The sequence below is a fragment of the Cervus canadensis genome, chromosome 24 (assembly GCF_019320065.1).
Source record: "Cervus canadensis isolate Bull #8, Minnesota chromosome 24, ASM1932006v1, whole genome shotgun sequence".
Classification (NCBI taxonomy): domain Eukaryota; kingdom Metazoa; phylum Chordata; class Mammalia; order Artiodactyla; family Cervidae; genus Cervus; species Cervus canadensis.
This window is the reverse complement of record NC_057409.1, coordinates 45,370,884-45,659,241: the sequence shown is the minus strand read 5'-3', so window position 1 is coordinate 45,659,241 and position 288,358 is coordinate 45,370,884. Positions and strand designations below refer to the sequence as shown.

The 288,358-nt window shown below is 39.8% G+C and overlaps 4 protein-coding genes and 1 long non-coding RNA gene across 17 annotated transcripts; 3 read left to right on the top strand and 2 right to left on the bottom strand.

Moving 5' to 3' along the window:
* Nucleotides 1-56,908: 56,908 nt before the first annotated feature.
* On the bottom strand, nucleotides 56,909-212,316 carry FTCDNL1 (formiminotransferase cyclodeaminase N-terminal like). Of its 11 annotated transcripts, XM_043446074.1 has the most exons (8): nucleotides 172,369-172,531; nucleotides 171,273-171,356; nucleotides 170,134-170,260; nucleotides 167,369-167,464; nucleotides 165,757-165,909; nucleotides 140,400-140,585; nucleotides 62,046-62,119; nucleotides 59,176-59,274 (listed from the first exon to the last, which is right to left on the bottom strand). In XM_043446074.1, the coding sequence occupies exons 2-8, from the start codon at nucleotides 171,348-171,350 to the stop codon at nucleotides 59,263-59,265; spliced, it is 726 nt and encodes a 241-aa protein (XP_043302009.1). In that variant the 5' UTR covers nucleotides 171,351-171,356; nucleotides 172,369-172,531; the 3' UTR covers nucleotides 59,176-59,262. The 11 variants fall into 11 exon arrangements, with proteins under 11 accessions (XP_043302007.1, XP_043302009.1, XP_043302008.1 ...); XM_043446072.1 differs by lacking the exon at nucleotides 62,046-62,119 and having other exon boundaries at nucleotides 56,909-59,274; XM_043446073.1 differs by lacking the exon at nucleotides 59,176-59,274 and having other exon boundaries at nucleotides 60,177-62,119.
* Nucleotides 212,317-218,010: 5,694 nt separating this feature from the next.
* Nucleotides 218,011-234,921, top strand: C24H2orf69 (chromosome 24 C2orf69 homolog). The gene is made up of 2 exons (XM_043446063.1): nucleotides 218,011-218,492; nucleotides 229,370-234,921. The coding sequence occupies exons 1-2, from the start codon at nucleotides 218,142-218,144 to the stop codon at nucleotides 230,195-230,197; spliced, it is 1,179 nt and encodes a 392-aa protein (XP_043301998.1). The 5' UTR covers nucleotides 218,011-218,141; the 3' UTR covers nucleotides 230,198-234,921.
* A 422-nt stretch (nucleotides 234,922-235,343) lies between these two features.
* On the bottom strand, nucleotides 235,344-258,272 carry TYW5 (tRNA-yW synthesizing protein 5). Its single transcript, XM_043446060.1, has 8 exons — nucleotides 258,137-258,272; nucleotides 251,448-251,602; nucleotides 246,938-247,007; nucleotides 244,094-244,138; nucleotides 243,344-243,481; nucleotides 239,732-239,819; nucleotides 239,213-239,329; nucleotides 235,344-237,221 (listed from the first exon to the last, which is right to left on the bottom strand). The coding sequence occupies exons 1-8, from the start codon at nucleotides 258,212-258,214 to the stop codon at nucleotides 236,965-236,967; spliced, it is 948 nt and encodes a 315-aa protein (XP_043301995.1). The 5' UTR covers nucleotides 258,215-258,272; the 3' UTR covers nucleotides 235,344-236,964.
* Nucleotides 258,273-258,484: 212 nt separating this feature from the next.
* MAIP1 (matrix AAA peptidase interacting protein 1) lies at nucleotides 258,485-270,071 on the top strand. 3 transcript variants are annotated; one of them, XR_006265249.1, is made up of 5 exons: nucleotides 258,485-258,984; nucleotides 263,899-263,970; nucleotides 264,387-264,513; nucleotides 266,039-266,140; nucleotides 267,870-270,071. XR_006265249.1 is itself a non-coding variant. In XM_043446061.1 (5 exons), exons 1-5 carry the CDS (start codon nucleotides 258,535-258,537, stop codon nucleotides 267,946-267,948), a joined length of 876 nt encoding a protein of 291 aa, XP_043301996.1. In that variant the 5' UTR covers nucleotides 258,485-258,534; the 3' UTR covers nucleotides 267,949-270,071. The 3 variants fall into 3 exon arrangements, 2 of the variants coding, with proteins under 2 accessions (XP_043301996.1, XP_043301997.1); XM_043446061.1 differs by having other exon boundaries at nucleotides 265,993-266,140; XM_043446062.1 differs by lacking the exon at nucleotides 267,870-270,071 and having other exon boundaries at nucleotides 265,997-266,140.
* Nucleotides 270,072-280,501: 10,430 nt separating this feature from the next.
* On the top strand, nucleotides 280,502-287,673 carry LOC122426858. The gene is made up of 2 exons (XR_006265251.1): nucleotides 280,502-280,643; nucleotides 285,500-287,673. It is a non-coding gene; the product is annotated as an uncharacterized LOC122426858 (long non-coding RNA).
* Nucleotides 287,674-288,358: the final 685 nt, after the last annotated feature.

The window sequence follows — 288,358 nt, the reverse complement described above, 5'->3', positions numbered from 1 at the left end:
TACCTCTCTTCCTTTTTATTGCTGTTTGTATTCATATCTCCTATTTTCACTATAAGAAATTGCATCTTTTCTTCTGCATATAATATTCAATGCAGGTGGGATAATAAATGTATATCACTAAATCCACAGTGTATACAAGGTTTAGTGGAATCATCAATATACCATATTTCAAGGAAATATTTCACAATCTCAATTAATTATGATATTAGGTTATATTCTGAGGTAGATAATTGAAGATCCCAAATAATAGTGCTTTAAACAAGATACAAGTTAATTTTCCCTCTATAATGGCAATCTAGAAGTCAGCAGTCCAGAGCTGGCAGAGTGAGTCCATGCCTATCTTTGGTTCCATCCTCCTGCATGTGTGGCCTCTTCCTCATGGTTCAAGACGTATGTTTGACCTTTAGCCACCACATCCTTATTTCTGCCAGCAGGAAGGGGAGAATGGCATGTCTCTTCTTTGCAAGGACACATCCCAGAAGTGGCCACAAAATTGTTGGAGTGCTTAGCTCACGGGTAAGCCAAAGCACATCTGATAAGACCCCCTGAGCTATAACTTAGCTGTGTATACCACTGGCATTAAGGGAAACGGATACAAACAGTGTAAAGGCATGGATCCCCCTCAGGGGAAGAAGAAAGAGCAAATATTGAGGGAGAGCTAGAAATCTCTCCTTCTATAGCCTGTTCTAATGTTTATCAAACCTCTCTGTTCCTATCTTAATTTATTTTTCCATACTCTCACATATTTATTTCTCTTGTGTTCCCAGTAAATACTGAGACTCCATTTTTTTAATGTAGAAAAATATAAGATCAAAACACATTTATATTTTACAAATGTGTGTTTTATGCATACATGGGATAAAACTGTTGGGGAAAACTTTTATATAAAACACCATAGTTCTCAACTTTTTTGATCATGCACTGCAATCAATAAATTATAACACTTGTGATATATTTATATGCATCTATTAATATACTTTATAAGTATGTTACTATATTATATATGTTATAAAATCTTTATGGAATGAAAATTAAAGAGATTACAAATGAATATAAATTAAAGTTCTATTTTATTCCTTCACACCAATGGACTTTCTCAGGCAAACCCCCATATTACAGATGTTAAATATCTTGACTGACTTACACTCTTTAGCTATCACACATATCATCATTTCAATTGAGAATTCAAACAAAACCTCTAACAGAGAAGACTAGGACAAAATGCTAACAATAGAAGTTGTTATATTGTTATGTCCCACATGGAAAATAAATAACAATTGTTGAAACTCCCACATTTTGGGTCCGACAAACAAATTAAGCGTCTCGACAAAATGTCTGCATTGAAAAACCCATTTGGGCTTTTTCACAACATAGTTGAATTTGTTAAAGAGTTCAATGTCTTCTTGTTTATGAAGTTTTAATTTTACTACTATTGGGTTACTCAGATGGAATAAACAAGGAACACTGCTGTTCTGCTCATTGTGGTCATGAATTACAGGGCCCTGGAGAAGCATGTTGAGGTACTTTGGAGTCTTGATTTCAATGTGCTATGTGTGTACTATGCATGCTTTTATACAGTGCTTATGTAGACTTTAAAGCTTTTCAAATGAAGCTATAGCTGAAGTTGCTGGGCCAGTCATGTCGCATTTCTCTAAGGGCAAAACCCCAAATTGACAGCTCTCACTTTGCGTTACAGAATAAAACTGAGCAATCAAGACCAAGCAAACCCTTTCTACAAAGCTACTCACTGATATCAGTTACTGAGCCTAATTATCCTGACAATGTATACTATTCCTTTAAATCTTTCATTTTCGGGAGAGAGAAAAGCAGTAGGGACCGCAGGAGAATGTGATCATGCCATCTTGGAACTGCTAATATCTAAGATGTAGATTTTTGATCAAAGTCAGGCATGTACCCAATGCTTTAGGAGCAAAAAAAAAAAGTTTGAAAAGCAGCTTAGAGAAAGTTCAAATATGGTTTTATAAAGAGAAACTCGGAAAGAGAATATGGCATAAGAGAGATGGGAGTTCTAAAAATGAAATTCTGACTACATTATGATGAATAAATGTGGAGATAAAGACGTCAGTAAGACTGCCCAGAAACTTTCTGATGAGTTTAGGTTTTGGAAGAATACATATATAATGGAAAGGAAGGTCATATAACCAAGGACGCGAATTGTGAAATGTATAAGAAAATTGTCAGAATCGTTAATGCACTGGTAAGCCAAAGCTCACAGCAGTGACAAAGACAGTAAAACCTATCATTTCCTCCTGTCCAGATCACAGATGCGAACAAGAAATTAAAATGAGTAAGACTGGCGATGATGGTATAATGCCAGTAGACAAGAGAAGTATTTCAATCAAGGAAAATTATCTTCAAAACTTACGTCCAGCATGGGTTGAAAGGGAACACAAATTTCCAGAAAGAACGGGCTGCTCAAATGAATCCTACATTCCATCTCCAGAGGACTTGCACCCCAGGATTCTAAGGGAACCTGTAGGCATGATTGTGGGTGACTTGGGGGTCATCACTGAATCAAGGAGACCCTAAGATATGTCAGGAGACTGAAATAACAAAGCTTTCAGATTTTCAGAAAGTGGACAATATGGTTTGGGAGCAGATTCTAGAAACAGTAGATATGTAAACATACTATTGTCATCTAGAGTAGGAAACGGCGACCCAGTCCAGTATCCTTGGCCGGAAAATCCCATGGACAGGGGAGTCTGGTGGGCAACAGTCCACGGGGTCACAAAGGGTCAGACACGACTGAGCGTGCACATGCATGCTCGCATGCACACAGACATACACACACATACACAGACACACACGAACTGTTGTTATCTTGCAAAATTCCAGAAAGGACTATTTAACAGGTAGTCTGTTCCCCTTACAAACAAAATGCTGATCTGATCAGTAGGATTTAGTGTTTACTCATAATGAAAATCCACTCCAAGTAGGTTTCACTCTCTTTTCAGTAAGGTAAATAGACAAGCAGGTAATAGACACATACCATCGGTGTGGCAGAGGCAACTCCTATAAGATAGTCTTTTTAAATACAAACGAGAAAAGCAACCTTTAAAAAAATTCTTTTCTAATTATATAAGCAATTTTTAAAGCATGTGGACACACAGTATATCCTTGACTTCAACATGCAATTCATTGTGAGATAATGCATCAATTTAAAAACAGCTTTGGAGTTGAGAAAGGAATTGTATTAAATGTGTAATTCATCCTAATAATAAGCACTAAAATATGAAAAACGTACCTTAGAATTGAGGAAATATACACACATAAAATTTACAGGATTGAAATCACACATTTTATCCACTTGGCATTTGATTCTAATTTTTGACTCCTTGTTATAAAAAAAACTACAAATAAAGAACTGGTCACATATTATAATTAATTCAATTACTACTCTATTATTCTGAATTTTTAAATTATTTTTTAATAAAAATCTTGCAATTTACTGTGAAGAAATTTATCTGCATTTTAACTTCCTTATAGTACATTTCCAGAAGTGGAATTATTGAGTAAAAAGGTGTTTTAAGGATTCTTGATACATAATGCTGAACTTATACTCAGAAAGCATGTACCAGTTTACATGATCACCAGCAAGGGTTTGAGGGAAAGCCATCCTACCCTCATTCAAAATCATCTTTTCTTTTTAAACTCTTTGTTGACTTGGTAGGCAAAAACAAGCAGCAAGCAAACCTCAAATTTTCTTTTTATTGAGATTGAACTTCATTGACTACAGTGACATTAAATGTTTTTCCATGTAAATATTTCTATTTGTGTTTCTTCAGTGAACTGTGTTCTTGTCTTTTATACATTTTTTTAATGGGAATTTATTATTTTCCTTGACATTATTATGTGGTCTTTATATATCAAAGATAGTAACAATTTTCTACTCTATTTATTGTGATGTTTTATATTTTTTAAATCAAACTTTTGTGTCATTTTGTTTTAAATCTAACTATTCCTATGTCTTTTCTAAAAGCTCTTCCTACCATTTTTTAAAAGCTTATCCTAAGGAATGTATGCTTTTTCACTGGAATATTTACAAAATTTACTCCAATTTTTGTATCCGATATTTGACCTACCTACTGGTTTGTTTATTCCTTTTGTTTAGGATAATGTTTTGCTGTTTATTTTGTGTGTGCCTGTGTTTGGCACTATGATTGGTGTTTTGATTCCTTTTATCTTCCACAGTGATTTGGAATGTAGACATCCTATTTTTTTACTTTACTTGTGATTGCTGCTAAGTTTTTAAAATCATATGTAAACCTATATTTCACAAAATATCGAAGTCATGAATGAAACAAAACCTTTGACTCTCATTATGTGATATTAGGAATTTGGAAAGTTTTTTCTATCCCTAGCCCTTCCCCCATACACTGCTGGCCTCTATTGATATAATCTGGGATTTATGTCTCAACCATTACTATTAATTTATTAGCTTTTGATTCTATACCTGTAAAAATAATTTTTAATATTTCCTTCCAAAAGAATTATTTTTACACTGTTTTGTATGAATGTAACAGTAGATATTTTTGTTTAAATGTATATTTATTCCATATAAAAGATACAAAGGCATATAAACGGTATTTTTATTTAAATGTATATTTATTATTGCTTTCACTCACCAGCAGCTTTTTTTATATTAGAACTTTAATATTTCTGGGTCCTTGATATTTTATGTGATTCTCAGACAGATAGATTTTGAAAGCCCAGAACAATACTTGGCCAGATGAAATTCAACAATTAAGATGGAAAAGTAAGGATGGAGAAGTCCATTTGGCAATAATTAAAATAAAAAAGACCATGAGATTTGAGTTGCTATAATTAAACAATGTGATGGTTAAAAAAGCTAATGAAAATACAATTGTCACGCTAATAAGCATGAGTCATAGGACAAAATGGTAGTAATTCCAATTTACTAGGTACTAGTCAGACAGTTTGGCTGGAATACTCAGTTCAGTTCTGAGCCATCTTAAGGCTGACAATCTAGGAAGCATCCAGAAGGGCAGTAGGAAAGAGAAGAGTCTAAATAATCATATAAAGATTGGATGAGGGAACTGGGGCTTTATACCCAAAAAAAAAAAATGAGATTTAGGAGCTATGTAATATTTACATATATTTCTATGATGGATAATAAAGACTCATTGTTCCTGGAGGCAGAAATAGGTGAACAAATGAAGTTTCCAAGGAAAAGATGTTGACATAAGAAAATTTCTAAAAGTTAGAGCTGTCCAAAATTGGCACGTGCTGCCTCAGACATTGCCATGCTTCCTAGCCCCTTAGAGAGTGGATGACATCTGTTGAAGATGGTATATGATCTAAATGATATTGGCAAAGGAATGATTAACTTGAAATGTACTTAGGGGACTTCCCTGGTGGTCCAGCAGCTAAGATTCTGAACTCCCAATGCAGGGGTCATGGGTTCAGTTCATAGTTGGGGAACTAGATCCTACATGCCACAACTAAAGTTCTCTAGTGCTGCAACTAACACCTGGTGCAGTCAAATCAATCAATAAATTAAAAAAAAAAAAAGAAATGTATTGGGGATGAATATATTACTATCTGATTTCCCAGCGTTTTTCCTCCTTGCTGCACAACCTCGCCACTCCTCCACTCCCAACACCTCTGCTAAAGAGAAGTTGCTTTCACCCACTCTCTCACCTATTCTCTCCCCTCATTCATCTTTGAGGAAAGGTCTGCTTTTGTGCAGAAAGTCCCTGGGCTTACATCAAAATACGAGTTCTGGAGAAGTGGAAGGGCAAGTGAGAAACGCTCTCGTTTGCTGGCTCAGTTTCTAGAATCACTTGGTTAATGAGAACATAGGAAAAGTGTGGTTAGTATTTTTAAAAGGGTCACTTCACTCTAGAAAATTAGAGCGATGGAATGCTGTGAGAAAAGAAAGAACAGCCAAGCTTTCTCCGTGAATGTTTGCAGGGTTTGGAGCGTGAGAAGCTTTGGATACCTGCATGTGGTGGGGAAGCAGAAGAGAGGAGAAAAGCAGATGTGAACAAGTTCAGAAATTGTCCTGAAATAAAGAAGTCTGTTGTTGACTTGTGGACACAGTAGAGGAGGGAGAGGGTGGGATGAACTGAGAGTAACACTGAAACATGTACATACCATATGTAAAACCGACAGCCAGTGGGAATTTGCTATATGATGCAGGGGGCTCAAACCCTATGACTGCCTGGAGGGGTGGGATGGGGTGGGAGGTGAGAGGTGGGTTCAAGAGGGAGGGGACTTATGTATAGCTGACTCTTGTTGATGTATGGCAGAAACAAATACAATATTGTAAGGCAATTATCCTCCAATTAAAAATAACTGTTAAAACAAGTAGTCTGTTCTCTAGCTCAGGACAAGAGTCCCATGGGACAAACAAAAAGTGAGGCGCACCTAGAAATTTCTGGATCCCATTTATGTGGGAAAAGACTCTTAGTGATGAGGAACCAGAATTTTAAATCATATCTCTTCTCCCACTTGAAATATTTTGCGAATGTTTACATGTCCTGTTGCTGGATTTACTTATGTGGTAAAATGTCATTTTTAGGCGTGTCATTCCACACTGTAGATTCACTCATTCCTTAGGAAGCTTTCTTTGCTTCCATTGAGTCTAACCACGAACTCCTCATGTGTGTGTGTATGTACTACTTCCCCACACAAGCAAAATTTTGTTGCTCAAAGAAAAGGGGAAAGCAACACAAAAAGAGGAAAGCAACACACCTCTCAGACGCTGTTGTTGGATATTATGATGCTTAACTTGGCTTATACGTCATTAACTTCTATGACAACTTGGCTAGGACATGGTGCCCAGATATATGGTCAAACATTATTCTGAATGTTTCTGTGAGGGTGTTTTTGAAGAGATTGAATTTTGAATCAGTGGACTTTGAGTAAAGCGGGTGGTTCCCCACAGTGTGGGTGGGCCTCATCCAGCCAGCTGAAGGTCTGAACAGAACTCTAGGTGAGCTCTCTGAAGCAGGAGGAATCCTGTCAGTTGACAGCCTTCAGAAGGGAACTGTGGCATCAGCTCTTCCATGGTCTCCAGCCTGCTGGCCCATCCTGCCAACTTTGGACGCGCCAGCCTCCATAACCACGTGAGCCAATTCCTTAAAATAAACTTCTTTTCATACACATACTTACCCTATTGGTTCTGTTTCTCTGGAGAACTTCGATTAATACAGGTGTGCTGCACATTTTGAGCTTCCAAGGACACTCTGGATATGGAAGGACATCAGATTACGCGAACCCAAGACTCTCGTCTCATTCTAATATTTTACATGCTTCTACTTTTACCGTGCTCTAGATTCCACAAGGAAGTATACTGTATTGTTCAACATACACAGTGTTCTTACCGGCAGAGTCATAACTCATCAACAGTTTCAAAATATTTTAATCTATTTAAAATGTTTCCATTAGACAAAAATATTCAGGAAGTGGCTATTGAATTGAGAAATGATAATCAGAACATATATATTATGCAAAAAACACATGAATAAGTTCTTCAGTAAAAGAAAAAAAACTGGTATGTATAATAGATTTCTCATAGTCTTATGCAGAATTTTCACTAAGAGAACACCCACCTGAAATGAATTATTCCTCATAAAATGCTACAGTGAGAATTCTTCTATAGGAAGCATTTTGTGAATTATTTTCAGAACATAGGGAAGACAATATGTCTTCCAGAAATTCATTTTCAAGCTGGATTATTCAATGAATGGCATCATTTGGATACTCCATTCTGCAGTTGCAAGGAGGGGACATACTATTTCAAAGACTAACGTCCCTTTCACCTCTCCTCCCACTGTACAACTCCACTTAAGTCTGAAGTTTTGCAACCAAAACTATATGAGCTTTTAACACTGAGATCTGATTCATCAAAATCTTTTCCACGAAGAAAGCTTTTTCAATTTCCTCCAAGTTAAAACAGCAATAAACTGTCAGTCCATGGAAAGCATGATGATATCATATAGATTAGGAATTTAACATATTTAAATAGAATTTGTATATTGATGTGCATATGTATGTGTTCAATCACATGCAACTCTTTGAGACCCTATGAACTATAGCCCACCAGGCTCCTCAGTCCATGGGACTCTCCAGGCAAGAATACTGAAGTGGGTTGCCATGCCCTCCTCCAGGGGATCTTCCTGACCCAGGGATTGAACCTGCATCTCCTGCACTGCAGGCAGATTCTTTACCACTGAGTCACCAGGGAAGCCCCTTGTATTTAGATGATGTTGCCTAAATAAAGAACAGAGAAGAACAAATGACAGTGAGAGCCATAAAAGTGAAGGTGTTAGTCGCTCAGTTGTGTCCGACTGTTAGCGATCTCATCGACTGTAGCCCTCCAGGCTCCTCTGTCCATGGAATTCTCCAGGCAAGAGTACTGGAGTACTCCCTTGCCCTGAGGACCTTCCTGACCCAGGGATTGAACCTGGGTCTCCCACATTGCAGGCAGATTCTTTACTGTATTAACGACCAGGGAAGCCCGTGATGAGCCATGATACACCATAAACGAGCTTTGGCTTACTGCTTACACATGCAAGATAGTCAATAAACCTTAGAGTCCTCTATGGCTATTCAAATATTCATATTTCCAAGTAAATCCAAGTCAGTGTATCACTCAGAGGTATATTAAAATATCACTTTATTTCAGCTTTTATAGGCTTGTTTTTAACGCTGTCAGTGGTCATCTCAGCTGGTGAAGACTTCCAGGTAACTGGGAAGTTGGTTCGGTGACCTAAAAGATCCCAGCCAAATCTGATATTTTTTGAGCTTTCTTCTAGGAATCTGTGATTGGCTAGTGGAACGACAGGGCGGCCCGTTCACATTCTTGACAGTATTCCCTGTTGATCCTAAACGTATTTTTGCATTCACAGACACATAGGACAATGCCTGACTGAGGCATTAAGGCCTTTAACTCCCCATGGAATCAAAGTCTTCCGTCTTTTGTCCTAGAGTTCACGTTGTCTATAACAGCTTGTCCAGCCAGCAAAGTCATGATGTTTGAAAATCAGCAGAGTTGAGAATGTTCAGCTTGTGCATCTGATGATCAGCTATCTGTTCTCTCTTGCAGGTGCCCAGAGGGCTAGCTCTCTGCCCACTTTAATTGATAGAATAATCCACATACAGAGCTAGTGGCCTATGGGTGCTTAATAAACACTCTCAGGTAATTAGAGTGATGATGGGTGTCTGTCTCTGATGTCATTACCACTTGCCAAAGAATTAAACTACATTTATACTTTCAGTAATTATCTCCCATGCCAAATTGTTTCCATATGGACCCAAACATTGCAATTTAGGCTGGATTCACACGATAGTGGTGATTACTTAATTATTCTACTGTGAGCAAAGCCCAGTTCTCAAAAGAAACAACTTTCAAAACTCATTAGACTACTCTTTGGTCTGCTGGATGTATTATTACCCAGTACTTGAGGATTCAGGTAGAAGTGGGACACAGAAATTTTACTGTAGACAGACAGTGGTGCTATAACCACCCCCATTACCCAGAGTTATGGTGTCTAAAGTTCCATGCCTTTTAAATAAAATAGTTATATTGCTATCTCACTGCAAGTATATAACCTCAAATACGGGATACACACACACACACACACACACACACACACACACACACATTGGGCTTCCCTGGTGGTGCTACCGGTAAAGAACCTGCCTGCCAATGCAGGAGGCACAGGAGGCGCGGGTTCAGTCCCTTGGACAGGAAGACCCCCTGGAGAAGGAAATGGCAACCCACCATTCTAGACTGGAAACCCAGTATTCTAGAATGGGAAATCCAATGGACAGAAGAGCCTGGTGGGCTACAGTTCATGGGCTCGCAAAGAGTCGAAGACAGCAGAGCAGCTGAGCATGAGCACACACATTACATCAGTAACAGTTTTGAATGAACTCTGTGCAACTTTAAAGAAAGAATAGGAAGGTATTGGTTGCAATAAAGCATATATGCCACCAACTCAGGCATGCCCAGCAGACCATAGCCCTACTTTCCTCTCTTCAGTTAATACCAGCAATTTCCAAATCCTCTGCATCAATTGCCCATGGAATTAACATAGGAATATTTCCATTGAGTTTCAGATTAGGTGTCTATTTATTTGGCAGAGGGAAGGAGGAGTTTCGGAGAGGGCAGTTTTCATATATGTTATGGTATAAATGCTTATAATCTTTAAGGAATATTTCACTTTTTAAGCATGAGGATACATAGCAATTTTTTCCTAAAAATTATTAACTTTTGAGAAATTGTATATACTTGTTTAAAGTGTGTTAAGAAGACAGGTAGCATACCTAGGAATAGATTTAAACTGTAAACAACGGTTATACTTAAGCTTCTTCACATAGAGGCAAAGGTTTCTGTGGTTTTCTTTTTTTCTGTTGAGTCTGTAATCTTTTATGATGATCATTTCGCAAAAAGGTACCGCATGCTGATTTGTATTTCTTCTGTGGAGTTGGTGCTTTCCTCCATGCTGATGTTACTTTCTCCTCTTCTAGACTGATCTTGATTTGACTGAAATAATGTGGAATCAAAACGGTAGCCTAGAAATGTAAAATTTTTTATTCCAGAAAATGATGTAATCAGCTTCAGTAATCTTCAACGGAAATGCTAATAAAAGGAGAAATACCAACTTAGAGGTCTGTAAAGTAGAGGAAATATTCACACAATATTGACCATCATTTTTGTGCCTTTGGTAAAAATATGACTTAGGTGCCTATTTTTGGAAACAGAGTCTCAGCCTGGATGAAAATGCTTTTATTCAGATACTGTACTCCCTCAAGAGCCATAGAAGACACCCCCCACACACACACATATGATCTTTTTATTTCTACTTCAGACAAAATTATTCTGTCTCTTCCTCTCTATGTTCATTTAACCGTATAGGTTTTTCTGAGCCAAGAGTCTCCCAGAGTTTACAGGTAACTCCAATCTTACTGTGTGGCTGATTAGAGTTAGAGGCTTGGTGTAACTGCTATGTGCTTATGCATATTATGCATAAGGGGGGAAGTTAAAGCAAATCTCTAAGTAATCCAGACAAGTTGCAATCAATTCACATAATTCAATGAATAATTGTTTGAAAAATATGTTTCTAATTCAATGTTGCAGGAATACATAACCCAGTTCTACACCCAAGAACTTTCAATAAACCAGGTGCAAAATAAAACCTCACAAATGCAAATGTGATAACAAAACTTATATTCAAATACAGTGCCGTAGAAGTTGTGGCAGTGGTAAAGAACCTGCCTACCAATGCAGGAGACGTAAGAGATGCAAGTTCTGTCCCTGGGTGGGGAAGATGCCCTGGACGGGGGTATGCAGCTCACTCCAGTATTCTTGTCTGGAGAATACTGGAGCAGGCGTCTGGCAGGCTACAGTCCATAGGGTCGCAAAGAGCAGGACTCGACTGAAGAGACTTAGCATGAATGCACACACACAGTTCAGAGAAAGGAAAGCTCATCCGTGAACGGTCAAACCAACTGAAGCAATCCTAGCCTCTCTTTGACCTGACAGTGTTCATGGAAAGCTCTAGGCTTCTATTCTCTTTATATATGAGAAATGTCTGACTGAAGTCTTAGTTTTGGAGCATGAATAGTTATGGAACATAAAGTCTATATTTGACTTAGTGGACCATTGGAAAAACTTCGGTTAATAAGCGGAACCTGGTGTGGGGAACACCTCAATAGCTGGGAGGCAGCCCAAACTTAGCGCTAGTCCTGAAGGAAGTCGGTGGTCTGTCGCTACTGTTGATCATGAGTGTGAACAGAGATCTGATCATGCTGGTTAAAATCAATTGACTCTCTAAAGGGAAACCCCTCATAGTCAATTTATCTTTCTTTGTCATGTACTACGAATAAAATGATACTCACACCACTGCATACTTTAAATTATTGCCTGGAGCGCAGTGGGCTTTAGAACTAAGCAATCCCAATTTTAAACTAACTCTTGGGGGACAAAAGGAGCTGGCACTGCATAGTGACGTATTTCATCACCCACACTCCCTTCCCCTCCCCCAAATTCTTTATATTATAGGTACAAAAATTCCATTACTTTAGCCTGAGATCGAGTTTCCTCATACCATAGGTTTAGCTACACCCTCCAAATCAAAGAATCCAAACAGACACTTGAGAAGCTATCTGCCACCTATCAAGTTCAAGCCAGTTGATTAGAAGAATATATTCTGAAATGATTGACAGTTCTTTGACAATACCACTTTATTACCTGTCAAGATGCAAGGTATGCTTTTGATATACAGAAGTGAAATAATATTGAAATAAAGCTAACTCTAAGTTAAAACAGGAGTTAGGCTATTGCAAATGGATCCCAGATGACTATGAAAAACATATTTGTCTGGGTAATAACAATTATATAAGTGATACATGGTCATTACATTAATGACAAACTTCAGTGCAGTAAATGCTCCTATCCTGTCAAAATAAAAGGCAATACTGAACTCAATAACTTGAATGGAACAGAAATTTGGAATTATAAATTTAGACAGTAATATGTGGCAAAAGTTTGGTCATTAATGTTAAGGATTTGACTTATCTCCTATAAATCACTGGGCTTACTTCTGAGTGTCAGACCCATACCTTAGAGAAGACGTGTTATAATTGGTTCACTTTGGGTTAAATGACTGATATTTTTAACATATGAAACCTGTTATTTTGTAGCTGAAATTTGCCCTGCTTTCTTATAGCTTCACAAACTTTCCATTTTAAATTATAGAACTTCCATGCTAATTATAAACTTTTATCTTTAAAAGTGGTTCTGCCTTTTAATCATTTTCTGTAGTTGATTTGTTTTTTTCTAAAACCTTATAGAAGATGGCACTGTTCTTAATTTTGATCAAGGAAGATTTTACTTGTCTAGCAGAAGCTCAACGTTATATTAATACCCCAAGAAGTCTTGTTCAAAGGCAGAATTTACTGCAAAGCAAAATGTTTAAGCAATAATTTATACTTGAAACATATGAATGTGTATCTATGTTAACAAAGGAAATAAAAGTTCTTATTTTTTCCTTACCTATGGAACGTATGGAGTGCTATTTCTCCTTTTCAAAATTAGCCGTTGCCAGATTAACTCAGGTGGTAAAACTGGAGTCTGCTCATGGGCAAACTAGTTAGCATGATTCTCTTCTGTATCACCACTGACTGTGCTGTTACCTTGAAACACTAGGCCCTGGAGGTGGAGGTTGGAAAGTGAAAATCCACCTCTAGAAGTCCCTAAATTGCTAAATATGTGGCCCAGGCACGGTTCTTCAGTAGCCTTATCCTTGACTGATAAACACAGGAGTGGGAGGGGTCATGGGAGATGCAATTAACTCTGGCCATTGAAGTTTGAGTAACAATAGTAACAATATCTATGATTTATTTGCTGTTCCTTCAGACCAGGCATGGCGTTAGGTACTTCCTCCCTCCACATGATGTGTTTTCACCTGCTGCTGCTGCTGCGAAGTCGCTTCAGTCGTGTCTGACTCTGTGCGACCCCATAGACGGCAGCCCACCAGGCTCCCCCATCCCTGGGATTCTCCAGGCAAGAACACTGGAGTGGGTTGCTATTTCCTTCTCCAATGCATGAAAGTACAAAGTGAAAGTGAAGTCGCTCAGTCGTGTCCGACTCTTAGCGACCCCATGGACTGCAGCCTACCAGGCTCCTCCGTCCACGGGATCTTCCAGGCGAGAGTACTGGAGTGGGGTGCCACTGCTTTCTCCGGTGTTTTCATCTATGTTTTACAAATTGGAAACAGACACGTCTCATCCTAAAGCCCATGGTTATAATCCAGAAGTTTTCAAACCTTGATCTGTACAAAGGAGAAACACCTGAGAAGTTTCTTAAGCACCTATTTCCTGGCTCCAGGAGCCAAAGAATTTGATTCTGTGAATTGTGTGGACGAAGGGGAGCCTGGGACTCTGGCGCCTTTTTTTTTTTTTAAACAGATCCCCCAAGTGATTCTGACCCTGACCCAGATTTAGAGACCATTGCTCCAACCAGTGCTTCCCAAGACTGTTCGCATCGTGTTCCATAGGTAATGATATTTAATCTGTATGGTTCACAGGGAAGCAGAAAAGGCTGCTCCCGGGCAGAAATGATGGGTCTGGAGTCTCCAGCCAGCATGGGTCCCACTCAGGCCCGAGGAGTCAGCACCCCAACACACAGGTAAGCCAAGGCCGGAACAACAGCGGGTTTGGTATTGCTTTGCTTAGGACTCCTCGATCTGAAATCCTCAGCCAGACTGAGAGCCCTAATGCTCAGCGTTTTGATACCATTTTATAGAGAAACATCTCATAGGAAGTGTCTCCCTAAAAGGACTGAATTTCTGAAATGGCTTCACACAGTGTCCAAATCCCCAACCTGCTCCCCAGGAAAGGCTCTTCGCTGAGAGGGATCTTACTCACTGGTCACAGTACTGGCCAAGAAGTAACTTAGCTTTTTTGGGCCTGAACTTGAGGAGTTCAGGCTTAGAAGCAGGAGGCTAGAGAGGAAAAGAAGGGACTGGTCCATGAAGGTGCTTTTTCTAATCTTGATAATAGAAAGAATTAGCCCATATGCCAGGAAATACTCAACAGAAGGATGGGTGTCTTTGCTGTGGGGAAGACAGAAAAATCGACATATATGGGAGGGGATGCATGCAACCCAGAGGTACTCGAAGGCAGCCCAGAGGACGTGGTGATCACCTCAGAGGACTGGGGAGGCAGAGCAGGGAAAGCTGCGCTGAGGAGGTGAATTCTGGAAGGTCAGCTGGAGTTTTCCCGTCACAGAAAGGCGGAGGGGACCCCAGTGAGGGGCCCGGCATGGGCAAGGTCACAACACCGTGAACTCCATCAAAACAGGGACCGGATCTTGGTCTCCTCAGAATCAAGCACTGAAGCAGGAACATTATAGAGATTCCAAAAATATGTGTTGGATTGAAACAAAGGACAGAAAGTCAGCTTCCCAAGCATTTTAGGTAGATATGTTTCAAGCTCACAGTCTCTTTTGACTACTTTAATTTATTCTAGGTTCTGAACCCTTGGACCCAGTGCAATTTGCATGCCCAAACTATAGAAGCTTAAGCACCTTTCAAAATAGCTAATTTCCGTCAGATAAGTTTCTTACAATAGTAAAATTAACTCACATATACAAGTGAAGTCAAGAAATAAAAAATAAAGAATAATTTCATTGCTATGAGTAAAATGGTTTTGAGGTTTATATAAAACGAAAAAAAAGTGTGGTATTGGTTATGGTGCATTGGATTTGGTTAAATGTTTTGGTAAAAAAAAAAATATGACCAATTTTATCAACACTAAATAATCACAGTTGACATAATAGCCACACTTTTTAGAATATTTTCTATGTGAGTACTTTCTTCCTAAATAACTAGAAATTACTTTAGTCGTGCCAATATTACAGATGGTAAAGTAAGTCCAAGAATATCGTGAAACTGTAAATTTGTTTTTAGTTTTGTCCCTTTACCAGAATTTCTCAAATTTAGGTTTGAAATATCATTTGCATCTACAAAAGTACTTTATGCTGTTCTTTTGTCACATCACCATAATATAGGTGGCTCCGCCCTGGATGCAAATTATATTTAGGGTCACTCATTATCATTTTAACAAATATTATAACTCTGTGTTCTTAAGTCTCTCTTCTTCTCTACCACACATGTACATAACTTTATGAGATTGGTATTTAATGGATAATTATCTCAAATTTAAAAGAGCAAATTATTAATCAATCAGGCAGAGCAAGAGGCAAGAAAGGTTTCATTAATGACATATTGGACGGACTCAAAAATTTCTCCAGTCATCAGTCTGTTTGTTTGAAATAACTTCTATTAAAACATAACGACATTCATAAGATATATTCTATTCTATTACCTTAAAATTTAGGACAAACTAGTGAAGGCAGCAGAAGAAAATATGTTAGACCAAGAATGCCAAACATGACATTATCCAGATTTTTCTGATGTAACATAGATCAGACTAGCTTCATTCTTCTAAGGCCTCAATGATACTCTACCAGGCATTAATTTTAAAGCCTCAAGCCACCTTGAGTCACTCAATAGAAACAAAAATCTAAGCAGGGGGTAGAGAAGACTAGCAATTTTTTAAAAAAGAAATGCAACCGAAGAAAAGATGTGTTTTGTTCCACTAGAAATATGACTCTTCATTTTCCCAATCTAACTGGGGATTGTTCTTATACTGTGAATAATAGAGCTGTAACTCATCAGAATTGTCTACATTTTAATTTGAAAAATAGTTCCTATGTTAATCTTTAATAGCCTGTCTTCTGGACCAACAGAAAGAGCTACAAAAGAAGTCATTTACAGTGGCATAATTAAGGCCTATGAGAAGCATATTTAGTGATGTGGTGCCGTTCCCCTTTTCATCCAATGGCCTCGTTGGTATATAGATCCACCATTTGATCAGTGTATCTGGCCCCAGGGGCTTCATGGTCTGCAAGCCACAACCTACTAATAAGCACCCTCCAGCTTGTTTGCTAAACAGATCAGTCCTGGCAGGCACCCAAAAACTCCAGTCCTTGAAACTTGGAGCTCTGTAACTTGCACGGCCTATTGTGTGGCAAGCAAGAGAATAAACTATGTACCTCATAAATGCAGAGCAATTATGGATCAGTTACTGATACAGCTGTGGCTCAAAAGATTGCTTACCTAAACCAAATCGAGGCCTAATTTATTTTTGTATTGTCTTTGTTGAAAACCAAACAAACAGCTCTGGAGAGCTTGTATACACAGTAAAGAAAATGGCTGCATTTTCCTTATAAACAAGATGGCAACTATTGGCTAAAAGAAATCATCCTCAGTGGCTGAAGGTTTTCTGTGAGAACCAAACCATTGCTTGTTGTAGATTCCTTATGTTGTTTAAGGAAGCATGGTCGGTAGAATGCTTTCAGATAGACATTCAATGTGTTAGGGTCAGAGGTTTCATGGTGCTGTTCCTCATTGTATTAATAGATAACGGAGAAGATAGTGACAACTTCAAGCAAAAAGATGTAAAAACAAAGTAGCCTTCATTTACAAAGAAATGGTAAAGGATCATGAATCCGTGTGCATTAATGAGTCAACAATTGTGATGTATACAGATAAACCTCTTTGGAAAAGCCTTGCTATAATCAAACTAATACCTGCCAACTTATGAATCCATATGATATAGAAAAATGAAACAAACTAAGGCACATTAGGTGTGTAGAGATATTAGTATTAAACTACCTGGAAATAGCTAGTGGAGCATCCCCACAGACTTCTTACTCCATAACTAATGTTTTTCCTATAGTTTGAGCATCTGCACTATGAAAAGTACATTAAGTAACAAACAGACCCTTGGGAAAGTGTTGTGAGAAGACTTAGTGACCTTCTCTTTAAGAAATCTATAATATAAAAAATGTCTACACAGATAATAATAGATAATAAAAATACAGTAAGTCTGGTTTGAAGGAGATAACATCTAACTTGGTTTCATTATTTATTAGCCATGTGAGCTTAAGCAAGCAACATACCTTACTGAACCTCAGTCTATGCATCTGTAAAATGAGGGTAACATTTTATGATTATCTTGAAGGGATGTTGAACAGAAGTAAGTTAATGGAATGGAAGTACTTAGTAATGTGCAGACATCTACAAATTTAAATTCTTGTTATTGTGGCTATATAAAAACACACTTAGAGAACCATCAGATAGATATATCTGTGAACCACTGGACAGATTTCTTTGGGATCAACTTTTAATGATACTAATCAGCTTGACTTAGGGATTAGAATATTGATTTGGCATGTGTAGAGACTGTTATATGATCTCATCTTACCTTTTGGTTTGCTGGGGGTTTTTTATTCCTAATTTTTGCTGTAAGTGTGGATATTTGAGATAAACTGATAACCAGATGCTCCAGTTATCAGCCCCAGCGCTTGGGGTACCTGACTTTGTATACATGAACCAGCATTAAGTGGACAATTTAGGACTTTCCCCTGCAGACGGTCAGTGTTTTCCTGCTTTATTTCAGGTGAAGTATTAGTCGGCTACTGCTGCAATAACGCTGTAAGACAAACCACTCCAAAACCCGATGGCTTAAAACAACAAGATGGTGTTGCCCACTCCCAAGTCTGCAGGTTGACTGCCCCTTGGCCTGGCTAGTGTGGACTTAAGGCCCTGGGATCTGGTCTTTGGATTCCAGAATCTAGTATATAGGTCGGCTATATGCTCCACATGTCTTTTATCTTCCTTGGATCAGCAACTACCCAGGAAATGTTCTTTTCATATCAAAGGAAGAGGCTTAAAGCATTGGCCCAGAATGCACACACTAACATTTCCACCCATATTCCATTGGCCAAAGCAAGCCAAGTTATTGAGCCCAACATCAGTGGGGAAGGGAAGTATATTTCATTTCAGTGGGAGGAACTTCAAAATTACAGGGCAAGGGCCCTTGGTGTGTAATTCTAATACAAGGAAAGCATGACAAATTGGAACAATGATCCAATCTACCACACATGTTTTTATAAGTGAGCTTATATTTTAGTTTTATATATTTTAAACACCATTAATAACTTTTGATTACACTCTTAAATCACCCATAACTTAACCCATGTGGTTATTAAGCACTTGGAATATGGTTAGCCCAAACTGAGATATGCTGGAATTGTAAAATACACATAAGATTTTGATGATTTTGCAAAAAAAATAGTTTAAAATATCTCATAATAATCTCTGTAAATGGCAACATGAGTAAGCAAGAGGAAACCTTTGCAAATTCTCTCTTCCCTGAAGAACTCTTGCTGTCTTTATTGGAATAAGGGAATTCTATTCTAAACAGCCCCCCCAAATAAAAAAAAAAATACCCGAATGGAAATCTTAAGTATACTCAATAAATATTATCCTGAATGTTTTTCTCAATTTTTGGTAAATGGATATTAGCTGATCACTATCAGCATGGATTCTGAAATGATCCTTGATCAGTCCTGTTACCACAGAACTCTTTTTCTGATTTGGCCTCTCAGAGATCAATTGAATCTTACTTCCAGCAGAATACCACTCTTCCTGGAAAGAACTTTTTATTCACAATTTGCCCAAATTTTGAAAGTAAAGGAACTAAGAAATTTTATAACTGAGTTAATTGTAGCTCTGTCAGTTCATATCTGCCAACACATCCCTCAAAAAAAAAAAAAAGAGTAGTAATAACAGAGAAAATTACATAAAAGCATGCCCTTAGTGTGAATAAAAGACTGGACAATTAAATTTAAGATTACCAGAGGTAAGAAAGTAAAGATTAAATCCCAGCAAGCTGCCCTCCGCTCCTGCTGCCCAAGCCTCACAGGCAGAAGGGCAGTTTGGGGAAGACACGGGAGAGACAGAATTGGGGAAAGACCGTGGTGGCCGTGGTGGTTTAGTCGCTCAGTCGTGTCCAACTCTTGCACCCCATGGACTGTAGCCCGCCAGGCTCCTCTGTCCATGGGATTCTCCAGGCAAGAATACTGGAATGGGTTGCCATTCCCTTCTCCAGGGGATCTTCCTGACCCAGGAATCAAACCCGGGTCTCTTGCATTGCAGGCAGATTCTTTACTGACTGAGCTACAAGGGAAATGCCATAGGCTGATCTAAAATCACAGGGTGGGAAAGTCCAGCCTACATGCAAAAATGCCAGGAAGGCATCTTTATGGATTAGGGCAAGATCAGGGAAGAGACTTAAAGTATGTGCAGGACTCAGAGTGGCATCTTTGGAAAGGCAACCTTTCCAGGCAAAGGAGGGGTGGCTTTAACAAGAAGGGAGAAGCACCTTGAGAAAACTGCACAGTGAAGGGGGAAAAGCAAGAGTAGGTGTTAGCGCCAGTCAGGATGGCTGCTATCCAAAAGTCTACAAGCAATAAATGCTGGAGAGGGTGTGGAGAAAAGGGAACCCTCTTACACTGTTGGTGGGAATGCAAACTAGTACAGCCGCTATGGAAAACAGTGTGGAGATTCCTTAAAAAACTGGAAATAGAACTGCCATATGACCCAGCAATCCCACTTCTGGGCATACACACTGAGGAAACCAGATCTGAAAGAGACACGTGCACCCCAATGTTCATCGCAGCACTGTTTATAATAGCCAGGACATGGAAGCAACCTAGATGCCCATCAGCAGATGAATGGATAAGGAAGCTGTGGTACATATACACCATGGAATATTACTCAGCCATTAAAAAGAATTCATTTGAACCAGTCCTAATGAGATGGATGAAGCTGGAGCCCATTATACAGAGTGAAGTAAGCCAGAAAGATAAAGAACATTACAGCATACTAACACATATATATGGAATTTAGAAAGGTGATAACGATAACCCTATATGCAAAACAGAAAAAGAGACACAGAAATACAGAACAGACTTTTGAACTTTGTGGGAGAATGTGAGGGTGGGATATTTCAAAAGAACAGCATGTATACTATCTATGGTGAAACAGATCACCAGCCCAGGTGGGATGCATGAGACAAGTGCTCCGGCCTGGTGCACTGGGAAGACCCAGAGGAATCGGGTGGAGAGGGAGGTGGGAGGGGGGATCGGGATTGGGAATACATGTAAATCCATGGCTGATTCATATCAATGTATGACAAAACCCACTGGAAAAAAAAAAAAAAAGAGTAGGTGTTAGGATTCCTTCAAGAGAAGAGAATATTTTATTTTTTTTAAGAGAATATTTTTAAACAATATCAAAGAACAACTTCCTCCCATCAATCCCCTAAACACTTTCTCTCTCTCTCTCTCTCTCTCTCACACACACACACACACACACACACACACACATACACGGTTTTTTAAAAATCCACAGGATGCTACACTTACAACAGAGGGAGCTCTTGAGCTAAGAATCTTGTAAACCACCCTAATCACCATCCCTAACCACAGAAATGCAAGCAAAAAATACCATACGACAAAGATAAAACAATTCTGCTGATGAAAATTACTACCTCTTCTTCCACTGTTCCTGACCATGTCCTGGCAAGTCAGAGAAGTGAGGTTCCATGGAGGCCTTCACTCAGGAGACAGAACGGTTCAGCTAGGACACTCTGCTCAGATAAATGTGTGCCTATAAGATCACAGCCATAGAAACAGTAAGTGGAAGCACAGAGGCCAGTTAGATCAGGAAAAGGAGACAGTGATGGATTGCTCTAAGGAAGGTGGTAAAAGGAGCAGGATTCTAAGTATATTTTTCAAATATCACCAGGATTGATGATGGACTGGATGTGACGATCCAACCAGACAATCGTAAAGGAGATCAGTCCTGAATATTCATTGGAAGGAATGATGCTGAAGCTGAAGCTCCAATACTTTGGCCACCTGATGCAAAGAACTGACTCATTGGAAAAGACCCTGATGCTGGGAAAGATTGAAGGTGGGAGGAGAAAGGGGATGAGATAGTTGGAAGGCATCACCGACTCGATGGACATGGGTTTAAGTCAGCTCTGGGAGTTGGTGATGGACAGGGAAGCCTGGCGTGCTGCAGTCCATGGGGTCTCAAAGAGTCCAACATGACTGAGGTACTGAACTGAACTGAGGTGACGAAGAGAAAAGTAAAGAATAGATCCTAGGGCTTTGGACTGGGCAGGTGACAGGATGTACATACTATGGACTGAGATAGGACTGGGGGAAGTGAGTGACAAGAATTTTTCTACATGGTTTCTAAATATATGGGTTTGTTTTTTTTTTAATTTCATGGGGTTTGATGCTATTGAAATTGTGTTATTTAATTTTTATTTCCTATTGCTTAGTTCTGTAACTTAGAATTATAGTTTCATACATTGACCTTGTATCCTGCTCCCATGCTAAATTCACTTAATGGTTTTAATAAGTTTTTCAAAGACCCTTTGGTTTTTATACACTGACAATCATGTAGCTGAGCTTCCCAGGTGCTCAGCGGTAAAGAATCTGCCTGTGAACACAGGAGACACAGGTTCAATCTCTGCATGGGGAAGATCCCCTGAAGGAAGAAACGGCAACCCACTCCAGTATTCTTGCCTGGAAAATTACGTAGACAGAGGAGCCTGGTGGGCTGCAATCCATGGGGATGCAGAGTCGGACATAATTGTGCAACTGAGCATGCTTGCAATCATGTATCTGTGGATAAAAGCATCTTTATTCTGTTCAGTCTAATAGGTATGTCTTCTACTTCTTTCTTCTTGCCTTACTTCTCTGGCTAGAACCTTCAATACAATGTTGAATTGGAGCACTGTGAATGTACTTGCCTTGATCTCTTCCTTAAAGGGATAGCATCTAGTGTGATATTGTAGATATTGTGTAGATGCCATTTATGAAGTTGATCACATTGCCTTCTATGTCAGTTTGACTCCTCAAAGAAGCAGATGCCAAAATGGGATTATTTGTGCAAGGGGTTTTTCAGAGGAAATTCCTATGAAGGATAAAGGGGAGGAAGTGTTCAGAAGAGACTTCATGTCTGCTGCAGGTCTGACACCTCTGAAAGGACAGCCAAGAGTCTTGGCGACTTACCAGGTGGTATAAACCAGATCTTTATACTTGAGGGGTCTGAGCTCCTGATAATAAGGCCCTTCCCAGGGATTTCTGCACATGTGAATTCACAGTTACAACAGGGCAAATGAGTTCCAGGGTGATGCCCAAATGGATCACCTGAGTTCCACATGCTTTCCTACCTGTCCCAATTGTATAATAGCAGCCCTAATTCCTGCTGGTTGGAGTCAGTTACCCCTGCTGAGAGAGTGATTATTCCCTGAGTACATGAAATTGAGAGTACCCTTTATACCCCCTCTGAGTAGCAGAACACTGCAAGACCCAGTGTTCTGCAGGGATGCAGGGATGGAAAAGCAAATCCCAGTGGGTAAGTGAGGTTGGATGTTCAGAGGTAGGGGTAGTTAGATTTGCCTTGGAAAGAGAAGTTCAGGCTGGTGAGGTCCTTGATAGTCTTAATCTCTGCCACCCTGGCACCCTGTGACATCTAAGCATGACAGTTCAGGGTATGCCAATATTGAAAAATTTTCATGTTAACTGGCCAATACATTTTATTTGCTGATTGAGGCTTTTTGTTAATGTATGATATAAAAATCTTCATAATTCCTATCAACTCTCATAAGTTCATTCACATGCTTTCATCCTAAGTCTCTTACTTTCCAGTTTTTTCCTTTCCAGGTGTCTGACAAGATGACAAAGCCATTGACTACTGTCCTAGGATACTAATATACTCTCACCTTGGGCCATGACTCTTTCCACAAAATGGATGACCATTTGAACTACTCACAGTTCTGTCCATTGAGAATGTTTTGTCTTTTTACTGACGTTTAAGGCCAGCCCTGGATATGTCTGCAATGCAGTTTCTATCCATTTTTAACTTGTTCCCACATATTAAGTTGATCCATCTGTAAGCCTAACCAAAACCAAACTTCTTCAGTTGACTTTATGGGACACCACCATACGGCTATTCTTGCAAGCTTAAGAAAGAAGAACTCTGAGCTGGGTGACATGGGGGTCTGAGCTACCTGCTCATGCCAAGTTTATTCATGCCCTCTGGTAATATTTGGGGTTTTTCCTATATGTAACATTTCCATCTTAGTACAGGCTACTGCTAGGAATGACGGACAATATCTTGGTTCATTCAATAAAACTCAGGCAATGGTGAGCATGTGGTTATCTGGTGCTGTGGTCAAGTTCTTCTAGCGTGTTACTAGGTCCTTGTAAAAACACAACACTCAGTCAGGGAGCAACAAGTTGGAATGTCCTCCATCTTCCTCAGTTTTCTGGAAGAATGTTTATGGTACTGCTAATTTCTTTTGAATGATAAAATTCAAAGTGAAGCCAACTGGGCCAGACAAACTCATTGATACAAAGCTTTAAAGTGTGAATTAATTTTTTCATAGAAATAGGACTATTTATATTTTCTATTTTTCCTTAGGTTTTTATAAATTTACGTCTTTCAAAAAATTTTGTCCATTTCCTGAGTCATTGGATTTATTGGCACAAACTTGGGTTTAATATTCCCTTATTATTTTCCTAATGTTTGTCAGGTCTTTAGTGATCCTCCTTCTTTCATTCCCAACATCAATAATTTGATGGTTTTTTTCAAAAAGCATCAGTATTCTAGGATACTTTTACAAGTATGCCATCATTTGCCTTCTGTTATAGAAGTTTTACACTGTATCATGGCAACTTAGCTATGGATTCACTTTCTGTGCCCACTATTATGATATACATTAAGACCATTTTAAGCTCTTGCCTGAAAAAAATCATATTTTCTCTTTTATTTATGTTTTTTGCTCATTTTGTAAAGTTCTTTTTACTTTAACATATCTTGTAGAGCAGTTCTTCTGGCAACAAATCATCTCAGCTTTTGTTTGACTGAAAGGCTTTATTTCTCTTTCATTAAAAAAAAAATATTTCCAAAGTAAGGATAGAATTAGGTTGACAGTTTCTTTCAGCACTTTACTAATACCCTCCCATCATCTTTTGGCTTAGAGAACTTATGAAAATAAATCTGTGATATAGTCACTTTTATGTTTGTCTCTCTGTATACTATGCATCTTTCTCCTCAATGCTTTAAAATTTTTATTTTTTGTCTTTAGAAGTTTGATTATGATATGTCTTGATGTGATTTTCATTGCGTTTGTCCTGCTTGGGGTTTGTTGATTGTCTTGGGTATGTGAATTTATAGTTTTTGTCAAATTTTGATAATGTTTGGTCACTGTTTCTTCAAATATGTTTTCTGTTTCTCTACTTTCACATTAGACTATTTAATATTGTCCACAAATCAAAAATATTCTGGGAGACTTTTTGGTCTTTTTTTGCCTATTTCCATTTGGATACGTCTATTGCTTTATCTTCAGGTTCACTACTCTTTTCTTTTCCAGTGTCTACTCTGATGTTAATCCTCTCCAGAGAATATTTCATTTCAGATATTGTGATTTTCAACACTAGAAATTCCACATGGTTCTTTTTCATATTATTGATTTCTTTTCTCACTATGTGCATTTTTAAATTAGTTATTTTAGTGTGCATGTCTGCTAATACCATCACTCCTATCATTTCTATGTCTATTTCTATTGAAGCTGTTTATCCTAGCATGGCTCACATTTTCCTGCTTCTTGGAATGTGTAAAAAAAATTGTATTGGGTGCTGGACTTTGTGGATTTTATAATGTTGAGTGTCTGGATTTTTATTGTCTATCTTTTTTAAAAACTGGGTTTTTAGTAGGCAGTTAAGTTACTTATGGATGCGATCAATCCTTTCAAGGCTAGTTTTCAGTCTTTGTTGGGTATGTCTATGTAGCCTTTATTCCAGAACAAAGTTAGCCTCCCTATGAAGGTATAACTGTTCTGGTTATCATTTGAATTCATGATATATTCAACAGAGGTTCTCCACTCTGGCTGGTGAAAGCTTGAACAATTCTCAGAAGACTTCTGTGAGTTTGGAAACCATTCAGCTTCCTGTTCCCTCTTTGGTCAACCTCTTGAAGTTTAATATTACGCAGACATGTCTTAGTGAAAATTCAGTGGGATCTTTATGTACATTTCTGGACCTCCTTTGTTGTGTGTGTAGTTCTCCTCGGAACACTGCTGTATGAATTCTAGGTCCAATACCCTGAGCAGGAATCTGTCTCCAAGACTCAGAGAAACCAAAGCTGCCACACTCTCCTTGGGATCTCCTTCTTGTTCCTCCCACTGAAAAGAATGTGCTGATTGTAGTGCTGACTGAAATGATTTCCCTTCTCTTGAGGATCACAGAAGTGTCCTTCCTGTTGCCCCAAGTATGAAGACTTTCTAATTCAAATCTTTTATCCAGTTTCCTAGTTATATCAAGTGGAAGGTAAATTCATGTTACTCCATCATGACTAGGTACAGAATTTTTTAGGAAGTTGAGCATTTGAGTCTGACTCTGGCACTGAGAAAACTTGAGTCCAGCTATCCTTCTGGGAGTCAGTAGTACAGGTGTTTCTCCAGGCTTGATCACGCGGTGTGGAGAGAGTGCTTCTTTAAGCCCTCAAGGTGGCTGGGTGGTAATTGCAGGCTGTGCTCAACCAATGGTTGCCACCCCTACTCACCCCAGGATGAAAATAATTTTAAATATACATTACTTGCACCTGCTCTGTGCTTGGTCGCTCAGTCGTGTCCAACTCTTTGCAACCCCATGGACTGCACCCCGCCAGGCTCCTCTGTCCATAGGGATTCTCCAGGCAAGAATACTGGAGTGGGTTGCCATGCCCTCCTCCGGGGGATCTTCCCAATCCAGGGCTTCGAACCCAGGTCTCCTGCAGTGCTGGCGGATTCTTTACCAACTGAGCCACCAGGGAAGGCCTGTATCTGCTCGACTAGAAAGTAATGTGGAGAATAAAGCAAGAGGTTAAGTCCTGAGCATTCTGAAACTTAGAGGAGTGGGAAGAGGGCTACTCATCAAGGAGAATGAGAAGCCTGCTCATGAAGGAGGAGAAAATCAAGAGAACATGCTGCACTGGAAGCTAAGTGAGAAGACCTTTCCAGGGGGCTGGAGTGAGCGGATGGTGTTAGAGATTAAGTAAAATGAAGGATGAGATCTGAACACTGGATTAGGCAAGATGCAGAGTTGGTAATCTGGCAAGAATGTTTTCAGGACAATGATGAAGGAAGGAGACAGCTGTCATGATGAGGAGCAGAGAAGGTGCCTGGAGGAAAATAAACACAGAAAGACAAAGCCTTTTGTTAAAGGCAGGGGTCCTTTACAGAAAAATGCTACTTATTTCTGTAATAAAAGGTTCCAGTGTTGTCACAATACTTCTTTTTTAACCCTAATTTTTCCCATTCATAGATTTGCTGTTCCCCCTGCCCCCGCCCCATTTTTTTTTTTTTTTGGCTGTGCTGTACGTCTTGTGGGATCTTGGTTCCCTGACCAGAGACTGAATCCAGGGCCACAGCAGTGAAAGCGTGAGTCCTGACCACTGGCCCACCAGGGAACTCCCTCTTCCATTGATTTGCTGATCACCTTTTCCATAGATAGTAGATTCTCATTATTTGAGGATTTCATATGTTCAAATTCATCTACTCATTAAAATTTATTCAAAACCCCCCAAATCACTACTTACGGCCCTTTCACGATCATTTGCAGACATCTGCAGGGTGCTGAAAACTTCGATTTGCTCCACGCGCACATTCCCAGCTGAGTTGAACAAGGCAGCACTCTCCTCTGGTTTCAGGTCTGAAACTGTAAACAACTGTCTTTTTTCACGGTCTATTTAGTGCCACGTTTTTCACATTTTTGTGGGTTTTCTTTAGGTGATTTCACTGTTTAAAATATCCCTCAAGTGTAGTGCAGAAGTGCTGTCTAATGTTCCCAAGAGAAAGAAAGCCGTGATGTATCTTACAAGAGACAAGTATGGCTTCTAGATAAGCTTTATCCAGGCACAAGTAATAGTGCTGTTGGCCATGAGTTCATTGTTAATGAACTAACAATGTATATCACATAGAATGTCTTCAGACAGGAATACACATACAACAAGGCTATGCCTTGACCATTGACAAAAATATTGTGACCAGAGACTTGCAGGACCGTAATCCTGTTTTCACCCTAGGAGCAGTGGTTCAGTAGTTGCTATTCGTCTTTGTAGTGACTTGATAGAACATAACCATTGCAAATGAATGAGAACTGAGTGTAAAATGATTTTCTTTAAAAGAAAGGAAGGTGTGGTACAAAAAGCACTGGGCCAAGAAATTTAAGAACTTCTTTCTAGTTTTCATTCTTCTAGTAACCGGGAGTGCATCCTTCACTGAATACTGTGGCCTCATTTCAGTTCTTCATGTATGAATGGAGCTCCTAAAATTAGATTATTGCTAAGGCCCTTAAAGCTCTAGCATTCTCTGACCTTGCAGCATCACTAAGGGAAATTCTCAATGATAGCTTTTTCCCAAGAAAGTCTCTTCTGCTTCATTTCAAACCACTTCACTCCATCAGGGGGTGAGGGAGGAAATAATGATCTTATATTAAGACAAATAAGCACCATGTTCTAGAGAGTGCCATAGAGATGAAATAAAATACACTGATTTTTTTTTTTTAAATCTGGGAAGTTTTCCCAGGAAAAGAGTTGCTTATGGCTTTGGGAGTCATATCAAAATAACCCCCACATGTTAACAGTACATTTCACAATAAGAAATAGATATTAATGAGAGATTTTTAAAAGAAAACAACCACAGTAGGTTTAAATAGGGTGCAGCCTTCTGATGACAGCTTTGAATACGGAGTGCTAAAATGCAGGCAGACTGAGTGAGGTATGGACACATTACTAAAAATACAAGGAATTACAGAGAGTACGGTCAGGTGGCAACCTGAATTCACACTCAGGGTTTTTAATATCAGAAGCAAGAAAGCCATTTGCAACTCTTTGTGAAAGGATGAGGCTCTGCTGAGTGTTAAGAATACAGGCCCATATGTGTAATGACAGAAGGTGAATGTCTTATGGGGAGGGGGGTGGGTGTGAGGGGGCAGGGAGGGGATTGAAAAATGAAACAAATTCTCTGCATAATTTGGCTTTTTTTTCTTTATTAGAAAAACATTAAGAGCAACTTAAAAATAAGGAGGAGAATTTTTTTAAATAGTTTTTCCCTGAGTAGTCTTTGGTGCATCACACAGTCTTTGATGCTGAGTGGTTGAAAAGCTACATCTCATCGAGGGTCTTTGGTTGTACAGGATTATGTCATTTGGCAACACTGGTCTGTATCAGTCAGAATCCTAGCAGGAAATTGATGGCAAAAATCAAATTAAGATAATTTTGGGGTGGGGGAGGGTTTTCTTTGTTTGTTGTTGTTGATTTTAGTTGCAGCATGCAGGATCTTCTTTCTCTGGTTGTGGTCCACAGGTTTATTTGCTCCCTGGCATGTGGAACCTGTGTCCCTGCATTGGAAGGTATATTCTTAACCACTGGGTCACCAGGGAAGGAGGGGACTTTTTAAAAAAAAATTATATATAGGGAAACTAGAAGGAATAGGGCAGTCCCCTAGGTCCCCTGTTGGAGGGCATGGCAACCCACTCCAGTATTCTTGCCTGGAGAATCCCATGGACAGAGAAGCCTGGTGGGCTACAGTCCATGGGGTCACAAAGAGATGGACATGACTGAAGCAACTTCGCACTAGGACTAGTAACAGTGGAGCTGTTGCCACTCCCGTCTGGAAGGGACCAGAAGAGGGATACGCTTCCAGATCCTGGATTTCCAAACCTTGGAATTAGAGAGTCGTGATGTGGAGGTCACCTGGAGAGGAGCAGTGACAACTGGTCAACCATCAGTGAGCTCAAGCCTATAGGAAGGGAACTAAAGGAATACCTACCTCAGTTCTCTCTGTCTCCACTTCCTGATGGCTTGTCTCTGTTCCTCACTGTGCAACCAGAATTCAGTGAGGAAGAGGCCGTGATGATGCTGCCCATAAGGAGGATCCAAAAAGATTCCAAGCAGAATTAGCAGATAACTTTCAAGGTAGAGGTACTCTGAATGTATATTTGGTCCAAAATTTTATCAAGGACCAAGAATGAAAATTCATTTCCAACCAAGGCTAAAAATCATTATCACTGAATGGACCTTAGTTCAGTTCAGTCATTCAGTCATGTCCAACTCTTTGCTACCCCATGGACTGCAGCTCGCCAGGCCTCCCTGTCCATCGCCATCTCCCGGAGTTTACTCAAACTCATGTCCATCGAATTGGTGATGTCATCCAACCATCTCATCCTCTGTCATCCCCTTCTCCTCCCACCTTCAATCTTTCCCAGCATCAGGGTCTTTCCAATGAGTCAGCTCTTCACATCAGGTGGCCAAAGTATTGGAGTTTCAGCTTCAACATCAGCCCTTCCAGTGAACACCCAGGACTGATCTCCCTTAGGATGGACTGGTTGGATCTCCTTGTAGTCCAAGGGACTCTCAAGAGTCTTCTCCAGCACCACAGTTCAAAAGCATCAATTCTTCGGCACTCAGCTTTCTTATAGTCCAACTCTCACATCCATACATGACTACTGGAAAAACCATAGCTTTGACTAGGCGGACCTTTGATGGCAAAGTAATGTCTCTGCTTTTTAATATGCTATCTACGTTAGTCATAACTTTCCTTCCAAGGGGCAAGCATCTTTTAATTTCATGGCTGCAGTCACCATCTGCAGTGATTTTAGAGCCCCCAAAATTAAAGTCTCTCACTGTTTCCATTGTTTCCCTATTTGCCATGAAGTGATGGGATCAGATGCTATGATCTTAGTTTTCTGTATGTTGAGTTTTAAGCCACCTTTTTCACTCTCCTCTTCCACTTTCATCAAGAGGCTCTTTAGTTCTTCTTCACTTTCTGCCATAAGAGTGGTGTCATCTGCGTATCTGAGATTATTGATATTTCTCCCAGCAATCTTGATCCCAGCTTGTGCTTCATCCAGCCCAGCGATTTCTCATGATGTACTCTGCATGTAAGTTAAATAAGCAGGGTGACAATATACAGCCTTGACGTACTCCTTTTCCTGTTTGGAACCAGTCTGTTGTTCCATGTCCTGTTCTGACTGTTGCTTCCTGACCTGCATACAGGTTTCTCAAGAGGCAGGTCAGATGGTCTGGTATTCCCATCTCTTTCAGAATTTTCCAGAGTTTATTGTGATCCACACAGTTGAAGGCTTTGGCATAGTCAATAAACCAGAAATAGATGTTTTTCTGGAACTCTCTTGCTGTTTCAATGATCCAGCGGATCATCAAATGGACCTTAGGAACCTTAGAAATGGACCTTAGGGATGCAAAAATAAAACTGAAACTTTATTAAAAATACCTAATGTTCATATTTTTTATAGTCAAACTTTAATAGGGCAAGATAAACAATTTTTCAGAACTGTCAACTACTAACTTACTCCTGCTGTCACCACACCATTTGGGGTATTAAATTGACATTCACTTCAACTGGCACTTTTAATAATATCACTAATCTTTTATATACAAAAAATATATAGTTTGGAAGAATATTTTGAGTCACATCTTTTCTAGAAGAAACCTTATGCCCAGAATGTACTGTTATCCTTCATCTTCAAAAACTTAAAAATGGCTAGCAAACTATAGCAATCATTTCAATAATTTTTAAAACAATTCATAGTTCCTATGTTAGATTTCCAGGGCTGACATAGAAAAGTACCATGGTGTGTGTGTGTTCAGCCGCTCAGCTGTGTCCAATTCTTTGTGACCCCACGGACTGTAGCCTGCCCAGCTCCTCTGTCCATGGAATTTTCCAGGCAAAAATACTGGGGTGGGTTGCCATTTTTAATTCCAAAAGTACCACAGACTAGGTGGCTTAAAACATCACAAATTTATTGTATCACTGTTCTCGGGGCTAAATGTCTAGAATCAAGGTGCTGGTAGGACCATGCTCTCAGAGTCTCCAGGAAGATTTCTTGCTTGCTTCATCCTAGCTTCTGGTGATGGCCACCAAGCCTTTATTTGTGGCTGGGTCACTCCAGTTTCTGCCTTTGCCATCACATGATGTAATTCTTCCCTCAAGTGTCTCTGTGTTTTCAAATGATCTTCTTTTTTTTTTTTTTTTTGGCTGCATTTCATGGCATGTGGGATCTTAGTTCCCTGACCAGGAACTGAACCTGAACCCATGCCCCCTGCAGTAGAATCTCAGATTCCTAACCACTAGACTGCCAGGGATCCCTCTGAAATGGTCTTCTTGTAAGGACACCAGTCATATTGAATTAGCAGCCCACTCTATTTCAGTATAATATCATCTTACTAATTACATCTACAAAGATGCGATTTCCTAAGAATGTCTCATTCTGAGGCAATGACGGTTAGGATTTCAAAATATCTTTTGGGGAGACAATTCAACCCATTCAACCCACAATTCAACTTAACAGTGTCCATCAATTCAAAATAATAGAGAATTGTTCTTAAAGTATTCTTTAATGAAGTTTTGTAGTAGAGTGAGAACCAATGTGCTTATAGAGTTCCTCATTTTTCTCTAATATTTCTTTTTTGATCACTTTTTCAAATTCTTCATTATGTCTGGATTTTAAAGTTAAATGATTACTGGCACCATTTAACTTGATTTAGGAGATTTTCTTTAATATAAAAATTTGACTTTATGGTACTTTGATCTCTAGTCAAGATGGAATAACAGAGATCATATTCATTATTCTGCTCAAAACACCTAAAACATGTGAAATGTTTTTCAAGATACTGAATATCAGGCAAAAAAAACAATGACCATTAAGAGATGGAAAACAAAAGAAGTGAGCCCTACAATTGATACAGCTTAAAGCCTAAGAAAGTTTCCAAGACCTCGAATCTTCTAGATAAAAATGGAAACAACATCCTCTAAACATGCATGTTACCATGTAGATTGTGGAAAAGATTTTAAAAACCCCCTGGATCTCATTTTCAGTGTCCTTTATTTTAGCCTCAGAATTTCCAAATATTTGATGCTAAATCTCTAAAACAAGAGATCACTTATAAAAATGCTCAAGTAAACATTACTAAGCAGTTGGACCATCATTGTAGGAGCCTTTACATCCGAAAGATCCTCTCTTCCCCTAACACACTCACTATCAGTTCCCGAATCTCACTTTTAAAAGCAACATTCTTGTGAACTGAGGAGTAAAACCGCAAACCCAATAAGTCCATCAACCTTCCATATCTAAGTGTAAACTGAATTCTCCTTCTTTCCAAATGCACAATTCAAAGTTGACTGTGGGAAGAAAGTCCCCAGGTGAAAGAAAGCTTGGCTGGGGACACTGGGCCACCCAAGTGGAACAGAAATGCGGGAGGGCCTGGGAGGATGTGACTGCCAGAGGACAGGAGGGCCACAGAGAGGGGAAGAGCCAGACTCTGCTCAAACAGGGACAGAATCAAGAAACAAAAGTGCCACTGAGGCTGCCATGCCTGCCCTGGATATATGCCTTCAACATTCTTTTTCTTTTCTTTTCTTTTCTTTTTAATTTTATTTTATTTTATTTATTTTATTTTTTTTTATTAGTTGGAGGCTAATTACTTCACAACATTTCAGTGGGTTTTGTCATACATTGATATGAATCAGCCATAGCATTCTTTTTCTTTTTTCTTTTCTTTTTTTTACCTAAATGAGAAATACACTTCTATCTTGCTTGAATCATCACTATTTTATGTCATATCAAATAGGAAGCCAAACCTGATCCTGTATGATACCTAAGAAATGATCTCATTTAATCATCCCAGCAACACTTCGGGGAGTGTCGTACCTTTACCTTTGCAGATGTACAAACGGAGGCACAAGCAGGTCATGTTACTTGTCCAGGGTAACATAATTGGTAAGAGAGTGTGTCAACAGGGCAAGGATCATGAAAAAGAGTAGAAAAGGCCTGACAACATGGCAATCAGAGTATCAGAGTACCAAGATTAATCTTCACCCAAAATGTGGCGTTTCAATATTTGTCCATGGGAATATTTGTCCTGAATTATCTGAAGTCTTTAGAAATGTATACCACACATAAATTGTGATTCTTAACTGTTCAGCCTCTACTAAGAAAAAAAAAAAAAAGCAAGAAACATACAGAAGCGATTTTAGAGCAGAGATATAGCAGCCTTAAGATGCTGTAATTGATAGCTCCCTTTTAACTCCATTGAGCAGAAAATGCTGTTTTCAATATTCTTTCAAAAATTGATTAATTTTTCTTCTTTACTAAATATAATGAAGACAGTGAAACTTTTATTTGACAAATGATGGTCTAGAAATTGCTCTAAGCCATTACACCAGATCCAGTGGTCACCTTGGGTAACTGAGGCCTGTGTTCTAGGTCCATCTTGACCACTGATAAGCTCTTGATTTTAGACATTGCAACTGACATCCTGGCTCCCTGTTTCCTCATTTATTTAAAAAAAAAATGGCTAAGTCTGGATGGAAGGGGAGCTTGGGGAAGAATGGATACATATGTATATGTGGCCAAGTCCCTTTACTGTCTACCTGAAATTATTGCAACATTGGTAATCTGCTATATTCCAATATAAAATAAAAAGTTTAAAAGGAAGATGGTTGAACTAGATAACACTTTCTAAGACTTTTTCTAATCCTAATTTTCAGTGATTTTGAATATGATTTTATCATGTAAAAATGAAGAAAATATAGGAGTATCCTAGAAGGTTTATTTTCTTTGTAACTCCCTGTGATGAAGTTATTTAATTGACTCTGTTACCTGACCCCAATTCCCCCCAAACAGCAGAGCGCAGTAAAAACACTTTAGATCGATGGAGTCTCCTGATTATTTAGGAGCTGCTTAAGCAGGACTTTAATACTATTTACCATGAGGCCTGAGAAAATTGGTGGGATTAGAGTTACAGCCCTAATAATTTGCCTTTATAGATTTAACCAGAAATAACAGGCCAAAGGGACAAATAAAATTAGCAGTTTCCTGGATAATTCCTGGATAAATGTAAGTATAAAATCCTGTTAAAAAAAAAAAGCAACAAGCTGGTAGCTAAAGTTCAAAGAGTCAGAGAAGGGAAATGGCTAAGTTTACTCTGACCCTTTGTTTCAGAGAAGTTCTGGCTGCTGGAGCTTACCTCACCTCGGAGTGGGTCTGCTCCTTCTCCCGCAGTAGGTGTCAGAGAAACCAATGTTTTTCCTTGCGGGCAATTTCCCTCATCTGGAAATTTGCCAGGAATCCAGAAATAAGAAAAAAAAAAAAAGCAAGCCTCTCAGGAGCCCAAAGAGCAACAGAGAATATAAATTTAGCTTGTGTCCTTAATTCAATCTCATTCATTCATTCATCCACTCATTCATTCAAGTGCTTCATAATACTAGGGGCTGTGGAATCAAAAAGGATTTAGACGCTATAGAAGATACTGCTATTTCAGTTATCAAAGAAATGACAGTCTGTGTTTTGTTTTGGTTGTTTTCCAGCACGTGAGTCCTTAGTTGGGGATGTGGGATCTAGTTCCTCAATCAGGGATCAAACCCGAGACCCCCTGCATTGAGAGCCCAGAGCTTTGGCCACTGGAAAGAAAGTGAAAGTGCTTGTCCCTCAGTTGTCTCTGACTCTTTGCGACCCCCTGGGCTGTAGCCCACCAGGTTCCTCTGTCCATGGCATTCTCCAGGCAAGAATACGGGAGTAGGTTGCCATTGCCTTCTCCAGGGGATCTTCCTGACGCAGGGATCGATCCTGGGCCTATTGCATTGCAGGCAGATACTTAACCGTTGGCCACCGCCCCCCAGGAAAGCCCCAGAAACGACAGTCTGTATTACAGATATTTCAATTTCCCATTGACTGGAGGGTAGTTTTTATAAAGTTGTTTTTATATATCCTGTACCTCAAACTTCCATCTTTTGAGTCTTTTTTTTTCCCCATTTTTCTTCAATATTTCTTTAAAATTGCTCAAAAGCCATAGACTCTCCCAAGAGTAAACGGTCACACTACAAGGAGAGATGTGTTTGCTTCGTCGACATGACAAAGCCTTTGCTGTTTTCATGTTTTCATAGAAAACTATTATAACCAACAAAGACTATTTCCAAGTCTCCATATAAAAGCACCTTTTCTACTAAGAGAAAATTTAAATTTCCATGGAAATGCAGGCACAACTGATTAGCAGAGCTGCTTCCTGTGAGATAAGAAGGGGACGGAGGGCAAGACTTGATTTAGAGCTATTCAAAGAGGAATCTTTACTTCTAGGGCCTGATGAATGACACCCACTTTATTCCTTCCAACACTTGACATCAGCAGCACATAAACATCCTTGCCCAATCATTTTCAAAGAACAAGCCCCCAATGACAAATGCACCCAGAAGACCCACAACTGCTTCTACCATGTTCCTCTGCAAACCTGCCATGGGAAACAGATGGGCTTAAAGGCTGCAGCAACACCATCATCCCTGGATTCATTACTCAAAACATCCTCTTTATTCTCCCACACAAATGGCCGAACATGGACTTCTCTGGTGACGCAGTGGATAGGAATCCGCCTGTCAGTGCTGGGGACATGGGTTCAATCCCTGGTCCGGGAAGCATGATGTGGAGCAACTAAGCTTGTGTGCCGCAACTACTGCACCCACAGGCTGCAACTACCGAAGTCCTTGCACCTAGATCCCATGCTCTGCAACATGGAGAAGCCACCACAACAAGAAGTCCATGTATTGCAACAAAGAGGAACCTTCACCTTCACTCTCTGCTGCTCGAGACAGCCCACACTCGGCAACAGAGACCCAGCACAACCAAACATAAAATAACAAATAAATAAGTGTTTAAAAGTTGGGCCGAACAAATGTTTCCAAGGAATTGTTGAGCTCTGTGAAGCCAATAACGCTGTCCTTGAGCACTTGATTCCTTGCAGGAAAAATTAGGCAAGATTGATGAGGAGGAGAACTTTCTAGGACAATAGGAAATTGAATCTAGCTGATGAGTTACTATGAGTATTAGTTTCTTACGGCTGCCATAAAAAGTTACCACACATGCAGTGGCTTAATACAGCAGAAATTTATCCTCCAATTGTCTTGGAGGCAAGAAATGCAAAATCACGACATTGGCAGAGCTGCAATCCCTACAAAGACGCCAGGTGAGAGTCCTCCTTGGCCTAGTTCTGGCGGCTCCAGGTGCTCCGTGGCTTGTGGTGGCATCATTCTAGTCTCTGATTCTGTCTCCACATGGCTTCTCCCCTGTGTCCGTTCCCCGTCCCTTCTCTCTGGAGGATAGTTCCCTTGGGTTTAGGATGCAATGTAATCCAGGTTGATTTCATCTTGAGATCCCTAAATTAATTACATCTATGAAGATCCACTTTCCAAACAAGGTTATATTTATAGCTTCAGGTAGATATATCTTTTGGGGTGGGGGTCACCACTGAATGCACCACACTATGTTATCCTTTAACTGGATCTTATCCACCTCAGAAAGCTTTGTGTTACACAATATAAACAACTTTAACCTGGATGGTAGTTGAAGTCTTCCTGTTCTTTAAGATAAAAATGTAATTTGCTAGAAGCCCAATTCCATGTCCTGGGGAAACCTAATCCCTCCCTGGGGCATCCGCTACATCTTAGAATGGGTGAAACACATGATTAATAAACTCTCTTGAGTTAATTCAGTTCACGAATTCTTACTGCCTGTTGTTCTTTTCCTTATATTCTGCTGATCCAAAAACAAGATTTGCCCTAGTTCTGCAATCAAAAAACAACCACTCTTACAAGGTTCTAACATAAGCAACAGATTTTATTAGATTATCAGTAATGGGGCGGGGGTGAATATATGAAGGGAAATTTCTTTACATTGAATATGAGAAATTCATTTTCTCAATTCTTCGGCCACATTGTCATATTCCCACATTCCCTGTGTCATCTCCTTTCTCTTCCTTCCTTCTCATTCCTACTTATTCTTAGGAGGACAGTTTCATTATCTACCTTCTTTCCTCCTTCAGCAAGCCCTGCCCTTAAGGGCTTACCTTTTACCCTGGAAATCTTATGAAACTAGTTTCCTTTCAGGGATAGTCTCAACCTGAGAAGAATTTTGGTGTCAACTATCAAGATTCTAAGCCCCTCTCCCCTGCTTACTATAAACCATTTACAATCTATTGGGAAAGATATTCAAGGTAATTTTTTTTTTTATCAAGTTGTGTAACAATCAAGAATCAAAACCTTTGTGGTAACATTGCTTCCAAGGGAAAAGTCATAAAGAACTTTACTACTTTTATTTATAAAATGTGTTCCAGGGCTGCTATTTAGACAATAACAAAAAAAGAGAGAAGGAAAGTGCAAAAAAGAGCAGGTATTAGACAACAAGGACCACTGTATAGCACATGGAGACTAATGTCATATGGTAGCCCAGATGGGAGGGTCATTTGGGGGACAAGGGGTACATGTATATGCATACCTGAGTCCCTTTGCTGTTCACTTGAAACTTCACAACATTGTTAATCAGCTATGTTGTTGTTATTCAGTCACTAAGTCGAGTCCAACACTTTTTCGACCCCATGGACTGTAACTCACCAGGCTCCTCTGTCCATGGGATTTCCCAGACAAGACTACGTCCCCTGCACTGACAGGTAGATTCTTCACCACTGAGCCACCAGGGAAGCCCTAATCAGCTATATCCCAATACAAAATAAAAAGTTTTTTTTTTAAGTATGGGTATTGGAGACACAGAGCTTCCCAGGTCGTGCTAGTTGTAAAGAACCCACCTGCCAATGCAGAAGACATAAGAGATGTGGGTTCAATCCCTAGGTTGGGAAGACACCCTGGAGAAGGAAATGGTAACCCACTCCAGTGTTCTTGCCAAGAGAATCCCGCAGACAGAGGAGCCTGGCAGGATACGGTCCATAGTGTTGCAAAGAGTCAGACATGACCAAAGCAACTTAAGCATTCATTGGAGACACAAGGAGTTACTGCCATGATCACGATTGAATCTGATCTATAATTTGATCATGTTGAAGGTGTACTGATTCCCTCATTTAATAATATGGAGTCGCAAGCTGCTTTCTAACTTACAAGAAAATTTAAGCCTCAATCAAATCTTATCAGCTTTAATAATCAGGGTTGCAATAAATGAACAGTAGAACATGACTGATTAACATGTTCTGATTTCTTGGGTTTCCAACAGCCCTAGATTAACAAGTACTAAAGGCACAAATCCTAGCATTCGTTTTGTATCTTCAGATGATCAGGGAAGGACTAAGAGAAGAAAGGCATTAAGAAGCAGCTGTTGTCAAAAATGTGGCTAGTTGGGACTTCCCTGGAGATCCATTGATTAAGACTCTGAGCGCTCAGTGCAGGGGACGTGTATTTGATCCCTGGTCAGGGAACTAAGATCCCACAGTCAAGGCCACTGAGGAAACAAGCTTCACTTCTGCAGAGTCAACTACTCTGGGATGTTTTTTGGAAAATAAAGATTTGACTATACAAAACTTCCCCTGTGACTCAGCTGGTAAAGAAGCTGCCTGCAATGCAGGAGAGCTGGGTTCGAACCCTGGGTTGGGAAAATCCCCTGGAGAAGGGAAAGGCTTACCTACTCTAGTATTCTGGCCTGGAGAGTTCCATGGACTGTATAGTCCATGGGGTCACAAAGAGTTGGACACGACTGAATGACTTTCACTTCACTTTCATACAGGGAATAACTTCAGTTCAGTTCAGTTGCTCAGTCATGTCCAACTCTTTGTGACTCCATGGCCTGCAGCTCACCAGGCTTCCCTGTCCATCACTAACTCCTGAAGCTTTCTCAAACCCATGTCCATTGAGTCGGTGATGCCATCCAACCATCTCATCCTCTGTTGTCCCCTTCTCCTCCTGCCTTCAATCTTTCCCAGCCTCAGGGTCTTTTCCAATGAGTCAGTTCTTCACATCAGGTGGCCAAAGTATTGGAGTTTCAGCTTCAATAACTTAAATGATCCTATTAAAGGACAGAGTCTAACACATAAACATATTTTTCTAGAATTAGGTCTGCATTCAAAGTCCATTTATGACTCAGTTCCTGATCTACTGACACTGATGGAATTGTAGCCAAATTAAGATGAAAGACTTAACAAAAGGCAGACTTTAACCACCAACCTACCTGAAAGAATTTATTTCCAGAGAAAAATAGTTAAAAGTTACCTTGAGAAAAAGTTAAAAACAGGAGAGAACAAGACAGCAGAGGAGTAGGTGGATGCGGAGTACATCTCTCTCCACGGAGGCGTCAGGAACACACCTTCAGATGTAGAATTGCATGCAGAACACCAGCTGAGAGTGGACAGGAGTACCTGACCAGTGGAAAAGAATATCTAGAACCACGCAAAACTAGGTAGGAACTAGGGGGAAAAACAGGAGTGTAAGTAGGACTGGACCTGCCCTCAGCAGGTGGGGGAACTGAAGCAGGGTCCGATCCCCACATCAGGGCAATTATCTGAGTCAGAGGAGAAACTGTTAGGGCTGTGAGTGAAACAGCTAATCTGTGGCAGCCTAAACAGAATGAGAATTAGACAGTCCTTGTCGCATCCATACATAGCCCAGAGAGGGATGCAGGTCCCCTGGAAGGTGTGGCAGTTGGGAACTGGAGTTTAGGGATTGTGGAGCAATCCCTGGGCGAGGGCTGCTGTTGACTGCAGAGATACGGATCGAGGGGATGTGAGGGAAGAGATTGTGGTGGGAAATGCCTGTGGAGGAAAGCTGGGTCAGCCATGGAAGCAAGGCGATACTGCTGAGTCATGCTTGCAGCATGGAGCCATCACCATAACCTCTCTCACCCTAGACACCAGCACGGGCAGCTGAACAATAGAGAGGCTGGCCCATCCGACGCCTGACCACTGAACTACAGAGTAGGACCCCAGCCAGGGGGGCCCCCTGTATGTGCCTGACACACCAAACAGCAGAGAAGGACCCCGGGCAAGGGAGCCCTCTAAGCATAGCATAGCAGGCGGAGCTACGGAGAAAGACTGGCCAAAGAGGCCTTCTGAGCACCGGCTACAAGAGGCTCAAGAAAAGACTGATAGGGCCATAACTCCTGCAGCGGAGGCAGTCCATGTCCCTGCACACTCGGCACCGCCGGGGTCCCCACAAGCCAAGCAGCTGCGCCAGCTTCACGCTCAACTCTCACTGGGGCAGAGCTGCCACAGGCAAAAAAAAGTCTTGCGTCTATGCACGCAGGGTTGCTTCAGGTGTTTCCAACTCCATGCGACCCTGTAGACCATGGCCTGCCAGGCTTCTCTGTCAGGGAGGGGCGTTCTCCAGGCAAGAATACTGGAGCGTACTGGCCATACTGGTTGCCATACCCATCTAGAGCGCTATATTTCCTGATGCCCTAGCCGCCAACCCCCCTGACTACCTGCTGCTGCCAGAACCCCTGTGAACCAAGCAGCTGCAGCATCTCCACACCTGGCCCTCGCAGGGGCAAACCCAAGTCCTCCAGGGCAGCCTCAGGAGCAAACCCCAGTGGACGACCCACATGCAGAGGTGGGAATAAAACCACAGTTGAAACCCAGGGGCAGTGTGGCCAAGGAAGAAGACCCAAAACCTTCCCACCAGCTCTACAAGCTGCAGGTTAAATCCACATGATCGACTAAGCAGACTCTGTGTCTATGGAATATATAAAAGGCCACTGAGAGCTCCCACAGGAGAAAACGCACTAGTTCTGATGGCTGTGGACATTGGAGGCAAGAACGCACAGGGGGACGACCAGGTTAGACTCTGAGCTGCCCCCACAGCAGGTCCAGAGACCAGCTCAGTGTTGGAGGGCATCCTAGGGAGGTGAGGTGGACTGTGACTCCCAGCGAGGGAAAGGACTCTGACAGCAGTGACTTAAGAAATTTTTATTATTCTTATGTTTTGAATATGAATATTATATTAAATATGTATGTGAATATTAAATATGAATACATATTCATATATGAATATGACTATTATTCTTATGTTTTGATTTGTTCTGTAGATTCTTTTGGTTTTTTCTTTTTTTTCCATTGCCTCCCCCCGTTGTAGTTGTCAAATTTATTGGCACTATGAAATCTAATTAAGATTTTGAGCTTTTTTTTTTCTCAGTCACATTTTTTATTGCTGTTATAAGCCACTACATTGGTCTTTTGCAGTTCTGTGGAGTTCTTTTTCTTTTTTCTTTTCTGTTTTTAATTTTAACTTTTTAAACCTATCATTATTTTTTCTATATTTATTCCTTTGTTTACTTTTCCTACTGTTCTTTTCCCCTTGCAGCTAATCTTTAATGTATATAAATCTTCTTTATCTGCCTCTATTTAACTTTGCATATCTATTTTCTTTTTTTTTCTTTCTTTCCTTTCCTCTCAACATATTTATTAGTTTTATTTTCATTGCTTTATTCCCCAATTGGCACCTTGCTTTAGTTTTGTTTTCCAGTTTGTGCTTTAGTTAGTTTTGTTCTGGTAGATATAATTTTTGGTTTCCTTTGTTCACCAGGTCAATCTATTGTACTTTATTTTTGTTGGACTGTTTTAATTTTGCTTATGGGTCTATATGTATATGTATATATTCACTCACACTTTTTATTGTTCTTATAAACCTCTGCCTCTAGATTGGGTTTTTGTAGTTCTGTGGAGTTTTCCTTTTTTTTTTCTTTTTTCCTTTCTTCTTCCCTTTTTTTTTTTCTTAAACCTATTATATTTTTTCTATGTGTATTCCTTTGTTTCCCTTTCCTACTGTTCTTTCCCCTTGCAGTAAATCTTTAATGTATATAAATCTTCTCCCTCTACCTCTATTTAACTTTGCATATCTATTCCTTCTTTCTTTTCTTTCTTTCCTTTCCTCTCAACATATCTGTTAGTTTTGTTTTCATTGCTTTATTCCCCACTTGGCACCATGCTTTAGTTTTGTTTTCCAGTTTGTGCTTCAGTTAGTTTTGTTCTTAACTGGTAAATATAATTTTTGATATCCTTTGTTTGCCGGGTCAATCTACTACATTTTATTTTAGTTGGACTGTTTTGACTTTGCTTATGGGTGTATATGTATATGTGTATATTCCATTATTTTAATTATTATTTGCCTGATTTTGTAACTGCAATCTGTCTGGGATTCATCTTTGGTTTCTGATTTGGGGTATTTGTTTTAATCTCACTTAATGTGATAACAAACACTTGTGAAATCTTTGTTCCTGACCAGAGGTAAAGCCCTGAGCCTTTAGAGTGGGAGCATTGACTCCAAGACCCTAGACTACCAGAGAACTAACCCAAGGGGGTATCAGATAGTGAGAACTCACACAAAGGAACCACTGGAATACAAGACCCAGCATCACCCAATCACCAGCAGCACCCTGAGCAGGATGCCTCACCTAAACAACAAACAACACAAAAATACAAACCCCATCATCAGCAGACAGGACTACCACCTCATTCAGTCTTGCCCATCAGAGGAAAAACAAGCAAACAAACAAAAACTCAGCACAAATCTCACCCTATACGAAGCTTATAGTGACCACTGGACCAACCTTAGGAGGACAAAAACCAAAAGGAAGAAAGAATTCAACCTCAAAGCCTGGGAAAAGGAGACCTCAAACACAATAAGTTAAAAAAAAAAAAATGAAAAGGCAGAGACATACTATATAAATGAAGGAACAAATTAGAAACACAGTAGACCAAATAAATGAAGAGGAAATAGGCAAACTACCTGAAAAAGAATTCAGAATAATGATAATAAAGATTATTAAAAAACCTTGAAAACAAAATGGATAAGATGCAAGAATCAATTAACAAAGACCTAGAAGAATTAAAGAATAAACATACAGAGACAAACAACACAATTACTGAAATAAAAAAATACTCTGGAAGGAATCAATAGCAGAGTATCTGAAGCAGAAGAACAAGTCAGTGAGCTGGAAGATAAAATGGTGGAAATAACTTCTGAAGAGCAGAATAAGTAAAAACAATGAAAAGAACTGAGGATAGTCTTAGAGACCTCTGGGACAATATCAAATGCACCAACATTCAAATTATGAGGAAGAAGAAGAAGAGAAAAAGAAAGGGTATGGGAAAATTTTTGAAGAGATTATAGTTGAAAATTTCCCCAACATGGAAATGGAAGTAGTCAATCAAGTCCAAGAGGCACAAAGAGTCCCATACAGGATAAACCCAAGGAGAAACACAGCAAGACACATACTAATCAAACTAACAAAGACTAAACAGAAAGAAAGAATATTAAAAGCAGCAAGGGAGAAGCAACAAGTAACATACAAGGGAGACCCCATAAGTTTAACAGCTGATCTTCCACCAGAAACTCTGCAGGCCAGAAGGGAAGGGCAGGATATATTTAAAGTACTGAAAGGGAAAAATCTACAACCAAGATTACTGTACCCAGCAAGGATCTCATTCAAAATTGATGGAGAAATAAAAAGCTTTTCAGGCAAACAAAAGTTAAGGGAATTCAGTACCACCAAACCAGCTTTACAACAAATGTTAAAGGGACTTATATAGTCAAGAAATACAAGAGAAGAAAAAAGATCTACACAATCAACTCCAAACAATTAAGAAAATGGCAATAGGAACCTATGTATCAATAATTACTTTAAATGTAAATGGATTAAATGCTCCAACCAAAAGACACAGACTAGCTGAATGGCTACAAAAACAAGACCCATATATGCTGTCTACAAGAAACCCACTTCAGACCTAAAGACACATATAGACTGAAAGTGAGAGGATGGAAGGATACATTCCATGCAAATGGCAAGCAAAAGAAAGCTGGAAGAACAACCCTCATGTCAGACAAAATAGACCTTAAAGTAAAGAAGATTACAAGAGATAAGGAAGGACACTACATAATGAGCAAGGGGTCAATCCAAGAGGAAGACATAACAATTATAAATATCTATGCACCCAACATAGGAGCACCTCAATACATAAGACAAATTCTAACAGACGTAAAGGGAGAAACTGACAGTAACACAATAACAGTAGGAGACTTTAACACCCCACTCACACCAATGGACTGATCATCAAAGCAGAAAATTAATAAGGAAACACAAGTCTTAATGATACATTAGATGAGATGGATCTCATTGATATCTTCAGGACATTCCATCCAAATGCAAAAGAATACACCTCTTCTCAAGTGCACAGGGAACATTCTCCAGGATAGACCAAATCTTGGGTCACAAATCAAACCTCAGTAAATTTAAGAGAACTGAAATCATATCAAACATCTTCTCTGACCACAACACTATGAGACTAGATATCAATTAAAAGAAAAATACCATAAGAAACACAAACACATGGAGATTAAACAATATGTTTCTAAATAACCAACAGGTTACTGGAGAAATCAAAAGGGAAATCAAAAAGTTTCTAGAATAAATGACAATGAAACCACGACAACTCAAAATCTATGGGATGCAGCAAAAGCAGTTCTAAGAGGGAAAAGAAAAAAGTGAAGCCACTCAGTCATGTTTGACTCTTTGCAACCCCGTGGACTGTAGCCTACAAGGCTCCTCCATCCATAGGATTCTCCAGGTGAGAAGACTGGAGTGGGTTGCCATTTCCTTCTCCAGGGGATCTTCCCGACCCAGGGATCAAACCTGGGTCTCCTGCATTGCAGGCAGATGCTTTAACCTCTGAGCCACCAAGGAAGCTATACAATCCTACCTCAAGAAACAAGAAAAACATCAAATAGACAAGCTAAATTTACATCTAAAACAACTGGAAAAAGAAGAACAAAAAAACCCCCTCAAAATTAGTAGAAGGAAAGATATCATAAAGATCTGAGCAGAAATAAATGGAAAAGAAATGAAAGAAACAGTAGTAAAGATTAATAAAACTAAAAGCTGGTTCTTTGAGAAGATAAACAAAATGGACAAACCTTTAACCAGACTCATCAAGAAAAAAAGAGAGAAGAATCAAATCAACAAAATTAGAAATGAAAAAGGAGAGGTTACAACAGACAATGCAGAAATACAAAGGATTATAAGAGACTATTATGAACAACTATATGGCAATAAAATTGATAACCTGGAAGAAATGGACAGATTCTTAGAAAAGTTCAATCTTCCAAGACTAAACCAGGAAGAAGTAGAAATTACGAACAACCCAATTACAAGCACTGAAATTGAAGCTGTGATCAAAAATCTCCCAAAAAACAAAAGCCCAGGACCAGATGGCTTCACAGGAGAATTATATCAAACATTTAGAGAAGAGCTAATACCTATGCTTCTAAAACTCTTTCAAAAAGTTGCAGAGGAAGGAACACTTCCAAACTCATTCTATAAGGCCACCATTACCCTGATACCAAAACCAGACAAAGACAACACAAAAAAAGAAAACTACGGGCCAGTATCACTGATGAACACAGATGCAAAAATCCTCAACAAAATTTTAGCAAACAGAATTCAGCAACACATCAAAAAGCTCATATGCCATGATCAAGTTGGGTTTATTCCAGGGATGCAAAGATTCTTCAATATACTCAAATCAATGAATGTGATACACCATATTAACAAATTGAAAGATAAAAACCATATGATAATCTCAATAGAGGCAGAAAATGCCTTTGACAAAATTCAGCACCGATTTATAGCTAAAACTCTTCAAAAAATGAGTATAGAAGGAATCTACCTCAACATAGTAAAGGCCATATATGATAAACCTACAGTAAACATAATCTCAATGGTGAAAAACTTAAAGCATTCCCCTTAAGATCAGGAACAAGACAAGGGTGTCCACTTTCACCACTATTATTCAACATAGTTCTGGAAGTCCAAGCTACAGCAATCAGAGAAGAAAAAGAAATGAAAGGAATCCAGATAGGAAAAGAAAGAAAGCTCTCACTGTTTGCAGATGGCATGATACTGTACATAGAAAACCCTAAATAGTATCAGAAAATTACAAGAGCTAATCAGTGAATTTAGCAAAGTTGCAGGATACAAAATCAATACCCAGAAATCACTTGCATTTCTGTATACTAACAATGAAAAATCAGAGAAATTAAGGAATTGATCCTATTCACCACTGCAACAAAAAGAATTAAATATCTAAGAATAAACTTGCCTAAGGAGACAAAAGAACTATACAGAGAAAATTATAAGATACCAATGAAAGAAATCAAAGATGACATAAACAGATGGAGAGATATTCCATGTTCTTGGGTAGGAAGAATCAATATTGTGAAAATGACCATATTACCAAATGCAATCTACGGAATCAATATGATCCCTATCAAATTTGCTGGCATATTGAGTGCAGCACTTTCACAGCATCATCTTTCAGGATTTGAAATAGTTCAACTGGAATTTCATTATAGGGGACTGGAATGCAAAAGTAGGAAGTCAAAAAAACACCTGGAGTAACAGGCAAATTTCGCCTTGGAGTACAGAATGAAACAGGGCAAAGGCTAACAGAGTTTTGCCAAGAGAACGCACTGGTCATAGCAAACACCCTCTTCCAACAACACAAGAGAAGACTCTACACGTGGACATCACTAGATGGTCAACACCGAAATCAGATTGATTATATTCTTTGCAGCCAAAGATGGAGAAGCTCTATACAGTCAGCAAAAACAAGACCGGGAGCTGACTGTGGCTCAGATCATGAACTCCTTATTGCCAAATTCAGACTTAAACTGAAGAAAGTAGGGATAACCACTAGACCATTTAGGTATGACCTAAATCAAATCCCTTATGATTATACAGTAGAAGTGAGAAATAGATTTAAGGGACTAGATCTGATAGACAGAGTGCCTGAAGAACTATGGACAGAGATTCGTAACATTGTACAGGAGACAGGCATCAAGACCATCCCCATGGAAAAGAAATGCAAAAAGGCAAAATGGCTGTCTGAGGAGGCCTTACAACTAGCTGTGAAAAGAAGAGAAGTGAAAAGCAAAGGAGAAAAGGAAAGATATCCCCATTTAAATGCAGAGTTCCAAAGAATAGCCAGGAGAGATAAGAAAGCCTTCCTCTGCAATCAATGCAAAGAAATAGAGGAAAACAACAGAATGGGAAAGACTAGAGATCTCTTCAAGAAAATTAGAGATACCAAGGGAATATTTCATGCAAAGATGGGTTTGATAAAGGAGAGAAATGGTATGGACCTAACAGAAGCAGACAATATTAAGAAGAGGCGGAAAGAATACATAGAAGAACTATACAAAAAAGATCTTCATGACCCAGATAATCATGATGGTGTGATCACTCACCTAGAGCCAGACATCCTGGAATGTGAAGTCACGTGGGCCTTAGAAAGCATCACTATGAACAAAGCTAGTGGATGTGATGGAATTCCAGTTGAGCTATTTCAAATCCTGAAAGGTATCCTTAGATAGAGGCAAAAAGTTTCCAGCTTCTTAATTCCTTTAACTCTAGAATTCAAATGAATCACAAATGATTCCAGCTAGACACCCATCAACCAATATTTTTAACCAATTTTTAATGATTATATAGTAGGTGGGATATTTGGAGATTATTTTCAGAAAATCTCCTTTTAGAATTGAGGCTTCTCTGATGGGTCAGACCATAAACAATCTGCCTGCAATGCAAGAGACACAGGAGACGCAGGTTTGATCCCTGGGTCAGGAAGATTACTTGGAGAGGGGAACTGCAGCCCGCTCCAGTATTCTTGCCTGGAGAATCCCATGGACAGAGGAGCCTGGTGGGCTAGAGTCCATGGGTCACAAATAGCTGGACACAACTGAGCAACTAACACTTTCACTTTTCACTTTCTTTCTTTCACTTATCTTAAAAGTTATCTAATCCTCAAATCAAATCATTTTTCTTATTTTTACTCTGGGCTCCACAAAGCTGGATGACACACCATCATCAAAGGCTGTGAATACAGCCTGGTATTTCAAACAGCACCGAGAATGCTGAGAATACAGAATTGTAAAGTTCAAATTCTGTTTATTCTCAGAAATTGTCAAAGAAAAAAAGATAGCATTTGCTAGAGGATTCACCAACCTGTTAGATAATGAAAATCAGTCAGCTCAGCTCAGCCACTCAGTCGCGTCCGACTCTTTGTGATCTCACGGACTGCAGCACGCCAGGCTTCCCTGTCCATCACCAACTCCCGGAGCTTGCTCAGACTCATGTCCATCGAGTTGGTGATGCCATCTAACCATCTACAGATAATGAAAAGACTCCAGTAAAATAACATCCTGATGACCTAAGTGTAAATGAACCAGAAATATGTAGAGTAAATTTCTTTTGAAATACACATGGTTTTTAAAAATTACAGGGAAAATATTTGGTAAAATTCACTAAAAGAATTTGCCAAACCCCAAATGTTTGATAGACAGTTAGAAAAATGAGGCCAATACAAAAACTCAGTCATTCATCCTGACCTCCAGGTAAGAACCACAACCGTGTCTTAGACTTCCATCAAAGCTAACAAGCAACTAGAATGTTCTTAAACTTACTAATATAGTCAATTACACAAAGCCACTAACTTGAGAAACTGATTATTTCTCTGGGAAATGAGTCCTAAATATGAGATTATCCTAGTGTTTAGCAATACAGAAATTCTAAGAAGATTTTGATTTTGATTTTTTACTTTTTTATTTTTTGACCATCCCTCATGGCTGATAGGATCTCAGTTCCTCCATCAGGGACTGAACTCACACCCACTGCATTGGAAGCAGATAGCCTTTACCACTGCCAAGGAAGTCCCCAAAACTTGATTTTTAAAGAACAATTGGTTCAATGGGTGAATAACATATCCCAATTTTGACCTGTCAGTTGATCGAATGTTGGGAAAGGTGTGGAGGAAACCTGTGTGATCCATCAATTTATGCTATGCTTTGGTGCAAGCAAACTGACATTCACAAAACAGGCTAAGTGTTCAACTTTATGAGATCCATCATACATTAAAGTATTTTACAGCGTAAATGGTTGGCTTGATTTATCCAATAGTGACTGTGATTCTGCCTTTTTAAAAAAATGTGCACAACAAATTAAAGTTTACAGCTTAAATCTTTATAGGAGCCTATTCCATGCTTCCTCGGTTTTTCCCTAGACGTATCTTTAGTGATGGGCAGGAAGTATTTGCATTTGCCTCTCAGGTAAAAGCTTCTTTTACAGAAATGGGCAAAGAACATTGAAAGTTTACAAGTGTACATGTTCCTTTTTGTTTTGTCCTGTTTGTTGGTGAAAATGTGCATGTCCAGATACCACATTTGTGTGTTCTCTTACTAAAACTGCAGCTTCGTGGAGGCGCCATTCTTGTCTGCCACATTCACAGTGTCACTGAAGTTCCTAGCATAGCTCTAGACAGGAATAAGGCAATGTTTGCTGCATGTTTATGAATGAATAAAGCAGCCCCAGAACGCTTAGGCTTAGTCCCTCGGTTGTGTCTGATTCTTTTGCGACCCTGTGGACTGTATGGGTTTCCCTGGTGGATCAGACCATAAAGAATCTGCCTGCAATGCAGGAGACGTGGCTTCAGTCCCAGGGTTGGGAAGATCCCCTGGAGGAGGGGGTTGCCTGCCCTCCTCCAGGGGATCTTCCCAACCCAGGGATCAAACCCGGGTATCCTATGTATCCTGCATCACAGGAGGATTCTTATCCCCCTGAGTCACTAGGGAAGCCCAGCCTCAGAATTGTTTTTCTCTCAAACAGAGGCTCGCCTATGACAGAAAACACATCTATTCTATGACTATGCACACTACCTTCTAACAACCTCTCCTTGGACAGCTTTGAATTCATTCAGAATGAGTGGTCTAAGATTTCCTGCCCAGCAAATCCATTGGAATAGCCAGCACCAAACCCAAGGAGGTTTGAGGCCATAGGGAAGCAAGTGAGATAGATGGCATTTTCATCTGTCCACCAGCCCCAGTGTTAATGACCTTTTAAAAAGTGCTTTCTGGTAAGTAATGCTCCCCAAGCCTCCAGGCACTCAAACATCGATCTGTAAATATTTAACAGTGATAAAGAGATACATGCAGGTAAGTGAAATCATCCTGCAGGTCTTTACAGAGCAAAGAGACCATTCACCTGCCTCTTAAAAACATTCCTCGGGTCTTCAGTGTTCTGCCACATTTCCATGAGCCTCCTTGGATCATTTACCTGCCTTAGTCAAACTTCAACAAATGCTAGCTTGCCCTCTGGCCTCCAACTTGTTCTTCCAGAGCTGTGGGGATTCCTCACTTGCTCACTGGCTTTAGAATTTACAAATGTGGATGCTAACCTTGACTTTCTAAACAGAAGAAAATCTTACAAGTATTACCAGCAGCATTCGCCCTTAAAGGTGTAAACAGCAAAATGCCTCTTGTTCTGTATTTTGTCTTTATCTCTGCTCTACTAGTTCTGCCCATCATTTAACCCATTTAGCTGCCTTCACAAAGGATTAACAACATTTTCACCTGCTTAGATCTGATCAAGAAAGAAGCAAATATGCTTTTGATAGAGTCAAGCCTGGTGATGTTGATTTTTACAGGAAGAACTGGATGAGTGCCACTCAGCATCACATCAGTGGCATCTCTTCCAACAAAGGCTGTGTCTATGCTGCCCCCGAAGAGTTGGCTGCCCGTTCACTCGTCCAGACAACCAATCAACCAAGTCAAATAAACAGTCAATGAAACCGGTTGTTTGACGGAGTCGAACCATTTGATTGGGTGGATTAATTCACTTCAAAGCAGTTGTCCTGGAGGCCCTGTGTTACCTGTCTGAATAGTCCCACAGCGGAATGCATGCTGACCACAGCGGACACAGAAATAGGGCACTCGGGCAGAAGGCCATTGTCTGCAGGATTGCTGAGGCACGGCGTCCAAACTGTGCGAAACAGCTTCATTCTCTGTGTCCTCCACCCTCCCCAAGAGCTGTGACATAGTGGTTAGGGTATGGACTTTGGAAACAAGACTCCCTTGAACGAACTCTCAACTCTGTCACTTAACATTTTTGTGACATGAAGTGAGCTACGCAACTGCTCTCTGCCTCCCACCTAAAATTTGAACATGATACTACCTATCTTAAAGGGCTGGGTTGTTTGGTGTAATAACGGATGGATACGAACAAAGCACCTAGTGAACATTTAAAAAATGTTTGCCATCATTCTTTTGTTATTGTAACTTAACAGAAAGACACTTCAGATAGGAGATCGTGATATGACCATAATTTCCCAGAGCCTCGGAGGCTTTTAAATTTAAAATAATATACCTCCCAGCAAAGACACTTTCATTTGTCAATGAATATTATATTTTTCCATAGTTCTCCAAATACTCATAGTTTTTATACTAGATGTAACATCGACAGGAAGGTTATCTGGAATTATCCTATTGAAAATATCCACATTGGCTCCAAAATGACCAGACTTCTTCTTGTACTGACTAAAATATATCATCTCGCAGAGAGATGAACAATGTAGGAGAAGTAATTTCAGTGCAGAGGACACTGGTTGCTATGTCCGCCTGGTGCGGAGGAAGCTTCGTGAAGGTGCAACATGGGAAGTGTCACGGGCGCTTCGCAGGGCCCCACACATAGCTTTATGCCCTGTTGTTGTCTTCCTGAAATTCTTAACAACTGTTGAACAAAGGGCCCCGAATTTTCATTTTTCCATGGGCCCTGTAAATTAAAGCCTGGATGTGATCTATTACCAGTAGCTAAGATTCTAGGGGAATGGAACCTATTTGCAGAGCAGCAATGGAGACGGACATTGAGAACAGACTCATGGACATGGCTGGGGGTGGGAGGGGGTGGTGGTGAAGAAGGAGAGGGTGGGAGGTATGGAGAAAGTAACACGGGAACATACATGGTGTGTGTTAGTTGCTCAGTCATGTCCGACTCTTTGCAACCCCATGGGGTGTTCCCTGCCAGGCTCCATCCATGTGATTTCCCAGGTAAGAATAGTGGAGTGGGTTGCCATTTCCCTCTCCAGGGGATCTTCCTGACCCAGGGATCAAACCCAGGTCTGCTGCATTGCAGGCAGACTCTGTCTGAGCTACCAGGGAAGCCTTACATTACCTTATGTAAAATAGATAGCCAATGGGAATTTGCTGACGGCTCAGAGAACTCAAACCAGGGCTCTAGACCAACCTAGAGGGGTGGGAAGGGCTGTGAGGTGGGAGGGAGGTTCCAGTGGGAGGGGACATAGACGTTTGATAGAAACCAACGCAATACTGAAAAGCAGTTATCCTTCAATTAAAAATAAGTAGATTTTTAAAGAAAAGATTCTGAAGTAGTGCACGTTCCACAAACCAGAGGTTTTCTGTTAGGAGATTTTAATAAAACGCTGACTAGCTCAGCTGGTATGATACTTGTAACTGAAGTAGTTTTCCTGTGGTTATTGTCCATGGGGGAGCTGCCTCGGAAGGCAGCAGCTGCTGACAATACAGTCACAAGACGGAGCCACAGACCGGCTCCACCTAGCTCCTCCCAGGGTCTCACAGGTCAGGAGGATTTGATGAGAAACAGCGATTCTGAGCCGTTTCCCCTCATCCGTGATCCCATGGATGTCAGTCCATCAGTCACAAACATACCTTGAACAGTCTTAAGAGCCTAAAATTATCTTGATACCAAACACTGAAAAAATGAATTTGGAATCTGTTCTCCGTCCCAGGCTTCTTTAGTTCACATCTCATTTCTTAAGCCCTTGACATGGTCTCTATGGTTTTTCTATGGCAGGAGATAAAAACCACTGTTTTAGTTGTTTGATTTTTACTGTGTGATTAGTCTAGGCATGATAGAGAGAAAAGCACATAAAGCATTATTTTATTTGAAAGCCAGAAGCACATAATGTTTATTAATAAAGAGTCTGGTTTACATAGATTTTATTATTATTGAGCATAAAATGGTTTATATTACAAGCAAGGGTGAAATTACTAACTAATTAGCCTGTGAAGATCATGTTTAATGGAATATATAAATCTAGGGTGTTGCTTTTTTTTCTGCAGACCTTAAGGGTCTTATTCATTAAACATGTACATATGCAGCCTTTATGCTGAAACAGGGAATTGTGACATATAATTCAAGGTCAAACGATTCATTCTGTGTTTCTGGATGTCCAAAAATCTCAGAGCTTTAAATTCCTTAACTCTTAATGGAAGTTGGTTTCAACACACAGCTGCTGTAGCATGCACACTAAATTCAACCATAAATGATGGTAACTGAGAAAAGCAAAAGTGAAGAGCAGAAGGACTAAATTATCTATTTGTCTGTCTGTCTGTCTCTCTCTGGATACTGTGGCTTAAAACCCACTTAACTCTTCCAAAGGAACTTTGTTTCTATTAACTTAGAGGATTGCACAATCTTTGTAAACACACCATTCTCATATATTTCAGTTAAATTTTGTAATAGTACCATAAAATGTGTCAGGCATTGCAATAAACTATCAGTTACAGGAAGCACAAATTGTATGGGAAAATTACTAGAAGCCATGTCTTAGAAGGAAGAAAAAGAAAATTTTTTTAAAAACTTGGAAAAAGAATCCTAAACGTTTTCTTAACATGTGTGTTTCTTATTTTAATAAAAACAGAGATTGTGTATTTTAAGTCAGGTTTCAGGGTTTGAAGCAGTGTGGCTACTTTATTTTATTTCAATGCTAGTTTCTCAAGGCCACTAGAGACTGTAACCTTTCCTCTTTACCTACCTCCTGCCACTCTGGAGTAGGAATGTTATCAGGGGCTAAAGCAGGGACAGGCAGACAAATGAATGTTGCCATTTTTTACTTTCAGAAGCCCCTGTTTTAGGGGCAAAACTTAGAGCATATTGTGTTTGCTGTATATTAAATCATTGGTTAAAAGTTGACTTGCAATATATCCTGTCTCTAGTCCTTTCGTTCAAAATCCAGGTTAGTAAAGGTGACCAATTCACCTGTGCTCTGGAACGGGAATATGTTTCTTTGCAAGAGTAAAGAGGCCTCCGTTGAGGGCTTGGACCAGCTGAATGGTAGCAAGTTGTTTCATTTGTCTCTTGCTTGTTTGAACAGCCTCAGAGTGACTACAATTAAAAAAATCAAGTCAAAACAGAAAACCCAGCTTAGCTACCATGATAATACTAGAGTGATTTTCAGTTATCCTGGGACCATCCCAACAACCCCAAATGATGAAAACATTATTCACAATGCGTTAACACTGCATGTTTCCATAAAGGCTCTGACTTTCCATTTTATGGAAGTGATTTTGTTTTAATGGCAGAACTCAGGAAGAATCTAGACTTACCAAACCATAAGATTTGTATTCAGGAAATGTGTGTTTAGGAAGAACTTCGAATGTTTGCTCTGGAGGGCGTGGAATTCTTGGACAAGGGTGTCTGCGGGCTCTGAGAGCCGGGCTGGCCAGGCGCGCGTCATTTAAAGATGAACACTGCCCCCTGCTGGCAAGAGGCCACATTACCTCCCGAAAGGGCATGTGAGGGTGGGAAAACCGTACAAAGGGAAAATTCATTTTGATTCTTTCAACTTTTCTTCAGTTCTTAGCTTGACAGCTGAGTTCAGACGTATTATAACTGCCAAGCATCACTATTGCATTTCAAGACAACTTGGTTTATTTTATTATTCTCAACCCATTATGATGAACTACCACCCCTGGCAGAAATCCACCTAAATGAAAAGATAAGAGAAACAAAGGCAGCCACTGTGGTGAGTGGGAGGGCTTTTAAGATGGACTGGGGCATGGAAAAGAGAAAACTCTGGAAAAACCGATTTGATAGTTTATAATTCGACTCTAGCCAGTCACAACCTCAAATGCTAGAGAGAGAATGCAAGATGACAGCTCTTAAAGAGCTCACAAAAGGAGCTGAATCATCTAATTTTCTGTCCATACCTTTTCCCCCTAAACTGAGCACCACAACAGAGTTGCCAGGGGAAGGGTGTGGAGCCCAGGACTGGGGACCCAGGACTTAGAAGGGGTTAGAGCACTCCAAGGATACTCCGAGGTGCCCTCACCCCAGCGTCCTTCCTGCCTGTGAACTTGTGGGCAGGTTGCTGAGGGGACATTGGGCACACAGGTCAGACTCAGTTACTGACTGCCTGCTCTAACAGTGGGCGGCGTTTACCAATTATTCACGTAGACTGTCCTTTTAATACTGTTCTATGAATACAACTCTCTGAGGAAGGTATTACCTCAGCCCTTTACAAGTTAGGAAATTTGGAACTGAAAAGATAAAATAGCTTGCTCATGACCATGTGGTCAGCTGGTGGAACAGACCCTGTGTTCATTCCGCTTTAGACATCTGTGGAGTCGACACACGGCTCTGCTTTCCAAACATGCCCTACCAACCTGTGGAAGTTTAGATAGCAAAGTTGCTGCATGTGGTGATCTAAGAATTCTATAAAATATTCACTCCGTTCATTGATAACGTTCCTTATAGGAAGTCGTTCTGGCCTCCAAAGTACCACCATGCTTTGTAAATAAGAATTAATTCCATATTAAGTGACATTTTATGCCCAAATTCAGAAAAATTATTATACTTAGAGAACAAATCATATATTCCCTCAAAACATCTTTCTTCTCATAATAATAAATAAAATAAAATAAAATAAAAGATGTAACCAATAAAAAAAAAAAGACACTAACTTTAAATAAAATATGATCAGGTCACTCCCCTCTGAAAAGTCTTCATTATTCTTTGGAGCTGGATATTAAAAGGTGCTCAATGTGAAAAGTATTCTAAAATCAAATCAATTTAAAGAAAGCTTCATTTTATATTGCACTGTGGGTATACCAATAGCTCTGAAAAATCCAACAGTAAGAAAGACTAATTTTGTTGTAACAAACGTTTCTCCAACTTATTGAGCCACACAATAGTATTACTGGAACATTTTTTAACAGATCAAGGAATATGGGGAACACAGTTTAGGGACTATTGGCTTAATGGAAAATTCTAGATTCTTTAGATTGGCACGTAAGTCTTTCATAAAGCAATTCTTGCCCACCTCCAGCTTCTTTTTAACCCTCCATGCAGCCTACAATTGAAACAAATATTTGCTATTTCCTAAACTTACCTTGTTATCTCATGCCTGTGTGTCTTTAAATATACTGGTCCTTCTGCCTGGAGCATCCTTGGGCCTCTTTGTCCACCTGGCCACCTCCTAACCATTCTTTCAAGCCTCAAGTCAGCTGCTTCTCTGTGAAGATGCTTCTTTCTCTAACTTCCCCCAGGAAAGGTTAGATACTCCTCCCGCTGTATCTGGAACTTTCCGGGCACTTTCACTGCCACACTGTGCGTTTTTCTCCTTCTCTTTCCCTATTAACTCTTCAGGAGACCCAAAGTATTCTTATTCCCCAGGATTTATCAATGCTTGGGGAACTTGTCCTGAGATTTCCTTCTTTACTTAGCTTCTTTCTTTATTCAAAGCTGTCCTGTACAAAGTAATTTCATCTCCTCTTTAAAATCTTGATAATTTCAATAATGATGATAATAGCTAATATTTGAGTGCTTAGTATATGCCAGGCTCCATATTAATTATTTTCCACGGACTTAGCTTGTTTAATGATCATAACCCAATGATATGAATATATGATCATTTCCATTTTACAAATAAGGAAATAAAGGCACATGGAAGTTAAGTAATTTATTCAAGCTCATGGAACAGGTAAATGTTCTGTACCCAAAGGATCTGTATGCAAAGATTCTCCACATAGTCTCTATATTCTCTTATAACATTGCAATATAGGAGCTATAGTATAATATTCAACAGGAATTCATTACAATGGAAATAGAAAAACAAGGTATAAGCTTTCTCCCAGTTCACCAAGGAAGGGGATAGTGGTTTAGTCCCTAAGTCGTGTCTGACTCTTTCAACCCATGGAGCCTGCCAGGCTCCTCTGTCCATGGTATTCTCCAGGCAAGAATACTGGAGTGGGTTCCCGTTTCCTTCTCCAAGGCGTCTTTCTGACCCAGGAAATGAACCTGGGTCTCTTGCATTGCAGGCAGATCCTTTAGTGACTGAGGTAGGAGGAAAGCCCAAGGAGGAGGAAGAATTAGATATTTATGGTGCAGTGAAGGAGGATTACAGAAGAACTAATCTGAAAAAATCCACCCGTCAAGTTCTTGGGGGAAAAGGAGAGCATTATAAAGAAGGTTGGAAATATTATTTATTCCTCAATAATGGAGCGGCCTCCAGAGGTTAGCTGGAGGGCCAGCTGGGGACTGAACTTGGAGTCGACTGCTGTTCCGTGACTGCAGGGAGCGGCATATTGCCGGCAGCTGTGGGTGGGACTGCAGTCACGTGGCCACGACGGCCCCGCGGACCACCCCACGACTGCGGGGAACCTGTCCCGCGCCCTGCAACTCCCCCTTCACAGACGGGAAGCAGGCTCCGCAAGGCCCAGGACTGCGCCGGGTTACTCAGTCAGTAAGAGAGTGGAGCTCAACTCCAGATCCCACCCCCGAGGCCTTCACTCCAGGGAAAAGAAGCTGTCTTTAAAAGCCTGTTAGCATTTTAGCTGCTTCTGTGAACTTGTATTTGCTCTTGTATTTCTTTTTCTTGAATTTTAGCCTGGTCATTCAAAACCAGACTGGATATCTCTTGAGACAAGAATGCTATGCTTTTGTCTATTGTTGGAGAGTGTAAAGTACATCTTCATTGAATGCTTGTTGACCGATTAATTAAATAAGACTGAAGACCAAATGCTAGGCGAAGTGGGTGGACCTCTTTCTTGACTATCAGGCTGCGGAAGTTGCTACGTCACTCTGCGGGGAACCGGCCACTGTCTCTGATCAGGTCGCAAGGGATTCATTACGTTTCTTGATTTCTGTGTGTCTGCAGTGCCTAGCTAATAAAAATGAGGATACAGATTTCTCTCACGGTCCTTCTAGTTCTAAATTTCTAGGGCGAGAGTTTCAACATTGAAGAGAAGAGAAATTCCCCCAAGAATAATGACATTACTGGTAAATAATTTGCATTTGCAGTGGTTTGCAGAAGAACTTGAAAGCATGGGTACTATGTTTCCAATACATAGCTTGCCCTTAAAAATAAATGAATAAAGAAACAGACGGGTTCTTTTCCTAATTCATGTGCCTGTTGCAAAGGTTTTCCAACCATAAACCAGGCCGAAGGCTTTATATATATTTTGTAGTATGGCCGATGCCACAGTGCGATAGTAATAATGCTGTTTTAAACAGGAGCCAGAGATCACAGAACATGCCTTACATTGCCACCACCTTAACACTTGAGAAAGTCTACTTTTTAATGACTATGACTGTTTCAGGAAAACTACTGGGAAAACCTCAAAGATACCCTTGGTTGCTGGCATCTCTGCTTTAAGCTGAGAATTTAAACTATTAAACTCTCTGTTACAGAAGGAATTGTGTCCCCCCACCCCACTCCCCGGCAATGTATACATTGAAACCCTAATTTCCAATGTGACTGTACTTGAGGCAAGATCTTTAGGGGGTAATTAAGGTTAAATGAGGTCATAAGGTTGAGGCTTTAATTCAATAGAACTGATGTCCCCATGAAAAGAGGAAGAGACACCGGAGATCTCTCTCTCTCTCTCCCCATCAACACAGAGAAAAGGTCATGTGAGGACACAGTGAGAAGGTGAGCACCTGAAAGCCAGGAAGAAAGGCCTCAAAAGGAAGCAAACTCATCAACACCTTGATCTTGAACCTCCAGCCTCCAGAACGGTAAGAAAATAAATTTCTTTAATTTAATGTTTAAGCAACATAGTCTATGGCACTTTGTTATGGCAGCCCTAGTAAAATAATAGGTACCCTAAAACCAAAGCTTTGTGATAGCCCCTAAAATCACTTTCATTTGTATTCAGTGATTAAATCACAGCCTCTGAGACTTGACCAAAGGCTGTAGGCAAAGAGACGGGGAAACGCACGCAGAGCCTTGTTCACTTTGTCTTTAGACGACTGGTGTGTCCACGCCTGCCTCTTGGCTGGCACCACGGAAGCACGGTCCCCGGGGCAGCAGGTTCCAGACTTCCATGCTTCTCTATGGGCACCTGCCTGCCTGCGATGTGCCCCACTGTCATTTACTGCTTTGCCTGTGGACAAAAAAAAAAAATAGAAGGCAGACCATCACTCCCCTGCTGTGCCCAGTTTCACTATTATTCATCCATCCATTCCGGAGAAGGCAATGGCAACGCACTCCAGTGTTCTCGCCTGGAGAATCCCACGGACAGAGGAGCCTGGTGGGCTGCAGTCCACGGGGTTGCGAAGAGTTGGACACGACTAAGCAACTTCGCTTTCACTCTTCACTCTCATGCATTGGAGAAGGAAATGGCACCCCACTCCAGTGTTCTTGCCTGGAGAATCCCAGGAACGGTGGAGCCTGGTGGGCTGCCGTCTATGGGGTCGCACAGAGTCGGACACGACTACAGCGACTTAGCAGCAGCAGCAGATCCATCCATTCTGTCATTCAACAAATATTTATTGATGCCTACTGTATGACCAACCTAGATAGCATATTAAAAAGTAGAGACATTACTTTGCCAACAAAGGTCCGTCTGGTCAAGGCTATGGTTTTTCCAGTGATCTTGTATGGATGTGAGAGTTGGACTGTGAAGAAAGCTGAGCGCCAAAAAATTGATGCTTTTGAGCTGTGGTGTTGGAGAAGACTCTTGAGAGTCCCTTGGACTGCAAGGAGATCCAACCAGTCCATCCTAAAGGAGATCAGTCCTGGGTGTTCATTGGAAGGACTGATGCTGAAGCTGAAACTCCAATACTTTGGCCACCTCATGCGAAGAGTTGACTCATTGGAAAAGACCCTGATGCTGGGAGGGATTGGGGGCAGGAGGAGAAGGGGACGACAGAGGATGAGATGGCTGGATGGCATCGCTGACTCGATGGGCATGAGTTTGAGTAAACTCTGGGAGTTGGTAATGGACAGGGAGGCCTGGCATGCTGCGATTCATGGGTTCGCAAAGAGTCAGATACGACTGAGCGACTGAACTGAACTGAACTGAACTGTATGCCAAGCACTGTTTCAGGGACTTGGGATATCGCAGTGAGAAAAATAAGCAAAAATCCCCATCTTCGTGGAGTTTACCTTCTAATGAAATAACTTCTAATGGAGCAAGAACTCTCATTTATTTTATCTTATTTTAATACTGCTCTTTATTTTTCACAAGTTACCTTATCCTTTAATAGAGCAGGTTTCCATCTGTAGTCATTTTCTTGATCTGCTTTCCCATGTCCTTTAGTCCATTTTACCAATAGGGATGTTGAAGGGCAAAAGGTAATTGAATCTACTATTTGTCAAGTCTGGAGTACAGATTAACCATCAGAAAGCAAAGCACAAGTGCTTCATATTCTTAGTTTCCACTAAAACCCTGTACTGGCAGTAAAAATACAAACAAAATTCCCCATAACTTCTCCATGGGGACCCTTCTTGGCTGATTTCTTGTAACTCTGTTGCACTGATTCAGACAAAATCAACCAAGGTCATGACAGTGAAATGCATGTTGCACGCTGATCCCAGAATTTGGATACGAGTTACAAGCATGAACTCAAAGCCAGAACACAGGATCTACCCTGTAATTATTTTATTTTTGACTACAGAAAGTCTCAATCAAATGGCTATCCTGGGTTCAAAGCACTATTTTCTGAAAACATCTAGAAACCAACGTATACTTATGTGTAAAATGTACATATTAAATATAAATGATTCAGCAACATGGATCAGATTTTACATACTGTAAAAAAGAAAAACTCTTCTTTAAAGCTGATCACCCTAGAAATTACCTTTATCATATTTATAATTCTGTTTGAAGATTAAATCTTTTTTTTCCCCCTTTACCCAAATCAGTAAACAACTATCAATGTCCCAAGATTTTATGTTAAAGAAAGAGAATTTCTCCAGGCTGTGGTTAACCACCCTTTGCATCTTGTGTTGTTGCTGTTGTTTTCTTAACTCCTCTGACAGTTTTGTCACACTGGGAGCTCACCCTCTCTGAAATTAAGTCAGTGACAATAGTATTATTGGCTGTTGAGGAGTATGTGTTTGGTTAAAAATAGAATGGGGTTTCATTCCAAGAAACTCATCGCACAGAAATTGCCTAGACTTGACCTTCTGCCATAGGGGAACAAGTTAGAACAAGCTCTTGGAATGGTTGTATACAGTCAAGGCAATCTGATTATCAAAGCAAAGCTTAATAACCCCCACAATGCAGATGCCAGATCACTAGAGAAATCCAAGTCCTTGACCTTGGAACTCCATGAGGAAGTCAGCATCTGATGTACAGATGAAGCCCAGCCTGAGAGGCAGTAAAAAGAATTTTTGCTGTTCAGTCACCAAGTTGTGTCCAGCTCTTCACAACCCCATGGACTGCAGCACGCAAGGCTTCCCTGTCCCCCACCATCTTCCAGAGTTTGCCCAAGTTCCTGTCCGTTGAATTACTGATGCCATCCAACCAAACAGACATTGTCTAAAATCACTGGTATTTGGCCATCATACATCAAACTGGTTTGAAAATCAACGATAATCTTTCTACTAAGGAGTTAGATCCTCAGGCTAGCAGAGACACCGAACCCTCATTACATACACTGGAAAGTAACCTCCACCAAGAATCACAAGCAGGTGGGTTAAGACCTCCCTTGGACAACGTGCTCTCTGCATTTATTTTCTGTGGGAAATTAAATAAGAAGACCTCACTGCTAGGTTAAATAAATAAATAAATCCCATCCCCAGCTCCCCAATTACAGATGAGAGTGTGTTCCTTGTGTTCAGCATCCTGATTACAGATGAGAGTGTTCCTTGTGTCCTGCCAAACGGAGGTCCTTCTTAACCCCTCTTCTCTCCCTCACCTCCGCTCACCTGTAGGGTCACCAGGTCAAGTTCAGACTGACATTCTTCTGCATTTTGTCCTCCGTGCTGGCATAAGCAACATCCTGTTTCAAATAAGGTTTTTAAAAAAAAAACCAAAAAACCCTCATAAAGCTCCTTGGACATCAATGGCTCTTACAAAACAACAATTTGATAAATTAAGTGTAAATGAATCAGAAACATGTGGATCAAGTTTCCCTCAGAATACGCACGGGTTTAAGTATTCAGAGGGAAAGTGCTGGGGAAAAACGTGTTCTGAACCCAAAATGTTTGAAAAATAAGCTCAAACTTCTTTGGCAGTTTCCCCACCCAAATCAACCCGCGTGATAAATATTGGTGTGTGTAGGTAAAGCGCAGGGTCACGGGGCGCTCGCAGCCCCGCCGCCACGAGTAATAACTATATATGGAGTGAGCCGTGAAGGGGGCTGCGAGGCTGAGGCCTCCGGCTCGCCTGCGTTCCCACTCACCCCGGGTTTGTTTTTGTTTGGTTTTTCATGTGAGAGCAGAACCGTTGTAATGATTTCCACTACCACTCCCCTCCCCATCGTTTTATTCCCATCGCTGAAACCCTCGGGGAGGATCTACTGTGTGTGACAAAGAAATATGTCTTTTCTCTGTGTTACAGACCTTGGATCGCATCCAGGGCCCCCTTTTTCCCCCGGAGGCCCGCTCTGCTCCTTTATGATTCGCATTTCATTGCGGTACACTGAACCCGGCGAGAAGTTGTCTGAACCGGCAGAATGGTAAGAGCTAAAAGCAGCAAGCAAGAAGTCTCCTTTCTCATTCTGCCCGGAGTCTGCACTGCCAGAAATCTAAAGCCAGATTTGATCTAAAATTTATACAGGCAAAGAACATCAACACGAGTACACTCAGTCTCTCTTCTCTTCCCCTTTCCCAAGACCCTCTTGACCTGGGAATCTCAGTTTTATGTTTAATTTAATTTTGGATTGCTAATTATCATCTTTTTCTTTTCCCCCACCCTTATTTGATCTTGTCATTCACTTTCACAAGGTCCTCATTTTATTTTTTTAAGCTTTTTAACCCATAAATCTTTAACTTGCAAAACTAAACAGTCAACTTTTGAAATATGAAAACTATTAACTCCAAAGAGGTAGGAGTAGGCTCAAGAAGAGAAGTCTAATATTTGGAAGGAAAAATTCAATTTAGAAGGTATTAAAATACACCAAATATATTCTATATAGGGAAAGAATATATTTGCATTTTTTATATTAGCATTTTTATAAATGCTAATGAAAGAGTTATAGGAGAGTTTGTTTTTCTTTTTTACTGAAGTCATCTCTGATATTCAGATAGGTTAGCTGGGACTACAAAAGAAAAGTACTAATTTTAAGACAGAACTATCTCCTAAACTACACATCCTTTTTTTGGAAGTGATACTGAAATGTATTCATGGGGAAGTCTTACTAGCACCTCAAAATAACAAGTACTTCCTCCCCTATATCCCTACATTTGTTAAGGATAATGGATACTTGTTTTCATACTCCATGTCCAAGAGGCCATGAAGTGAAAATGTTAGTCGCTCAGTCATATTTGACTCTTTATGACCCCGTGGACTGTAGCCCACCAGGCTCCTCTGTCCTTGGGATTCTCCAGGCAAGAATACTGGAGTGGGTTGCCATTTCCTTCTCCAGGGGATTTTCCCAACCCAGGGATTGAACCCGGCTCTCCTGCATTGCAGGCAGACACTTTACCTTCTAAGCTACCAGGGAAGCCTCAAGAGGCCATTATGAGTGACTATTTGCTAAATGCTTCCTATTTCCTTCACACCTGAGCCCCTCTGCCTGGGTTTGTACAACCACATGCTCATCTGTTTGTGATCTGTGTGTCAGTCCATTATCCACACTACAATCCTAGTGATGTTTTCTTATGCATCCCTGAGTGTGACCCAGCCCTGCTGAAATCCTGCCATGCCTTCCATTCCTGGGAAAGCTGGTTCTCAAGGGTCAAGGGGTGGTGGGAAGAGAATTGACTGGAATCTCCACCCAGAGCTTTTACATTCTGTATTGTTTCTATAATAACTTCCCTTCCACGCCCTTGATTGGGACATAGTGTCAGGGCTTGAAAGTGAGCTGGAAAGGAATTTGATTCATTGTGAGGTAGTCATTCTTCCCCTTCCTGCTCACCTCCCCTTCTCCTCCACTCCTCAAAACCTTCTGGCCTTGAAGATGGAGTCTAAACTCCCCAGGGCGCAGGAGGCCTTGCAGGAGTGGGGATCCAGCAGCTCTGCCCCACCTCTGCCCTGCACATACCCTACCGCGGTCACCCATTCTTTTTTTCTATATTGGTAGTGCCTGCTGTTTTCTCCACCTGAAATGCCCTTTTTTCCCTGACTAACTCCATTTCTCCATCAAGCCTCAACACAAACATTTCTTCTAATCACCTGGACACACTGGGCCCTTCACATGTCACCTGCCTGTCTCCTTCCCAGAGCAGGACTTCCTGAGGAATGAAACAGATCTTACGAGTCTTCATCCCCGCTCAGTTCAGTTCAGTTCAGTCGCTCAGTCGTGTCCCACTCTTTGCGACCCCATGAATCGCAGCATGCCAGGCCTCCCTGTCCATCACAAACTCCCGGAGTTTACTCAAACTCATGCCCATCGAGTCGGTGATGCCATCCAGCCATCTCATCCTCTGTCGTCCCTTCTCCTCCTGCCCCCAGTCCCTCCCAGCATCAGGGTCTTTTCCAATGAGTCAACTCTTCGCATGAGGTGGCCAAAGTATTGGAGTTTCAGCTTCAGCATCAGTCCTTCCAATGAACACCCAGGACTGATCTCCTTTAGGATGGACTGGTTGGATCTCCTTGCAGTCCAAGGGACTCTCAAGAGTCTTCTCCAACACCACAGTTCAAAAGCATCAATTTTTCAGCGCTCAGCTTTCTTCACTGTCCAACTCTCACATCCATACATGACCACTGGAAAAACCATAGCCTTGACCAGACGGACCTTTGTTGGCAAAGTAATGTCTCTACTTTTTAATATGCTATCTAGGTTGGTCATAACTTTCCTTCCAAAGAGTAAGCGTCTTATAATTTCATGGTTGCAGTCACCATCTGCAGTGATTTTGGAGCCCAAAAAAATAAAGTCTGACACGGTTTCCACTGTCTCCCCATCTATTTCCCATGAGGTGATGGGACCAGATGTCATGATCTTAGTTTTCTGAATGTTCAGCTTTAAACCAACTTTTTCACTCTCCTCTTTCACTTTCATCAAGAGGCTTTTTAGTTCCTCTCCACTTTCTTCCATATGCACTTCCTGCATATCTGAGGTTATTGATATTTCTCCTGGCAATCTTAATTCCAGCTTGTGTTTCTTCCAGCCCAGCGTTTCTCATGATGTACTCTGCATAGAAGTTAAATAAGCAGGGTGACAATATACAGCCCTGATGTACTCCTTTTCCTATTTGGAACCAGTCTGTTGTTCCATGTCCAGTTCTAACTGTTGCTTCCTGACCTGCATATAGGTTTCTCAAGAGGCAAGTCAGCTGGTCTGGTATTCCCATCTCCTTCAGAATTTTTCACAATTTATTGTGATCCACACAGTCGAAGGCTTTGGCATAGTCAATAAAGCAGAAATAGATGTTTTTCTGGGACTCTCTTGCTTTTTTGATGATCCAGCAGATACTGGCAATTTGATCTCTGGTTCCTCTGCCTTTTCTAAAACCAGCTTGAACATCTGGAAGTTCTCGGTTCACGTATTGCTGAAGCCTGGCTTGGAGAATTTTGAGCATTATTTTGCTAGCATGTGAGATGAGTGCAATTGTGCTGTAGTCTGAGCATTCTTTGGGATTGCCTTTCTTAGGGATTGGAATGAAAACTGACCTTTTCCAGTTCTGTGGCCACTGCTGAGTTTTCCACATTTGCTGGCATATTGAGTGCAGCACTTTCACAGCATCATCTTTCAGGATTTGAAACAGCTCAACTGGAATTCCATCACATCCACTAGCTTTGTTCGTAGTGATGCTTCCTAAGGCCCACTTGACTTCACATTCCAGGATGTCTGGCTGTAGGTGAGTGATCACACCATTGTGATTATCTGGGTCATGAAGATCTTTTTTGTATAGTTCTTCTGTGTATTCTTGCCACCTCTTCTTAATATCTTCTGCTTCTGTTAGGTCCATACCATTTCTCTCCTTCATTGAGCCCATTTTTGCCTGAAATGTTCCCTTGGTATCTCTAATTTTCTTGAAGAGATCTCTAGTCTTTCCCATTCTGTTGTTTTCCTCTACTTCTTTGCATTGATCGCTGAGGAAGGCTTTCTTATCTCTCCTGGCTATTCTTTGGAACTCTGCATTCAAATGGGAATATCTTTCCTTTTCTCCTTTGCTTTTTGCTTCTCTTCTTTTCACAGCTATTTGTAAGGCCTCCTCAGACAACCATTTTGCCTTTTTGCATTTCTTTTCCATGGAGATGGTCTTGATCCCTGTCTCCTGCACAATGTCACGAACCTCCATCTATAGTTCATCAGGCTATCTGTCTATCAGATCTAGTCCCTTAAATCCATTTCTCACTTCCACTGTATATTCATAAGGGATTTGATTTAGGTCATACCTGAATGGTCTAGTGGTTTTCCCTACTTTCTTCAGTTTAAGTCTGAATTTGGCAATAAGGAGTTCATGATCTGAGCCACAGTCAGCTCCAGGTCTTGTTTTTGCTGACTGTATAGAGTTTCTCCATCTTTGGCTGCAAAGAATATAATCAATCTGATTTCGGTGTTGGACATCCGGTGATGTCCATGTGTAGAGTCTTCTCTTGTGTTAAGATGCTAAATGGTTTTTGAATGACTAGATTCACTCATGTATAAATAAATAAATGAGTAAAAGAAATCACAGTAGTCAGGTCTATATGAACTGACTCATATATGTTTTGCAAAAACTGTGTACTAATATCTTATTATTAAATAATTAATCCAACCTGGCCACTAAGCTACCAGCAATAACCAGGCTGCCATACAATTGAACTAGTTATTTTGGTCATCTTAACATGCAAATGAGTTTTAGTCATTTGTTGATTGAGCCATATATGAAATAAATTCTCCCTCTAAAAAAAGAAGTATATAGCAACTATTATGAATTTTAAAATACTAACACATTTACTTATTGAGTACTTACTATGTACTGGGCAATGACTTACGTGTTTTATGTGCATTGATTCATTTAGTCCTCACAGAAACTCTACAAGGTATGTGCCTTTATGGTGCCCACTTAACAGATGAGGAAGATACCTACAGGTACCCAGCAGAACACAGACAGCCCATGTTCTCACCCAATAGTTTATATCCTGTCTCTCAGGACACAAATGGGCATTGTATAATTTCTATAGCAAACAATGTTTTCCAAAGGAGAACCATAATTAAATTCTCTACAGTTTCCATCCTATATTGAGATCAAAGTGAAAGTCTCTCTGTCCTGTTCGACTCTTTGCAAGCCCATGGACTATACAGTCCATGGAATTCTCCAGGCCAGAATACTGGAGTGGGTAGCCTTTCCCTTCTCCAGGGGATCTTCCCAATGGAAGAATCAAACCCTGGTCTCCCACATTGCAGGTGAATTCTTTTTTTTTTTTTTGTTAGTAAAAAAACTTTATTAAAATTGCTAATATAATTTTCCTTCATTTATTTTTTTTCTCTTTTATTTTGTTTTATTTTCCATTTATTTTTATTAGTTAGAGGCTAATTACTTTACAATATTGTAGTGGTTTTTGCCATGCATTGACATGAATCAGCCATGGATTTACATGTGTTCCCCATCCTGATTCCCGCCTCCCGCCTCCCTCTCCATCCCATCCCTCTGGGTCTGAATGCCCCAACCAAAAGACAAAGACTGGCTGAATGGATACAAAAGCAGGTGAATTCTTTTACCAGCTGAGCCACAGAGGAAGACCATTCAGATCGGAAAGGCCTTGCAAATCCCAGTTGCTCTTGTAGTTAGATCCTGTCACTTCCATTGATCAATTCATTCATAAAACAAAACACAGCAAACGTTGGGGAGGTAACGTTTTTTCTGACTTAACTGATTTTTGCTCCCTTACCCATAAAACTGGTTTTGAGATGACTTTAACTTAACCATTCCCTGGAGAGCAAAAAGCTGGGGTGCCCTGCAGCTTTTAGGATACTGGATTCCAGAAAGGGCCAAAGACATGTTGATCAAGGGAGAAGACACGGAAGTTGGAGTGACCAGGAGAGGCAGGGAGAGGCTCAAGGTCTCTGACATGGCTGACTATCCACACAGCCTCTTCTCTCCTCAAGACTCTGAACTTTTAAATGAAAGCATTTAAAAAAGAGTATTGCCTGTCAATACTCTGTTTATCCAAGATAGGAAAGCAGGTTTAGTTAAAGGAGGTGAAAAACATACTTGTAGCCATGTCACCTTTTGCTATTTCTTTTTGTAATCTTGTGTTATAATTACCTTGAAATAACAATAAAAATTAAATCAATAATGGTTCTTCTTTCCTAAAATGTGGGCAGGAAGCTTGTATTCATATTCACCTCCATGGTCTTGTCCTACTTCCCAGAGAGAGAGAGAAAGACAGACAGACAGACAGACAGACAGACAGACAGACAGACCCTCAGTTGGGCCTTCTGGTCTACCAGGAGACTCTGTAACCTTGTGTACCTGACCCTGAATTCTGTGCCCAGCTCCTCAGTGGAAAGCAGACCATTTAACCTCCCTTCGCCTCTATCTCTCCATCTGTAAAAGATGTGAAATAATGCAGGCCACCTGCTTCCTTCACAGGAGAGTGGTGAGAATTAATGATATTAGGTTAATGCTGTCAGCTTTCTGAAGGGTCCAGGGAATTTGGAATGAGAGACCCCGTATGGATATCAGATATGGTTCCCTAATCAAAGGACTTCCGGCTGTCCATATATCTTCAGAATCAGGGGCACTGGAACACCAGCTTTTCTATTTGTTATTTGAAATGGTGCCCAAAAGAGAAGAGGACAAGACATGACTGAAGGATATGACCGAGACAACCCTTCTGGTGACCGTCCATTCAACATCTGTCCGAGGGGAGGTGATTACAGGCTTCAGATTGCCAAGTCCATTATCATTAGCACATTATTTGGTGCTGAATGCATTGAAAGGACAGGTCAGGCCACAAATGTCTTTGTTAAATGGAGCACACTCCAGGCGACTGTGCTGTGGGTCCGTTTCTCCCCCCGCCCCAACCCTAACTGCACTAGCACCCCATCCTAGGCCCCGACCCCACATTTAAGAGTTCACAAATTGTTCCTGCTAGTTTAAGCAAAAATGCTCCAAGAGGTAACGGGGCCATGATAATTAATTTTGCTCCTTGACTGGAAGGTGAAAAGCTTTTTATTATGTAAATTATAAATGTCCTGAAGGGAAACTTTATCTCTCTCTCACCAATGAGCCCATCAAGCTGCCTGAATCAGGATTTTTTTTTTATGTTTATTAGTCTAGGGGGGCCAGTTAGGACGTTTCATAGCTTCTAAGTGCTGACATTTATCTATTGCTTCCAAATAAGCTTAGTGGCAGGAAGCCATGGGCACATCGCAAAATATGGAGGGGTGGGGGGGAATCCAGCTACAGACAGGCGGAGTGCAAATGGCGCAAACCTCTGGGCCTGAAAGGTGGGTGAGAGCCCACTGGTCCCTGTGCTGAGGGCTTTTGTCTCTCCCTGGATTCCCCTTTTATCCCATCTTGCTCCCTTGTGATTCCTTCTGACCTGTCTAATTTCCGCCTTGGCTAATGATACCCTGGGGTTCTGGGCACAGCCAACCCTTCCTCCACAGCCATCATTATCCCTAGCCATACTCTTTAGGCTCTTTGTTTGGGGACCTCTTTGCTCTCAAAGAACACTAGAGTTTTTTTTTCTTCCCTCAGAGGAACAATTTTATACACTACGATGGTTGCATTTTATATATCAGCTTGACTGGGCCCCAGTGCCCGGATATCTGGGCAAATGTTCTTCTGGATGTTTCTGTGATTTTGGATGAGATTAAACTTTAAATTGGTAAACTTTGAGTAAAACAGATTGTTCTTCATGATGTTGGTGGGCCTCATCCAATCAGTAGAAGGGCTGAATAGAGCAAAAGACTGACCTCTGTGCAAGAAGGGATTCTGCAGCAGATGATTTTGGACTTGAATTGCAACACCTGCTCTTTGCTGGGCCTCCAGCCTACCGGGCCACCCTGCAGATTCAGGACTTGCAGCCTACAGAAGTCAATTCTTTAAAATCTCTCTATATAGATATAAGATACAGGTATATACTATTGTTTCTGTTTCTCTGGAGAATCCCGACTAATACACATGCCTATGAGTGTATAGACTAAAACACCACTCCACTCCGAAAGGTTAGGGTATATGATAGTGACTGGGACCTAACAAGCCTTGAGAACAGGTAAGCTTTGGTGTTCTTATTTCACATAATAACATCTTTTGAACTCTAGCTGGGCTGTTGGGTAACACATCCTAGACTTCACAGTAGAACAGAAAGCTGATAGAAAAGAAGCAGAGAGAGGTGAGATGAGTGTTTTCTAACCAGTCCAGATTTGACTACAGGCTCTGCATCCTTCATTTAGGAAGTAATAACCTATGGCTGATTCATGGTGAGGTTTGACAGAAAACAACGAAATTTTGTAAAGCAATTATCCTTCAATTAAAAAATAAATTAACTTTAAAAAGAGAAGTAATAAATCTATCTCATTGATGGACATATGGCACAATTTCATAAGAAGTTTATAGGAAGAATTTCATCGTCCAATACTACAAAGGTCTAGACACACGGAGGAGATGAAACAGTGCCTTGCTTTACTGCAGCTTATAATCTAGTGAAGGATTCAGGTATTAAACAGAAAACACATGTGTGCTCAGTTGTGTCCAACTCTTTGCAACCCTTTGGACTGCAGCCTGCCAGGTTCCTCTGTCCAGGAGATTCTCTAGGCAAGAATACTAGAGTGGGTTGCCATTTCCTCCTCCAGGGGATTTTCCTGACCCAGGGATTGAACCTGAGTCTCCTGTGTCTCCTGCATTGCAGGCAGATTCTTTACCCCTTCAGCCATAAAGTCACATGCAAATATATATCATGATACCTGCTGAATTCCATTAGAGGAAATAAACCTGTTTCATTATAGATTGAAAGGAAAAGTGAAAGTGAAGTTGCTCAGTCGCGTCTGACTCCTTGCAACACCATGGACTGTAGCCTGCCAGGCTCTTCCGTTCATGGAATTCTCCAGGCAAGAATACTAGGGTGGGTTGCCATTTCCCTTTCCAGGGGATCTTCCCTACCCAGGGATCAAACCCAGGCCTCCTACATTTCAGGCAGACTCTTCACCATCTGAGCCACAAGGTAAGCTCCAGAGACAACAGTTTAGAGAAACTGAAAAACAAATCGGAGTTGCCGAAATTAGGGGAGAGTATTTCAAGCAAAGCAGCAGCAGATGTGGGGCTTTCAAGCAGGGCCGATCTCCGTGAAAAGCAAAGGGAAGAAGTGTGGAGAGTGGAACCCTGGAGTGAGGAGGGGCAGGCAGAACCAAGCATGCAAGAGCCCGTCTCCCTGAAGAGGAAGCTGTGTTTTCTCCAAGTACAGTGAAAAGCTAGTGAAGTATTTTAAACAGAGGAGTGGCATTATCTTAATTTCTATTTGCAAAAATTATTTTGGCTCCCTCTATGTGGAAAATAGACTGGAGAGTACATATTGTAAGGCCAACGTGATGGACATTTTCGTTTCCTCTCTTCTCCAACTGGATAAGGGGAAACCTATATTTGCCATTCCCACCTTGGCTTGTTACCTTTCAAGTGGAGAGATTCTTGCTTATAAGGGGATAGATTTAACTGAGATATATATTTGAAAAATGGAGAAATAAGAGAGAGAGACATGCGTGAGGGAGGGGGTTGAAAAGAAGGAATTATAGTAAATAAAAAGCTTATTTGAGGCTTCTTTCTTTTTCTGGGAGCAACTTTCAAGGATAGAAAACCAGTGGAGAAGGAAAGGGAAAGTTAAACTATTGCAGATTATGATGAGATCTTTCTGTGTTTATCAAGAAAAGTTTAAGTTAAGAATGAAAGTGAAAGTTGCATCTGACTATTTGCAACCCCATGGACTATACAGCCCATGAAATTCTCCAGGCCAGAATACTGGAGTGGGTAGCCTTTCCCTCCTCCAGGGGATCTTCCCAACCCAGGGATCGAACCCAGGTCTCCCACATTGCAGGCGGATTCTTTACCATCTGAGAGCTACGAGGGAAGCCCCGAGTTAAGAACAGGAGTCCTTTATTAATTACTGTTGGTTGTCGGATGGTGCTTCCTTGGGTCTTCCACTCCTCCACGACTGGACTATGTAGGCCTTTATAAAAGGGTTGTCACTTCACAAAAGGTATGCTTAAGCACCCAACAGATGACAGCAATGGACTTGGCTGATAGAAGAGGACCTTGGGAACTTCTAGAGGTGGTGGAGACATAAACTAACAGAAGGAACAGAGCTGACATTGTCCTCAAATTTCTCTCTTTCTCCCCTTCTTCCATGTAAAAACATTTTATCTCAGAATTTAGACACCCAGAGTACAGACTCTAATTCCCAGATTCTTTTAGAGTTGAATACGAGTGACCTTGTGGCCAAATTATTATGTCTAATGGGATGAACGCCATTAGAACATGCCCCTCAAAGAAAGTGGCATCCCCTCTCCTGGTCCCTTTTCTCCATTTCCACAGGCTGGACTGTGGTGTGTGGTAAACCATCTTGGATGATAAGGTATCATCCATACAATACACCAGGGGTGGTGGAGCTAAAGACAGAGGCACCTAGAGCCCCCACACTCCATCAGGCCAAGACAGACAGCGCTTGGACTAGTATGTAAGGAAGAAATAACTTATAGCTTATTTAAGCCATTATTTTAAACCATATCCTAAGTAATACCAGTTGTTTACTAGAGAGTCTCTAGTTCTCTCTAAAATTTTCCTATCTCTCCCACTAGAGATGTGGTGGTAAAAAACAAGGGTGGAATCTTATCTCTACCCTGTTCATAGACTGGGGGACTCAGGGATCTCATAACTATGCCCTGAAGGTTAGATAAGCAGCAATTTACAAACTGGATCTATATTCTTCTGTAACCACTTCCTTAGCTGTGGTTAATTAAAAATTTAAACACATACGCAACTGAAAAAAAAATTTCCCAGTATTTCTTAAAAAAAAAAAAAAAAACAGTTTCAACACTTATAGTGGTAAAAATTTCTAATCAGGCTTTGGAAAATCTCTGCAAAAGACATTCCCACATAGTCTAAACTGTGAAATCCATCATATAGAACATGAGATCTGAGTAAAAGACTCTAGTTTTACTACCAGCCCCACAAGTGACATCACAGGCAGCCTGCCCGAACACTTTAATGCTCTGTACCTCTATTTCACATTTCGGAAAGAGCAGCTGTTCTAAAGAAATATTGTGAGGATTCGCATCCTGGATAGCCGGAGTGAAAGAGGACATCATTGGGCACCTGGTCCAAGCACCCATCCAATGCCTGTTTCCAGGTGGTAAGGATCTCATCATTATTCAGCTTAGTATAGTCGAATCATATCGCAGTAAGCATTTCCTAAAAATGCCACTTTTAGGAATTCCCTGCAGTCCAGTGGTTAGGGCTCAGAGCTTTCGCTGCCAGAGCCTAGGTTCAGCCCCTGGTCGGGGAACTAAGATCCCGCAAGCTGCGTGGCGTGGCCAAAAATGAAAAATAAAAGTGCCATCTTTACTCTGTCACACTGCTTTTTTGTGACAATGACATGAAAAAGAAGAATCAGCATGGCAAAGTGAAGGGAGGACAGACTCTCAAAGTCAGACGAATCTGGCCTTGAACTCAGGTCTACCATTTAGGTGACCTGGAGCAAGTCACTTAATGTCTTTAAGCTTCCAAAGTTACTGTGATGCGTATTTTAGGGACCACAAATGGTGAAATATACAGTGACACATAACTCCTGTACATAGGACTTAGTCAATAATTAACTTGGCTATTGTTTTGCTATTACTACATTTATCATTGTCAGCCTTATAGTCACTCTAGGAAGTGGCCCAGCTTTGCCACTCACCAGCTATGTGACCTTGAGTAAGGTTCTTAATTCTTCTGTGCCTCCGTTTTCCCATCTGTAAATGAGGAGTGATGGTAATACATCACAAGTTTGCTGTGAAGGTTAAATGTGTAAAACAATATAAAACACTTTGAATAGAGCTTTAGTAATTGTGTTATATAAATGTCAGCTTCTGTAACTATCAGTCAAACTAAAAATTATTAGGAAAGCTCTCAGCTATAAGGTAAAATGAAGATCATGAATGGGGACATTTTGGAACAGTGCCTAAAAGAAAACCTCTTTTATTTGCCCTTTATAGTAAATTTACTTCTCTAAATATGCTTTTCATTTTGATAATGTTAAGTGTTCTCAACATGAAGCAGTAAGTAGTACAAGGAACAGGAGACAATCTGGGGTTTAAAGTGGGCAGATGGAAGTCTAATATGTTTAAAGTTCTCAGAAATATTTTAAATAAAATCATAGAAAATGTGCATTTGAGAATCTTCTCTTATCTTATTCCCAATGCTAGCTGAGCTGAAAAACTCAGAAGAAAGCACAGTTGACAGAGGACGGGAGCAGGAGCCTGGTTTCTTTAGGGCTTGGGCCAGGTCTTTCCACCCACCAGCTGGCTGACTTACATTGTCTTGCTTAACATCTCTGAGCCTCAATTTCCTTATGCAAAGTGAGAGGCTTAATTAGAAGATCTCTAAAATGCCTGGGATTTCTCAGTTTAAGATTCCATGTGAACCTGCTCGGATACACATTAGCAGGCAAACAGTCCTGCCTAGATTTAGGGATAACTTTCCAAGATGACTTATTCCATATCCGACTAAGTAATCTCAAGGTATTAGAGTGCAGTTTGTTTGTTTCTGCTGCTGCTGCTGCTAAGTCGCTTCAGTCGTGTCCGACTCTGTGCGACCCCATAGACGGCAGCCCACCAGGCTCCCCCGTCCCTGGGATTCTCCAGGCAAGAACACTGGAGTGGGGTGCCATTTCCTTCTCCGTGTTTGTTTGTAGAGACCTATAAATGCAATGGTACTGGATCAGTCACAGTAGGTTAGGTTATGCTATGATAACAAATAATCCCAAACATCTCAGTGGCTTTCAATAACTCAGTTTTGTCTTTACTGACACTGTGTGTCTGTCAAGCGTCAGCTGTTGCCCTGCTCCACACCTTTATTTCAGGACCTAGGCCGAAGAAGCAGCCTCTATCTGGCAGTTGCTGTTCTTCTGGAGAAGGTGGCTCTTAAAATTACGGCGTGTAAATGATACACATCACTTCTACCTATATTTTATTGGCCAAAGCAAATCACATGGTTTCTCCTGACTTCAGCAAAGAGGGTATGACTAATTTGTCCACCCGTGGGAAAAAAAAAACACAGTTGGCGGAGAAAATAGAGTATTTGGTGAACACCAGTACAATCTAGGACAGAGGTCAATGGAGAATTTATCTCCTGAATTGGAAAATTAGCTGTCCCTAAAAGGAAGGAAAAAGAACTCTCTTTGTTGAAGGCAAACATCTATACAGGAGTATTTGGAACCCAAGAACATAAAGGTAAGGACACTCACTTCTGGGAGAACTACTAGTGGAGGAAGCAGTTGTCTTTTTTGCTACTTTTGTGAGAAAAATAAATACCAAACAAATACGGGGGCAGGGGGAAATAAGGCATAGGGTGCCGATAGGGCTGCGGAGAGAGAAGAGGAGCTGGGGAAAGCCAGTCTTGGAGAGACGACACCCTTTTCTGCAGCTCCAGGCGGCTCCAGCTAATGACTGCGGGCAAGCAGAGTGTGCGTGCTGAGGGTGCCAGCAAGCACATAAAAGGCAGAGCAAGGAGGATCAACATGTTTTGCTGCCATTTCCAGGAAAGGGATGGTGTCCCCCAGCAGCCTCCCACAGTAGATGACCAGGAAAAAAAGCAAACACAAATAACACTCATTGAAACTCCGAGTCGTGACTACTGTGTTTCATAGCACATCCTCCCTCAAATCCTGGCTGCGAACCAGCCCAGCCACTTGAGGCAGCGCTGGCAGCCTGCTCTCTCTCCTGGCACTGGGTACGCGTGGCAGCTGGATGGCTTGTAGTCGGTGCAGTTTTGCAGCTGGTGGTGGTAGCAATTGGCAAAAACTAGCTGTCCAGATGGGCATTAAATTTTCTTTAATGTTTATAATATGTCAAAAGAGAATAATCCTATGTCAAAGTGGCTTACAAGAACTTTTTCTCAGGAGCTTACAGAAATTCCTTTATGACAAGATGGAGGTTGCTTTATTTCGACTACATATGTGAGTCCTATTCCCTTAAATTAGGTCCAGGCGCTCCTCCACAATGGAATCTCCTTTAGCTAAGAGGGGCTTTGGTCGGGGGGGAGGGGGCTCCCCAACCTATTCTCTTTCTCAGGTTTTCCACAATTCACTGATCATTAGCCAACATGTCGCAGTACAGTCACAGGATTTGAACTGAGGGTCCAAAAGGAAAATAATGTTTGATTCTGGAATTGTTATGTTCCTCAGAGGGACCAGTAGCATTCAGGTAATGTTATAAAATTAGGAGTAAAATAATAACTGTGTTGTATAGAAAAAAAATAGCACTGGGCAAAACAGTTTCAGATACATAAAACAGGCAAGGAATGAATATCTGAAACATGTATTTTTAAATCACTATAAATCAATGAGAAAAACAGAGCAATTCAGCAACCGGTTTTTCAAATATTCTTATGGTATAGTATGCATCTCATAGAACAGGAGACTACGATGACTTGTACATTATGAAATGGTGATCAGCCTCATTAGCTTTGTGATCAGGGGAAAAAAAAACAAGATACCATTCTCACCAAATGCATTGAGAACAAACTAAAGACTGTTTACATCACAGGTAGTGAGCTTGTGAGTCAAGGTGAGCCCTCATACCACATACACTGCTGGGGGGAAGAGCCAAGTATACAAAACAGTGTGACCACTTTGGAGGATAACCTCTCAGTATCCATAAAAGGTAAATGCAAAAGCCCTATGACTCAGAACATCCTTCTTCACATCTACTTCCTTCTCCCACCCTCATGCAAGAACATTGACAAGTGTGCACAGGAAGGCTATGCATTTATCTTCATGACAGGAGTACAACCCAAAGGATGGTCCTTGAACCACCAGCATCAGAGTTCCCTGAGAATGTTTCCATTAGCATGTCTAACGCTTGCTAGGAATGGGACCGTTACTCCATCCCAGAACTTCTGCATTAGAGTATGTGGGGGTGGGGCCAAGAATCTGTTTTAACAAGCCCCTCTGGTGATTCTGACATTTATGAAACTTTGAGCAGTGCTGTGTCATAACATTGTTTGTAATGGAGGAAAAACAGAAACAATCTAAGCTCTCATCATATGCTGTGGCTTATTTATATTTTAGAAAATCAGCCAGCAATTTAAAAGAATGAGGTTGATACATGCTGATCTAGAAAAATATCCAAGATAGACAATATTGTAGAATCAGATGCAATGTATATTAGTATTTATGTTTTTTAAAAGCTACAGAACAATATCATGTATTTCTACATACACATTTCTACATAAATATATATATATATATGTACAGTGTATGTATATATGTAAACATTCAGCAAAATGTCCAGATACATAACAGTGGTTATTCTGGAAAGGGTTTGGGATTGGAATAGCAGTCAAGAAAGACTATAGTTTTGGGGGAATGACATTCAATATATTATCATAACCTAGTGGAAAAGAATCTAAAAAAGAATATGTACAAACATACACACACACATATATATTAGCTTTGTGATCAGGGGAAAAAAAAACAAGATACCATTCTCACCAAATGCATTGAGAACAAACTAAAGACTGTTTACATCAGAGGTAGTGAGCTTGTGAGTCAAGGTGAGCCCTCATACCACATACACTGCTGGGGGGAAGAGCCAAGTATACAAAACAGTGTGACCACTTTGGAGGATAACCTCTCAGTATCCATAAAAGGTAAATGCAAAAGCCCTATGACTCAGAACATCCTTCTTCACAGCTACTACTATAACTGAATTACTTTGCTGTATCTGAAACTAGCACAGTATTACAACATTGTAAATAAACTATATTTCAATGGAAAATGTTTAAAAAGACTAACCTTTTGTCATTTGATTTTTTTGTAAGAGCTTATATGTGAACTATTTGTAAAACTATATTTCTAGCTGGAGATCTGGGTTCTAGACCCAACCTGGGCACCATCTAGCTGCGTCATCTTGAGCACATATCAGCTTCCTCAGGCTTCAGCTTCCTAAACTGCCAAACCAGGAATCAGACCAGTCAAGTCCAGAGTCATTTTATCCAGCTTTATCTTGCTACAATTTTTGCCAGAGTCATCTGAATATGAAAATTAAGTTGCATAATATATTTGACCAAAGAAATAAAGAGAAGCATGCATATCTATGTCCCTTAAGGAATGAGTTAATAATTGCTTCCACATGTCATCTTAAGACTAATGACTTACATGAGACTTCCTGTGTTTAACTGTCACTTTTGGCTATATGAAGCTTTTTATTTTTAAAATTAAAGTCTAGAGACTTGATAAAACAAATTGCTCCTCAAAGTTTTCCAAGGGCTGGGTATAAGTGAATCTTTAGGACCCTGATTTTAATAGCATCAGTGTGTGAAAATAAATAATGACTAAAATAAATAATACATCCTAGCAGAAGGTATCAGCTCAGGCAATAATCATGCATGTGATGATCATATAATTACTTTGGACACAAAGATGGTGTTAGATTGAAAATCTGCAATGATGGTACCATGTTTCCATTATACAAAGAAACAAGAGACTTCTTTTCTATTTTTTCAATTTTTCATTTGTTGTTGTGTTTCAGTCATTCAGTGGTGTACATCTCTTTGTGACCCCATGGACTGCAGCATGCCAGGCTTCCTTGCCCCTCACCATCTCTCAGAGTTTGCTCAAACTCATGTCCACTGAGTTGGTGATTTCATCCAACCATCTCATCCTCTGTTGTCCCTTTCTCCTCCTGCCTTCAATCTTTCCCAGCATCAGGGTCTTTTCCAAGGAGTCAGTTCTTCCCATCAGATGGCCAAAGTACTGGAACTTCAGCTTCACCATCAGTCCTTCCAATGAATAGTCAGGATTGATTTCTTTAGGATTTACTGGTTTGATCTCCTTGCAGTCCAAGGGACTCTCAAGAGTCTTCTCTAATACCACACTTCAAAAGCATCAATTCTTCGGTGCTCAGCCTTCTTTATGGTCCAACTCACACATCCATACATGACTACTGGAAAAACCATAGCTTTGACTATACAGACTTTTGTTGGCAAAGTAATGTCTCTGCTTTTTAATATGCTGTTTAGGTTTGCCATAGCTTTACTTCGAAGGAGCAAGTTTCTTTTAATTTCATGGCTACACTCACCATCTACAGTGATTTTGGAGCCCAAGAAAATAAAGTCTCTCACTGTTTCCATTGTTTCCCTATCGGTTTGCCATGAAGTGATGGGACTGGATGCCATGATCTTAGTTTTTTGAATGTTGAGTTTTAAGCCAGCTTTCACTTTCAAGATGCTCTTTAGTTCCTCTCTGCTTTCTGCCATAAGCATAGTATCATCTGCATAACTGAGGTTATTGATATTCTCCCAGTAATCTTGATTCCAGCTTGTGCTTCATCTAGCTCAGCATTTCACATGATGTACTCTGTATATAAGTTAAATAAGCAGGGTGACAATATACAGCCGTGATGTGCTCCTTTATCAATTTGGAGCCAGTTCATTGTTCTCTGTCGGTTCTAACAGTTGCTTCTTGACCTGCATACAAGTTTCTCAGGAGGCAGGTAAAGTGATTTCGTATTCCCATCTCTTGAAGAATTTTCCACAGTTTGGTGTGATCCACACACTCAAAGGCTTTAACGTAGTCAATGAAGCAGATGTTTTTCTAGAATTCTCTTGCTTTTTCTATGATCTGATGGATGTTGGCAATTTGATCTCTCGTTCTTCTGCCCTTTCTAAATCCAGCTGGAACATCTGGAAGTTCTCAATTCACATACTATTGAAGCCTGGCTTGGAAAATCTTGAGCATTACTTTGCTAGTGTGTGAGATGCAATTGTGCAGTAGTTTGAATATTCTTTGGTATTGTCCTTCTTTGGGATTGGAATGAAAACTGACCATTTCCAGTCCTGTGGCCACTGCTGAGTTTTCCAAATTTGCTGGCATATTGAGTACAGCACTTTCATAGCATCATCTTTTAGGATTTGAAGTAACTCAGTTGGAATTCCATTGCCTCCACTAGCTTTGTTCGTAGTGATGCTTCCTAAGGCCCACTTCAGTTCACACTCTGGGATGTCTGACCCTAGGTGAGTGATCACACCATTGTGGTGATCTGGGTCATGAAGATCTTTTTTGTATAGTTCTGTGTATTCTTGCCACCTCTTCTTAATATCTTCTCCTTCTGTTGGGTCCATACCATTTCTGTCCTTTATTGTGCCCATCTTTGCATGAAATGTTCCCTTGGTATCTCTAACTTTCTTGAAGAGATCTCTAGTCTTTCCCATTCTATTGTTTTCCTCTGTTTCTTTGCACTGGTCACTTTCTTTCTTTGTTATCTCTCCTTTCTTTTCTTTAGAACTCTGCATTCAAATGGGTATATCTTTCCTTTTCTCCTTTGCCTTTCACTTCTCTTCTTTTCTCAGCTATTTGTAAGGCATCCTCAGACAACCATTTTGCCTTTTTGCATTGGGTGGTTTTGATCACTGCCTCCTGTACAATGTTACGAACCTCCATCCATAGCTCTTCAGGCACTCTGTCTATCAGATCTAATCCCTTGAATATATTTGTCACTTCCACTGTGACAAAATGTAAGGGATTTGATTTAGTTCATACCTGAATGCCCTAGTGGTTTTCCCTACTTTCTTCAATTTAAGTGTGAATTTGGCAATAAGGAGTTCATGATCTGAGCCACAGTCAGCTCCTGGTGTTGTTTTTGCTCACTGTATAGAGCTTCTCCATCTTCAGCTACAAAAAATATAATCAATCTGATTTTGATATTGACCATCTGGTGATGTCCATGTGTAGACTCTTCTCTTGTGTTGCTGGAAGAGAGTGTTTGCTATGACCAGTGTGTTCTCGTGGCAAAACTCTGTTAGCCTTTGCCCTGCTTCATTTTGTACTCAAAGGCTAAACTTGCCTGTTACATCAGGTATCTCTTGATTTCCTACTTTTGCACTCCAGTCCCCTATGATGAAAAATATATCTTTTTTTGTTGTTAGTTCTATTAGGTCTTGTAGGTCTTCATAGAATTGTTCAACTTTACTTTCTTCAGCATTAGTGATTGGGACATAGACTTGGATTACCGTGATATTGAATGGTTTGCCTTGGAAACAAAGAGATCATTCTATCATTTTTGAGATCACACTGAAATACTGCATTTTGGACTCTTCTGTTGACTATGAGGGCTGCTCCATTTCTTCTACTTCTACTCCAGTACTACTACTGTGGGATCCTTGCCCACATAATGGTCATCTGAATTAAATTTGCCCATTCCAGTCCATTTTAGTTCACTGATTCCTAAAATGTTGATGTTCACTCTTTCTGTCTCCAGTTTGACCACTTTTAATTTACCTTGATTCATGGACCTAAATTTTTTATATATAATCTTAAAAAATTAAGAAAGAGAAGTAGCTTGTATTATGTATGAATCTAGATTTTCACTAAGATATAGGGAAATCTGAATAAACCAGAATTCTGTCCCCCATGGGGACAGATATAAGAATCTTGGTTAAAGAAGAATGAAAAAGAAAACCAAATTTATACTAAAAAGCAAAAGATAAGGCAAAATTCATTACAAAGTTCAATCAATTCTGCACCCTATCCTAAAAGAAAATCCTGCTTTCCTGATCAAATGCAGTATTTAAACATAGCAGTGAACCAGAAAGAAAGTTAGAGACCATTAACAACCCCATTATTTTATAACCAGTGAATGCTAAATTCGAGACTAGAATCCAGCCTTTCTGTCTTTTAGTCCAAGGCTTCTTTCTGAGTGTTAATAGAAGAAACACAAATGACTTTAGCACCTTGTATACCAATGGATGAATCAGCCCAATTTTATAAAGAAATTATTTTTGAAAGTAGAGTTAAATGCCTTCCATCACATATCGTTAAAGTGAATTTAAAGACGATTTATGGGGGAAGCCCTTCTAAAATGTAAATAAAGTACACCTTTTATTGCTGTTGTTCAGTTGCTAAGTTGAGTTCAACTCTTTGCAATCCCAAGGCCTGCAGCATACCAGGCCTCCCTGTCCTCCACTATCTTCTGGAGTTTGTTCAAGTTCATGTCCATTGAGTTGGTGACACTATCCAACCATCTTATCCTCAGTTGCCCTCTCCTCCTGCCTTCAGTCTTTCCCAGCATCAAGGTCTTTTCTAATGAGTCAGCTCTTTACATCAGGTGGCCAAAGTATAGGAGCTTCAGCTTCAGCATCAGTCCTTCCAATGAATATTCAGAGTTGATTTCCTTTAGAATTGACTGGTTTGATCTCCTTGCTGTCCAAGGGGACTCTCAAGAGTCTTCTCCAGCATCACAATTCGAAAACATCAATTCTTCAGCTCTCAGTCTCTTTTTTTTTTTTTTTTATAGTCTAACTCTCACATTATACCTTTCATTAGAATTTAGCAATTCTGGATATGCAGTCATTTCTACTAATCTTTTTTTTTTTAAAGAAAGCAATGATAAAAATGGGTTGGTTATTTACCCTTTGCCATCCCAGATCCATTCTCCAGCGTTCCCTGCCCTGCTCTGGCCCTTGGAAGCTAACCTCTACATTGAGATCCTTGCCTCCAGCCTCCTGCTGAGTTCATACAGTGGAAAGTAAGGCAGAGATTAGAATTTGGAGGAGACAGTGGGGTTGGGGCATATCCTTCTGCACCCCAGTCTCCATTCCTCCCCTGCATCCTCACTGTCTTGTCAGCACTGGTGAGCTGACAAACTGCCCCCCGCCACCCCATGGCTTTGAGCTATCTCCAGTCACAGTGGTCCCTGAGCCCCTTGCCACCTTTCACTGGGGTCCTTGACCCAGCCCTAAATCTCTGAAATGAGCCCCTTCACAAAACCCTTTTTGGTTAATCCCATAAGTATACCATCAAATTCTTGCGAGGACTCTTAACTGCTTACTGCACAAAGCCATCTAAAGCCTGTAGGTATCTGTGAATACTGGTATAAAATAAAGCCAGTAACTGGTAAATGAAGCCCCAAGCCATCCTGGAACAAACCCCGGCCAGGGCCAGATGACATCCTGCACAACCGAATGTTCTGCCCCGCTGCTGGGAGAGGCCGCCTGCCACAGACCTGAGCGTCCCGTGAGTTCTCGCTGGGCGTGCCGAGGTGCAAGGCTCCGACCTCTCTGCACCCGCGTAGTTGGATGAGATGATGTCTCTCTCCAGGACAAAAAGCAGTCCTGGTTACCACTTGCTATAAATAAAGTAGGTTGGACACAAACTCACTTAACATGGAGCATCCTCCTGGCCCATCGTGGATCTCCAGGAGCAAAGGGAACAGACACACACACAGCGCTTCTGCTGCTGGCTGTGCTGAGTCTGATCCAGAACTCTCAATGTCTTCTTCACCCAGGACACGGGAACAGGCTAACTTATTTGCTTGTGTATGTGGGGTGGAATCTCAGACTCTGACACCTTTATCCTCTTACTGTAGCCACGCTGGCCTCTTCCTACATCAGGCACTCAGCTGACTCCTGTTTTTTGGATCTTGTACTTTCTCTTCCCTGCATGTGGAATGCTTGGTCCCAAGGTCTTCGTGTAGCTGATTCCAGCTGTTCTCAAGCCTCAGATCACCATGTGTCACCTCCTCAGAGAGGTCTTCCATCACCATCCCGATCAGGAGTCACTCTCCTCCATATCATATTTTATTTTCATCTTAAATTTTTTTTATTATTTCACATTATCTCTCAGTTGTTTTTTTAATGCTTCTTTCCCCCCACTAAAATGCAAGCTCTAGGATGAGTCTTAGGAGTCTTATTCTCTATCTGCCTATAACTCAGAATAGCTCCTGGTCCAGTGAAGTAGCACAAACGGATATTTGATGAATAAATGAATAACCATATGAATAAATGAGCTTTTTCAACTCTACCTTTTAGTTTGTGATTTTATATGCTCTTTGAATTTCAGGTGCCTCGTCTGTACAATAAAAGTAAAGCAATAATCTGTCCTGTGAAAGTGAAAGTCCCTCAGTCATGTCTGACTCTTTGCGACCCCATGGACTATATAGTCCATGGAAGTGTCCAGGCCAGAATACTGGAGTGGGTAGCCTTTCCCTTCTCCAGGAGATCTTCCCAGCCCAGGGATCAAACCCAGGTCTGCCACATTGCAAATGAATTCTTTACCAGCTGAGCCACCAGGAAGCCCAAGAATACTGAAGTGGGTAGCTTATCCCTTCCCCAGTGGATCTTCCCATTCCAGGAATCAAACCAGGGTCTCCTGCACTGCAGGCAGATTCTTTACCAACTGAGCTATCAGGGAAGCATATTATATTTTTATGATATATTTTTATATTGTTTTTATAATATATTATATATATTAATATATTGTATAACTGCATTGAATATAATTATAAATTTGATGTTATAGGTAACAATAAAAGATACTATTCTGAAACTGTAAAGTATAATGTCATTCCTGTAAAATGCAAGGTTAAGTTTTGAAAGTACACATTTGGAGTCAATCTTAATATTTTCTGCTTTGTAATAATATCATTTAGAGAGGTCACATAGTAGTCACTGGAGGCAAGTCTGATGCATGTCTACTCAAAACGGTGGTGTTAGGAACGTTGAAGAGTGAGAGGCGTCTCTCAACACATCTGTTCCTAAGCAACAACACATCAGCAACTTCTGACTACACAGCTCTGCTAAGGGCCTGCCCAGTTCTCCATCACCACAATTAGGTAGACCTCATGCAGAGACGACAACACTCAAGTGACTCCCAGGACTTCACCCTCACTAATTAGGTGGATTCCACCATCCCTACAGGAAAACCAGGCTCATTGCTGGGTGCTCCAGCTGGGGCTTGGAATGTTCACACGCTCCTCTCCTCCAGCATGACTTGCAGTTTGTACTGAATTTTGCAGAGCCTATTGGGATGTTGGTGATTTGCATCCCTATGTTACAAAATAAGACTGATACAATATTACAAGGTGGGAGAGGACTGGGAGGATCCCTGCTCTAAATATTTTTATGTAGTGCCCACCAACTGAAGAGTCACAGATTTTTATAAAAGAAAGAATGGTGCCTTCCTCGGCCTCCTTCCAGCTCATTCCTCATCTTTCCCCAACCCCCAACTCATCCACTTCCACTCCGTACCTATTTTTGGTGACCTTTCTCAAGGATGGGGCAACCTGTAGATTTAAACAGAGACCATTCCATAGGAAAGAACCTCATGCAATGCTGAGAAGTAATTAGAAAAATCCCAAAATTTCTGACTTTATTTTCTTGGGCTCAGAAAGCACTGTGGACAGTGACTGCAGCCACGAAATTAAAAGACACTTGCTCCTTTGGAAGAAGAGCTATGACAAACCTAGACAGCATATTAAAAAGCAGAGACATTACGTTGCCAACGAAGTCCTGTATAGTCAAAGCTATGGCTTTTCCAGTGGTCATGTATGGATGTGTGAGCTGGACCATAAAGAAGGCTGAGCACTGAAGAATTGATGCTTTTGAACTGTGGTATTAGAGAAGACTCTTGAGAGTCCCTTGGACTGTAAGGAGATCAAACCAGTCCGTCCTAAAGGAAATTAGTCCTGAATATCCATTGGAAGGACTGATGCTGAAGCTGAAGCTCCAATACTCTGGTCACCTGATGCAAAGAGCTGACTCCTTGGAAAAGACCCTGATGCTGGGAAAGATAGAAGGCAGGAGAAGACAGGGATGACAGAGGACGAGATGGTTGGATGGCATCACTGACTCAATCGACATGAATTTGAGCAAGCTCTGGGAGATGGTGCAGGACAGGGAAGCCTGGAGTGATGCAGTCCATGGGGCTGCAAAGAGTCGGACACGACTGAATGACTGAACAACAAAATTTCTGAAACCAGTGACTTCATGAAAACAAGGTTTTATTCCAGACTTGAGGAAACTCCTCAAAAATTTGAAGTAAATTATGTTTAAGAGAATTTTCTCATGTGAAATGACAGATTTGGAGTCTTTATTACATATACATACTGCCGGAGCACACAGTGCACGCCAGGCATTGTCCAGTAGGATCAGCGCTGCAAAAACACGACTAAATTACTAAAACATCACTTTGTTTAATCCTCACAAAAACCCTTTGAGGCAAGCACTCTTTCTATTCTCATTCTATGGATGGGAAAGTTGAGGCGGGGATAAGTTAAGTGAGCTCCTCCCGTATTGTGTGTACGTGTGCATGCCGAGTTGCTTCAGCCATGTCTGTCTCTGTGTGGCCCTGTGGGCAGGAGTTCACCAGGCTCCTCTGTCCGTGGCATTCTCGAATACTGGAGTAGGTTGCCATGCCCTCCTCCAGAGGATCTTCCTGACCCAGTACTCAAACCTGCATCTCTTCTGTCTCTTGCGCTGGCAGGCGGGTTCTTCACCACTAGCTCCACCTAGGAAGGCCTCTTGTAGTATGCTAATTCTCACGATTCTCTTCTCTCCAGGACCTAATTTCCAGTATGTTCTGATGGGTCTAATATTCATATGATTGATTGGCCAGAATTGCTATCGGATAAGCCATCTTATTCAGGAGAGGCATTCTACTCCCTTTTGGAATTCAGAGGTATTGAAATTTGCTTCTCTCCATGGCTCAGAGAAGACATCCGGCCATTTGTTTTACATAGTAAGGAGAACTTACTATGGATGCCTTAAAGGAAGTGTCTTCAGCAGACCCAGGCATAAGAAACCTAGAGTCCAGATGTGCCTTCTGCTGTAACAACTCTGCCCTGGACACACAGCCCTGGTGACACTCTCTTGTGTCATCTAAGTATCCTGTGTCATCTCAGACCATCTAAGTGGGTGGTCCAAGGCTCAACAATAGGCCTCCATGTCTGTCATGGTTAAAAAGCTCACACCTAGAACCTGAATATATCTAGGTCTTATTTCTCCCATCTCAACACCCAGATCAGCAAGATTCAGTCCCACAATATTCAACAGTAAAAAGCAGTAAATAATAACATGAGTGATAATCAGGCAGAGCACAGAGGATTTTTATGAGAGTTAAGCAACTCTGAATAATATGTATAATACCATAAGGGTAGATACATGACCTCACATACTGTCCAAACCCATATGACATATAGCAACAAGAGTAAATCCTAATGTAAAGTATGGACTCTAGGGGATCATGTTACATCCATGTGGTTGAACTGTCACAGACATACCATCCTGGTGGGGGATGTGTCAAGTTAAGGAGGCCATGGGTACGCCGGGGCAGAAGGTTTACAGAAACTCTGTGCTTTCCACTCAATTTTGCTGTGAAACTAAAACTTCTCTTAAAAAATAAAATTTATAATAATGTGAGTTTTACTTCAGTCTCTTGACAAGGAGACAAAAAGGAAACCCCACCCTGGAGCTACACCCAGTGGCCCCTCTTTTCCGTGTTCCTGGAGAGTGCAGTCGCCACGGTCATGGTTGTCCTGCCTTGCTCTGGGTTCTTTCTCATTCTCGCTTCCTCCCCATTTGCTTTTCTTCCTGCTCACAGTTTCACACACATAAGCAGGCACACACCACCCCCCCCACCCCACACACAGCAGCCATAGTAGACCTTTTCTCATATGAGTTAAGTTCGCTTCCAGCTTTGCCATTCTCCTCCTGCCTTACCCTCATCACTCGACAAGGTGCGGACTACCCACCAGGGCCTACACGGGACCCTCTATACATTGTCCAGTAACTGAAAATACCGTTAATGCAGCAAGGTGGTATTATAAATGCAAAGTTTAAATTGCAAGAAGTATAAAATTATGCAATTTTTAAACAGCACAATTTAGACAACATTAAAGAGTTTTATGCACAAATTTTGAAATGTGTTATTTCCCATAAATAAAGATTTGTACAGATGACCTAACTTAAAGCTGACAAGCTGAATAAATTGTAAATATAATTTAGCCATTGCCATGGCCTTACCACATTACCCTATGAACAGAAACCCCGGCCATAGTTCATCTGTTATGAACTACGGCCCTGAACTCAGGCAGATTAGAACTCCATAAGGGTGTCAGGGTGTATCTTTTGATTGAATGAGAAGCATTCTTGTTGTACTTTAATAATTTTGTTACTGCTATATGATTTAGGTAAATAATTAGACAACCACAACATACTAAATTGAGGCTTAGCATGGAATTCAATACTTCATTTTCTACTTACAATGCTAAGCATTTTCTAAAGAAAGATAATGTATTCATGTATAAAACAGTGCTTTTTCAGCATATGCAGCCCTGAACTTAAGCATCCACTTGATGGTTAATGATATCTGCTAAGTGTGCAGATTGTAAAGAAAGCACTTTCTATTGTTCAATAATCTGCCCTATTTAATCGCTCTATTATTGAATAAAAATCCCTAAAGAATTTTCACTTCCAGCAACGGTTTCTGACTTTCTTTTGGTGTCTAGACAATAATGATTTACTGAAATGTGTGGGGAAAAATATAAGAAAAGTCCTTAAAATATTAATATTTAATATTTGTAGTTGTTGGAGTGGGGGGAGGGGAGAAGAGACAAAGCAATATTGCAGGTTGCTACTAAGTTTCCAGATCAGAATAGATTTGGTGTAAATATTGAAAAATTTTAACGATCCCAAAGTCTCAATGTAAAATAGAAGAGATGAGTGGTGTAAGAGCTTGCCCCTCCAAAAGGAGAAGGTCGGAATGGTTGGGCATGGTCATCATTCTCACAGAGGCCAGGAAATGCCCAGAAGTGTTCTCCTGGCTCTTTCACACTCCTCCCCCAGACTGCTGCAGCAGTCCATGGTGGTCCTGCACTCAAGGAACCCTGCTCAGTGGCTACATGTATGCAGTTTCCTTCCTGACTTCCCAAACTTTCATGGTGAGTTCTCCACCATTGCTTTTGCTTTCCACTCATCTATCCATAGCGCTCATGGTCTGCTGCTCTGCCAATGTCTCCCATTTGCTTCTCTAGATCCACTTTTCACCCTTTCCCACCTCTGCCCCAGGAGGCTGACCTTCATCAATCTTCCAGCTGAATTTAGCCAGGAACAGGCTCCAGAAGGATTCTGAAGGCAGGAGGAGAAAGAGATTTGTGTATCTCCCCCTGCTCCCAACAGTTCCTGCTGGCAGAGTTGCAATGGGCCGGCTCTCATCAGCCCCTCTACTGAAGGCTTCCCTTCTCAGATACGAAAGTCCTGTTATGATGACCATTCCAATCTCTTGCTTCTTCTGACATAGGTTGGTAATGGCTCCTCTCTTTTGCTAGCCCAGGGCATTGCATCATCTCCAGTCATTTACCTAAGCCTCGGCCACACCTGTGTAAATGTCCCCTTTATTAAACTCTTTTTTTTTTTTTCCAGTGGGTTTGTCATACATTGATATGAATCAGCCATGGATTTACATGTATTCCCAATCATCAATTACCCAGTTTGATTGAGTCATGTATTTCCTGCCAGGAACATGACTCACCCTCAAACCAGGAATGACCTATTTTTAGCCCTTCTCCACCTCCCTAATCCTACCCATCCTATAAAGCTCAGCTGCCATTTTGATCAAATCCCACCTCTTTATTTATGCAGTCTACATCACTGTCTCCCACCTGAAGTGCTTTAGATTTATCAACCACAGCACACCGTGTGTCGCCTGTTTCAGCTCTTTTTATTATCTCCTCAGCATCACCAGCACAGCTCTAATATTCTTGGCTTACATCCTAACAACTCAGCACTGTGTTGGCTGAGTATTAGGCTCTCAGGAAGTCTTTCTTGGGCTGTAGAGGTCGTTCCTTCCTTTGAAGGGGAGCATGTTCATCTGAAATCTGCAGAGCATGTCACAGGATCATAGCTAGAGTAGAAAGGAACTAGGGAGACACTTTGGCCCAGTCTCTCCATTGCGGTGATGAGAAAACTGAGGCTCAGAGAGGTGACCTAACAGTCCAACATTTCACAGTCAGGAGGTGGCAAAGCCAGAGGGGGGCCCAAAGCAAGAATGTTTTCATTATTCTTTGCCACTCTGATACTAGTTTTAGTGTCTCTTTGTCTTACTGCCAAAAATCACACCTCTTCATACCTGAATACTTAGTTATTCCTTCCCTTTCAAAGACATTCAAAGGCAGCACACATTGTTCCTCCTAGTTAAATACCATTTCTTGAGTCCCCAGAGTTGTTACCTATTTGTGCATTATCCCCGGCCCTGACCACTTTAAAAAGTTCACCACCCAAAAGCTGGATTCTACTGTTGCCCGCATATCTGGGAAGGGGAGAATAGAGCCCTTTTGCTCTTTACTTCAATATTCTCAGATAAATTCAGGACAGCACAAAGAGATTCTGGACATTGTCTATAGCTTCACTCACAGCTACATGCTGAATAGGAAAGGGATCAACTACCCACATTTAAAATATTCATAATTACAGACTCTGTCCTCTAAGGAGCACCTGGCTGGCTGTGGATGTGCACGCGCGTGAGCGCGCACGCACACGCACATACACACACACACACACACACACACACACACACGGAGCACTGCATGGGGTCGGAAGCTCTTACTCTGTCCTGGAATCCAGGCCCTTTAAAGGAACACTGGAGTTCCGAGCATTGAGATCAAATGCCAAGTTCCCAATGCTTCCTCTCAGTGCTCCGACTGCTGCCTTGGGGACTCCTGGACATGCAGGGGTGAATTTATTCCCTGGGCTTCCCTGATGGCTTAGATGTAAAGAATCCTCCTGCAGTGCAGGAGACAGGGATTTATCCCTGGGTCAGGAAGATCCCCTGGAGAAGGAAATGGCAACCCACTCCAGTATTCTTGCCTGGAGAATCCCATGGACAGAGGAGCCTGATGGGCTATAGTACCTGGGGTCAGAGAGTTGGACATGACTGAGAGACTAACTGATGGAGAATGGTAAGTGTGTGCCTCAATCACTGAAGTTTAACAGGACTCGAATCCCAAGATGGGCGCTTCATGACACCACTCTGCTTAGTCACACCAGCCAGCTTCAGCGTAGCAGAGGCGATGAAGATGGCAGGCCATAGCCCATGGCATGACCTGGAAGACTGCAGCGTGCCTCTCCATGGATATGTCATCCCTCCCGTGTCAGACACACCATTTAGTGCTACGCTTTTATTACATTAAAGGAGGCTCCACATAAAAACGTCAGCAGCTTCCAGTTGACTCATGGAACTGAGAACCATGCATTAGCTGTCGATTTAAATTAATTTTGCTTCTTGAACCATGAAAAATAGTTCTTTGAACAAGAATTCATGATAAAGACACATGTGTAAAAGGCCTTTAATCATAATTATTTTAAATACATAAAACACGATTTAAGCCTCTCAGCCTCATTAATTTCTTATGGTATAAAAGAACAAAAACAACCAGTAAATGAAAAAACTACAAGTCATAATTTAAGTGTGTTATGAATGGTCATTTAGCTCATTAAATGAAAAGATTCTTGTAAACTCTGGGCCATGGAACATTTCTGTATTACCCAATGATGGAAGCAATGATTTTCCTTTTGGTAGAGAACTAATTTTTTTTTTTTTTTTATCATTTAGATCTTAAAAGAATGTCACCAACAATTAAAACAGCCAGAATTAGGATAATGGAATCATCTTGCCCTCTGTTAGAGCATTTATCTCTTGTCTAACCTGCAGAGTACTAAAGAGCAAGGGTCATGGTCTCATGGTGTGGCACGTAGTTAGTAAATATCAACTGTTCTGACTCTGTGCTAGGCAGTGTGCTCTATATTTACACAAGGGGACCCAAATCCTCCCCTACACCCCCATGGTCTGAATAATGGTACAGTCTGTCTTCCATTCTCTGCAGCACACCTGTCTTCCCAAAGATCTCCAATACATCTGCCACTTCTGGTCATCCAATCTGATTGGCTCAGTGGTAAAGGATCCATCTGCCAATGCAGGAGACACAGGTTCAATCCCTGGATTGGGAAGATCTCCTGGAGAAGAAAATGGCAACCCACTCCAGTATTCCTGCTTGGGAAATCCCATGAAAGAAGAACCTGGTGGGCTACAGTCCTTAGGGTCACAAACAGTCAGACACAGCTGAGTGACTCAACAACAACAACATCAGTATAGTGAGCTAATATGATGTTCTTCAGGACGTCCAGATGACCCAGGTCCCTTCAGACTACAGTAAGTCCCCTACATACAAATGAGTTCTGTTCTGAGAGTCCATTCATAAGTCCAATTTGCTCACAAGTCCGAAAAGTGAGCCTAGATACCGAACTAACACAATTGGCTGCCGCTGCTCAGGAAGCCAGATCTGATTCTTTTTTATCCCATGGACTGTAGCTCACCAGGTTTCTCTGTCCATGAGATTTCCCAGGCAAGAATACTGGAGTGGGCTGCCCTTTCCTTCTCCAGGGGATCTTCCTGACCCAGGGAGCGAACCCACATCTCCTGTTTGGCAGGAGGATTCTTTACCAGGGTTCTACCTGGAAAATCCAGGCTACATTGTACTGCACTGGAATAGGTTTAGAGTACTCTTCACACAAATGATACATTAAAAACAAATGCAAACAATAAAGGAAACATTTTTAATATTAAAGTACAGCACCTTGCAAAGTGCAGAAGTGTAACAGCTGAAGCATACAGGGGCTAGCATCAGCTGAACAGGCAAGGGGAATTCACCAGAGCAGAAATCAGAGGCGGGAGACGGTAGAGTTGAGGATCAGCAGCAGTAGGACAGAGGGCAAGCTGCAGTTTCACTCATGCCTGACACTGGTGGAATGTACATTCGCATATTTGAAACTTTGCAACTCAGAGGTTCATACGGAGGACACTGACTATGTACTGTGATGGAGGGTGGGACTGTGAACATAGCCTTGATGTAAGTCCTTAAATGCGCACTGTTGCCTGTTCCTCCTGAATGTCAACAGGTTTCGCGTCCCCTTCCTGACAGAGATAGAACAGAACACACGAGCCAAATCTGACTGCACACCACGTCGTGACAATTGCTGCATTGGTCTGCGAGGGAAAAGACCCGCCTGGCTCAGTAACTGCGTTTGGGGCTACTACCTGGCTGAGTTTGGAGAAGTCCATTGTCGTCCTCTAAGGGACTTAGTTGCAAGTTCTCAGTAACCAACACTTCTCAGCAGCACGGAAACTGAGTGACTTGATTCTGAACCAACCCCAGAGTCCTTTATATCCCCATGTTGAAGATAAGAGAACTGAGACAGAATAAAACTCATTTTCCCATAGACACCCAGCCCTTGGGTAATTTAAGTCCAATTATTTGAATGCAGGTGTATATAGTTCTAAATCCTATAGTCCTTCCACTAAGCCATAACTTCCAGAACAGTGCAGCAATGTCTCTGGTTGTTATTCTACCAATTCTGGGAGAATTTCAGCTTTGCTCACATGCTTCCCAAAGAGCTGCTGGTGGGGTGGTGGGGGGGGAGAGATTGGTGGTGGTGTCTGAACAGCAGGCAACTGTAGACACCAGTCTTCCCTTTCTGCTCCAGGTAGCCATGCTCATGTTTCCGGCTGCTGCCTGTAATGACAGCACTGAGTAAAATCTCCCCAACCTCCGCTTTTCCCCCACTCTCCACAGTCTACTTTAGAAAAGACAGAAAAGAACTGAAGCAGGAAACGTGGGCAGGAAAGAAGGAAGAGAAAGCAAATGAAATTAATATGCCTTGAGACCCTAATAAGTACCAGGCCCAGTACTAATCTCTTTAGTCTGTTCCCTGATTTGCCTCTTACAACAATCCAATGAAATAAGGATAGCTTCCAGCTTATAAGGAAACCAAGGCTCAGAATAGATTATTACAGTAGCAGTTTACCTTTTCAAGGGGCCGTGACTCCTTGGAATTATGCTATAATGTAGGCAAGTCAGAAGCTGGTCTTGCCCAAAGTACCTTAGATTTTAGGGCTCTATCTGTCATAGATGAGAGCAAAGGTACAAATGTCTGTCACCTAGCTCTAATGAGCATCTATTAACCAAAACATACCTATGTCACAAAACATCTCCCAATAGACTTCTTAATTTTAACTATGCTCCTCTACTGCTCCCACATTCTCAGCCCCGTCATTCCACCAGCCTAGTTCCCATGACAAGTGGTAGGGATACTAACCTGTTACCCAGTGATGTATCATCCTGAGCACTGGAAGTTTCCCATGCAAGTGAGGGGTTTCATTAAACATTCTGGCCTCGTAAACATCACTTTGGTCTCTCTCTGTGTTTCTTGTGATCAAAAATGCACACAACTCAAGAGTCAATTGGGCAAGGTAAGGGTAGGAAATAAAAACAAAATATTCTGCCACGAAAGATGTTATGGACACTCTTGTAGATACAAGGTGAACCTCACCCACTATTTGGTTCAGGTAGACTTAGAATGTCACACACACTAAAAGTATATGGAAAAAATTATTACTGTATTAGTCAAAGTTCTCCAGGGAAATAGAACCAATAGGATAGATGTGTGTATACGGGTGTGGGGTGTGTGAGTGTGTGTGTAGAGACAGAGACACACAGAGGGAGACAGATTTATTTTAAGGATCACACAGTTGTGGAATCTGGCAATTCCAAAATCTGCAAGGTGGGCTATCAGCCTGGATACCCAGGGAGGAGCTGATACTACAGTTTAAAGTGAAGGTGGGTTGTGGCAGAATTTCCTCTTCTTTAAGAGAAGTCAGTCTTTTTCTGTTAAGCCCTTCAACTGACTGGATGATGCCAACCCACATTATGGACAGTAATCTGCTTTACTCAAAGTCTACTGATTTAAATGTTAATCTCATTTTTAAAAATACCTTCACAGAAACATCTGTAATAATGTTTGACAGAATATCTGGTTACTGTGACCTAGCCATATTGATGCGGGAAAAAAAAAAAGACCATAATACTCACATGATAAGGCTTTCTGGGAAGAGCAGGCTTCTCTAAAACAGATCCAAAAATGACTCAAGAGAAAAAGGACTGGCTTGGGGTTTTCACTGTAGTGAGTGTGTGAGGTCAGAGGAGGGTTCCCAGACAATGGCAGGGGTTTGCATGTTTTGAACCTCCCTCTAGTACCAAAGCATCTAGACTGCCTTATTATGGATGTCTAGCTGGGGTACAATGGGGAGAAGGAGGACTGAGTCTTCAAAGATGTCAGCAAACACAGATCAAAAAATGGGGTCAGACTCTGTTACAAAAGAGTATTCAGATTTTAGTCAGTTTAATGGATAAGAAAATAAAATGAGGGACTTGACTGGTGGTCCAGTGGCTAACACTTCACCTTCCAATGCAGGGGATGTCGGTTTGATCCTTGGTTGGGGAACTAAGATCTCACAGCTTGCAGCCAAAAAACCAAGACATAAAACAGGCAATACTGTAACAAGTTCAACAAAGACTTTAAAAATGGTTCACATAAAAAAAAATCTTAAAAAAAGAAAATGATAGAACTAGTGAGCCAGGAAGAAGAAATATTAACCAGAGTAGGTATAAATGCTATTAGATTAAAACTGCAGACAGGAGTCCACCTGAAGTCGTCACCATGTACAATGGACTCTGACCCAGGACATCATAGCCAGCAACGGAAATGTGGCCAGCTGCTACATTTCCAGGTTGAAAGAGGAGCTAGGCTTTATCTCCCAACACATGAATGATTCTTGTTCTCTCCATATGGAGAGCACATTTGAAGAAGTTACTACCTAAAAGCCAGTATGTTTCTAGGTGGGGAGGAATAAAAAAAATCGGGAACATAGTAGCAATGCAGAAAAATAGAGACACCCTCCATCCAGTGAGATTACTCAGAAAGTTCCCAGACAGTATAACTTTTCAGAGAACCTTTTTTCACTGCATGCTATTAAGAATGAAACACCAGTGTCAAAACTCAGCGCCCTCCACTCAGCATATCTAAGGGCACCTGAGAGCACTTTAGGGACTTTAAGGGACTTTTAGGGAGTTCAAGCCATCACGAGACTTTAATTCCTCCTTCCAGGGAGTTGGGAGGGTGGTGAAATCAACAAGCCTATAAATTAAGTCATGAGTCTTATTTTCCCAGCAAAGCAAGTTCAGAATGTACCATATAATTCTCCAAGCTTGACATATCTCCATTAAAGGGGATGCCCACTGAGTGTGGGATTACAAAAAGAAATTACAGATTTTCTAATAAATGCCTCAAACTGCCAAGAAAATCTGGTTCTCAGGATATTTTTTTTCCTTTGTGGCTGAAAGTAAACATGTTCATTGCTTTATAGTTTCCTGAAATGATGACATTCTAGTGTAATTGCAAATTCCTATGACAGGCCAACAATTTCTACTGACTCCAGTCATCTGTGAAGGGCATTTATAATGGCTCAGGGGAAGCCTCATCACTGGATATAAGGATCAAGTGATCATCACAAGGACTTTCTGTGCCAAGAAGGAGCACTTGGTCATGTACTTTTCCATCAGATTACAACTGAAACCTTCACTCCGTCTCAAAAGGCACCTCTCCAAGTTCACGAGTGCAAAGATGGACTGCAAAACAAAGATTTCACCCAGAACTGCTATCCTTAAGGAAAGAGAAAGCCAACTGAAATATCTCCTGCTATTTTCAAATCATAGTTGCACAGAGAGTGAGTATTTTTGTAAGTTGGCTAAATCATGTGAGCAAAAGACTTGATTAATGTTCGTTCAGTAAAATTTCAAGACTCGAACTATAAAGCTGAAGTGAAACATATTCTAGAAGAGTTATTTGGTATGCCAAGGAATCTAAACTTCCCAGATTTACTGGAAAATATAAGTGTTCTTGCCAATGATCTAGGCCTAGTGTAATCATTTCACAGAGAAAATCCATCCGTTGCCCACATCCACACTCATATTTCCAATCGCTGTGTCTCTCTCGGACCAAACAGATGTTGGAACCCACGGGCTCTGCTATGGGTTAGTGGGACAGCCGCCCAAACACATGAACTGGGTCCTGCGGCACCTTCCAGACACGCTCCCTCTCCTCCCGTAGCCGGTCTAGCCCTTCTCGGGCCAAGTTATACTGTAAGTCACTGAGTTATTGGTGTGCAGACAGGTGGGACTTTCCAGGTGGCGTTAGTAGTAAAGAACCTGCCTGCCAGTAAGGGAGACACAGAGAGGCAGGTTCGATCCCTGGGTCAGGAAGATCTCCTGGAGGAGGGCATGGCAACCCACTCCAGTATTCTTGGCGGGAAAATCCCATGGACAGAGGAGCCTGGCAGGTTATGGTCGATGGTGTTGCAAAGAGTTGGACGTGACTAAGATGATAACCACGCCACTGGTTGGCAGTGAGGACCGCCATCCCTGCCATCAGATGGAGTACCAATAGCCCCTGGCATACAGTTTGGGTGCAGCTCATAAACTTACCTAGTGGTGAGCAGGGACTCGACATGTGAAGACTGGAATGCACTGGTGGAGGAATATGGCAGGCGTCTGAGAGTAGGAATTATGAGGACTTTGGAATCAGACTGCTAAGATGGTGGGATGGCATCACCAACTTAATGGACATGAGATTGGGTAACCTCTGGGAGCTGATGATGGACAGCTGGCGTGCTGCAGTCCATGGGGTCGCAAAGAGTCGGTCACGACTGAGCGACTGAACTGAACTGAAGCTGATAACACACACAGCCTGTAGGCAGGTAGGGTGCATTCTGAGTGAAGTGCTAAAAGGAAGACTTTGCAAACAAGGAAGGATCTTGCTTGACAGGAAGGAGTAAGCCAGACTCCTGCAGACCTAAAGAGTTCAGATAAATCTAGAGATTCAAGATTTTCAAGGGCATCGTCCCCCCATCCCCATTTCAAGTCTCAGTGTTCCACTCTTTCCCAATAGGGGCCCTAAACTCAGCATAGCCAAACTCTCAAGGTTGAGAATTAAATCTGTGTTGATGCTCCAGTGCCCGTATAATTAGCCTTTTCTGCCTTTCAAAGACTGGAGATGAGAAAATCATTATATGCTACCAAGCAGGCCCACTTGGTGGGAAATTACCCTCAAACTTGCCCTGATATACCAATAGTTCTCAGCAACAGCAGTCTGATTCCGAAGTCCTCATAATTCCTACTCTCAGATGCCTGTGATATTCCTCCACCAGTGCATTCCAGTCTGCACACATCGAGTTTCTGCTCACCACTAGGTAAGTTTGTGAACTGCACCCAACTCTATGCAGGGGCTCTTGGTACTCCATCTGATGGCAGGGATGGGGGTCCTCACTGCCAACCAGTGACATCCGTTTTTGTTGTTCAGTCACTAAGTCATGTCTCACTTGTTACGACTCCATGAAGCAGCACACCAGGCTTCACTGTCCTTTTTTATCTCCCGGAGCTTGCTCAAACTCCTGTCCATTGAATCGATGTTGCATACAGTCATCTAATCCTCTGTCGCCCCCCTTTCCTCTTGCCCTCAATCTTTCCCAGCATCAGGGTCTTTTCCAATGAGTCAGCACTTCCCATCAGATGGCCAAAGTATTGAGGCTTCAGCTTCAGCACCAGTCCTTCCAAGGAATATTCAGGATTGATTTCTTTTAGCAGCATGTGATTCAGCTCCAAAATCCCTGTGGTAGATTGTGCTGCTTGGGAAACAAACTCGGAGACTCTGGGATTCGCCTGCTAGAAGAGGTTTACCGAGGATACTTATCAGGGGTGAAGGGAGCAAAATTAGACAGAGGGAATTTAAAGGCAGTGCAGCTGCAATAGAGGCCTCAGCCAATCCTTCAGGAGCCATTGGAGCTGGGAAGCCCTCTCAGAGTTGCTGAGATTGAGACAAGGACGTTGGGGCTCTGTACCACACAGCAACCAGTTGTGACAGAGGATCCTTCCAGGGAGGAAGTGTGACTTGGGCAAGGCATCTCCCTTTGTCTGGGGCAGTTCTTGGAAGAAATTCATCTGTCATCAGCAGCCAACTGTGCCAGCAGCTGGCAACAGACGGCTTCTTGAAACTGGGATCTGAGTTGTGCAAAACAGCAGCTACACCATCACTGAAGAGGGACTTGGAGCCAGAGAAGAGTCAGGATATGCAACCAGTTAACTATAAATGCTACAGAAATTTGATATTCATCTGAACAAAAATAAGAATATTTAATGCTATTTATCTGAAGCTAAAAATTAGGATTTCCCAACTTGCCAACATCCATTGGATCATCGAAAAAGCAAGAGATTTCCAAAAACATCTACTTCTGCTTTATTGACTATGCCAAAGCCTTTGACTGTGTGGATGACAAAAAACTGTGGAAAATTCCTAAAGAGATGGGAATACCAGACCACCTTACCTGCCTCCTGAGAAATCTGTATGCAGGTCAAGAAGCAACAGTTAGAACTGGACATGGAACAGCAGACTGGTTCGAAATAGGGTGAGAAGTACATCAAAGCTGTATATTGTCACCCTGCTTATTTAACTTATATGCAGAGTACATCATGCGAAATGTCAGGTTGGATGAAGCACAAGCTGGAATCAAGATTGCCAGGAGAAACATCAATAACCTCAGATATGCAGATGACACCACCCTTATGGCAGAAAGTGAAGAACTAAAGAGCCTCTTGATGAAGGTGAAAGAGGAGAGTGAAAAAGCTGGCTTAAAACTCAACATTCAAAAAACTAAGACCATGGCATCCAGTCCCATCACTTCATGGCAAACAGATGGGGAAACAATGAAAACAGTGACAGACTTTATTTTCTTGGGCTCCAAAATCACTGCAGATGGTGATTGCAGCCATGAAATTAAAAGATGCTTGCTCCTTGGAAGAAAAGTTATAATCAACTTAGATAGCATGCTAAAATGCAGAGACATTACTTTGCCAACAAAGGTCCAACAAACATAGTCAAGGCTATGGTTTTTCCAGTAGTCATATATGGATGTGAGATTTGGACCATAAAGAAAGCTTAGAGCTGAAGAATCAATGCTTTTGAACTGTGGTGTTGGAGAAGACTCTTGAGAGTCCTCAGACAGCAAGGAGATCCAACCAGTCAATTCTAAAGGAAATCAGTCCTGAATATTCATTGGAAGGACTGATGCTGAAGCTGAAGCTCCAATACTTTGGCTACCTGATGTGAAAAACTGACTCAATGGAAAAGACCCTGATGCTAGGAAAGACTGAAGGCAGGAGAAGGGGACAAAAGAGGATGAGATGGTTGGATGGCAACAGTGATTTGATGGACATGAGCTTGAATAAGCTCCAGGAGTTGGTGATGGACAGGGAAGCCTGGCATGCTGCAGTCCATGGGGTCACAAAGAGTCGGACACAACTGAGCGACTAACAACAACAAACATGACATCTATCCTGCTTCACTCACTGGTTAGAGCATATTCTTAAGTATTTTCACAGATCTTAAATGGGAATGATCTGAATTGTTATATATCATATATATACTTTTCCTTCTATAAGGGTCTCTGAAATCTTTCAGATTCTTAAATTGTAGTGCTTTTTACCATAGATATCATTTCAAATTACATCTTTATAGAGTTTTAGCAGCAGTTCACAAGACTGGATTTCATGCTGCTTAGTCACCAAAAAGAAATGGGTTTTGCAAGTGGTGCTAGTGGTAAAGAACCTGCCTGCCAGTGCAGAAGGCGTAAGAGACCCAGGTTCGATCCGTGGGTCAGGAAGATGCCCTGTAGAAGGAAATGGCAACCCACTCCAGTATTCTTGCTTAGAGAATCCCATGGACAGAGGAGCCTGGTGGGCTACAGTCCCTAGGGTTGCAAAGTCAGACACGGACTGTAGTGACAGAGGACACATACATTCACCAAAAGAACAGTAATGTCCTAAAGAATTTTGTGTCCTACCCCTGATTGTGAGGTAGTGCAATGACCACACACCATTGTCACAATCCTTGTCTGGGACAACGGGCTGCCTCCAGAATTGTTTATAGTATATAATGGGGGTGGGGGAGGGGTCTCCAGAACTTTAAAAGAAGGTTACACTTAGCCCAGGTCCCAGCTGCCACATCAGTTGATTAATTTTATTTTTTGGCTCTTAAGATATTGACATACACTCCCACCTAGCCCCAAAGACCTTTAAACTGGATGAAATCCCACTTCTTTCCATATTTTTCAGATTAGGCAGTGGCACAATTACTTCAGATATTAAAATGATGTCTAACTGGATTCAAGATATCCTACGATCATCTAAGTCCACAGTCACAGTTTCTAAGATGATTCTTCCTATGACACCTACTTAATATACATATACCCATATTTCATCAATTTCAACGTATATATTTTTTACACTTCACTGTCTCTGAAATCAGAACATGTCTTCAAATTGCTGTCATTCAGGGGTCAATCTTGAGATAATATCATCACTTGCACTTTTAATCTTCTATTGCTGCTAGACAAATCCACAAACTTAGTGCCTTAAAACCATACTATTTCATTATCTTACCACTCTGGGGTAAGAAACCTGAAATGGGTCTCGATGGGCTGCATTCAGGGTGTTAGCAGGGCTGCATTCCTTTAGGGAGGCTCTGGGGGAAGCTCCTGGCCTTTCCCAGTCTTGAGAGACAGCCCTGTTTCCTTGGCTTATGGCCTTCCTCCACCTTCACAGTCGGTGATTGCGGGTCAAGTTCTCATACTGCACCACTCTCCAGCAGCAATAGAAGACTAAAGATATGTACCTATTCTGCCTCCCTCTTTTGCATTTAAGGATCTTTGTGATTAAGTTGGACACACATGATAACCAAGGATAATCTCAATATTTTTAAGGTTGGCAGATTGGCAAGCTAATTCCTTCTGCAACCCTAATTCACTTTTGCCATGTAGTCTATTCACAACTTCCAGAGATTAGGATAGAGATATCTCTGGGGGCCATTCTTTTCCCTACCATACACATTTTTTTAATTGACATGTAGTTGATATAGGGGCTTCCCCAGCGGCTCAGTGGTAAAGAAGCCGCCTGCCAATGCAGGAGACTTGGGTTCAATCCCCAGGTGGGGAAGGTCCCCTGGAGGAGGAAATGACAACCCACTCCAGTATTCTTGCCTGGGAAATCCCATGAAGAGAGGAACCTGCTGGACTACAGTCCATAGGGTTGCAAACAGCAGGACACAAGTGAGCATGCACACATGCACATGCTCACATAAAAGTTTAGCTTCAGATGTACACACGATGATTCCGTATTTACCACATGTATGTTTATAAAGACTGGCAAACTGGTCTCAGAGGTTTGCGAGGAAATCTCAGAGACAAGAGGGAAGCGTTCTTTTAAAATATTTTGCACCTTAGTATCATAGAGGATATTTTGTGATAAAAACATATATGACTATCAATGACTATGAATTTAAAGTGACTCAGAAATCCAGCCTCTGAATGTGAAAGGAGTTTAGGGAATACTTCATCTAATTTATTCCACTTACACAATCAATTTTATCTATGCAAGACTAATATTTATATGATTAAAAAATCTAGGTCTATAATACTAGGTGAAGTAAGTCAGACAGGGAAAGACAAATATCATATGATAGCACTTATATGTGGAATCTAAAAACTGATACAAATGAACTTATTTACAAAATGGAAACAAACTCGTAGACAGAAAAGAAACTATTGATTGTCAAAGAGGACAGTGAAGGGAGGGTCAGGGGAGAGATAAATTAGGAATTTTGGATTAACAGATACATGCTATTATATACAAAATAGATAAATAACAAGGATTTACTATATACCACAGGGAACTATATTAAAAATCTTATAGTAACCTATAATGGAAAAGAATCTGGCAAAGAATATATATATGTATATACATAATTGAACCATTTTGCTGGACGCCTAAAACTAACATGGTACTGCAAACCAACTATACCACAATTAAAAAAATATATGTCTAAAGAAGTCTAAAAACAAAACAAAACAAAAAAGAAGTCTAAAAGCAACCTTAAGGCACAGGATTCCAAGTGCTAACAAGCACTGAGTCACTGAGCCATCCAACTGGAAGAAACTTTTCTTTCTTAATGGTAAAAAATAAATAATGACATAACCTAAAGTCAATGGATCTTAGATTGACTAAAACAAGTACTTATTCAGATAGCCAATTTCAATATTTTCATATTTAAATAAAAGTAAAAATTACATGAATACATATGTTTTCCAAGGACATAACTTTGTTTTGCATCCCTGTGGTGATACTGCCATTACCACTAAGTGTACAATTGAAATGATAAGCATTGTGTTATTTTTATTCCATGCAAGGAATTTGATTTTTCCATTAGAGAATAATAGCCAAAGCATTATGAATAGGTAATGAGAACAGGAGTGCTGAGGGAAGGGAAAGACAGCAATTCTAGGGAAAAAGGACTTTTTTTAAGTAGAAATTTTAACAGGACATACTCTATGATCACAACATAATAATATTAAAAGTAAACAATAAAAGGATGAACAAAATCATCTGAGCAACTTGGAAATCTAAAAATATTCTTTTAAATAAGCCCCAAAGGTGAAGTAAAAAGAGAAATTAAGATACAGCAAGATCTTTGCAGAGGAAAATTCATGGCCTTAAATTATTTGTTTAAATAAGTTAAAGAAGTGTTCCCTCTCAAAAAACTGGGAAAATAATGACAAAATAAACCTAAAGAAACAAGGAGGCAAGAATCAACAATAACAAGAGATAAAAGCAGTGAAATAGAATACAAAAGAAATGGAAAGGATAGATATATCATAAACAGTTCATCTTTGAAAAAAATCTATAAAGTCATTTAAAAAAATACTCAAAAGCCAGATAGAGATAAAAGTGAAACAGGATGCATCTTAACTAAACATATAAAAGAGATTAAAAATTATAAGAATACTATATATAACTTCATAGCAAACAATCTGAAAACCTAGAGGAAATGGATGATTTCCTAACTGAATATAAATCACCTAAAATCAACCTAAAAAGTAAAAACATGATAATTACCACAGTAAGAGCTATTATTTTGAAAAGTCAACAGGGCAATATGGTTTTATCCCATCTTTCAACAATTAGAATTGCAAAACACTTAAATTGTTTCGGACTCTAGCCAAAGATGGAAAGCTCTTGTATTTTTTTTAAGCATAACCTTAATATCAAAACCTATTAAAGATGGCATTGGAAGGACTGATGCTGAAGCTGAAACTCCAATACTTTGGCCACGTGATGCGAAGAGTTGACTCACTGGAAAGGACCCTGATGCTGGGAGGGATTGGGGGCAGGAGGAGAAGGGGACGACAGAGGATGAGATGGCTGGATGGCATCACCGACTCGATGGGCATGAGTCTGAGTAAACTCCGGGAGTTTGTGATGGACAGGGAGGCCTGGCGTGCTGCGATTCATGGGGTCGCAAAGAGTCGGACACGACTGAGCAACTGAACTGACTGACTGATTAAAGATGGCAACACGAAAAAGAAAATAGGCCCACTTCACTATAAATATAGGTAAGATTCTCAACATAATATTAGCAAAAATATAACCAATGTGTCAAAGGCATAGTAATATAACGAAGGTTAATTTATTTATGGAATGGAAAGTGTTTAATGGTAGAAAATCTATCACATAATTCCTTATATCTACACATTTAAGAAAAAAATCATTGAAAATATTAATAAATGACAAAATGTTATTTGATATGATTCAGCAGTCATCGCCAATTAGAAAAACCCTAAGAACAATAGCAATAGAAGAAAACAACCTACAGGCAGGTAATTAACTAAAAATCAAGAGTATGTATTATCCTAAGTGAGAGAGCATTGCCAAGTATCTTAATTAAAATTAAGAACTTAGCAGATATGTTCAGTATCTTCATTATTATTTAATTCTGTCTTGGGGATTTTTGAAGAAAATAAAACATCTGGCATAAAAATAAGAAAAGAAGACACAAAACTATGTATTTTCTGTTGGTAATATGAATGCATGACCAGGAAGCCTATGAGAAATGCAAGTTTAAAAAAATCTTTAGAATTAACAAAATTAGCAAGAAAGCTGGATATAAGATAAATATCAACGTCTTTTCTCCATTTAGTTCCCTAGAAATGATAAATATTATATTTATAGTAGCAACAATCAAATACTTCGAAAAAATTTTCCAAGAAAGACATAGGACCTCTTTGAAGAGGACCGTAACCCATTGAAAGATGTCAAATAAGGTCTGGCTGGTAGAAGGACATATCAGGTTTTTGATTGAGAAGACTTTACTTCATAAAAATGTCAATTTTTAAGTGTAATGCCATTCCAATTGGAATTTCAACAGGGTTTTGTTTTAGGGAGGTAGGAAAAGAATTAGATAGTTTTATTTTTTGAGGGTGTATGTAAAAAGAATTTTAAACTTGCATATAGCATAAAACATGTGAAAGGCAAGAAAGAAACAGTAGAGATAAAAAACATATTTGCATCAGAGATGATACATAAAGGGGTATATTTGTGTAATAACATACCTGGGCTTCCCAGGCGTTGCGGTGACAAAGGATCTGCCTGCCAGTGCAGGAGATGCAAGAGACGTAGGTTCCATCCCTGGGTCAGAAAGATCCCCTGGAGTAGGAAGTGGCAACCTGCTCCAGTATTCTTGCCTGGAAAATTCCATGGACAGAGGAGCTCGGAGGGCTACTGTGCATGGGGTCACAAAGAACTGGACATGACTGAATGACTGAGCACACACACACACACATACACACACACATTTGTAATATGGGGCTTCCCTGGTGGCTCAGCGGTAAAGAGTCTGCCCGCCAATGCAGAACACGTGGGTTCAGCCTCTGGGTCAGGAAGATGCCCTGGAGAAGGAAGTGGCAACCCACTCCAGTATTCTTGCCTGGGAAATCCCATGGACAGAAGGGCCTGTCAGGCTACAATCAGTCCATGGGATCCCAAAAGAGCCAGACAGGACTTGGTGACTGAGCAACAAGGTGTCTATAATATACAAAGAGATCTCACAATCTGATGTTTTTTTAAAAGGTAGAATCTAATAGGTGAGGATATGAATAGGCTATTCTTAAATAGACACAAATTTTCAATAAATATGTTCTTTAAACTCATCCAAATTTTCAATCAATTCACTTATAGTCAGGAAGATGCAAATTAAAGCAACAATAAAATTTTGTTTTATACTTATCAGAGTAGCAAAAACTAAAGAGAATTATAACACTATTGCTGGTAGAGACATGGGGAAAAGATACTCCCAAATATTGCTAGGTACAAATGTAATGTATTATTGTCCTTTTGGGAAAGTAACATGTAACTTATATGCAAAATTTAAAATATGTAATATGCTCCTTGACCCTACAATCCCAACTTCTTAGAACCCATCCCATAGAAATCAAAACACCACCGGTGAGGACAAATGTATAATGATGTTTATTGAAGTTTATTCATAGCAGAAAAGTAGAAATGAAGTAGTTAAATAAATGTGGCTCATTCACAGCATGGAATATTAAGTAGCCATTAAAAGGAATAAATGGGAACTACTGTATATCAATTAATTTTGGTAGAATTCCACAAAATATTGTTTTATATTTGTAAATGTATATATAGCCCTGTATAGAATTGTATGAAAACAGAGGGGGAAAAAAATGAAAGGATAATTACCATTTGTTAACATAGTCTACTGGGATGGGGAAGGAAGAAGAGAAGAGAAATGTGGGGACCCGGAAAAAGAGAAAGAGAAAAAGGAGATTTTTACTTCAAGAGTATGAGCATGATCCAATTATATATTTATGAAAAGTTATAAACCTATGTGCATGTACACAAAAAAATTTTTTTTGAATAGGAAATTCTAAATGTCACCTATTGGATTGTGATTGAAAAAACATGAAACTGAATTAAGACCCAGGGGAAGGACAACCCCATAAAGCACTCCAGTTTAGTCACTATGGTAACCTGCAAAGTATTTTTGCAGAACTGTTCTCACAGCTCCCACATGTACAATCAAAACAAATATGCTAAACATTAAAATTTAAAGAGAATTGGTCATTTTATTTGTTGTATTAACACATTTAATAGTGTCATTGTACATAATGTGAAATTTATGTTAAATCCATATAATATTATACAGTCAAGGCCATCTATTTTTGTTTATTTATGACTGTGGTTTCCAAAGGATGGATAGTATAAAGAAAAAATTCTGATGCTATAATATAAGGTGATGAGAGAGGCTACATGCAATGCAAATATCAGGTGTCCTTTTCAGATATATACATGTGAAGATACGCATATATATGTATTTGCATACACTGTGTTGTTCAGTCACTAAGTCACGTCCGACTCTTTGTGACCCCACGGACTGTGGCACACCAGGCGTCCCTGTCCTTTAGCATGCTATGCCATATTTGTACATGTTATCAGATTTTAAAAAATTACATCGCTTATGTGAGTTCATGTCCATAGTGGTACTAAAAGAATTAACTATATTACCCCCTTTAGAAGATAAAATTGTAGATGAACAAGGCAGAATGCTTTCCATTATGAATTTTATCTTTTTTCTCCTTATAATTTTATATACCTGCCTGCCAATGCAGGAGAGGTAAGAGACACAGGTTCAATCCCTGGGTCAAGAAGATCCCCTGGAGGAGGAAACGGCAACCCATTCCAGGATTCTTGCCTGGAGGATCCCGTGGACAGAGGAACCTGGTGGGCTACAGCCCATAGGGCCACAGAGTTGGACACGACTGAAGCGACTTAGCACTCATATTACCCTCTTTAGAAGATAAAATTGTAGATGAATAATGCAGAGTGTTTCCATTATGAATTTTGTATTTTTTTCTCTTTATAATTTTATGTATAAAAAATGATTCACTGTGAATTTTGTTAAAAAGAAAAAACCTAAAAATGATGGGAGATGAATTTTGGAGAAAGTTAAAATTTTTCTATTATACTTAGTTTTCACCAGTATGAAGTCCTGAAGCAATTGTGCAACAGGGTCTCACAAAGTAGTAGGTCTTTCATTAAATTTAGAAATAATTGTTACTAGATAATTAAAGAACATGGAAGATTGGTTCTTATCAGAGATATCACTTCTATCCAACTAAATCTTGCTATTTCTCCTGTTGAATGTCCCTGTTCTGTTCTTCAAATTTTATCTCTTTCAAGAAGCCTGCCCAGACTCCTCTAGCAGCATAGGATATATGACTCTTGCCATCTATTCTTACCTACTGATGCTATATTAGGTGGCTAGCATATTCTACCCCCTGCTTGGCTGTGAGCTCCTTGAGGGCAAAAAGCAAGGCCTGGGACATTCTGGCCCTGCAGTGTTGACTGCATACAAACAGCCCATTTAGGTGCCACTTATTTCCCATTTCTGTACTCTTAATTATGGTATATCATTCTTCAATATTCTCACCCTTCTCAGTAATTTGTGTCTCCTAAAAAACTGAGTGTATTTCCCTCTGATGATTTCTTGTTTCTACAGACCATTTATGCCCAGCATAGAGATTTATCTCCTTTTTGTGTCCATGCACTGCTTCAAATTGCTCTCTAATTACTCCATATGTTCATACTTTGTATCCAAAGCTAGATCCTAGACAGAAATCATGGGGACTGCTTTTTAAATTTTCAAATATCCTAGTACCAAGCAAAAGTAATTTAATCATTAATTATGGTTAAACTAAGGAGCACAAATGTATTTTTTGCTCTCTAGAGTCTCATTGTACACTCAGATATGTTACTAAATTTATAATTCTTTGATTTGTATTTAATGGATGGATTCGGGAGTGTACACACCAACACAATGACTTCAAAATGCTTCTAGAATCACACAATGGCCCGAGGAGACCCTGGGAAAGTGATGAAATGAGTCTTTTTTTCTTTATATCCCTATAAGATGACTCAAATCTTCCTCCTAAACTAGAGATAGTCCTTGATCCTAATTGCTATCCTTATACATATGAAATTAACATCTCAAACTGCCTGCAAGTACCTCTCTGTCCAGACTTCCCTTAGAAGCATAGTGAGACTGTTGGAAATGTAAAGAATACATGAGGTTGAAAAATAATAATAAATTAGGTGAGATGGGAATAAAGAACATACAACCCAAAGCATAATTCTCGTCTGGTTTTCCACAGAAGCTCTCTGGGGGTTAGTGTGAATTGCCTGGGAACAGATCAAGGAGGGGGGTATTACTTGAGAAGCAACTGACAAAAATATAAAACCTACATGAATGATAATCATCAACTTAAAAAATAATAAAAGTACCAAAAAATAACTAGAGAACAAAGAAGGGATAAAAGTGCTGAAGTTTTAAGTGCATTTATACAGTCATTTTGCTTTTGTGAATCTTTACTACAAAATCTTATTCACTCTTCGAAACTAACCATGATTTGACTACAAAGACAGTTAAAACTCTAAGCTAATTTTGAGCTAGACCTCTGCATTAAAAAGAAAAAGCAGAATCCAGTATTAAATGCACAGCACACAAGAATGAACAGAGGGTCTAAATGGCTACTGAAGTGATGTTTCCCTCTAAACATATGGCATCGACATCAAGAACTCATAACCACTTGGACCAAGACCTAAAACCAGCTGTGACATGAAATCTGCTAAAGAAGTAAAGAATATTTCTGTCCTGCATTAGACTTCAGTTTCTTTCCAGAGCTATTATTTTAACAGATACTCATTATATGTGCACTGCACTTTGCTATCACTTTTTTCTCTGTAAGGTTAGTTCAAAGTGTAGGACCAAAACCTTACAGAAAGACATAAAGAGGAAGATCTGCATCTCTAATCATCCCAGTTGAAGATCACTTTTCCATACACTGATGTTCACATGAAAGTACCCCAGCTGACAAGTCTTAGATGGATAGAAATACCTAAACTTCATCATTGAAAATACAGATGCCCTAAAAAATGTATAATTCCAGATGAATAGTAATGGCTATTAGCCTTACTAATATATATTTGAGTACAGACTGGAAAAGGTGGGAGCCAGCAAATCTTAAGATATTTTCAAGTATGTATAAAGGAACTGGGTAGTTTTTACACATAATTGTCTATATCTTTTTAAAAAAGAAACTTTATTTATTTATGGTTGTGCTGGGTCTTCATTGCAGCATGCACTTTTCTCTAGCTGCTAGGAACAAGGGCTACTTTTCCTTGCATTGCACAGGCTTCTCATTTTGGTGGTTTCTCTTGTTGTGGAGCACAGGCTCTGGGGATGGTGGGTTTCAGTAGTTGCAGTGCCTGGGCTCAATAGTTGCAGTTCTGCAACTCTAGAACACAGGCTCCATAGTCCTGGTGCATCTGCTTAGTTGCTCTGTGGTATGAGGGATCTTCCCAGATCAGGGATCAAACCCATGTCTTGCATTAGCAGGTAGATTCTTTACCACTGAGCTACCAGGGAAGTGCCAGTGAGTTGTCTATATCTGTACAGAAGAACCAACATACCTAATATAGTACGCAATTTTAAGATAAAAAAGCTTTGCGACCAAAGCAGATATTTCCTACTTGAGAGAAGAAAGAAATCACAGGTTATGTGGATCAGTGGTCCAAAAAGTCAAACGTACAAAATAATGGCCATGCTACCACTTCTCTGTGGCTAAAAATCCTGGGGCCTCTAATGAAGCCAAACCAAGGTTGGTAGTCATTTGCTATTCTGCCTTTTCCTAGTAGACAATTCAACTTTTCTCTCTCAGTTAAGAACATTAACATTTGCCACATTTTGAAGCTATTTTAATGACACATTCATATGGCCATTTCCCAGGCATTTTACCCTCTTGGGTAGGCAAGAGCATACAGAAAGGGACTCTGGGGACGGACTGACACCAGGCCACATGCTGGGTCCAGCATTCAAAGCTATGTGGGTCTAAGCAAGTCACTTCACCTTGGTTAAGCACCCGTTTCCTTGTTAGAGAAAAGCACATCACTAACGCTGGCGTGGCGGCTGCGTGGCGCTGGAGCGACTGTGAGGAGATGCCCACGTCCAAGGGCAGAGAAACCCCAGCAAGACGGAAGGCGCTGGGGCAGTGGCTGCGAAGTGCTGGAGCAACTTGGAGGAGAGAGCCCACATCCAAGGGCAAAGGAGAAGCCCCAGCAAGATGGTAGGAGGGGTGAAATCACATTTAGAATCAAGCCCCATACCTGCCAGAGACGCTCAGAGGGCTCAAACATACCTGTGTGCACCAGGACCCAGAGACCCCACAGAGGCGGAGACAGAACTGTGTTTGAGTGTCTCCTGCAGAGGTGAGGGTCACAGTGGCCTGCTGCGGGGGCAGGGGCTCTGGGTGCAGGAGACCTGGGTGTGGCATAAGCCCTCTTGGAGGAGGTCGCCATTACCCCACCATAGAGCGGCCATAACTTATAAAGGACTGGGGAAACAGACTCTTGGCGGGCACAAACAAAACCTTGTGCACACCAGGACCCAGAAGAAAGGAAGAGTGGCCCCACAGGAGACTGACCCAGACTTGCCCGTGAGTGCCCAGGGCGGAGGCGTGGGTCAGCGGTGGCCTGCTGCAGAGCTGGGGGCACTGAGTGTAGCAGTGATGTATGGGACCTTTTGAAGGAGGTCGCCATTATCTCCATCACCTTCACCATAGTTTGGCCTCAGGTCAAATAATAGGGAGGGAACACAGCCCTGCCCTTCAATAGAAAATTGGATTTACTGAACATGGCCCTACCCATTAGAACAAGACCCAGTTTCCCCCTCAGTCAGTCTTCCCCAACAGGAAGCTTCCATAAGCCTCTTATCCTTCTCCATCAGAGGGCAGACAGACTGAAAATCACAATCACAGGAAACTAACCAATCTCATCACATGGACCACAGCCTTGTTTAACTCAATGAAACTAAGAGCCATGCTGTGTAGGGCCACCCGAGACGGTTGGGTCATGGTGGAGAGTTCTGACAAAACATGGTCCACTGGAGAAGGGAATGGCAAACCACTTCAGTATTATTGCCTTGAGAACGCCATGAACAGTATGAAAAGGCAAAAATACAGGACACTGAAAGATGAACTCCCCAGGATGGTAGGTGCCCAATATGCTACTGGAGATCAGTGGGGAAATAACTCCAGAAAGAATGAACAGATAGAGCCAAAACAAAAGCAACACCCAGTTGTGGATGTGACTGGCGATGGAAGTAAAGTCTGATGCTGTAAAGAGCAATATTGCATAGGAACCTGGAATGTTAGGTCCCTGAATCAAGGCAAATTGGAAGTGGTCAAACAGGAGATGTCAAGAGTGAACATTGGCATTTTAGGAATATGCGAACTAAAATGGATTGGAATGGGTGAATTTAGCTCAGATGACCATCATATTTACTAATGTGGGCAAGTATCCCTTAGAAGAAATGGAGTAGTCATCATAGTCAACAAAAGAGTCCAAAATGCAGTACTTGGATGCAATCTCAAAAATGACAGAATGATCTCTGTTTGTTTCCAAGGCAAACCATTCAACATCATGGCAATCCAAGTCTATGCCCTGACCAGTAATGCTGAAGAAGCTGAAGTTGAATGGTTCTATGAAGACCTACAAGATATTCTAGAACTAACACCCCCCCCCAAAAAATGTCCTTTTCATTATAGGGGACTGGAATGCAAAAGTAGGAAGGCAAGAGCTACCTGGAATAACAGGCAAATTTGGCCTTGGAGTACAGAATGAAGCAGGGCAAAGGCTAACAGAGTTTTGCCAAGAGAACATACTTGTCATAGCAAACACTCTATTCCAACAACACAAGAGAAGACTCTACACATGGACATTACCAGATGGTCAAAATCGAAATCAGATTGATTATATTCTTTGCAGCCGAAGAGAGAGGAGCTCGATACAGTCAGCAAAAACAGGATTGGGAGCTGACTGTGGCTCAGATCATGAATTCCTTATTGCCAAATTCAGACTTAAATTGAAGAAAGTAGGGAAAACCACTAGACCACTCAGGTATGATCTAAATCAAATCCCTTATGATTATACAGTGGAAGTGAGAAATAGATTCAAGGGATTAGATCTGATAGACAGGATGCCTGAAGAACTATGGATGGAGGTTTGTGACATTGTATAGGAGGCAGTGATCAAAACCATCCCCAAGAAAAAAGAATGCAAAAAGGCAAAATGGTTGCCTGAAGAGGCCTTACAAATAGCTATAAAAAGAAGAGAAGGGAAAGGCAAAGGAGAAAAGGAAAGATATACCCACTTGAATACAGAGTTCCAAAGAATAGCAAGGGGAGATAAGAAAGCCTTCCTCTGTGATCAGTGCAAAGAAATAGAAGAAAACAACAGAATGGGAAAGACTAGAGATCTCTTCAAGAAAATTAGAGATACCAAGGGAAATTTGCATGCAAAGATGGGCTCAAAAAAGGACAGAAATGGTATGGACCTAACAGAAGCAGAAGACATTAAGAAGAGGTGGCAAGAATACACAGAAGAACTATACAAAAAAGATCTTCATGACCCAGATAATCACAATGGTGTGATCACTCACCTACAGCCAGACATCCTGGAATGCAAAGTCAAGTGGGCCTTAGGAAGCATCACCACGAACAAAGCTAGTAGAGGTGATGGAATTCCAGTTGAGCTGTTTCAAATCCTGAAAGATGATGCTGTGAAAGTGCTGCACTCAATATGCCATCAAATTTGGAAAACTCAGCAGTGGCCATAGGATTGGAAAAGGTCAGTTTTCATTCCAATCCCAAAGAAAGGCAATGCCAAAGAATATTCACACTACTGCACAATTACATTTATCTCACATGCTAGCAAAATAATGCTCAAAATTCTCCAAGCCAGGCTTCAACAGTACGTGAACCGTGAACTTCCAGGTGTTCAAGCTGTATTTAGAAAAGGCAGAAGAGCCAGAGATCAAATTGAGAACATCTGCTGGATCATTGAAAAAGCAAGAGAGTTCCAGAAAAACATCTACTTCTGCTTTATTGACTATGCCAAAGCCTTTGATTGTGTGGATCACTCCAAACTGTGGAAAATTCTTCAAGAGATGGGAATACCAGGCCACTTGACCTGCCTCCTGAGAAACCTGTATGCAGGTCAGGAAGCAACAGTTAGAACTGGACATGGAACAACAGACTAATTCCAAATAGGAAAAGGAGTGCATCAAGGCTGTATATTGTCAACCTGCTTATTTAACTTATATGCAGAGTACATCATGAGAAACGTTGGGCTGGATAAAGCACAAGCTTGAATAAGGATTGCTAGGAGAAACATCAATAACCTCAGATATGCAGATGACACCACCCTTATGGCAGAAAGCGAGGAACTAAAGAGCCTCTTGATGAAAGTGAAAGCGGAGAGTGAAAAAGTTGGCTTGAAACTCAACATTCAGAAAACTAAGATCATGGCATCTGGTCCCATCACTTCATGGGAAATAGATGAGGAAACAGTGGAAACAGTGACAGATTTTATTTTGGGGGGCTCCAAAATCACTGCAGATGGTGACTGCAGCCATGAAATTAAATGACGCTTGTTCCTTGGAAGAAAAGTTATGACCAACCTAGATAGCATATTAAAAAGCAGAGACATTACTTTGCCAACAAAGGTCCATCTTGTCAAAGCTATGGTTTTTCCAGGAGTCATGTACGGATGTGAGAGTTGGACTATAAGGAAAGCTGAGCGCAAAAGAATTGATGCTTTTGAACTGTGGTGTTGGAGAAGACTCTTGAGAGTCCCTTGGACAGCAAGGAGATCCAACCAGTCCATCCTAAAGAAAATCACTCCTAACAATTCAGTGGAAGGACTGATGCTGAAGCTGAAACTCCAGTACTTTGGCTTCCTGATGCAAAGAGCTGACTCATTGGAAAAGACCCTGATGATGGAAAAGTTGAAGGCAGGAGGAGAAGGGGATGACAGAGTATGAGATGGTTGGATGGTATCACCAATTTAATGGACATGAGCTTGAGTAAACTCTGAGTTGGTGATGGATAGGGAAGCCTGGCATGCTGTAGTCCATGGGGTCACAAAGAGTTGGACACAACTGAGCGACCAAGCTGAACTGAAAACTTCTTCGACTTGGAGACTGCTGCAAAATACCCAACCCAATGCCTGCCACACAAGGCATTCAATAAATAGTCGATCGTTTGGTATTTACCGGAGAATCAGGGACCGTTTGACCTAAGTACTCTTGTAAGTTGTCCCTTCCCCAGTTGTGATGCCATGTCAAATACAATCGATGAACACAAGGCAGGTAGAGAGGAGGGTTTTGTTTGGTTTATCCCAGCTGTCTTATTGCCCTGCCTTTCCTTCACACAAGTACTCTTTCTTTCTGCCTTGTCTCAGCTCAAAAGGAATCTTTCAGCGAGGCACTCTCTGACCACCTTACAAAGATGCAAACTGCCCTAGACAACCCCCTCCTCCTCATTCTGCTTTTATTTTTATGTGAAACTTAGCATCATCTGACAGTTGTGTTGGGTCTTAGTTGTGGCATGTGGCATCTAGTTCTCTGGTCAAGGATCACACCCAGTCCCCTGCATTGGGAGTGTGGAGTCTTAGCCACTGGACCATCGGTTAGTCCCCTGACCATTTTTTCTATTCACTTATTTATTTGTAGACTATACTAGAAAGCAGTGGAAACAGTGTCAGATTTCATTTTCTTGAGCTCCAAAATCAAAGCAGATGGTGACTGCAGTCATGAAATTAAAAGACACTTGCTCCTTAGAGGAACAGATATGACAAACCTAGATAGTGTATTAAAAAGCAGAGACATCACTTTGCTGACAAAGGTTCATATAGTCAAAGCTATGATTTTTCCAGTAGTCATGTATGGATATGAGAGTTGGACATCAAGAAGGCTGAGCACTAAAGAACTGATGCTTTTGAACTGTGGTGTTGGAGAAGACTCTTGAGAGTCCCTTGGACTGCAAGGAGATCAAACCAGTCCATCTTAAAGGAAATCAACCCTGCATATTCATTGGAAGGACGGATGCTGAAGCTGAAGCTCCTGATGAGAAGAGCTGACTTACTGGAAAAGACCCTAATGCTGGGAAAGATTAAGAGCAAGAGGAGAAGGGGGCGACAGAGGATGAGATGGTTGGATGGCCTCACTGACTCACTGGACATGAGCTGAGCAAGCTCCAAGAGGTAGTGAAGGACAGAGAAGCCTGGCTTGCTGCAGTTCACGGGGTTGCAAAGAGCCAGACACGACTCAGTGACTGAACAACAGCTAGAAAGCAAGTTCCCTGAGGGCAAGGGCCTTGTCTCACTCACAGCTCCGTCCTCCCGAACACTGCCTGACACACACAAGGCGTTGGATAAATAGCTACTGAATAGATCACTCTTCTGAGAAGAATAAACTGCCTCCTGCCAGGCGAGGACCTGAAAGCCACAACAGACAGGCGCCTCTCCCAACCCCCCTTTGGGGTCTCCTTCAAGGAGGGGGCCTCCGTGCTCACGTTCAGACTGAAAATGCAGAATTTGGGGCATGCTGGTCGCTCTGATCGATGTGTCACATTGCCACGCACCCTTCTTTTACCTGCTGAAGTGCCATCTCTCTTAATTTCAAGCTTTTAGGAAAAAGCACTGGGTCTATATTATTGCTACCACCAATAACTTTTAGGTGCTTAGTAAATGCTGAGAGGTGAGAATTCTTGCTCTGTGGAAAACACAAGCCCTCTGAATTTTAGTTTATTAAAGATAATCTTTATACTCTAGAAATAGTACACAGCATGTTCAGTGATATTTCCTATGTCTTTGAGATTTATGTTATAAAAAAGAGACAATCGAACACATGGAAATGACTGCAATTTTAATATTTTACACCAGATTAAAAATAATTTTTTACTTTCTTGTTACTGTCATTTAAGGTTTTCTGTAAGCTCATCATGGTGACAATAAAAACAATGAATATACCAAGTAATTCAGAAAAAGCATAACTTTACCAGAATTATTTAGAACGGTTGCTCCAAATTGCTACCTTCCTGTGTATCACATTAAATAATGAACTAAGAAAATATTGATAAACAAAATATACTCATTCAGTGGACTTATTCTCAACTGAAGCATCTTTCTCTAGCAAATAGTATCACCATCGGAGTCAAAACATGTGAACTTTATTTCTAAAGCTCACAAACTCTATACTTCTTAAAGTTGACTTCACTGGATTATAATTAAGAGACTATTGACCTTCTGGATGTTGAGTGCACTTGGTTTTAACTTTAAACAATCAACCCTAGGTCAGTCATTTCTTCAAGTTGAGGTCTAGATTTAATGGGTAATTGAAGATTCCACATCACATACTCATAAGCTGATTGTGACTGACACAGTCTCTGCTGCTAAAGTCTGGATCGATGGCAAATTTACTCATTTTACAAAATTTGTTAATGCAGTGATTTTTTTTTTTAAGTGCTATTCTTTAAAAAAACAAAAGAAAACCAATCTGCTTACCCTTAAATGTCCCTTCTGGCTCAGAAAAAGAAGCAGTAAATATTTAATAGCCTTTAAAATGTCTAATTCTTTACAAAGTAAGCTGTATTAAATGGTAGGACTCAATGCTTTTAGCCGCATGAATCAACTCCATACTGGTGAGATCTAAATGTGACCAGTAATAACTCTTTCCTTTTCAGTTTCTCAAGATACTTACACTAAGTATCACAGAAAAAAGTAAAACATAAACAAATCCTACATTTTATTTTATTGGAATCACAACCACAATTATTGCAATAGAGCATTATTGATAGGTACTATGTTTGCTCATAAGCTTTAGCAATCATTTCTAATGAGAAATATGATATTGAATGGTGATAAAAGATATACTTTCAATTTCCTTTTCAATCTATGCTCATTAGCAATAGTGGAGGCTAAATCAAGTAGAAATGAATTTCAATATGCAGGATGAATGAATCAATTTATATTGCAGTTGAAATTCCACAAGATAAACATATATTTACTCTAAGTAAGTAAAATGCTATGTCTTCCCCTGTCTGGATAGGAATACCTGAAATTTCATGCTTTGGAGTGCTTTAATTTTTTTTATTTACAAAAAAGTCACACACCCAAAATGCTATTTTAAAATCAAAGAAATCTGTTCTGAATCTCATTTTACTATTTAATAGAGCAGCTGAAAAATGACTTAGAGATGTGGCCATATGGTGTGAAAATCCAGAATCAAGGAAAGAATGAGATACTGTAAACATGTAGAAGGCAATGAGAAGAGGCAACTCTGAGCTCAGTTAATGAAAAGCTGATGATGGAGACTGTCTTTTATTGATGACATTTGAGGACAGTGACTCACTGGTGTTTTCCAAAACATGAATTCCGCATTTCAAGTGTTGGAGAGATTCGGCTAAGTCTCTTTGCCTCAGCCTGCAATTGTTTGCACAGAAAGACTCCATAGAATAAATTACTGAACCTTACAGCACAGCTCAATTAGCTGAATGAAATAGGGGGAGAAAAGCTCCAATCTGGTGCCCACAGAACAGAAACTGGCATCTTTTTTCCTTAAAGAGTGTTCAAGCAGATCTACAGGACATTTAAAAGCCAGTCTGAATCTAAGTGTAATGCCAACAGGAGGATGTGGGAGGCACTCACACTAACACTCTGCCCTCTGCTGACCTTCCCGTGGGGAGTTAAGTCAGGTGTTTGCATTTGCAGTCACTTTCCTGTGCGCCTTCATGAAGGATTTTAGTGCCTCCAGCCTGTTTCTGGCCTCATACATACACTGAACCAGACTTTCTGTTCCCCGGAAGTTCCAAATGGTTCCTTCCCTTAAATGTACCTCCTCGGTGTGACTCAACTTCATGCAACAAAACCTCAAGTCTGTTGATGACCGATTAAACCATCTATGCTTAACAGCCGAGTAGTTCTGACATTCTCAGTGCTCTGAATCCAGTTATTTGGACATGAATTCATTTGACAAAGATTTTCTCATGCCAGGCACTGGTATTACCAAGGCGAATCAAACAGTCTCAAAGAGCTCACAGTCTAGCGAGGAAAACATCCTTGCAAACAAAATTAATAACAGAGAAGTTAAATATGCCAGCCAAGGTACGCACAGTTTTCAGAGGGGACTTCCGAATTGGGGAAACACCACAGGTTCTGCTGGGTTATGGTTTACCCAAATCCACAGAGCAATTTTGGATTTAATTTCTTAGGAAACACGTGGATGCTTTGAAGGCATCTGAGACATTTCCCTTGCTTCCTTGAGAGTGAAGTGTGGTCCTCCCTACCCAGCCCTTCCCCTTAATTCCAGCATGTGGGTGGGTGTCAGAGGGAGCTCCGAAGGGGACTGCTCTGAGGCTGACTCAGGACTCTGCCCCTTGGCTCTCCCAAACCACTTGGTGACAAGACAAGAATAAAGGAGGAATAATGCCAACAATCATAGGGTTTTGCTTACACATTACCAACCGACTATTGCCCTCAACCAGACATGATCCCACAGTAGCTGTGGAAGCTGCGAAAACCACAACTTAAAGGCTGAAAGACCCACATTGTACCAGTGGTGTTTCCTTAAAAACAGACGACATCCTAGTCAGTAGCAAGTGCTGAAAACACAAAGAATGACTGAAAGAGAGGAGGGGTGGGCGTGTGAGCAAGCAAAGAGATGTTTGCGAGAGCTGAGAAGAAATCCTGACACACCAACCTGACCCGCTCCCCACAAAATCACTGGGTCTCCTTTCAGCCCCAGGCCCCCTCCTGCCTGGGGAAGCTGGCCTCATTCCAATGGCAGTGCCCTCGTGTGCTGCATTGAAAGTAAAACAAAGGATGCCATTCATCATATTTTTCAACAACTGGTTTCTTTTCTTAGTTTGGAAGAAAAACTTGGCAATCATAAAGCTCGGTTTTTTATTTTTATATATTTTTTTTCTTACTGTCAAAATAAACTGAAAAAGGAAAAAAAAAAATGCCCAATGTTAAGAAAAGAAAAATACACAAAACCCTTCAGAGCTTAGTCGGCCACACACTGCCACCCGGCTGACACCGAAGCGTGGAACGCGACACTCTTAAGTTCTCCCAACCCAAAGGGCCGGCTGCCTTCTGCTTCTCTAAGATGTGGCTACTTAGGGAAATTCACACAGGCTCCCAGTGTTAACTGTGCTGCATATTTACTTTAATCAAAGTGACATTTCCCAGATGGTGTTATCCAGAAAACCCTGTTTGAAATGAGGAGTATAAGAGAACTCAGTTGTACATTCCAGGGAAAATTGGATACAGGTGTTCCCCCATTTTAAGAAGCCTCAGTTTACAAAACCGTAAGACGATGAAATAGATACATGCATGGCATGTGGCCAGCACCCTTACCCCCTTAGAACTGGGTACCTGGTACCTAGAATGGGAACCAGGCAGCCATATGCAGGTGAGAACGAAGAAATGATAACATCACTCCATCACCAAACGCACCACCCTGGCACACCCTGGTGTTAACTCGGAGCCTAACATTTTGTGGTTCCCAGACCCCACCACCACCTCCACTTGGGGTGGGGAAGAGCACAGGTGAGAAAGAAAATGTCTGAAGCAAGAAGCCACTCAAAGGTATCTCGGAAAATTAGTAGACCCAAAGGATCTCAATGGACATGAGATTGAGCAAGCTCCGGGAGTTGGTGATGGAGAGGGAAGCCTGGTGCGCCGCAGTCCACGGGGTCGCAAAGAGTCGGACACGACTGAGCAACTGAACTGAACTGAAAGGATTATACTGATTATACATGCCAAGACCCCATGCTGCAAATGAAATAGAAGGTTTCCTCCAAGGAAGATGGAGCATAACAATGACATTTACTTTAGTAGTTAAACTATTGTGATGTGGGCTCTGAAAGAAACAGCAGGCATTATGGAGCCTATCTCCTAACCCAATGGTCTTAGAAGATGTTTCCAAGGAAACGACTCATTGCTCCAGAAACTAGAGAGCAATGGGCAAAAAGTCACAAACTTTAAAAAGGTCAAACCTAAATGGGAAACTGGTCTTGCAACTTATCAGCTGTATGACCTCAAGGAAGTCACGTAACCTCTCTGAGCCTCAGCTTTTTGTTTTTACTCAGCTTAGGCATTTCTGGCGCTGCACATCAGAGGACACGTGTGACGAGCCTCTGGCCCTGTTTCACGTGTCACAACTGTGGGTGAGCCATCACAGTTTCGGGGGGGTGTGGTGGTAATTCCTGGAAGCCATTTCCCCACTGGGAGAGTTGGCAGGAACTTAACTATGAATGGAAGTGACTACGAACCCCATGTATATATCACACTAAATCCTAATTACCCCCAACCCAACCTCCCTTTAACCTGGTCCAACTGCCCATGGCCACTGCCAGACCAGCTACATAGTCTGTGGGGCCCAGTGCAATGAAAACTTATTCAGAATTTCAATGACAACAGAACACTAAAACACGCAGAGCACCCTGGGCTACTGCGCAGGCTCTAAGCCCATGAAGCTGACCTGGCCGCTCCAGTATCACCTGTCATGAGGAGAAGTTTCATGCAATATTATTAGGAAGAGACAGCGGTTTCAATAAACTGTGACTAAAGATCTTACATTTGCAAGTTTTACAAAATCATACAAGCCCATGAGTTTATGACCAGGGCCTGCCCCAGGCCTCACAGGGCTTCATGCAAGTGCGGGCACTTGCAGTTTAAATTTCACTCGCACTGTGGTATATTTGCCCTTCTAAAATACAGTAGGTGCTCAATAAATACGTGGGAATGAAGCCTTACCCTCAGAGACTTTACAGTCTAGCCAGCAAGCAAAAAAGAGATCAATAAGGCCCTGCCACAACCCAGCATGTCAAGTCCAAAAAACAGAACTGTATGAAGTGTGGGGACATGAATTCAAAGTTGAAAAAACGAGAGACTCTACAGTCGGCCAGGAGTTCTGGGGTGCTGGCTGCACAATTCAGATTCACCCTGGTCCTAGCTGCAGTTTTGGCACCATCTGGTGGCAATTTTCCTCCCTGATTTAAATATCGATGGGGACCACCCTGGGCTCCCCTGATAGCTCAGCTGTTAAAGAATCTGCCTGCAACGCAGGAGAGCCCGGTTCAATCCCTGGGTCGGGAAGATCCCCTGAAAGAGGGCATGGCAACCCACTCCAGTATTCTAGCCTGGAGAATCCCCATGGACAGACGATGCTGGCAGGCTGCGGTCCACGGGGTCACAAAGAGCTGGACACGACCAGACTAAGCACAGGCCAGCACAGCGTGGATCACCCTGGGTCCTATGGCCATCTTGGCTCTTTCAGGACAGTGGGAATGATGCCAGGAATCTCCCCATTAACTCTAGCAAGTTTTGTGGCTCAAGCCATGGAAATTCATCCGGGAAAAACCTGGGAATATGGAGATTCATCCTCTACCTCCTCAGTTGGTGAGGCAGGCTTGTGCGTAGCAGCAGCACTGGATCAGTCCTTCAGAGGAGGCAAAGCCGGTCTAGGGGAGGAAACAACGAGACCAGATGCTGGTGGATCTTCCAGGAAGAGGAAGGAATAAACGGGCAAGAACTCCATAGACCATGACCATGTAAAACACAGATCTGGAAGAAATTTTAAATGAGAAAAGAGTACAGAGGCACTGGAGAGCAGTCTAAGGTCTAGAAGTTTCAGGATTTTGAGGTGGGCCATCCCAGTTACGAAACTGCCATGGAAGGGGAAGCTCAACCAACTGGATATACAGTTTCTGAAACTAGACACAAAAGCTGGCCAGGCGTAGGACAGAGAGGCCTGAAGTCCTGACGATCTGGGTCCAGGGGCACTGTTTAGGGTTAGAGTGGTGGCATAAACCTATAGAATAGGGATTATGGTGGGAGGAGGCTCCTGATTGACTGGGCGGGCTAAAAAGAATTTGGGGATTTTATTTCTTTACAGTCCTCTACTCCAAAGGGTTGTTGGGAAAAACCGCATGATGGTACTTGACACTTAGTTGGAATTCAGTGAAAGAGAGCCACAATTAACGATGTGAAAAGAGTTCACTGAAGACTTCTTTCCTGCATCTCGCTCTTTCGTCTTGCTTTTATCCTTACGAAACAGTGGAGTGGATACACAGGAAGCTGAACTATTAAACATTATTTTAGGGCAGACAGAGACTAATACTTATCAAACTAAAAATTCTTTATACTTACTAGAAACATTATACTTTTATAACAATAGGTCATTTCCAGACTACATCAATCATAGTGATTACTTTCTCCAGAGCAGTTGGTTTCATGAAGACAGAGGTACCTAAGAAGTTAGGAAACAGTGACTAGTTGCGTATGGGATTTCCTAAGAAAAAGTCAGTAGGATGGTGCACAGAAGATTTGAGAAAGATGTTTGGCTGGGCGCCTACCACCAGCTAAAAACCATCATCTACCTGGCAGGTGAAGGAGAGGAAAGACATGCCCTATTAAAACATTGAAAAGACTTTAATTCTTTAAATTATATTAGTCTACATTTTTAATGGTGCAATAAGCTACTATAAGAAAGACATTCACTGGAAAACTCCATCCAGTGATTTACCATATTTCCCATCCTTACCCCAATTCAATACGCGGCTTCCCATTAGCCGAATGAAAAGCAAGACTGTCAAAGGAATCACAGAATGTGACAACGAGAAAGCGAGGAAATTCAGAGGATACAATGCGGATGAGAAGGCGAGTGATCATCAACAAGCTGCTTTCATTAGGAACTACAGATCCACACTGAATATTTTCTGCCTTCTCCTTTCCTTCCATTTGGTCTGTTGATAGTTTGTTTCTGACAAGATCCAGTCAGGAAGACAGAAATCACACTAAGTATTTCCAAAGAAATGACACTGAAAATTTGGTCAACAGTTGTTGGAGAACTAAAAGGGCTAAGAGAGAAACCTGGTACCAGGGACCTAAGTAACTGCAGGAAGCACCAGGCCCTGAGGCTGGAGGAACAATGGGAGGAGGCAGTGTTCTCGGAGCCTAGAAGCTTAGAGAGGCCTTGCAGAGGAGCCGGGGCTCAGCCACTGATGGGACTTCTGAGGGGCCTGATGAGGCCAGTTCCTAAAGTACCAAGAAAAAAGGCTAGAGCCTGGAACTAAGAGCCATTGTATCCGGTCAAGGGCCACGGCTGTGGTGGGGCTGCCAGAAGCCGGAGGGAAGCAGCAAGAGCAAGCCCCTGTCCTTCTTTAGACCCGCAGCCTCGCGCCTGGCTCCCCCATACAGGCAGAGCCTCCGGGGAACCAGCGAGCAGAGAAGAAAGGCGGTGTGCAGCGTCCCGGCAACACACGCAGTGCAGGGAAGGGTCGGTGTGGGCTGAGACAACAGCTGAACCATACACACACCTTTAAAAAGAGAAACGCATCGCGTAGTTAGGTCTCTGATGCATATCTTAACTCACAGTAAACTAATTTGCCCCAAAATACTGCAAATAGGGCAAAGAAGTGACAGAGTAAACCAACATCAGGCTGAGTTCAGCCCCAGCCACACTCACCAGGACCCTTCCACGTGCCTTAGGGGAGCGCTCTCTGAGATTGCTGTTAGCGTCCTAAACGTTCTTACCTATGAAAAATGGGCTCCTGCGAAGCCGTGTGCGGGCCTGCTTAAAACAATAAGCTTTTCTAACCCCCAAGCGCGACATACTCCGGGAGCATGGTCTGGATGCTTATCAAACAAGTTCCTGAGCCGTTCTCTGAAGTTTCTGGGCAAGTACAAACAACAGAGTCAAATAAATGCCTTTTAAAAGCGAGGCGGTGGAGCACGTACCCTGTCAGTGAGATCCTCACATCCCCACAAAGTAAACGGTAACATGAGAATATTTATACTAAACAAAACTGGATATCAAGCCTGCTTTGGCTCAGCCAGAGGGAATGATAAATTCCTTGCAGATCTCTCATAGAGTGGTCCTTTGTGGTCCACGGACGCCACTTCCAAGACAGTACAAACCAATTACAGAGCAAGGCTTTTCATTATGTTGAGGAATGAAAATATCATCCCCCATTTTACTTTATTTTACAGTTCTGTTTCACTTAGCCCGCCCCTCCCCCTTACGTTAAAGACATTTTAACATCGTGGAGTCAAGCCCAATTTCAGGATGGAAATAAATAACATCCCCTCTCACCACCACCAACAAAAGCCCTTATCACCCTCATAGACTAGCTTTTTGCTTTCCTTATCCCTCTTCTAACAAACTAAAAGTTGAAGTGGAAAGTGGGGTAGAGCAAAAACACTGAAGAGTTAATAAAACGTAAACTCTATTTGTCCACATCAATTCTGTCCCATTTACAACTGGCACAAGTCACGGGCAAAGTCATCTGGCAGGAGATGGCGGTTAAACAAGCTATGAAGCCACATGCCGTACAATGTCCACTTTAGGGTCCGATGGACAAGGTACTGCAGAACATTAGCACAAAGTGTTGGTCTGCTTGTAAGAGAGCAATATGAGAAAAGGTTAATATGAATTAGCCTATTTGTTAGTTTGTGTATTTGTAGTTTGGTCAGATTTTCTCAACCCAGTTTGATAATCCTTATCATTATAGATCAACCCAGCTGCTTCTGTCAGCTCACACATAGAAAGAACTGATGATACCACGTCTGTCCCTAGGATAAACCTTCAGCAACTTACAACTGCTTCAGATTTTCTGGAGAAACGTGGTGGGGCAAGAAACAAAGGGAAGACAGAAAGACAACAGAAAAAACAGGGGGATTAAAATATGAACAAGAGGTAAGGAGTAAAATTGTCCTGGTTTTGAAAATTATTTATACCAAAAATGGTAAATTATTATTTTAAATGGATAGCTGTATCATAGGTCAAATTTAATCAACTCTATTTTAAACCAATGAACTAAGTCTCATATGTAGTACTTGAGTTCATCATAATAGATGAAAAAGGGAAAAACAGGTCTTATGTGCTTGTATACTTTAATGGATATTAGAAATTTGATAAAATTTTACTTAGGAAGTGTGGAGTTAGTGAAATTACCTTATTCAGATTTTGTTTTATTTATTTATTTTTTTTTAATTTTTTTATTAGTTGGAGGCTAATTACTTCACAACATTTCAGTGGGTTTTGTCATACATTGATATGAATCAGCCATAGATTTACACTTATTCCCCATCCCGATCCCCTCTCCCACCTCCCTCTCCACCCGATTCCTCTGGGTCTTCCCAGTGCACCAGGCCCGAGCACTTGTCTCATGCATCCCACCTGGGCTGGTGATCTGTTTCACCATAGATAGTATACATGCTGTTCTTTTGAAATATCCCACCCTCACATTCTCCCACAGAGTTCAAAAGTCTGTTCTGTATTTCTGTGTCTCTTTTTCTGTTTTGCATATAGGTTATCATTACCATCTTTCTAAATTCCATATATATGTGTTAGTATGCTGTAATGTTCTTTATCTTTCTGGCTTACTTCACTCTGTATAATGGGCTCCAGTTTCATCCATCTCATTAGGACTGATTCAAATGAATTCTTTTTAATGGCTGAGTAATATTCCATGGTGTATATGTACCACAGCTTCCTTATCCATTCATCTGCTGATGGGCATCTAGGTTGCTTCCATGTCCTGGCTATTATAAACAGTGCTGCAATGAACATTGGGGTGCACGTGTCTCTTTCAGATCTGGTTTCCTCAGTGTGTATGCCCAGAAGTGGGATTGCTGGGTCATATGGCAGTTCTATTTCCAGTTTTTTAAGGAATCTCCACACTGTTTTCCATAGTGGCTGTACTAGTTTGCATTCCCACCAACAGTGTAAGAGGGTTCCCTTTTCTCCACACCCTCTCCAGCATTTATTGCTTGTAGTCTTTTGGATAGCAGCCATCCTGACTGGCGTGTAATGGTACCTCATTGTGGTTTTGATTTGCATTTCTCTAATAATGAGTGATGTTGAGCATCTTTTCATGTGTTTGTTAGCCATCTGTATGTCTTCTTTGGAGAAATGTCTGTTTAGTTCTTTGGCCCATTTTTTGATTGGGTCATTTATTTTTCTGGAATTGAGCTGCAGGAGTTGCTTGTATATTTTTGAGATTAATCCTTTGTCTGTTTCTTCATTTGCTATTATTTTCTCCCAATCTGACGGCTGTCTTTTCACCTTACTTATAGTTTCCTTTGTAGTGCAAAAGCTTTTAAGTTTCATTAGGTCCCATTTGTTTAGTTTTGCTTTTATTTCCAATATTCTGGGAGGTGGGTCATAGAGGATCTTGCTGTGATTTATGTCGGAGAGTGTTTTGCCTATGTTCTCCTCTAGGAGTTTTATAGTTTCTGGTCTTACATTTAGATCTTTAATCCATTTTGAGTTTATTTTTGTGTATGGTGTTAGAAAGTGTTCTAGTTTCATTCTTTTACAAGTGGTTGACCAGTTTTCCCAGCACCACTTGTTAAAGAGGTTGTCTTTTTTCCATTGTATATCCTTGCCTCCTTTGTCAAAGATAAGGTGTCCATAGGTTCGTGGATTTATCTCTGGGCTTTCTATTCTGTTCCATTGATCTATATTTCTGTCTTTGTGCCAGTACCATACTGTCTTGATGACTGTGGCTTTGTAGTAGAGTCTGAAGTCAGGCAGGTTGATTCCTCCAGTTCCATTCTTCTTTCTCAAGATTACTTTGGCTATTCGAGGTTTTTTGTATTTCCATACAAATTGTGAAATTCTTTGGTCTAGTTCTGTGAAAAATACCGTTGGTAGCTTGATAGGGATTGCATTGAATCTATAGATTGCTTTGGGTAGAATAGCCATTTTGACAATATTGATTCTTCCAATCCATGAACACGGTATGTTTCTCCATCTGTTTGTGTCCTCTTTGATTTCTTTCATCAGTGTTTTATAGTTTTCTATGTATAGGTCTTTTGTTTCTTTAGGTAGATATACTCCTAAGTATTTTATTCTTTTTGTTGCAATGGTGAATGGTATTGTTTCCTTAATTTCTCTTTCTGTTTTTTCATTGTTAGTATATAGGAATGCAAGGGATTTCTGTGTGTTAATTTTATATCCTGCAACTTTACTATATTCATTGATTAGTTCTAGTAATTTTCTGGTAGAGTCTTTAGGGTTTTCTATGTAGAGGATCCAGATTTTGTTTTAAACTTTCATGAAATTAATATATAATTTTCAATAATTAATTGTAGTAAAATACACACAACATTTACCATTTTAAGTGTGTAGTTCAATGGCATTAAGTATTTATATTACTATACAATCATCATAACTATCCATCTCCAGAATTTTGCCTTTTTTTGGCCTTCAAGAACTGAAACTCTATACACCCATTAAATAGATGTTTGGTTATAAATAAGCCTTGCTCAAAACCAGCAGTCTGGACTACAGTGATATGAATCTGAAGAAGTTAAGAAGGGAAATGGCAAATGAATCAACTGCTACTACATCCCCAAATGACACAGTGACATCCTGTGTTTTTACTCTCAATCACCCGCTTGACGAGAGTGTCAGTCGTTCAGTCATGTCCGACTCTGTGCGACCCTATGGTGTATGGCCCACCAGGCTCCTCTGTCCATGGAATTCTCCCAGGCAGCAGTACTGGAGTGAGCCATTCCCTTCTCTAAGGCATCTTCCCCACCCAGGGATCAGCCCTGGTCTCCTGCATTGAGGGTGGACTCTTCACCATCTGAGCCACCAGGGAAGTCCCATCTACTCAACGTTGATGACCAGAAGTGAAGCAGAGCTCCAGGTGAGATCTGGAAAGAGTGCTAATATTTCATTTTCACCTTACAGCTTACAAAGTACTTCCATTTAATTCCCCAGAACATGATCTGGGTGGAAACTCTTTTCCCTATTTTACAGGTAATTAAACTATAGCTCCATGAAAGATAACGAGGGCCAGAACCCAAGCCAGAATCTGCTGTCCAGGGCTTGTCCTACTAGGCCACATGGCCTCTGCCAAAGCAAGAGAAAAGCAAGGCATGACTACTTCACAGCTCTCCCAGATCCACTGGGTCTAACTGGAGAGCATCTGCTCTTTTCACCACAGCAGCTAAACTTCCTTGCATCTGAAAACCACACATGGTTCATCATTACTCCATCTTTCTTGTATTTATATTGACGGCAAAAAGAAAACACCCAAAAAGTATACATAATTCTGAAACAAAATTAATGCAGTTGCAGTCAAGAGTCAAATGTAAGTCAAAAAAATATGTTAGGATACAGACTTCCCTGGTGGTCCAGTGGTTTTAGAATCTGCCCTCCAATGCAGGGGACGCGGTTTTGATCTCTAGTAGGGGGACTAAGCCCATGCGCTGCAACAGGAGAAGCTGACATGTTGCAACTAGAGGAAGCCTATGCACCGCAACGAAGAGCCCCGCATTGCAATGGAAGACCTGGCGCGGCCAATACACAGACTGGATAGATGACCAGATCCTATGGGTGTCCCAGGCGGCTCAGTGATAAAGAATCTGCCTGCCAATGCAGGAGACACAAGAGACCTGGGTTTGATCCTTGGGTCAGGAAGATCCCCTGCAGGAGGAAATGGCAACCCACTCCAGTATTATTGCCTCTAGAATCCCATAGACAGAGGTGTGTGGTAGGCTAGAGTCCATGGGGTCTCAAAGAATTGGATGCAACTGAGAATGCATGCATGCCCTGGATCCTATAAAAAGACTGAGTTCAACCTCTTTTATTTTTAATTACTTAAATTCACATTATGTGCTCTTATTAGCCAAAACCACAATTTATTTGCTAGACAAAATCTATGGAAAAATTTATTTCTTTGTGTTTTATGGACAGAAAAATGCCTTGTACTAAAAAACATAAGCACTAAGGATTTACATAAAATTGCCAGAATTAGCAAGTGGCTTCTTTTAGTTCACAAAGAGGCAACATATTTTGATTTCTTTCAAACAAAATTCTTCCACCAATACCCTTCACTTCACTCAAGAGTAATAAATTCCCTAAACCTTCAGACTTCCATTTAAATTCCAAAAAGGATAAATATAATCCCTTGAAGTCATGCCCAACACCGCCATTCCACTTCCCCACACAAACATAAAAAAATTAGACAAGTCTGGCTTTTGGAATTATCTCCAGAATGAATAGTAGGTCATCCTAAACAAGACAAGAAAGAATAAAAGAATATGATTAGTCTTTTATTTGATAATTTTAGTTTATAATTCTCCCCATTTTTTAGTTACTTAGTACTTGATTTTTTAAAAGTGCACATTAAAAAAAATGATGACTCAAAAAATGAGAGTTGGATACAGGACTCTGGAATAAAGAGCTCAGGAACACCAAACAAATGGAGTCTGTTTTTAGTTGAGTTCACGATAATCAAAGATGATTGAGTAACGATGGCCATTTTATCCAGCTCATTCAGGGGGGCTTCTAGTACACCCAAGTGCATGAACTTGATACAGAGGAAGATTTCACAAAGTTTCAATGATGACTAGAAATATCATAAAGCAATTACAATCTATAAACACCTGTTGCTGTCGTTGGACAGAGAATGCTTCTAGTTTTCCAATTCACACCTGGAACCAAGCTCTTGGATCTTCTCCTTGTCTTCACAGGCCGATAAGAAAAGTTTGCAATGGCTGATATTTTTTTCTTACAATTTCAATGAAACCTTAGATTGGATCACATGAAAACACCTCCATGTGTCTTCCAGAACTCCCCAATGCTTTCTTTTATTGCATACTCAGCACAGCTCTTGCACTCTTGGGGTGTAAATCCAATTAATGCTCTCCCTATCGTACCGATTCCTCGATCACTTGCCAATTTTTTAACTTGAGCTTCTATGTAATGAGGAGATACATAATAAAAATGGTCCCCAAGGACACTGTAAGCCATGTATTGAGAGCCTTCAGAGGTTTCTGTAACTTCTTGATCTTCAAAACTCTCTACATTGCAAGCTATCTCAATTTTCCCTTCATGAGGAAAAGCCATTGTTTGGACGCCCTTCAGTCCATTCACATTTGAGCCCCGAATGGCACTAGCAATTTCTTTTCCCAGAGCCAAGTCTTGAGAATCTATGGTAACATTGCAGTTCATCACATATGGGCTAGCGCCGATGCCTAAATCATTTAGAAAAGCATGTTAGTCAAGCAAAGTAAAAGCATCATCTTGAAGATTCTAGTCTTTACCCAATTCTACTCTATTCTATTGACTTTACTTGATTTTATTTTAAAATAATACACAGAAATACTCCTCATTATTAACTCCAGAATTTTCTAAAGGTCATACATATTTTTTACCAACAGAGTTATTTGAGCTACAAGTAGATATTTTCATCTACTCTAAATGTATCTGGATGTTTACTCTGGAATGGTTAAGAAAAGCTCAGACTTTTGAAAATATCAACAGATATTTCAAAAGGCACATTTGAAAATCAAATATCAATAGCAGTAAAATGTATTGGCCTTCCATTCATTTACAAGGCCATCTCCACAGGGGCTGGAATTCAGTGCCAGGTCTATGGATCTGGGAGACAGAAATAAATCACACTCTGTACTCATCTCTTCCTCCCCAAACACAGACCTGTCATCACTGAGCTAGGTTAAGATCAGATTCGAATGAACCTCAACAGTCTTGGCTAGTAAAGGAGGTCACTAAAAAGTAACAAACAGTCTTGGAATTGGGAAGGACAAAGGGACTCTTGTGTCTCATGATGACGTAGGTTTGGCAGGGCAGGATTTGGAGCACTATGTATACCTTCTTGGTATAACTAGTTGGAGGCATCTCTTTCTTCCATCCTCGGCTTCCCAAGGGACTAGGACTGTCATTGCTATTCCAGAGCCCAGTTACTCTAGAGCATGTTTTACTCTGCCTTGGGGATGATGCAGCTCACATTACATAAATATCCCTGCTCTAATTATAGTTTACATTATAAGATGGACAACTTGGTTAAATTAGCATTGGTATAAAAAGCTTAGGTTTGCAGTTTCCTCATTTTGGGGCAACTTCACATTTCTAAAAGCAAAGTTGACTAGGGATTGATGAGGGATAAAAGGCTGACCTCATCTTCAGCATGAGACAATTCTTTAGCTACTATTTCAACATCATTTTACTGTCATTGCTTTTTCTTACTACTTTCAAACTTATTGCTCATGATGTCAGTATTCAACGAGAGATCCTGTTGAATTCACTCTCCCCTTGACAGCCGTGGTTCGGGGGCTTTGCTGCCTAGCCTGGGTACTCTCATACTAATAGACGCTTTACAAAAAATCAGCACACGGAAACCACATTTCATCTTTTTCCCACACATGTACATAATGAAACATTTCAACTCCCGAGGCTGGGCCTCTTTCTATTGGGAATTCTGCAGGAATGAATCAAATTACAGTATTTCTCCATAATGCTGATTTCATAAAAATTAAATTTCCTAACAGTCAATACATGTCTCTCTCAACCTCATACACCAATCACTTACTCTAAATATCTTTGAGAATTATATCAGTTTTAACATTTCACAGAGTACAACTGGACATTTTTTTTGGTCAATGCTAATGTCATTCATTAATTGAAAGCATCCAAGCATAGTTTCTCTCTCCTCTACCCCTGAACAGGTAGTGTTACAAAAATCCCATTGCCTGTATCTGATACACATACCCTATTCTGATTCAAGAAGTGGTCTCACCTTTATCACTATTCAAACAAATAGCTAGATCATGCTCACATTTTGCTGAAAAGTATGCATGTGTGTGTGTATATAAATATACATATATAGAGTTTCATATGGGGGGGCTTATACTAAGTACTATTCAAAATATCTATTGGGCCTATTGTGCTCTGCTATTCCAGAACTTTGATATGCCTAGCCAACATTCAGATATTTATGTGTAATTTATCAGCTTGGGGGGAGCAAGTCACTTTCAAGGCAAGTTCATTCATATGGACCCAGGGCCTCTCCTTCTGACAATATGGTAGCATGGACCATTTGATCCCTAAATACATGGGACAGGACTTCTTCTAAATCCTCTAGCAGATTGCAAGGCACCTTTTATCCCCATGTGCCCAATAACTGTCCCTTTTGTCACAGAGTTTCTAAAATTGATCACTCTTGCTAATAAATGAATTTATTACCTAAGATAAAAGATAATATAAACAATAGTTTATCTAAGATAAATTATTAAATGTATAAGAAATTTAGATGTTAAGTCCAGAGCACGAGTGTCACAAAGAATTCACTTGTCCCAACACTGACTTAATCAATTAAAATAAAACTCTACTTAAAAAATTCCTTCAAAAGCATACTTTAAAATTAATTATTTCTTAGAAAAATAAAATTAAACATAAGAAGTAACTTCTGTATTCTCTTTTGAAAAAGGAAATGGCAACCCATTCCAGTACTATTGCCTGGAAAATCCCATGGATGGAGGAGCCTGGTAGGCTATAGTTCATGGGGTCGCAAAGAATCAGATATGACTGAGCGACTTCACTCGACTTCACTTTGAATAAAGTAAGAGTAATCACTTATATACAGAATGATACTTTTGGTGTATGTCCTTGTTATGTGTATTTTAAACTCTTCTATTGAGCTTTAGCTACACAATACCTGATTTTGCTTTACCACTATGTCTTACTTAAGCAGAGACAAGTCAATGAAGCTGAGAAGTTTCTGGTCTAAGCAGGTAGTGGTTTTCACCTTGAGGGGTTATAAGGCCATGATCCATTTCTGCCTTAGGAAAAAGAAAGAAAGGAAGAAAAAAAGACAAGAAGAAAGGAAGGAAGAAAAGAAGAAAGAAAGAAGGAAAAAGAGAGAAACTGTTTTCTGCCCAAATGCACACGTTTCTAATTCTTCCATTTAATCCTTCCCAAGTCCAACACCAATATGGTGATCCAATTCTAATCAATCAAATTCTGCATTTAAATCCAGCAGTCCCACTGACCTTACTTAAGATGCTGGATTTGACTTTTTATGCTAATTTAAACTTAGTAAAATTTTTTAATTAAGGGAGGCAATTAATCCCAGCAAATCGTATTTCCAGTTAAATGTCATATAATTAAAGTAATTCCATTTTTTGCTCTAAAATTAGAAACCTGATGTGAAAGTTTGTTTCTCAGTTTGCAGTTTCGCTCGGCTCCTGCCTCCCGCAGATTGGCACTCGGCTGCTCTGGCGGCAGCATGAATCTCACTGCAAAGCTGAAATTCCAATTTTATTCCAAAGCAACTGTCACAACGCCCTGAAGCAAGCTAAAAACAAGGAAAAAAATCTTTGGTATGATTTCACTTTCCATGTGTTCTTTAATGAAAAATTTATCATTCTAAATATTGGTGTTTACTCCTAGTTAAATACTTTTTTTTATCAAAAAGAAACTGAGATTCAGTTGCTATTATTTCACAGGGAAATATAACAGGCCTGATGTTTTCCTGACAATTCTGTTATTTTCCTGTGTGGAAACACTGTATTTATCATATACTGTACGGCTGGTGATTCAGATATTGTAGAGACCTTATGGTGAACTGATATAGATGTAAACTCTTTATGCCAGATTGTTTAAGCATAAAAAAAACAAATGCACTTAATTAACATCTGATGTGTAGTTTTTACAAACACAAATGCAATATTTGTGTTTGAGCACTGGCAGTAATGACTGTGAACTATGCTATTAATGTCTGGTTTAAAGATGCTTGTGGTAGGACCACGTCTGGAATAACACAAATAAAAAACTGCATTCAGACAAAACAATAGTGAAGAGCCCATTAGAAAAATGGAAAAGCAGCACTCAGAAAAAAACACATTTTTTTTTCCTTTTAGATCAAACTTGTTCTCAAAAATTGTTCCAGGCACCATCACCTTCAATCAATTAATGGTGAAAAGATTCTCAATATTTTCCTCCAACAGAAGGGGTTTTGTTTTAGGGGGTCAGAAGTTTGCTAAGGGATGTATTTAAAAGTTCTGCTTATTATATTAAGCTCTGCTTTGATGGCTTAGCTTTAAAAGATGCGTAAGGAGGGAGCCAAGGTGGTGTTTTAGAGTATTTTGCATTTTTATGTCTGAAGAGAGAACTTTGCATTACAGATTGAATAAATAAAGAGATTCTCATGAACTAATGTGCGGCTCTCTTATTAAATATGTTTTTACTGAAACCTGCTGAGTGCCAGGAACCATGCAGGTTCCTGGGTATAAAAACATGAAGGCTAAACAAAAGATAAAACCTAGCCTAACTGTGGGCCTTGCTTCAGGGTAACAAACAGAGCAAGACGACAGCCTTGGAACCCAGGTTCAAAAATACAGACAGCTGTTCCTACGCTGAAAGCAATTAGTCATCATTACATATCGGGATTTTACATTTTTTAGAACATGTATTAAAGAGAAACCACAGCTGAAACAGGACATTTGATGACTAAAGCCATAAAACGCAAACATAATTGCTAAGTCCAATACTCCCATGGCGGGAAGAAGGCAGGACTCTTGTGCATGTGGCCAAATCCACAGAAGAGAAGGCTAAGTGACGCTGCGGCACAGGGCTGGGAACGGCTCCCCAGGGGTCTGAGTGCAAGTTCCACTTCTTCAGGGACACTGCCTCTGCTCAGCTGTCTTTCTGCAAAATAGCTGTGACATTTTCCCACTCTGTGAGGAACCGTAAGCCTCAATTTCTCAACTCTGAATCTTTCAGAGTAACAGCGATTCAGAGATGAAATCACAGAGGTAGATACATGTTAACATCATCATGGAATAAAGCCAGCCCAGGTGAAAGCAACCTCAGGCGACTTCCCTGCCCCCAGGTTTTCTATGGAAAAGTGCCTTTCACTAGCTCATGCAGAGACATAGTCCTTCATGTTTCAATTACGGGTGACACACTTCATTACACATTGAGACTTTCATCTTCCATCATCCCAAACAGATTTACAAGCAAACATAGAAAATTACAGGTATAGCCTCCTGAAAACAGGACCCATTCTAAGGCTAGAAATTATTTTTCAAAGACTAGGTAAAATTTGGGGTATGCAGTAAATGGCATTATTCAATGTTAAGAAAAGTGCCTGATGCTGCAGTTTCTCATTTCAGAGAGAAAGAAGTAAGCAGGGGCAGCTCTCAGTAACCCACTGAAATAACTAAACACAAGTCCCTGATCCCAAGATGTGCCAATTACCTCCATCTATGATTCCTATGGCATCATGTGAAACTGCAGTTCAAAGAACTGTCCCTCATTTTTAAACAATGATGCAGATATGCAGGCCAGTCATACAATATATCAGCCAGCAGTGTTTAAATTATCCCATACATGTTTAGGGTTTTAAAATATATATGTATAAAGTATTTATTTATAGATCTAAAAGTATCAACTATTACTGCTTTGTCCTTATTTATGTTCCTCATGAGCTGGCCAACTACAAACTTTTAAAAGGAATTTGGTTTAAAAGATTTTGTGTGTTTGGCACTGACTCTGGGTGTTAATCATTTCTGAGCTCACTTTTTTCTCTTCTGTTTATAATATTCTCAAGGAACTTCAAAACAGAAACCTGTTCCCTTATAGATTCTGCTTCCTTTTGGGTACTGTATAGATTAATTTGTCACTGGAAAGTTAACTGTAAGTGTTCAGTTCATAGCACCAATCATTTCTATTTAAATTTTTTAGGAAAAGAAATAAACATAGAAACAATGTGTTGAAGCTTTTCTGTTTTGATGGGAGGAGCGGAAAATTATGTTGAGAAATACTGATGTAAATAAAGAATGTTAGAAAAATATATAAAGCCATTAAATTTAAAAATGAGGGAAATTGCCATGGTTGGGAACTAAGCTTGTTGAAAAATTAGATGAATAATATTTCTACCCTAGTGACAAAGGTGCTAGAAATTCTACTGCAATAGATATTACTTTTAAAAATGAAACCATTTTACTCCGTCTTACATAAGCGTTTCTTAACAGATAATTTGGGCAAGTAAGGTAATCTAAGATTTCAGTTGATCATGTGACTTAAATTCGAATTACAATCTTGTTCATGAAACCATTTATCTATATTATATCTATGTTCCTCTCTGAAACACTTTAATGTTCTATTAGAATCTGCTTTGAGCCTGTTAAATTGAGTCCCTCAAGGAGTAACAGTCTACCTAAACTTGGCAACTTACAATTTTCATGTCTTTTGCATAAAGTAAAGAGCCTACCACTTGAAAGGAGATATTAGCAAAAAAGACATATGGGGGAAAACTTGTGCTGCTTTTCCTTTCTTATTTGACCCTTTCGTCAGCAATATGAATGAATGCACTGCAATCCAGCTTCTACAGACATGATAAACCTCAATAATTGCCCTTTAAGAAAGATGATGGCAATAATAACAAGATCAATTTAGAGAAATAGTGAAAATAAGTTGGAAGCTTTAAGAATTTCCTTTCCTTACAAACATATAAGATAAATAAAATAAATAGGTGCATATATATTTTACAATACTGAAATCACTATACTGCTTTATATCCTTTGGCCTTGACCCTGGATGTCCCTTCCGTCTGAGTCTCCTGTCCACATTTCCACATGGCCAACTGCCTCTCTCCTAGTCTTTACTCCAACGCTGCCTTCACAACGAGGCCTACTTCGTTTATCCCATCTGACAACCATGGTTTACTCCCATTCCAGGCACATGATGTCCATTGTCCTGCCTGATTTTTTCTTTTTTTTTGGCTGTAGCATATATTTTCTAGGGGCTTCCCCCATGGCTCAGCAGAAAAGAATCCACCTGCCAATGCAGGAGACCTGGGTTCGATCCCTGGGTTGGGAAGATCCCCTGGAGAAGGAAACAGCAACCCCCTCCAGTATTCTTGCCTGGAAAATTCCATAGACAGAGGAACCTCGTGGGCTTGCAGTCCATGGGGTCACAAAAGAGCACGATATGACTTAGTGATTGAACAACAACACTTATTACCTAACATATCATATAATTAGTTATTTATTAAGCTTGTAACTTATTGTTTCTCTTTTTGTTCTCTTCACCCCTTCTCCACTGGAATATAAATTCTTTGAAGGCAAATAAATTCTATTTTTCCCATTGATAATAGTGCCTGGCACATTTGGGTACTTAACAAATATTCGTTGTGTTAATTAATAAATTAAAAATTCTCTCTACATTGTATTTTCTACTGTATTTTCCACTTGTCTAAAAATTCCTCCAAACCTTCACACTTAATTGCTTGCATAATGGTCTCTTGCCAAGGTATTCCATAGTTTATTTAATCACTCTCAAATTCTGAACATTTATATTATTTCCAGTATTTATTATTATAAATAGCTCTTTGATAAACATACTGGTACATAAGTACATGTACCTTTTATTGCTTCCTCAGGAATAAATCTATTTACTTAAGATAAATCTAGAACTAGAATTTCTGCAAAGCAGCTACATATATTTTTAGAGCTTTTGATACACATCACCAACTCACTTCCAAAAAGTTTATACCAACTGATGCTACCATTAGTCACATGAGTGCCTCTAACTACATCTTTACCAGTGCAAATATTACCTTTAAAATACCATCTTTTAAACATATCTGTGTCAATCTTGGCATTTTAAAGTAAACTTAGGATTTTCAGATGTTGATGAAATTCTCCATGTAAATCACAGATCTCCATGTGGAGTAAAAAATAGAAAAGGAATCAAAATCCCCAATGGGTTGTCCATTCCAAACAAACAATGTAAAACAGGTGAGATTATCAGACAATCATTAAGTGAGATGGGGGGAGCACTGTTCACTTTGGTTTAAATGATCACAAACTGAGTCTGCTCTTAGAAGACTGAACATGATTCGTGATACCACGAACATTCAGGTTTTAACTCGGATATGCTTTTCAGAGCAGGTTAAAGTCCCTCCCAAACACCAACCCATTCAGCCCCACCACACGGCAGAAATGAGAGTTAAGTTTTCCCAGGGACTGTCTAACCCAGCACTAAATCCAGTTCTGTTCTCCAGTACTAGGATTCCTGCTTCTAACTCCCGTCCTCTAACTGTAATCTCAGTCACCCGGCACTGTGCTGACTAGGTTTGTGTAATAATCCTTTCGGTCTTCAGCGAGGCTCAAATTAGAAACCAGGAAATAGCTTTCTGAAAACTTAGTCACAAACTTACACTTCTCCATTTGTGAGACAAATCGTGGGAAAATATGTGAGGTTCAAGTTGGCAGGGTTCAAATCAGATTCTTCCTTTTTTTCCACAAGTAAAGACTAGAACACACTTATAATCACTTTTTAAATAAATCTTTTCTCTAAACGGAAGGAAAAAATGGTCCCTTGGTACCACGTTTGGCACTTAATAGCCATCATTTAAACTTTACAGTCTCATGAGGGAAAAATAATTAATATGGCCATTTTAAAGATATGGGAACTGAGGCTTATTGAGCTAAGGAACATTCTAAAGTCACATGGCCAATGAAGAGCAAGGTCAGGATTTGAGCATAGCCTCAAAGTCTGCAATCTGAGCTTTGCTGGTGGCTGAGATGGTAAAGAATCAGCCTGTAATGCAAGAGACCCAGGTTCGATCTCTGAGTCAGGAAGATCCCCTAGACAAGGAAATGGCAATCCACTCTAGCATTCTTGCCTGGAGAATTCCATAGACAGAGGAGCCTGCTGTGCTTCAGTCCACGGGGTGGTCACAAAGAGCGGGACACAGCTGAGCGGCTTTCACTGTCAAAGCCCGTACTCTTTTCACTGCACCGCTCTAGCTGATGACAGATGTCACTGGTTTGAGAGCAGAATTCTGCACCAGGGATTCGTAACCAAAAGCCTATGTGTAACTGTGCCTTGAGGAAATGTGTTTCTTATGGTTGCCCACCTCTTGCTTCTTGGGACCTAGTATTTTAGTAACAGCTAAAATATTAACTACCAAAATGTGACCTAACATGGTTTAACTAGTGATCCCTACAGAAGATATTAGAGGATAAAAGAATCAAGACCCAAATAAATGGACCTGGGATGGTGAACTGCAGCAAATGGGGATGGAGTTTTTGAGAGGGTGCCACTGCCTTTGCTGAAGATATGCTCTAAGCCAGGAGTGGGCAGGAGGAGCAGAGAGAGACAAGAGCGGATGTGATCAGGGCAAGGGAGGATACCGCTCCCTGTGTTTGTTCTCACTGTTCTAGAGCCCGCAGTGTAGGAAAGCCTCTCTCCAGGGTGCCTCCACCACCGACCGTCAGGTGTAAGCATCAGCCTGGACACTGGATGTTTAAGTACTGAAAGCCCTTCCCACCAGCTAAAAGCAAGCTACACCCACATCCTGGGCCGCCAGGTATCTCCAGATGCAACCTCATGCCTGGCCACCAGGACCCATCATCCCACTGATAACCATTCTCATCATCAGTGCAGCCACTGATGAGCAGGGCTCATAATCTATCTTGAACATCCCTCTTGGGGGCTCTTATCGAGTATCCAATGAGGGCTTCCAGCCTCCCCGAGTGGCTCATGAAGGCGCAAGTAGAAAGAGCTGAGAGGAGACCTTCAAGCTAGTCAAGAAAGTTCCAGCTGTAACCTTCCTGCATTATGTGGGAGAGACCAAATGAAGGCAACCTCAGGATTCTCAAGTTTAAAAACCAAAGCAGAAAAAAAATCCAGACTGCGAACCCGTCAAACCACATCTTCTGGCAGGTGCAGCTCCCAGGTCAGGCTTAAGAGTGCTGAAATCCCTCCTTGTGAACCAGCCCAGCTGCTTCCTTCTCTGGACAAGGGGGCGCTTCTCGGGCAGGTCAGCCTCACCAAAGAGAAACACGCTGCAGCCAGGAATACTCAGGACCAGATTCTCAGCGAGGCCTACGGGCAGCAGGAAATTTTAACAAGACTAAATTAAAATCAGTCCTGGTGACAGAAAACAAAGCACAGAATTTCCTTATTGTGGTAAAATACACTTAACACAAAATTTACCATTTTAACCATTTCTAGGTGTACAGTTTAGTCACATTAAGTGCATTCCCATCACTGTTATAACCATCACCACTAAAGGGTATATAATTCACACAAATTTTAAAACTCAAAGTTTGAGCAAATTAACTTTTCCTTGGTTAGTCTCATAATAAAAATTTATGTACAAGGCTTTCCTGGCGGCTCAGATGGTAAAGAATCTGTCTGTGATGCAGGAGACCTGGGTTCAATCCCTGGGTCAGGAAGATCCCCTGAAAAAGGGCAAAGGAAGATTCCCTAGAGAAGGAAATGGCAACCCTCTCCAGTATTCTTGCCTGGAGAATTCCAAGGACAGAGGGACCTGGTGTGCTACAATTCATGGGTCGCAAAGAGTGGAACACCACTGAGCAACACTTGATACTTTAAAGGAGGCTAGAATTTCTAAGCCATTACAAATCTAATTCCATAAGGAAAATTTATCACCAAGATGAAGGAAATCAGTACCTTCAATTTTTGAACAATTTTATAACAGCTTCAAAATGTGTATACTGTTAGAAGAAAGAAAAATTTAAGAATACGAGGGTCAGATCTGCACTGTCCAATATGGCAACTCCTAGCTACATGTGCCATTAAATTTTAATTTTAATTAATTAAAATGCAGTAAGTTTTTTTCAGTTGCAGTAGCCACATTTCAAGCGCTCAGTAACCAAACGTGGGCTCCCTATTGAACAGCATATATACAGAACATTGCCATCATCACAGAAAGTCCTTCTAGATAGCAGCCCTGGGACAGATATTCTGTAAGAAGCCTAGTATCTAAATACAATTTCATGGAGGCTACTCTGAATATCAATGCTTTTTCACCTTCTTCTTCCACTTTTATATCTAGATTCTGTCTCTGACCTTATCTTCTCAAGGTAGATTACAGAATTGCTTTCCTGTTTTTTTCTAGAGAACTGCTTCAGGGAACTGCTGTTTTCATGTCACTAAGTATAGTACCTGGTAAGCAACGATAGAGATAACATAATTTATTTTCCTGATGTTTTATTTTAGGTTTTTATTGTAGGTATTTAGGGAGTTTGGGTGCTGGCCTGGGACGGCAAGAGTGTGGGCCTCCTTGATTTAGAGGTGCATCACGGGACATCCAAGGCTGAGACGGAGCCTTTAGCCACAACAAGCATAGGAAACCTCAAACTGCAATTCTGAAGTCTGGTATTTGTTTCTTTATAAGGTAGACTGCCACGTTGATTGGGAGGTGTGAAATGTGGAGGACATTAAAAAAAGATTTTGTACCTCTGCATCATACAAAATCTAGGGAAATGTTCTTTCTCTGAGTCAAGTAGGGACGCCAGCATTAGAAATCCCATGATGTTGTTGACACCACAAAGCCAAGAAAATCTCCCAAATTTCCTAAGTGATCTCTGCTTCTTTAACACTACTTTAAGATACTAATGGACCACAGGTTTCTGGGGGGTGGTTGGGGCCAGATGCCAGGGACACAAACAGTCAACAGAGCTTTAGGAATTGCAGGATAATCTTTAGGCAGTTACCTAAATACTCCCCTCAAATCTGGAATGGCAGAGAGCTAGGGTGGCAGAAGAAAGGGAAAGTGGTTTAGAAGAGTTAGTTAAGACATCTTAACATCTGACGACTCTCCAAATTGTTCCCATCACTGATGTTTGGTCCAACCGTAACTCAGAGTGACTCACACTTTGGCTGCTGCAGGAGCCTAAAGCACAAACTGTGATGGGAAAGCCTCTCCTAAGTAGAGACAATGTGACCTGTCTCCTGGCTTGGCCCAGCTCCTGACCTAGACAGGCCAGCGCCTCCACTTGGAGTCACAGCTCTGGAGTACAGCATAAGCGTACAAAGCCCGCAGTGATCTAAAGAAGGAGCCTTGAAGCTGGTTCCTAAAGAGCAAAGCAAGGGACAAAGATGGTTGCAGTAGCAGTTGACAGGATTGAGGTCAGGGGTACATAGTAGAAATAGCACAAGCTTTTGAGGCCAGAAGATACTGGTTTGAATACCATTTCTATTCCTTAATAGCTGTTTGAGATCTTGAGCAATTTTTTTTTTTTTTTTGCCATCTCTGAGTTTCAAGTTCTCTATCTATAAGATGAAAAAATTAAAAAAAAAAAAATCTTCCTTTAAAGCACCAAATCCTTATCTAGAAATCTGATGATTAAAAGGAACAAAAATAAAAATTTCCCTTCCCTTTCCTATATAAACTGTATTTCAGGGTAGCCAGATAGCCTGAACTGATGAGGGAAAGATTTTTTAACTGAGAAAAAACCTCTTAACTAATAAATGTGGAAGAAAGTATTCAGTTCAGTTCAGTCACTCAGTCGTGTCTGATTCTTTGCGACCCCATGAATCGCAGCATGCCAGGCCTCCCTGTCCATCACCAACTCCCGGCCTTTACTCAAACTCATGCCCATCAAGTCAGTGATGCCATCCATCCATCTTATCCTCTGTCGTCCCCTTTTCCTCAATCCCTCCCAGCATCAGGGAAGAAAGTATTAGAAGATCACTATTTTGGATCTCCTAAGAAAATAACTGTTTCAGGGCAAAGATCATCAATGGATGAAACCCTCCTGAAAAGTCAATTACGAACAAAGGGAGTTCATCTTTACATCACTAGATGTGAGATAACCAGACACTATGGCTTCCTCATAGGATACATACAAAACTCACTGCCTACCTATGAAGAACTTCTGCCAAAAAACAAAAAACTCTTCAAGCCAATCAAACCTCTGGGGCTAACCTGAAGTTTGTAGGAAAAGAGAGGGATAAAGATACAAATTACATTTTTATACCACCACGGAGCAAACAGATCCAGAATGTGGGAATTCCATAGCACAACTGAGCCAGTTTCTGCAACCAGTGAATCAGAAGGAAAAAGGTGTTGGTGGGGGTGGGGGGGGGGGTGGTGGTGCGTGTGGGGAACTGGATTATATCAAAAGAGACAGGGATACAACAATCACCTCTATGTGTGAATCACATACAGATCCAGATTCAGACAAGCCAATCACAGAAAGACGTTTGCTTGGATTACATACTGGATATTAGATGGTACCAAAAAAATGATCATTTTGATGGATACTGGCATTGTGGTGATATAAAAATATGTCCACATTGCTCAGATATTTTAAATAAGCCAGGGTGAAGGAATATGACTTCTGAAACCTGCTTTAAAAAAACCTTTAATAAAACTAAAAGATAAAAGAGGGAGATAAAGAAAGAGGAAAGGAAAAAAAATAAAGGAAGTAAAGAAACAAGAAAGAAAAGAAGCTATCCCACAGAATGGATAGAGAGATTAAGATTAGATAAAGATTAGAAAAGCATGGATTGAAGACAATGCTGGGTGCACAGTACCCAGTACACATTGCTTCCTTTCCCCTCTTCAAGCCTACCCCACTGTTCTGAATTCTGGAAATTCTGAATACCTTCCTGGATTGGTATGTCCCTACTTACTCAAAATTTCCACATATTTAAACAACACTCCTCTACCATTATCTCTTCTCCAGCAATTCATGATGGAAAGAATCAAACTTAATTTTTATTCTTAACCCACTCCAGTACTCTTGCCTGGAAAATCCCTTGGGCAGAGGAGCCTGGTGGGCTGCAGTCCATGGGGTCGCACAGAGTCGGACATGACTGAAACGACTTAGCAGCAGCAGCAATGAAATTTTATTCTTATAAATTCTTAATTTGTATTCTTATGATAATGAATAAGACATTTCATTATTCTCATGCAATGAAAGACAACCAAGGCCAAAATAACATTTAGCTTTAGAGATAGTACACTATACTCTTCATACTCAAGGAAGTAACTTTTATGTTTCCAATGACTGTAACCCAAAGGCCCATGGAAGGTTAACTATTTGTAATGCCGTTGAAGGGTAAATTAGATTGCCTGAATTTCAGAGAAATGTCTTAAATTTGTCTCAAATCTCAAATGTCTCAAAGAAGAATACTTGCTAGCAAGGTATTTTACTTGTTATACGAACTGCATTTTAAAAAAGGGTTTTAATTTTATATTTTATTTTCACAATTAATCTATGTAAAAATTATCCCCTGTACTATAATTACAAACGCTCACATCATGCAAACAAACAGGCCTGTTAAAGAAGATAAAACCATTGAATCTTAAAGCTCAAGTCTCACAGTTTTTAGGTGAGTGGCATTGTTTAAAGGAATAGTTCTGTGTGTGTTTCCTGTAAATCGGGTGTTCCCCCAACAGTGGAATCAGGCGTTTCCAGAGCAGGGACTTTCCACATTTTCCACGAGTCCCAAGAAACCAGAACTTCTGAACGTCTCCCCGCTCTGCCGTTGCCCTCCCCTGTCCTCCACTGTCTGGACTTCCCCCAGCTTTGTCACTGCACTCCCCCATCCTCCACTGATTGCATCTCTCCCTCTCATGTTCATACAGTGGGCTTCCTGGTTGCTCAGACAGTAAAAAAAAAAAAAAAAATCCATCTGCAGTGCAGGAGACCTGGGTTTGATCCTTGGGTCGCAAAGATGCCCTGGAGCAGGAAATGGCTACCCACTCCAGTATTCTTGCCTAGAGAATACATGTAGTACAGCTTTTATTGATAGAACATCAAATCTAATCTACTTGTATTATATAGTTAATCGTGGACTTTTTTCCTCCAGCTAGGTTTCAAACTCCCTAAACAATCAACATTTGTTAAGTTGAATGAATTGAATTTGGTTCCTAAGCACTTTGCAGGTGCTGGACGCTGCAAACCCGAAAGAGCAGCATCCATTCCCAACCTACACGTGATGCTAACAAAACGAGAACAGGGTTTAAGACCAGCAGGCACACGATGCATCCCTAGTGAGAAGCCATGGGATCAGTTTTCCATCACCAGCATCACGTTTTACGCACTGTCTTCCAGCCCCCAGCTGTCAGAGCACCTGAGACAGTCAGTAACGTCAGAGAGGAAAACATCTGACTCGCCTTGTGCCAACAGAGTATGATGTCATCCTGCTGGCTTGAAACAGATAAAGCAAAACCGCAGCTTCCTAAATTGCTCTTTATTAAAAGACCAGTATTCCCTAGTTTCTCTGCCATTCTTGACAACTTTTCCCTACCACTATTATTTGTATTTCTGATCTTTCCATTTTCACTAGTCATATTCTAAAAAGGCTGATTCAATGACAGTATTTTAAAACATAATGCAACCTTTATGGTTAGCTGATCTTCTGTACTTGAAAATGATTTTTTGTCATTTCTACACATGTATAACTATCATTTACAGCCTTACCTCTAGAGACTTCTATTAGTTTGATTACTCCTCTTTGCAAAAGGAGAAAGTGTCCTCAGCACAGTGTGACCGGAGTTTCATATCCCTAACATGAATGTTTACTTCTGAGCCTGTAACGGACTCAACTGTGCCTGAAACGTAGTATTTTATTGAGAATGTACAATATTTAAGACAGTATTTAAGAAACCATTTTATTAAATGTATTCACCTGCCTTACTTCATGTCTACAGAAGTATCTGACATCATTCTTTCTCTTTCTGCTTTTGTTTCTTTCAGGAGCATTTCAGGACTACTGATGTAAATGGAGTTAAGATTTAACTGTTAAACAGAAACTGCATTTCAGAAGCTCAAGGAACATAACTGATATGCTTGGTTTTGTTACATTTTTGATAGCAGTCAAAATGCACAGCTAGGAAAAACCTCAAGCCTGTCATTCCCTTTCCACTAGGAATAGATAAATTCTATTTCCCCTGGCCCACAGTCTGAAAGTAAGGCTTATTATTATTATTTTTAAACCAGAACTCTAATGATACTCAAAAAAGCCTACTGACACATTCTCATCAGGACATACCAATCAAAAAGTGTATTTTTCAACCCCATCACCTCACACTCAATAAAAAGCAGAGGGAAAAAAAGCACAGAATCTAAAAATTAAGCTGAGTGCTAGACTTGAAATCTTACAAGCATCCTCTAGTTTTAGTATAGCTATCTTAATATAGCCAAGTTTCTTGTTTAGTTGATTTTTTTATTTATGTATTTTTTAATGAGAAGGAAAAAAAAAAAGATTCTCTACCAGAAGCCATAAAAATCTCTCAGATGGTAAAACAGATAGCCCTAAAAGTTTTTGCCTAAATTCATACACATACCTAAAATAAAACTGGCCGATTAATCTTGCTACACTACTTTGAAAAAGAAGACATTTGAAAATACAGTGTAGTTGTGATGCTTTACTCTCTCTAATTAAGTGCAGACTAGGAAAAATTATTCTTAGTTTAGTCTATGGAAGGGGGGTGGTGGTAATTTCTCTCTTTGCAATTCAAAATTATTTTAAAGATGGAGTGTTTCTTTTCCAAAGTCTTCATTAAACAGAGCTGTTAAGAATTGTCTCCCAACCATCCCCAAAGAGCACAAAGCTACCCAGTATTCGCCCCATATGCTCGGCTTTGAAGTGTGAAGCTGTGACCATCCCACCAGACTCTTACGCCACCATCAAAGCCATCTCATTATGCCCAGCGCTGAGAGTTAAAGCGCAAGGCCGTAACCACTCCAACACAAACACTGCATTAACAAAGCAACCACAATATTCCTCCCCCACATGGCTAGAACTTGAAGAAATTTTTACCATATGTACACATGCACGAGATACGAAAATTTATTGTGCTAGAACATCATTGAGAAGTACATTAAACATGCTGACTAGAACTGGATGCTATTCTAAGGGACTGGAAAAAAATAAAATGCAGCTGATCTTTATGATGAAAGAACAGAAACATTATGCTGAAAAACAAGATCAAGTGCAATTCCTAAATTGAATTTCTACTGACACATTCTGTGGCCTGTTCTTTCTTGAGGGAGCAGAAAACAATTTAGCCGGGTTTGGGGGGGGGGGGCGCAAAACTGCTGCTGCGTATCACTGGATGCTACTGTTGACTCTATCGCATCTCCTTTCTAAAGGACAAATAAGCTTGCAAATAATGCTATGCTGACAACAGCGTCTGTAATTCAAAATGAATAGTACTTGCTAAAAGAACGTCATTTCACTTGTGTCTCTGAGCTGTCAATTTACCATTGGCATGTCAGTAAAAGATAAAATGTAAAGAAAAAAACTTGTTATGTATTAACAGAAACAAGGTCAGAATAAGCACTTGATTTTCATATAAAAATTAATCTGTGAAAATATTTTGAAATATTTGTACCTAAAGATTCCATTCCTTTTTTTTTTTTTGCTCTAAAGAAATCCTTACATTTGTATACAAGAAAGTATATTCAAGAATGTTCACTGCTACATTATTTGTGTTGGAAAAAATGAGAAACAACCTGAATGTCAATAAATAGAATAGAAAAAATATGATATATGCATATTATGATAACTACATAGCAGTTAAAGGGAATGAACTAGATAGATAGATTTCCATGATATCTTGCTGAATATAAAAATTATAGTATATAAGAATCTTAAATATTATATGTATATATATGATATATACACTATACATATATAAAACACAATCACTTTGTTGTATACCTCAAACTAACAATTGTAAATCAACTACACTTCAATTAAAAAATAAAATAAAAAAATTTTAAGTGATAGTACAATAGTATTTAGACTACAAACATATACAACAAGTACTATATTGGACTTTTGAGTGTATACATAGGTAGAAATAAGAGTATGGGGAAAATTCTTCACCGAATGTGAGCATACTATGCCGTAACTCGGCAGGGATGTAGCTGATGGACAGAGGTGAACTTTAACCACATCTGTAATGTTTGAAATTTTGAAAAAGAGAACAAAAAGTTCTAGGCAAGGTCGAGTAAATAAACAGTTGTGAGGATCCTCTGTTCTGTTGCTATCTTGATGGAAAACTATGAGTATTTCTTAATATTTCTAGGTCTGTTTTCCAGCTACAGAATGAAAAAATTGGACCTATCCTCATGTGCCCCAAAAACCTTAGCAATTCATATAATTGCATGGCAATATAGGTATCCATAAAAATACATGAACCCGCCTGCCAATGAAGGTAGACATAAGAGATGCGGGTTCGACCCCTGGGTCAGGAAGATCCTCTAGCGGAGGGCACAGCAACCCACTCCAGGATTCTTGCCTGGAGAATCCCATGGACAGAGAAGCCTGACATGCTATAGTCCATAGGGCCACACACAGTCAGACAGGACTGAAGCAACATAGCACGCATGCGTACATGCATTTACTGTTTAGTTTTTATTTCTTGGTGGTGCCACGTGGCTTGTTGGATCTCAGTTCCCCGACCAGGGACGGAACGTGGGCCACGGCAGTGAAAGCCTGGAATCCCAACCACTAGGCCACCAGGGAATTCCCACACACACAGATCTTTATACCCAAGAATCTTACTGTTTCCTTGCATATAACATATACTTTCTTGTTATTCCTTTGTGGAGAATATGCTGCAGATTTCGTGCAGATATGATACTCTCTCTTTAAAGAATTACGCTTCCTTGAGTGACCTAACATGTGGAACTTACACTGCATTCAGCCACTTGCTTTATTGTGCCCCATGTACACAACAACAAACGGGTGCTTGCTCCTGTTTCAGGTGCAGATTTCATGGCCCAGCTTTCTTGGCGGGGAGGAGCTCTATTATGCTTCTCCTACAGTCCCCATAGCCTGTCCGATGGTAAATGGAAACACAACAGGCACTCCAACACTGCTGGGATGCTCACAAACACCTCTTCATTTACCTGCATAGCAATTCTCTGAAATAGGAGCCGAATACCATTCTGCAAGATAAGAACTGACATGGAAGAAGCTGTCTACTACAGGACTTAGAATTTTAGAGTTGAAAGCACTTCACAGATCTTCTGCCTGAGAGGTTTGCAAACATCTTGTCATGCAATCCCTTTCTCAAGAGGTACTTTATTTAGAATCTCAATAGCACAAAGCAGAGAAGAGGAACCCACTGTCTTTACGGTGGAGGGGGACAGCCTAGGCCCCCACTGCTCAGCAAGCCCCTGCATAAGGCCACAGAGAATCACCAAAAATAGTGACAGCTCTTTCCTGGTGCAAGGCAGGAGACCAGGGGCTTTACTTATGGGCATTATTTTTCATAACCATCCTGACAGGATGATATTATTCCCCATGGTATAGATATAAGACCAAAAAAGACTATAAGAGAGACTAGACAATTTTCCTTAAGTCAGTTGGCAAGTAAGTAGAACATTTACGTTTGAGCTCAGGTTTATTCAACTCCAAAATCCTTATTTTGTCCACTTACCATCTGGCTTCTCTGTCTAGCCATTCAATGTGATATAACTGTTTAGGTCACATGGATCAAAAACTCGTGGGCATATATATACTGTAAAGGGTGGGTGGGATTGAAATTGGCCTGTGGCTTCCTTATAGTGCATCCACTTCAGAAGGACTTCTCATTCTCTTTCAGTGAGGATGTTAAGAAGCTGGGACTCCCCAAAAGAGCAGTTCAGCTGAGACATGGCTAAGCTTTGGGGATGGCCAGGAATCCTCCTGCTGGCCAATGGATCAGTGATGTGTAAACAGCCTTCAGTACAAAGTCAACTCCCCACAGCAAGGGGCGGTAAAGGTGGCTCTTCCAGCCAACCAGAGATACCCAAATGCCAAACAAAGAGTTCTCATGAGGCAGTTTGGTCTTCTCGTGCATGTCTGGCTCTCATACATCTCCCATCTCCCCGGCCACTGGCCAGTGTCAACACTCAACAACCTCTTAGTAGTCTCACGTCTAGCCCTACCTCTCACCACTTGCCCCCAAAACAGGGCAAGTCCTCCCATCCCCCATCCACAATCTGTCTCCTTTTTATCTCCTCTCAGGGGATGCCCATTTCCAGGCACCCATGCCCACCACTTTAAATCTCCTTCCGAAAGTCTATAAACAATAAATGCTGGAGAGGGTGTGGAGAAAAGGGAACCCTCTTACACTGTTGGTGGGAATGCAAATTAGTACAGCCACTATGGAGAACAATGTGGAGATTTCTTAAAAAACTGGAAACAGAACTGCCATACAGCCCAGAAATCCCACTCCTGGGCATACACAGCAAGGAAACCAGAACTGAAGGAGACACATGTACCTCAGTGTTCATTGCAGTACTGTTTACAATAGCTAGGCCATGGAAGCAACCTAGATATCCATCAGCAGATGAATGGATGAGGAAGCTGCGCTACATATACACAATGCAGTATTACTCAGCTATAAAAAAGAATGCATTTGATGCATATATATGGATATAATGCATATATCTGCTTATAGTGCATATATATGGAATTTAGAAAGACAGTAATGATGACCCTATATGCAAGAAAGCAAAAGAGACACAGATATAAAGAACAGACTTTTGGACTCTGTTGGAGAAGCCAAGAGTGGGATAATGTGAGAGAATAGCATTGAAACACGTATATTACCATATGTAAAATAGATGACAAGTGCAAGTTCGATGCATGAAGCAGGGCACTCAAAGCCGGTGCTCTGGGACAACCCAGAGGGATGGGATGGGCAGGGAGGTGGAGGGGCGTTCAGGCTGGGGGACACATGCACACCCGTGGTTGATTCATGTCGACGTATGACAAAAACCACCACAATACTGTAAAGTAATTAGCCTCCAATTAAAATAAATTAATTTAAAAATAATAAAATATCTTTAACAAGTAAAAATAAATATTTCATAGACTCAGTGAGAACAATATTTTATCTACCGTCAATAACATGTGTCAGAACTCTGTGCTGTTTGAACTCAATAAAGTGTACCATGTGTGGGATAATAAATAGATAAATAAATCTCCTTTTGAAGGAAAATGCTTCTTGCTCACTACTGATGTTTATTTCCACATGTAGCGAGTACTGCTGGTCTTACTGGCTGTTATGAGTTTAAACTCTGCCGCTGCCAAATTCATCTGTAGAAGTCATAGTCCCCAGGATATGAGAATGTGACCTTATTTGGAAGTAGGGTCATTGAGCTATAATTAGTTAACATGATGTCACATATCGGATTAGAGCAGGGCCCTAATCCAACATGACTGGTGTCCTCATAAAAAAGGGAAACTTGTACACAGACAATATACAAGAAGGACGCCATGTGAACATGAGGAGGGCCATCCACAAGCCAAAATGGAACAGACCCTTCCTTCCCTCCCAGTGCTCAGAAGGAACCAGCCCTGTGACGACACCCTGAGCTTGGACTTCTAGCCCCCAGAACTGTGAGATGATAAATTCTTAGGGTTTATATCACCTAGTCTGTGGCACTTTTGTTACTGCAGCCTTTAGGAAATTACAACACTTGGCCTTGCTCCTTCCCAACGCCCATTCCCTGATGTGGAGTTTGGGAGAGAAGTGCACAGAGGCCTGCTCCTCCCTCTTCTCTTCCTTCTTCGGAGCTAGCTGTCAGCAGGAAACGTCCATTCCACTCCATCTCCTCCTTGCCATTAGCTTGCCAGGGTCGGGCCTGCGCTGTCTAGTGCTGCCTGTAACTGGTGGGATGTCTAATCCTCCAGGTGGGTAAGCCAAACTGTCACATTAGTTTTGTCAGTAATAAAGTTAGTATTTCCACTTCTCATCTGCCTTTCTCTACTGTTGAATTGGGAAAGGAAGACGAGTGCTATTTGTAATGCTCTCCTCCCAAAGCCCACCCCCAGTCCTCATCTTCCTGGGAGCAAACAGTGAGGTGGCCTTCCTTCTTTCTTGACTGTGTTGCTATGGAATAAACTTTGTAACTTGCTTTCACAAGTCCTATCTTTTTGGTTGTCAAAAATTCACACATGAGTTAATGATTTCCAATTTCTCCATCTCTTTTTTTTTAAATTTTCTTTCTCAAGCCTTTATCAAAAGGCCTGTATCAAAAGGCCTGTATCAAAACCTTTTGTATACATATATATAAACACTATATATATTATCTGTATTTTAAAACACTTACTAATTTTTGCCTAACTAAAAAAGTTGTGATACTCTGGTTCAAGATGGCAGAGTAGAAGGACATGCATTGATCTCCTCCTGCAAGAGCACCAGAATTGCAACTAGCTGTTGAACAACCATCAAGAGAAGGATGCTGGAACCCACTATAAAAAGATACCCCAGTCCAAAGACAAAGAAGAAACCACAGCAAGATGACAGGAAGGGCGCAGTCACAATAAAATCAAATCCCACACCCACCAGGTGGGTGGCTCACAAACTGGAGAAAAATGCCACCAAAGAAGCTCTCCCACTGTTGGGAAGGTTCTGAACCCCACGTCAGGCTTCCCAGCCTAGGGATCTGATAAAGAGACTGCCGATCACCAGGGAATCTGACTCTGAAGGCCAGTGGGATTTGATTACAGGACTTCCACAGGACTGGTGGAAACACAGACTCCAGTCTTGGAGGGCACAAACAAAATCTTGTGCACACCAGGACCCAGAGGAAAGAAGTGAGCCCACCGGAGACTGAACCGAAACCACCTGCTAGTGTTGGAGGGTCTCCTGTGGAGGCGGGGGTCAGGGGCTCAGCTCAGCGACAGGGGCATTGGCAGCAGCAGTCCTGGCAGGTGCTCTTTGCTGTAAGTCCTCTTGGAGGTCACCATTAACCCTACCATACAGGCCACAGAGGGCTGGGCCACTGAGGCCAAACACTCAACCCTGCCCATCAGTAGATCATCAGATTAGAGTTTTTCTGAGCAAGGCCCTGCCCACCTGGGCAAGACCCAGTTTTTACCACTGCCAGTCCCTCCCATCAGAGGCTTACATAAGAGCCTCCACCAGAGGGTGGACAGAAGAAGCAAGAAGAACTGCAATCCCACAGCTAGGACAAAAACCACACTACAGAAAGTTAATCAGGGTGAAGAAGCAGAATGTCCCAGATGAAGGGATCAGATAAAATCCCAGAAAAACAACTAAATAAAATAGATACAGGCACCTTCCAGAAAAAGAATTCAGAATAATGATAGTGAAGAAGATCCAGGATCTCAGGAAAACAATGGAGAAGATGCAAGAAATGTTTACCAAAGACCTAGAAGAACCAAAGAACAAACAAACAGAGACGAATAACACGCTATGGTAGGAATCCATAGTAGAATAACTGAGGCAGAAGCACGGATAAATGACCTGGAAGACAGAATGGTGGAAATTACTACCACAGAACAGAATATAGAGAAAAGAATGAAAAAAAAATGAAGACTGCCTAAGAGACCTCTGGGACAACATTAAACACACCAACATTGACATTAGAGAGGTCCAAGAAGCAGAAGAGAAGCAGAAAGGACCTGAGAAAATATTTGAAGAGATAAGAGCTGAAAGTTTACCTCACACGGGAAAGGAAATAGTCAGCCAAGTCCAGGAAGCACAGAGTCTCAGGAAGGATAAACCCAGGGAGGGACACCGAGACACACAGTAATTAAACGGACAAAAATTAAAGACAAAGATAAAACATTAAAAGCAACAAGCGAAAAATGACAGAAAACTTACAAGGAAACGCCCATCAGGTTATCAGCTGATTTCTCAACAGAAACTCCACAAGCCAGAAGGGAAGGGCAAGATATATTTAAAGTGACGAAAGCAAAGAAGCTACAACCAAGAATACTCTACCTGGCAAGACTCTCCTTCAGATTTGATGGAGGTATCAAAAGCTTTCCAGACAAGCAAAAGAGAATTCAGCGCCACCAAACCAGCTTTAAATCAAATGCTAAAGGAACTTCTCTAGGCAGGAAACATAAGAGAAGGAAAAGACCTACAGAAAATAAGCTCAAAACAATTAAGAAAATGGTAACAGGATCAAACATCTCGATAATTACTTTAAATGTAAATGGATTAAACACATCAACCAAAAGACATAGACTGGCTTGGTGGATGAAAATGTGCTTGTATGTACTTCCACTTATCACATCATTCAGCTTGACCCCCCAAACTGTATGTAATTATTTTATATTGCTAGGTTAATCATGTTCCCATTACGGCTTGCAATTGTAATTATCTTTTATTTTTTGTCCTGCTGTTGACTGTAAAAACTGATTAACATCTTTTACTATTGTGATTATGTAACTATTACTCACTTAATACCACTGTATCATGATTGGTCAACAGAAAAATAATAGAATTCTATATCATCAAAACTATCATTTAATAGAAAAACCTGTGATCACTTTTTAATATCCAGATGAAAATCAGAGTTATCTTGGAATTTTTTGAAAAATACAAAGGCCCAGATACTGCTTTTTTTCCCCAAAGCTCCAGATATGTTTCTAATGAATACTCATGTTTAAAAACAACTGGACTATATGATGATCTTTTACTTTTTTGTTTCACTTTTTCTATTTTATATTCAGGGCTCCTGTTTCATTTAGTTTATGTTTTCCAATTTCTCCATCTCTCCTTTTTTTTTCTGATGTTTTTCCCAAGCTTTTATCAAGCACAGTAGAAAAGCTTTTGTATATACATATATAAATTTTATGAATAATACGTGTATCTTAGAAAACATGAATGTTTGCCTAACTAAAAAATTTATAACATTATGACTCACGTGTTTGACTTAGTGTGAAAAGAATGCTAGATTTCTAATGAAAAAAACAGATATGCAATAAGCAACAAAGATTTACTGTATGGCACAGGTAGCTATAATCAATATAACAACCTACAATGGAAAATAATCTGAAAAATAATATATGTGTATAGGTATAACTGAATCACTTTGTTGTGCACCTAAAACACTGTAAGGTCAGCTGTACTTCAATGAAATATATATATTAGGAAAAATTTTAAAAATTAAATTGCTCCTAAAAATTCACACACAAACATGGACGGCTACTTCCTCACTCTCATTATAACAATTCTATTTTTCTCAAGGTAGCAGATAACTTGGACTATCCAGGAAACTGTCATGTATAGAGTATGAGGGTAAGAGAGGCACAACAATTTTTATCTTGAGATATTACCTGACGATATATTTTGGTTAATTAAAATTGGAGTGTGAGTTATTTAATATATGCAATTTTGAATCAAACAATAAATGAAAATCTAATAAATAATGCTACGATTATTATGAAAGCATTTCACGACAACCAGTGTTGTCGTCATTACCATTATCACGTACTCTGGGTCTCCTGAGAAGCACACCCTCACCTGCCAAGTGGAGACCAGCTGGACAGGCTGGTGGACACATGAGGGTGTCCAGAGACTGGTGCTGGTGCACTTCATCTTACAGGCCCATCAAGGCCACTAGCATCACTACATTATTTCTTCAGAATTTTTTTATCCTAGTGGCCTGGAAATCACTGCATATACTAGGAAGGAGAGATGGAAAGGACTTCAGGAAAAGCAGAGCCAAGGTTAGAGGTCTAGGTTCAAAAAAGTTAGCATCATATCAATCATCTGCTATAAATCCTCTGTTAGGTCAATATTCTCTAAAACAACATTGGCAATAACATAAATGTAATTTCTGGGTGCTACACACACACACACACACACACACACATATATATACTGAAAATCACACACACACACACACACACACACACACACACACATATACTGAAAATCAGAAAACTTAGAACTCCTAAACTTTGAGACCCAAGACCTGCCTATGCTAGTATAAAGGGTGAGTGTTAACATCTCCCACAGTGACCCATGACTAATCCTGAGTATTCTAGGAGACCCCCTTCCCTAAGTGAAGTGGTGGTGGGGTAGGGGTCTCCCAGTTTTAAACTATAGACTTATAGACTAGGGAAGAATTATGAGAAGTATAAGGTCAGGCAGCAAAGATTTCATGAACTCCACCTACTCATCCCAATGAGAAGAATCTTATAATACACACGTCTGCTATGCTAAGTCACTTCAGATGTGTCTGACTCTGTGAGACCCCATGGACTGTAGCCCACCAGGCTGCTCTGTCCATGGGATCCTCCAGGCAAGAATACTGGAGTCGGTTGCCATTTTCTTCTCCAGGGGATCTTCTCAACCCAGGGATCCAACCTGTGTTTCATGTCTCCTGCATAAGAGACAGGTGGGTTCTTTACCACTAGCACCAACTGGGAAGCATAACAATTATTTTATTAATTAAATAAAATAATAATACACTTATTCCTGTCAAAATTTTCAATAAAGTCTATTCAGTACACAGCAAGAGTGAAACAGGGAAGAAAGAAAAACCAATACAAAGGTGTGTTATCACACCAGTCTTTGCTGTGAGCAACTGGGGCTTGGTCTTGCTGGAATGGGCCTTAGAATTGTCCATCCACAGGCTCAGGTACCCCACTGGCTGAGGGGTGCCCACGGAGTGTTTGTTAATTTACTTGGACTTCAGGCTGCTGCAGAGCCAAAGTGATAGAAAGGGAGCAGCTTTTGCAAGTATGACTGTGTGCGTCGGTAACTGCCAGTCATGGTAGAATAACCTAGTTTATCCCAGTCCTCTCATTTGGCTTTTTTCTTCTTCATGAGTAGCTCTGTTTTACAGTGGTAGATATAATCTTGTTGCATTTATTAAGCCTGTAGCAATATGCATTTATGAACAACCTAGGAACTCTTCTTTGTAGTTAAAATATACTCAAGTTGCTAGAAATCAGTTTGGGTATTTTAAGTACTTTCCCAATCCATAATCCCTTTTTTTCCAGCTTTTTGTCTGATGGCAGTACCCTGTAAATCTCAAAGTAAATGCTATGTCCTAAAACTACGTCAACATGTGCTTGTAAAGTCAACCATTATTTTTATGCTGTGGCAATCAGAGCAGTGTTAATGGCAGAGAGAACAATATCAGAACTCAACATCCAAACTCACTAATCGCAACGAAAGCCAAGGCTGTTTTATGAGACAATCTCCATAGCAACTGGAGAATCAGAGTAGGAAATTCTTGAAGTGAAAAGTTGTTCCTGATTTGCCAGATCAGCCCATGTTTTGACAATCTGTAACAAGGTAATCGAAGGGTCTTAAGACTACCACACAAGTGTTGATGTCGTGTGAATCTGTCATGGCACATGTTCTCCAAGACATAAAAACACTTGAAACATCATCTAACAAGGCTGATAAATCTAATCAAATTCATTAATGGTCATATATTTTAAGGTAAATTAAAAAAAACCAATCATGTAAGAGCTAAATCCTTATTTACGTAACTTATTTAACTAGCATTTTATCTTTCCAATCTTCTAAATAATGTCAATTCGCAAAGCACTATATAAACATTATTTCATTTGATTAATCACATAAAACAAAAAGCAAGTTTCCGTATGATTTACAATATTCATAGCTATGGTCTAGACTTTCAAAGCAGAATGTTATGAAATCACAGGTTAGTTAAGCCCACTTTCACCGGCAAATCATTGGGGGGATTTGTCAGAATACCTCCTGCTCTGACCCCGCCCCTCCATCTTAACTTAGTCCTTCTCAGGAAGGTTTGCGTCTGAGTGAGATACAAGGTCACATTTCAGAGACACTGTCTCTGGCCCATGAAACACTGAGCAAGGAACAAGTGGAAAACATACACGCGGCGCAACGGCCCACAGTAATCAGTCTATAAAAAAATAACTGAAGCCTAGAGATTGAGACTAAATACCTTTGATTAAGAGTTAGAAGTCAGAAAAAAGAATAATGTTCCTGTAAATGTATCTTTGGTTCCAATTAGGTGAATTCATTGCACTCTTGAAGGATCCAAGATAATCAAAATCACCAAGAGGAATCAAAGAAGTAGGGACTTCCAAGTAAAGATGAGAGTGTAGATCCATCCCTATGTTTACTTTCACTTCTTCCAAAAATCCCAGAAAAAAAAGATGTCAAAGAGATCTATTTGAAAAGCATTGATTCCCTCAAACAAACAGAAATGGAAGAGGAAGCGATGGCATTGGAACTTGGAGAACGGATATAAGACAAGCGGGAGACCCTGGACAGCAGAGAAGCAGCCTGACTTACAGCACAGGCACCTGGAAGTGGTCAGAACTGGTGACCTCACTCTGGGATAGAAGCTAAAGGCCAGCTCCAAACAGGGAGACTGGTGGGAAGTCTGTTTAAGCAGCAGTTAGATCCCATCCCCTCCACACGGATGGGCAACTGGCAGGAGACACAAGAGGTAAACACTATGTATGTCTGGACTAGGGGATACAGCTGAGGGCAGTGGGGATTCGTGAAAAGAGGGGAATGAAGGGAACATTTACATACTAACTGCTGAGACTCTTCTAGCCTCTTCTGCAACTCAGTTCCTAAATCATGGACAGCTGAATACTCCAGGCTGAAGACTGGTGGATTCTTCTTTAGGAAACCTGAAAAACCCAAGAAGAAAGACCCCAAAGATACTGAAATAGGAGTTCGCCAAAGAAACAACCTGGCCACAAACCTCACTTGCATCCTCAGATTATCCATCAGTCTTTCAGTGTCCACTCTTGGAGGAAGCAGCCAAACAGTGATCATCCGACATCTGAGGAAGGTTTTAAAACAAAACAGGAGAAAGCAACCTGGGGGTGTAAGTGGGGGTAGGGAGGTAGGTAGGGAACAGACAACATGCGGAAAGAAGAAACTGTCAAAAATGATACAATGCTACTATTCATGAGATGTGACCAGGATGTTATTTAGAAAAATGAACACTCAGAGAGTAAATAAAAGCACCTAGAAATCAATATAGAAAAAATGAAAAACTTATTGAAGGCTTTTGATATAAAGTAGAGGACATTTGCAAGTAATTATTGTAAAAATTCAAAGTGATTTTAAAAAGAGAGAGAGAGAAAGTAAGTGCAGAGAACCAGTACAGAGTTCCAGTAACCAAATAATGGGGCTTCCAGAAAGAACTGAGAAAACAGAAGAAGTCATCAATGGAATAACTCAAGAGAACTTCCAGCAACGAGGGATGAGCTTCAAGGACTCAAAGGACCTGCCAGGCGTCCAGCATAATGGATGAAAACAGATGCATGCAAAGGCATGTCACAGAAATTCAAGAACGCTAGAAACAAAGTGAAGATCTTACAAGCTTCCAGAGAGAAGGGACAGATCATGTACAAAGATCAGGAATCATAATGGCTTCAGAAGTGTCAACAGCAACATGGAAATAAGAACTGATACAGTCTTCAAAATAAAGGAAAATCACTTCTAACATATAATTCTATATCTAGGCAAACTAAAAATGAAGGTAAAATAATGGCATTTTCAGACATGTAACTTCTCAAAAATTTATTCTCCTCCTCCCCCCCTTTTTTTACAAAGCCAGTAGAGGATACATTCACTAAAACAAGGGCATAAAATAAGGGGTGGGGGGAGAGAAGATGTGGGATTCAGGAACCAGGGTATCCAAACTGCAGAAAGATGAAGGGAAAACCTAGGAAAATAGTAATAGGAAATGCTATGATGACAGTTATCCTCAGCAAATTTAGAGTAACTGGTTCTAATTGGATCAGGTCAAGGAGTTCTAGAAGACAGTTGTTTAAGAAGACAAAGTTTATAGAACAGTCAATACATGATGTGTTTTATCTGAATGAGTGGATAAATGTTATTATTGACAGAGTCTGTGGTTAAATCAGTGGTAAGTATATAAAAAACGTAAGTAAACAATCAAAAAGATAACAATCAATTCTAGCAAAAAGAAAAGGTTTTACAGAAATGGTAAAATAATGAAAGTCTAAATGTTTCATTGTGAATAATGTTTCCATAGTTACAATAATGTGACCACTAAATACTGATCTAAAAAATGTGAGCGTGTGTGTGTATGTGTGTCTGCACGCACACTGGGGGTGATGGATGTGGTGAAAGGAAGCTAAATTCTCATCTTCTGCAATGAGAAGTCAATAGACAATGCCTAAAATTAAAAAAAAAAAAATGAAGTACCAAGATAGGATTTGAATCCTAAATAATAAAAGAATTGAAAGTACCTGGCTCAGGGGAGAAGGAAATAGAAGGATGTGCACAGTAAGGGGGAAAAGGAAGTTATGTAGGTCTTCAGAGTCAGAACAGACTATGTACATTTGGCTTTTAACCAAGTTTATGCATCATTCTGATCACAAGAAAAAGAAGCAAACGGAGGACAGGAAGGAAGAAGGGAGGGAGGGAGGGAAGGACGGAGTAGGGAAAAGGAAAACAGGGAGGAGGAGGAAAGTGTTAAGAGAAACAATACGGATAAAAATGAAATAGAGCCTAACAGATCAAATATGGCTTTTAGAGAAAGTGAAGCAAAGTTCTTTTTAAAATTACAAGCTTTAACTAAATATAGACTAGATCCCTGTGTCTCCTTTTTTACGTGGCAGCATCTGTAAGTGAAGACACTTTCTTACCACTGCTTCGCTCCCCAAGCCGCAGCCTCCTACAAGTCTCCCCACTCTCTCCCTTCTCTGTTATCTTAGGCTATCACCTTTCCCAACTGCTCTGCCTGCTTCTTCCCTGATCTCCACCATGCAGGCAAGTAATCTGTCTAAAGTTCAAAGCCAATCATAGACTTTCTTTCTTAAAACTCTTCAACAGTTTCCACTGCCTTTAGGATAAGGTTTGAACTCATTAACCTGGTATATAAAACTTCATGATTTCACCTCTGATCACCTTTGGAGCTTTATTTCTAAACATTCCCACCCCACCCCATCTCTGAGCCCCACGCAGGCACACTGCAATCCTTTGTAGGTCCAGGCTGCTTCCACCTCTAGAATTGCTGCATTGCTGTGTCCTAGAGGTGGAAGTACTGCATTTTGGACTCTTTTGTTGACTATGATGGCTACTCCATTTCTTCTAAGGGATTCCTGCCCACAGTAGCAGATAAAATGGTCATCTGAGTTAAATTCACCCATTACAGTCCATCTTAGTTCGCTGATTCCTGGAATGTCGATGTTCACTCTTGTCATCTCCTGTTTGACCACTTCCAATTTGCCTTGATTCAGGGACCTAACATTCCAGGTTCCTATGCAATATTGCTCTTTACAGCATCAAACCTTGCTTCTATCACCAGTCCCATCCACAACTGGGTGTTGTTTTTGCTTTGGCTGCATCCCTTCATTCTTTCTGGAGTTATCTCTCCACTGATCTCCAGTACCATCTTGGGCACCTACCGACCTGAGGAGTTCATCTTTTAGTGTCCTATCTTTTTGCCTTTTCATACTGTTCATGGGGTTCTCAAGGCAAGAATACTGAAGTGGTTTGCCATTCCCTTCTCCAGTGGACCACATTCTGTCAGACCTCTCCACCATGACCCATTCGTCTTGGGTGGCCCCACACGGCAGGGCTTAGCTTCACTGAGTTAGAGAAGGCTGTGGTCATGTGATCAGATTGGCTAGTTTTATGTGATTGTGGTTTCCGTCTGTCTGCCCTCTGATTCCCTCTCTCAGTGCCCATCGTCTTACTTGGGTTTCTCTTACCTTGGACCTGGGGTATCTCTTCACGGCTGCTCCAGGAACATTTAATGAAAAGATGGGCTCAATAAAGGACAGAAATGGTAGCGACCTAAAGAAACAGGGGCTTCCCTGGCAGCTCAGCTGGTAAAGAATCCGCCTGCAAAGTGGGAGACCTGGGTTCAATCCCCGGGTTGGGAAGATCCCTTGGAGAAGGGAAAGGCTACCCACTCCAGTATTCCAGCCTAGAGAATTCCATGGACTATACAGTCCTTGGGGTCGCAAAGAGTCGGACACGATTGAGCGACTTTAACTAACAGAAGCAGAAGATATTAAGAAGAGGTGGCAAGAATACATAGAAGAACTGTACAAAAAAGATCTTCATGACTCAGATAATTACAATAGTGTGATCACTCACCTAGAGCCAGACATCCTGAAATGTGAAGTTAAGTGGGCCTTAGGAAGCATCACTACAAACAAAGTTAGTAGAGGTGATGGAATTCCAGTTGAGCTATTTCAAATCCTGAAAGATGATGCTGTGAAAGTACTGCTCAATATGCCAGCAAATTTGGAAAACTCAGCAGTGGCCACAGGACTGGAAAGAGTCAGTTTTCATTCCAATCCCAAAAAAAGGCAATGCCAAAGAATGCTCAAACTACCGCACAATTGCACTCATCTCACACGCTAGTAAAATAATGCTTAAAATTCTCCAAGCCAGGCTTCAGCAATAGGTGAACCGTGAACTTCCAGATGTTGAAGCTGGTTTCACAAAAGGCAGAGGAACCAGAGATCAAATTGTCAACATCCGCTGGATCATCGAAAAAGCAAGAGAATTCCAGAAAAACATTTATTTCTGCTTTATTGACTATGCCAAAGCTTTTGACTGTGTGGATCACAACAAACTGTGGAAAATTCTGAGAGATGGGAATACCGGACCACCTGACCTGCCTCTTGAGAAACCTGTATGCAGGTCAGGAAGCAACAGTTAGAACTGGACATGGAACAACAGACTGGTTCCAATTAGGACAAGGAGTATATCAAGGCTGTATATTGTCACCCCACTTATTTAACTTATATGCAGAGTACATCATGAGAAATGCTGGGCTGGAATAAGCACAAGCTGGAATCAAGATTGCTGGGAGAAATATCAATAACCTCAGATATGCAGATGACACCACCCTTATGGCAGAAAGTGAAGAGGAACTAAAAAGCCTCTTGATGAAAGTGAAAGAGGAAAGTGAAAAAGTTGGCTTAAAGTTCAACATTCAGAAAACTAAGATCATGGCATCTGGTCCCATCACTTCATGAAAAATAGATGGGGAAACAGTGGAAACAGTGGCTGACTTTATTCTTTGGGGGCTCCAAAATCACTGCAGATGGTGATTGCAGCCATGAAATTAAAAGACGCTTGCTCCTTAGAAGGAAAAGTTATGACCAACCTAGACAGCATATTAAAAAGCAGAGACATTACTTTGTCAACAAAGGTCCATCTAGTCAAACCTATGGTTTTTCCAGTGGTCATGTATGGATGTGAGAGTAGGACTATAAAGAAAGCTGAGTGCCAAAGAATTGACGCTTTTGAGCTGTGGTGTTGGAGAAGACTCTTGAGAGTCCCTTGGACTGCAAGGAGATCCAACCAGTCCATCCTAAAGGAAAACAGTCCTGAATGTTCATTGGAAGGGCTGATGTTAAAGCTGAAACTCCAATACTTTGGCCACCTGATGCGAAGAGCTGACTCATTGGAAAAGACCCTGATGCTGGGAAAGATTGAGGGCAGGAGGAGAAGGGGATGAGAGAGGATGAGATGGTTGGATGGCATCACTGACTCAATGGACATGGGTTTGGGTGAACTCCGGGAGTTGGTGATGGACAGGGAGGCCTGGAGTCCTGTAGTCCATGGGGTCGCAAAGAGTTGGACATGACTGAGCGACTGAACTGAACTGAACTGAACTGAGAGGTGGGAGTTTTTAAACTAAAATTATATGCAAAATTATGTGTGTGTAGCTATGTATGTATACACAAATGCACACCGTAAAAAATTGCAAGTGACTCTGACATTATTTATAAGTTCCCTGAACATCAACTTTGGACCCTACTTTAAGAACCCCTTTCTTAAGGAATAAGCAAGCTTCCAACTGATATCAAAAAGTTCTGAAATATATCATTCAGAAGTTTAGCACACAAAGCATACGTGAATCAGACATATTAACTGTATTCCACATCACTGGAATGTCCTCCATCACCCTTCTTCCCAAACAAAGTTAGTTAAATTATTATTTTAATGTAGTTTCCCTGAGAAGCAGTTACCCTAGTAGAAAACATCCTGTCACTGTTCTGAGAACGCTGAGATCCTAGAATATGAACACTTCTTCCTCATGAGAATGCCTAAGCATGCTGTTACCCAAAAAATAAAAAAAACTTAAAAAAAATGGATGATCTTAGATGAACAGCTGTGTAGAAAGGAGACTGTAAAAATAAAAACTGCATGTTGGAGCATCAAAATAGTAACCATGTACAGTATATGACTGTTTTTAATCAGCTGAAGATGAAGCTATTACATTTCAAATTGAATGTTATAAATTAGTTCAAGAATGCAGCTGAGCTCACATTTAATTAGAAATGTCCATGTTTAAATCATGAGGTACAGTAGCTGCCAATGAAGTAAAAGGGCAACGGAAGGGAGAGGTACTCTGCCCAGACCCTTCTGTTGTCCACTGTCTCCTACGCTGGCCGAGAATCTGGGGCGGACCAGTCCTGATGTGATGAAGAACTTCATGTACTAGCTAATTTGAGACTTAATATAACCGAACATAATTGTTTTGAAGACAATTAAAATCATTATTCTGGACTGAACAATTCTGAACTCTTCATTTTCGTGTGAAATGTATTTTACCCCATGGTGAATTTTAACTCTTTCTTAGAGGAAAAGTAAACCAAATTTTGGGCCAAGATTTCCCCGGAGAAATAATCCACAGATTGTCAGATCATGTTAAAAATGCAGCACAAGCAGTGAGGTACACCTTTGGAAACAAGCCTCCTTTCCTATTTCTGGGGCTTGATGTAGCTCAGCTAGAGTCCAAATCTACATCCCAAATGTTACACACCTCCCTGTTACCTAAAAATGAGGCAATACCGCAGAGGATTTCTGAGGTCATAGAGAGAAGTCTGCAATCATCCTACAGCGGACTTTCCCCCAAAGCTTATGGGCCTCTGAATCTCATAATTAACCAGCGAGACAGTCCAGGCAAAAGGTCTTTCTTTTCTCCCAATTTGCTTAATTCAAAAACACCTCAAGTGACATAGCTCAAATTTTCCAAATTAAACTTACCCCTGGGGCTGAAATCAAGCATGTGACAGTTCAGTTCTAAAGAAAATCTTAAAGAGAGTTGTGCACAAGAAAAAAAGAGAAGAAAAAAAAAAAATCAGAGGAAAAAGGGGTAGGAGTTAACATTTAAGTGGGTTTTCAACCTCATCATTACCCTTGCTCAAGAAAATAGAACACAGATGGGCGAAACACACCATCGTTCTGCCCTGAAGAGTCTAAGGAACTCATTAGAAACTAGTGTTGTTTCCTCAAGGTCTATCGTGGATTTGTAGGGGGACACAATGATTGACTGGCTGCATCCCACAGCATTGAGAGTCCCACACCGTCGTGGGCTGGAAAGTGGAAGGATGAGTCACAAAGACACCGTGCCACTGCAAGCCCTGAAAGCTTATTGCTGACACAATTCTTCAAGGTCGATTTTTCCCAGGGAACTGAGGAGTGATTATATTGTCACAAGCTGTTCTGATTTGTAAAAATGGTTTCCATTAAGTAATAACACACTTCCCCCAAACTTTCTCTTACTTCTGGCCACAGCGCCACACTCTTCCACTCCGACACCAGAGAGAGGGTAAATGGGAATCAGGTCCACTGCTCCCAGGCAAGGATGGATCCCCTCCTGAACCTCCATATCGATAGACTGGAAGGCTTCCAAGCAGGCAGCCAGAACGGAATTGCCTTAAAAATGTAAAATTTTAAAAAAATAAAATAAAAGCATTAAACTCTCAATTGCATCTAAAGAAGCAGCTATAATTATTATTGTCCTACCAGTTTGTTTTCCTTTCGTAAAATGTACAGAAGATTGTTTTTTCATCCAAAATAAAGAAAAATGTAAGATCCAACATTTCCCCTCTCCCCACCTCCCAAGTGTCATAAAGTTCCCCATATCTTCTAATTCTTTACTTTCCAAAGTGGAAGAAGTAAGCAAAGTTTATTGCTCTTAAAAAAACTTTGTATCTTTTTTTTTTACAATTGGTTACTTTCAATTTTTTTTACTTTATAAAATTAATCTGATAAAATTCTTTGTTATTTTCAGAATATTTTATGAGTTTACATTAAAACAGATAAACATAGCATAGCATCCCCAATTCAATGAACATGAACTTGGGCAAACTCCGGGAGATAGTGAGAGACAGTCAGGCCTGGTGTGCTACAGTTCATGCAAAGAGTCGGACATGACTTAGTGACTGAACAACAAAGACAAAAATATGTTTTTAAAAGTAGACCATAGGTATTTTACTTTTGCTCTTATAACTAGATTTTCATTAAATTTTGTATGTGTGTTAAGTCGCTTCAATCTTGTCCAACTCTTTGGAACGCCATGGGCTGTAGTCTGCCAGGCTCCTCTGTCCATGGAATTATCCTGGCATGAATGTTGGAGTGGGTTGCCATTTCCTTCTCCAGGTTCATTAATTATTCTATCTAAATACATATAGACACCTCAGAGTGTTATTCCTCTTGAGTTTTCATTAGCAGTGCAGTATGACCATTTTGGTCCTGTATTTGCTGAAAATCATTCATCAGCTCTTTGCTTTCCAAACAAACATACCTTTTGAGAAAAAACAATCTGCTAAGTCAAAACCAAGTTTATCTGAAAATAATTTAAATTCTTTACCAAGCAATGCTAGGGATAATACAGATTTTTGTTTAATCAAGTCTGATCCTTCAAATTCAAGCTGTCCCACTAAACCTTACAACAGGACACATGAAACCCATTTCATTTCACCCAATGGACCATCTCAAGATTTCAGGCTCCTGACGCAAAACACAACTGCTTAGCATGTTTCATTTCAAGTCAACTTATCAGTGAAATCAAATTCAACACTATGACTTCACAGGTTAAAACCTGAAGATATTTTTCTTAACCACAAAAACATATGTGATCATCTTCAGGGAAAGAATGTTATTAAATACTGGACCCCAAGATTCATTTTAATGAAGAGGAAGCAGGAAATGAATATCTCAAAGATGCACCCGTTCAGAAAAACGAAGAAATGCAGTTTTGAGGTAGATTTCTTATGCATGGAGAAGAGTATTCAGATTAACACAGGAAATCAATGATTAAGGAGCATTTGGGTCTACTGGAAGCCGACACTTAACCAAAAGACATATATAGAAAAAGAAACTGAAATCTTACCTATCTCCTCAATAGAAGCTGCTATTGTAATAACTGATCTATTATACTCCGGATCAGAAAATATATTGAGCACTGATACTTCAGGATGTCTCTGTCCTATATAAAAAAACAACACATAAATGCAAGAATTTTTTTCTCTGGTGAAACCTTAATACTTTATTTTTCTTGATACAACAAAATTTAGCTTAACAGAAAGATTTGGGGGAAGGGGTGACCTCTGAAGTGACACTGACTAGTCAAGAAATTCATAGACAGTAATGTCCACTTCCTACATTGTCTTCCTTTACAATCGGATGGCTCAGCTCAGATACTAGGCTTTGGTGTCTATGAGAGACCTTCTCTTGCACTTTCTTCTGAATTTGTCAAAGTTCTCTTAACTCAGTCCAAGATGATAGCCTCTTCTGTTAGCAAATCGTATCACACTAAATTCTGTCTTCTTTCAATCTCATCTTCTATGCCTTGGCAATTTTTCCTTCCAAACACAGAGATTAAACCGGATCAAAAAATAACATCTGGAAAAACTAGGATAGGCCAATTAGTGCCTAGAGCAGAGGTTCCTGGGATGCATGCACCTGCCTGTTAGAAGCTGTTCTGACTCCAGCGTCTCCTTTTCAAAGGCCACCAACAGCCTTCAGATGTTAACGACTTCCAGCCTTCAGCCACGTGTGACTCACTGAAACCTGTAACCTGGAGGAGAAAGCTGCCATACCCATGTATGGTGGCCACCCATAACCCCGTGGTTATTTTTGAAGTTTACAAGCCTTGCTCAAGCTCCTTAAAAGTTCCTCGTATGCCTACAAAAGCAAATTCAAAGTGAAGGACAAAAGTTTTCAGGCGGTAATTAAGCCTTTCACTATGCCATTATACCTTTGTCGCCCTGTCCCCTGGCAGCTTAACAATTAATCTTTTCAAGGAGAGGGAAAATAAGTTACATACGGAACTACAGAGCTTACAGCAGCCCTACGCTATTAATTTTAATAATGTGAAAAGATAAACTTATGTCACTCACTCATAGCCAAATGAGCATCTACAGAGACCTACCCTGGTGTAGGTCTAAAATTTATAACTCAGCTTTCTTTACATAAGACCTTTCACACCATTTAAATGTTTTCACATTGCTTAATTGGAAAAAATATAGGTGATATAGTTTGATTCCACTCACTTAAAAATAAATGCCTTTAAAGTATCCGTAAAACAGCAGGTCATTTTCTTAACTAGTGCTACCTTCCCTGAATTTTTAAAGCTATGAAAGACAGAGCAGGAACGAGATCATACAACTTCTTTTTTATGTATTTTTTTCAACATACTTTAGCTTTTAGAAAAAAAGAGATAATTTTATTTTTTTCATCTGAAATCTTCTTCTGAAAAGCTTTTATTCTCAGTTTCATATGACTCAATTGATTCAAATGCTGAAAGAATGAAACACTCTCTCCTGCAATTTCTTAAGCATGCACATAGAAAAAAAAATTACTTCTGGCAGGAGGAGCTGTCAGTATGAATCTCAGCAGAAGTAAATTGTTTGGTATTTGTAATGGAGTATAATAGCTATAATTCCATTTGAGCTACTGCCACTAATAAGCTGATAAAAACTGTGAGTTGAGACCCAGGCGTCCATCAGCGTGTGACTTCCGTAAATGTCTCTGCCCAGTCATTTAATCACAGAATGTGTCTCTGTACATTCACCCAATCCCATTAGATGTACTATCTGACAATGCGGGGCCCAAGCTGGCTCTTCCCACAAAGAGAATGGAAAAGCACAGCTTGCATGCTGACTCCAGAGGAGTTTTCCTATCAGCAATTATCAGGAATTTTCACAGACATTCCTAGCCCCCCAAAGTTGCTAGATGGTAACTTAAATGTGCTCAGTGTCAGAAACACTAGGAAAAGCACCTCTCTCTCATGCAAAGCAATAACCAAATCAAAAATTACAATCAGAAATTAAAATAGACTGTTTCAAATGCTTCAGGGCTATGACCCTAATACTCAACCTGTTGCCAAAAAGCTGTTGATTTAATAACAAAGCTTTTGTATTTAAATGATGGTAAACCTGTAAATACACTATGTTTTGTGTATGTGTGAAAGTAAAAACAATATCTAGAACTACATGTCATCACATGATCATTTTAACAAAGGTTAAGAAAAGAGAGAAAGAGTAGCATCTCTAATAGTAAATACTGGTCCAGGGGGTAAAGGAGATTGAGTTTCAGTCTTCTGAATTTGAATGGCTGAATGATCTTACACACATCACTTAAACGCCTAAGAGTCTTCATACGGAGAAAATGGAGTAGATATATTAATGCTGTAATGACAGCCTAGGCTTTGCTGGCAGGAGTGCTTTTGAAAAGTACTTGGTATTCGACAAGTTTATTTTTTATTTAACCTGCTGAATAAAAAGCATAATGAATTATGCTCCTTCTATTAATGATCATACACATGGCCCATGAGGGCAGCATTAAACCTGTATGTGAATATATCCTCTTCAGGAGTCTGTCAATATCCTGAACAATGTGCATTTCAGACACCCTCTCCAATGTGAAGAAATATGCTTGTGGATGGTATGCAGGCATTTGGAAGAGAGTGTATGCGCACATCTGAGTAAGTGATCTATCTCAGCATTCTGGAGCCAAGCTATGATAGCCCAAGAACAAGGGAGAAAATTCAGGAAGAAAGCAGAAGTGTGTTCTATGGACACTGTCAGCAGAATAAAAAAATTATTCTTATTATCAAAACACTACATATTCACATCTATTGCCTGTTGTTCCTACCATTTCTTTCAAGAAGAGCAGCTTTCGCTATGTTCTCAACAATGTACTTTTTTCTGGCTTCTGAAATGTTTAACAAACAGGCAGCCAAACGGAGCCCCACTCGGCAAGAAGACATGGTGATTTTCTTCTAGAAAAGGAGAAAAATGAGTCTTCATTTTGGTTTCTACAGTTTGTTCATATTTTCACATTCATTAAACATTTAAAAAGTCATAGCTGTTTGGAAACCAGGTAGCCATAACATGAATACTTTACTATTTCAATCATAGGTAACACCTAAAGGATATCATCTCACATTGACAGCCAAAAACTATGCACATGAGGTCATGCACATATGAACATATGAAGACAGTAACACACTAGAAAATATCCATCAAGTACTCAGTCTGAATTCTGTCATGGGAAACTTTTTCATTAAAGTATGTCACTCTCTTTTAAATATTGCCTTCTATAGTTTAATCCTGTTTTTGAAGAAGCATGATACTTTTATTAAATAAGATTATTGGGGAAATACAGAAAAGAGAAACGAGAGATTACTTAATATGCTGATTCTTACAAAAACTACCCTGACAGAAAGGGTACCTCCACCAGCCATGCCATAGATAGTACATGAACATATATAAAGGAGATTCACTTGGAGGTTTTAAATAACTGTTTGACTAAGTTCCTCTTGTACTTCGATCTCCATAGTCCCTAAACCAGTTTAAAATCTTTCTCAGGACTTTGTACATTGAACTGAAAGCTGCCATGGAGTACTCCGATAAGTTACTCAATAATCAGCCAAAAATGTGACTGATTTCTTTGAAACTGGAATCATCATACAAGTTTTGGAGGTTGCTTTGACTTTCTTCAGTACCCCAGAACAGTATTTTCAACTAGTTATCTTTCCAAACTTCAAATGATATTATGAACTTAAGTTTAAATATTGCAAAACAAAAAATCCCCCCTTTTTAAGATCAGGTCATCATATTTCCACCTCTTTTAAATATAGCTAAAAGTGAAGGTGGCCCTCATGAACTCATTCAGTAAATTTTACTGTAGAACATTTTGTGACAGGTAAAGTCCTCCCTGTGAGGGGTACTGCAGAGAACGGTGCACAACTCTGAGACACACATTAAGCTCGTAAGTTAAAGCTAACATGCTGTGGTGTGATTAATAGTGTTCTCCGTGCATAAATCCAATGGCTTCTGTTCACTAGGACTGTTCGTTGGCCTGATCATTCTAACCTAAGAGGAGATAACAGGGCTTAACCGTTAGTTCAAGTTTTCACATCGTGACCATCATCTAACGGTTGAAAATCCAGAAAAAACAGCGTCATTAGGATTCTGTAGACATTAATAACACTGTTGCAATAGAGCAGCTCAGACCTCTCTCGTTTTTATGTAAACAAAAAATTGCTTTACACAAGGGGTGTGGGCGTCTTCTGGCTTTCATTTGTTTTCAGTGTGTTTATGTAGCTTAATTGTCTCATCAGGCACTTTCCCAACATAATTATGCTTTTTAACAAATGGTGTTTATGGCAACCCCTAACAGTGCAAAAGAAAGGATTAGTTTCATCCTCTCATTCCACATTTTGATTCCCTGTGGACAGCTAAATCACACAAAGATGGTGTTAGAAAAATCGACCTTCATTGCAAAAGCTGAAATTAGCGGCAGTATCAGGCTTTTGGCAAGCACTCAGGCTTATTAGTAGAAAGGGCAAGTCTTTCTCTTCCTCCTCCTCCTCTAAGAATTTGACCCCGAGCAAGACCCCAAACACTTGTGGTTTGAGAGGATGATCGTAATTCGCCCACCCCTTGGATCACCTTTGGGATTACTTCCGGCTAGAGACCCAAAACCTGCCTCCCTCGGAGGAACTGGGTGGACCAGTGCGGAGCAGAGCAGTCCCCAGCGCTCTGCCACATCACCTGCGTCCGGCGCACGCACCACCGCTAGCCTTTTAGGGCCGCAGAGGCTCGTCCCGGAGGCAAAGCGCAGTGCGGGGCAGACGCCGCCGCGGGCCCTCCCTGCGCGGTCCCGCGCGGGTCCTAGCGTGGAGTGGCCCAGAGCCCCGTGAGACGAGGGGTGGGCCGAGGGTAAGACCGAGGGGCTCGCTGTGGGCCCCCGGGGAAGCCAGCGAGGGGATCAGCGTCCGCGGGAGGCGGGGCCGGGAGCCAGGGGCGGCGGGCGGCGGCGCTCCCGCGGGCCCGCCTGGAGCTTGCGGCCACCTCGGCTGCTCGCGGTTTGCGGGGGACCCACCTGCGCGCGCCGCGGGCGGCGGGGTAGGACGGCGCCGAGCCCAGGCGCCGCGTGACCAGTGCGCCGCTTCCGCCGCCGGCCCCGCCTCCCGGGCGCGCTCCAGCCCCACCGCCCGCTGGCTGGGCTCCGATCTGAGCTTCCTTCCTGCCTCTTCCCGACCCGACCCGACCGCGTGCTGCGTCCCGGAGAGCTTAACCTTTCTTCTAGAAGTGCCTTCCCACCCCGCCTGCTTTAACTTGGAACTCTCCACGGTTCTCTTGTAAATGAATGACTTTTCAAAAGGGAATTAGAATCTAATGATGAGGTCATTACTCATTGATCCTACACCAGCAGGGGGCTCTTTTCTCTATTTACACATTAACTCACCGCCCCCCCGCCCCGCACACACCCCCCCTTTGATAAATTCCCTCCTGAGAAACACTGTCCGCGAGCGACTGTGAATATGATCTGGACCAAGACAAAAGCATATACCCGTTTAGTCAAAATTACGAGTAGGAACCAGGCATTAAGCATTTCCCTTTTTTCTAGGCCAGTGAACCTTGAGAATACATTTCTCTTCCAAAAAAAAAAAAAAAAAAAATCAGGACCTGCTTTCTTTTTAATGTAACAAGGATTAAATGTCACCATTTTGATCCAATTTTGTTCCCGAAGTGAAATAATCACTAAATAACTACTTGGGTGGAATACATTAATTTTTAAATCTATTTTTTATTTTCTAATTATACTTTTTAAACACAGATTTGAGGAAATTAACATTTATGTGGACATTTGGTTTCTAGCCTAATGTGGCATAAAAATAAGTAACATAATGAGTGTTAAAAAAAATCAGGTTCATGATGCTTCTCACATCATCATCATTGTACTTAGATGTCACAACAGTATTATGTGCGATTGTGTCAGATCCAGCCTTCTCCATCTCAGAGTGTTGGCAGGTAGGAGGGTTGTTGGCAAGAGGAGGGGTGTTAACCTCAGGATCCTGGATCCTTTCCAAGGCTGGTAATTACATTCTGCCAGCCAAAATTCATCCCATAATTTTAATTGGATAAATCCTTTCTGGCCTAAGCTACTGCTATGCCTGTCAAACTGTTGCCACATTTCACCCCAGAGGTGTCTGTGTTTTAGTTGCAAGAATCAGTCCCTTTGAGGTTGGTTTATCAGTTTAAATCCTCAAAGTGCTTTGGGACCCTAAGGAATTAAATATATATTTGAGGGTTGTTTTTTTTTCCTATTGAATCTGCATAGAAAATGTATAAAATAGATTTATATGCATGTTAATGTCTGTTATCTAATGTCAGCAGATAATTTTGAGAGCTCTTTAACCAGATCAACATCCCTACCTTTCTCTTCTTTCTAGAAATTCTTATTGCCCATAGCTTTCACTTCCAGTTTCCAAAAAGTACCTAAGTATCCAAAGTTTCTTTCCACGGAGGACAATAGAAGTGAAGCCCTTATTTTTCACCTCTCCAACAATCCCATGCGATAACTTGCTAAGACAAAAGACAGAGTAGACATTACACCCCTCCAGAGAAGATGGGGCTTCATGATCGTAGCTGTAGCATCTGCCAGGACTAAATCTTCCTCACCATATCTCCTAATCCTCTTTGTGAGAATCACTCTCCCTTCCAGGACTGCTGGGGCATCAAGTAAGATAAGGCCTCTGAAAGCATCAACACAGAGGAGTTACTCAGTAAGCCTTGCCCTTTTCTCCACTGCAGCCATGTCAAACACAAATGGAGGGAAAGCAGGGCCCAGGGTTCTTTTAGAAAGGGGGGCAGCCTCTGCCCCTGCCTGAGGACTGTAAGCATATCTTTTTGAAAAAGACAAGGAGACGGATAGCAGCAAGGCTGATGAGACGTTTAGCATTGAGATTGAAAGTCTTTTGCTGTCTTCAGGAATGGAAAAGTACCCTCGGTGTTAGTTTATCACGTGTAATTCTGCCCTGTTTTAAAAGAGTGTACATCACATTTACAATTGCGTATATTAAACATCTCATTTTTGTTTAACTTAGCATGCTTCAGAGGGACATTTTCATACTTTTTGGGTGAATGTGTTACTTTGATTCCTCATTTCTTCTGCTGTAAATCCACATTCTGGGCATTAGTTGTTTTGCTCATCGTGGATTCTGTCCAGAAACAAGTAAGTACTGGAAAGGGAGGACAGCTCAAAGTCCCAGTGTCACTTCCATCAATGACAACTGCTTACGAACACTCCCATAGCTTCCCCGTGAGACAAAAGGACACTTTTCTAAATTCTTCATTTTCATTTTTGCAAGCAGAGAGAAAACAGTTCTTGTTCTCAGCCCATCAGAGTTGAGGCAGGTCAAAGGGGGAGGCTCCGCAGACCCACTGGAACCCAGAGCCCAGTGCTGCTTGAGTGGGGCTGGGACTCGGGTGAGTGAGGGAGCCATTCAGCTCAGGCTCAAAATAGAAGTGGTGCCAAAAGCTTCAGTAATGCAATACTTTAAGAAGTCAATACAAAGCAATAAGTCAGTGCTGAACAAAATATCAAAATTTTAAGGAACATCAGGAGCCTGTTTTACACTTGTCGGCTCAGCCACACTCACCTCAGCCTGTGGTTGTGTTCCCCTGCGTGCCAGCCCGTTTCTGATTGTAGGGTTGAGAAGAAACTACGCCACTCTGCCTTGCCTACATCCTCTCTTCTGCCCCTGAAATGGGCAACAAAACCAAAAATATCAAGGGTAGAAATTTCCAGGCCAGCAGATACATATAATTTATAGTTTGTTTAAGAGTTTCATTATTCTTGCCTGGAGAATTCCATGGACAGAGGAGCCTGACCGGCTACAGTCCAAGGGGTCACAGGGGGTCAGACACGACTGAGCAATTCACATAACACACACAAGAGTTTCATGTATAGGAGACTTGGCCAATTTGAAGACAAATCCTTATTAGGACAAGCAAAAGAATCAACTCTACTAACAATCCATTTCACTACCTACTTACCTGATGCATTTCAGAATATGATAATCAGAAAGCTTCCTATTGTGCTGTGGAATTTTGAAATAATGTTTTAAAGAACATTTCAATTAATACAATGAATCATTTTCTCTTTTCATATTCTAGCATTTATCTGTGTTCAGGGAAATATGAGTAGAAAATTTCTCTTGGAAAGATAAGACAGTCTAGTTACAACTCTGAGCTTCCACAGCAGGGAGCACAGTTCGATTCTTGGGATGGGTACTAAGATCCCAAGCAGTGCAGAAAAAAAGAGGAAAAAAGAAGTCTAATTCCATGTGCAATTTTTCTAAGGTTACACTTTCACCATATTTTTGCACTATGTCAGATTTCATTCTGCCTTTTTCCCTCCCCTGGGAACTTGAGAATTTTGTTTCTTCTTTCATATAAATGTGGTTTGACAAATGAAGAATTAAAAAAGAGCAACTTTAGTTGTCACTCTGGGACAAGTTAAGTGCAGAGCGGATTTACTTGTTTGGATTAAATTATTTGAATTATGTGATATTATGAAATATGTGTTCTATTAGTTATTTTCTAAATAGCAAATAGGCTTCAGTGCTGCTTACTTAGCGTGGGGAAACTGTGCTATTCATTTATTTTAAAAAGAAAAGGAGCTTGATATCCGGAAAGAAGTTACAATAAACAAGAGAAATAATTCCATTGGCCTTACATTTTTACCTTTAATTATGGGAAATGGATCGCTAGCCATTTTTGTCTTAATGAAGGGGGGGGGGGAAACAGAGGAATTGCCAGAATTAGCAAGTTCTCATCTTTATTAATATTTGGGAAATATCTTTCTCTTTACACAACATGAATTCTTGGATTCTTCCTCTTTAGTTGACTGATCTCTTTATCATGAAAGACCAGCAGACTACAATGTAAGCATAGTTATTAGTTTAAGCTGGAATCCCTTGTTACGCATTCTATTCCTTCATAGCTGGAATATCTCCTGTAACTAGCCAAAAAAAAAAAGTCTATGATCTATTCATCCTCTAATTCATTCCTTTCCTTTTCTGCCTTCCACATGGTCATTTCTTTATGCATTCCTTCATTATGCAGCCTAGGTGTCAAATGGAAAGAAGTGTCTCCCAGAGCCTCTCTCCAAAGCTGTTTGTTTTTTTAAAAAAAAACAAAACAAAAAACAACCTATTGTTTATACTACAGAGGAAGAGCAATCCCTAAATTGACTTTGAGTTTTTGCTGAAAATTTGTCTTAATTTATGAGACTACATTAATTCATAAAATGTATCTTATATTATCCACAAAAACACTGAGAATGTTTAGAAACATTTCCCCTAAGTAACATGAATTTTTGGTGCATTATGAGGTTTAATCGGCATCTACCTAAGAAATCCAACTAGTAGGTGATGACTGCCAACCTGTATTAAGAAAAATGACACATCTTGGGACAGACAGTCCAGTAGTGTTCAGTCATGCTCTGTGCACTTGTAGGCACTTTTGTGTTATTGTTGTTTAATGTCCTAGGGACATGCAAGTGAATGCCAGCTCTTATTGACACCAACAGGATAACCTCTCGCATGCACAGGAATCTGAGACCCTGAGCAGAAGCATCCTGTGAAGTCTGCAGGCCCTAATTCCCATGTGTGTTCAGAGCTATCCCTTGCTCTGAAAAGGAGAGAACCAGTTCTCCTGTTCTTGGGCAGATCTGCAAGGTCTGTCTCTGCAGGGAATTCAAACTGAAGGTTCAAGGCATTTTGAACCTTCTGGATTTGTACCACTGATTTGTTTGTCTTTTACTGTCTGGTTCAGTGTTTGAAAGGATTTAACTTTTTAAAATCATATCTTTTCATTACATTTAAATAGAAAATGTCTAATTTCAGAGGAAGAAGTGGAAAAGTTAAAAATTGTTGGTACTGTTATTTTTAATATTTTCTTTATCCTGCCTTAAGCCTCTCAGTTATTATTGAAATCTTACTTGAAGTTCTGTGGTTTTTAAAAAAGATTTGAAAATAAAAACTCATAGAATCTTAGGTCAGAAGGGACCTTAGAAATTCTTATAATGTTTGCTCAAACAAAGTTGGACCTGGAACAAATACGCAGTAGGGTTGGAAGCAGAGTTTGTGATAAAGCAGGGTCAGGCTAGGCAGTGGGGGTGTCCCTGAAGTCCTGCACTCTGACCCCCTAACTGCTGCTTCCGTGGGCCCTCCGAACTCCAAGGTGCCTTTGAAAACAACTGACTAGTTCAACTACATTTCTGGGATTTGAAACCCTTTTTGTAACATCATACAAAGTTCTCATCTTTTGAAGATTAACCTTCTATATTGAATCGAATCCATGATACTGTCTCAAAACACAAGCACTGTAGAAAATCCACACTACTTTTTAAAATTATTGGATCGGTTTTAATAGTATTTTTCTGTGGAGGAAAATAAATATGAATGGATATTCAAATCTGAAATGACCCATCAAGGGTTTTAAATAATACTTGTGGAAACGTGGTACAGAAACCAGAAGGTTTATAGATTCGGGGGAAGAAGAAAAAAGACTCAAAAAGATACAATCAAATAGAGTAGACAGTTATAGTCAGACAACGGGCAAGGATGAAAGTGGTTTAGATACTGTATCACTAACAGGTTCAGGAAACTGTAATACAGCCCAGGCCTTCTGGGTGTCTCTGTCACTTTTGACATCAGTTCATTTCCCTATTTGGGGCAAAAGAATGGCAGTGTCCCTCATAGGAGATGTCTGTATTTTATTTATATATGAAGCCCGTTTTTCTTTTTTGAAAACCTCCTTTCAATTTTTTTTCTTTCATTTCATGTTATGCCATTTGATCGATGGGCTTAAATTCTGAATGACAACAGAACTGGTCTGTAGCAGTGGTTTCAGCTACCCATATTTTAAAGCTGAATTTAAATTACAAATGTTAAAATATTAAGTGAAAAATATATAATGGAAATACATTTTGTAAATTAAGATCAAATATCCACTTGATAGCTACTAATTGACTCAAGTGAAATTCAAATAATTCTTAATCTTTGAGTTTTCTTCATTTATTAATGTAAGACATAAAAAAGAGCCCAGTGCTTTTTAGGCCAACATGAATGGACCTAGAGATTATCATACTGATTGAAGTAAGTCAGAGAAAGGCAAATATCATATGATATCATTCTATGTGGAATCTAAAAAAAAATGATATAAATAAACTTATTTCCAGAACAGAAACAGACTCACAGACATAGAAAACAAATGAACAGTTACCAAAGGGGAAAGGTGGGAAGAAGAGAGAAATTAGGAATTTGAGAGGAACATATATATACTACTATATATAAAATAGATAAACAACAGGGGTCTACAGTATAGCATGGGGAACTATACTCAATATTTTGTAATTACCTATATGGAAAAGAAATCTGAAAAAGAATATAAATGTTCTTTTATATATATCATATATAAAACTGAATCACTTTGCTATACACCTGAAACTAATACAACATTGCAAATCAACTATATACTTCAATGAAAAACATTTTTAAAAGACCCCAATGTTTCATTTCCCTAAAACATTTATGAAGTAACTGTTCAAAGCATAAAACATATGTTAACTATTCCAATCTAATTAGATTGTTTAAAACATTGATAAAAGTACAAACAGAGAAGACTGTGTGCAGAAAAGATATTTTAAAAATTTATCCTGGGTCACCCTATAGTAGTTACTGATACAGGAATAAACTAATCAGAAGACTGTATATTCTTCAAGATAACTTGATCTTCTCAAATATGTCCAGCCTTAAACACCAAATACATTAATAGGAATATATTATACTTTGTTCATTATAATGAAGTTAAAATATCTATAATAATACAAATTTTATAGATGAAAAGTGGTATTTTCTTTACAGATATTGTGACTTTGATGGTTGTAATATAAATCAAAGAATATATAGTTTAATATATCTAATGGCTTGACTTTATAACTATAAAACAGTGTTAAAGCTAAATATAAACCTGAAATATATCTCATCAAACACTTTAAGGATGTGAAACCCAGACCTAAAAAAGTTAAGTGATTGCCACATGTCTAGTGTATGTGTGTGTGTGCACGCGTGTGTGTGTTAGCTGCTCAGTCATGTCTGACTCTTTGTGACCTCAAGGACTGTAGCCCACTGTAGGCTCCTCTGTCCATGGAATTCTCCAGGCAAGAATATTGGAGTGGGTAGCCATTCTCTTCATCAGGGATCTTCCTGATTCAGGGATTTAACCCAGGTCTCCTGCATTTCAGGCAGATTCTTTAATGTCTGAGCCACCAGGGAAGCCCATGTCTAGTATCAGTCTTCTATTTTAAAAATACAGTGTTTGGAAGATGGAATCCAAGACCCTTCTCAGTGGGGTCCCATCTATATACTTTTAACAGATTTTCTCCTTTCCTTTTCCTAACCCTCCTCCTTAGTCTAATCTCATAGCACAACAGTATACTGTTCGCCAAACACAGTTTGAACTACCGTATGTCTCTGGCTTCGCTTGTGCCTCATTCAAAAGTTTATTCTATGACCACCCTCCACCCACCTAGTAAAGAATCTCCACCTCTAGCACACCTTCCTGGATTCTGCCATCTTCTCCAAAAGTCATCATACTGTGTTCTCAGAACATCTTACCACTGAAATATTTATCACATATTACTGTTATATTATTTCATAAGTGTCTCTCTTCTTCTGTTAGTCTCAACAGGGATAAGGTAATTCTTGTCTTTTTAATCCCTAGAGTTTAGTGCAGTCTTGAGTTGTAGACACTTTGTAAGAAATTTGTTAAAGAGTGAATTAATGGACTGATAGGTTGATTTATCCATTTATGCATATACTTATATATATGAACTATTTGATGAATGAACTGACAAACCAACAAAGGAGTGAACAAATAGGTCATTTTTTTATCTTAGCACTATCTATATTTAGGGGAGGATAATTCTTTGTTGTGGTTGTCCTGAGCCTTGTAGAGTGTCTAGCAGCATCCTTGACCTCTCCCCGCTAGATGCCAGCAACAGCAAACCCCTCAAGTTGTGACGATCAAAAATGCCTCTAGTCTTTGCCAAAGGTACAACTGCCCCTGCTTAGGAACAGCGGGAGTAGGTGGAATGACGTCTGGAGGTGGCAACTCAAGTCGAAGGCAGAGATTAGAACTCTGGTCTCTGTTTCATTCCAGTACTTTTCCTATTAAGATTTTTCCCTGCCGAGATCCAAGTTCAATTCTTAGTCCTCTCCAAAATATTCTTAAAACCTGAGATCAACAACAGAGTTAACAGAAGTATAATCTATGGGATAAATTATTAAAAAGCAATATGAGTAAAAGTATGCCTTTTTTGTATCAATGGATTTGGTTTTGCTTTTTTTAAAAATAGTATATTATCTCTAGTGGATGTTATTAAATGGTACTTATTTGGCCTTGCCTAAAAATTGCTCCTAGAAGGCATATGGTTTTTAAAATTTTTCTAAATGCCGCTTCATAGCACCATCTTGTGGATTTTAGAGGAATTCATTGATTTCAGTTTTAAATGTCTGGTTATAAATATTTATCTAGATAAGGAGAAAAAGAAAATAGAGAAACTATTTTAAAAATTTTGGACATTCTTTGCTTATTTAAATGCTCTACTGAACTCTGAATTAGGGACTTAGTTGAAATTTGACTTCGACTTTTTTTGATATTTGGCCAAAATTTCTATTTGGCTTCAATTACATCCTGCCCTTTGGCTTTTGGAAAGTCAAATAGCCATATACCTACGTCATCATCATCATATCTGAATCTGTACAGTCAGCAAAGGCGCACATAAGGCCAACAAGGAAGGACATTCTAAGACACTGGTTAATGTTTGAATATTAACTTTGAATGTACAGCTACAACTGGAATTAAAAGTTCCTTGTATGGTGGAAGTACTGGAAGAGCAAAGTGTTACAAAATTTGGGAAGATTGTGGAAGCAGATGTTCTTTTGTTAAAAAAAAAAAACCAAACTTTTAAGTTGTTAAATGGAGAAATGGGGACTGGATTGATGATAATATGAATATTTATTCCTGTACCATGATATCAAATTTATAAAATTTTATTACTGAGATTTTTTTTTATTGTAAAAGGGTAATTGCAAGTACACTTCACATTTCTTCTTCTATCCAACAGGTTTATTCTATGATGATATCCAGCTTCAGCCTCTGAAAATTGTTGATATAATACTAAGTCATTGGGCATTTGACCTAAATATGTATTTATATGCCTCTATTCTAAATCTAAAAGGAGAGTAAAATTGAAAGATGACACAATAGACTTAAAGTTTCTTCCTCTTTTTTCAAACATGTGAATTTTTCTCCTCTGACTTGAAAAAAAAAAATATTCAAGCACAAACTATGATGAGCATCAAGTGCTAAGAGCAATACTGGGAATCTACAGGGGATTATTGATGTAGAAAAAGCATTTCTACTAACAGATGGAATCAAAACCTGATTTTACAGACAAAGTGTTTAATTGGCTATCATTCTTATTCGTCCGTCCCATCCCAATACACAATCTTCTTCTCTTCTCCATGAGACAAACTTAGCATAGCCATTTACTAAAAGATTCCGTTACTTGATCATCTCCTTTGTTCACCTCTTCAACTGTAAGAATTGTCAGTGGGGTTCAGCCCAGGACAACTGGATACCCAAGCTCCTTTCTTCCTCAGAGAAGGTATCATTACTTTGGGAAATGGGAGAAGGCAAGGTGTTAAAAAGGGAAGAAATTTTCCTGCAGGAAATTTCACATAATTGTTTTGATCCCAAAGTAATTATTTTATCATTCAGGACAGTGGACTGCTTTGCCTGTCTGTGTAGCTTAAAATAGAGCCCCAGCAGGTGGATCAGGAAGTGAAATCTAACAACCACAACGACAATAATTGCATTGGCATTTAGCTGTCTTTAACCCACATTATCTCTGTAAGTAGGGAGCCAATGCTATGAATAACACATTTTTGGCTTTGAGCAGATACCGAGATTAGTCAGTATTGCATAGTGGAACAAACTGCAGACCAGAGATCAAGTAGCCATAGTTTTATTCCCTCCTGTCACCAATGGTATGAATTAGACAAATGACTCAGATTTTCTGCTCCTGGGTTTCCATATCTGTAAGTTGAAAGAGCTGGAGAAGGTGTTCTGTAATGTCATTTGCAGCCTAACAGGTTAAGATTCTATGAATTATCCTATTGGGTAGGAGCACAACCTCACCTCCATATTCTCTTTCTGGGAATGGTACTGAGGGATGATTTGAATAGTGTTGCCTGGCACCGTTTAGGGATCTAACAAGAACATCTCTAACTTCTCCTAGTCACCAAAGGTAGAAGATGGTACATTCAAAAGCTTAACACTATTTAGTTTCGATATATAACACATCTCCATAGGAAGAATTCATTTTACTTGTAAATATTTTCTTCAAATTTCATAGGATAGCACCTACTTCTAACTATTCAAAAATCTAGGTTTCAAATTTCTGAACCTTTCTATAGATCACATATCTTTTAAACAGTCTTTTTGTGAAGAGGACCTACAGAATATATCTTCCTTGAGACGCTAAGTTTTCCACAAAGAAAATGAGTTTGGATCTCACCACATGGTATCTTGTTTTCTGAGATATTCACCATGCCCGTTATAATTTTAATGATTATGAAATCCACTTCTATCTTTATTTTCTGCTTGTTTTTATTTAGTTTATTTTGGTCTGGCAGAACTTTTGGGGCGGGGGGTTGGGGAAAGCTATTGTTGAGGGAAATGGCTTTATCTTTCTAAGCCTACTTCAACCTGATCCAACACAGAAGCCATTCCTGGCAAGACATGATGCTTCTAGATAGGTTTTCCAGTTTTTTTGTTTTTTATTGTATTTAATTATTTCTTTCTAGAAACAAGAACTCCTGAACTTTCTCTTTAACATGAGGATGACCGTTTGGTAGAGTACATGAACTACTTAAGTCCAATCTTTAGGTACTATCAAAGATTCAGATATCTCCTGCTTACTGAAAGTACCCCTGCAGGTAATTCAGAAATAAGGTAATACAGGTAACTAACATGCATATGCGTGTGTGTTCAGTCAGTAAATTGTGTCCAACTCTCTGCAACCCCGGGGACAGTAGTCCACAGGCTCCTCCTCCGCGGGATTTCCCAGGCAAGAGTACTGGAGTGGGTTGCCATTTTCTCCTCCAGGGGCTCTTCTTGACCCAGGGATCGAATCTGAGTCTCCTGCATTGGCAGGTGAATTCTTTCCACTGAGCCACCTGGGAAGCCCAAACTAAGAGTATTTGAGACATAGATGGTGGGTTCCTTTGTGCTGCCTTGTTCAGACATGGTTTTGGTAATGAAAATCCATGTCTGATATTCACTGGGAAAAAAGTGCTTGGAGTGTGAGAGTTTTTAAAGAATATACATACATACAGAAAAGTTACATATTTATAAGAACTGAGATCAGTTAAGGACTCAGAACCTGCCACAATAAGAAGTAAGAAGGGATAACATTTCTATTTAATGCTAATTTCCCCTACGCTAAACCCTCACCTACTGAACCAGCATCCTGACCTGATTTATGTTGAACATTAGACAACAGTTGTAGCAAAGGTGATGAGACAGTCAGTTAACCTCTAACTCAGGCTTGGTTTTAAACTTAACCTATAGACACATTAAGATAGCAGTGTCGGGGAAACTAACATTATTTATTGTCATTGTACATGATGTTATATTATCAAATATTTTGATTAAAATAACCAGTCAAAATATTTTTGGTAAATGAATTTCATACCATTTCTCTATCTTAATTAATGCCATTATATGGTCCCGCATATTTTAGTATGACAATTATGACAGTTGTCATTGTGCTTATCATTAGTATCATATCATTACTAATGATAATTTTGCTTCTATTTAATATTTCAAGAAAATATTTTTATAATATGTTTTTCTCTTAAAGTTATACACATTCATATTATTTTACCTTATTTACAAATTAAGCACATTTAAATTACTAATCTACTTATAATTTTAAATGAGAAATGCTTTTTAAAAAAGCAACAGGAATTAGAGTGCCCAAAATATTGAAAACATAATCCCTTTAAAAATATCCACCATCCCTCTCCTCTCTTTCTAATTCAAACTAGTTTCCTTTGAAGACGTCTTTTGCCAACGTTTCTGCAAACTATTTTTGTTTGAAAATTTCAGGGTGGAATAGTTTTTAAGATGAAGGAAACTGTATTTGCAATTACAGCTTATAAAGAAAACCATAAACTCCTTTTGGCATCAATTTGACTCAAGGTCAAAATTAGATTTCCTCTTCCTATACTATTTGAATTATAAACCTCTCTTCTTGTAAGGGGATTTGAGGGATCAGCTGGAAACTGCAACATATTGTGTGAATACTAGAGTTAAGGTACCATTTAAAGGGAACAGCTCACTTAATTTTAACCTTGTTCTGTTACAGTAATGATTTTTCACTTTTAGCACAGATGCTATTGTGCGTGTGTGCTAAGTCACTTCAGTCATGTCTGATTCTTTGCGACCCTACAGACTTTAGCCCACCAGGCTCCTCTGTCCATGGGATTCTCGGGGCAAGAATGCTGGAGAGGACTGCCATTCCCTCCTCCAGGGGATCTTCCCAATCCAGAAACTGAACCTGCATCTCTTTAGTCTCTTGCACTGGCAGGCGAATTCTTTACCACTAGCTCCAGCTGGGAAGCCCATGCCATTGTATGTTTTCTTAATTCAGTAACAAGACTAGCTTTTAAAATTTCAGATTAATACTATTAAAGATTGGAATCATTTCATGTCAGGCTATGTGTTGATAGGGTTGGTAATAATTGCAAAGAACGGTGTTGGGCTCTACCATTTAGCAGAATTATTTATTAGGTGCTATGAGAAAATGAAAAAGGTACTTGTGGAGAGATAATTCCTGCCCCTAGGAGTATGTAATATATAGCTGGGTTGTTTTTTCTTTTTTAACTTCTATTCCAAACACTTCAAATCAATCAGTGAAAATGTCCTTTTGAGTAGGAAAAAAAGTCACCTCATTTCCTCTCATCAACTCTTATTTGAATACATCACTTCACTTGTGATGGTGCCAAAAGATAAACTGAAAATTCAAACTTATTTTACCTTAATTACTTAATATCTATTAGGCTGTTTGTTTATGAAGTCATAAATCACTGAGGTGAATAGACATGAAAAAACCCTCTGAAGAGGCAGGAATATGCATGTGTCACTTGTTAAGGAGTGAGATTTTAAAAGAAATGGTAAATCACTGAAGGGTTTGCTGTGGTCTGAAATATGTGTGTCCCCCCAAAATTCATATGTTGAAAACCTAGTGCCCAAGCTAATAGTATTAGGAGGTGGGGCCCTTCAGAGGTAATTAGGTCTTGAGGATGGAGGCCTCCTGAATAGGATTAGTGCTTTTATAAGAGGATACAGAGAGCAATCTGCAGTCTGCAGCCTGGAAGAGGACCTTTCCTAGAATCCAAACACACAGGCACTCTGATGTCAGACTTCCAGCCTCCAGAACTGCAAGAAATAAATTTCTGTTCTGTATAAGCTACACACTCTATGGTATTTTGTTGCAACAGCCTCAAAGGCTTAAGACTGAGTCCAGCACCTGATTCTCTTAGGCCACACCTAAGTCTTTTCTGCAGATGGCCCAACAGCAGATGGGTTATCAAGGTTACCATTATTTAGTTACTTTTCCAATAACTTAAGTTATTGGACTTCCTCAGCCCTCATCCAAGTGAATGTGAAGATGTGCTGAGGATGACTTGAAATTTGTGTAAAATAAGCCTATGCATAGCTCTTTAACTTTCCCCCAAGATTATTAAAAATCGAATATTAGCAATATAGTAACAATTAGTGGGGCCCTCTGGTGGCTCAGACAGTAAACAATCTGCCTGCAATGCAGGAGATACAGGTCTGATCCCTGGGTCAGGAGGATCCCCTGGAGAAGGGAATGGCTACCCACTCCAGTATTCTTTTTTTTTTTTTCCACTCCAGTATTCTAGACTGGAGAATCCCATGGACAGAGGAGCCTGGCGGACTATAGTCCATGGGGTCACAAAGAGTCAGACACAACTAAGCCACTAACACACACATCTTTGCCTGTGCTGTGGAAGCATGGAATCCTCACACCTGGACCGCCAGAGAATTCCCTTATCTATAATTTTAAAAGGAGGTTTTTGATGTCAGTAGATCACTGGTCTTTCCATGACTTATACCTGCTTTTCCCTCAAGAAAGGTTCTGTTCCCATTCATGGTTCTGTTCTCTCAAATATTTTCAGTGCGTGTACTTTCTATCCCACTCACTCATCAGTGGGATTACCTTCAATTTACCGATGGCTATTAATGTTAATTTGGTAATTTGACTTAAAAGATGTCCAAAGGGCATCTTCTCTTCATCCATTCATTTACTCATTTGTTCATTCAACAAATATTTGTTGTTCCAAACACCAGAATGGAAATGGCAGTCCCCTCCAACATTCTTGCCTGGAGAATCCCATGGACAGAGGAGCCTGGTGGGCTACAGTCCCTGGGGTCGCAAAGGGTCAGGCACAACGAAGCCACCTAGTGGAGTGGTACAGTACTGAGCAAATTAGACAAAGAACTGCTCTCTGAACTTATTTTCTAGAGTTTTGACAAAGAGGCAACCACTACTTGGAAGACTACCTCTTTGTATGGGCATTGGTGTTCCTGATTCTACTTTCTTTCCCCTCTGGGAAACTCTTTATACCCTCACAACAGGCCCACGCGTTTCACATACAGGTTAACAAGCTTTACATGTGTTTATTGCCACCCCACCCCCCAACTCCCATCCCTTGCCCTGCATATTGCTCCAGGAAGCTCTGTAAAAAAATGTGAATGGTCACATTTTCATCTCAAGATAAAGTATTAATAGAAAAGATAAATAAATAACCTGTGTCCAAAACTCATGGTTTTGAGAATACAGTTTCTAAATAATTATATGACAGCATTCAAAAAAAAGTATGTCTTCACATAAAACTACTGTATAATTTAGTAACTATAATGTATTATTTTAAAATGAGTGATTATGCAAAATTAGTTCCCTTATATATCAATCTCTAATTTAAAACTTGTGTTTAAAGCTATAAAAGTTATCATAGCTTTTTGCAACATTGAATACTATCTAATTTGAGTCCCTTTAGAAAGCCATCTGTAGTATTTTGAGTTTTGGCTGTTTCAAGATGGACTTTCTTTCTTGACAGGTACTTGATAGAGAAAAACTCAATATTTAAGCACACAATCTATGTCTGTTGTGAAAAGAAGTAAAGTAATAAACTGTCACATAAAAGTTTTCTCCCTTTTTAAATTTAAATTAAACTGGCTTCAACTATTTATTTTTATTTCCTTAATCAAAAAAATTAAATTGTAATATGTTATAGTATAAGGTACTTTCTGTTGTTGCTTTTTTGGAGAATGAGAATATAAATTATTTTTAATTTTAAAGATTGAAAAGATTTAATAACTGGATGAATTATATTTTTAAATCCCCATTAATTTATTTTCAAGTGAGGAAAACCTATAACTTTGAGAAACTGATTATTATGGGGAAAAAAACCTTGATTTGCAATTGTACCCAAATATGAAAGCCTACATTTTGTAAGCATAAAGATTACATTCTCTTCAAAAGATTTGCAATTCTCATAGGCCCATAACTTAGAGAATGAGAGGATTGTAATTTGAAAAATTACAGATTTCATTGTTTTTTTGATGTGTGAAACCTATAAACAAATATCAAGAGATTGTATTGCAAGACTGAAAATCCCTTGTTTAGTTTTATAAGGGACAGTGCCCTGTGTGGCTTATAACCCTGACTTAAAAGAAAAATGCAGAGTAATGCAAAAGACACTCTAATCATTGCATCTAATTACAAAGAAGAATAACTCTGTAAAAAATGTAAGTATCCTTGGGCAGGCATGTGGTCTGGTGGTCAGAGCATGGGATTTCAAGTCAGTAGTCTAAATTTCTATTTTAAACACCAGTTCTAAATTTCTCCATGATTTTGGGAATGACATTAACTTTATTTTTAAATACAAATTTGAGATTTGTGCTTGATAATTACAAAGTAGCTTTTAATCCTCTATCAGAATCCTATAGAAAAATTGACAGGTGTTTTCTTGACTTCTTGGTGGTAAAAAACTTACTTGACAAAAAAGAAAGCTCAGGTAAATATAAATGAATTCAGAATTTTTTTCTTTACCATTTGCCAGTAGCATCGCTATTCCCATGTGCTATTTCAAAGTTAGCTCAAGTCATTATTTAACAATCAGCCTGCTGATAATGGGGATATTTTGTATGGTTTTCCTCCAAATTGCTCCTTTGTTTTTGAGGAAATGGCAGTCCTCAGTGGAGCCAACACTGCTCTTTTTACACTAATTGTTATTGTCACTCTAAGGAACTTGTAACCCCAGTGAGGAGCCTGCTTTGTATTTTTGTTTATGTGTAGTGTTTTTTAAGTGTTCCTCCAAGTGTAGTAAGTACAGATAAATTACCATGTAAGTTTTATTTAAATTACTGATAGATTTCTAGGGATAAATGTAGGTAAGTAATTCAAATTCTAACACACCTCTATAAATCAATTACCATGGTAATTTTCACTGGGAATAATTAACATGTGAATTCAAGGGATGTGACCTGACTTATAGGCTTGCTCTATTTCTTTCTGTTTTAAAAACAGTTTGAGTACTCTGTGGATTTTTTTGAGTATGATAATATTCTTCTATGCTTTTTAGTCCTTAGTTTAGCTAAAGATTATGCTTAATTGTTGGGAGAATCCACCCAGTCTAATTTGCTGATAGTCAATGTACAAATGAGAAACAAACAGCAAATCAGATATGTCCTGGAGTATTGCTAGAGCAGGCAGGGAGGCTGCAAACCACTCGGCCAGAGTCTCAACCCCAACAAGGACCTTCAGTTCCTGATCTATCACACACTTTCCAGGCAAAGAGTGATCTTTAAAAACAGCAATTTATCAAGATAATGCCTCATGAAAGGAAATGGAAACCATTATAAGGCAAAGTCAAACAGCTTAAGGACAGATCCTGTTTTATGTTTCTCTGATTAGAAATGCAGTGTAAGAATGCCTTGCTAAAGTACTTAAAGCACTATTAAATGGTCCAAATCTCAGGTAAGAAATCATGGAGTCAAAGGATCAAATCCCAACAGGGTCAGTTTGGTCTCCTGGTATTACACAGGAGGAAAATTAGAATTGAGCTTTCCTTAAATTTGTCCTCTAGGGGAGATCTCAGAATGGAATCCTTGTGTGGTGGTTTGCGGTAGCTCTAATAGCTTCATGGAGTGCCTGTAGGTTACAACTGAACTTATGTTAAATAAAAAAGGGAGAAATTCAACTTCTTAAGTTCATAAAATTAAAGTTATACCTATTAAAAAAAAAAAAAACCCTGAACATGTAGGGAAATAATAGTAGTATCTATGCAAAATACCAAAATTTAGTCCTGTATTAAGTCCACTAAAGTCCACTTCTCAACTCCCTACTTGCGTTGTTCAATGCATCTTACATTCAAAAATAATAACAAGAAAGGGAAGATTCTTTGAAATTTGTTAGTTTATTTATAAAACACTAAATTTCCCCTTTTAAAATCAAACTCTGAGTCTTTATGTTCTCTATGGGTTCTCAAGTCAACCCCACTTTACTTCCCCATCGCCTAAAGATACAGTGGAAATAAGTTGAAAACATTCCTATACATGTGATGCTGCACCTCTGAAAAGGGAAAAAAAGAAAAAAAAAAAAAATTTAAACCATTGGATAAAAGTCTACCATAACAGAGTTAGATACAATGAGTCAATTTCTAGTATTGAAAATACAGGACTTTGACCTTCATTCCTCAAATATCCTTCATAGCCAACAAATAATGTTGGGAAGACATTTTTCTAAGTACCAATTATAATGATAAACTGTAATTCTTGACTAGTTTAGCTGATACTTGAACTTTCTCCAAGAGTTCAGATTTCCTCCCATTAGCACATTTTACCCAGTATTACAATGTAATTTTTGCATTCCAATCCTAAATCTGCTAGAGTACTTTATATGGATATGGGACATTTGGCTTGGTGTAACAGAGCCAGAAACCTGGTTGGAAACTTTGGAAAAAGAGAGAGTCCCTTTGTTGTCCCAATGTATAACTCATCCTATAAAACTCAAAGTTTTATTTTTGACATAGCAAAGCTGTCTCTAAAAGGTTACCATGGAATCAGAAATAATCGTTTAACAATGGATTTATATCACTTTCATCTTGAGTTTATTTTTAAACTGAAGTGGGCTATGAACAATTCTTATGTTGGGTTGCTAATTACAAAACAGACTTTTAATGACTGTAACTGAGAACCTATAGAAATGGCAACGTGTATTAATCGCCATTAAAATACCGCATTCTTATTGTTGGGTTAGACTTTTGAAATGGTATCAAATACAGCTTTACTAACTTTTACAATCATTACTTATCATGATAAAATAACTAAGTTTCTCATGATAGAATTTTATAACCGAAGTAATTACTGTTTAGGATTAGGTTCAACTGTGAGAGACAGAAACCCCAAATTACCAGGTTTAAATAAGAGAAAAGTTTCCATCTCTTATAAAATCCAGAAAGCAGTTCAGGGCTGGTATTATGGATGCACATTCAGACTCAGGTGCTTCATACCATCCTCAGTATTCACTTTCCAAGTGATTGAAGGCGATTGCTCTACCTCATTATTACATTCATGGTCCAGTAGTAGGAGACAAAAAGGGAGCATGTTCCACCTAGAACACTGCCTTCTAATTTTTATGACTAGTACATGATTCTATAGTGTATCAAGTATGACTAGCACAGATTCTATAGTGTAATTAGCAACTTCATAATTTTCAACTCTTTCATCATTATGTTTATAAATTTCTTATGTTAGATGATAATTTTTAGGAAAAGCTAAAATAATGACTCACAGCAAAGCAGTCTTGAGAAAGAAGAACAAAGTTGGAGGCATCATGTGTCCTTATTTCAAACTATATTATAAAGCTATAGTAATAAAAACAATATGATATTGGCATAAAAACAGACACATAGTTCAGAATGGGGAACACATGTAAATCCATGGCTGATTCATGTCAAGGTATGGCAAAAACCACTACAATATTGTAAAGTAATTTGCCTCCAACTAATAAAAATAAATGGAAAGAAAACTAAAAAAAAAAAAAAAAAAAAAAAGACACATATATCAATGGAACAGAACAACAAGCTCAGAAATAAACCCATGCATCAGTTAATTAATGATGAAGAAGCCAAGAATATACAATGGGGAAATAATGGTCTTTTCAACAAATGATGTTGGGAAAACTGAATAGTCACATGCAAAAGGATGAAAGTGGACCACTATCTTATACCATACACAAAAACCAACTCAAAATGTACTAAAGACTTGAACACAAGACCTGAACCATAAAGCTCCTAAAGAAAACACAGGCAGTAAGTTCTTTACATCAGCCTTTATGATATTTTGTTTGGATTTGACAGTAATAGCAAAGGCAACAAAAGCAAATACAAATAAGTGGGACTATATCAAACTAAAACGCTTCTGCTCAGCAAAGGACACCATCAACAAAATCAAAAGGCCACCTACTGTGTGGGAGAAAATATTTGCAAAACATTTTTCTGACGAGGGCTCGAAAGACAAAATATATAAAGAACTCACACAACTCAATAGCAAATAAATTCGTTTGAAAAGTGGATCTGAATAGACATTTTTCCGAAGAAGACAAACGGATGGCCAACTGGAACATAAAAACATGCTTAACGTGACTAATGATCAGGGAAATGGAAATGAAAACCACAATGAGATATCACACTTGTTAGAATGACTATTATCAAAAAGATAAGAAATAATAAGTGTTGGGGAGGATATGGAGAAAAGGGAACACTTGTGTACTGCTGGGAGGAATGTAAATTAGTGCAGCCATTATGGAAAACAGTATAGCGGTGCCTCAAAAAACTAAAAACAGAACCACCATATGATCTAGCAACTCCACTTCTGTGTATTTATCTGAAGGAAATGAAAGCACTAACTCAAGAAAGATACACACACCTCTATGTTCATTGCAGCATTATTTACAGCAGCCAAGATATATGGAAGCGACCTAAATATTCATTGATAGATGCATGCATAAAAAATGTGATATATGTAATATTCCATTATACAAATATATATGTATGAATATTATTCAACCATAAAAAAGAAAGGCTGCCATTTATAGCAACATGAATGAACCTTGAGGTCATTATGCTAAGTGAAGTAAGTCAGACAGAGAAAAAACTAATATCTCACTTGTATGTAGAATCTAAAAAACAATGTTAAACTCATAGATACAGGGAACAGATTGGTGGTTGCCAGAGGTGGGGGGGATGTGGATGGGTGAAATGGGTGAAAGTGGTCAAAAGGTACAAAATTCTCATGATAAAGTAAATAAGTCCTGGGAATGTAATATATAGCATGGTGACTCTAGTTAAGAATACTGTAATGTATATCTGAAAGTTGCTAAGAGAGCAGATCTTTAAAGTTTTCACTACAAGAAAAAAAATTTTTAACTATGTGGTGATAGATGTTAACTAAACTTACCGTGGTGGTCATTTTATAATATATGCAAATTTCTTTCCTGGTGGCTCAGACAGTTAGCAATCTGCCTGCAATGCAGGAGACCTGGGTTCGATCCCTGGGTTGGGAAGATACCCTGGAGGAGGGCATGTCAACCCACTCCAGCGTTCTTGCCTGGAGAATCCCCATGGACAGAGGAGCCTGGCGGGTTAGTCCATGGGGTCGCAAAGAGTCGGACATGACTGAGCGACCGAGCACACACAAATATTGAATCATTACGTTGTATACCTGAAACTAATAAAGTTATATATCAATTATGTCTTAATGAAAAAACAAATTTGAATGTGTTTAATCAATTTGTCTGTTTTATTGTTTGCTGCATACTATGAGCTTAATATAATCCTATATACATATGGTAACATTTATTATATCTAATAGCTATTTATGCTAAATTTAAAACATGTGTCATGTCATAGTTCCTGAAATCCAGGGTAATGAAGTCAGATGTGGACTCTACTAGACTGCCTCTTCCAGTTACCAGCTAAGTAGCCTTGGGCAGTTTTCTAATTCAAATCTCAGTTTCTCTCCTATAAAGTAGATATTAGAAGACCTACCTCAAAGGGGTTTTATCAGAGTCAATCAACTAATGGCATGTGTATGTAAAATTAGAGCGTAGCATCAGACACATAGGATGAGCACAAAAATGATTAATTCCCTCACTATTTTTAGGAAGCATTTTACCTTGCCTAAGAAGGATCTTGGGAGTTGTTAAAATGGAGATTCCTGGGCTATGTCTCCTCAATCTGTGAATCCTCAGTTTGGAGAAGAAAAGCAACAAGAGTGCAGATGGTTCTTAGGTCCTCTCTTAAAAAAAACAGAAAGGTTCAGGTGATAAGGGCAGCAGGCGGTGGTAGATGTGGGGACAATTGATCTCTAATCTGGTTTGGCTTTCTAACGGACTTAACACATGGCTTCAGGCAAGATATTTTCCTTTTTCTCCTTCTTTTAGCTATTTGTAAAATGTGGATGATAACTACTTCTTCATGACAAAACACTAAATGAGAATTTTGAGATCAAATCTATTGCTTTTATCCCAGGTGACGCCTTTGTAAATAGTGACTAAGAAAAGGAGAATTAAAGTTTAAAAAGGAATAAAGCCAGAAGAAAATGTGTTCGGTAAAGGGCATAAAATTATGTTTGGAAGGAGGCGGGAGATGAAGAAACAAACTGAAAGGGCCTGGAGACAAGCAGCAGAAACATGGGGCAAGTCAGCAACAAAGACGAAGTCTGGTACGATCCTTTAGGGAATTGGGGAATGAACAGTTACACTCTCAGAAAAGGGAAGGCGTTGGGAGGAAAAGTGACAAAAGGTACAGAGAGAAAAGGAATGAATACACAGGGGAGGAAAACTGAAGGTCCAATGCAAGGAAAGGAAGGCAAAGTGGTTCTGGAATTCATATCTTGCCTAATTGTTCCCTTAAGATCCATGAGAAAAGAGAATTCTGCTGCAGGGAAAGAACTAAGCAGAATTTCTGAAGGGAAGAGCACAGAACCCATAACCTAAAGGCCAATTTGTAGTTGGGAGATTTTTCTTTTAAGCCAGCAAATACCCACACAAGGATTTCATTGAAGGAAATTTGATTATGAAGTCACTAGGGATGATTTAAGGCTTTTTCATCGACTCAGATGCCAGGATGGAAGACTGAAATTCAGGAATAGACCAATTTGAAACAAACTTTAAAAAGTATTTGGGAGGGAAAAAAACTGGCTATTAATGCTGTTTAAATAGGATATAGAGTTTTTAAATGAATATTATTAATAATAAACTGATGGGAAGGAATCTGTTTGGTTAAATATTCTGAAAAACATTGGATATGGAAAGACAAATTATATAAAAGTGTAATAGAGCATCTATAACAAGGTAATTTGAGTTGTTAGTTTGCGCTTGTCCTCTTCATATTTCCCTATATTATTCTCTCCCTCCATTTCAAGCAGACAGCTATGCTCTAGATTCCCTTTGTCAGGGGAGTTTTGTAACTGGTTTAGTTTAAAACCAAAAGTTGCTCTTTCCATCTTTGGTAAAAGCCAAGATTCATCAAGATATGACGTTAGGAATGCCATTGGAGAGGGGAGAAAGGGCAGCCAGAAAGAGAGGTTATCAATTGTACCAGCTGAGTTTTGAAATGTTCTAAAGGACTTTGATGGTTGAAAAGGAAGGCAGTAGTTAACAACTGTTGTACTTTCAATAGCATCCAATGTATTCAAGTCATAAGAATAAAACTAGTTTTTCTTAAGACTTGAAACACAACTTAGAAATCTAATAAATTCACTTTATTTTAATCTGCGGATTTTTTTAAATTATAAATTATCTCATACTTATAAAAGAATGTGTGCATTTATGCATGTATACACTCATACAATGAGACATAAAATAATATACATGGCTCAAATAATAATAAAATACATATCCATGGAGCCACAACCCAGCTCAATGAAAAGATTATCACCCTTGAAGCTTTTCGAACCTCTCCCTGATCAAATACTCTTCCCCTACCATCTCTTCCAGAAACAACTACCTATTTTGTGTTTATAATCCCCTCACTTTCCATAATAGTTTTATCTACAAATGAGTGTGTATATGCTGAAATCATATTGTTTAGTTTTATATCTTTTTGAACATAGATGACAGCATGCTTTGTCTGTGATTTGCTTTTTTTCTTTATTTCAATTAATTTATTTTTTAATTGAAGAATAATTGCTTTATAGAACTGTGTTGGTATGATTTGCTTTTTTACTCAACACTATATTTCTGAGATTTATTTTAGTTATTCCCACTCATTTTCACTGCTGTATAATATTCCATAATTTGAAAAACCAATAATTTACATATCCATTTGCTGTCAATGGACATTGGGTCGTTTTCAGTTTTTCTTCTGTTTTATTTTGCTATTATGATCAAGGCTGCTATGAACATTCTTGAAACATATCTCTTAGTATATACATGTAAGAACCTTTCTAGGATAAATACCTAGGAATAGAATCATTGAGTTGTGAGGTCTGTCAAACTGTGTCTCAAAGGATTCCATCACTTTGCATCCCCTCAAGCAAAGAGATCTTCATCTTTCTAATACTTGATATGGTCAGGCTTTTTCATCATTATCAATACTGTGGGACATAAAAATACATTATAAATCACTTTTATTCATTCTTTGCTGAATGTTCAAATAATTCATAAGTTCAACAGATTAAGATTCCTTAAAAAGATAACTCCCCACTTACAAAAAAAAATTAAGTCTTTTAAACCATATTGACACATTTAAGATATCTGATTATCTAAGCTACTTTACCCAACTGACAAAGCAGACAAACAATTCAACAGGCAAAACCTAAGATTTATAACTATTAAAAGTCTAATGAATTAATAACAAGACAGACTCTATAGCCCAGGGAACTACACTCAATATTTTGTGATAAGCTACATGGGAAAAGAATCTGAAAAAAAAAGAACATATATATATATATATATATATGAATCACTTTGCTGTACGCCTGAAACTAACAGAACATTGTAAATCAACTATCCTTCAATAAAAATAAATCAGTATCAAAAAATCTAATGAATTGAACTCATCCATGTATTACATTAGGGCTCTCAAACATTCAAGCACAATTCTTATTCTTTCTACAGTTCAAATTAACACCTGAGGTCTAACATCAAACTTCCTTAACTTTTCTGATTTAAATTACAAGCTAATATTAAATTCTCTTTACTTTTTCAAATACTTAAAGTAATACAATAGTAATAACTACAAACTTGATTCCTAACTTACTATTATTATTACTGTGAGTTTGATTTACTCTATCATCACAATTGACTTACCTAACTATACAGTATATATTTACACTCACAGGAAGACCAGATAAGAGATTCCAAACTGCTGTGTGGATCAGTGCATTGGGATACTTCAATGTTCCAATGTTCACCCCAGTATTCACTGCAGCACTATTTACAATAGCCAAGACAGAAGCAATCTGAATGTCCATCAACAAATGAATGGATAAAGATGTGGTATATACAGCTGAATATTATTCAGCCATAAAAAAGAATGAAATAATGCCATTTGCAGCAACATGGATGGACCTAGACATGACCATAAGTGAAATAAGTCGAACAGAGAAAGATAAATATCATAAAATGTCAATCATATGTGTAATCTAAAACAATGATACAAATGAATTTATTTACAAAACAGAAACAGAATCACAGACATAGAAAGCAAACTTATTTTTACCAAAGGAGATGGGGAGGGGGAGATAAACTAGGAGCTTGGAATTAACATATACACACTACTATATATAAAATATGTAAGCAACAAGGACCTGCTGTATAGCGCAAGAAACTATATTCAATACCTTCAAATAAACTATAATGGAAAAGAATATGAAAAGAGTGTATATATTATATATATACAAATATACATACATCTGAATCACTTTGATGTATGCCAGAAACTAATACAACATTGTATATCGACTTATAAGTCAATAAATAAATAATACCCTTAAGGAGAAAAGGAAATATTCCTAACTTTCCACAGTTTACTGCACAAAAGCCAAGTCAAATTTTAGAAATTACTACTTGTTTTGGCCAACATAAAATTTTAGATAAAGGCCCCCTTCCTTCTCAGGCTGTGACTTGTGGGCAGCATCTTTGTTCCTCCAGTCACAACATAAAGTCCAGAAGGATGGAGGTAGTTCATAATTATTGAATGACAGACAATTTGAGAAACTGATGAAGGTATATATACCCTCACCCCAGAAAAATGCACACGGTCTTTTTTTTTTTTTTGCTTTGTTTCAGAGATTCACAGATCCCCTGAAGTCTAACCATGGGCCAACTTTAAAATCCCAGTTTGAAATAGCAGTTATTAGAGATAGTTTAAAAGTTTCCTTTTTGTTCACCTTTATATTTTCCAAAATGAAAATGGACTATTTGTGTAAAACACACAAATGTTTTCTAAAAAATCACTTCATGTCATTTGATAGTTAAAAGATCTTGCAAAATCAATTCATTTTGTGGTAAACTTGTCGAAGACTGACAGACTTTGAATTAGAAATGTTTGTCATATAAGGCACTCAGTTTTCTCACCTGGAAAATGGAGTAATTAATATTAACTAGTCATCATGTTATAATGTTAATACTTGCAAAATTCTGACAATTGTGATTTATCTCTGCTCCATCAGAGAAGTCTCTGTTATTTAGATTGCAGTTCTCTTTCCTCTTGAAGCAGATAGAATGCCACAGCTGTTTCTTCAGCTATTCTGTTTTCTGAGAAGGAACACCTGCTTAGAATGTACCTAAGGAGTTATTTCTTTGTTTTTTGATAATTAAAGCACTGCTGTGGTGATGACTGACATCTGGATTCGCCTTTAAAGACTTCACTGTGTTTTTCTGGCTCCTGGGAGATTCATGAACCATAATGCGTTAGATGGAAAAGCGTTGATGTGCTTCATTTTGCAACAGCAATTTTACTCTTGCTTTGTTACTTCCCCACTGCAGTGAGTGAGAGCTGCCACTCTGTTACTGCTGCTAAGAGATTAAGGGAAATAAGTTGAGCTCCAGAAATTTAATATGCCATATAATGCCTGATTTATTTTGATTCTGGCTTTGACACGAATTGATGAACTCACCTGAGACTGCTTTGCAGAATCAATATCCAGGGATTAAATTTTCTTTATAAACTGGTTCTGAAAGAATTTCTTTGGGGGACTAAAAAGCCTAAGTTCTCTTAACTATTTCCAAGAGCTACAGAGAAAAACATTTGACAAAAGTATTCTAATATTATATGTAATTTCCTCAAAAGTTATATTCCTCAATCTCCAATTATAGCTCACCAAACTTTTCTGGGATATACTTTCCAGAACTATGTACTTTTATTTAGAGAGAGAGAAGTCACTCAGTCGTGTCCGACTCTTTGTGACCCCCATGGAGTGTAGCCTACCAGGCTCCTCTGTCCATGGGATTTTCCAGGCAAGAATACTGGAGTGGGGTGCCATTTTTACACTACTGCCTCTACCTTGACATTCTGCTTAGCCTGCTACTCAAAGGAAGCAATACTAATGATGAAATATATATCAGTTAAGGCTCACTGTGGCAAGTAACATATGCTAATTCTTACTGAATGAGCAGAAAGGAAGCTTAACTGGCCCAATGAGGAAGTCAGAGCACTACGTACTTCTGCTGCAAAAAACACTAAAAGCAACTGCTGCCACCCCCGCTCCCGCCAAGCGACTTCTGCCCTAGGAATTTAACCTAACAAGCACCGCCTCCCACAAATGTCAGATGCCTTTATCAGCAAATTGATTTCCAAGCAGAATCTTGGCTTCCTCAAAGCTACTAGATTCCAAATCAAAGTCTATGTAGGTGTGCTGAATGTTGAAGCCTAGGTCACATGTCTGTCCCTTTACTACGAGAGTCTGGAAATTTCGTTTTCAGAGCTTCCCCTGGGGAAGCAGCACTTTAAGATTGGAAATTCCTTAAACATAAAAAATATATTCAAAATATCTTGGGAAGCTATAAAATATAAAAATAGGAGAGAATTAATATTGGTTGAGAATACTTGCTAAGTGTCAGATACTTTACATACATTATTCCCCCAGTGGCTCGGCTATAAAGAATCTGCCTGCAATACAGGAGACCCAGGTTTGATCCCTGGGTTGGGAAGATCCCGAGAAGGAGGAAATGGCAATCTACTCCAGTATTCTTGCTGGGAAAATCCCATGGAAAGAGGAGTCTGGTAGAGTACAGTCCATAGGGTTGCAAAGAGTCAGACATGACTGAGCACAGAAAGTTTACATTATTTAATCCACAACAAAATAGGTATTTTAACCCCATCTTAATAGTGGGAAAACTGAAGCTCAGAGAAATTGTTATCAGCCCAGATCATTTCATTGGTGAAATGGAGAACATAAATTTATGCCCAAGTTTCTTTCCTTCAGAAATTTTCCCTGTCTCAAAATGTATCTCTGATTTCCATTTCACAACTTCTAACTCAGATGTAGGCAGTGGTGTACTAACTGGGGCAGAGGGGAGAGAGGAAACTATGAGCTCTGGGAGCATGCAATATGGGATGCATTAGCTGCAAGAAAAATTTAAAGACAATAATAAAACAAACTAAAAATAGGTCTACTTTTTTATTACCATTGTCATTATGTGATAGCAGTTCTCAAGAATGTCACCAATAAAATATTACCTCTTGCTGAGACGAACCATTCCCTACTCCGTTATTCATCAGTATATATAAGAAGACTTCAACCGAATTTGAAGTTTTTTTAAAAGAGAAGGATGTTTAGAATTTGTCACCAAAGTGGCATAAACAGTTTTATGTTCCTAGAGTAGACCATAAAAGGGACATTTAACACATGATATATCTAAGTACTTATCTTCAACATTATTTCAAAGAAAGATTAGTTCTAATTTTCATTTTCAGAGTATATCTCTCTCAAGTTTGGCTATGTGAGCAGGAGCTCTTATCTACTAGAAGCGGGCTCTGATAATAAGGCAGAACCTCCTCGGCAAGTTCCTTTGGCAATAGAGGCTCTTTTGGCCAGGAGGCTGTTGGTGATGAGGAGGGAAATGGATTCTAGTAATTTTTACAGTAGACTAGGAAGGAATATCTCTTCAAAGTACCCGGACAAAGATACTGTTTAGATGAATCCCCTGGTATACAGAACTTGAGATCTTAAATTACTTTATCCCATCACCAAGTCTTATACATTCCACACTTTATCTTAGCCAAAAGGCCGAGAAGCGATATAAATTCTATCTCCTAAACATCTCTCAAACTAAGTCCTCTTTTCTCCTTGGACTACTCAGATCCAAATACTATACAGCCTAGATTACTGTAACATGCTGCTAGCTGGTCTTCCTTCCTGTCATTCAGTTCAGTTCAGTTCAGTCACTCAATCGTGTCCAACTCTTTGCGACCCCATGAATCGCAGCACGCCAGGCCTCCCTGTCCATCACAAACTCCCGGAGTTGACTCAAACTCATGCCTATCGAGTTGGTGATGCTATCCAGCCATCTCATCCTCTGTCATACCCTTCTCCTCCTGCCCCCAATCCCTCCCAGCATCAGGGTCTTTTCCAATGAGTCAGCTCTTCACATCAGGTGGCCAATGTACTGGAGTTTCAGCTTCAGCATCAGTCCGTCCAATGAACACCCAGGACTGATTTCCTTTAGGATGGACTGTTGGATCTCCTTGCAGTCCAAGGAACTCTCAAGAGTCTTCTCCAACACCACAGTTCAAAAGCATCAATTTTTCGGCACTCAGCTTTCTTCACAGTCCAGCTCTCACATCCATACATGACCACTGGAAAAACCATAGCCTTGACTAGATGGACCTTTGTTGGCAAAGTAATGTCTCTGCTTTTTAATATGCTATCTAGGTTAGTCATAAATTTCCTTCCAAGGAGTAAGCGTCTTTTAATTTCATGGCTGCAGTCACCATCTGCAGTGATTTTGGAGCCCAAAAAAATAAAGTCTGACACTGTTTCCACTGTTTCCCCATCTATTTCCCATGAGGTGATGGGACCAGATGCCATGATCTTAGTTTTCTGAATGTTCAGCTTTAAGCCAACTTTTCCACTCTCCTCTTTCACTTTCATCAAGAGGCTTTTTAGTTCCTCTTCACTTTCTGCCATAAGGGTGGTGTCATCTGCATATCTGAGGTTATTGATATTTCTCCCAGCAATCTTGATTCCAGCTTGTGCTTCTTCTAGCCCAGCGTTTCTCGTGATGTACTCTGCATATGAGTTAAATAAGCAGGGTGACAATATACAGCCTTGACGTACTCCTTTTCCTATTTGGAACCAGTCTGTTGTTCCATGTCCAGTTCTAACTGTTGCTTTCTGATGGGTGCATATAGGTTTCTGAACAGGCAGGTCAGGTGGTCTGGTATTCCCATCTCTTTCAGAATTTTCCACAGTTTATTGAGATCCACACAGTCGAAGGCTTTGGCGTAGTCAATAAAGCAGAAATAGGTGTTTTTCTGGAACTCTCTTGCTTTTTTGATGATCCAGAGGATATTGGCAATTTGATCTCTGGTTCCTCTGCCTTTTCTAAAACCAGCTTGAACATCTGGAAGTTCTCGGTTCACATATTGCTGAAGCCTGGCTTGGAGAATTTTGAGCATTACTTTACTAGCATGTGAGATGAGTGCAATTGTGCAGTAGTTTGAGCATTCTTTGGGATTGCCATTAGTCTCAGCCAATTCCAACTTATTATCCACATAACATGGTCCATCTGCATGAATGAGGTCATGATAGTTCCTTGTGTGAGACCTTATACTGAATTTCATATCCTTCATGCTTCCTCTTTTGCAAGACTCAGACATTTCCTTAGCATGTAGCCCTTCTCTGCTTCTTTGATGTCATTCTTTGCCATTCTTTAACTCAGTCACTATGGTATAGCTAATCTGAACTACATGCACACCAAATGTGTTATGATCTCTTAGGCCTTTCTGCTATTCCATATATTGTTAGTCAGGATCCTAACTCTTATCTGTTGTCCTCTGATAAGTCTTCTCTCCTTCCCAAACTCAAACTGTATTAAGTACTCCACACTCCATACTTCATCCCACAGTATGAGAGGTTTACTTTCATAACACAACTTAAATTACAGAAAAGTAACTGCTTCCTGGTGGCTCAGCTGGTAAAGAATTCACCTGCAATGTGGGAGACCTGTGTTCAATCCCTGGGTTGGGAAGATCCCCTGGAGAAGGGAAAGGCTATGTACTCCAGTATTCTGGCCTGGAGAATACCATGAACTATATAGTCCATGGGGTCACAAAGAGTCAGAAACAACTGAATGACTTTCACTTTCAATTGCCTTCTGATCTGGCTTCTACTATTCTGTCCTTTTTTTTTTTTAAGGCAGTGGCCGTGTCTTTTATCTTTGCCACTCCAATATTCAGTGCAGTTCTTGGTATAGATATTATATACTCAAGGAATTTTTTTAAATGAATGCCAGGTTCTATAAACTAGAAAAGCTGTCGAGGAGGTGGCAGTCTAGTAGTAACAATAAATTAAATTCACATAACTAAACACAAGGCATATAGATGTGCCACAAGTGAGGTTTAAATGAAATGCTTTGGTTATTTTAAGGAGAAAGTTCTCAATTCCAGTTTTAGTGTGAAGCTGGGATACAAAATGGAGAAGGGTCAAGAGAGAAGAGGCATTTGAGATAAATTTTGACAAAAGGAATTTTAGTACTTGGAGATGTAGCAAGTATAGGAATAGGTTAGGTCACATACTGACATATTAAAGCAGAGAGGGTAATATAAAATCATAGAGCAGTCCAACTGAGCAAGTAAGAATACTGGGGGAAAAAAGCTGGAGAAGTAGGTCAGGCTTTAAATGCTGGCTGAGAACTCAGTATTTAATTTAGAAGACAACTATAGTATAATTGGGCTTCCCAGTTAAAGGCAGTAATTAGCAGAAGAGAGACTATTAGAGCAATTGAAATAGTCCGAGTAAGGAGTAACAAGGTCATCTTTGACAGATAATACAATATAGGCGGTCAGACAGAGTCTGGATCACTTATAAGTGGTATGATTTTGAACATGTTACTTAAACTGGCAAACCCCAACTTTCCTCATTTATTTCAAAAGACTGCTGTGGTTAAATTTATGTAAAGAGATTAGCACAGTGCTTGGCATGTACCAAGTGTTTGAATTAATCAGTGATATTTCAGCAGGAACTGATAAAAATTCAACTCAACTCAGCATAAGAAATTAAGGGAAATTATTAAAAAGCTATTGACAAGCTCAATAGAATGGAAAGAAGAGCCCAGAAATAGAACAACACAAATACTCAAAATATTCTTTGACAAAGGATCAAGGCAATACAATGGAGAAAAGATAATCTTTTCAACAAATGGCCCTGGCACAACTGTATATCCATATATAAAAAATGAATTTACACACAGATCTTATACCCAACACAAAAATTAACTCAAAAGATATCATAGTCATAAATGTGTAAAACAGTAAAATTCCTCAAAGATAACATACAAGAAAGTCTAGGTAACCTTGGGTTTGGCAATGACTTTTTAGAAACAGTTCATGAAAGAAAAAACTGATAAGTTGGATTTCACTAAAATTTAAAACTTCTGCATTGTGAGAGACACTATTAAGAGAATGAAAGACAATCCATAGGCTGGGAGAAAAATCTTTGCCAAATACATATCTGGTAAAGGACTTGTATCCAAAATGTATATAGAACTCTTACAACTCAGCAATAAGGAAAAAAAGAAAACCCATGGCAAGTAAGCATATGGAAAGACACTCAACATATGTCATCAGAGAATTACAAAATGAAACAATGAGATGCCATTACACGTCTATTAGAATGGCTAAAAGCCAAAACACCGACTATACCAAATGCTGGTGAGAATATCGAGCAACGGGAATTCTCATTCACTGCTAGTAGTAATGCAAAAACAGTAGTCATTTTGGAAGACAGTTGGCAGTTTCTTACAAAATTAAACATACTCTTAGCATATGACCCATCAACCCTATATGCCTTGGTATTTACTGAAATGACTTGGAAAATTGGCATCCATACAAAAACCTCTGCACAAGCATTTATAGTAGTTTTATTCATAATTGCCCAAACTCGGAAGCAACCAAGATGTTCTTCAATAGGTGAATGGATAAAGAAACTGTGGTACAGCGATACAATGCATTAGTCAGCAACAAAAATAAATGAGCTATTACACCACAAAAAACATGGAGGAAACTCAAATGCATATTGCTAAGTGAAAGAAGTTAATCTGAAAAACCTACATACTAGATGATTTCAACTACATGACATACTGGAAAGGGCAAAACTATGGAGACAACACAAAGAAGAGAGATTGCCAACAGTTCTGGGGGAGGGAGGAAAGGAAGGATAAAATAGCTGGAGTACAGCAAATTCCTTATGATTATACAGTGGAAGTGAGAAATAGATTTAAGGGACTAGATCCGATAGACACAGAGCCTGATGAACTATGGACGGAGGTTCGTGACATTGTACAGGAGACAGGGATCAAGACCATCCCCATGGAAAAGAAATGCAAGAAGGCAAAATGGCTGTCTGAGGAGGACTTACAAATAGCTGTGAAGAGAAGTGAAAAGCAAAGGAGAAAAGGAAAGATATTCCCATTTGAATGCAGAGTTCCAAAGAATAACAAGGAGAGATAAGAAAGCCTTCCTCAGTGATCAATGCAAAGAAATAGAGGAAAACAACAGAATGGGAAAGACTAGAGATCTCTTCAAGAAAATTAGAGCTACCAAGGGAACATTTCAGGCAAAGATGGGTTCGATAAAGGACAGAAATGTTATGGACCTAACAGAAGCAGAAGATATTAAGAAGAGGTGGCAAGAATACACAGAAGAACTATACAAAAAAGATCTTCATGACCCAGATAATCACAATGGTGTGATCACTCACCTAGAGCCAGACATCCTGGAATGTGAAGTCAAGCGGACCTTAGAAAGCATCACTACGAACAAAGCTAGTGGAGGTGATGGAATTCCAGTTGAGCTATTTCAAATCCTGAAAGATGATGCTGTGAAAGTGCTGCACTCAATATGCCAGCAAATTTGGAAAACTCAGCAGTGGCCACAGGACTGGAAAAGGTCAGTTTTCATTCCAATCCCTAAGAAAGGCAACGCCAAAGAATGCTCAAACTACTGTACAATTGCACTCATCTCACATGCTAGTAAAGTAATGCTCAAAATTCTCCAAGCCAGGCTTCAGCAATATGTGAACCGAGAACTTCCAGATGTTCAAGCTGGTTTTAGAAAAGGCAGAGGAACTAGAGATCAAATTGCCAATATCCTCTGGATCATCAAAAAAGCAAGAGAGTTCCAGAAAAACACCTATTTCTGCTTTATTGACTATGCCAAAGCCTTCAACTGTGTGGATCACAATAAACTGTGGAAAATTCTGAAAGAGATGGGAATACCAGACCACCTGACCTGCCTCTTGAGAAACCTGTATGCAGGTCAGGAAGCAACAGTTAGAACTGGACATGGAACAATAGACTGGTTCCAAATAGGAAAAGGAGTATGTCAAGGCTGTATATTGTCACCCTGCTTATTTAACTTCTATGCAGAGTACATCATGAGAAACGCTGGGCTGGAAGAAGCAAACCTGGAATCAAGATTGCTGGGAGAAATATCAATAACCTCAGATATGCAGATGACACCACCCTTACGGCAGAAAGCTGAGGGCCGAAGAACTGATGCTTTTGTATTGTGGTGTTGGAGAAGACTCTTGATAGTCCCTTGGACTGCAAAGAGATCCAACCAGTCCATCCTAAAGGAAATCAGTCCTGGGTGTTCATTGGAGGAACTGATGTTAAAGCTGAAACTCCAATACTTTGGCAACCTGATGCAGAGAGCTGACTCATTTGAAAAGACCCTGATGCTGGGAAAGATTGAGGGCAGGAAGAGAAGGGGATGACAGAGGATGAGATGGTTGGATGGCATCACCGACACAATGGACATGGGTTTGGGTCAGGGAGGCCTGGCATGCTGCAGTTCATGGGGTCGCAAAGAGTTGGACACAACTGAGCCACTGAACTGAACTGATGTTGAAGCTGAAACCAATATTTTGGCCACCTGATGCGAAGAGCTGACTCATTTGAAAAGACCCTGATGTTGGTGAAAGACTGAAGGCAGGAGGAGAAGGGGATGACAGAGGATGAGATAGTTATATGGCATCACCAACTCAATGGACATGAGTTTGGGTAAACTCCAGGAGTTGGTGATGGACAGGGAGGCCTGGCGTGCTACGGTTCATGGGGTCACAAAGAGTCAGACACGCCTGAGCGACTGAACTGAACTGAACTGAATGTATGCATATTATATCTTTTTCTATCTTTTAACTTTCTACTTGACTATATGATTATATCTGAAGCTGGTTGCTTGTAGACAACACAGGTGTGCTTTTTAACAGCTTCTGTCAATCTCTGTCATTGAGCTGGTGGCCTCAGTCCTTTTACATGTAACTTAATCATGCATGTGTTTAGGCTGTGGCCGTCATTTTAAATCTTGTTCTGTTTGTTTTGTTCCCCAGCGCCACCTCTTCCCCAAGCTGTCTCATTTTTCCTGCCTTCCTGAGTTACTTGAGCATTATGAGAATTCCAGTTTGATTTATCTATAGTGTTTTTTAAGCATACAACTTTGTATACATTTTCAAGTAGTTGGATCTAGATATCATATCTCCATCACTTATCACAGTCTACTGGTGTCATCATCATACAGTAGTTTGAGTGAACTATGGAGACCATACCTTCCTTTGCCCTTGCCCATTTATCATAAAACTCTTAAATATTTCCTCTATACATTTATACATGTATATAAAAGGAAAATTACAGCATCGAACAATGTTATAATTTTTTTGCCTCAATTATCAAACATAATTTAGAAAACTTAAGAGAAAATGAAGGCCTGTTGTATTTACTCATATTTTTGCTGTGTTCTTTCTTTCTTCCTGATGTTACAAAGTTCTATCTTTTGTTGATCCCTTCCAGTTTAGAGAATTTTCTTCAGTTATTCTTTTAGGATAAGTCTGCTTGTTAAAAATATTCTTAGTTTTCTTTCATCTGAAAATGTCTTCATTGTCCCTTCATTTCTAAGGGTATTTTCACTAAGGTATAGGATTCTGGATTGACAGTTCCTTTTTGTCAGCACTTGAAAAACATTTTTACTTCCGCCTGGCCTCCACAATTTCTGATAAGAAATTTGCTGTCAGTTTTCTCTGGATGCTTTCAAGATCTTTTTGTATTTAGTTTAACTATGATGGATATTGGTATAGATTTCTTTAGGTTTATCCTGTTTGAGATTCACTCAGAATCTTAAATCCATTGGTTATTTAAGTATCTTGCTAAATTTGGGTACTTTTCAGCCATTATTTCTTTAATACTTTTTCAACCTTACTCTTTTTCTCCTCATCTCCAAAAGTCTAATGACATGAATGTTAGGTGTTTTGTGATGGTCTCACAAGCTCCTAATATTCTGGATTGTCTTATTTTTCCCAGGCTATTTTCTCTCTGTTGTTCAGATTGGGTATCTTCTATTACTCTATCTTCAGATTCCCTTATTCTTTCCTCTATTCCCTACATTCTGCTTTTGAGCCCGCCCATTATGTTTTTATTTATGTTTTTCTTTGTATCTTATATTTCATTGTTGAGAGACTCAGTTTCTTTCTTGAAGCTATTTGTTTCCAGTGTGTTTGCTTGCTGAAACATGTTTTTCAATGCTGCTTTAAAATCTTTGTCAGATTATTCTATCAACCCTGACACCTCACTTTTGGAGTATATTGGTTGTTGGTTTCCAGTCAGCTTGAGACTTACCTCATCCTTGTTGTAATGAGTGGTTCTCAAATGAAAACTAGAATTTTTCATACTATGTTATAAGATTCTAAATCCTATTTAAACATTTGGTTCTAACTTACTTTCTCTGATACCACTGCAGCTGAGAAGTGTTGCTGCCTCATGACTACCAGATGGAGAGAGAAGCCCAGATTCCATATGTGGCCTGTCTTGACACTGGATGGAAGGGGACGGTTTCTTGTTCCTGCCGGATGTGATGTTCTGGCTCCACACACGGCCTGTGATGACGCTGTGGGTAGTGGAGATCTCATTCATGCTGGATGATGGTGAAAGTCCTGACTCTCCACAAAGAAGCCACTGCACTGGGGTGGGGGGATGGTAGAGAATGCCTGTTCCTAGTGCTGGAGTCCAGGCTCTTTACGTAGCCTTCTCTGACACTACCCCGGCAAGGGCATTAGGGCCCCTTATTTTAGGAAGTTGAGACTCCCCCCTTAGCCACTGCTTGTTGGGTATAGCCACAGTTCTGTTTCTGTGATATTTGGCTTGGGTAGAGAATTTGGTTTCTACAAGTTTTCTATCTTGAAAGGCTTCTTCTTTCCTAGTGCTGTGTCTAGAGAGAGGCTTTTCTTGAGACTTCAAGACACAGATCTGTCTGTGTCTACTGATGTTTCTGAAATCTTAAGCATCAGTTCTATAATATATAAGGCAAAAATAAAACCTATTTACCACTTTGATATTCCTTAAGTCTCAAGGTCCCCAGCCTGTCTGATTTCTTTTTTCTACCAATCAAGGTCATCTTATGTCTGTTTTATTAGAAATAGCTTCACCAAATCTACTTGATATCTTATTTCCCTTGTGCTTGATCTCTGAATTCTAACGATCTGGAGTGGAGCCTCTGATTGTTTTAAAACATGTCCACAAAAGTTTTGGCCATCCTCCCTTCAAGAAGCCTGATCTGTTTCATTTTTTTATTGTTTCAAGGTTTTTCCCTCGTTCTTTTGTTTGGAAAAAATTCTACAGTCTTCTCACTTTGCTTAACTTCTCTGTCTCTGTAACATTAAGTAAAACAGTTACCAATCCCAGGCTTAAAGGGATGTCCTTGTTTGGGAGCATCAGTTCAGTTCAGTTCAGTCGCTCAGTCGTGTCCAACTCTTTGCAACCCCATGGACAGAAGCATGCCAGGCCTTCCTGTCCATCACCAGCTCCCAGAGTGCACCCAAACCCAAGTCCTTTGAGTCGGTAATGCCACCCAACCATCTCATCCTCTGTCGTCCCCTTCTCCTCCTGCCCTCAATTTTTCCCAGCATCAGGGTCTTTTCAAATGAGTCAGCTCTTCACATCAGGTGGCCAAAGTATTGGAGTTTCAGCTTCAACATCAGTCCCTCCAATGAACACCCAGGACTTATATCCTTGAGGATGGACTGGTTGGATCTCCTTGCAGTCCAAGGGACTCTCAAGAGTCTTCTCCAACACCACAGTTCAAAAGCATCAATTCTTCGGCACTCAGCTTTCTTTATAGTCCAACTCTCACATCCACACATGACCACTGGAAAAACCACAGCCTTGACTAGATGGACCTTTGTTGGCAAAGTAATGCCTGTGCTTTTTAATATGCTGTCTAGGTTGGTCATAACTTTCCTTCCAAGGAGTAAGCATCTTTTAATTTCATGGCTGCAGCATCTCTGTTCATTATATGTATGCCTGGCAGCTTTGGTGGGAGAGCTGGAGCTGAAGTGAGCACTGATCACATCTTCTCCTAAGGTGTGCTGGTGATAGCTTAGGATGTCGGATTTGTGATCTCCGAAGAGGATTTAGCTTCGGGACCAGGGAGCAGGCTTGATCACTGAGTTTTTGTGTGGCAGAAGTTTTATTACAGTGAGAAAGGACAGAGAAAGCTTCAGGCATAGACATCAGAAGGGGGACAGAGAGTGCCCCCGTGGCCAGTCTTATCAAGGCCTTATAGACTTTTACCAGACCCACTCCCACAACATACATCTCAAATTAACAAGATTAGAACTAACAACAGAAAGGTCTTACCAGACCCACTCCCACAACACATGTCTTAAGATAACAACATATGTCTTAAGGTTAGTCAGAAGGTTCTTGTGAAGGAAAAACAAGTCCTCAAGCAAGAAACATTGTTGTTATATAATCATTAATACAGAGCTTAAGTAAAAACATACCCTTGAGCAAAATGAGCTGTTTTGTTGTATAATCATTAGCTCTGGGCTTAAAGAAAGTTAGTCTTAAAGATGGTTGTCATAACAACTCAGAGTTTAAGAAAAAATGTCTGATGTGACTAAGCAAGGACAAAGCAATGTAGAAAAAAAGTTTGTCCCTTTTTCCTTGAGAACCCTGGACCCCTTTTTCTTCTCCTCAAGGGCCCCCGACTCCTTATCAACCTACCTAAGAATTAGCTCTCTCAGTGGTAACTATCAGTTTTCTGGGGCTGGAGATGGAGAGGCTAGAGCCAGAGCCATGCCTAAGTTGGGGATTCTCCTATGCTCAGTGGGTATCACTACCCTATCAGGGGCAGTATCAGGTCCCAATGTGCAGAAGCCCTGAGGATTAGGTCTGAGCTGATTTTGTTTCTTCTAAGCATGAGATCTCTCCCCTCCCAGTAACAGCACCTTTGTCTCAGAGGGAAGCAGAGCTGAACCAAGAGGGGCCAGAGTGAATACCTAGTGCTACATAGGTCTTTAATTTCTTTCAGCAATGTTTTGTAGCTTTCAGTATACAAGATCTTTATTTTATTAAATTTATTCCTAAATATTTTATTCTTTTTGATGCTATTATAAGTGGAATTATTTTTTAATTTCATTTTTAGATTATTCATTGCTAGTGTAGAGCAATACAATTAATTGTTGTATATTGATCTTATATCCTGCAACCTTGCTGAACTGTATTATTTCTATTATTTTTTAGTGTATTCCTTAGGACTTTTGACATACAAGATCACGTCATCTGCATGGTATTACTTCTTCCCTTCCAATCTGGATGTCTTTTACTTCTTTTTCTTATCTGTCTCAGCTTAAGCCTCTAGTACAATGTTGATTGTTATGTGTTAGTACCTCAGTCATGTCCAACTCTTTGTAATCTCATGGTCTGTTAGCCCACCAGGCTTCTCTGTCCGTGGAATTCTCCAGGCAAGAATACTAGAGTGAGTAGGCATTCCCTTCTCCAGGGGATCTCCCCGACCCAGGGATGAAACCCAGGTCTCCTACACTGCAGGCAGATTCTTTTGCTGTCTGTGCCACCAGGGAAGCACAATGTCAATTAAAAATAGTAAAAGACATCTTTGCCATGCTTGTGTTCTTAGGGGGCAAATATTCAGACTTTCCATTAAAAGTGATGTTAGTTATGGGTTTTTCACAGATGTCCTTTATCAAGTGGAAGAACCTATTGAGATTCTATTTTGTTGAGTTCTTTCAAATGCTGTCTCTGTGTCTATTAATATGATCAAGCAAGTTTTGCTTTTTATTCTATTGATATAGATTATAATGTCAATTGAACTTCAAATGTGAAACCAACCTTGCATTCTTGGGACAAATCCTGCTTTGTCGAGGTGTTTAATTCTTTTTTGTATGTTGCTGGATTTGGCTTCCAAGTATTTTGTTGAGGATTTATTATGTTTCTAACTGATATTTCCCATCCTCTTCATAGTGGGTAAAGTACAATGCATGCAAATATGGTCAGTCAAATCATTGCATTTGAGAGTTCACTGAGTGTTAAAGGTAATTCTTAGGGTCCTGACATGTAGCAATTTGTACTTTGCTAAAGCTTCAATTTTGCCATGCACATGTTTAAATCCTATGCTACAAGTGTCACTTAACTAGCGAGATTAGTCAAAAAATAAGCTTTCAAATTCCCAAATAGCTTTATCCTCTAATCTTGTTTTATCGGGCATTTGGGGGACAAAATTATATGCTAGAGTTCCATACCTCATGTGAAGTTCATTCCTCTCAATGTCCAGTTTTGGTAGAAGCTTATTAAAAACACCAAAAAAACACCTGTCCAAAACCAAGAAAAATTGAAAAGAATTAAAACATTTATTGGAATCTCTCAAAAAATATCAGATGGGATCCAACTCAAATCCCAACAACAACAAAAAAAACTTCTTAAAATCATCACCCCTCTTCCATTTCTTTCCATTAAATTCCTCACAGGAACCAATTTAAGATCTCCAGTATCCATTCATTATACCTTTTAGTAGAGAAATAGCACATATGTGGCCTACAGGCAAAATTTGGCCTATGCATACATTTAATTTGATACATGTTTTAAAAATAAATTTAATTTGTTGTCAACATTGGTAAATTGAGAAATGATACATAAAAATCTGATGTATCTGATGTCCCTTGAAAAATTTGAAAGTTTGGCTAAATGTTGCCTTCATTTTATAACTGGATGGTGGTAAACAGTGACTGCCTCCTTCAAATATGACATGTCCTTTCAATCTGCTACTGTCTTTACCACTTCCTATTATATTAGTTCAGTCGCTCGGTCGTGTCTGACTCTTTGCGACCCCATGAATCGCAGCACGCCAGGCCTCCCTGTCCACCACAAACTCCCGGAGTTTACTCAAACCCATGTCCATTGAGTTGGTGATGCCATCTAGCCATCTCATCCTCTGTCATCCCCTTCTCCTCCTGCCCCCAATCCCTCCCAGCATCAGGGTCTTTTCCAATGAGTCAGCTCTTCACATCAGGTGGCCAAAGTATTGGAGTTTCAGCTTCAGCATCAGTCCTTCCAATGAACACCCAGGACTGGTCTCCTTTAGGATGGACTGGTTGGATCTCCTTGCTGTCCAAGGGACTCTCAAGAGTCTTCTCCAACACCACAGTTCAAAAGCATCAATTTTTCGGCACTCAGCTTTCTTCACAGTCCAGCTCTCACATCCAAACATGACCACTGGAAAAACCATAGCCTTGAGTAGATGACCTTTGTTGGCAAAGTAATGTCTCTGCTTTTTAATATGCTATCTAGGTTAGTCATAAATTTCCTTCCAAGGAGTAAGCGTCTTTTAATTTCATGGCTGCAGTCACCATCTGCAGTGATTTTGGAGCCCCAAAAAATAAAGTCTGACACTGTTTCCACTGTTTCCCCATCTATTTCCCATGAGGTGATGGGACCAGATGCCATGATCTTAGTTTTCTGAATGTTCAGCTTTAAGCCAACTTTTTCACTCTCCTCTTTCATCAAGAGGCTTTTCAGTTCCTCTTCACTTTCTGCCATAAGGGTGGTGTCATCTGCATATCTGAGGTTATTGATATTTCTCCTGTCAATCTTGATTCCAGCTTGTGCTTCTTCTAGCCCAGTGTTTCTCATGATGTACTCTGCATAGAAGTTAAATAAGCAGGGTGACAATATACAGACTTGACATACTCCTTTTCCTATTTGGAACCAGTCTGTTGTTCCATGTCCAGTTCTAACTGTGGCTTCCTGACCTGCATACACGTTTCTCAAGAGACAGGTCAGGTGGTCTGGTATTCCCAGCTCTTTCAGAATTTTCCACAGTTTATTGTGATCCACACAGTCGAAGGCTTTGGCGTAGTCAATAAAGCAGAAATAGATGTTTTTCTGGAACTCTCTTGCTTTTTTGATGATCCAGTGGATATTGGCAATTTGATCTCTAGTTCCTCTGCCTTTTCTAAAACCAGCTTGAACATCTGGAAGTTCTCAGCTCATGTATTGCTGAAGTCTGGCTTGGAGAATTTTGAGCTTTACTAGCGTGTGAGATGAGTGCAATTGTGCAGTAGTTTGAGCATTCTTTGGCGTTGCCTTTCTTTGGGATTGGAATGAAAACTGACCTTTTCCAGTCCTGTGGCCACTGCTGAGTTTTCCAAATTTGCTGGCATATTGAGTGCAGCACTTTCACAGCATCATCTTTCAGGATTTGAAATAGCTCAACTGGAATTCCATCACCTCCACTAGCTTTGTTCGTAGTGATGCTTTCTAAGGTCCGCTTGACTTCACATTCCAGGATGTCTGGCTCTAGGTGAGTGATCACACCATTGTGACTATCTGGGTCGTGAAGATCTTTTTTGTACAGTTCTTCTGTGTATTCTTGCCACTTCTTCTTAATATCTTCTACTTCTGTTAGGTCCATACCATTTCCGTCCTTTATCGAATCCATCTTTGCCTGAAATGTTCCCTTGGTAGCTCTAATTTTCTTGAAGAGATCTCTAGTCTTTCCCATTCTGTTGTTTTCCTCTATTTCTTTGCATTGATCACTGAGGACGGCTTTCTTATCTCGCCTGGCTATTCTTTGGAACTCTGCATTCAAATGGGAATATCTTTCCTTTTCTCCTTTGCTTTTCACTTCTCTTCACAGCTATTTGTAAGGCCTCCTCAGACAGCCATTTTGCCTTTTTGCATTTCTTTTCCATGGAGATGGTCTTGATCCCTGTCTCCTGTATAATGTCTCGAACCTCCGTCCATAGTTCATCAGGCTCTCTGTCTATTAGATCTAGTCCCTTAAATCTTTTTCTCACTTCCACTGTATAGTCATAAGGGATTTGATTTAGGTCATACCTGAACGGTCTAGTGGTTTTTCCTACTTTCTTCAGTTTAAGTCTGAATTTGGCAATAAGGAGTTCATGATCTGAGCCACAGTCAGCTCCAGGTCTTGTTTTTGCTGACTGTATAGAGCTTCTCCATCTTTGGCTGCAAAGAATATAATCAATCTGATTTCGGTATTGACCCTATTATATTACAGAGGGCCAATTTTATTATTTATGATGTAGGCCTATCCTCTGTAGACACTGGAGTTTGTGACCTTTTAATGTTGTCATTTTCAGTGTAAATTAGTCTTTCTAGGATTCCTTTCAATTTTCCTCGTTTTTCTACTTATTACATTAAGTTGTAAAACAAAAGTTCTGAGAGCCCCAAGGACCACTTGAGAACTGTCAAGAGTCCAGAGATGAGCCATGGCCTTCTGGGCACCATGAGCATAATAAAATCCTTGTAGAGATCTCTATCTGTTAGAAAGGAGGGGTAAATTCAAACAACTGGCTACAGTAGCTTTGTATATGTAAAACCTCTAGCAAAAAAGGAAAGTGCGGTTCTCAGAAAGAATAAAGAGAAAGTAGGACTGTCTGTGCCCATGATTGTTAGAAAAGTTGTTGTTTAGTCACTATGTTGTGACCAACTCTTTTGAGATCCCATGGACTGTTGCCTGCCAGGGTCCTCTGTGCCATAGGATTTCCTAGGCAAGAATACTGGAATGGGTTGCCATTTCCCTCTCCAGGGGATCTTCCCAACCCAGGGACTGAACCACATCCCCTGCATTGGTAGGTAGATTCTTGACTACTGAGTCACCTGGGAAGCCCTGTTAGAAAAGTACATGTGTGCTAAGTCACTTCAAATGTGTCCAACTCTTTTCGACCCCATGGACTGTAGCCTGACAGGCTCCTCTGTCCATGAGATTTTCCAGGCAAGAATACTGAAGTGGGTTCCCATTTCCTAGACCCAGGGATCCCAGGGATCAACTCAAGACTCTTATGTCTCCTGCAATGGCAGACAGGTTCTTTACCACTAGTGCCACCTGGTTAGAAAAGTAGTCATTTACAAAATAAGAAAAAAGAAGAGGGGATGAAGAAAGAAAACAGGTATTACAGTAATATTAGTGGGAGCTATGAGAAGGAATTACAATGTTATGACTTACCGTAAATGACAGTTCATACAGACATATGAATTGAGAGTTACTACTTTCTCCAGAAGTGGCTCCTATAGGTTGTGTAAATGTTTGACTGTGGGTGGAGAACCTTGTGCTTACTTCAGTCTGTCTCTTTACTCTGCCCTTTAAATCTTTATTTGTATTTCTCATAGACTTTAATTACCTTAGAGTTACTGAAAAAACTGTATATTTAATGGTTACTACAATTAATATTCTTTCTAAAACATAAGAACTCCCCATCCCTATCAATAGTGACAGATAATTAAAAGGTCAATCTAAAAATAAGCCCACAAAAGTCAAAATCTGCATTTGAAGTACATGAACTTGTTTGGGCTTTTGGATTTCATTTCAGTAACCTTCTACATAATAAGAGACAGTAAAGTGATTCACAAAATAGGATGAATGCTGATGGCCAAAATATGGTTACATATTCATTATTATATAATTAGCCTCTGCTTCTTTTTAACAAGTTATTTTTAGAAAGCAGTAGGTAGATTTATTTAGTAATAATAAATAATTTTAATTGGTCACACTATGATGATGTCTTGTGGAACTCAATAATTTAGAGTAGGCTAGCATATTACACCACTATGAAGTCACTTATATATATAAGTATATACAAGAAAATTACATTTTATTATTTGCTCATTTGTGCTATTTTGAGGCTATTAATACTTGATATATGGAGTAAAGAAAACAGTACATGTGCTCAAGCACACACATATATAGACACAGGACAGTTAATATATGAAGTGACTAGTTCAATCCCTGGCCTATAGTATGCCTCAAATGTTGACCGTAATATTTTAAATTCTCACTAATATTCTCTCCCACAAGATTCTTTAGAGTTCCTTGCCTCACAAGCACTTGAGTTTAGAATACTGGACTCTCCCTTCCCTTCTCTGTCTTTAGCATACATTTGGCCAAATCTTATTCATACACAGAGCTTTCCTGGCTCTGGAGTAAAGAATCCGCCTGCCAATGCAAGAGACACTGGTTCGATCCCTGAGTCAGGAAGATCACGTGGAGAAGAAAATGGCAAACTACCCCAGGATTCTTGTCTGGAAAACCCCATGGGCAGAGGAGGCTGGTGGGTTACAGTCCATGGTGTCCCAAAGAGTTGGACACAACTTAGTGACTGAACAACAACAGCAATGTATTTATACACAACTGGCCCCAGATTGTTGTTGGACATCTACCACATTCCTATTGTTCAAGCTGGTTTTTGAAAATCCTAAATAGCAAATCTCGTTGGCGGCAAACACGAAAGACAGCAAATGTGTAACTAACGCCTTTCCTGTGTCCTGCTCCCTGGTGCCAATCAGAGAGGCATTAGACTTTTTATATAAATTCCCAAGAACCTAGAAATCTTTGTGTACCTACAAAGAAACTCGAGGGTGTGAGAAAAGGGGGAATCTGTTCTTCATTCAGAGCACGTAGAAGGGGATGACAGAAGATGAGCTGATTGGAAGGCATCACCAACTCAATCAACATGAGTTTGAGCAAACTCCAGCCGATGGTGAAGGATGAGAAAACCTGGAGTGCTGCAGTCCATGGGGTCGCAAAGAGAGGACGCGACTGAGCGACTGAACAAGACTTCCCACATATCTCTCTAAGAGGACAGAATTGCTCTAATATCTTAGGGGTTGTGTCTCTTTTAAGGCTTAAAGGACTAGAAAAACCTCACCTGAAAGTTGAGCCTAGCGAAAGGGGAGCATGGTTTACTCCAAACTCTCTACCCCATTACTGGAAGCGACCTTCGGGCAGCCCCTACTGCAGCGCTGGTATCACAACTGTTACCCTTTTTGCCGGGGGTTCTGGGCTCATTCCCTCTCCTCTGCTCCTCTCAGGCCTTTCCCCAGACTTCCGTTCAAACTTCCCGGCCAGGGCAGAACCCACCAATCACAAACCTCCTTCTTCGGACCACGCCCCCTTCACGGCCCGCTCCGGGAACCCGAGTCGTATTTCGCGCACACCCCTCCTTCCCTTACGCACGCTACGCGCGGACGTCGGCCTCTGACGCCGTCGTTGCCCCCGGGGCCGGCTCCCGCCCAGGCCGCTCCCGCGGACCGTTGGCGCCAGGCTGAAGTTCCACCCTCAGGCCCACCCCCGACCCTCCGAACCGCTACGGCGGCGGCGACCCATGTGGGGGTTCAGGCTCCTGCGGTCGCCGCCGCTGCTTCTTCTGCTGCCGCAGCTCGGAATCGGAATCGCCGCGTCCAGCTGTCACGCCGGAACCATGAACCTGGGCAGCAACAGCAGCAGCGGCGCGCCCTGCTCCCCCTCGGCCGAGCCGCGCCGGCAGCAGTGCGTGCAGCTGTCCACGGTGCCGGGAGCCGACCCTCAGCGCTGCAACGAGCTGCTCCTGCTGGCGGCGGCGGCGGCGACGGCCGGGGAGGGACCAGGACGGCGGGACCTCTCTGGGGACCCGGCGAAGGAGGAGGTGCAACCGCCGCCCCAGCATCACGTTGTCTATTTCCCCGGGGATGTGCAGGTAACCCGCGGCCTGCCTGAGCACCTGTTCCTTCCTCTTGTGCATATGCGAATTCTCTAGATTCTTCCCTCGTAGCTGGCGGCCGGTTCCTTGCCTCGCCTGAACACACCCACACATGCGCTTCCCTGTCTGTCTCCACGCAATCTAAAACCGCCCCTTCCACGCCCTGACCCCCTCCTCATAGAGCCCTAGAGGATAGGTGTCCTTGGAGGGCCGCGACCTCGGAAGAGCCAGCTGTCAGTCCGGGTTTCGAGGGAGTGGTGTTCAAGACATAGATATGAGACAGTGTATATTTATTCTATAACTTGGTTTCTCAGAGGGGTGTTGGGGGAGCAGGAGACGGAGAAATGCCTTTTAAACTAGTATGTAGTGTTCAAAAAACGCTGGCAGTTATTAAAAAGCAAACAGAAAAACTCGTATTATGTACTTTCTTAGTAACACTAAGAAAGGGAGAGTGGGTGGCAGAAAAGGGACAGTAATTGCTAAGCCTGTCAATACTTTGATGCTCACCTAAATTCTGTGCTTTTGTTTTTGTGTGTGATTCTGTTTTTATTATGAATTTTGCGGCTTCAGGTTAATATCCACGGATATGTTGTGTCTTAATCTAGATCTTTATCTAGAACTGGTTTGTTTTGATTGGGTAGCCATTATATGTGACTATTTATATGCTCTTCAAGATTTCCAACCTGAACAACTAAGTATGAAGAGCTTCCATTAGTTGAGAGACAAGATGATGAAGACTCCAGGAATAGCAAGTTTAGTGGCAAAGATCCAGAGATTTTAGGTTTGCGGTATCTATTAAATGTTCAAAAGGAAATGCATATGTGTAACTAGCAAGTCTAAAATTGCAGGAATAAGTCTAGGCTAGAACCCAAATGTTGAAGGTTGTCAGAATATAGGTAGTATGTAAAGCCAAGAGACCAAGAGAGAGATCACAAAGGGGGTAAGGTAGTCAGGAAAAGTCTAAGAATTGAGTGCTGCAGAACTCCCCAGAAATTAAGTTTATCGGAAAGATAAAGGAGTGTAACTCATTGGGTATTCACATATTTAATCCTCATTGATATTATACATCATTATTCCCATTTTGCAGTTGAGCTGGCTGCAACACAGATTTAACAACTGGCCAGATATTTCATAGCTAAAATGTGCAGAATCAGGGATTAAATCTCGGCAATCTGGCCTCAGAGCTTTTGATGCATTAGTCTCTATTTCTTCTCTAAGAGACCTGCGTTTTTGGAGGACTTCATACTCTGCATAAATCAACAGTATATCACTGTCCAAAAAGCTAATGGAATCTCGGCTATGTAAAGAAACGGATGAGGTCAAGATGAAAGGAGGTATTAGTCTAACTATATTTAGCACTTTATAGACTTCATCTGAAGATATGTGCTATATTCTGATTGGCACTCTTAGTGGGCAATGCAGTGAAGGTTAGTTACCATTATTATCATCATCATTATTATTATAGATGCATGCTGCAGCTGGCCCACAAAACTCTGGAAGTCACTGTCAGCAGTGCCATGCTGATTTCCCAAACTGAGCAAAAGGGCATCAACTGAGTAAATTAAGTTCCTTCTCTTAAACTGAAATACTCGGTTTTTTTTTCATAGTTTTGATTAGCAGCCAACTTGACCAGTCAATTATTTGGAGGGCAAGAGAAAAAACTATATATACCTTCATCTTCATCTGACTCCAGGAATAAAGTTTGTTAGCATGTTGTTTCAAAGTATTAATTTCAAAAATAATAAACTAATTGCTTCACGGTTTAAGAAACACATCCAGCCTTATTTTAGCTTTATCTGTGTATACTAGCACTACCCAAGAGAACTTTCTGTGATGGTGGGAATGTTCCATGGGAATGCTCTGTATTTGCAACATGACAGCATACAAAAACCTTAGGGGCTACTGAGGACTTGAAATGCAGCTAGTACAATTCAAAAATTGGACTTTTTAATTCTAATTTTAATTAAATAGCCACATATAGTTATCCTTTTGTCTACTCAATACATGAGCATATAACGTGTCTTTACCTTCTAAATGTATCTAGAAGTGACAAGAATAATTATTTAGAAATCTTAAGTCAAATCATACCACACCTCTGCTGAAAACTCTCCACAGTTTCCCATGGCACTAGGGGTAAAAGCCAGAGTCCTCTTGATGGCCTGCAAGGTACTTCACTGTATTTACCTTTCCCACCCTGTAGCTTCTTTTTTTTTTAGGCGCCTCACTTAGGCATGCAGGCTCTAAGTTCCTTGACCAGAGCTCCAACCTGTGGGACCCCTGCAGTGGAAACGCTGAGTCCTAACCACTGAACCGCCAGGGGATTCCCATCCTGTGGCTTTTTTGACTGTCTCCCCAGAAGGCTCAGCCACACTGACCTTATTGCTCACGTTAGGCACACTTGACCCCAAATGCCTTGCCCATACTGCCTGGAGCACTCTTTCTGCAGATGTCTATAAGGATTCGTTACTTCCCCTTTCAGTTGCTCAAAAGCTGCCTTCACAGTGAGGCCTTTTCTGACCATCCTATTTAATAATCATACATGTGCACAGCATCTCTGTCAACTTGCTCTTTTGTTTTATCCATTTCATTTTTTAGTTATTCATCTTGTTTTTCGCTTGTCTTCCACTAGTGTGATGAAAGCTTCATGTATGTTTTCTTCACTGTTACGTCTGTGATGCTTAGAGAGTGTCATGAAGTAGGTGTTCAGTAGATAGCTTCCTGAATGAATAAATGTATAGAAGTTCCTTTGAGCAATGCCTTAAGTGCTACTTGGTTATTATTATCTGAAGTGCTTTTAGGCTCAGATTTCCTTATCTGTGCACTTGATTCTTTTAAGTCTAATGTTTATCCTTATGAAATTTACCCTGTTCATACAGCTCATCTTTTTAGTGTATGGATCCTTTCAGAACTCTTATTTCCATTTATATCATATATAGATTAAGTAAGCATTCTTTCTATGTCTTTATTTTTAATTTGGATAAATATTGAACAGAATAGGGCCAAAGAGAACTTTGTAGGATACCTTTAGAAGTTTTGCCTTATCTTAACACAAGATTCATTATTTGGTGTTAATTGGATCTGGTTGACAGTGTAATTTTAAATCCTAAATACTATTACCTTTTTGATGTTCTTCTTGCAGTCATCTTTTATTGTATGTCCTTTTTTATGCCATACTGGTCCTTTTATCATTTGAATTACAGGAAAGTTGAGGCCATAGTAATTAACTTTTCTTTAGGTACCTCTTGATGTGTTTCTTATCAGTAATGATTTTGGAGGGGGATCAGAATTTTTTTAAGTAGGTATTTTCCAATTTTCTTGGGTTTCTTGCTCTTTAAATCCTCAGAATATAGAATTGTACCTACCTCTTTTTTTAAGTTTACAATTTGATGAATTTTGACAAGTACAATTATGTAACCATTAAAACAAACATGTAACCCAACATCCTCGTTACCCCTAAGGAGACCACTGTGCGCTGCTTCAGTCGGTTTTCTCAGCCACGGGCGATGACCAATCTGCTTTCTTCAACTATAGTTTTGCCTCTCTAGATTTTCATTAGTTAGGAATCATGTCTTATGTAGTCTTGTCTTTCTGGCTTCTTTCACTTAGTCTAATGCTTTTGAAATTCATTCTTCTGTTGTATCTATCAGGAGATTAGTTCTTTTTAATGCCAAGTAGTTTTCTGTGTATGGGCATACGATATGGTAACCCATTCGGTAGGTCACAAACATTTGGGTCATTTCCAATTTTAGCTTTTAAAAACTTTTGCTTTCCTAAAGAGTAGGATATATAGAAGAGCATGTCCTAAGTGTGTGTCCGGGTGGGCAGCAAGACTCACTTCTCCTGTGTGACTCTCCTTTACTTCTTACACTGTCACCACACTCAGAACATTTCTAACAACAGACCCCCCACACCAAACAATTCTCTACAACACCAGCTAGGTATCCTAGAATTCAGTTCAATTCTGGAGTTATCCAGTCTCCACTATCTACCTGCAATTAATGTCAGATTCCACACCTTAAGGCCTCAGTCCCACAGGTCTGTTCCCCTCCCCACTTGATATGCCAGTCACAAGTCCCAGGTTGTCACCTGAACTCATGACTGACCAGCTATAGATTGGGGTTTAAACAGTCCCCTCCTTGGGTTCAGTTAGTTGCTAGAATGGCTCATAGAACTGTTTACACAGTGTTTACCCATTTATTCTGGAAGGATATGAAAAAGGATACAGGTGAACATTCAGGTGGAAGAGCTACATTAGGGAAAGGTGTGTGAGAAGAGGTGCAGAGCTTCCATGCTGTCTCTGAGGGCACCGCTCTCCTAGCACCTTCATGTGCCACCAGCCTGGAAGCTTCCCGAACCTGTACTATGGAGATTTTTATGGAGGCTTCACTGCATATGTATGACCAGTCATTAACTTTATTTCTAGCCCCTCTTTGGAGAATGGGAAGTAGAGTTGAAAGTTTCAAACTTCTAATCATGTCTTGGTCTTTCTAGTGACCATCCTCTGTCACCCATGAAATTTCAACGGTTTTAGGATCTCTGTGCCAGGAACCACGGGCAGACACACATACACATGCATCCTGCTATTTCTCATCTGATTGATGAGAAACCCTGGGGTTTCATGTGCTTGTCAAGCAGCCTTCTCAGGCTGGTTCCTGTTAATGGTCCTTCTAGCTTGCTTAAACACGGGATGTCTACATTATGCTCCGCGAAGATAACCCCTAGACCCATTTTTTTTATGCAAGTACAGCTTGTAGCTTATATAGCTTTCCTCACCCTGGTATAAGAGTAGTCCACCTAGATTAAGTCTTTATCATGGAGATACATGTCAAGTTTTCCTGGAAATCCTTGGTACCAGTACTTCAGTAGCCGTATGGGGTGGGCCTTTACATCTTTGCAGGTCAGCCAGCATCATTCTTTGGAGTAAGCACCCGGTAGTCTCTCCAGGAGATTCTCTTGCCACCTGCCTCACTGGGGATGAAGAGAATCGAGCTGCCTACCCTTTAACCCTTTAAAGGAGAGTAAGTGCATTCCATTCCCAACTGGGATGAAAGCTCTCTCTGGGAAGAATCTTCCTGCATTCTTCCACCTCTTCTGTAGATTGGCCTTGGGTAGTAGCCTGGGTTGCAGAACTGGTTTTGACAACCTGTTAGCAAGTCCTTAGGTGCTGTCTGGTCTCTCTTTTTAGAAATGCTTGTCCATTGTTCTTGGATCTGGGCTTCTTAGATACAAGAATAACAATTTTACTTTTACATTTTAGTACACACAGTTACTAAGTATGAGCATTTTCCTCCTCTGATCATGTAATGTGGTGCTAATCAAAGAAAATACAAAGTTTTTAGGTTTACCGTCTCCCTGATGCTGGGAGGGATTGGGAGCAGGAGGAGAGGATGAGATGGCTGGATGGCATCACCGACTTGATGGACATGACTTTGAGTGGACTCTGGAGTTGGTGATGGACAGGGAGGCCTGGCGTGCTGCGATTCATGGCGTTGCAAAGAGTCGGACACGACTGAGTGACTGAACTGAACTGATGTGGTAGAGACTAAACAAAGTCATAGGATCTTGTTCATTTTAGCTCATTTACTGATCTACTGAACTGAACTGATGTGGTAGAGACTAAACAAAGTCATAGAATCTTGTTCATTTTAACTTATTTACTAAATAACTGTATGTAATAAAAACAGCTGTATGGTTGGTAGGACTTCATTTTCCTTAGATGTAAAAAAGAGTTTAGGTATTTGTGCTTTCTTTTGTATTTGACATTTATATCTATTTAGGAATCCATAGAATAATTCAGTTTTGGCTCTGTTCTTCCCAACTAATATTTGGGTATCTTTATGAAGACTTGACTAATATTCCTCCTATGTCAGACATAGTAGGAATTCCACTTCATAATTTTGGAATTTCTAACTAATACTGCAAAACTGAACTCAGGTATTTATGGCGCTTTCCCTAATTTACCAGAACATGGCTAGTCTCCGTTCCTCTGTGTCCTCTCACAGATACCCCTGCTCTACAGCAATAGTCATATTACCTTGTCATTGTTTGTCTCTCCCACTGGACTTTGTCCTTGAGGGGCTATGCCTTACTCATCTGCATTCCCAGAACTGTGCTTCGTGCCCGCCAAATGTCTGTTGATGACTATATGAAGAAATGGAAATCAAAGTTTAATAGGCAAAGTTTTAGTTCTGATGATACCGATGTGTGTGCATGCATGCCCACCTACACTCCTCCCCTAGGGATATTTCCTTTGATCTCCATCCCTCTTTTCTTTACATTGGTGCCTGAATTGCAAATTCTTTAATTCTTTGAAAGATAGGGTTCTGTATAGAAAAAGAGTGTAGATTTTTTTATAGGTAGGGACAAGAGAAAGGGCCCAAATTTGCTTTCTCACTGAAATAAAATAAGAAGTATTTATCCAAAAAATAGGATTTAGATGAGCCCTTTCAGATCTAAGCTCCTATGATAATTTTATATCTCACAAATCTGGATGTGCAGAAGGCAGTAGCAGAATCCATAAAAAATGAAATGATAGCCTTCTGGGAATAGATTTTTTTTAACATATATGACAAGCTTAATATTAATGAGATGCAAACTGTTAAGAAGAACTTGAGCATCCTGTTGGGAAAGTTATTAAAGAATATGAACAGAGAATTAACAAAAAAAATGAAAATTGCCAGCAAGCGTAGAAAAATATTCAACCTAATTAGGAATGAAAATATGCAAATTAAATCAAAAGTAAGACATCATTTTATCTTAGTAGCAGAGTTTTTTTAAAAAAATAAATGCTAATAGCCAGTGTAGGTAAGGATATGAGAAAATAAGCTCTTGTATACTAATAGGGGAGTATAAATTCATATTAATCTTTTTGACAAGAAGTCTAAAAATTATACAAATCTATACTTATTGATGAGAAATTGTGCCTATAACATTTTAAAGTGAAAACTATGTGTATAATCTTGTTGAGGGAAGAAATAAACCCATATGCATTCTTATATGTGTGTATGTATACTAAAGAACACTGGAATTCTAGACACCAACATTTTAATAGTGATTGTTTCTAATGATGGTTTTATGTATTGGTGGTATTTCTGTCTTCCTTATACTTTGATATATAGACTAAATTTTTGTAGTATTACTTTTATTAGTCTTAATTTATTAATAGAAAAATGTGCATATTGCTAAAAATTCAGTTTATTCAAGATTATACATTGAAAAGTAAGTCTCCTTTTCATCCCTTTGAATGGCTGAAGGCAGTTTCTGATCTTCCATTCCTGTGGTTAACCATTGTTGGGGAATTCCCTGGTGGTCCAGTGGTTAGGACTATATGCTTTCACAGCCAGGGGCCTTTGTTCTATATCTGGTCATGGAACTAAGTTCCCACAAGACTTCCCAGGAGGCGCTAGTGGTAAAGAACCTGCCTGCCAATGCAGGAGATATGAGAGACATGGATTTGATCCCTCGGTTGGAAAGATCCCCTGGAGAAGGAAATGGCAGTCCACTCCAGTAATTCCTGCCTGGAGAATCCCGTGGACAGAGGAGCCTGGCAGACTACAGTCCGTGGGGTCACACAGAGCCGTACATGACTGAAGTGACCTAGCACACAGGCAGGGCTGCCCGTTACTGATTTATATGTCCTTCCAGAGACAGTCTATGCTGATGCAAACTTTTCTTCTTTAAACACAAATGATAGCTTATCAATACAGGGGATTTTTAGCCCTTATATTACAACACATATGAGTACTCATAGAGCTGCCTCATTCTTCTGGAGCAGGAATAAATGTCCTTATACAGATTTATTTATGCGTATGTGCAAGTATAGCCCTGAGATAAATTCCTAGAAGTAGAATAACTAGGTCAAAAGAAAAGTGCATTTAAAAATGTTTGGTGTATGATTGATTGTTAGAAATAAGGAAAAGTTACAGTTCTGTTTCTCTTTTTAACACCCTATATCCAGTCCATTAGCAAATACTGTTGCTGACTTGAAAAAATGCACAACATGAGTTGTGAGTTAAGTTTTATTAGGGTAAAAATGAGGACTACAATCCAGGAAACAGCATTTCAGATAGCTCTGAGACACTGCTCCAAAGAGGTAGAGGGAAGGTCAGTCACATATTTTCTGCAGAAGGTTTCTGCTAGTCACTAGGCTCAGTCATCACCATGAAGGATTTAGTGCTTTTGTAGATATGAGGAGATGCAAGAATTCGGCTCATAAAATCAGCTCCTAAAAATACCTAACTATCTGAAGACCCATTCTGCCAGTTTTTCCCAAAGCACAGTGTCTCATTTCCGCTCTCCACCCTGAACTCTTTCCAGGGGGTGTTAAAAGTCAGCAGCTGCAGTGGCACCTGAGTTAATCCTTATAGAGGTAGATGGCAAGGGCCAATTTGTAGTTGACACTGTTGATTCTGCCTTCAATATATATTCAGAATCTGACTGATTCTTACCACCTTTTACTTCTACTGCCACTCTGGTTCAAGCCACATTCTCTAATTGGGGTTATACTTCAGTAGCCACCCACTGCTCTCCCTGCTTCAAACTGTTGCTCCTTTGCACACAGGAGTCAGAGTATTCCTTGCAAGGCAGATTATATCAGCCATTTACCTCACACCCTATCAGAGCAAAGACTTCAGGGTATCTTACAAGGCATGATTAGCACCTCCCCTCTTCCCCAACTCAGATGGTAAAAGCGTCTGCCTACAATGCGGGAGACCGGGGTTTGATCCCTGGGTCTGGAAGATCCCCTGGAGAAGGAAATGGCAACCCACTCCAGTCCTTTTGCCTGGAAAATCCCGTGGACCGATGAGCCTGGTAGGCTACAGTCCATGGGGTCGCAGAGAGTTGGACACGACTGAGTGACTTCACTTCTTCTTCCCCAGCAGGGGCTCTCCTGATAGTTTAGTTGGTAAAGAATCCACCTGCAATGCAGGAGACCGCAGTTCGATTCCTGGGTCAGGAAGATCCGCTGGAGAAGGGATAGGCTAGCCACCCCAGTATTTTGGGGCTTCCCTGTGGCTTATCTGGTAAAGAATCCACCTGCAATGCAGGAGACCTGGGTTCCATCCCTCGGTTGGGAAGATCCCCTGGAGAAGGGAAAGGCTGCCCACTCCAGTATTCTGGCCTGGAGAATCCCATGGTCTGTATAGTCCATTGGGTCACAAAGAGTCAGACATGACTGAGCGACTTTCTCTTCTTCCCCAACAATCTCTGTGACCCACGTGATCACTTTTGCGCCTTCTTCACTTCACTGGCGGCACACTGGTCTCACTGATGTATCTTGGTTATGTCAACCATGGTTCTATTTCAGGTCATTAGGTCCTTTTGCAGTTCCTTATGCCTGAAATAATCATGACTCACTCCCTCATCTCCTTCAGGTCCTTCTCAACTGTTGCCTTAGTGGACACTACCCTGTGTTTTAAATAATAATCTTTCACCCTCTCCAAAACTTTGCAGTCCTTTTCCTCTACTTTGTTACATTCCATTGCACTTACCACCATAAAATATCTTGTGCTGTCTTGCTAGTAGCTGTTGTCCATTTGAAATTTAGTCTAATCAAAGAAATATATGTTAAATTGCATTTAACTTTAAATTTAAATCTAAAAACTATTGCTGAGTTCAGTTCCTAGAAAACTTTTTTAAGTGTATTTGAGCAACTTGGGTATGTGAATCTACTTTTGCAACTGTAAATCTTATGAAATCTAAATTCAGATCAAGTATTTCCGATGAAAATTTAGCACCCAAATTGAGATGTGTTATAAGTGTAAAATATACACTAGATTTCAGAAACTTAGAAAGAAAAAGAAATGTAGTAATTTCAGTACTTTTTATGTTGGTTACATGTGGAAATAACATGTTATGTTACATGTGGATGTATGGGGCTCAATAAAATATGTTATTTAAAAATAATTTGGGATTTTCCTAGCAGTCCAGACGTTAAGACTCCATGCTTCCACTGCAGGGGGTATGGATTTGATCCCTGGTTGGGAACTAAGATCCCGCATGCTGGAGGGCACAGCCTGCCCCCAGAAGAAAAAAATTCATCTGTTAACTTTTTACTTTTTAATGTAGCTACTGGGAGATTTTACCTGTGGCGCACTGTATTTCTGCTGGAGGGTGCTGCGCTGTTGATTTACGGAGTTGTTTATTAAGTATCTCTGTACTAGAATGTGTACTTTTTGTGGGCAGGGGTTTTATCTCTTCTGATCCATGACTGTCCAGGAGGTATCCAGTACATTTTATAGAATAAATGAATTTGAATGAATTTCCCATTTTTAAGGATATTATGAATAAAAGTTAAAAGGAAAACCAAATTTACATGCATGTCCTAGAATGTAAACAAAAAGTTATGAAGAGTATTTATAAATAAATAGGATGCAAATTTAAAAAGGCAAAAGATATGAACAGGCACAAGTAGAAATCCAGACAACTAATAAATATATGAACAAAATTTCAACTTCATTTAAATTTTTAATAAATTCAAATTAGAATAAGGTATCCTGTGCCAGTGAAATTTAACAAAGATAAAAGAAAAACTATACATACTTCTCTGGAAGACAGTATTGTAGTTTATATAATCAATCTTAAACTATGAATATTCTTGAACCTAGTTTTTCCACATCTAGGAATTTATTTTTAAGGATGTAATCACAGATGTATACAAAGATTTTTCTGTAATGTTCATTGCAGCTCTGTAATACTAAAATCTTACAACCAGAAAGTAATAAATAGATTTATAGTTTTCATTTCGAGTACATTAACCATAGGTCATTATAACATACCAACTTCCTCCACAATAAAAGTGGGAAACTAATTTTGTGGAAATAATTTTATATAAATGTGTATTTAGTGTTTGTTTTGTCTTTTTTACCTTTCAGAATTACCATGAAATTATGACTCGTCATCCTGAGAATTATCAGTGGGAAAACTGGAGTCTAGAAAATGTTGCCACCATCTTAGCCCACCGGTTCCCCAATAGTTATATTTGGGTGATAAAGTGTTCCCGAATGCATTTGCACAAATTCAGCTGCTATGACAATTTTGTGAAAAGCAATATGTTTGGTGCTCCAGAACACAGTACTGACTTTGGAGCTTTTAAGCACCTTTATACGTTATTAGTTAATGCTTTTAACTTAAGTCAGAAGAGTTTGCTATCAAAGAAGAATGTGAAAGATTTGAATAAGGACTCCAAAGCGTCTAATTGTCGATCCACCTCTTCTCATACTACTAATGGTTGCCAGGGAGAAAAAGACAGGACCTGTGAAAAATTTGATGAGTCTGCTATGAGTTTTTATCCACCATCATTAAATGGCGCTTCTTTTACTTTGATTGGATTCAGTAAAGGTTGTGTTGTTTTGAATCAGTTGCTTTTTGAATTGAAAGAAGCCAAGAAAGACAAGAACATCGATGCTTTTATCAAAAACATAAAAACAATGTACTGGTTGGATGGTGGTCATTCTGGAGGAAGCAACACTTGGATTACTTATCCAGAAGTCTTGAAAGAATTTGCACAAACAGGAATAATTGTTCACACCCATGTAACACCTTACCAAGTACATGATCCAATGAGATCTTGGATTGGAAAGGAGCACAAGAAATTTGTTCAGATACTTGGAGATTTTGGTATGCAGGTGACTAGCCAAATTCATTTTGCAAACGATGCTCCTTCCATAGAGAATCACTTCAGGGTTCATGAAGTATTTTAGACTATAATACTATTAATGTAGAAGAGCAGAGCACTTTCAGAAAGTGTTATGATTCAGATAATGAGGATGTAAATTCATAGATGCAGTGTCAGTTTTTTTTCCTGGGCATGGGGGGAAGGAAGCACACATTCCTAAAATATGGGTGTAATGTGCAATACTGTTCCTTGTTTGTGAATGTGAATAGTTTTTAATTGGGACTGGGTTAGAATTAGTTCATTTGAAATTTAAAAGGTGGTTTGTGATAATCCTACAAGGAGATATAAGACCCTTAAAAATGAAAAGTTACAATACAGTCCTTATAAAAGGCAGTTAAGATTGTTATTGTTGGAAATAGTTTATTTTCTGAGTAATGTTTGAAACTAATTTTGGTGATACTTTAACAGTAAATATCTATTTCGGACTCAAAACTTTTGAGTGGGAATACTGTCTCTTCAAACAAAGTGAAGGCACACTGATGTTTTCCATCATTTTGCAATAACTATACCCTGCCTCTTATGTTTATAAACTCATGAAGTTATTCTTCAATGTGCCAGCAAGTGTTTTTTCTTAACAGTCAAAATGTATTTGTTTCCACATATCCAAGAATGTGCAGTAGTACAGAGTTGGTTTTAAAAATATTACACTTAAGCACTGTGGCTTAATTTTTAATTGACAACTTTTGGATAAGACATTTTGGAGTTTCTTAAATTTTGGCAAGAAAACAGTTCTTTTGAAAATTGTTTCAGATTGAACATAATTGTGGATATTGGGTAAAAATACAGTACAGATTTAAAATCATTTCATCCTATCAGTGTTCTGAAAGAGATCAACTTAGGTAAAATATAATCCTCTACTTGGTACAGCTCTATTAAAAAGGAGACAGATTCTATAGATCGAAGTCACTGTTTCTCCTGAAGCATGATTTTGTCTGCCAAAAGAAAGCAGTTCTCCTTGGCCAAAATGCAAAATTATATTGCTATAAGAAAAGTTAAAAGGGAAAGTTTGAAGATACAAATGATTTAATTTTGGCTCAAAAACTGAATTTGCTTAACACTGCTACATAAATTGGGTGAGGTTTCCTTCTGCCCATTTTTCTTGACCTAGATAAATACATTTTGACAAACCAAGATCTAATAAATGTCAACCAACACCGAAACATAGCTGTGTGTTACAATGAAAGGTTAATGGTCTTTTAAAAATTGTTTATTAATACTTAGCTTCTGTGGGTCGTGAAATAATTAAGCAGGGAAGTAACATGCTGCTTTCAGATTGAAAAAACAGACTGAAGCTTAGTATCTTAATAACCCAGAGGGTCTAAATATATAAAACCATAATTAAAATGTTAATTTCTTGGTTTCTTCCCAGAATTATATTTTAATGACTTTTGTAAGTACATTCCAAATATTTAGAGACTTATAAGAAAGGATTTTTACTTAACAGATACTTAAAAGTAATATCCCCTAATTCTATGAATTGCAGAATAGTATGGTTTTCTAAAAGGATTAAGTACAATAGTTTTATGTCGCTTTGGTTTCTTTTAAATACCTGCTTTCTTTTGAGACCAAAAATTCCCAGCAAGGAAACAAGTCGGTCTGATTCTAGCATTTTATTTATTACCTTGTCTTAAAACACCATTATTGATTGGCTCATTTCAATATGTTTTAATAATCCTTGGTTAAATTTATGTGTATCTAATGTAAATAGCTAAGTTACTAAGTATTTTAATGCAGGAGGAAGGAAAGGCGTTTATTTTTACAGAATTAACTAAAATGGAAAAGTATGACTTTTAGCAGAAGGATTCATTTAAAAATCTGAGGTATTTAAAGATCTGGTCCTTGTAGCTATCCCATCTTACCTATAATTATTATATGTTGAATGCACATTAAGAATTACTCTCTGGGACACCTGGAATTGCCATTGCATCAAAATGAGACAGTGTTGAAAAGTAGAATTATTTTCTTGAATGAAAATATATTCAAGTTGATCCATATTCAAATATTTTAATACTTAAAAATTTGTTCTTTTTCCAGATTTGTTTAAAATTGTTACAAATGTTAGTGTTTCCTTTTGGACTGTGCTTTTGTGTTTGTGTCATGAGTCAATTGAGAAAAGTAGGCAAATAATGTTAAAGTTGTTACCGCCACAGCATGAATGTACAACTGTATTAAATTTAATCCACAGAAGTCTATTTGGATGTGTGCTGTATGTTAACTAGATTTGTTTAAAACTTTAGATTGTTATTTAGAAAGAAGCTATTTCTCTCCGCTTTGCCAGTTTGGGTTTGTTAATGTTTTCATTAATGTCCCTGATTTTTCATACAAGCAACTTTGAAACCTTTCCTATATATCTTTCCTTTATATTGCTCTACAAAAATTAGCATTATTTCCTTATGCTGGATTTCCTAGAGAACAAAATCTCTCAAAAATAAGTACTTCCTTTTCTGAGCTAATCACCCCAGGTATCTGTTATTTCTGTAGCTGTCATCGAGGGACCTCGTTAAAATGTGGTGTGATCTGTTTTTCATTTCATTCGTGCAATATCTAAGCCCCATCGAGGGTAAAGAAGGTTTAGGCACAGGATACAGTGTAGACAAAACAGTCCCAGCATGTGAGTATGGAAATGTGTAATAGGCTAAGATTGAAGAGTAATGTATGAAACAAAAGATACTATTCTTAAAAGAGCTATTATTCTGTTACACTTCATTTAAGGACTTTTAAGAGAAACCTGCTTTAGAGGGTAAGACCTCTGTGAATCCAAGTTGCTCTTTATAAAAGAATAAAGGCCAAGGATCTCTTAGTGGTAGAGATAGCCAGTCACTTAGGATGGCCATTAGTATTCCATTTAATGGAACTTGAAAAAAAAGAATATAACTTCAGTGTATGGAAGACACCCAAATAGCCATGGCCTGTATGTGTGTAAAAAGACTGTTAGGTAACCGCGGCAGAGACGCGTGAGTGCCCACCTGTCTTAGTTCCTCCTGATGATCTCTTTTTCAGCACAGGGGGCAGGACTCAGAACAGCACAGTTCCAGTCCCAGCTAGATGTGCCTCGCTGCTGCTTACATTTTGGGGGGTGGTCAGCTTATAAACAGATTCAACCTTGATGTCTGTTGGTGAATTTAGATGGGTGAGGAAAGCCTCATTACTAAGGTTCTTTTCAAATGTTCACATAGCTGCTGTTCAGAAGGAAGGAAAGACAGGGGAAAAGCCATGTTGACCTATAGTTCCCCTTGTTTGATATTTCATCAGTGACAAGTTTGAAGTTACTGAATAATCAGAATTCAAATGTAATTATGTGCCAAGACAAATACTATTGTTTGTGACAAGATAATTACAGTCTTCATCTGAGGTATTTTTAAATTTTATTTTGAAATAGTAATACACACCAGGGCAAAAAAAATTTTTTAGATAATAACTGCAAATTCCAGTCTGCCCATCTACTTGTATAACCTCAGAGGTGATCACTGGTTTCCTGTGTATCCTTGCAGACTTGGGGCTTCCCACGTGGCTCGGCGGTAAAGAACCTGCCTGCTATGCAGGAGACAGAAGACACAGGTTCCATCCCCCAGAGGAGGAAATAGCAACCCCACTCCAGTATTCTTGCCTGGGAAGTCCCACGGACAGAGGAGCCTGGCTGGTTACAGTCCATGGGGTTGAAAAAGGGTTGGACTTGACTTAGCAACTACACACACACACACACACAATGTTTACATACAGCACACATTGCTTTTATACAAATGGTATCATACTGTACTTGTTGTTTCAAACTTTTTTTCCCATTTAATTACCTTGGGAAAATACCTTGCCAGTACATACATATACCTGTGTCATTCTTGACTGCATAGTATTTCACTTAGTCTTTCTTTGTATTCCTTGCCTATGTAGCAAGCAAGCAATGCAGTGAGTTTTGCTGGCAGAGGAAAAAAATTCCTATATGCCCCTTGAACTGTAACCAAAGAATAACTGTATAATGTATTCCTAAGTATTTGAGATGAGCTGCACCTAAGGGAGAAAGAATGGAGAATTACTAATCTGGTCACCACAACCATAATTTCAATTTGTCACCCAGCTGCGTGAGCCAGAAAATGATATAAGCAATCTGGATCGACTGGACGATTTCTAAGATCCCTTTCAGCAACAAAACTCTGAGATTTGGAATTCCTGAGAAGTTGTAACATACTGTGTAATAGTTTACATATTAAAAAACATCTCCTTTGGTCTCAACCAGGTAGGCAAAAAAGATTAAAATACTTTGCATTTAAATAAAAGACATTAAAAATTATGACCAGGAAAATAACTTTAAAGCATCCTAAAGGATTCATCTCTAGATATTACAATTTAATGTTGCAATAGGAACCACTTCAAATCTCTCAGCAAAGGAATATAATTAAATGGGAGCCAGCACCAGCCATCAACTATGTGCCTGCCCTTGAGCTATCCCCTTTATTTTTGTAGTAACCCTATAAAGTTCAAGTTTTACTTTAAAGATGAGGAAAGCTTCTTAAAGAATTATATAATTTGCCTAAGGTCATCCAGTTTACTTTCCAAGTAAAGTGAATTAAAATGAATATTCATTAGGCAAATTGTAAATGATTATGGACACAGGTATTTTGTTCTGATTCTCTTATTGGCTAACAAAAAAGGTTTGGGGGGGGGTGGTGGTTATTAAAGAGGGGACATAAATACTGTTCAAACTAAATCGGTTTTTTTTTTTCTTCCCCAGGGAAAAGACTTCTGTGCTTATGCTAAGAAATAACCAAAGATCAAAATCTAGTAATTAGCTATAAAACAATTTTTTTTCTGACAGACTAGCTCTGTTGACCTGAATAACTTCAATCTTTCTTCCCAAAGATGCCTAGGAAGTTGAGAATAATTTTCTTTTTACTTTTCCTTTCTTATTTGTCATAACTTACTGTTTATAGGCTTCCCTGGTGGCTGACAGTAAAGAATCGGCCTGCAATGCAGGAGACCTGGGTTCAATCCCTGGGTCTGGAAGATTCCCTGAAAAAGGGAACGGCTGCCCACTCTAGTATCCTTGCCTGGAGAGCTCCACGGACAGAGGAGCCTAACAGACTATGTAGCCCGTGGGGTCACAGAGTCAGACACAACTGAGTGACTGACACTTTCACTCTTTAAACCTGAAATTAATCCATTCCAAATACAGGGTATGAGTGAATGTATCATTTTTATTAGAGAAAATTTTCTCCATACTTGAAATGCACTAAATCGATGTAATCAGATTGCTTTATATGAGCACATTTGTGTTCAGTAAATATATCTGGTCTCTCTTCAATAACACTGCAATATAATTACTAGGTGCAAAACAAAGTAGCATAGATCCACATACAGACACTCACTGTCTTCAGTGATGACAGCATTATTGAGATCTCTCGTGTATGCGTTCTTAAAAGAAACTTTCTCTTTAAAAAGGGGATAGGCAGAAAACCTCTCATGGGGAAAACCTGTATGAGGTTAAAGTTTAGCCACAGGTATAAATTAAAACAGGTCAGAGTATTCAAACCTGAGAAAAAGGGCAGGCATGACGTTTACTGCGCACCAAGAAGACCTCGATGAGGACCACAGTCAGACTAAACAGGTGCTTTGGACAAATCACAAAACTCAGTCCAAATTACTGTTACCTAATCCCGGGGTTCTCAAGGGTAATTATGCATCAGAAACCCCACAAATCTCTTAGATACCTGTGCCAAACTCCCAAAATACTGCTCTACAAAGATGAGGCCTATGTATCTGTAAGTTATAAAAAGCTCAAAAGATTAATGTAGTACACATATTGTTGGTTGCCCACTTTTTTCCCCTTATCTAAATTGATTCTAAAAATGACCCACTCTGCCCTCATAAATACCTCCCGTGTCTCAGAGGAAATGAATTCCACTTCCAGCTACAGTAGACCCAACTGACCTAAGAGTGAGTTATTCCATATCCTTTACCAGTGACTGGCCTGCGGGTGGAACAGGTCTAACTAAGCCACTTTAGATCAATGAGACCCAAGCCTCTGGTGGCAAATTCCGGGAAAGCTGCTGCATGTTAAGAGAGGGCCCTGAAACCCTCCCTGGTTCCTGCACTGCATGTCAATGAAGATGCACACAGTCCCAACTGCTGCTGGCAAACATCCCGTGACCACGAGGGTAGCCAGCACCAGATGATGCCAACGCTGCAGCTGAAAACAGCAGGGAGAAGAAAAGCCCAGAGGTTCTTGGTGACCCTCCTGCGGGGTCACTGGAATCCAAGTACTGAAGCCCTTTTTATCAGTTAACTTCATGTATAACGATTCAGTGGATTTTCTTACTGTTTAGGTCACTTTAGCTTGGATTTTTAATTATCTGCATCTGAAAGCTAACGGGTTACCCCACCGCAGCACCTTTACAATCATGTGTGCTGTGCTTAGTCAGTCGTGTCCGACTCTGTGACCCCATGGACTGTGGCCCGCCAGGCTCCTCTATCCACGGAGCTTCTCCAGGCAAGAACACTGGAGTGGGTTGCCATGCCCTCCTCCAGGGGATCTTTCCAACCCAAGAATCAAACCCAGGTCTCCTGCATTGCAGGCTGATTCTTTACCATCTGCGCCACCAGGGAAGCCCTAACAATCTGTATTAAGTAGAAACCACACAAACATGCCTTCATTCTAAATCTGTAAATCCCAGATTGATTTATCTTTCCTATTTTAACAGATTAAATCTTTAAAAAACTAATTTACATCTTGTTACACTTTTCCAATGTTTGGGCTGAACTGTATTTAAAAGTTTATGCTCACTGCATTCATTTCCTTATTCATTCAAAGTTCTTGCTATAGGCTTTGTCTTGAATGTGCAAGACCATTCGCCGTGCATAGAAGTCCCTGTATTCCTCTGGTAATTCAGCCAGTGTTTTTAAGGCTCTGTCCAAAATTTGTACAGCTCTTGATGCTGCCGTCAGATCTTTGTTTCCATAGGTATCCGTTTTATCATAGCATTCAGATGGAAGGTGCTTCCAAAAGACATTCACTCCCACTCCAAACTCTTCAGAAATTACATTATGGAACCATAAAGCTGAAGAAGTATTAAAAAAAAAAAAAAGTTAAAAATAAAAGCTGCAGTTTAAAAAAAAAACAAAATGTCAGTGAAATATCACGAATTGCATATAGCCAATTCAAGAAATAAATCTTATAACTAGATTCCTTCGTTAGCACACTCCTAGCTTTTAACAGAATCATTTTAACTTTTATGAATTGCCAACCAATTTAAAGTGTCAATAGCACAACCCTACGTTTAAAACTTCTGAAAGTGGCAATTTTCCCTTTTAACTTGAAAGACACAATGAAGTTCCATTTGTTTTCGTTCTGTGACTTGGGGCTGTGATTTGTGTTACTTGTTTACACTTCTTGAGTCACACACCACACCAAAAATGTTCATTTTTTATACACAGAACATTTCAATTATTTGAGGAGTATCTGACATTTTCTGACTCAGTACAGTACTTTTGTTCTCAAAGACTTCCTGTTTAAGCTGCATTTGGTTTTCTAACTTGCTTAAAAATCTGCATTCATTGTAGCCTCCCCAGTTTTATATTTCTAGTGCAGTTACAATCATCCTATGTTAACGTTCCTTTACAATATATATATAAAAGTAAAGCAAATATTTTGGTTGTGGAAAAGATGAATAAACTTCATATAGCTAATTAATATTTTACTTCCACCAGAAAGTTTACGTCTTTGTTTCCAATTGAGAATAAATATTTTCAAAACACAGGTGCTAAAGAAATACTAAACCAACACTACACAAAGATGAAATGCTAGTCACATCCAAAAAGTGTTTAATCTTGTGACAGAAACGAAGATTTATAAGATGCTAAATTTTAGAAATAAACTCATTCTAAGAGTGCTCTAGAAAAAACAAAAGCTTAAAATATTTTGATTTACAAAACTAGGTTCCAAACATGGTTTTAATCTTAACTACTCTTTCTTTCAGAACCTTTTTTTCCTTATTCAGAGATAACAGGGAAAAAAGCTAACCATTCTGTTAAATTTAAATCCAAAGATGGGACTTCTGCTCCTATTTCAAAATATCTGCAAATGTTCAGTATTTTTCCTCTTTTAAAATTGTATACAGAATAAGGCAGAACTGCATCACCCCTAACCATGCTCTCAAGATATAAAACCCCCAAATTTAAGTAATGGCAATGGATTTAAAACACAGTGTACTGTGACTGTTTTCAATGAAGATTGAGAAGTCAAGGTATTAAACTTTTATACACAATTGTGTAAAGTACACTAAACAGGACAACAGAAAGATTAACAAACTATGGTTCCCTGTCCCCAAGGAATTTATAATCTAGTCCCAAATACGATCATTTTATTATCAGTACTTTTATCACTCAAGAGGTATTATTATAAACATATCAACTTATATATGAAAAGTAAAACTATAAGCCAAATTTGTTAATGCACCCCTTAGAATTATGATTTTTATAATTTTCAGGTATTCAGTTTTGCATAATTACAGACGTTAACTGTATCACTGGTTACTAACAATAACTAATACCTATATACTGTTCAAAGAAATTAAGTGACACTAATTCAGACTTTAGAAAAATAGTGCACAATAGTGTACATCATAGGTATTGCATTATAACATTTGATATTTAATAAAATATTGTTTGGCTTTGAAATATATTTACTATTTCTTCATAATTACTTAAGTGCCAGTTCTAAAACACATAAATATTTTAGAAACAAAATTATTTTAAAAGTACCATGAGGTACAATTTTTTTGCAGATATAAAGTATCTGGCTTAGTATCCTTTAATAAGAGAACTTAAGAGTATAATAATATATTTATAGGTTGTCTTTGAAAAACAAGACTTAATATTGTAAGAATCTGTCTTAGCATACTTTAAACACACACATTTGTATATTAAAAAAATCATCTTCTATAGTATAGGATACAGAAAACAAACTTTTGTATTAAAAAAATCACATAATGGTCAGGTGACTGAGTATAATTATTATAAAAAGCAAGTTACTGAAGTCTAGAAATCTTACCAGGAATGAATAGCACATCTCCAGCTTTAAGGGAACATTCGTACCTTCTAGCCTTGGAAAACAGGGGATATTTAGCTAAGTCTGGGTTATCTATGTTCAGTACTTCTGATTTAGAACCTGAAAAGTTCCAAAACAGGATGATATAGATTGAACAGTTAGCATTTTTTTTAAATAACCACAAATATAAATTTGAAAATTTATTTTTTTCCTTAACAACTACTTTACCATATCACACTGTGAGAATAATTACTGTTCTCCTGAAGACAATTTTCAGTGACCTACCCTTTATTTATAACCATTGGCATTCATGTAATATAATCAAGATAATCTGAAAGTTTCATTATTCATATAACCTATCATCTCATGTATACACATACACAATGAAGAACACAATACAAGACACATACACAACACAAGAATCATAATTAGGAAGAAGCCCTACAAAGTTTTTCTATGAGAATGAAGACATTAAAAAAAATAAAACTTTAGAAATTTATTCTTAAAAAAAAAAAATAGTACCTGATAAATATAAATATTGGGCATCTCGAGGACTGAACAGAACAACACGCTTTTTTCCTGTCACTTGTATTAAGAAGTTATCCATTACCTGAAGGCAAATGAAAACTTATGAAAAAGCATAAAATTCTAATATACAGAATCAATGGTATTCCAAACAGTTAACCATAAATCCTATCTTTTAATAAAGCTTGACTCAGATTACCTAAAACTCTTATAGTAATATTCTAATTTAAGAGTGAAACAGATGTGTTACACAACTGTGTCATTATTTCTCCAACACTGCCTTACAGTGGGAAGGACTGGAAGGCCATTAGAAAACCTGCTCAGAACACATCTCCCTTTGCCTCATCATGACAGCAGGTAGAGTTACATTTATTTGAGGATCCCTTTGGTAAGTACGACCAACTTCCCCGGTGGCTCAGATGGTAAAGTGTCTGCCTACAACGTGGGAGACCTGGGTTCAATCCCAGGGTCAGGAAAACCCCCTGGAGAAGGAAACGGCAACCCATTCCAGTACTCTTGCCTGGTAGACTACAGTCCATGGGGTCGCAAAGAGTTGGACACGACTGAGCGACTTCTTCACTTTGCACTTTCATTTGGTAAGTATGGGTTTCCCAGATGGTACCAGTAGTAAAGAACCTGCCTGCCAGAACAGGACATCTAAGAAATGCTGGTTTGATCCATGGGTCAGGAAGATCCCCTGGAGGAGGGCATAAAGCCCACTTTAGTATTCTTGCCTGGAGAATCCCATGGCCAGAGGAGCCTGGAGGGCTACAGTCCATAGGGTCGCAAAGAGTTGGACCCAACCGAAGTGACTTAGCACGCACACATGCACGTTGTAAGTATCTTTTTACTCATCTATCAAGGAACACTGTAAGGCCGACATTAGATAGGATGAGAGCACTTAGAAAAACCAGGTGTTGAGGGAACACACGGTGAGGCTGCAACTGCTGCTAAGCTCTTACTGTGTGGCCAACCAGAATCCGGTTACAGGAAGACATGCTGATTTCCAACTTACTTCCATGGACCGTAACTTGGCAAATAATTTTGACGAACTTAGTAATAATGGAGCAACGTTGACTTTTCTCATGTTGGTAACGGTACACAGCATTACTACAAATTTTGAAAAATCCTAAAAGCAGAGCTACAAGGACTTCCCTGGCAATCCAGTTATCAAGACTACATGTTTCCAAGCAGGGGGTGCGGGTTCAATCCCTGGTTGGGAATCTAAGATCCCAAATGCCTCACAGTGCAGCCAAAAATAGAAAGAAAAAAAAAAAAAAGGCAGAGCTACATTAATTCTCAGCTAAGGAATTAAAATATACTAAGCAAGACATATTCATGATTATTTACATATCACTTCAACTTAAACATTTCTCCTTTAACGCTGACTTATGTAAGCTTTAACTATATAACTAGCATTCCTTTGACTTATTTTTATGTTTAAGAAAAACTTCATAATATTTAAAACAGATACTACATAAAATTTGTGGATACAGTTCAAAGTATCAGTTATCATTTTCTCACCATATTATTCATGTAACTAAAACCTCAATAGAAAAAGGAGTACGTCAAGGCTGTATATTGTCACCCTGCTTATTTAACTTATATGCAGAGTACATCATGAGAAACGCTGGGCTGGAGGAAGCACAAGCTGGAATCAAGATTGCTGGGAGAAATATCAATAACCTCAGATATGCAGACGACACCACCATTATGGCAGAAAATGAACAAGAACTAAACAGCCTCTTGATGAAAGTGAAAGAGGAGTGAAAAAGTTGGCTTAAAGCTCAACATTCAGAAAACTAAGATCATGGCATCCGGTCCCATCACTTCATGGCAAATAGATGGGGAAACAAAACAGTGGCTGACTTTATTTTTCTGGGCTCCAAAACCACTGCAGATGGTGACTGCAGCCATGAAATTAAAAGACGCTTACTCCTTGGAAGGAAAGCTATGACCAACCTAGACAGCATATTAAAAAGCAGAGACATTACTTTGCCAACAAAGGTCCGTCTAGTCAAGGCTATGGTTTTTCCAGTAGTCATGTACAGATGTGAGAGTTAGACTATAAAGAAAGCTGAGCGCCAAAGAATTGATGCTTTTGAACTGTGTTGTTGGAGAAGACTCTTGAGAGTCCCTCGGACTGCAAGGAGATCCAACCAGTCCATCCTAAAGGAGATCAGTCCTGGGTGTTCATTGGAGGGGCTGATGTTGAAGCTGAAACTCCAATACTTTGGCCACCTGATGTGAAGAACTGACTCATTGGAAAAGACCCTGATGCTAGGAAAGATTGAGGGCAGGAGAAGGGGACGAGAGGATGAGACGGTTGGATGGCATCACCGACTCAATGGACATTGGTTTGGGTGGACTCCAGGAGTTGGTGATGGACAGGGAGGCCTGGTGTGCTGCAGTTCATGGGGTCGCAAAGAGTCGGACATGACTGAGTGACTGAGCTGAACTGAAAACCTTAAAAAATGTTAAGATCTTATATCTATCTCATTTAATTATACTGTATCAAAATCCTCCCAAGAGGTCCTCAGCTATAAAACACTATAAAACACACTTCTAAAACTTTATTATAAAGTTTTATATTTAGAACTTCTCAAAATATTCTTTTATCTTTGGAAACCTATCAAGGGGTCACAGAGTCAGACACAACTGTGCACCTACTGTACACACAAGATATCGCTTTAAATTTTCTAAATTTCTCTACCCAATACCAAACTACACACAAAACTAGACTTTTAATGTTTTTTAGCTATTTATTTGCATGTGTTTGCACGTGTGTGTGCATGCTCAGTTGTGTCCAGCTCTGTGACCCCAGGGACTGTAGCCCACCAGGCTCCACTGTATATGGAATTTTCCAGGCAAGAATACTGGAGTGGGTTGCCATTCCCTACTCCAGGCGATCCTCCCAGGGATTGAGCCCACATCATTGTGTCTCCTGCATTAGCAGGTGGATTCTTTACTGCTGCGACACCTGGGAAGCCCATGCATATGTTTAAGCAAATAAAATTGTAACACCATAGAATAAATAGTCAAGATCAGTATCTGAACATCTTACTGCTCGATAAATACAATAGACACTTGACATTCTCAAGGGATATATACCCTGAGACCTCCAGGCATCTCCAAATTTTTACAGTGAAGTGGCTCTCCACAAACTTCTGCCTTTCTCCCAAAGAACGGTTCCATCTAGTCTCATGTATAACTTCAACCTTAACATTTTTTCCACTTTCAGTTTCCCCCCTCATCTGGTGTCCATTTTTCACGTTAAAAAAAAACAAAAACAAAAAAAACACTTCAAAAAACTCAGTGTGTGTATGTGTGTGTGTGTGTATATACATATATAAAAAAAATGATGAATCAAGAACAAGACCACAGAGAAATACAAATGTAAGAAACTACCTAGGCTCTGGCATTAACTAAACAATTTACTCCCATACCACTGCATGGCAGAGCACCTGTTTTCAAAGGTTTGACATGTTTCAGCAAACTATATGTCAGAGATCTTCAGGGTAGCCTCTCGAAAGTTAACACTGTGAATGTTCAGTCTATAAATTCTAAAGAGCTACTGTAGTTTTATATTTCTCATTTTACGTAGCATACATCATAGTGTGTCCAAAGCTGTAACCCTGGTGAGCTGATTCGAAAAACACTGGAAAAGAAGTGCTCTTCTTTGAAGAATTTTGGAAACTTAATGTCTCCTTCCAATAAAGGAAACTGCTTTCTGATATCTGCAACATCCTGCATTGAGAGAAATACAATGAGAATTTTAACAATAAACACAATATTGGAATAATGCTTATTTTATCTAAGGCTGCCATCAGAGCCCATGATATCATGGAGGAATGGGGCAAAATTCTGCTCACTGTTTTAAAATACTAGGATGTGACCATTGCCAACACATGATCTTTCAAGTGAAGGAATGACAGACTGTGTAATAAGACATTCAATGATATCACTATTGTTAACCTTTGTATGCTTCATAATAGGACAGTTCATCTTACTCTAAGCAAGAATCATACAATTGCCACCTACTTAAATGTAAGAGTCATTAACTTGAATGTTATCAACTATGTAAAACCTATGGGTTCTACTCAAAGAGAAGACTAAAAGAAGGTAAAGAAATAACATGCCATAAAGAGAAAAGACAGAATCTGACTTGATCCTTTTAGGGACCGCTCCTTAACACTGTGTCCATATTAATCTGACTCTGAATACATATATATGAATTATCCAGGTTTTTTCTATCATTTTAGATTGTATTTTATTAGCTGAATGCCATCTGCAAAATAAGTAGAATAGATTCCTTAACTGTGGAAAGATTAGATAACTTTTTACATTCAGAATTCTTACCTTTCTAGGGTCTTCTCCAAGTGATCGGAGGTAGTACTTCTCATCCTTAAACATGCCAAAGAAAAACAACATCAGTATTCACTTAAAAATATTAGAAAGTAAAGACAAAAGGAAATAAATTTGAAAATCTAACCCAATTAAGCCATTTTCAAAAAAAGTTCCATTTTCTTCCCTTTCTACTAATGCTCTCTGGTGGCCATATGAAGAAATGTCTCTATATGTGCTTGTAATAATGCAGGATCCACAAAATATCAGGTAAAATAAATTCTTTATACAGGCAACACATGCATACCACATCTAAAGCCACAAAGCTTCATTTAGACTTTATACTCTAAATTATTTACAATCTTAATTAGCATCTTAAGACTTTAAAGAATTCCCATTTTTATAACACACATGATCTCAGAGTATCGTTGAGGGCCAACAACAAGCTTCGTTAATGTAATGCAAATGTAGAAAATAATATAAAATACTTTATACTTTTAAGACTAATTTTTTAAAAAAATCTGAAACATTGTATTTTATAAAGCTAAGCTTTTCCCTAATCATAATTCTCAACCCAAATCAACAGTCAGCTCAGGTATGAATTAGAACTATGTCATCTTATAGTAATAAACTTAAGTTGATGCTTTAAAAAACTGTCAATTATAACTTTATTAAGTAGCTCTAATAGGGAAATATTTGAATTATGAAGTATACATTGCCTGCATTTTCTGTAATAATTAGTAAACTGAGCCACATCAGGTCAAACACAGGGACAACCCAACACAAGAATTCCGCCTCTTTTATACTTACATTGACCATTATAGCACAAACTTCAAAATATATCTCATTTACCATAACAATATATTATACATCTATGTTCATAGATTTTACTTAAATCCAAGATTTACTGATTTTAAATTTTTAATTAGTACCATATCAGATAAGTTTCATAAATTTATTACTAGCTAAACAGGTTCAGGGCTTGCCTGGTGGCTCAGATTCACAAAGAATCTGCCTGCAATTTGGGAGATTCAGGTTCGATCCCTGGGTTGGGAAGATCCTCTGAAGAAGGGAATGGCAACCCACTCCAATATTCTTGCTTGGAGAATTCCATGGACAGAGGCTAAGTCCAGGGGGTCGCAAAGAGTGGGACACGACTAAGCGACTAACACTTTCACTTTCAAACAGGTTTCAAAGTCTGTTCTTCAAAATTCTGAGTTTTCTACCCGTCCTAATGTTTCAGGATTTAAAATATAAATTTATGTGGCAGAAACAGAGATGCACCACAGAACCCTCTTCAAGAAAAGATTCATTAATTGCGAGAAGTGTGATAAACTTACAGCTCCCAGGTGTTAACTCCTTCAGGTCCACCTCACCCTCTGACTGAAGGTCATGCTCTTTCTAGGGAAGCCTCAACCAGTGACTAAGCAAGATGGTAAAAGGCCTAGACGCTGCACCCTGGACAGGATTCCCCCAGGAAGTAGTCTTTGCTCAGAGCTCCACACGGAGCTGGCAGAGAGGTGGTCAGCTCTGGATCACTGCCTGGTGGCACCCTCTACCCAAATCCTCTCCTTTTCTTTCACAGGTATTTTCCCCAGTAATAATGGCTTCCCTGGTGGCTCAGAGGTTAAGGCATCTGCCTACAATGCAGGAGACCCGGGTTTGATCCCTGGGTCGGGAAGATTCCCTGGAGAAGGAAATGGCAACCCACTCCAGTATTCTTGCCTGGAGAATCCCATGGAGGGAGGAGCCTGGTAGGCTACAGTCCACAGGGTCACAAGTTCACTTTCACTTTTCACTTTCACTTTCCCCAATAAGTCTTTTGTAGTCCTAATTTCATCGCAACATGTGCTTCCCAGAGAACTGAACTGACAGTCCAATTCATCTTACACATCACCCTAACTTTTAGACTTTAATACCATTACCTTGTCCCTATTTCCTTTATTTCACTTGACATTTCATGGCTATTTAAATCTGTGCCACTACTTACCCTTGGACAGGAAAGTACCAAAGTGCAGCTGAACATACATGTTAAAGCATGACTGTAAAGCTAAAAAACATTTTTCAGGTATAGCTAATGGAATCAGTTTTGTAGATATTCTAGTCATACAATTAGAATAAGACACCTGGGATTTGTAGGGATAAAACATCACGTGATGAAAGAACAGAGAAAACGCAATACCTTTTACCACCGAACTGACCATCAGCCCAGCTGGGTCAGATGCAGACAACAGCTTTCTTCAAAGCTTAAAAAGCAGTTTATTTTTCAAATGTGCTTTTGAGATAATACAGTAAACTTTTTAAAAAATGTATTTATAAAAGCCTCAATGTCTCAAGATATTTAAATTCTATGTTGCATTGTTTTAAGCTGGATTATTATGTAAATAAGTAGAATTCTTCTGCATATAATCCTGAACAAATGTTATAGCAAATACACACAACAGAAATCACATTAATAACAATAAAAAAATACAGAAAGTCTTATAGATATGAAAACAAAGTTCTCCTTTTTAGCATCTGAACTTGGCATATCAGACCAAAGCATTTTCAGAGGAGGTAGTATTAATAACTAACATTTAGTGAGTGATTCTACCTGTCAAGCACTGTGCTGAATACAGATTTTATTGAGTTAACTGTCACAAAAAACTTATGAAATAAGTACTATTACTGTTCCTATTTTACAGATGAGAATACTGAAGCAGAGAAAGGTAATGAGGACCAGGTTTGAGATCTAATAAACAGCACAGCTAGGATATACGGAAAGCTATAGTTCTCATATATCTAGCATTCTTTTATAAGAAAATAACTTAGTGATTACATATTAATGTTTTCTTAAGAAAATGTGTTAAAAACAATTACCTCTGAAATAAAGAATTCCGTATGCTTTTCTTCAGCTGCCCTTTGTACCAACTTGTCAAAAGGTAAAGTTCTGAAATAAACACAAAAGAATCCTTGGACTTAGTAAAAATAAACTAGTAATACTCTAGCCACTATACATACACACACACACACACACACACACACACACACACACAACTTGTTGGAGTTTGATATAATCTTCTGTTTTACAACACAGTATCATAATTTTTATTATAACCTATTATGTGGAATTCTAAGTTTTCAAACTTCATTTAGAGTTGAGTTTATTTGACTTAGGTTGCCTGAAATTTTGCTTTCAAAAATTAAAGATTTTTAGATCTACAGTACAGATGGATCCTTCTCATATGTCAACATACTCCTATTCCAAGTTGTTGTTAGAAAACTGTTTCTGGTTTTATGGTATATATGGAAATATACAAACTTGCAAGCTTTTACTGCTACTAATTTTCAAGTTTCATGGCAAAACAAGTCTCGGGATGAATGGGGCAAGCTACTAATGCTACTGCAGAAGAGATAACAAGCATGACGCATGTCTTCTCCCATGAAGACAAGCCCCTCCCCTTCTCACCAACCTGCCTGCCTTCTGGCACGACCAAACAAAACTGCTCTCCCCCTTCTACACCACATTCTATCATTTCAGGCTTCTGAGTATTAGCCCAAGGATTCCAGTGAAGTGATCAAATTTTATTCCGAAATATTTCTGCCCAAAGGCCCATCTCCTTCCATCCTGGTAAACAGGATTGAACACTGTAGAAGCAAAGTTTGTTTCCTTTACCTCACTCTTTTGAGTCTGAGGGTTACCTTTTCTGAGTGACATCCTATCTGTTCAATCTTCTAGAATCAAAAGTACTGCCCACTACCTGAAGATAATATCTTATCAGAGACATCAAACACAGACAATGACATCATCAAAGGCATCTGGGTCCCTACACTCTAGCCTCCACACCTCTGATTAGGAGTTGTAATCTTTTGCTCTTACTAATAAATACCTTTCCACTTGAACTCTATAACAGGGAAGTAAGATTTCCTTGTAAGATGATGACCATGCAATGCTTTCCTTGAAACATAGTGGGTTAAGATAAATGTGGAATGTCAGCTGTTAGATAGATAACACTGTTTACTGAAAAGAAAAAGACCCTCTGAGAATTCCCTGGAGATCTAGTGATTAAGACTGTGCTCCCAGTGCAGGGGGCATAGGTGTTATCCTTGGTCAGGGAACTCAGATTACACATGCCAGGCATCTCAGCAAAGTGAAAGTAAGTCACTCAGTCGTGTCTGACTCTTCGTGACCCCATGGGCTATACAGCCCATGGAATTCTCCAGGCCAGAATACTGGAGTGGGTAGCCTTTCCCTTCTCCAGGGGATCTTCCCAACCCAGGGAATGAACCCATGTCTCCTGCATTGCAGGCAGATTCTTTACCAGTTGAGCCACAAGGGAAGCAAATCTCGGACAAAAAACAATTATTTACTATGTCTGGACTAGAAGGATGGTGAGTCAACTCTTAATTGTTGGGAAGCAGAGGATGTAGCTTCCCTGGGTGCAGTATAACTCAGTAATTGAGCACGTCCCTTGGAAGAACTGAGAAACTAAGGTCATAGTCATCTTACGCTACAGTGTCTGTGGACAATGCAGCTTAACTAAGCTAGGGGATCTCTGTATCCACCTCTAGTCTTGTTCCCTTACAAGGAAGCTGTCACTGAGTGAGCCAAAAATGGCTTCTGGATTGGCCTAAGGACTCTACTGATACTATCCTGCTAGGATGCTATTTCCTGCCTTGTACCCCTTTGCAAAGCAAAGCCAATCTGATGCCGGATTCTGGACTAGCAGGTGTCAATCTGAATTTGAGGACACTACTGATAATTATGTACAGTGGACATTGCAGAAGAGAAGAAAGAGGCTGTCATCTACTCAGACCAATCTACTACTATAGTTTCTGGCTAATAGTATCAACAAATTTATTTTTTCAATGTTTTCCATCTCTGATCTCACTATATACCCTTCATTTCTATCAAAGCATCTTTTGAAGAGTTTGGAAATAATACAGAAGCCTCTGCAGGCCAGAGCTACCTCTGTAACTGGTGCAGTTGCTAAGGTCTTAGAGAGAACCTAAGACCTTTACAAGAACAGGCCAGGTAGAGTCATTCAGTCCAAAGCAGAACTTGGGTGGCCCCAGCAACCTTCTCCTGTAGTAGTACCATCCAAGCTTCTACAGAAGCTAAGCTGAGAGAGGGGGAAACAGGCATATCAGTTGGGAAGGTCCTTGGCCTTGAGGTCTCATCTATCCTACGCAGGTTTCAGTGAGAAGAGCACCTGCTATACGACACTCCACCGTCTGGACTGACTTACAGACCAGCAAGTGAGGGAGTATCCAAGAGGGATTAGGACTGTTAGGACTCTGTGGAGTCAGGCAAATTTGGGAATAAGTCTTGGTTCCATCATTTCAAGCTATATTTACAATCTTGAGTAAATTATTTAACATTTTTAAGCTTCCGTTTTCTCATCTGTATAATTATCAGTTAAAAAATCTACCTTATAGACATTTAAACGAGTAATATAATCTAGGATGCACAGTACCTGATACATAAGAAATGTTCGATAAAAGACAGATGGTGGGGATAACAATAATGGTAAATAACATAGCAAGCAAGCAGTTAACAACATTCAGAAAAAGAAAAAAAAAAAAAACCCCTTACTATTCTGTTCCCCATTTTGGAAAGGTTTCTTTCCAAGATCAGGAATGATGAAAGTGTAACAAACAACAAGAACAGGATGACAGGAGTTAGACGATGTGGATGTGATAGGCAGAAGCAGCAAAGCAAAGCTCATGTAAGACTCAGACTTGGAAAAAAAAAACCTATGGACAGAATACCAACAGTATCCTTTCAAGGCTCTTCATTTTTACATATATGGATTCTGGAAGAACCGTAAGAGCTACCATGAGAACAGAAGTAAAAGCTAAGACTTGGGAACATATTTATCTTCAAGTGTTTAAAAAGCAGAAATGAAACCTTAAAGTGTTAATAACGAGATACGTGCATAGGTTTTTTACTTTTCAGCCTCTCTCTTTGGCCTAGATGCCTCCCTTCTTTCCTGTTCCCCAATAACTGCGAAAATGACTACATCTGTTTTCCCTCTCTCTCTAAGCAAATAATCTTGCAACTCTTCAGCAGCTCTAGTAAAAGGCTTAGAGGAGCTGGAATAGGAACTATTACATAATATACATGCTTCAAAAACATGTTTTGAAAAGTTTATAGGACCTGACATAACATCAAGGCAATTCAAGACAAAGTTTCAATACCCATTTGTTACAGCACTGGGCTTCCCTGGAAAATAAACATCATTAACTGCAGGCTGAGAAACACTCTTCATTCCAGCACTTTCTTCCACTTTCTTGTTTAATAAAAAATGAAAAGTTCTTACACTTGGAAAAATTTATGGCAATTAAATTCAATTCATGGCCTATTAAAAACCAAAACCGTAACAGCAAATATTCAAAGAATCAAATACCAAGAAATGGTTTGGCAAGCTACTATATGAACTTGGAAAACTCTAATGAGAAAAGTATGACCCTGGACACTGGAAGCTCTGTTTAGCTCATCTCTAAACTCTGGAAGGAACAGTGAGAGCCACCTTTCTTTAAAAAATCAGTCTTTTGTGAACACGGTTTTTCAATAGACTGGATTTGCTGGGAACTACACATGCTCAGAATTTGAAAATTGTTTTTAAATTTAACATTTTTAGTGAAACTCAAGGGAATAAACTGCATAGTAAAACTATAAGATTACAGCATTTAAAGCTTTTAAGTTCAGACATACCATGGCATTCAACTATCTTTTACATTTAAGACATCCCAAAACATAAAATGGCAACCACGAGGGAAATTTAACGTATTTAAGATTATTTTGTCAAAAAAGAAAATTAAGTCATATTTATCCAAGTTGACAAAAGATTATACCAAACATAGCAACCACCTGTCTTATATTTCTGGAGAGGGAAGGAAAAAAAAAAAAACAGGAGCTTATACTTAACTAAAAACAATCTGGAAGTAGAAAATCTTCCAAAAATAGGGCATTTAAAATTAAAACAGGTTATAAAGGAAAACTTTAGAATTTACAACTCTAGATAACAATTACTGATGTGGGAGGACCAACTGATCAACGAAGCACTGAATGAATCCTGCACACCCAGCCTTAGATGTACTCTAACTCCAGTCACAGAAATTCTCTGCTCTTTCCATAACTCCCGAGGGTATTGGGTATACACTCTATTTTTAGAATAGTCTTTGGAAATGTCTTTGTATAATTATGTAAGCTGAGAATTCTTGTCTTTTAAAAGCCATTCTTTAAAAATTAGTAAGCTATTCCATAATTATATCAAACAAGCCAAGAGAGAAAATGCCATATGGTCTTTGTATAATAATGCAAAAATATTTTACAGGTTTAAAAAAAGTTACATGTATCCCCAGAGTAAACCTCAGAAGAAAATACCTATATACAAAGTTTTTACTAATGAAGTCCATCTGGGCAACTGCAGCAACATGAATTTTCACCTCTTTCCTCCCTCCGATTTGGCTGAGGTAATCCACTGTCCATTTGCTTGTACACGCTCCCAAATCAATTCCTTCCAACACTAGAGGTTTTCTCTGTGTGGGAAAAATCAACAAAAATTAGGGAAAACCAACAATATATCAGGAGTTGTATTGGGTAATAAAGGGATAAAAACAAATAAGAAATGACTATTGATCCCAAGATGCTCAAAATCAGATCTACTGACAATTCATGCTGTTAACTAAAACAGGAAGAGGAAACTATGTAATATACTTAGAACAAAATTTTAACATTAGGAAAACCAAACCAAACCAAACAGCAATACTATCATAAGCTTAGAAACAAGAGAAGTTTGAATATTATTTAAAGCATTTTTATGAGTGCTATATGTAACAAAAAATACATTTGATTAAAATTTGTACTTTATAGTCAAATATTGTTTGCAACTTTTTATTTTGATAACCATTCTAAACTTATGGAAAAGTTGCGAGAACATTACAAAGAACTCCCGTATACCATTTACTCTGAGTCACGAGTTGCTAATTTAACACTTTGTCCCACTTACTTTACCATCTGCTCTCACTCTTGCAATGTGTGTATAGAGACATATTAAAGATAATTTAATTTTTTCTAAACTATTTCAGGGTAGTTTTCCAAACTGTCTCTATCATGCTCCTTTATCTGTAAAACTTGAGCATATTTTCTGAGAACAAAGACATTCTTTTATATAGCCACAGAATAATTATCAAAATTATATTTAAGTTATAATACTTTTATCTAATCTAGCTTGTATCCAAATTTCGCTAATTGTCTCTGTATTTTTTCCCTACTTCTGAGATACCACACTGCATTTAGTTCCTACACCTCTTTTAATCTGGAACAGTTCCTCAAACTCGTTCTTCTATGACCTGGACATTTTTTGAGGAGTACAGGCTAGTTATCTTATAGAATGTCCTTCAGTGGGAATTTACATGATGCTTCAGCTTATGCGTTTCTGCAAAGAACGTGCCACTCAGTATTGCCGAGTGCAAAAATTGTGATTTAAAAAAAAATCACCTTCTACATGTACTAGTTGGTATTCTAATGTAAGAATTAGCTCTAACTTCTCCATTCTTTTTTTTTTCATTGAGTCATAATCTACTGATACAATTTTGAAGCCAGATTTGGCCAGTAAGAATCCCTTCAAGCTGGCTCCTATGACTTTCTGCCTGAGCACGTCTTACTTTATGGTAAAATAACATAATCCAGTATTCGTTTACTTCTCTGTCCCAGCCCTACAGTTATTTCTTCAAGTAGCTCTATCTTCTAGTGGGGAATGCTGTTTAGAAACAATGATCTGGGTGCTAAATGTGTTCATGACTATTGATGTGTCGTTACATATAGACCTTCTCAGGGGACAGAGCTAGGAAACACATGAAGGTGTGTATATATTCACTCACTCCCCCCCACACCAGAATACACACACACACACACACACACACTACATATGCATATGGTTGTATTCCTCTCTCTCAATATGTACTATACATACACACGCACACACACACAGTCTTAATGGATGTATGATGAATCATGATACTTCCAATATGGTTACCTAATTCCAAACTTACACCACAACATTTAATATTTCTTGTTCATATATTTGTAAACTACCCCCTCTCTTCATGAGAAACCTGGTTCCAATCATCCTCAATGTTTAATCAGTTGTACAATCTCAGAATTCACAATAAGTACTTCTACAATTGCTAAGTTATACCACTGTAAAAGTATACAAACTAGAATTCAGCATTGCTGATAGTTCTTTTTGCTTTTAGACTGCCATAGAATCAAAGTATGGGCTTGGTGGCCACGGTGGTAAAGTGTCTGCCTGCAATGCAGGAGACCCATGTTTGGTCCCTGGGTCGGGAAGAGCCCCTGGAGAAGGAAATGGCTATCCACTCCAGTATTCTTGCCTGGGAAATTCCACAGAGGAGCCTGGCAGGCTCTAGTCCCTGGGATTGCAGAGTCGGACATGACTGAGCAACTAACACATTCCAAATTCATAATCAAAGTACTGTGTTCAAAAGTGACTTAGGTTACTTCTCTCTCCCTTAATTAGGTTCACTTGTTATTTTTATATTCTATACTAGAGTTTGGGTTTGTTTTTAATTATTCCTTATCCATGTTAATTTTATTATTACTATTATTTCAGAATATAAAACATTAATGTGATCTCCAAAGTCAAAATTATATAAAAAAGGTCACCGCATCTATACTCACCCATGTTGTAATCACTCAACCCCTACAGATAACCAGTCTCGTTAATGTCTAGCTTATCATCCCATGTTTCTTTCTTGCAAAGGGATTAAAAAACATATAAACGTCCTCATTTTTTTATACAAAACTATCTTATTTATACATTGTCTTTTGTAATTTTTTCTTTTTAATTTAAAATTATATCCTGAAAATCACTGCTATCAGTTCAGATTTTCTCTCATTGTTCTTTTACAACTTAGCACACTATAGTGTAAATGGACAATTTAATCAGTCTCCTATAGTAGGTTTTTTAGGTTATTTGTAATCATTCTCAAACATAATAAATACTAGATATTTTCATACTGTTGAAGTATATCCCCAGAGTAAATTCCTGAAGAGGAACTACTATATCATAAAGTAAACACATCAACAACTTCGTGAAATATGCCAAATTCCCCTCCATTAGGCTTGTACTACTTGGCATAAGATGTGAATGCCAGTTTCCTCACAGACTCACAAAGAGTGTATTATTAAAGTCTTTTGATTTTTGCCAATATGATACTTAAATAGTATCTATTTAAGTGTAACTTTAAATTCTCTTATGAGTAAAGCTGAATGTCTTTTCATGTGTTTAGAGGCCATTTTAATCTTTTGTCAACTGTTCACTTTTTAATCAGATTTTTGCCTGCTTCCTCATTAATTTTTAAAAGTTCTTCCCATACATGTGCTTTTACTGACCTTTAATGAAATATATATTGCAATATTTTCCTCCCAGCTTGAATTTGATGTACTCAAATTTTAATCTTTTCTTTATCACACTTGAGTCAAAATAAGGAAACCCTGCCATAGACCTAGATTACAAAGAAATTTATCCATGTTTTCCTCTAGTACTTATGTAATTTCTTTATTTTAGATCTCTGATCCATTTGGAGATTACTTTTGTGTATGGTGTCAGATATAAATCTAATTTTATCATCTTATAAATGACTGTGGAAAATTCTGAAAGAGATAGGAATACCAGACCACCGACCTGCCTCTTAAGAAATCTATATGCAAGTCAGGAAGAGACAGTTAGAACTGGACATGGAACAACAGACTGGTTCCAAATAGGAAAAGGAGTACATAAAGGCTGTATATTGTCACCCTGCTTATTTAACTTATAGGCAGAGCACATCATGAGAAACACTGGGCTGGAGGAAGCACAAGCTGGAATCAAGATTGCCGGGAGAAATATCAATAACCTCAGATATGCAGATGACACCACCCTTATGGCAGAAAATGAACAAGAACTAAAGAGCCTCTTGATGAAAGTGAAAGAGGAGACTGAAAAAGTTGGCTTAAAGCTTAACATTCAGAAAACTAAGATCATGGCATCTGGTCCCATCACTTCCTGGCAAATAGATGGGGAAACAGTGGAAACAGTGGCTAACTTTATTTTTCTGGGCTCCAAAATCACTGCAGATGGTGACTGCAGCCATGAAATTAAGACGCTTACTCCTTGGAAGAAAAGTTATGACCAACCTAGACAGCATATTAAAAAGCTGAGACATTACTTTGCCAACAAAGGTCCGTCTGATCAAGGCTATGGTTTTTCCAGTGGTCATGTATGGATGTGAGAGTTGGACTGTGAAGAAAGCTGAGCGCCCAAGAAAAGATGCTTTTGAACTGTGGTGTTGGAGAAGACTCTTGAGAGTTCCTTGGACTGCAAGGAGATCCAACCAGTCCATCCTAAAGGAGATCAGTCCTGGGTGTTCATTGGACGGACTGATGCTGAAGCTGAAACTCCAATACTTTGGCCACCTGATGCGAAGAACTGACTTCATTGGAAAAGACCCTGAGCTGGGAGGGATTGGGGCAGGAGGAGAAGGGGAGGACAGAGGATGAGATGGTTATATGGCATCACTGACTCAATGGACATGAGTCTGAATAAACTCCGGGAGTTGGTGATGGACAAGGAGGCCTGGTGTGCTGCAATTCACGGGGTTGCAGAGTCGGACATGACTGAGCGACTGAACTGAACTGAACTGAACTGAATTGAACTGAAATGACTGTGACTATCCAGTTGTCCAAGCACCATTTATTTAAAAGTTCATCTTTGCCCGAGTGATTTAATGTCATGTTCATCACACCCTAAATTTCTATATGAATGGAAATTTACCCAGACTCTGGAGACACATATATAAAGTCACTCAGACTTTCTTCTCTATTCCTCTCATCTGTCTATCCATGCAACTGTACCACACTGTTGGTTATTAAAACATTTTTAAAAATCCGATAGGACTATATCCCTTTACAGCTTTTCTTTAGAGTTTCTTAAGTAGAAAAGTCTTGTTTGGCAAATTAGTTACTGATTTCTGGTTTTATTACACTGTGATCAGTGTTATTTGCAATTTTCCACTTCACAATGTTTAGTGATGCTTTCTTTGTAACATATTATGTCTTGTCTAGGAAGGCTCAATTACAAAACACATTTTGCTAGCTATCATACAAAGCATTTCCACATTCATACATCATTTGATGGTCACAATTCTGTCCTGAAGGCATCTTACACTAATGTGTCCTCTGGTGGGTAAGGACAATAACCCATCAAGCCTAACCTCCCAAATAAATTAAGACTTGAGGGGGTTGGGGAAAAAAAAAAAAGACTTGAATCCTCCCCATAGGTTTCTAACTCCTAAAAGAAAACTTCATCCCTGACTTTTGTAACACTCAGAACTGTAGCTCTATAACCATCCTCAGAGATGTAAATATCAAGTAAAACTACTGGGGTAGGGGACTCTTTATCATGAGTGGGCTAATTGTAATCTTGTGGGGTGTTTGTTTTTTTTTAATAGCTGCCCTAACTTATATGCAGAGTACATCATGAGAAACGCTGGGCTGGAGGAAGCACAAACTGGAATAAGATTGCTGGGATAACCTCAGATATGCAGATGACACCACCCTTATGGCAGAACGTGAAGAACTAAAGAGCCTCTTGATGAAAGTGAAAGAGGAGACTGAAAAAGTTGGCTTAAAGCTCAACATTCAGAAAACTAACATCATAGCATCCAGTCCCATCACTTCCTGGCAAATAGATGGGGAAACAGTGGAAACAGTGGCTAACTTTATTTTTCTGGGCTCCAAAATCACTGCAGATGGTGACTGCAGCCATGAAATTAAAAGACGCTTACTCCTTGGAAGGAAAGTTATGACCAACCTAGACAGCATATTAAAAAGCAGAGACATTACTTTGCCAACAAAGGTCCGTCTGGTCAAGGCTATGGTTTTTCAGTGGTCATGTATGGATGTGAGAGTTGGACTGTGAAGAAAGCTGACGAGCCGATAGAATTGACGCTTTGAACTGTGAGGTGTTGGAGAAAACTCTTGAGAGTCCCTTGGACTGCAAGGAGATCCAACCAGTCCATCCTAAAGGAGATCAGTCCTGGGTGTTCATTGGAAGGGCTGATGTTGAAGCTGAAAGTCCAATACTTTGGCCACCTGATGCGAAGAACTGACTCATTGGAAAAGACCCTGATGCTGGGAGGGATTGGAGGCAGGAGGAGAAGGGGACGACAGAGGATGAGATGGTTGGATGGCATCACCGACTCGATGGACATAGGTTTGGGTGGTCTCCGGGAGTTGGTGATGGACAGGGAGGCCTGGCGTGCTGCGGATCATGGGGTCACAGAGAGTCTGACACGACTGAGCGACTGAACTGAACTGAACGGCTCTTTATTCTCAGTTTTTCTGAGCCTAGATTCCCTTGAAAAAGCACTGCAAGTAAAAACACTTTCTGCCCCATTAACGTTCTTCTGAGTTTTAGTTTAAAGAACTAAGGTTCGAATTACAGATACAAAAGAATCGAACGTCTGATCTTCAACCCACGTTAGTCAGAATCCAGTAGAAGTTTCTCGGGGGGGTTCCCATTGCTTCCCCTTTTGGATCAGTGCAGTGAAAAACTGCTCCTTCAAATCCAGCAATTCGTGTAGACTAACAGGCGCCATTCAAGCTATTGGGGGGTGGGGGTGGGAGGTGGGGAGCGAAATTGCCCCTCGACTTTAGACCTGAGGGGGGTGGAGTGGGTATTTCCCTAGGGTGCAATGGTAATGGTATTAGACTCCTTGACTAGACTCCCGCAAGGCAGCGAGCGGGGCTTATTAGGCGAAGTATTTCTCGTAGTCAGCGCTCTGCCATCCAACTGCTTCCCAGAAACGTGGAACGGTGCTCGCCGAAAATTTTGGCAAGACCGTCAACATCCCCCACGTGCTCCCTTGGCCGTAGGGCCAACCAGCCACTTCCAACTGACAACCTCCTCCCCACAACCTGGATCGCAAGAAACCAGTCCGGAGCCGCTCGAGTGGTAGGAATGGGTATCAGCCGACATCCCGTGGTTCCGCCCCGCGAGAGGGCCTCACCTGCGGATACAAGTGCTCTATGAACTGCTCCTGCGAAACGCCCTCGAATCGGGGTACTGGGAAGCGGTGCCCGGCCATGGTTGTTCACGCCAATCCTCTTTCTTGTCCTGGGACCCTCTGCACTAACACGTTCCTCAGCGCGCGATCCGCCCGGAAACAGGACCCGGAGAGAAAAGGTCCCGGAGGCCGGCTGAATCGCGAGAACGGCCTGTTCCGAGTGCGGGGCTCGGGGCCGACAGGCGTATGATGGAGAGCAGAGAAGGGGCGAATTCACCAGAGGTGGCAGTAACAGGCCAGCTCGACTCTCCAGTCTCTTTCTCCGAACCTCGCTGAGGTGGTTTCACACCGACTTTCTTTCCATGATGCACAGGCAAGCACAGGGGTGAAAGGTCACAAAAATGGCGCTGGCCGTCTGTCTTTTACCCCGCTTGCTACTTTCTCGGCCTCTACCGGCCTGGGCCGCCCGCCTCCGGACTCCCGGTTCGGCCGAGGTGAAGCCCCCATCGTCTGGACTTTGCTGCTTCTGCCGCCGCCGCCTCTGCTCGGGAGCAGCCCCATTTCCTCGAGTCTCTTGGGCCTCCGCGGCCTTGGCCCTGTCTGCTCGGGGTCCTCAGCGTCCCGTGCTCAGCCCCCTGGAAGTCGCCGCAACCCTCCCCACTTTCCCTTCCTACCCCCGGCGAACCTACAGCACCGAGGAGCAGCCCCAGCAGCGTCAGAAAACCAAAATGATCATTCTAGGGTTCTCCAACCCCATCAACTGGGTTCGGACTCGAATTTACTCCTTCCTTATCTGGGCCTATTTCGACCAAGAGTTCAGCATCACAGAGTTCTCAGAAGGAGCGAAGCAGGTTGGTTTATTTCTCTAGGAATAACCTATCCACCTCTCATGAATTCAGCAGTTAAGATACGCAAAAGTGTTTAGCGGTGAGGTTTCCACTGGGTCTCAAATGATCAAATGTGGGTAGTGACCCAAATACAAGGCCCTCCGGCCACTTGCTGTAAACTAAGCTTCTACTTGTTTGCACGGTCTCCGAGGAATAGGGTATTGATTGAGAGACCAATTTGAAGTCCCTTAACTACTTTTTCTGCCGTCTGCAGGTTTTGAATCAGATAGAAATGGATTCAAAGCCTATTTCTGACACTTAAAAGGCTTTATTTCTTCTGAAATGTGATTTTTCTGCAGAATGAAAAAGACGATACTGATTATATGCTGGCATTGATATATTTACTTCTGGTTTTTTTCAGTTTATTTCTATAAACACAGCCATTTATACTTACTTATGTGATCTGTCAATTATAAATTAAATGTTAATATAATCAGTGTCAATATTAACTCGTGCTTTTTGCTTCCCTGAGTCAATTCTTGACTAACCTGTGTTTTTACAAAAAAATTTAAAAGCAAAGAGCAAGCATAGTTAATAGTATTATAAGGGATAAACCTTAGTTGCTGTCAGTTCTCAAAATTTTTCTTTGTGTAGAGGTAAATGAGCTTGATACTACTGTCCTTCAGGATTCCTGCAGATGACTTGTGAGCTTGTCAACCTCCTGCTCATTTATGCATCAATAAGGAATGGAAGTCATCCCCCCATGGACAGGATAGGAATCAAATCTAAGTCCCTACTTCCTTTGACCACAAAGGAGCATGGAACACTTTTTAGTCACTCTTTATCCTAAAGGTCCTCCAGCTGTGAGCTATTTTAGTCCTCATCCTTGCTATTAAGTAGTATTTGCACCCATTCATCAGACAGTCTGTATGCAGTTTTGCCTCATCTAAATCAATTTTTGTGCATTTAGCCATTCTGATTTCCAAAAAGAATATTAGGTCATCCATGGCAAATATTTAGTGATTCCATTAAACCAGTGGTTGCTTAACATAACCTTTCAGATCAAGCAAACCAGTTTTTCAACACCTACAGTTTAAAAGGACATGGCTGAAAAGTCTTCCTACCTAGATCTCATAAGGCAACTCTTCCTTCTTTTGCATAGATGTAATTCTAGGGCTTGGGAATAATCTGGTGCATAAACATTGGCTAGATTATCTACTCTCTTGAGCTCAACTTGGCCTTTAACTTCCCAACTATAGAATATTATCTTGGGATGTGAATATCAAGCTGTCAGTTAGATCATGTTCATTAACATTTTTCTTTTTCAGTCATGGAACATGAAAGACACCTTCATGCTCGTTATTCTAGTCTAATTATCTTTTACAGATGATAAAAATCAAGTCTAAAAAGGTCAGATGATTAACTCAAGGATGCATAGCTAGCAACTGCTGAGGTACATTGTTCTGTGACCCACTCTACAAGCATTCTTGGTTCTCTAGAGTTACTAGAAATTGACATGGTTAAGTATAATCTAGGCAAGCTTTTTAAAAAATTTTTATAATTTAAAATTTTTCTCTCAAAGTATAATTGTAATATTGTTACAGGTATACAGTGTTACAGATATACAATGTAGTGATTCATAATTTTTAAAGATTATACTCCATTTATAGTTACAAAATACTGGCTATATTCCCTGTGTTATACAATGTAGCCTGTAGCTTATTTTAAACCAATCTAGGCAAGCTTTTATTCATCATGTGAGCCAGAGGAATAGGTGGTCCAATGATACACAGTCCTTAAACAGCTTTATTTGTGCCACAAACTTTACTTCCATTGATAAGTACATATGATATTATCGCTGTTACTGCCATCAAACCACATTAACCATTTACTGTTTGTTTTCCAGTATCTTTACATATTTTGGCCTTTTCTATGAAACAAAAAGCTATTTCCCAGAAGCCTGTTTAGGTTGCGTATGTGCGTGCTAAGTCACTTCAGTCGTGTGCAACTCTTTGTGACCCTATGAACTATAACTCACCAGGCTCCTCTGTCCATGGGGATCTCCAGGCAGGATTATTGGAGTGGGTTGCCATGCCCTGCTCCGGTAGTCTTCCCAACCCAGGGATCAAACCACCTCTTGTGGCTCCTGCATTACAGGCAGATTCTTTACCACTAAGCCACCAAGGAAGCCCCTTGCTTAGGTTAGGAAGTCTTATATCATCAAAGCCTTATCAGGGCAGCCTCCTATTGGGACGTTATTACCTTACAGGATAATTTGCTCAGGTTTGATCATTGGCCACAGAAACTAGAGTATCATAGTTGGATTTCAACATGATTGTGATATCTGTTACTTCTTACCAAATTTCACCCGTCTTCCACACACAAAGGCTTACTAAAACACATAGGTTGTTTCTGAACCCTGAGAGCATCTAGAATGTTTGCAAGGGATCCTTGAGTCCATTTGGAAGTGTGCTTTTTCTCAAAATTCAACTCCATTATTTTTCAGTTCAGTTCAGTTGCTCAGTTTTGTCCGACTCTTTGTGACCCCATGTACTGCAGCACGCCAGGCCTCCCTGTCCCATCACCAACTCCCGGAGTTTATTCAAACTCATGTTCATTGAGTCGGTGATGCCACCCAACCGTCTTATCCTCAGTCATCCCCTTCTCCTCCTGCCTTCAGTCTTTTCCAGCATCAAGGTCTTTTCCATTGAGTCAGTTCTTCGCATCAGGTGGCCAAAGTATTGGAGTTTCAGCTTCAGCATCAGTCCTTCTAATGAATATTCAGGACTGATTTCCTTTAGGATGGACTGGTTAGATCTCCTTGTAGTCCGAGGGACTGTCAAGAGTCTTCTCCAACACCACAGTTCAAAAGCATTAATTCTTTGGTGTTCAGCTTACTTTATAGTCCAACTCTCACATCCATACATGACCACTGGAAAAACCATAGCCTTGACTAGATGGACCTTTGTTGGCAAAGTAATGTTTCTGCTTTTTAATATGCTGTCTAGGTTGGTCATAACTTTTCTTTTGAGAAGCAAGCATCTTTTAATTTCATGGCTGCAATCACCATCTGCAGTGATTTTGGAGCCCCCAAAAATAAAGTCTGTCACTGTTTCCCCATCTATTTGCCAGGAAGTGATGGGATCAGACGCCATGATCTTAGTTTTCTGAATGTTGAATTTTAAGCCAACTTTTCCACTCTCCTCTTTCACTTTCATCAGGAGGCTCTTTAGTTCTTCCCTTTCTGCCATAACGGTGGTGTCATCTGCATATCTGATGTTATTGCTATTTCTCCTGGCAATCTTGATTCCAGCTTGTGCTTCTTCCAGCCCAGCGTTTCTCATGATGTACCCTGAATGTAAGTTAAATAAGCAGGATGACAATATACAGCCTTGACGTACTCCTTGTCCTAATTGGAACCAGTCTGTTGTTCCATGTCCAGTTCTAACTGTTGCTTCCTGCCATAACAAAATACCTCAGTCTGGGTTGCTTAAACCATAAAACCTTATTTTGTTGCATTTCTGGAAGCTGAAAGTCCTAGAACAAGGTGTTGGTAAGTTTGGTTTCTTCTGTGGCCTCTGTCCTTTGCTTGTAGATGACCATTTTCTTTCTGTGTCCTCCCCTGTTTTTTCCCCCTGTGTTCATGTGTCCTGGTATCTCTGTGTGTGTCCACATTTCCTCTTGTAAGCACACCAGTCAAATTGGACTAGGGCCCACCCTCATTTGACGTCATCACCTCTTTAAAAATCCTGTCTCCAAATATAGCTACCTTCTGAGGTACTGGGAGTTAGGGCTTCAATGTATGAATTTGGAAAACCCAATTCAGCCCATAACAGTTATGAGAGTTGTCTAGCTGACACACCTTTGCATCCTCTTTCTCTTGCTAGTTCTTCAAATTTCTTAGATGGTTCTTCCTTTAGGAAGCCCCCTTATTGTCCGCCCAGATAGTGTAAGTTCTCACCTGTATTCTTCCAAAATCATCCTGTTCTTATTCCTGTCATAATTCTTGGATTTGTCCATTTTCTCGGCGCTCTCCTCAAGTAGACAGGAAGCTCGTTGAAAACAAGTAGAGTCTTAATGCACAGCTCCATTCCTCATTGCTAGTAGTGTGGGGGATTGCAGTTGACTGTCTCGCACTTTAAAGTGGGATATTGTACTTTAAAGTTGAGGTCTACTGCATTAGACTGTGCAATCTCATTCTCTTTCCTCCCACTTTACCAATGCCATATCTGTCTTAGACCTGTCTGAAGAGTTAGCTCAGACTGTAGAGAATCTGCCTGCAGTGCGGAAGACCCGAACTCAATCCCTGAGTCAGGAAGATCCCCTGGAGAAAGGAATGGCAGTCCACTCCAGTATTCTTGCCTGGAGAATTCTACAGAAAGAGGAGCCTGGCAGCCTACAGTCCATGAAATATCAAAGGGTTGGACAGGACTGAGCAGCTAACACTTTCCGTTTCCCTATCTATCTTAGTGAGGTTCAGCTGCAGCCCAGATCTCCAGACTCCCAGTACCATTTAGGTTGCACTGCTATGTATTCAAGATTTAGAGGAGGGTCATATGACAGTCAGGATGGCTGATTACTTACTTCATCATTATTTTAAAAGGGACTATATAGAAGTTTTTTTTTATTGAGAACCTAGTATGTACACCACACACTATCTCTTCTCAGGTCCTTGGAGTGGACACATCATTTGCAATCTGCCCACTTACTACTGTGCATGTGGAAAGGCCGTTAAAAAAGTCAACCAACTTTGAAGGAGTCATGCCTAACCATCGATATCTTAATGTTGACAATGTTTATTGCCTTTATCATAAAATAGTCTTTGTTATACTTAGCCACTGAAGTATGAGCATTGTACATTGTATGGTATTTCGCATAGTATCTTAAAATAATAATCACCACCCTTCCCCCACTTTTCTTTTCTTTTTTTTTTTTAAGGCTTTTGCTCATGTGTCCAAATTGCTGTCACAGTGTAAGTTTGATCTATTGGAAGAACTTGTGGCCAAAGAGGTAACGTATACTTTAATTTTCCTTTATAAATAAATATTAACATGTATTGTTTTCTTTCATTAGAATTATATGCATTGTCCTTAATTATGCTTAAAATAACATGTATTCCGTCACCCAAAGTAGAGTCCCTCTATTTTGCCTTTGGAGTACTAGGGGTCTTAAAGAGCATAGAATGACTTGCTACTTAAGGCATAAGTGAGTATGATGTCTTTCAACTCTTACATAGAATGTTCTATTAGGAATTATCTAACTGAAGAATCAGATGCCTCTCAGCCTTGCTTTTGAAAGTGAATACATATGGCTGTAAAATTAAAAATAGTTTTACAAAATACACTCCATGAAGAATTCACTCTACTTTTTGAAAAGCTTTTGACAGTTCAACAAGTGAACTCTGGTTTGCTTTTTTCCATACTTAGACTCTACGTGTATTGAAAGAAAAGGTTACTTCACTACCTGACAACCATAAAAATGCCCTTGCTGCTGACATAGATGAAATTGTGTACACATCAACAGGAGACATCTCCATTTACTATGATGAGAAAGGTAATCCTGGAGCATAGGCAACTTTAAATGGCCCACAGTTGTCCAGATAAGCTCAATTAGTGAAAGATCCTGGAATAGTAGCATTTTGTTGGTATAAGTGGATATTTATAGAATTGCAGAGAAAATAATTTATTCATTCTTTAAAGACCTGGCTCTGGAAGACTTGGGTTATGGTAATAGTTCTGAATGCCTTTCTCTCTAGAAGTTTGGGATGGTCATGTACACACTGCTGTTTTTAAAGTGGGATAACCAACAAGGCCCTCCTGTGTAGCGCCTGGAACTCCCCTCTGTGGTGTGCGGCAGACTGGTTGGGACGGGGTGTGGGGAGAATGGATACCTGTGTAGTGTGGGTGAGCCCCTTTGCTGTTCACGGGAAACTGTCACAACATTGTCTGTTAATCAGCTATACCCCATTACAAAATAAAAAGATTAATCAAAAAAAAGAACTTTTCCCTAATGCCGTCTAATTCATAGAAGAGAACATTGTCACTTAAGTTAATGAAAATTGTCCAAGACAAGCTGCTCCTATGTCAAAATGAAAATATTTGTGCTTCAGATTTCCTAACTTAAAGGAAACAATTGACTATTTTAAGTGTCCAGCTGTATGTTAAGTAGGAGTAAAAAGTAAAAGAAAAAGTAAATACTGTTAGCTAAACACTGTCTTAAGAGTAACATTAACTCAGAACTCCCAATTGGATTTATTTGGAGACGATGAAAATAATTGAGAGGAACTTTGGCGTTTATCTTGTTCTTTTCCTTGTCCTATTTTCCCAAGAGCATTCCTGAAAACTCAGTGACTTACTTATTCCCTCTACAAATATACACGTATGTACTATGTGCTAGGCACATAGGAAATCTTGCCTTTGCTCACACACTTGGCAAGGCAGTTCTGATTGAGGACTCTTTAATAGTGAAAATATTTTCACATGCATGTTAATTTGAAACATTCAGAAAGGTACTTTTAATGATAAATATTTTCTTCTCCCTAATATTTCAAATTGCATCTTAGCCGCATGGTCACTGCCTGGTTTTTGCATAATCACTGGGCGTAGTAAAGTGAATTAGAGTAGAAGAGAAGTGTTTTTTCTTTCTGGCAGTTGGGGATAAGTTAATAACTTAGCACCAAAACAATGTTTTTCCCCCTACTCTTTTTTGGCTTGACAATAGATACCTGTTACCATAATTTTAGAAAATCCCACAAATGGGAAAGAATCCACATAGTACGCTTGGGAAATAAGTGCCTGCTCAGCAAATAGTAGCTCTTGTATTGTGTTGCAGAGAGGAAGGCAAATACTGGTAAACCCCAAGAGAATTTTCTAAAAATAGAAGGTGTCAATACGGGTACCTTAAGTTAGAATGAGCACAAAGTTTGATCTGTACCGACTGTGTAATTACTGCCAGTTGCTGATTTCGTTTTGGATATAAGGCTGATAGATCACTGTGATCTGTGTCTGTGTGTGTGTGTGTTTTTTCTCTAAGGAAGGAAGTTTGTTAACATCCTGGTGTGCTTTTGGTATCTAACCAGTGCCAACATCCCCAGTGAGGCCATAAGTGGAGCCCGTGTGTTCCAGGTTAAGTTGGGGGATCAGAACGTGGAAACCAAACAGCTTCTTAGTGCAAGCTATGAGTAAGTCTGATCACATTTCCTCGTTTCCTTTCTTTAGAAAATGGAAGGTAGTATGAAGATATGAAAACTAAAGGGAGCTTTCAGAAGAACAAATTGAAATTTGACAAGTATCTGTGACGAAACATAGTCATAAAGACGCACTGGCCACAAAACAGCAGTGTTCAGAAATTAGGAAGAGGTCATGTTGCTGAACCTAATTAAACAGTGTTTCAGCTGTCTATCGCTACATTACAAACCATTCCAAGTCAGTGACAGCAAACAGCCATTCATTTTGCCTGCTTTTCTGCTGCTCTGGAATTTTGGAAAGGCTCAGCTGTGGGGTTTTCTCTGCTCTCCCTGGCGTCAGCTGGGGCGGCAGGAGCCAGAGATTCATTTCCACAGTGGGTTTCCTCGTCCACAGGGCAGCACCAGGATGCTCCTTGGCTTCTCCACATAATGTCTCATCCTCCAAGGCCTCTCTTCATGGCTTGGGCTTGTGGAGGTGTTAAGATAGTTATGTATTCTACATGGTGGTTGGCTTCCAAAAGACAGAAGATGCTAGACATAGCCCTCCAGTAAAGGGCTATGCCCAGGGTTGGAACAGCATCACTTCTGCCATGGTTTGCTGGTCCAAACAGTCACAGGGTCTGCACAGTGAAGGACATGGAGATACTCCACCTCTTCATGGGGCAGCAGCAAGGTCACATTGCAGAAGAGCATGTGAAATGTAGTTATGACCATCTTTGGAAAATAAATATGCTGTAATTGGCACATGGACCATCCACTCACTAGATAATTATTGACCATCTCCTCTTTACCAGGTACTCTGGTGGGAGTTCAGGCACAGAATTGAAGGGTTCCTGCCCTTAAGGAGATACTGTCTAATGGGAGGTTAGCAATCTATTTAAAAGAGACACTGTGGTGTATTATTGTGCAAATAAAATTTGGAACAGTGAACAATTCAAGCAAGTCAGTGGAGATATAGTTTAATATCTGTTTAAAAGAGAATACTTTTATGTCATCAAAGTTATACAAATTTGCTTTAAAACAATGAACAAAACCCCAAAATGACCTAAGAAAGAAAATGTATCCTGTTTCACTAAGGTAAAGAGAATTATATCTTCATTTTTTCACTTCTTGAAGGAAATGTGCTTTTTTTTCCATTTCTTTTTCCTGTTTGGAATTTTGCTTTATTTGTAATTACCCAAAATATTCTATATATTTAAGTACTTAATTTCAATCTACTGAATTGTCTCTTTTTAAAGACATCATCTAGAACCCTATAATCAACATTAAGCTTTGGTTGTTCTGAGAGTCCCTACTAAGATCACATGCAGCTCATAAAGACTGCTGTTTTCAAGAATGAACTTAGTGCCAGCTATGAGTAAATCTAATCACATAGCCAACTTCCATGGAAGTGCTGTTTTATCACCATAGTCCAGTTTTTTTCTCCTCATATTAGGCATATATTATAGCTAGTACTTAGCAGAATAACACGTTTCTTTCACAGACTGACAGATATAGAGTGTATATAGATCTGTCTGTTAAAAATACTCAGTTGAGAATTTTTGTGGGGATATTTTTTGTGATCAAATTGGTAGATCAAACTTTTGATTTTTAATTTTTATTTACCATTATCTGTTAGCTTTTTGCTAAAAACTGCCTCAACTATATACTTGAAAATTACATAGTGATCCAGGAAGTTTTTGAACTGATACAGGATACACATTGTTTATAATGTTTTCCTTAGATTTCAGAGAGAGTTTACACAAGGAGTGAAGCCTGACTGGACCATTGCACGGATTGAACACCCAAAGTTATTAGAATAATTGTTCTTGGAAAAATCAGCGTATTGAACTTTTGGCAATTACTGTGAAAGACTAAGGGAGAAAAAATTTTCAGATCAATTGATCTTCACTTAATCAAGTTTGTGGATTACTTTTGTATTATTATAAAATGTTCCTTGTAGTAAATAAGCATGATACAATAAAGCATTTTCCACAGATTTTCGTCACTTTCTGTAGAAGTCAAAGTAAAAAGAATTACAGCAGCCCGTCACTGGTGTCATGTTAGTGTATTTCTCATGTTACATGTATATGTATATATACACAAACTAATTTTACAGGTAATAAAGAAGATATTGAAAAAATACACATTTCTAAATTCATAGTCCTGAAATATTTATTTGTGGTTAATACACTTATACCAATAATTCAAGTATGTGGAAGATTTATTTTTAAAAAGTCACTGCTGCTATTTGATTACCTCTTTGTTCACTAGCTAGATGAGAAAGAATAGATGGAATTACAGCAGATGGGTCACTGCAGAACTAAAAATCAGTGAACCTTATTAAAGCACAAAGAGAAAAAAAAAATAGAACAGTGCCTTAGTCCCCTATGAAATAACATCAAGTCTTTCTAACATACTTGTATTGGACTCCTAGAAGATGGGATAAGGGAAACAAAAACAATGTAAAAAATAATGTCTGAAAGTTTTCCTAATTATGAAAATTATAAACCCAGAGATCCAAGAAATTCAACCATCAGGGACACACATAAAGAAAACTAAAGTACATCATAATCAAAGTGTTGAAAACGAGAGAAAATTAGAAAAGCAGCTGGAGAAGAAAAAAACAACCACATTCCAGACAGAGAGTGACTGTATTTCTTTTCTCAAACTCTAAGTTAGAGGCCTTGGCATGGTATCTTTGAAAGAAAAACATAAACCTTTTGACTTAGAATTCCATGTTCAGGAAATATATCCTTCAGAAAAGGTGAGAAAAGATTTTCAGACAAAGAAAAGATGATAGAATTTGTTGCCAGAAAACCTGTTTTATAAGAAATGTTAGGGGCCAGTGGACAGAATAGAGTTCGAAAATGGACCCATACATATTGCACAATTGATTCTGACAAAGGTGCCATGGTTATTTAATGAGAAAAGTCTTAACAAATAGAATAACTATATATTCAAATAGCAAATAACTTCATCTTTTGCCTTACACAATACATAATTTTAGTACAAAATTTAGATTGTGAAATGGATCATAGATTTAACAAAAGCTAGTACTCTAGAAATTCTGGAAAGAAACAGAAATTACTGTCTTGGGATAGAGAAGGATTTCTTAGTGAATTGTGAAAGAAAAAATTAATTAAAATTAATACTTCTGTTCACAGTAGCAAGGAAATGGAAAGTCAGGTCACAGGTTGGGGAAAACTATTTGTAATACATATTATCTAACAAAGGGCCTGTATTTGGAATATATATATAATGCTTATAACTCAATAATGGAAAATTAGCTTTATACAACTATCATGACTCATCAAACTATGGACTTAAAATGGGTCCATCTTACTATATGTAAATTATTATATATTTTAATGCAAGTTATACCTAAACAAAGCTTGCTAAAATATTTAGCAAGAGTAATTTGCAGAAAAATAAATGATTAAATTTTTGTAAAGTATAAAGCAGCTAATCTGTTTTATCTAATCTTAGATGAAACAGAAAATAAGATCAATTAGGCACATAATTGGCAGCCTGGATGGGAGAGGAGTTTGGGGGAGAATGGATACAAGTGTTTGTATGGCCGAGTCCCTTTGCCATTCACCTGAAACAATCACATTATTAATCAGCTATATCCCAATGCAAAATAAAAAGTTTAAGAAAGGCACATATTACTAAAAAAGAAAAACGCAACCAGTTACACTATCTGTTGTAAGACACATCTCCAGTGGTTTTAAAAATAGATGGGGAGTGTTTAACTTAGAATTAATGAAATACAGTGCTATTTATTGTTTGTAAAAATATACATGAATTGTAAAACTTTTCTAAAATGCAAGAGATTAATAAGGCACTAAATGCATGATATATGGCAACTATCTGGGAGGGAAGGGAGTGGAACTTGACTGTAATGTTTTGTTTCTTAAAAAAAAAAAAAACCTTGATACTCAAACTATGGTCTTTGTGTATGTTTTCTCAATAAAAGGAGCCAGGCGTTGGGGGCAATTCCAGTTCTATACTGAAAACAAGAGTAACCTGTAACATATTCTTAGGCCAGAATGCAAGGACACTCTCAAAGCTGACTGAAGTCATGCTAAAAGTTACTTATTACCATTTAACAAACCCAAAATTTAAAAATAACAACAGTTACTTACTTTACCCATACATTTGGGCAGAGTTTGACTTGGTTTGTCTGCTCCATGTAGTGTTGACTGAAGTCAGTTGGGGATATTTAGCTGAAAGCCAAGTTGATGCAACATTGCTTTACTTGTGTGTTTGGCTTCTTGGAGATGTTTGGAAGGCTGGATGCACTGGGTCACTTTTGGTCTCAGCGATCTTTAAATTTTTTGTTACAAATTATGTTAGATACAGATGAAGTAAATTCGCAGATCTGCTATTCCAGTAAATTTTCCTAGTGATGTTATTGAATATAGCTGATTTATCCCTATTGTGTTGGGTTGTTTAATCAAAAGATTTTGGTCATTTAAGGTTGTACAGTAGGGATTCTAAGGTTTTTGTCTTGATCTCACTAGCTTTTATCCTTATAGATGCTACAATCTAGTTGTTCCCGGTGAGTTCAATGTGTTTCTTGTTTGCGGGTGGGGAGCAGGGTGGGCGTGATGGAATTCTACATGTCACTGATACCAGGAAGTTTTTGTCTTTCTTTGGCTTATTTCACATAGCATAATATTCATTCAGGTTGTAGCACATGACAGGATTTCCTTCTTTTCTAAGGCTGAACAATATTCCATTATATAAATATACTACACACACACATATATATACACTATATCTTCATCTGTTAACAGACATTTAATTTGTTTCCACATCTTGATTACTGTTGAATAATGCTGCAATGAACATGGAAGTACAGATACCATTTTGAATAATGATTTCATTTTCATCTTCCTTGGATCTATGTGTCAAGAGGTGGATTGCTCCATCATGTGTTAGTTCTATTTTCAATTTCTTGAGGAGCCTCTATTCTGTTCTCCATAATGGCTGTACCAGGTTACATCCCCATCAGCAGTGCACAAGAGTTCTCTTTTCTTCACATCCTTGCCAATTTGTTTACCTTTTGACTTTCTGATGATAAACATCCTCACAGGTGTTAGGCTTTTATTTTTGAGTTTACCTGATGATTAGTGATGTTGAGCACTTTTTCTAGTATGTGTTGGCCATTTATGTGTCTTTTCTTGAAAAAATGTCTGTTCAGATCCTTTGCCCAGTTTTAAGTTGAGTTATTTGGGTTTGTTTTGTTGTTGTTGAGCTGTATGGACTCTGTATATTTTGAGTATTAATCCCCGTCAGATGTGTGGTTGACAAACATTTTCCCCTGTTCCACAAGTTGCATTTTGGTGATTGTTTCCTTTACTGTGCGGAAGCATTTTAGTTTGTTGTACTCCCACTTAATGTTTGCTTTGTCAAATCCAAAAAATCTTTCCCAAGACCACTGTCAAGGAGATTACCCCCATGATTTCTCTAGGAGTTTATGATACACAACTGTATATTTCTGCCTTAGATTCATCAAACATTAACATTTTGTCATCTCTTTTTCCTTTTCTCTCTATTACACACACATATACACAGTTTTTATATAAACCACTTGAAAGTAAGTTTCAAACTTCAAATACTTTATCCTAAATATTTCAACGTGCATTCCCCACTAAATAAGACCATTAGCAATAATTCCATATCATCCAATATTTAAAACAAAATTTAAAATTCTACCAGTTGTCTTAAAATTATCTTTTTGAACTGAGATTTAATCAAGATTCACACATTGTGTTTGGTTATTATGTCTTTTAAGTCTCTAAAATTTTTAGGAAATCCTCCATCCTTTTTATGACATTCCAATTTTGAGGAGTCTAGGATAGTAGACATAGACCATATGCCATATCCTGAATGTGTTTGATTAATTTATTATAGTGTCATTTCTATAACTTGGAATTAGGGCTAAAGACTTAATTAGATTCTTATGTCTATAAGTGATCACATATATTATAAGTGGTTGTACTTCATAATGTAACACATATATAATGTATATATTGGAAAACTCAGCAGTGGCCACAGGACTGGAAAAGGTTAGTTTTCATTCCAATCCCAAAGAAAGGCAATGCCAAAGAATATTCACACTACTGCACAATTGCACTCATCTCACACACTAGCAAAGTAATGCTCAAAATTCTCCAAGCCAGGCTTCCACAGTGAACTGTGAACTTCAGAGGTTCAAGCTGGTTTTAGAAAAGGCAGAGGAACCAGAGATCAAATTGCCAACATTTGCTGGATCATCGAAAAAGCAAGAGAGTTCCAGAAAAATATCTATTTCTGCTTTATTGACTATGCCAAAGCTTTTGACTGTGTGGATCACAACAAACTGTGGAAAATTCTGAAAGAGATGGGAATAACAGACCACCTGACCTGCCTCCTGAGAAACCTATATGCAGGTCAGGAAGCAACAGTTAGAACTGGACATGGAACAACAGACTGGTTCCAAATAGGAAAAGGAGTACGTCAAGGCTGTGTATTGTCACCCTGCTTATTTAACTTATATGCAGAGTATATCATGAGAAACGCTGGGCTGGCGGAAGCACAAGCTGGAATCAAGATTGCCAGGAGAAATATCAATAACCTCAGATATGCAGATAACACCATCCTTATAGCAGAAAGCAAAGAACTAAAGAGCCTCTTGATGAAAGTGAAAGAGGAGAGTGGAAAAGTTGGCTTAAAGCTTAACATTCAGAAAACTAAGATCATGGCATCTGGTCCCATCACTTCATGGCAAATAGTTGGGGAAACAATGAAAACAGTGAGAGACTTTATTTGTGGGGGCTCCGAAATCACTGCAGATGGTAACTGCAGCCATGAAATTAAAAGATGATTGCTCCTTGGAAGAAAAGCTGTGACCAACCTAAACAGCATATTAAATTAAAAAGCAGAGACATTCCTTTGCCAGCAAAGGTCTGTCTAGTCAAAGCTATGGTTTTTCCAGTGGTCATGTATGGATGTGAGTTGGGCTATAAAGAAAGCTGAGCACCAAAGAATTAATGCTTTTGAACTGTGGTGTCGGAAAAGACTCTTGAGAGTCACTTAGACTGCAAGGAGATCCAACAAGTCCATCCTAAAGGAAATCAGTCCTGAATATTCATTGGAAGGACTGATGCTAAAGATGAAACCCCAATACTGCGGGCACATGATGTGAAGAACTGACTCATTGGAAAAGACCCTGATGCTGGGAAAGGTTGAAGGCTGATAGAGAAGGGGACGACAGAGGATGAGATGGTTGTATGGCATCACTGACTCAATGGACATGAGTTTGAGTAAACTCTGGGAGTTGGTGATCGACAGGGAGGCCTAGCGTGCTGCAGTCCATGGGGTCCCAAAGAGTTGGACATGACTGAGTGACTGGACTAATCTAAATGAACTTTGGGAGAGCTAAATGTGAATTGTTTGTCTTTATTTCTGTCAACCTTATTTAAAAGAACCCCTCAGCATCACTTTTTATGCCCTAACTCAGATTTATTTTTGTTTATAGCACTTACCACATCCAACATTGTAATAAATATTACTTTGTTGACTTTTTACATTGTCTGCCTTTCCAACTAAGGCAGTAACTTCTATCTTGTCCACCGCTATATCCCCGGAGCCCATAATAAATTATGGTACATAGTAGAGCTCAGTAAATATTATTTAATAATTGAATAACAAATGATCAAGCCTCACTCCCTACTGCTGCACTTTCTGGTTCACATGACAGAAACATTTTCCCTCTTACTTTTGATTTAATGGCCTAGTAAGCTGGATGTAATTTTTTTTATCATGTGCAGTCCCCACTCAAGGCATATAGGGTGTTATTGGATATGTGACCTTGCTTTTACAGTCCTATAATAAATGTTATTTCTTCTGAACACCACACGGTGGAGCCAGTTGTGTGGGGAATGTAAATGCAGAACTTGCAGTAAGTTTGATAGGGCCGGAAGTCACTGAAAAATAGAATTGCTTAGTTTCAGTTCAGTTCAGTCATCAGTTGTGTCCAACTCTTTTTCAACTCCATGGACCACAGCACGCCAGGCCTCCCTGTCCATCACCAACTCCCTGAGTCCACCCAAACTCATGTCCATTGAGTCGGTGATGCCATCCAACCATCTCATCCTCTGTCATCTCCTTCTCCTCCTGCCTTCAACCTTTCCCAGCATCAGGGTCTTTTCAAATGAGCCAGCTCTTTGCATTAGGTGGCCAAAGTATTGGACTTTCAGCTTCAGCATCAGTCCTTCCAATGAATATTCAGGACTGATCTCCTTTAGAATGGACTGGCTGGACCTCCTTGCAGTCCAAGGTACGCTCACGAGTCTTCTCCAACAACACAGTTCAAAAGCATCAATTCTTTGGCGCTCAGCTTTCTTTATAGTCCAACTCTCACATCCATACATGACTACTGGAAAAACCAGAGCCTTGACTAGACAGACCTTTGTTGGCAAAGTAAAGTCTCTGCTTTTTAATATGCTGTCTAGGTTGGTCATAACTTTCCTTCCAAGGAGTAAGCGTCTTTTAATTTCACGGCTGCAGTCACCATCTGCAGTGATTTTGGAGCCCCCCAAAATAAAGTCAGCCACTGTTTCCCCATCTATTTGCCATGAAGTGATAGGACCAGATGCCATGATCTTATTTTTCTGAATGTTGAGCTTTAGGCCAACTTTTTCACTCTCCTCTTTCACTTTCATCAAGAGGCTTTTTAGTTCCTCTTCACTTTCTGCCATAAGGATGGTGTCATCTGCATATCTGAGGTTATTGAAATTTCTCCCGGCAATCTTGATTCCAGCTTGTGCTTCATCCAGTCCAGCATTTCTCATGATGTACTCTGCATATAAGTTAAATAAGCAGGGTGACAATATACAGCCTTGACGTACTCCTTTTCCTATTTGGAACCAGTCTGTTGTTCCATGTCCAGTTCTAACTGTTGCTTCCTGACCTGCATATAGGTTTCTCAGGAGGCAGGTCAGGTGGTCTGTTATTCCCATCTCTTTCAGAATTTTCCACAGTTTGTTGTGACCCACACAGTCAAAAGCTTTGGCATAGTCAATAAAGCAGAAATAGATATTTTTCTGGAACTCTCTTGCTTTTTCGACGATCCAGCAAATGTTGGCAATTTGATCTCTGGTTCCTCTGCCTTTTCTAAAACCAGCTTGAACCTCTGGAAGTTCATGGTTCATGTACTGTTGATGCCTGGCTTGGAGAATTTTGAGCATTACTTTGCTAGCGTGTGAGATGAGTGCAATTGTGCAGTAGTTTGAGCATTCTTTGGCATTGCCTTTCTTTGGGATTGCTTGGTTTTGATAGATTTTTGTAGCTAGATATGTTAAGGCAACTTCTCAACAAAAAAGTTTTTTGAACCTGTTGATGTTAAAAGGATGAGTCACCTCAGAGGGAACTGTTGCTCACATGTCTTCTCTGATGGCTGGAACCATAGATAATATCATTCAGTTCCTCTGTGATTACTGCCATCCCCAGACTCTTTTCCTGGATGGTATAATGCATTAATCAGAATATAGATTATGCTGCAGAAACAATCTTCAGATCTCAGTGGATTGAAACAAAAAAGGGTATATTTCTTGTTCAAACTACATGTCCAACAAGAGACACTTAGGGACACTGCTCAGCGGTTGGCATTACCTGCCCTCCTGGACACAGCTGATGGGCAGCCACTACCTGATACTATGGCAAGTGAAAAATACAACTGTGAAGGGTCTCACATGAGCAATATATGCCAAACTTGGAAGTGACGCCGTTCACTGGCCAGAACTCAGACATACTCAGCCACAGAGAGCGAGGAAGTACAACTCTTATCACGTGGCTGGAAGGCAGAGTGAGAGAAGTATTTGGTGAGAGGCAGTTGGCTTTGAGGAACTACTCTTGTTTCAGCCCTAGGGAGGGCTACTGTAAAGCCATCAGCAGACACTGTTACATCAGAGAGATCAGCAGGCTCAAGAGATAGAGAGACATCCCAGATGTTTTGATGATACAAACAGAATCAGTGATGCGCTGCTATAGGACCCATAAGGTGAGGTACTCTCTCTGTTACTGTTCACCAATGATTTCAGCTGTCTTAGACCAGTTTTAAGTGAAAAAAAGCCACCAAAACCCGAATTCCACTCTCTTCATTTGATTAGATCTGCCAAGGTGCATTAAAATACCCCTTAGACTAAGTCAAAATTAGTCAGCTAAGACTTTATATAATGTCAATCTCATTATAAATTGCTTATTGTTTCAAACTGATAATTTTAAGAAGCTTAGATAAAATACAACTTTATGAAAGTATTAATCTTGTTCATTCAGTCTCACAATGTGGGTACATTATGCAAATATTGGTGGGCCATTTAGGATTAATTCTGACTGCATTAAATGAAAACTTTAAAGTCATATAAAAAGTAATATAGAAACAGCTTTCTCTTACACATAACAGAAGTCCAGAGACAAGATATTTTGGGCTAGTATGCCAACCCCACAAAGTCCTTGGAGATCTAGACTCTTTCTAGTCACCACACCTTCCTTAGAGTATGACTCTGTCCTCATAGCACACAATGGCTGGTAGAGCTCCAACCATCATTTCCAAATTCCAGGTGACAGAATGGGGGGAAAGAATGAGCAAAGTGTATACATTACCTGTCTTTTAAGATGCTTTCCAAGAGGTTACACAAAACACTGCCACTTCATTTCATTGGCTAGGAGTTAGTCATATGGCCATACAGAAGTCATATGGCTTCTGGGAAATACATAGTCTTTTAGCTGGGTATCATTTATTGCCCTGAATAAAACTAGGGGTCCTAAGATTAAGGAAGAGGAAAAGACAATCAGCAATTTGTCGGAATTGGGTTACTTGAGTCGTAAACCAGTGCTGACTCTGGTAATTAGCCGACTGGCTTGCTTTGCCAGCTTCACTGAGAACCATCTGTAAGAGCCCATGTGTTTTCTAATGGGTCTGGTAAAAAGTCCTAAACATGGCCAGCAAGTTTTGAAACTAAATGTAACAGAGCACAGGAGAAGACTTGTGAGTCCAGAGCTGTTTAAGGATGCTTCAAACAATAAGTCCAGACCTCAGGGGGCTCAATCCCTGCTATTTACACCAAACACACACATTCCTGCCCTGAGGATCCCGGTATAGTTTATCCCATCTTCAAAAACAAAAACCTCCTCCTGCCTACTCCTCCCCCTTCCTTTTGATAAACCAATCAGTCTATTAGACATTCTATCAAAATTTACTTCCTTTACTTGCTTAATAAACTACAACTGTGGCTCAGCAATATATGAGAAATCCACCAGACACAGAGGAAAAATCAGATAATTGGCTCCTTTTACAGGCCTTTCCTTAGCCTCTGATGTTGGGTGGGCAGAAGAGCTATGGACAAGGCTGGCAAGATGTCTAGCCCTTCTCCCTGCCTCCTCTCCTGGCCTTATTGATTCTCAAACTACGCTTTGCAGTATTGCATTCTACTCCGGGCCACTGACAGGCTCCAAAGGAGTAGAATGGAACTGTGTCCTGGCCTCCTTCCTCCGAAACTTCCTCTTACTGCATCTGAACAAGCCCCCTGCAACAGAGAACAGGAAGAGGCAACATGGTTTATCTCAAACCGGAAGTAACCAAATCCAATAACTGACCTTGTTAACTACTTTGTTGCTAAGGAAGAGACTCCCCGTTACTGCTTCCTAAAAGAAAGAACAACAGTTTAAAAACCAACTTAAAATGTATATCACATAGCAAATCACATATTTTAGTTACTGTCACGTACTTTGAGGCAATATGTTTTCCTAGGGAGTAAGCATATCAGGAAGTAGGACTGTCAAAAGGAAATCACCTGTGGTCTCTTCCTGGAATTTTCTTTGACTCTCGACCTCCCTCCCCACCACTACTCTCTAACTGCCCATTCTTTCTGGCCTCAGTCACATCACGTCGCTGCCTTGATACCTTTGCAGGGACTGTCCCTTTGCCAGCCAGGCTCTTTGCTTAGATCTTCGCTGTCTGATCACTTCCTGTCCTTCAAGTCCAGTTTAAATGCCACCTCCTCTAAGAAAACATTCTTCTCATCCACTTTAAGGAGCTCAACCCCATCACTCTCTGCCACTGTTTACTTCTATCACAGCATTTATGGTCATCTAAGAGTTTCTTGTTTATGTACTTGGTTATTGCCTGGCCCTCCTCCATTAGGATGGGGTTTCCAGTTTCCACCTAATACCCCATTCTATCTGACAAACTATTTTTCACCTCACTGGTGTTCAGAGTAGGGCAGAGTTTTTCAGTCTTGACAATATTAACATTTAAAGCCACTTGATTTTTTGTTGAGGGACCTGTGCATTGTAGGATGTTTAACAATATTGCCAGCCTCTACCCATTAGATGGTCCCTAGTTGTGAGAACCAAAAATGTCTCTAGACTTGGCCAAAACTTCCCTGGGGAACAAAATTGCCTTTAATTGAGGAATGATGGTTTAGGTTGCTGGCTGTGTTGTTGCGTTAGTGTTCAGAAAGCAACATTTTCTCGAAGTAATAACATCTGTCATTTATTGAATATCTACAGATATTGGGCACTGTTCTATGGGTTTTACCTTTGATCTTTACAACAACTCTTGTAATAGGTACTGTTACTATCCTTCTTTCCCAGATAGGGAAAACGAGGCACAGATGATTGATAAACTTGTCTAAGTTCATGCTGTTAGTGTGAAGCCCAGGGCTCAAACCTGACACCCGGATCCACAACTCTGTGCTAACTGTGGTGGGTGCCCGGGGCCGGACTCTCCCGGCCTCAGATTGCAAAAACTGGGCGTCAGACTGGCTACCCATCCCCCCAAACCCACCCAGCCATTCATTCAGAGTGACCATGAGCAAGTGACAGCTCTCCAAGACTCTGTAAATAATAATAGTAACTTCATGCAGGATTGCTTTAGGAATTGACAGTAATAGCACACGTGAAAATTCTTATCCTGGTTTCTGGCACATCCTAAGTCCTGCATTCATATCTCCTCTCCTTCCTTTGCCCTTGGCTCCAAGCACTGAAACCAGGCTTTAAGTACCCTGGTCAGACAAGCCCCGGGGGAAATCTAGCCTTTAAGCAATCTGCAGAGTTTGTTCTTGACCGGGAGAGGAGAAAGAAGCAGCCTTAGAAACAGCGGTCCAGGCTGGCATCTCCACCTCTGCTAATGACCAACAGCATAAACCTCAGCACTTTCCCATTAAGCCAGATGGGACTTTTAAATCTGTACTGATTAGATACCCCAGGGCCTGGCTGACAAGGAGCCTTCCGCGCTCCATTTCTTAATGTGAGTCAGTGAATTAATTGCCTGACCTATTGTTTTCGAACACTGCCAACTGAGTTTTCGGATGGATGGCCGCCGCGTTTTGGCCAGCAGGGGGCCTCCTTTGCTAACGTAACTGAATTGGCGCCTGCGCTTGCTGGCAGAGTCCCACCACAATTTGGGTACCTTTGAAGTCTGCTCAGAATAGAGGTTCGAAATATGGGGTCCACCGACTCCTAGGAAGAGAATTTTGTGAACTTGGATAAGAAAAAAAAAAAAAAAAACTATGTGTATATTTCCACTTAACCCCAACTGAAAGTTAGCATTTCTTCAATTATGAACGTAGACACTAAACCACCGAAATTTGTCAAACTCTCTACAGTTGCTGCAGAGATCTTGAAATATTGGTTAAATTCCCCCTAACTTCAAAAAATTACAGTAGCTATAAGACCTGTTCCTAGAACTTGTGATTAATGCATTGAGAAAAAAAGCACATATCATAAATTGGTTGTTTGGGTTGGTGTTTTAATAACTGTCTTTTGATTTCATTGTTTGCTTTGCCCTTTTTTATTATTTTATTTAAAACGTTATTCTGAGAAGTAGCCCATGGACTCAGACCGTCAAAGTGTTCATGCTACAAAAAAGCAGACACCTGGCTGACAGTCTACAAGGCTTTCTCTGGAGGAAAGGAGTTAGTCTTCAAGAGAGTCTATAGGCTTAAATAATTTTTTGGTCATGACTCACCTCTTGCACTTCGATCTCTTCCAGTGACATAAACATGTATCACAGTTCTAGCAAAACTGTTAGCTACAGTGTTTGGTGGTGGTTTATCGCTCAGTCGTGTCCAACTCTTGCAACCCCATGGACTGTAGCCCGCCAAGCTCCTCTGTTCATGGGATTCTCCAGGCAAGAATACTGGAGTGGATTGCCATTTCCTTCTCCAGGGAATCTTCCTGACCCAGGAATCTGACCCAAGCTACAGTGCTTGGTGGTGTATAATTTATATCAGGGTGAAACTTTGGTGTCTTCAGAATGGCACTGATAAATTTTAGAGCATCCGGGATGCCTGTCATTCTGGCCTTGGGGCGGAAGAGGCCGAGCTTCTCCAGCTGCCTTTGACTTCATGTGTTGTTACGCTTGGCTCATTTCCAGGGCTCAGGAATCTTCTGAAATAACAGAAGTTTCTCCCCACACTCAGCACTGAGATCCACTTACTTTTCAGGGAGGAGGCCTCTACGCTCGGTGAGTCTTGCTTCCAGAGGCAATTCTTCTCCTACACCCATATGAAAAATTCTGAAGTACCTGTACCAGAGGGGCTTCCCAGGTGGCTCCGTGGTAAAGAATAATCTGCCTGGCAATGCAGGAGACACAGGAGATGAGGGTTCGTTCCTTGGGTCAGGAAGATTCCCCTGGAGTAGGAAATGGCAAACCTGCTCCAGTATTCTTGCCTAGAAAATTCCATGGACAGAGGAGCCTGGTGGGCTATAGTCCATGGGTTCACAAGAGTCAGACATGTCTGAACAAGCAGGCATCTGTACCAGGAGAGGAAGAAGTGAGCATGTAGAGAATTTTTTCCCCAGATTCTTCAGTTTCTTTTCCCTCAGGGCAGTGAGACCACAACGGGGAGATGGCCAGGCTGGGTCGGGCTCACATGTCCAGTTTTCCTACTTCACGCCCAGTGTATCCAGAGTGAGTGAGTGAAAGTAGCTCAGTTGTGTCTGATTCTTTGCAACCCCATGGACTATAGAGACCATAGAATTTTCCAGGCTAGAATACTGGAGTGGGTAGCCTTTGCCTCCTCCAGGGGATCTTCCCAAGCCAGGGATCGAACCCAGGTCTCCCACATTACGGGCGGATGCTTTACCAGCTGAGCCTCAGGGGAAGCCCGTGTGGGCACTGGAGCAAATTAGGTCATGAGTGTCCGCTCAGCACTTTCTCCTCCCGTTTTCCAAACCTCCTGCTTTTTCTCCGCTGCCCCTTTCCTTGCCACTCCTCAGACCTGTCCTTTCATTCCCAAATCAACCCTTTTCCATTATTGCCCAGAAGGCAATGATGAGACCAGCTGCAGCAGTAATAACAAAAAATAAAAATCATCCCTGTATTTATTAAAGACCTATAACATGCAGGTATTAAACGAGGCGCTTTAACTGCACCCTTCTCATTCAATCCCCTAAACAGTTATCATGGGTTGGTAGTGCCCCCACAAGAATTTATGTCCATCTGGCCTTCAGAATTTGGTCTTATTTGGTAATAGGGTCTTCTGCAGATGTAATTAGTTAAGGATCAAGATGAGATCATCCCAGGTTAGCCATGACCCTAAATCTAATGACTCATGTCCTTATAAGAAGAGGGGAGAACAGAGACACAGAGAGATGTGAAGAGATGGCAGGGGTTGCAGTGATCCTGCCATCACCAAGAAATGTCAGGGGCTGAGGCAAGGAAGGATTCTTCCCTAGACTCTTCAGAGAGAACTTAGCCTCCTTGATATCTTGATTTCAGTCTCCTGGCCTCCAGAACTATGACAGAAAAAGTGTCTGTTATTCTGAGCCCCCTAGTTTGTGGTACTTGTTATGAAAGCCTTTGAAAACTGACGCACCAGCCAATGAAATGGGTATTATTGCCCTGATTTGTCAAATGAAGAAACAGGCTCAAAGTTACTTGCATAGATTTGCACAGTCAGTGGAGGACCTGGGATTTGAACCCCAGGTAACAAAATGCCAAAGCCTCCCAACCTCCTTCCAGTAGCGTTGGATTCAGTTGGCTGTTGACCTTGATGGTTGAATGCAGTCATTCATCTTGAGTTTGGAGGCAGCCCTGGGGCACCAGCTGTGGGAAGTGTGCTGTAACCGGGAGGAGAGGATTCCCGGAGGACTTCTGCCCCATCTGGGGAGGGAAGGTGAGAATCAGGAGCAAGCGCTCCATCCTCTTATTGCTTAATTACTCTTGGAGTAAATCACATGGAACCTGCATTCCAGGACCATCCCTCTTGGAGGTTGTCTCTCCTCCCATCCTTTTCATTTCTATCTAAACTATTTTAGGGGTTTCTACAAATGTTCAAATGAGGAATCAAATCTCTCTCTGAGGCAGACCTCTTGTTATGGCAGGCAACCCTCATTTCCCAGAAGATTAGGGTCCAAAAGACTATTAGGAATTTTTTTTTTTTTAATGATAAAAGTGGCACCAATCAAGGGTTGGTGAGCAGAGGGGGCTTGATTTTGCCCACATGCACAACTTTTTTCATAGGAACATTTCTAAGAAGATAGGTATCTGCCCTTATAAAAATCACTGAATTCCTGAGGTTCTTAAAGATTTTGCCATATTCTACATACCAGGCTCTGTAGGGTGGTGTGAAGTTCCTAGGGACAATAGATGCCTGTGGACCCTGGATGGTGTCAGCATGGTACGTGGCTGGTCTGTGACTTGCTACGGTGATGCTGACAGGGATTCACTGAAGTCAGGTCACTCAGCTGACTCAGCTGGGAGTTTATCAATGTCCATCCCTTGGCTTGTCAAGAGTTACAAGGTTATATACACTGACAGGAGAGTTTTTATTTAAAAAAAAAATAGGATTTTTGAAGACAAGGTCAATTTTAGTCTTAACAGTCCTGATACTGTCACTTTAGGTAAAACTCATCACAAGTTCAAATCCCAGTTCAGTTCTTATCAGGTGGGTGTCCTCAGGCAAGCTTCCCTGGGTTCTGAACCTTTCCGCTGTGAAAATACTAACCTTTCTCAAAGGCTTGTGGTAGACTGAAAGTCTAAAAGTCAAACAGAATATTAAAAAATGAGGAAAAGAGAAGTAATAAAAAGTGTGTGTCATCCCTTTCCCAATATAACACAGTTAGATGTGGATATGATCTTGGAGCTAATTGCTGAAAGCAAGAAATGTGTTACCCTAAATGATTTTTGATTCCCTTCCTTTTATTGCCCATCTAATTCTTAGAGAATAGATGATGGAGAATAATAACCTGTGTTGAGTTGGCAATTTTTGTACTTCTGTACAGTGAGTGGGCTATTATCAAACTTGTGAGATCAGGGGGTCTGCAAATGTGTAAAATGAGTTTTTCTAGTTGGGTTTTAGCCAGAACCCTTGAGCTGTTTAATTATAGAATCCCAGTGTCTGCAGAAACTGGGATCAATGTCAGCTGATCCAACCTACCCATATGACAGACAGAGAAATGGAGGCCAGAGAGCCCCCTGGATTCATTATTCTCATATGTAAGTTGAGGGTGACAGTCCTTACTTCAGACGGTTTTTCTCTATTTTAATAATGTAGAATGGTGTCTGGCGTGTAATATAAATGTTTGAGAGACAGTGATGCTTGGTGATAAAGAGAAAATTTGTGTATCAGGCTGCTGGGTTCAATCTCTGGCCTTTTCCTCACTATTTTGTGACCTTGGGTGAAGTAGCTAAAGTCCCTTCTCTCATAGAACTGTTGCAAGGATTAAATTAATTAATATACATAAAACAGTGCCTGACACATGGTGAGCACCATTCAGGAATTAATTTTTATTATTGTTATTTTTAAAGAGATTATGTGGTTTACATAAGACTGCCCACTCAGTAGCAGAGCCAAAAAGAGAATTTAAAAAATGTTGGCTCCTAGCAGTGTGTGCTCTACCAAACTAATGTTCCTCTCCAAGGAAACTGGTTTTGTGTAAGCAGAGGGAACATTTATAACCTCTTTGAGGCCATTTCTGACTCCTATGATTATGATAGAGCTGAATTGTTTATTTCATCCCCCAGGATCAGAGTTTGCAGCACAGCTTAATCGATAAACTGTAAATAGGTTCATTAATAAGCTAGGCACATGCCCTGAGACTGAGAAAGAACCTCAGCCACTTGTCTCCATGAGGGGGCGCCAAAGGGAGACAGAAAGATGGAAGGAAGAGGAAGAACTAGCTGCTTCCTGTTTCCCTCCTGTTCCTGCGGGTGTTGCCCAGCAGGGGCCCTTCGCCGGAACCCCTCCCCCGAGGTTGCTGATTCCAGTTTGCACTTATCCCAGTCTTTGCAGATACCCACTTGTCAGAGATCTGCCTCTGTCCTCTGCGGTCCTGAGGCCGTAGCACCAGCTAAACTCCCTTCCAAACTCCTAAAACCTAACAATCCCAACCTCCTCTCTGTTCCCCAGCCCTAGGTGCTGGCTGCTTTGTACAGCTATTTCTCCTGTGATATTTCAGGGTTCCCCTTTTACTTTTTCCATTCTTTAATGCCGAGTTTAAATTCTTTATATGAAATGCCCACTGTTAGGATAATTGGGGTGATTTATTTCTTGTGACTGAGACTCTGGCTGATACACACATGAATATGCATATTCATATTCATGAATATGAATATAAAAATAATCCACAAATAGAGTCAAGTCAAACGTCCTTAAACATCTCCTCTCTTTCTCTTTTCACACCCCATTCTGAATGGGGTGACATAAATAAGATCTTGTTCAGGTTTACTCAATTACTTAGTTACTTCATTCCCTAGAGGAAAATACAATTATTAACAGGTGTCTGTCACTCTAGAACTTTAAAAAATGCATTTACACACACACACACACACACACACACACACTCATCTATTGTATAGTATGATCACTTAATGAAAGCATAATGAAATAATGTAGCATAAATATAACCATATATTAGCATTTAAAAGTCCTTTCTTTTCTAAGAAAATTGGTCTCTTCCATTTTAAAACCTTAATAAGATTAGACCTCAATTCTCTAATTTTAATCTGTTCCTGCTTCTTTTCATCACTCAAAATTACATACTCACCTTTTAGTTCTTTCATTTTTTCCTTTGCTCTTGACATAACTTATGCCAAGTATATAGTAATGGGACAGGAAGCAGTAGCTATTATTGTTACCACAACAGAACCCCACTGCACAACTCTCCTAGGATAATAAGATGCAATGAGTTTATTATGAGATGCTGTGTGTACTTCATCAACCGATCTATAACTCATTTTAAAGTTAACTCTTTTACCAAAGGAGTAACTTCTTTACCAAAAATTACAGTGAGAGGTATTAAGGAAAAGCAGAAAACATGCATATTGATCCTTCTTTTAAATTTCTTATGATAGAGTTTGCTTCCCCTTCCTGGCAGTTAAACAGCGTCGAATGAACGTGAAAGCCGAGGTGGAAGAGCTCAGAACAGGAAGAAATTGCTTCCAATGAAGACGCCAGCAAGGCTTTCCAGAGAAGACGGAATTTGGGCTGAATCTTGGTGGAGCACTTGGACTTGAAATAACAGAAGCAAAAAGCCAGGAAGGACATTGAGAGGTCTGAGCTATGTGACCCAGATTCTCTATTACAGTTAAACAAGTTGCTTTCTATATTGTGGAGCAGGATTATACAAAATTCACTGATGAGGTAGGTCCATGAGGGGAAGTTTAAAACTAAGGGTGGACTCAAGGAGAAAAATGTTTGTTTCTCTAGTTTATACTGTCATTTACAAGATGCTGTAAAATTCATGCTCTTCTTTCTTTATCCTTTCCGCAGCTCTGACAATTCCTCTTTCCCATTCAATATTCCTCAAGACTCCTCTTCCCTCCTCAAAAACCCCAAACCCTCCCCCAACAAACAAACAAGAAAAATATTTTTAATTTCTTTTTTTTTATTCACCTGAATTTGCAGACCCTGGTCTTACATTCAAGTTAAGCAGCCCTGTTGCATTATCATTGGTAATCCCTTTAGATTTTCCCTTAACATCTCAATGAAATTCTCTCATAAATCCCCTTCTTTGCTGACCAAGTGCTGTGCAGTTGCTGATTTTGCAAGATACGTGCTAATGTAAAGAATGTCTCCTTTGAGTCTCTTTATCATTTGGTTGCTTCCTGCTCCATCTTCTCCATATTTATGTCCTTATCAAAGCTGCACACAGTATTTCAAATGAGCCTCAGTGTTCTTCCTGCCATGCCAAAATATTGACTGTAATCCGATAGTTGATTTCAAAATTGGTTTGGGAGCTTCTTTTTCTCCTTGTGGTCAAAATAGCTTGCCTTGTAAATGCCAGAATATATTTTTTGCAGATTAGGATTTTTTTTTTTTTAAACAAGGGACAACATCGAATGCTTTCCGGAAAGGTGTTTGAATTCTTTGGATAGCCTGCTTCAGCCATTAACATTTTCCTTTGCAGTTTAACCTCACGGATTTGCAGGACAGTTTCCCTGCTGAAAATTTCTGCTGATTTCTTTGTAATTAAACATAACTTTCTTAGCAATTCTTACATTCAAGCTATGGCTTAGAGCTTCAAAACACTTTTCCCTCGCTGTTGAAATCATGAAGTATGTGGTCTCCCACATCTTTTCTAAAAGCCTCTCTTAATAGAGAAGAAGCCTTCACAGCTTCTGTCCTATTCAGCTGTTGCCACTGATAATTTCAAAGACATATTCACAGACTCGGCTCTGCATCAGGCAGCTGTTCTGTGGTTACTGCGTGTTTGTGTAAGGACTGGTGGCTCCGTATCTCCTTTCAAGTTCCCACTTGCTTGTAGAATTGTCTGTTTGAGAAAGGCTTTCTGCTCTCTCTCCAGCACAGCATGTTTCCTGTTTTCCTTGGGCGGGCTCTGTCCTGTAATCATTTTTCCATCCTAGTTCCTTCTAGGCTGATTTACTTAACTGTTTTGCTGCCTTCTCTGTGTCAAAATTTGCATTTCTGCAGTAAGACTTGGGGTGTTTATTCAAGTAAGTATAGCATGTTTCACTTCTGTCTCATTCCTGTCATTTCCCTTTACCCCATTTATCTCGACACGTGCCACATCCTTCCAGACCTGAGACCTGAAACCTCAGTTCTGCTTTTCTAAGTGCTTGGATTGACATCAAGATGATTTATAAAGCGTTTTCCTCCCAGGACCACGGGCCAGTGACACCATCAGGTTGGCAGCTTCTGAACTGTCTACCTGGACTTGCCTATTGATGACGGCCCCTGCCTGATGCTGCTCATCCCGTGTGCCATCCAGGAAGCCCTGGTTTATAAGCCAGTCATTTACCATGAGCTTCATTTCAGTCATCATTGCATGATGTGCCTTTGGCACATTTTGGATTCACATTCATAGACTGCAGTCACCCGTAATTAAATTCTACCTCTGTTGCATGAATTATTTTATCTGGTCATTTAATTCACCTCCTTCTTCTTTTGGAAATCTCTGGTGAGCTTCAGGCTTCATCCAGTGGATCTTTTGTCTATCTCTGAAGCTGAAGCTAGATTGATTACACATTGTAGCCTTTGAATACTTTGTGCTAGTCCTCACACCAGGAATAAAAAGCAACCTACTACCAATCTACTCTTCTAGTTTCTTTTTGTGTGTGTGTGGTACCCAAGATTTGATGGCAATTCTCTTGAAGATGACTAACTGTTCCTCTAGACTGGTGGTTCTCAACTGGGATGATTTTGTTCCCTGGGGACATTTAGCAATTTCTGGAGACATTTTTGTTGTTTACCACTGATAATAGGGCAATATTGACATCTAATGTGTATTGAAGCCAAGGATGCTACTAAATGTCCAACAAAGCATATGAAAGCTCCTCACAATAATGGCTGTTCAGCCCCAAATTTCAATAGTATGGAGGCTGAGAAACACTGCACTAGACTGCATGATTCTAGATGTACTTAAAATATGATGGTGATATATCTTGACACATCCCTTCCTAAACCCCTGATACCTGTTCTCTGGGTTCAGCCACCAGCAGGCTGTCCTTTGATAACACATGTATGTGGTCAACTCCAGATAAAATATGGATTATGCACCTGAATGATTGAGGTTACATGTGCAGAGCCCAGATTTGCTTTTAATCATTGCTACTTTCTTAATTTGGCTACACATGATTCTTTTACCTGGAAGAGAAATGATAGAGTCAGCCAGTGTAAATTTCATTCATTCATTCCCAAATATTTTCGGGGTGACTATGACGACCAGCAGTGTGCTGGCCGCTGGGGAATAGTGATGAACAACAGTTGCAGCATG

Excerpts from the sequence above, each read along its gene's own strand:
- FTCDNL1 (XM_043446064.1), bottom strand. The coding sequence starts at position 171,350 with ATGATCAGGCCAACGAACAGTCCTAGTGAACAGAAGCCATTGGATTTA. Across the intron at positions 170,261-171,272 it reads ACACTATTAATCACACCACA|AAGAAAATCACCATGTCTTC; the intron begins GCATGTTAGCTT and ends CTCCTTTTCTAG. Across the intron at positions 167,465-170,133 it reads TGCTCTTCTTGAAAGAAATG|GACAGAGACATCCTGAAGTA; the intron begins GTAGGAACAACA and ends TTTTTTATATAG.
- C24H2orf69 (XM_043446063.1), top strand. The coding sequence starts at position 218,142 with ATGTGGGGGTTCAGGCTCCTGCGGTCGCCGCCGCTGCTTCTTCTGCTG. Across the intron at positions 218,493-229,369 it reads ATTTCCCCGGGGATGTGCAG|AATTACCATGAAATTATGAC; the intron begins GTAACCCGCGGC and ends TTTACCTTTCAG.
- TYW5 (XM_043446060.1), bottom strand. The coding sequence starts at position 258,214 with ATGGCCGGGCACCGCTTCCCAGTACCCCGATTCGAGGGCGTTTCGCAG. Across the intron at positions 251,603-258,136 it reads TAGAGCACTTGTATCCGCAG|AGAAAACCTCTAGTGTTGGA; the intron begins GTGAGGCCCTCT and ends TTTCCCACACAG. Across the intron at positions 239,820-243,343 it reads AGCTTTGGACACACTATGAT|GTAATGGATAACTTCTTAAT; the intron begins GTATGCTACGTA and ends ATTTGCCTTCAG.
- MAIP1 (XM_043446061.1), top strand. The coding sequence starts at position 258,535 with ATGGCGCTGGCCGTCTGTCTTTTACCCCGCTTGCTACTTTCTCGGCCT. Across the intron at positions 264,514-265,992 it reads CATTTACTATGATGAGAAAG|GAAGGAAGTTTGTTAACATC; the intron begins GTAATCCTGGAG and ends TTTTTCTCTAAG. Across the intron at positions 266,141-267,869 it reads CTTCTTAGTGCAAGCTATGA|ATTTCAGAGAGAGTTTACAC; the intron begins GTAAGTCTGATC and ends TGTTTTCCTTAG.